Here is a 288358-nt window from a genome sequence, read left to right as displayed (position 1 = left end):
GAATGATGTTAGTGATCAGTGAACAGGCGTGTGGAACAATGGTGCAACACATGAAACGTAACCCAGCACATGTACTGTATACAGGTATATGTCAGATATTTTAGGAGCGGCAGAGAGGAGAGGTCGTATTTGTGTTAAATTACAGAGCAATTTGAATAGAAAATAGATATATCTATTCATCAGCATCATGGGAAATATGGTATTCATAGGTTATAGTGACCTATGAATCTCATATTGAGTATCTGTGTGTTATTGGAAAACAATCACAAAAATACAGTGAACAATGAGGAGACCTATGAAGAAAGATGTGAGTCCTGATGTTTAATTTTTTTTTTTTTTTTAACAATCGGTTTATTGAATTTTTCAATGTAAATAAACATACAATATTATACAAGATCAGTTGAACACAGGACAAAGCCGGAACCAGCCCCTTCGCCCCTCCCTCTGGCACCGAGAAATAGCAATGTTAATAGAAAACATACATATGAAGAGCTACTAGTACACAAGAATAAGTAACTAACCAAATGAGTAGGTGAAAAAGTGTTATGAAGACAACAACAAAAACAAAACAACACAAAACAAGAAACAACAAAAAATACAAAAAATAAATAAAAGGGCTTAACTACACAGATGTAAATATAAGTCTGCAGAACTCAGACCACAGTGATCTGGCACCTTGAACTACTGATATAAGACAGAAATGGATTCCAAGTTTTTTGAAACAGGGCCACCTTACCCGAAAGAGTGAGTCTAATTTTTTCCAATTTGAGAAAATAAAGCACATTTCTAACCCAACCTGTACTTAAGGAGTATTATAGTCTCCTTGCCAGCAGGGTTTGAGAAAGCTATTAGGTCATTTTTAGCTGGAGAAAGGGTTAGTGGAGAGGACCAAACCCCAAACAGGGCAGTTAAAGCATCGGGAATCACGTCTACTCCAACAACCTTAGACAGAGTGCAAAGAATTTCAGACTAAAATTTAGTCAGGGAAGAACAGCTCCAAAACATGTGCGAGTAGTTTGCTGTGGCCTGATGACATCGTTCACATAGGGGAGACACTGTGTCAAAACTTTTTGCAAGCCGAGCATTAGTATAACGAGCTCGACGGAGGATTCGGCGTCGCATAAAGTTATGTCCCGCACAAATTGAAGATTTATGTACTCTCTCACACCTCATCCCGAATCCCCTCTCCAAGATCTGTTTCCCAGACTGCTTTAAGTGCAGTGGTAGAGCCCTGATGTTTCAGGTTTAGGTAGACACCACAATAAGATACCTATATTATTATTATTTATTATTATTATTATTATTGTTGTTGTTGTTATATGGAGCACGGTCTCCACCCCCCAGGCCTCAGGCTATTAAGATTCATAGGCACTGTAAAATATTTGCCTTGTCAATGGTAAGCTAATCTGATACATCTTGCTGACAATCTCCACAGTGTTCCCATCCAGCTGAATGAGGAAACACAGAATGTAAAGTATTATAAAGAGATGGAGAGGTCCTGTGTGACGCCTCTGCCGCAGCCTGGCTTATTAGTTGGTCGTTCTGCTGAATCATTCATGAAAATAAAGAAAAAGCCACAGCGACTTATTTGTCATCTATTCGAGGCAAGTGAAAAATAAATGCTGCCCTTTTCCACTATTCCACACACATACACAAACACACTCGCGCACAGAGTGGCCATTGCGAAACAGACAAGATGTCCCGGAAGATTAAAGAGGGAGATACAACTGTTGTGCTGCTCTGCTTTGGTTTAAAAATAATGATAATAATAATAATAATAATAATGATAAAAAATATGAATTTAAAAACATGTCATTGATCGTGACCAACAACCACAATAAGCCCCCAGTGCAGGGAAACACACACTAATAGGAAATCTGTCCCCATAAGCGGGACTTTCAGTGACAATGATGGTAAATAGTCACTGGAAAACACTCTCGGAAAATGAAAAATAAACCACTTGATCTTTCATACACCTCTCCTCTTAGAAACAGGCCCCTCTGACGTGCACCTTCTCCTTGAAACCAAGAAAGGTATTTGCAAAAAAACAACAACATGAAACACGCAACCTGGCCTCACCGACAAATTGCACACACTCAAAAACCAATACGGCAAAAGGTGGCTGTTGATGCAAATCTTCCAAGGAGATAAATCATCGGCGCCGTTAAGCCCGGGATGAGAAGCTGATTGCCAAGCAGCCCCCAAATAAATTAAAGCATTAAGGCATCAGGTTCATTTCGGTATTAATGCGGCCATGATGAGTTTCCACGTTCAGGGAAGATGGATGACGATCCACTTCAGGGTTTCGGATAAATTCTGCCGCAGCTGAGTAGAATGCAGACTTTGAGAAAATGTAAGATGAGGAGAAAAAACTTTTTCAGAAGGACTGGCGTGGTGGATGTTGCACACAAGAATCATTTGAAACGCTGTTCTGTTGGCTGGCTGCAGTAATGTGGATTCAGCAGGAGATGAAGAGCCGTGCAGACAGTCGCCCTCGGGCGGGGTACAAGCCAGTGGGAGGTTGCAAACTTAAAACCATGCGGCAGTGAACGAGAGACGTCTTTTAAATAACTCTGAGCAATGTCGCATCGCACGCGACAAAATGTTCAAGATGGCCTCCTCCTCCTTTAACTGCCGATTTCGCTGTTGCGTTGGTGTTCATCACGAAGCCGCTCCAGCAGTTTAGCGATTTTGTGCGAATGCAGCAATTATGCGAGAACTAGTTGAAATGTATTACAGTGACAAAGTTAACTGGAGAGTATATTGGGCCATCAACTAATGAATACTTTGCCTGACAGTGGTGACTGGTAATTGGCGGCTCACAATTTATTCCAACAGCTAGCAAATAAGTTACAAAATCAGGCCAATATCACCGACACCAACTGTATCACATATTCCAAAATGATTTCATCTGGGACCTTAAATTTACCAAAACTAAAGAAAACTGAATATTTTCTTTGAATGACCTTCTGTTCTTCGAAATGACTTCTCTTATATTGATGCAGACTGGAGTTCCCGGGGAGCTTTCGAAACAGTTCAAGTTGTGTGTTTATACTTAGAGGACAGAGAATTTGACTCATAGAGACAGGCCAGATCAATAAGGCCACATACCAATCAATTTGATCATTTTGATCCATTTGGCCACATGCCAACAAGATATGCGGCTAAATTGCAGCTCTTTACCATTGCACTGAGCTGCAGGAATAACCTTATACCCTGCCACTCCCTATCCACCCACCCACCCACACGCACACAATTATATGTCACCCGATGTAAATTAAGAATCTTTCCTTAAGACCTAAGGAAAGAGATACCTCCATCTTCTCCGTATTAGATACAAAGGAGTAACAGAGAAGCCGTTTAAATACCTCTGACTCTTGTTCCTGTGCTGCTGCCCAATTACCGAAAGTGAGTTTTGTGCTTTTCATTGCTAAACTAGAATTACAGCTTCATTATTTGATTGCCTCTGGGTGCGAGCTGCAGGTGTTCCTGCAGAGGCGCCACAATGTTTCAATACATTACCGGATATTGATGAACTCCAGCCCAGTCTCGGGCAAGATTAATGCCACGGTGAGAGACAGTGGCGGACTGTGAATGAATGCAAATGAAACACCGCAGGGAGGTGTGATGGACTCCAAATTAACATAACGTTACGAAACAAATTGCGTGGTGATGAGTTGTTTGCTCCACAATCAATGGATGACTGTTGAGTCGCGGCACAACACGAGACCTTTAAAAGAAAGACTAAGTTTAAAATGACTGGAGAAAATGCATTTTTGCTCACAGTGCCACACGTGAGGCTGATGGTCCTTGGAAGCTGTCACCAGCATGGAGTTAAATATGTCAGCATGGTTACACTGTGCATTAGTGCACTGTGTGATATATAGTGGCATATGATTCACATTACCATATGGTAATGCCATAAACTGAGTATCTGCAAAATTAAAATGAAAAAAAAAAAAAAAATACAATGAAAAGCGTGTCGTGTTTCCATTAATCTAGTGTGGCAAATCTCTCACGCAAACTACTATGGTAGTTTGTTTTGCAAGCCATACCAAATTAGCTCCGTTTTGAAAAAAAAAAGATAAAAAAAAAACGCCTTAGGCAACTACCCAGAGGCAAGTCCAGCTACGTATCATTAATTTATCTAAGACTTCATTGTGTGTGAGAGGAAAAAAATAACGTTGAGTTTCCACGGAACAATCCGTTTCGCATACATATAAAATCGAGCCAAACGGTAGAAGTTAACATATTCTCAGTGAAATAATGGAAGAATCACATTTGCTGATAAAGAAAATGTGAAGAGCTTTTTTTCACACTTGGATTCAAGAGGGTGACTGGGAAATGGAGACAAGAGAGGACAAAAAGAGATTTGGTGAAACGCTAACAATAAACAGGTCAATGGGCGGCTAATGCTGAGGGTGGGGTTTGAAAGTATAAGTATGAGAAAAGTGAGCGTGACACAGGGAAGAAAAGAGAAGGAACAAAGCACAATTAAGACAGTCTGCATTTAAAAAGCCCTGTGTTTAAACAGTCAATTTCTTCTTAAGAATTAATGATACAGATTAAGTAGGAGATTATTATTAGAAAATTAACACTTCTGGGACTTCTGTGGAAATACCTTTCTTGAAATTTCCTTAGAAATGTATTTATTTATTTAAAAAAAAAAAAATCTGCTTGTGTCTCCTAATCATTTGATGGGCAGGAAGGACTATTTCCTGTGCAGCTTCACTGTCAACTAGCCTGTTGGTCTACAAGGCAACAGAAACCATCCAGATGGATGATAACGAATCATCACATCGTATCTTTCCTTCACATCAAAAAAACCAAACCAGAACACCATGTTTAGTCATTTTCATACTCATTCTCACCAGCTCATTGAACGCCATAGCATTAAATTGCCTGTCACTGCCGTGGCCTGATAAACGTTATCAGCCTCACTTGGTTGTCCTTCATGCTCAAGTGCACCACTAGATTTTCTTCTCACCCACTGTCTTTGATTAGCTACTATATATCAATTCTGATTTTCAAAGAGATTTCAGAGCGCCTGCTCTTGTGACAGCTATCCATTAACAACGCAGGGGGTTTGGGTGGGTTCCACTTGCAATGACTAAGCCTTGAAAATACATATTTAAAGTAGGGCTGTCAGTTGATAATTATTTTGTTTTTAACTCAGGATTAATCACAATTTAAATACTTTTTTTTTTTATTTTTTAATCCTGCTCTATATGTAACTAAACAAGATATTTATTGTCTTTCTTATACTATGGAAAAATTGGAGAGGACAATAATAATTCCTTTGTGGAAATATTCAATTTTTATTTTCATTGGAACATTCCAAAACGATTAATACTTGTACTGCTCAGACAGTATACGACCGCATTCGTCAAACACGGTATTTTATTTTAAAAATTAACCGGATTCTCTCGTGTTTCTTTGAGTGACTTCATGTACAGCTTGACGCGACTCGCTCGCGTCTCGCGCACAAAATAGATCAGACGCCGAACAATGGCAGCACAGCGCGAGCCAGCCGCGGAAGTGCGCGCCGCTTGGAGTTTGGCGAGTTCGCCATAAGGAAGTGGGCGCATCTTCCCATCTTCGCGCCGCTTCCGCCTTCGGTATGAACCGGCCGTTCAATTTTTTTTTTTTCCCGTTAAAAGGAGTTTGAGTTTACGCGTTATTAACGCGTTATTAACGCGTTATTAACGCGTAAACTTCAACAGCCCTAATTTAAAGTTTTTTTTAACAAAAGATGAAAGTTTAATTAATATCTTTGACCCACCACTTTTGGAACAGTGTGGTCTAGCGTGAGGTGGTGAACCTGCGACTATCAATTATCAAAAACACAATTTTGTCTCCCTGCTGCAAAATAATGATCAGCCTTCATGTTAATTCTTGAATGGGTTAAATGTGTTAGCCATTTGTTTTTGTTTTTAAACTGTCAGTCTACACAGAGCCGAACCGCTGCAGCTGCCGTGAATGTGATCGAGGCAATTGTTCTTTTTGCTCCGAGTTCACGTATTTACTTGCAGACTGTGCGCTCATCTTTCCCCTATTGTATCTGAGTAATAATATTCAGTGTGTTCCTATTATACTGGTGTTGTCTGCTTCTTTCCCCCCCCTGCTAGACCATATTTATTCATGCCTTTCCTGTATCTGCTAACGGCACAAATGCATGAGTATGTGCAGGCGAGAGAAAAGCGAATTGTGTGTTTACATACCGAGTTGTTATTTAAATGAGATGACTTCACATTTCCGTCGCTGTCCGTCTTCTCCTTCGGTTCCCCCCGATTTTCATTCAAAACATTCCACACCCACCAATTATTTACCTTTGGAAAGAATTTAGCATCTCCCTGCTGTCATCGATCCAGCGTCCAGTTAACCAGACAAGAATGGAAGAGAGAAGAGCCAGAGGTGTAATTATCTTTAAAAAAGAAACACTAAAATGTTATAAAGTGTATTCTTCTGCACTCATTAGCAGTGTGGACTGACACTGAACCTGACAGTATTTCATTGTAGAGACTCTCATTTGTGAGTGTAGATTTTTAAGGTGAAACACGTAAATAAGTCTCACACCTATTCGGGGCAAAACTATTGGTAAAAACTAAGTACAACTCTCTATTTTGCAATATGAATTATATTATGATTTTGTTTTCTGGGATCAACAGTTAAAGCATGGGCTTGTTTGCCAATTTAAAATGTGAGAGTAATAGTACTAAAGTCATACAGACGCGTTGTTATTTTGTATCACACTTTCTGTGCTCGATACCAACAAATTCAGCCAACGTCAACGACGGTGTTGCGTAACACCGCACAATTCTTAGCTGTTTTGAAAAAGAAACATGGATTTATCTCATTTACACTGTGTGTGTGTGTCTGGGCTCAAGTTGAGCCACATTTTAAGAACAGAACCCGAATCAAAGTTTCTTGAGAGCTTGCAAAACATAGAAAAAAATGAAATATGCCGTGCAGTCGCTTGCCACTCGCTAAATATTTTGTTCGACTGGCAGTGACGCTCAGCGGTGTGGTCATATTTTTTTCAGGAAGCTGCCTCTAAAATCACCCCCCCACACACGCTTGTCTGCAGGCGGCATGACAACAGGTTTGGGCCTCAACAGGAGCCACTGAGAAGCTCCGACTGAAGCTCTGGCGGACCGCGGTCGGCGGGAGGCACTCGTTATTTCAGCCACGAACACTGAGCGGCAGTAACATTTGACGTGACGACGCAGGTTTCCTCAAAGGTGCAGCTTCCCGCCGTGGGATCGCCTCCTACTGGCATGCAGGGGGGGTGGAGGAAATGAACCTGGAACTACAGAAGCTCTAGCCCAGTGTTTCCTCAGCTGGTTGGGCTGCGACCCAAAAGTGGGTGGCCAAATTCTTTTGATTGGATGGCGGCTTTGTTGTTTCCTTTACGTGCATATCCAGTTGAGAAGCACCGCTCTAGCCCACACGGAGCAGAGCTTGAGCCTAATGTGGAAGGAGAGGGTGGAGAGGATCCTTGCTATGTGGAATTAGAAGAGGCTGCGGTACAGAATGGGATACAGCGACGGCAGGCCCCCCCCTGCCAGAGCTGCGTTACGCAGGAGCTCAGACTTATTCGAGTGAGGCGCAGCACTTATCAGGTCAGATGAAATGATTCCACAGTTAGTACCTTAAAAATAACCACCAATCCCGGAAACACCCCGGGGAAAGCCACCGTGCCTTAAAATAAACCGGTGGATGCATTTTTCAATAATGCAAGAGAGACGCCACATTCCTGGCAACCCTCGCAGCTTGTTCCGCACACGTCTGTTGACAAGTCTTTTCACACCGGGGGGGTTGTTTGTAGTTTTCCCTCTTTCTGCGAGCAGAGGAAGACAGGAGCTCTTGAATTATTTTTCCCCCGAGTGCTGAAATCTGTCCGAAACGTCTCAATCAGGCGGCCGGCTCTCGTGCTGCTGACAATGTACAGGCCATAGAGCTGTCAACTCACTAATATTTATAAACACACATTTCAAAAACTGTAATATAATATAATCCAGAAATCTGGAAACTAGTCAGTTAGGAGACTTTTCTCCAGTATTGACGATAATATTATTGTAATTGGATTTCGCATAAGAAACAAATGTATTTTCTATGTCTAGGTCAGAAATGATCGTCTATTCTACCTAGTAAATACATTTTTCTGAGTATTGTCAGACTAACTGCTCGCTGAGGAATTGACTTGTTGACCTTGCATTTCTTCTCTCTTCCATTGTTCGGTGCTTGAACCCTTTCTTGTTTCTTGTCCTCTGATGGAGATTCATCAGCCTGATGAATTGGCGGGTGACGGAAGGTGTGTCTTATCTGAGTCATCTTTCCACTTTGCAGATGGTTGGCCTTGCAGGTGGCATCGGAATTGCTTTGTTGGCCCTTCTTTTTGTGAGCGCATGAGCTGTTCAACAGAAACTACAGTCATCACTTTATACTAAAACACAGCCTGCGTGGAAACTTGAGAGCTTGTAACCTCTTTACAACATCTGGAACCCTCCCTGGGGAAATCTTGCCCCTCAGTAAGCACTTCAACACATTCTTTTAAGGTTGTATATATATATTTTTTTTTTAGGGCTGTCGAAGTTAAAGCATTAACAACGCGTTAATAACAAGTTACACTAATGCGATTAATCGACTCGACTGACAGTCCTAACATTTGTATCTTTTTGGTACCCTTCTGTGTAACCCCAAACTGTGGCTGTGTGTGAAAATCCTAATACATCAGCATATTGTGAAACATTCACACCATCCACGACGTGTTGCATTCAAAGTCGCAGATAGCGCCTTTCGTTCCCACTCTAATGCTTGCTTTGAACTTCAACACGTCTTCTTCACCACTTTTACTTCTCTATCTATATTGTGAATTGCACATGTTATTGCTTCTTTTCTTTTTTAATCTTTCCTCAATGTTTTATTTTAAATGAGCTTTTTTCATGCCACTGCTTGTCAGAACATGCTTTTGACACTTACATTCTCACTGTAAACACATCATCCAACTCTGCTCCTTGGAGCAGCAAGCAGAGGCTGAAAAGTGGGGTGAATTTTTTTTCCCAGTGCTCTTCGATCACCTTATTGCCTTCTTCTCCGTTGTTGGCAACAATCATTCAATAAAAAAGAAAAAAAAAAAAACTCCTTTTGATTTCACCGTTAAATCAATCAAAAACAATGCAATGCATCATCACAAATAGAGCTCGTTAGACAGATTCCTCACTTGAAAATCGCTTCCTTGCCTCCATTTGAATTTCACATATCAGCATCAGGGGGGGAAGTGGAGTGAAAACAAAAGCAATAGAGGCGCCAGGAGAGCGTGCAAATAGCAGAGAGGAGGGCACCGAGTGGTGAAACTTTCCCTGGGTCGTTCTTTTAGTAAGATTTCAGCCAGAGGGCAACAGTGCTGGCCACTGCACCTCTATACTGCTGAGCACATTCACTGCAACGAACGACAATCGAGCCACACAAATGACCTACGCACTTCATATTTCAAGATGCAAACAAGATTTAGCATTAAAACTCAATATCATTAATGTTTCATCACTAATTAAACTGCTGGGCAAATCCATTTCCCAGCCCGCGGGCTAACAGGCTAGCATGTTAAACAGACTTGGGTTAATAAAGTTCGCCCCTTTCAAGTCTCCCGACTTCGCGCAAACAAATCCTCATCACATTTGCACATACGCACACTGGGGACTAATAATAATCGCGCCACCTGCTCATTAGGACTGGAAACCATTAAACTGTACGTTCACGCTCAAGGTGGTTGCGCCCGGGGGGTCAATTTCCAGCGATTTTAAAAATCGCTGTCCTGCTCAAGGAAGGATGTTTTGGCATGCAAACAGCAGGGTTCAGGGGGAAGCCACACATTATCGTATACATAAAGCTCTCCTCTCCGCGCATTAATTGCCATTACAACGAGGAGATGACAGGAGAAGCAAGCAGCTAGGAACAATCTCAGCTAAATAACACAAAACATATTCTGTGGACCCTCTAGAAGTGCTTTTGTTAAACGACGGCTTTAAGATTTCATTCTCGTCTGCATCCATCAGCTGCGGCTGTCAAATATCGCCGTGCTCGACTGGGCGTGCACGTACATGCGACTTGCGTCCACCACATAATGCTGGCAGTCAAATTGCGTCTGCGTATATGTTAAGCAAAGTTTAAGCAACATGGAAGAGAGAAAAAAAAACAAACATAATAATGCCTGAAGTCTTTTACTTTTGAATCACCTCAAGTGTCTCATATAAGTATGAATATAATTTTCTTTCATATCAACACAAACTAAAGGAGCAATTTTCACATTTATGTAAACGCTCCACTTTATTTGTGCATATCCCACACATTTCTTTTTTCCAACTCTGGTTGAATTTTAATCAGTTCCAATGCAGAAAACCCCTCATTTTGTACTTCAAGATATGGACACAACCAGTAATTTGGTCACATTAATTAGCTGATGAGAGGGAAGACGCTTGTTTCAGGGAAGACTGAAAAGAAGGGAGCGCAGAGCAGCTGCTGAGGTTGGAGCGTGAGTCACGGATTAGTCTGACTTTAATTAATGATCGGGGCCTGGAGCCGTCAAATCCAGACGCCGCACAGCCAAATAAGAAGTGCAAGACCCTGAAAGTGAGCCGAGAGAGACAAACAGAATCAATGACCCTTTAGCTTTTATTTTGTACGATTTTTCGTCTTTTACATTAAATTAAATAATGTTAAAATAATTAGCATTGCGACAGCTGGAATAATTAGTTGTATTAAACTATGAACTCTGTGAAAAACACGACAAGTGCTCCGAAGGCATCTCTCATCTTGTCAAACAGCGAGAGGCGTTGCATCCAAACGCGCTCCCCCGTCCCCCTCCCCCTCTCTCTTTTCATCCTTCCCACCCTTCCCAGTTTATTTCAGGTCAAGCCTTTTGAGTCTCTGTCTCCACCCACATTCTCCATAAACTGCGGCACATTTTGCCCCAGCTTCTTAGGATGAGGACAGATTGCAAAATGAAATCACTTGGCCTGCACTGAACTGCACACGCAAATGCATACTGCCTCGTTTTATTTATTCATTTATTTACTTTCTGGCACGCATCGCAATGTCGCTAATTACTGCTGCTGCAGACTGGAAATGTGTGGAGGGTTCAAGGCAGCCATGCTTCTCGATCCAGGCATCAGCAGCGGAAACAAGTGCAGTGACAGAAGTCGCAGTGTAAATACATGAAGATTCTTCATAACTTCTTCTTGACCTTTTCCAAATTAAAATGTATATTGTCAAGTTTTCTGATCTGCAATGTTGATCCTTAATTGTTGTGTGTGTGTATATATATATGTATATATATATATATATATATGTATGTATGTATATATACATACATACATGTCTGCCTTATGTCATTAAGTTCATATTTGCAGCATAATTTCTGTGTGAAACGCAAAAGGGTTCCGCATTAGACTCATAGGCTGCGTTCAGACTGCCGGCGAATCTGATTCAAATCAAATTTCCTTTCAAATCTGATTTTTAGGGCTGACTGTCCACACTGTTTTTAGCAAGTGTCCAAATGGGATCTGGCTCTGTTCAGACTGGCCCACATTACTGACCCATCTGAGAGGTTGCTTTAGCAACGACGTCGGAAACGTCGTCCAGCGTAGCGTGTAGTGTGTGACGTCGTACAATCGCGACGTGCCTTAGAGTTTGGCTTGAATGGAGCTCTCTCCCCACAGACTGATGAGCCAATGAATTTCCTCCTCTGCCCAGGGACTGCTGTTTTCTACTTCTTCTGTCTGCTCCATTACGTTCCAGCTCCACACCTGGAATGGCGCTCTCTGGTGTGGCGCATTGGCTCTTGTGTTGCATAGAGCGACGTCACGGACAGTCAAAACCCATCGGTTTGTTCGGAGCTGTTCACACTGAGACCCATCTGTCCAAAATGCGATTTGAAACGACCTCTCGAAAGTGGTTTCAATCCATCTTGCAAAAATCGGATTCATGTGGTTTGTGACTGTTCAGATTACGGAAGCGCCATGTGGTTTCAATCTAGATGGGCTAAAAATCAGATTTTGGCTGGCAGTCTGAACGCGGCCATATTTCCTGGGTGAAGAGTTACTCGGACAACACTTGGGAAAGAGTTATTTTTAACTTTCTTCGGTAGGATGATGTTGGATGTTGGCCTGTGTGACACTCAGAAGTGTGGCTGTGTCTTAATGGTATTAAAATGGCATTAAAATTAGACTATTATCTTTTTTATTGAAGCTGCTATTAAGGGTCATTAAGTTCCCGGTTGTTGGGTTTTACACTTTGGGTGTCTCCGGTCCCTGTGTTTCTCTCCGTTTTTCCCCTTTCCTTTTTGTTCGTGGTTTGTCTGTCAGCTGCCCGTGGTTGGATCATCAGTGTAATCTTCCACACCTTCCACTGATTTGCCTGATTGCCACCACCCAGCTTTGCCAACCCGGTCTGATCACCAAGTTGTCGTGACTGCGCCAGTTCCTCTGAGCGATACATTTTGAACAATCCCATTTCTTGCCTGTAGTTCTACATTTATGGATACATCTTTTGTTGTTGTGAGCCATAGCACTGGTGGATCGATAAATACTTGTCCCCTCTGTACCAGGGGCCAATGCACCTTTACAATTGGGTACCCAACACAAATTAGATTAGTTTGTTTTGAAAAAAACAAAACAATAAAAATCTTTGAGCAGGATTTTCTCACTCTTGGTGAGATGCCCTTGAACTTAGGGCGTTTACCCACTAGCCCTGTGTGGCTGGTGCCAGCCCTTCACGGTACTTCACTGTCCTGATGTCATACAGATCACTTAGCAAAAGTTGTAAGAGTATATCCCCGTCCATTTCTGTTGATAAGTGATTAAACATTTGAAAGTCACGATTTGAGGTCTTATCTAATGTTTGCTTTACACGCTGACAAACACTCACTTACCCTTGGCTGTCACAGTGTTGATTCACGGCCTCAACATTTTCAGGAAATGAGAGTAGTAGATTTCCACATAATGTTTGGACAACTCTAAATGTGTGGGTTTAAGGAGAAGTCAACCGCAGAGTGTGGAAATTATATTTTACAAAGTTTACAGTTCGCAATAGTTTGTTGTAGTCCTTGTGCTTTTCTTTTTCTTTTTTTTAAACACATGGCCTGTTTTAAAAGTTACACAGCAGAAGGTTTAAAACACTGTTGGAGCTTGTATTAAAACAGGATCATGTCATGAAAGATGTTTTAGGCTTTACAAATGACAATAAAAGACCAGAAAGAAGTAAGATGACTTTAAATCATTGCCGTTGCTTTATTCTGAAGAGACACACGTTCCCCAAACTGCTCTGATAGTGCTGCAAGAGGCTTCCACTTGAAAGCTGGGAAAATCTCATGCACATCATATTCACTTTATTTCCATACTGTGACAGAAAGAATTCCCTCAGAATCATTCCCCCCAAAATATTCCTTCGGTCTTTGAATATTTTTATTTCACGTGTTACATTCGAATTGTGTTCTCTTATGAAAACCAGGATAAGGTGATAAGCTCCATCAGTCGTGCGAAAAACTCAACTCTACAACATACAGTGCAACATTCTGGCGAGATCACATAACATAATATAATACTTTCATTAATGTCTTCAGAAAAAAAAAATTCAAAACTTTCAAGATGTACATAAAACTTTGATTGTTAAACTTATACAGTATAGCAGTGCCTGCCTGTTTCATGAAAAAATTCCCTTCAATATTCCATGCAAAAACTTTGTTGAAGGTAACCAGCAGATGTTGCCATATTTAACTGCATATTTAACTAAAAAAAAATAAAAGAACACTAAACCATTCACCAGATTCACTTGTGCATCTTCAGTTTTCCCCATCGCTAAGTGACGGTGGTTTTATTAATTGTACTCTTAACCTTGTATGCCGCTGTCGTGCAGTGCGGCGTGCTCCTCCTCAGGGTCACAAACAGCGGTGATTGAAGGCTCCCTTTAAATAAGTCAAGAAACTAGTCGGCTGTGAGAGAGGCTGAATGTTTTGCGCATTCATTTGGCAAAAACTCAGAGCTTCATGAGGCATTGCACCACTTTTGAGACAATTGGCCTGAAAACAACAACAACAGCCACTGCATTTCAGTGGACATCCTGCCTCGTTGTTTCACATTCCCTCTGTCTCTTGGTCTTTGATGAATGTTGCTTTGTCATTGTCTTGGTATGTGGATGATATAAAAAGTGAAGGAGTTTGTATTTGCTGCCTTGATGATGCAAATGTGTTCAATAGTTAATGTCTTTATTGTAGGTGAAATGTTTTTGTATTACATCTCACCGTGGCTTCCCATCACACCTGTGATGTCATTGTACCTGCCACCCAGTAGAGATTGGGTGGCTGGGCTGGGGAGGGGGCATTGTTTTCATCTAGTTCCTGGACAAACTGAATGCACTGGCCATTAGTGGACCTGCTCACATGCTCCTGGCAGGGTTATTCAATATATCACCTGTTAAAGACTATATCTATAGTCGAGAGGGATCCATCCTCTGTGCTCCTCTGAGGTTTTTGTCTTTTTTTTTTAAGTTTTAAGTTTTATCTCACCTTGTTTGAGGGTCTAAGTGTAGAGGTTGTCACATCTTTCGCATCTACGCAGACTCTAAAGCAGATTTTAAAGAGTCAAAAATATATGTTTTTTTTTGTTTACTACTGCTCCCGCTTTGGAGAAGACCAAGTTCTCGTGGGACTGATGCTACTGGTCTTTGAAGTCCACTTGTTACCCTAAAAGAAGATATAGCTTTACTCTGCAGCCCAGCAACGGACCGGGTCTTCTACTTTGGGGGAGGATCTGCTCTGAAAGGCATTGCTGCATTGCCACTGTTGTATCTGCTGCTGCGCTATGTAATCTTTGAGTTGGACATTCTGACATAATATGATGACACTGGCGTTCATGATAAAAAACCAAACCAACTCTGCTGTCCAGAAGATATGATGGTTTTCCTTAACCCTGCACTCACAACCGGTATTTTCCACTGATTACACTGGGATATTTGATCAAGACAATGATAGTACAGTACATTTTTATAATTAAAACGCTACTTGGAATGCAGATTGAATTCCCCCCTTGGTTGTTCAAGCGGCCACAGATTCCCGAGCATGGCTTTGATTCCAAATGAGGTTCTCGTGGCGAGGAACTCTTGCAGGTGCCGACTCCGAAGACTTGCTGGCGCATGTTTCAGCCCTGCAGCCCTCATTACTAGGTTTTGCCAGATTATTCTAATTATGAGTATTACTTCAGACAGGGTCACTTTGTCAAAAATAACAATTTATTACACATCAACACGTCAGGTTATTCAACCCGTAGATTTGCCGGTATGGTTCTGCTTGGGGTCCCCCTGCCCTTCCGCGCAATAATGCGAGGAAGCCCGAGGCGGGAAGCCCTTCCCGCCCTTCACGAGCCATCGTGAAAGGCATGAGGCAGGGAGGGCAGCTCAGGTTCGGTTTGGGGACTCCCTCTCCCACGCGCTTGCGTGAGAGGCCTGGGCAGGAAGCTCTTCCTGCCCTTCACGAGCCATCGTGAAAGGCGATGCAGGGAGCCCAGCGGCAGCAACTACGAACCAACCCTGCAGAACCAGAGCTACAGAGAGAAATGTTAGTTTCAATCGTGATGGAGGAGCAGGGGAGGAGGTGGGTTGTTCGATCGCCGGTGAAGAAGCAGAGGAAGATGATCAGTTGGGGTGGCTTTAAAAAGGGCGCTTCTAAAGAGGCTGACCAATAGGAGCTGAGGGAAGTGATGTAAGCCTACAGCTAATTAGGGTCACGCAGCTGGAATACTAATAAGGCGACATCATGCCCTGTCAGAAGTAACGCTTCGCTCGATTTTTGTTGTCATATTTTTTATTCTGGCTGACAACTCAGTAGTGCAGTACCATGCCTCTGTGACAGTTGAGATAGGCTTCCAAAAAACCCTTTTTCTCGTTAGCAAATGAAATATACAAAGTTCCAGTTTCTAAACTAACACTTTTTCCTCCTCTCCAATAAACGCTCGGTTTGAGCAGTAATTTAGATCTTGTAAATCCTTGACACATAGAAACGCCCAGACCCTGGGCCTGGTGATATATGTTGACGGGACCAGGTCTCACTCATAGTGGTCACATGATTTGGAGCAAATCAAAACACTGCTGAGTGACACTGCTGCTTCCAAAGGTCAATGCTATGTCAAGTAGAAGGCCACAAGGGTGACATCACTAACGCATGGCCAAGGTAATAAAACACCAAACTCTTCTTTGCACCCTGGACACCGTGTTTGCAACCTTACCTTGTCAGTCAATCACAGGAATTTGATGGTCAGCAAACCAGTTATCAGTTCTGGCACCACGGGCAGATGCAAGTCTGACTGGAACAACCTGTATCTCCCGGTGGAGCCCTCCTGTGTTGAGCTTGGACATGATAAAATACAAGAGTGGCAATACCACGTGTTGACCACAAGATAAGGCACTGGGGTGCATGATGAGGAAAGCTGTAGGCATACATCTCTCTCTCTCTCTCTCTCTCTCTATACATGTATGTATATATATGTATATATATATATATATATATATATATATATATATATATATATATATATATATACATATATATATATATATATACATACATATATATATATATATATATATATACATATATAAAAAAAAATCTGTTTAAAAAATGTTTATCACAGTGCTGATTAGATATCCTCCATGTGGATATTTTATTAAGAGAACATCAGTTTCAAGAGTTTCAGGAAGAGGCTGTGATTTGACCAAAGAAAAGGACCTTTAGTTGGTCCATATTTTTCTGTCAAAGCTTCAAGAAAGCAGATTATGATCCCATTTTAGCAATCTGTCAACACTGGAAAGCACAAAACCTTTCTTGATTAAAAAACTTATGTTGGCTCGGATTCTTCTCAAAGGCTTTTGAGAGGATTTACCCAGAAATTTCTACGGAACACATCAAAACATTTAAGTTGTTTCATGGAGCCTTTTGTGGGTGGAATCCTCCGAAACCGGGAGGTTTCATCATCATAAACAGGAATGTCTGTTTAATCCTTAATTCTTATTCAGTATTTTGTTGATTGCTTACTTGTTATGTATTGTGTTATTTTCCCTTGTGCCAATGAACTAAACTAATGCCAACAAGTGAAAACAGAGAAGGAAACCAGCCCATGGCTACATTCTGGCACATTCACATGTTAATGTTAACTAATGTGTGTTGACTCTATTTAAAATAAATAAATAATAATAATTAAAAAAAAAAATTGAATTATCGAAATATATGGAGACAAACTTTGACAACAGTTGAGCTAATTTCCCGTTTTTAGAGAGTGTAGAACAAAATTCGAGGACAATCTTAATAATGTCCCTTCACTCAGTCATACAGGGCACAGCAAGCAGCATGTTAAATGGAATGAGCTAATAAGAGTATTGATTTAGGTCCCTAAAGGTAATAAATAATGCATTTCTGGCAGTTTTCAGCAGCAATCACTATAATATCATCAACGCAGACTTTCAATAAACATTTTAGGACAAAATATATTTACTGCGAACTTTGTTAGAATCAAAACAAAATGCATCAATAATTGCTTACATGTTTTAACGCCATCCACCTCGTGGCGGGAAAAAAAGTCTGTCGTTTAGGGGATTTTCTTTTCTTTTCAGAGTGCTTCAGTCTATTGAGTCAGTTTCCCTCCGAGCCGTTCGCCTAGCCGCAGGCGACAGGAGGAGGATGGAGCTTGAAAACATCAAATAGTAACCCTGTGAAATTGATGAAAAGGAGAAGGCGGGCGAGAAGGAAGGCGGGCGAGAAGAAAGACGGCGATGCAAGAGATCAGAAGGCAGAGTCCAAGTGGACGTGAGAGCGAGACTACGGTTGTCTGACACTGTCACAGATGGTCTACATTTCAGTATGCCTATACATGGCCTAGTCACTGTGGTCCATCACTACCATTGCGGTATTAGTCATTTAAAACATATCATGGTTGATCAACAGGCTCAGCAGCTCAACTCAATTGATGTGTTACTCACAATTGAGTAGTGATGGGCAAGCTACTTGGAAAATGTAGTAAGTTAAGCTACTCTTGATTAAATATTAGCTTAGCTACAGCAGAAGCTATCCTCAGAGAATTGTAGCAAGCTACACTACAAGCCACATGGCAATAGTAGCTAGCTACATCAACACTGCTTTAACCCAATCATGAGTCAGCATATCTAAATCAACCGATCATCATAAATTATTCCCGGCACCCAACCCTCTCCCCCACATATCTTTATTCAGCAGACAGTTTTCTCTCATCAGCAAGGGCTAGCTCAATTTGTGGTAGCGACACTCGTGCCGCGACTGCTAGCGACACGACTGGCTGACTTCCGGCAGTCGCAGGACTAGCGGCACCTAGCTGCGGCATCTGGGAGTGCCACCAGGGATGCCACAGTTCAGCGCCACTGCCACAAATTGAGCTAGCTGTCTCTCTTTCTCATGGACAGTAACGTGTAGCATCTGAGCGACGCAACGTCACTACTGGAGTCTAAAATTAGTTGCGCTGCAGAAAAACCTATTTGGTTCAAAGGAAGCGGCGCTACCGTGACGCTACTGAAATATGTAGTTAACTCTAACAGCGCCGCTACTTGTAGTGCGCTACTGCCCATCACTGGAAAAGACATATGAATGGGACAGCACACTCCGCGTTTGTAATAAGTTACAGAGGCACAGACATTATGACCAATCTAACACATTCCATTGGCATTCAGCACACAAAAAAGGTAAAATATTATTTTCATCTTGTCAAATTTGCCAATGAGCCTTCGGCAACAGGACCTCGTCATTTGCTCTCTTGTAATTTGAGCACAGCTATCCCAATGAACTACCGCTTACAATAAAATGAAATACGGACCCCGACCTCCCCTCTTCCTTCAGAGAGATAACGATACGGCCCCCCATTTTGATTTTGTGTGATTTTCAAGATTGCAAACATCCACCACCGCGTCGGAGCCTAAATCCAATCTGTCCGATTGTTCCACACGGATGCCAAAGTGTATGTACTTTATAGAAAATGTTTCATACAAACACGCTGTTCGTGTTCAGTTTATTGGGTATCGGGATGTTTTATTTTGGGTTTTTTTTTTTGGTCTAAAGAGCAAGAAAAACTATGCAATTTCTATTCAAGTCTCCTACAAATGTTGGATGAAACAAGTGTGTACTCAAAAGATGAGGTGAGGCAGGAGAGCCGCCCGGCCTGGGAACGACACACAGGGGGGGATGACTGTGGGGGTGTGCAGGAACTTAATGGCACATGAAGGCTGCAGGGACTGTTGATTTAGATTGCGGTGCACTTTAGATGATAGATGAAAATGCGCCCGGAAACAAACTCGCCATTGTACCAGGCTTGGAAAGCAACACGCGCGCAGTCCCTCCGCCAGCACTTACAGCCCCTTGGCTCCACATGTACGTACCGACAATGGACGACGGTGAAAGGCAAGACTCATAGAAATGATTATCGACCGTTGAGTTCCCACCATGTGAAAAACCAAAGCAGAGAGCAGATTTTTTTTTTTTTTTTCTCAATTCACACTCATTTTTACTTCCTGTTGGGATTGGATCTCCCAGGAAGAAGGGCCATGTGAAAATAAGATATAGTGCTATCGCCCTCTGTGTGTGTGCCAGACTGTTATGATGTGATATTTCACTTCATAGACATCCAAGGGTGCCTTTACTGTCACGGTGGTTATTGTCCCTGCTTTTCACACAACAATAAAACACCCTGTTTATTGGTGCCGCGATTACATAAACAAACATATCCTCAATGGAGATGCAAGAAAGAAGACATAAACTTTCAAGGGAGTGCTCTCTGTTCTAATCTAGTGTGTGAGCTATATGGGAGGGTGTGGTTTTGGACATGCATTTTTACATGTGTTTTTGCTAGCCCAGACTGCTAACTTATGCTATGTAAGGCAAATATGATTAGTTGGTGGCTCACAACAGACAAGCGATTGTTTTTATCTCTAATGTGGACACGCAGAGACTCAACTCGATACGTCTCAGGTAGCTTAACTAAGCGAACAACCTGGCTAGCTGAAGATATGTTATATTTGGATTTAAACTGGACATACATTTTGTCGTGGTGTATTGTGTTACCGTGTAGATTCAACTGTACTTGGATTATAAACTTGTGTCTTTGTCTGCACTTGGAGTCTGATGAGATTGACAACTGCGAGAAACAAACTCTTTTCTAGTCTGCTCTAGTTAGCTGAAAGCTGGACCTACTCTAAGCAACACTGACCAAAGCTGCACTTGTTGATCTGGTCCCAACGTTATTCTTTCACTTCTTGCTTTCATTTGTTTTATATGTAATAATCTACTTGCTCCTTAAACCTCTATATTCAGTCAGCTTGTTTTGCTCCTGGGCAATTTCACCTCTTTCACCTCTTCCTTAGCCTGTTTTGCTCTGACTTCAAAACAGGTTTTTGTGGGTTTTTTTCACCACTAGAGGGTGCAGGTGAGCACTGAGTATTATCTAACCATTGAGGCTGCAGAACCACACCTCCTTGTACACCTCTTACCTTTATCACTCCGTCCCCTCCTTAGTCTCGCATGCAAGGCAACAAACACCATGTGACAATGTCACAATCGTGTGAATATTGAGTCGATGAGCTGGATATGGCCATGTTAGCTAAAAATATACTGGACAATTCCATTAGGTTGTTTTCCAGCTTGTACGTGGTTGTGACCTTTTTTTTTTTTTTTTTACATAACAGTGGCCAAAAGGGTAAAGGTAGAAGGTATTGCCACATTGCAATGTGTTAATTCCATCTAAAAGGAACATTAACTTATCACTGTGTATAAGGGTGGTGGGGAACCTGTCTACCTGACGACCTTTCAGTTGCTGAAGAATTTCAGGAACAAAAAAAAAAATGAGGAAAAGCCTTCTCAAGAGGTCCTTTCTACGATTAAAGGTATAAAACATGGTATTAAAATATATATAATAGATGTCGCTATAAACTACCACAGCTTTGCTGCTTTGGAAAAAACAATCCTGATTGGGACTGAAGCATGCTTTTCTAATACATTATACATGTCCTGGAAACTAACACTCTTCCAGTTAATTAGACCCTCAACCAATCCATTTGAGCAGCTTTCCAGCTTTGAAAGGCACGTTTGTTTCATTCATCATTGTTTTGCTTCTTCATGGCAACCATAAAGGAGAAGAAAGACACAGGAGAGCGTGTGGATCGGTGTCCCTGAGCTAAGCTTCAGGCTCATGGGGACAACAAAGAACGTCTCTGTTTCCTCACCGTATCGTGATTCAATCCCCCAGATCGCGCCATCTGAAGTGTAAAGCAATTAGCCGATTGGCAGTCACCAATTTGGGAGGTGCAAAGTAGAGGGAGGAGCCCGACTGCGTATCTGCGAGTGAGTACGCATCACCATCCATCAACCGTGCAATTCCCCACTCGGTGTACACTCCCACTCAGGCGCGCGCACACACGCAGTGAGAGCAATGGGACCCCCGGTGTGTGTCAGTGTGAGGTTCCCTTGGTAGAAAATAACTCACAGCGCAGACACACAAATCCGCGTGGTACGTGGAGGATTACCACCACTCGATTCTCAGCAGCCCCATAGAGAGAGGAGCAGCGAGACTGTCAGTCAGCCCGCTGAGCTCAGATCCACCTGATTTCAAAACACTTTCTGCCTTCGCAGTTAAAACACACACACACACAGACACACAGGCACGCGTGCACACACACCCAAACACACACACGCGCGCACATTACGGCACCCACTTGTGAATAGCGTGAAGAAACAGAAATTGCTGAGAGCATAATAAAAATCCAATCAAACGTGGAATGGAAAGAAAGCTAAGCAGGGACTGGCGTGGAGAAGCCAATTATCACAGCAACATTATAAATCTCCTGCATTCTGAATTTCATTACATGTTGGCTTGGAGACGCCGGCCAAGCTCACAGGCTCATTCTAGTGACACTTATGTCGATGGAATACTGTTTTGGAGGGCATCTGTTGTTCAATTTTGGGCCGAATAGCACTTGCTAAGACAAAGCACAGCCTCATGTCCCAACCCAAACTAAAAATAAAATGGGACAACCTTTCAGTTTTGCTCGTTGGTACCTCCTAAACTAGGGATACCATGAATGTTTGATGGTGCGATATTTCTCTGGCTTAGGTTCAACTGGTTTAATGAATATAAATAGCTTGACAGCTAGCTAGATGGATAGCTAGCTAGCTATATAGCTAGATAGATAGTGCTTACTCCAGACATGCTCATTAAATTCACTTGTCACTGTTGTTTGAAAGTTTTGACAAAGAATATTATCCTGCTTGAATAAAGTGCATGGATGAATGGCTGAGTCCTCGCGCTCCGAGCTTGAAGCCTCTAATGAAATCTCCTGGGTAGAGATCCCTGCCATGTCTGCGCTGGCTGCATTTCTGTGACTTACCACACATAAAAGTGGCATTGATAAGAAGCCAGTCACCTACTGCGAAAGAGCATATATCCCCCGTGCGTGACGGAAGAATCTATAGGGTTGCAGAATCACATCAGTCAAACAATACGCAACACATGTTCCCCCCGTAAATGTCATGTAATTATGGATCTATGGCAAGGTTGAAGCACATCCGCCATTTTGATTTCAGTCAGGGACTTCAGGCTGAGGGCAGGAATCATTAGGAGCTCTTGCTCATGTTGGTAATACTCATTATTTTCGCTTCTCAGGGAGAAAATGAGCGAGGCTAAGACGGCAAAAAGTTGAAAGCCAACGAGCGGCGACAGCGAGCGACTGATGGATGGATGGTTGGACAGATGGGTGCGCAACAGTGGAAGTAAAGTGCAAAGTTGGAGGCAAAGCACGGGAGAAACTTTAATATAGCCCTGCACCGCCAAGTGCTGGGCGGTCGTCCTCGTTCAATTTGGGTCAAGCTCCTTAATGATAGTGTGACAAGCCTTTGCGTCAAGATCCCACGCTTGCCTTGCTGCAAAATGGGCCGGAAAAAAAAGGCGGCGCACGAGCGCAATTGTGCGACTGCTGAAGTGTCTTCATACATGAGTTGTCTGAGTAACTGTGTGTGAGTTCATTTACCATCGGGGCCGCTTAAGATAGAGAGGAGAGCGATTGACTCATCAGCGTTGCTTTACGGGCTTTCCTGTTTTGATCCCATTTTATTTACTTTACTCTTCCATGTAGAATCTTTTATAGGAGACATTGGTTCTACAATTTCTCAAGAACACGTGATTTTGTCGTTTTGGGCGCCCTTTTGCTCTCGATGTTTACAGCACATTTTTCACCCCTCTGAGGGCAATAAAATATGTGCTATTCTGAAACGGCACTGACCTGCAATGACTGGTTTGTTTACTGCCACTACACGCACCATCCCTGGCGGTTCACAGACTCTGACATCCCATTGCTCCCGTGAGGTGCCAGTTCCCAGATAGGACTGAAATATGTGACATCGACGCTTGAAAAATAACAAGGCAATCTAAGGTCTCGGCTACCCGGCGCGGCGTCTACTGGGTTTCTGCCCGGCTTTCAGCTGCTGGCAGCTACTGGGGAAGTTGACACTTCAGGGCTGTGACACTCAGCTGTAGTTCAGTACTCTGCTTAGGTAAAAGTGCGGTTAATTCTGTAAGAAAGTACAGGTTCTGAAATGTACTTAAGTAAAAAACAGTTTTTTGTTTGTTTGTCAGCCGTTATTGTTATTATTGTAATTATGGTTTACACTTACAATTTAACCAATGTTTTTTTTCCTGCATTTTTATTTCTCTCTGTACTGAAAACATCCGACTCCCAAGCCAAGGTTCTCTAAAAAAATAATCTCCCTCCAAAATATGATCCGGTTTTATATTTAATTATAGTTGAGTTACTCTGACCAGAATTTGTATCTTTTAAACGCAAAAGTAACAAGCCCTTTTTTCCAGCACTTCTTCCAAAGTAAAAAGAAGAAAGTAGAGGTATATGCGTACAAATGTCAGGAGTAAAAGCAAAAAGTCGTCAGAAAAAGACACTCAAGTAAAGTACCCAAGATATTGAAGTGTATGATAATATGGAGCACAGAGATCACGTTGGAGAGATTAATTTGAGGGGGAAAGAAAACTATTTGGAGTTTTCATACTAGATAATGTCAGAAAAGCAATTTCACACGGGTAATGCAACGGTGGTTCCCATTGTGCTGGAAAGTCTCTGCTCTCAAGTAGAAGGTAAAAATGATTCCATGAAGTGAATGGTCGGAATTGAATGGTTGCAGTGGGGAAATGCTTATACTGTGCATGCTAAGGAGGAACAGCTTTCTACCGGATCAATCTGCCTAATCCGCTGGTGATTAATGGCAGAGGTAATTTTATCGGTCGTCAAGGAAAAAGCCAGACTTCCTTCATTTGCACACACCTTTACCTAAAGTCTTTAGATTGTATTTCTATTAGCCAGCAGCTAATTCTCAGTCGGATCCCCATGACTGGGCCAATTATTGATAGTGGAGGAGCGGCAGCAACTTTGAAGACAGATAAACAATATCAATATTCTTGCTTACTTTCATTTACTTGTTTATCTCTCTCTCCAGACCTGGCTGAAAACTCCAGGCGGGGCCACTTTATTAGCCTCACAGCAGTTGATAGTTCTGCTGCCAACTCGTGTGTTGGAGAATCCTGTTTTATTTTATTAAGAACTTTTTCTTTTTGTTAAATATTCCAGAAGAGTGTAAAAGTTCAATCTTCCGCAAATGCGATTCACCTTTTAAGCTCCAACCAATAAATCTTAAGATGTTGAATGTTACAAACTATTGCTCGGTTGGCAGTATTAGATTTCACTTTTATATTTATACATTTTAAATTGATTTATTAAAGAGTTTACTGTTTTGTTTCGATTGACTGAATGTTTTGATGATTTTTTTGGGAGGCTTTATTTTCCACATTTCCATGATGCGTTAACTTTCGGCGTTAATAACGCGTTAACTCAAACCCCTTTTAACTGCGAAGAGCGTGCGCGAGCCGGAGCCCTCCTGTTCAGGCCAGATTCACACCGCCGCAAAGCACTGCGAATAGCACGGAACGGAGCCCTCTTCCTTTCGGCGCCCTTGCTAACCAATGGCTCGCGCCGTGCTGCGATCGTTTCGGTGTCTGGTTGGGGCGGCCATTTCCACAACATCCAAAAAGGAGGACGCTTTTGCAGCGTTGCGTTTAATTGCAATACAAAAAGTGAGACAAATGAGTATTTAGCGCATTTTGTGTCTATTCGGGTACAATTCAATAAGTAGGACAAACAAGCGTCCGGCTTGGGACTGCGCCCGATGACGGACACGGCGCTCAAAAAACCGGACTGTCTGCCCTAAAGCCGGACGGATGGCCACCCTAGCGTCTGGTCTAGTTTGTGCGCGAGCCGCGAGCGAGCCGCGTCAAGCTAGATAGGAAGTCACTGAAAGAAACACGAGAGAATCCGGTTAATTTCCAAAATAAGATACCGCCATTGACAAATGCAATCACGGCTTAAGAATACCTCGAGGTTTGAGGGTTGTTGTCTTTTTTTTTTTTTTTTTGAGAGTATCTGGACAGCATAAAAATGTAATTGTTTTAGAATGTTCCAATTAAAATAAAAATAGAGTATTTCCACAAAGGAATTATTATTGCCCTCTCCAATTTTTCCTAGAGTGTAAGAAACACAATAAATATCTTGTAAAAGTTACCTATATAGCAGGGTAAACTCAAGTCTCAAAGTACAGTTTATTTTAGTGCAGTCACTGACATTTACCCACATGCTGCACGTACACTGTTCCGTCCAGCTCAGAACTGGATGTTTTGACAAGATGGCATCGCTTGCAGCACATCCAGAGAGCACAACAAGAAGTACAAGAATTCAGTTTTCTTATTTTGTCCTATTAACAAAAAGCAACACATTTTTTGTTGTCTGCAAAGTTGTTTTTCTCCCCCCCCCCCCCCGCCCCCCCCAAGTACTGTCCTAAAACGTTGCTTTGACAAAAATAACAACCTTGTTGTTTTAGAGCATCATTGGCATCAGCTTTCGCCTCTGTTTTTCTCTCTCTTATAGATCTGTACCTTGAATCCAAAGCCAGAGACGACACACCCGCGTCACGCTCGTCAGCGCAGGCGGAGTTGTTTTGTGTTCGTGGCAGAACGTGTTCGGCGGAGGCACAGATGAATGTGACTTCTTTCTCAGTTCCTCTCCTTCCTCCTTGCCCCCTTCGCTCTGCCACAACTTGTCTCCCTCAGCTCACTGATGAGTCTAAGCAGCGGTGCTCGGAGCAACAAAATAATTGTCACCCCTCTGTTGAAAACCACATCTGGCGTTTGTGTTTGTGTGTTTGTGTGTGCGGGTGCGCACGCACGCAATGGGAATTAATACACCTTATGGCAGTCTTTTTCTTAGCGGGCCTGTGTACGTCCACGGACACACACACACACACCATAGTGAAATCATGACAACATACCTAATTTTTTCCTTTTGTTTTGAATCTCAGTGTGATGCCCCCTACTGTGTGGTCACAAGTGTTTGTTTTTAATGTTATCATTAGTTTAATTTTTTATCCTTATTGTCATCATTGCTATCATCAGTTATTTGTCTGTCAGCCATCGTGCACGTGGCTATAGACTAGTTGATAGATTTAGCGATGCAACAGACTTTTGTCTCTTGACATGGCTGAGAAGAAGACAAAAAAAAAGGTCACCATATCTGCCGACAAGGATTGATCAGTTTCCTTTCAATGGCTGGCTTACAGTCTGCCTCTTAATGAAACCATTAATGATATAGGAATTAATACCATGGAAGGTATGATAATTGACACTGACCCACTGAGCAGCAGCCATTTTCCACAAGTGAGCCATTAGTCCTTTGATCGTTTTCGTATCGGCCCCTTCGGCCAACCTGTTGTAATATTCTGTTAGTCATTAAGCAGTGTGTAGGTGTGCGTGTGAGTTCTGGTCCGTATCAAGCATTTGCATCCCTTCCTCTTATTACCATCCATATTGCCAAGAGCGTTCAAGTCCTACGATTAATATGCATCTTAATATGAATGTACTGGTGTACGTGTGAGATAAAAATATCGGTGCATTTTTACTGATGCTTAATTTTATTATTCTAAAATGGTAAATGAAAATGTATACGTTTTATCTTGCTTACACAGGACTAATGACTAACAACTTTTAGGCACTCAAGAGTCTAAATGCTCAAAATGCTCAAATGCTTAATTCATAAATGTAATAATTTGTACCTCTTGGTTCCACAAAGTCATCTTCCATGGCCATTTACATAATTGTAAATGCTAAATTAATTTCAGCCTGAAACAATGAATGAATACATTTTATTTCTGCATCATATCCAAAGAGCCATCCCCTTTCAGGATTATAGGACAATGGAAACATCAGTGTATAATATCACATACAGTTAATTTGTTTGGAAGACATATTTTACACTAGAAATCAAAAGCAATATAATAAGAAATGTTCTTTTTGTTTATTTATCCAAAGCTTTCTGATAAAATTAAATCCTAAGATTGTTATCAAACAATACATAAAAATTATGTAAAAAAAAAAAAAAAAATTAAACATGTATAAACACGATTAAGCACTGGGGGAGCTGAATGGAAAACTCAACATGAACCAAATCAAATCAGCAGTTTGAAATTCTTTAGAACTTGTGCATGATGCAATTTGTGTTGCCAGTGTCCCTGTGGCAATGTGTCTATTTGTTTATTTCATTTTCTTAAACGCTGCTTACACAGTTGCAAAACCAAAAGAATAACAATTAGCATTGGAGTGAGTCTGGTAGCGAAATGTTAAAAAGTATTGCCGACAGTTTGTGAAAACTCAGCAAGCACTTTTTTTGTTGTTAGGTCATCCCCTTTAGCAACATGAGGATACAAATAAATTCATTTTTTAAGACATTAATAAAAAAAATAAAAAATAGAACACAGTTTAGAACAAAGTACTTATGTTGCTTAGAAGAATTTGAAAAACAGTTCCATCTTAAATTATTTGTGGCACTAAGTCTTCTAAGTTCTGATGTCTGGCTACAAGCAAAGCCAACTTTGACAGTACAGACAAGCTTTAACATTTGGCTGTGAACTCCACCAGGCCAACACAACTGCATAAACTCCAAACTAAAAGTGAAAATTTGCATTAATTTAAGTCCTTTCCATTTATATATTCAAATATATAAATATGTTATATATTTAAAAGATCATAAATCAAATGACATGACAATCTAATATGACAACTGAAGATGCCATTTATGGATTGTGAGTTGAGGGTCTTGCTTAGGTGCCGCCATATTTCTAAGGAAGCCGATGTGGACAATACAACCTGCCTGACATTCAAACCAACAAAGAAGAAGGTGGACGAGGTATCCAGGTTTGTGTGCGCAAGCTATCATAGTTCACTGGCAAGCTCAGGAGAGGGAAGGTGCTGCAATCTAAAATCTCACCACTTGATGTCGCTGCTTTTTTTTTTTTTGTCAATATCTCCAAATATTACACACTTAATATTTAAGATAATTAATTGTTACTATTTATCGTATCTTATCAGTGGGATGATCCTGTAACAGTTGAAATACCTTACAAGTGCAGTCTTCGTAGGTTCTCACTCCAACTGTTTGTCGCGATGCAGTGAGAGTAAGAGAAGTTAGAGATTTATTACCAGTGATACGTGGCAGCTACAAATCTCTATTGCTTTCCGGGATTAGGATGATTAATCCCCCCCCCCATAGGGACAGGACACTGACACTGCTGAGGACAACAGGCGGGTCAAAAGATAACGCTTTACATTTATCAAGATGGGCAGGGTGACATACAGCGAGATTACTGGTCCAGAATTATAGAATGGATGAATATATGAAATGAAAAATATTTTCGATACACTTTGACCATCTCAACGTCCAGGTTTTTCTGACTATGGCACTGTCCTACTTTTAATTAATTGGTGTCCTCTTTTGGCCTCCACTTCTCTCCAACCTCGTTCGAGTGAAGTGAAGTGAAGCAGAAGGACCGATAATCATACATGCATGCTTTTCGCAGTGTTGCAATTTGGATTTACATATCATGGAAACCCTTATGTCGAGTGTCGGCTGCGTTGGTGGTGGCTGTGGAAGGGTTCAGGAAATAGCTCAGGAATAGGATTCCATTGCTCAGGGGTGTTGATTGCTTGCTAATCACTCCTGTATATTAGTGATATATCTCTGGGGACGTACTTTAGAAAGCATGTTCACAGACTGCTGACAAACACTGACTTGAAGATAGTGTTAATTATCAGAGGCCGCCTGCAAAAACATGCCATTTTTTGAGTTGGTCTCGCGCACATCAATTTTGTTAAAGTTTCTTAGTTTAGTTCAGCATATGGTTACATATGACATATTTGGCCATACACTGTTATTTTTTTTCACAACTGTCATAATTTTAAATTTTGAAACTGTTACAATGGAAAATAATGACAAGAATAATTAAAAAGAGGAAGTAAATTCTGGCTTCTTTTCACAAGAGAAAGAAAAAGAAAGGCAAGAAGAAAGAAGAGAAGCTGTACGGCTGGTTAAAGGATGAGTCAAAGGAGAAGAAAGCAAGATTCATAGTACAAAAATGCAAGTCAGAGAGAAAACTTAGTATTTCTTTCCCGGACGGACTACTGAGAGGGATACGGGAGCAGCCTGGACATCTCAGCGGAGGATTATTTGGACAACATTTTCTGGGCTCTTTTTCATCGACGAACTCTCCTTAAAAAAAGAATTTACTATTTTCCACTAAACCGTGGAGTACAATTTGTATATCTGAATTTTCCACCTGAATTTCTCCTTTGCCCCCACCCCTGTCTTTGGAGATAGGGGAACTCGCTCTGACTGATACATCTCTGTGCAAGCGGTGGACGTTATCGGGCAAAGGGAGTCGTGTGGGGACTCGCCATACTTAACATCCGTCTCTCCGAACATCCCAGCACATGCCAGGTGAAAGACAAAACACCCGGGCGGTTCCATCTCCTGGGAGGCAGCGGAGAATCACAGTCGGTTTCATCCTTTCTCTCACCCTCAAAATAATAAGTGTATTTTTTTTTTTTTTACCATTCCCTATTACATTCTATTTCATGTATTATTTTCTTTTATTATTATCTTTTTGAAATCGTGTAGAACTGTGTGGGTCCTCTCCGGGTCCTCCAGCTTCCTCGCACAGTCCAAAAACATGCATGTGAGGCAAACTGGGAATTCTGTCCGTAGCTGTTTGTGTGAGTGTCAATTGGTGTATGATTATTTGTCTTTCTATGTGGACCTTATTGAAATCATCGAATTGACCTGTCTGTGATGAACTGCCGACTAGTCCAGGATGTCACCCTGCCTTCACCCCATGGCATCATATAGGCTCCAACAAACCCTCGCAACCCTGAGTGCAGGTAGGTTTCAACTTGCTTTTATTGCTTTCATACAATTCAAAGACAAAACATTTTGTGCACGTCGGCGTGTTCAACAACTATAGGCACTTTGAGGTCGCCCTCGGCCCTGCAAATTAACAGATCCTTGGGGTTTACACCCTAGCCACCAAATTGTCTATAAAATACCAAGAGTGAGGATCTATAAGAGCAGAGCTGCTGTAAATGTGAGCACAACGCTGATTCATGGGGTATTTAACCAGCTGCGCTATTGAAGCAAGCAGAATCGGCACCTGGAGGAAGACAGTCAACAGCTAGGCGAATCTCCTCCTCACCACTAGCTTAAAGTGTTAAGGTAAGGTACTCAAGGTAAGTATTAGGGAGACGGGACCCTTAAAAGGATCCAGATGGATCCTATGTATATTCTTATACAGTATACATGAGAACCTTAAAAGACAGTCTGGTAGTAGTGGTGGGTTTCTCTGTTCGTATACAATATGGAGTCCTCTTACTTGGGCAAGCATCTCATACAGCTGCACTCGAAAAAACAAAAATATACTTATATTAACAGTGTAGTCGGACCTCTTTTGTCTTGTGGGACTTAAATCTTAAATCTGAATTAGAAAATATCGAGAGAAAAAATATGGAAACCTCTGTGGTTGTCTTACCGTTTTTGTTGTTTGTTTGTTTCAGATGTTGTTAGTAGTTACCTTGGAGGAAGAAGCCAAAACTCTGGATGCGTGGGCGTGGCTTTCTGCCTTGGGGCATGTGGGCAGACGTCACATCTTTTCGCGATCAATTTCTCAGGCTTGTGAGGGCAGGTTTTGAAAAATAATCTTCTGTTTTCACCCCCCCAATATTATTTAAAATCAATGGGCAAAAAAAAAAGAAAGGTGGCTAAAACGGCTGCGAGGCCGGCAATGTTCTGTGGTTTAGAGACAGTGGTACTGAGGAACAGACAGGAGGAACAGCTTGTGGTCGCTAATCAAACCAGAGAGAGTAGAAGGGTTTTGAACATTAATACCAAAAAAAAAAAATCCTTTGAAAATCTTTAACACCCTGATCATAACTTAACTACACAGGAAGTCGGTTTAACAAATACAAAAATATATACGTATATATATTTTTTCAACATCAACATTAACACAGAATACAGTGAAACGCTTCAAACAGCCCTGTGATTCAGCTTTGCTCAACAAACGTCTTCCCCTCTGCAAAATGAAATTTTTGGCCACCAGCCGGGAGGGCAGCCAAACAGTGACTCAGCAGAAGAGCTCGCGCATGTTTCATATAGGAACATGCGCCATGCACGGCTTGATACACACACGCAAGGTAAAGAAAACCGCATTTCCCCCGGCGGAAAAAGGAGGAAATTGTGTTTCTGCCGTTTTCCACCCTAGTCATTAAAAGAAAGAAGAAGATGATGATGAAGAAGAAGACAGGGTGCTTTAAATGGTTGGTTGACTCTCAATACTCGCAATACTTCTCCCATTTGTGTGTGTGTGTGTGTGTGTGTCTAGGTTATTTTTTCCCTTCTGTGTTGCTCCCCCCTCCCCTCCCTGTGTCTTGCTATATCCAGACTCTCCATGCTGTGGGCGGTGGGGGCTGCAGGCGTCGCTCTGGACAGGATATCAGTGTCTGGAGTCAATGATTGATCTGACATTTGGTTGCCTGGCGGGAGCCTTTGTGACAGAGGGAAAAGAAACGTTGGCTTCCTGCAAAACTCCGGGGACCCAAAGCCGCTCCGAGGATTAAAGTGACACTAACCAAGATTTTTTACGAGCAAATGAAAGTGCACTACAAGTCGGAATCAAAGCGGAGCGATCGCAGTCCCCCCCCCCCACCCGACTCCCGCCCTGAAATACCCCTTGATCTAATTTGCCCCAAATCAGATTCTGGCGATGTGCGGGGTCACTTCCCTGCCTACAGGACGCAATGAACAACAATTTAAGGCTGAAATCATAAATCAACTGGCAAAAAAAAAAATTATGTTTCTCTGCCCTTTTTCCCGTAAAGTAAACTCAAATCGGGTTCCTTTTCTTTTAAAGTTTGCTGCGAGCCTGCAAAGCTCCCTGGCAGCTTATGTGCCATAAGTCTCGCGTTCTTTATGAAAGCAGCCGAGGACTGCCCCTGTTAGAACCTACCTTTTGTTCAGCCTCCGAGAAATTCCGTCTTTTTTTCCCCGAAGTCTTTGTTTCTCCACCGCGCCTTCTTCCGTACGTGGTGACGACACAAAAGAAGGCGTTTTGGTAATTAGGAGAGATAAGATGCAGGCCTCGGTAAGCTGGGGATGAGAGTCTCAGACAAAAGCTTTTGCAGTGGTCAGCGGAAAGAAAAAAAAAAAAAAACAGGACTAGAGAAAAGCCCGTTGGATCAGGGAGCGCTCGGATGAAAGTTGAAATTAGAATGTAAGCAGCTAGGGGGATAGAAAGTCACACATGACGGAAAATGTCTCCGCTTCTAAAGAGGGTTGAGCGATGAGCAATGGAGGCGCGGGCACATTAAACGACAGGAATTTAAGGGGAAAAGGGGAAATGATGCAAGAAAAAATGTCAAAGATTCTGGTAATGACAATTTCCGTGAAAGAAATGGGAGACATTAACATTTACTGTGGATGCATATTGACCTCGGTGACGGATCGGTGAGAGCGCACTTTCATTTTTAAGCTCCACCGGCTTTGCTTGAAATGATGGTGTGATCTGTTCGTCCGTGTGGGACCCTTGAGGGCTTTTCCTGCAGCCATTCCCGGCTGTTTCTCCCCCGCTGCTCTTGCCTTTGCAACCTTCCCCGCGACTCCGCACCTGCGCCAGGCTCAGGCAGCTCCAGAGACGGAACGTACCGGCTGCTATCTAAGATTCCACGCAGCGGCAATCAGAGCAAGCTCAAGGGACCCCGACGGCTGCTATTCATCCTCAAAAATATAAAGTTAACCCTGCGGATGGAAGGAACGGGTGGATCGTAAAGGTAAGGAGCTTCCCAAGACTGTGCAGTTAATTTAGACTTTTGGTGAAAAGTCAAGTGTGTAATATTTAGAATTTTCGAAAGAAACAGCGGCGCCAAGTATATATATATATACATATATATATATATATGTATATATATATATATATATATATATATATATATATATATATATATATACATATATATATATATATATACATATATATATATATATGTATATATATATATATATATATATATATATATATATATATATATGTATATATATACACACACACACACATATACAAATAACCGTTATATTTACTGTATTGTACTGTGATTATAAACGTTTATTAATGTATTTATTGGCAATACATTAAGCTTTTAACAACATAAAAATTAGAAATAAAGCCAAATTTTACACAGTGCACATTTAATGAGCTGCAAAAAAAATCCCGACTGAGAAAACACTATCAGGCAATGGCTGAAGCAGGGATGTTTATGATGATCCATTTGAAGACATTAGACAACCCAGTTTGAGGTGATTTAAGATTTTGCCCTGCTGAGATTGTCCTGCTGGAGGCAGTCATTAGGAGACTCAAATAATGGTCAAACTGTGTTAATGGAACCAAGGTGTGCAGAGAAAAAAACATACGCCACAACATTTCACAACCACCACCTGTCTGAGCCCGTTCCTGTTTCCTCTAACCAGTCTGACCATTCTTCTCTGATATTTGTCTCAGAGGGAGAATAATTCATCAGCGTTTAAAATAGACAAATTCACACAGGTGAAATGGTGATACCCCGAACCCTCACTTTTTCACAATTCACCATGTAATGCCAGATCCACGTGGTGTATGTGCACTCATGAGAGTCCAGTTGTAGCATGGGTGGAAATTAGCTTCCAATGAGATGTAATGGCGAAACTGACCGTTGAAAGATGATAGAAGGTGGTGTTTCATTCTGCACACAAGTCATCCTCTTCTGCCACGATTGAAACCCCCCCCCCCACAAAAAAACATGTAATCTTCTGTACAGCTCTGATTCACCAGCCCTCAGACATATCTTCACAACGCATCATCACTATGATGGACCAAAAAGGGTCTTGAAAAGCAGTGTTCTGGGTGGTTGGATAATCTGAATCGCTGTGGAGTCCCTCAGAACTTCGGCGTTAACCCAGACTGAAGAGAGTTCCCAGGGACGAGGCTTGTTAGCAGTTGAAAGGTTTGCTAGCAAAATTCAGTTGCAGGCAGGCAAGGCAGATGCTCACTGCATCTTCACGAAGCGTATCGCGGCCTCAGTGAGCTCTTTCATTAACATTAGCATAAATTTCGAGCATTCCTAAATCTGAGCAGACGCAAGCACGAGGAATAATGGAAAGAAAACAAGTTGTTTAATTTTCAAAGACAACCAAGGTTTACAAGCACAACCAAAGCATATTTGATGAAAAATGTGTGAAGAACGCTGTCATATTTCCAGTGAACAAGAATAAAACATCAAACCGTTTCCAAACCTGCTGCTAGCTAGATCTGATTTAATGGATGTACTTCTACATTTAGCTCTTCGCAACATTGCATAGCTAGAGGTTGACTATTGCAGCAGTGTAGGACACACAAACACACACACTCACGCACATCCTCATCAGCACATCATATATAATACCTTGCCTTTCGACAGAGTGGGTCCATGTCAGATAAGTTAACTCCCCAAAATCACCCTGCACTGGGGTTGAACTACAATTGCAATTGTCCTGTCCCAGTAGTACACCCCAGTACACACACACACACACACACACACACATACACAAAACGCAAGCGCTGTTGACGTTATGTGCCTCAGTATATTTCCCCGTGCTCTCTGGCTCTGGTAATTTGTGCAGAGACAGTCCGGCGTCCTCGGCTTTTATTGCTTTAACCGGATCAGAGTGGACTTCCCACTTAGTCTGCAGTGGCTCCTGCACTTTTATTTCTCCATGGGACGAAAAGGGCAAAAGTATAGGCGGAGCCCACCATACAGTCCTTGTCAAGGTTCTCCTGTCACAGTCAATACCGTGTGAATAAAACAAGAAATATATATGCAAAGAATCCGGGGGATGTTTGAAATATTAACAGTACAGAGTGATTTGGCCTTATCCTTTACATAGATCTTTTTTGATTTTATATTAAAATGCCTGATCTGACTTACTGCTCATTCTCCAATACATAGGAGGCACATATTTAATTTCAGGAACGTACAGTCTTTGTTGTATGCAAATCATGTAAATGTTATTTCGTTAAAGACGTCAGCCCCTCGGTTAAACCATAACACACTAATCCAATATCAAAGAAAAAAAAATGTTTGGTAATGTTTGTTTATTACACATGAAAATATGTCCTAAACCAGATGCCAGGGGGAGAGGAGAGGCTAAAAACATCTTGAAGGTAAGCTTTGATACATGCTGCATTTTTCTTTTTGTGCTGCCTTTGTGCTACATTTTGTAAACATTTCAAAAATAAGATTAGCACTTATCGGTTGTTATTTTTCTTGCGAGGCCTCTAATAGGTTTCCTCTGTTTATTGTGGAATGCATTTTAATTTCTTTCCTAAGAAAGATTTAGTAAGTCAGTCATATTTTAGCCGACCTGAAACTGAAAATGACCCTGGCAGGTGTACATTTCTTAAAGTTATGGTGTTTAAAATTTGTCAAGATTTATTGGAAAAAGCATCCATCCATCCATCCATTCATTTTCAATACCAGCTTCTTCCTGAACATAGGACGAACGCAGGGTTACACCCTGGACAAGTCACCTGTTTGGCAAAAGCAACAACCCTGAAATGCAGTGGAATCCTTTTGGGCATATTGGGCACAAATGCCGTACTGATTGAAATTACATAACCTACATTTACAATTCACCTAGTACCGTCCACCATGGTGAGTGTTGCTATGCCCGGCGAGCTTTCACTTTCGCTTCATTCACACCATAATGTCAGCCTGGATTTGTTAGCGGTTTTGGTGAAAGATATTCCAAAGGAAATCATGTCCAATTTCTGGAGTAATGTCAGTGAGATCAGATAGAAAGGGCTGCAACATGCAGTAGCATCATCCAAATGCTACAAGTCTTGGGGGGGAGAAGAAGAAGAAATTGCAACACTGACTTGGTGTTCCATGACAATGTCTTAACGTTTTGCAGGACAGGCATAGAAATAGTTAATGTCAAAAGTTAAATAGGAAAACTCAAAGTCAGATGGAGAACTAGGCACGCTTGTTGTGGACAACACTTTTGACATGCAAAGATGTAGTTCGTTGGCAATCTCGGAAGGGGGGGCTGAGCAAATGAGCGCTGCAGTTGAAAATCAGACTACTAGATGACACAATTTTACACACAATCTGTCGACGAGGTAGAGCGCACACAGAAGATGCTCATAGAAGGACGCTAGAGAGGCTCACTGAAGCCTTTATCCATTCAAGGCATTCAAGTGCCATCACCGCTATAATAAGTTTTGCTTGCCTCCTTTGCTCCGCATTTCAAAAATATTAATGTTGCACTAAGCCTCCTTTCAAAGCTCCATCGCCATATTTTGTTAAGTCTAAAACCTGCTGGCAGTCATTGTCAACCCTGTACCACAGCCACATTTCATCAGAGAGCAAACCTTCCAGACAGCTTTCAACGCAGATGGCTCGCCAAACATCACATCGGTTCTCTCATCCTCCGCCCCAAAATGGGATGCACTTGCACAGCGCAAATTGCTCACGCCCGCGATGCGGCAGCCCGAGACGTCCCGTCGCACAACAAACCTGAGCGGCGGTGCAGAGGGCCCCAAATAATACATAATGCAAGTCCCGTCGGTGTAGCGTCTGCGTCAGGCAGCCCATTACTGTAATGTTAAGGATCTGAGGTGTGCCTCGCAGAACCTCGCCACTCGCTTGCGCCCCCTGCAACCACCCCCTTTTAAAGTCATGGTCTAATGGGAAAAGGTTTTGCCTCCGTGTCAAGCGCAATTTCCGAGCTTGTGCCTTTGCATTTGGCCCTGTCATCTCTAAAATGGGGAGAGCCAAAGATTGGAGTGCAGTTAGCGGGGCGAAATTGTGGCAGCCTTGGATGCATGGCATTACGAGCAAACGTTCAAAATGTGCGGATATGAGGAACAGCATAATAGCGACAATAAAGAAATCAAGTTCACAGAAAATACACAACATGGGAAAGGACTTTTGCATGATACACAATAACTTGCTACTCACATGGAGGCCCCTTCTCCTCTTCATGTCTATCGAGGAGGAAGGCAACATATCAAAAGTTCATCCTCACCTCAATAAAATCCATGTCAGTATATACATTTTATATAGTACAAAGAATTAAATCGGAGTAGAAATATCTTTTTAGATGTTCTTCATTCAAGTAACCCAAAAACTATTTTGCCATGCAACTACAGTTTATTATAAGTATGTCAGCTATAGTTATGCTGACATCCAACCCAAAGCGAAAAAGCACTATGTTGAGAATTCCTTGTCAAATTGCATCACAACAATCACAGACTTGCTGCATATTGCATTATTTACTTGTTTATTTCGATGTTTTAGATGAATTTAGATGTGTCATGCAATATTCACATTTGGGGGGGTAGATTCCAAAACATTAATACATATGTATTTCAAATGCAATGCTAATAATTACCTGCAGCAATGTCACAGATGGCTAACTAAAATCACGCATAAGTTATACTTTACATTTTATTGGATGTCTCATCCTCCCATTGTCCAGAGGCTGTCTGTGGGTCAAGCCTAAGAGGTCATTAATGAAGAAACTAATGAATTCTATTAGGATTTAGCAAATGGCCTCTGTGAGGGAACGAGGAATCTGCCCAAGTGTGCGTTCCCATGTGAAAGTGCACGTGTGCCGGCATTTAATCACTCACTTAATTAAAAGCTGAAAGATTACATTCAGGAAACAGAAGGAAAAACCAAGAACACTTTAGACGTTATTTGGACTCTGGCTCTGCTGGGCGGCTCCTGTGGTGCTGTGCACAAGAAAACATAATGAATTACCCCGCTGCTGTTCACAAGCCGCTGTAAATCCAGTCACAGTCCACTGACAGAGGGAGCAACCGGAGAATCACTTATTTCAATTCAAGACACTTCGGCCAGTTCAGTGTGCAGACTAATTACCCCCTTTCTCAACGATTCCAACCTTGTAGCATTGCAAGGGTTGAGTTTGTAATATAACAACAAAAAGGTTTTATGATATATTTAGAACCTGTTTGAAGTCTATATTGTGATGGAACCCCTGTGGAATAGCATCACACACACACACACACACGTACATATAATATGTATTAATAAATGAATATATTCATATAATTAATAATACAATATATGTGTACATTTATATGCATGCCAGTACATGTATAAAGACACACATACATGCAGTATTACAGTGCATTATGTGCGTAATGTTGATAGCGTTCTAATAACTGTTAGCTAACCTTACTTTACTACCAATTAACCAAATGACTGACTTATGACATGACAGAGGGTGGCTGCAATATATTTCGCTCACCTATATATTCTATAAAAAATACATTAGATGAATAACTAAGGATAAAATCATTTTGATCAATCTTGCTAAAATCTCTGTTATTGGGGGTGCGGTGAGAACAAGTTAATTGCCCAACAGACACTGATCTGGTCTGCAAGACGGTTAAAAGGAGATGAGAATAATTAGTTCCATTCCCTCATGCTGGTGTCTCTATTTCCCCCCCATAATCTGCTCGCTTCAGGATTGTTCTGCTATGCCTCAATTTATCAGCGTTCTCCAGGGGATCCAACCTTCAGGGTTTGCATTGGGTCTGTTCCTCGTGAGATTGGAACCAGGCTCAATTAAATGAGTTGGTCGAGCATGTGGGAGATTTCTGTGACAACTGAGACACAAGGCAACGGACTGAAATGCACAACTCGAGGTTCCCTGACAAAATTTTTAATGAATAAGCTCAAACTAAAGCAATCTCAAGGGGGGATACAAAATAAAAAACAAAAATAGATGCAAACTTATCGAGGTAAAAAAAAAAGAAAGGAACAAAAATCTGATCTGGTTGCTGGCACAACTCCTAAACATGAAGCGTGACAAGACAAACTGGTATGGTACAAAGGGAGACAAGGACTTTTCAGAAAAGAGGGCAGAGCTGGTGAGAACAATCGGGAGAAGGAAAGACAAGGAGATACGGGTGACACTGATAAGCTACCTGAGCAAAGACAAAACTAATGCCATTCAAACAATGTGTGTTACACAATGGCAGTGTCTGACCATGGTAAGGACTCGAGGGACAATGACCTCCTTCTCCTTGTCAGGGAACAAGGGGGGTCTGGTACCTATTTGCACAGTGAAAAGGTGAGAGGTCTGTGGCAGATGAAGGGAAAGTTCATTCCTCCCAAGTGAACATCTGGGTCGATTCCAGGTGGTCTGGTTTTGAGAGACAGGACACTGTTAGCCAGAGAGCAAACAGATTGTAGCGCCAAGGAGATGACAAAACTCCTTTCGGAACACGGAGGCAAACTGTGGATCGTCCGTCTATGTTGATGATGGTCTTGAGATCCTCTTAGGAAAAGCTCTAAGGTCTGACCCTTAATCTGCTCATTAAAACATCCATAGTGTGACAGTTGAGGGTCCTGTCATGCACCCTGGCTACTTGGCCAAGGGGATATCCCTTTGGCCGACTGGTTAGCAAGCATGACTATTACCCGGGAGTCTGGGGTTCGAAGTCCGCCCGGGCCCTTTGCGCCTTGACACAATAGGAACAGAGGTGTTCTTGAAACATAGTGAGTTATTGACAGGCACTGGAGTATCTGGACCGTTCGGCAGTGGCTCTGCCAGTTGAAGTGTGACACCATAAATGCCACCTTCGCTTGTCCTGACAGAGAGGCTCCAGGATTGAGTCGAAAGTGTCGATCGCATTGGACAAAGAATGCCCTGCAGTGTTCTCACAGGAGATGGAAAAGGAACTGCAATAGCTGTGATACTGATCTAGCCTAAAACGGAAACATTTTTAAAAGCCCCCATTGAAGGAGCCTTACAAAGGGTTAAACCTGTCATATTTTCTGTAGTTCCTTGAAATAGATATCCAACAACTACATCCATTTATACAGCGAGGGACATGTTCAAGAATAGTGAAAAAAGCATTTTATTTTATTTTTTTAAATTTTTTTTTTAAACGACCAGCTGAGGACATAACGGACATTGACAGACATGACAGCTGACACCCTGGATTGAGTTCCATGACATGAAGAAGCGACACTGAGCTCAGTTTTTTTGTGAACGGGCATTGTGAGGGGTACACGTTCCCTGAGCGACGGGATGGAGGGGGAATCACAAGTGTCTTTCAACCTGCTGTCTCCATTGAGTTGGATCATGCATCACCTCAAATGTTGGTACACTACATTTGGACTGTGAGATATATACACACATATATTATCATTCGTGAAAACAAGAATTAAGATTTGTGTGGCAGCAGGCTGTCTCCTCTCTTCCCTTCCATCTTTGCTGTGCATGCTGAAATTGGATGTCACTTTTTTAGGCAATAGGCCATATTCCGACAGCTTTGATTTACACTTCCACACAATGTATGCAGATGCAAAGCGCTATAAAAACATATAGGGTAAAAAAGACAACTGCTGAGCAAAACAGAAACAAGGACAAAAAAGCAATTGCAAACAAACAACAACAAAAAAAAAAGTTATTGCTTGCGTCGGGATAAACGTGGCCAAGAGCTTTGGCCCATCTGTTGTATTTGTATATATTAAATGTTTATATTCAACCACGAAAAAGACCTGACTCCTGGTTTATTTTTTTTATCTCACATTTCTCAGATTCTGTGGCTCCTGAGAGCACTTCAGTTAACTGCATCTTTTAACATTCATATATGCAGATTGTGACTTCACTCTTTTGTAGTTGGGAAATCACAGATCTGCCACAACCTAAGGAAGGGATGAATGACAATTTGTACATATTCAGTTTTGTGTTGCTTAAAATGATTCATGAAAGTCAACATTCATCACGAATGGTGTTTACGCAACACACGTGCAGCTTGTTCCTTTTCTTGGTTGTTCAAGCCATAAAACAACCACGGCCTTGCCAACAGAACCCAACCATTTTCCAAGCAAAAGCTGCCCCAGCCACATGCATTTTTATCTAATACGCACACACACACACCCGCGCGCACAGACGCACATAAATTTCTTATAGGAACTGCAGCATGTGGCAGGTGTGAAAGCCATCATGCGTTGAATTACAATGGGGTAATTGAGACATTGCACTGAAATGAAATTCAAAAAGAAATACCATGCGGCGCGGGAAAAGACACATCGAAAAACTGAAGCACGAATCCCATTTTCCTATTCTGTCAGTGCACAGGTCAGAATATTGCACTTGTTTTTGGTTTATTTTTAGACGTTATAACTAAGAACACTAGAGGGATGCTTGTTAAACACTATTTACAAGAATAAATGCTAGTGCTAGCTAAGTGTATTAGCTGCTTCCAAGTGCATATTTCAGTGGATCACCTTTGTCTGCATTCTGCACCTTAGGGAAAAAACAAAACAAAACACACACACACACACACACACACAAGACTAATAAGAATGCTGTCTAAATCAGCTCAACATGAAAAGTAGGGCACGACACAAGGTAAAGCTGAATTAAAATTGAATTGAAAATTGGTTGTCAAAAAAGCAAAAAAATAGATTTTCAACACTTACAGTCCAGGGAAGAGCTCTCATCAGACTGACAGTCTTATTATTATCTTCCGGATGACAAAACCGATTGGCACCTTCCACTAAGAGGCTAAGCCACAGGAGGTCGCTGAAAAGGCTGCCTTTTCACAAACGGCTCTGTCAAAACATATTGATGGCGAGCTGACTGGAGGGGAAAAGCACGGGAGGAAAAAGGTGCACAAGATGTCATGACCGCCTGAACTGCTGGCGTTGACCCAGCTGATTTTAGCGCACTTTGTGCTTATGACTGCTGCCAAGCTTTACTGGGGTTACTGATTTCCTCTCAGAAGGCTCTGCACCTGCCCACAGTGCCAATTATTTTGTCAATTATGCTTGTACCTATTTTCAGACCCCCGTTATTTCCGCTGGACCCATGAGGAAGAGCATGCTTGGTCATCCAAGAACAGTCCATTAGAACAATGCACGTAGCTCTCGTTCTGTTTGCAGCCCCCCCCCACCCCCCCCGCAAAGTTTGTTCAGTTTTATTCTGCTGCACCAGTACAAATACATGCCTACGCTTCGTTGTTACCACTTGTTCGAAATGTGAGAGCTTGGTGTTGTCACTAGGGCGTGGTCACTAACATGGGGGAGATATCAGCAAAGACTGAGCCCTTTGTGATGTCGCACAGGTTTTGCTCGGGTTGCCTGGTTTCCAAAAGTGCTTGTTTCAGTAGGCACATTCTGCAAAATATGTATATAAAAATGTGTTGGTAATATTATTTCTGTACAATTACCTTAATATAAAATTGGCCTATTTGAATACTTTTTTTCTCCTGGGGAATAAAACACACTTTCGAAAAAATGGCTCTATAAAAACCAAGTTAATGTTTGTTATATTATTTCTGTACAATTGCCTTGAAATAAAATTAACTTATTTAAATACATTTTCCACGGGGAATAATACATATCTTAATAAATGGCTTTATAGAAACCAAGTTAATGTGCTTGTTATAGAATTTCCGTACAATTGCCTTAAAAATAAAATTCACTTAATGAAATACTTTTTTTTTTTCTTTTTTTTTGCTGGGGAATAAAGTATACTGTCATGACTCTGGCTCCCAACTCGGCTCGGCTGTTAGAATGGTAATGTACCTGGGCCTTGCTATGTTAACTTATTATGGGGTACACATTCCTTCTCCAACCAGAGTAATTAATGTGACTGACAGCCAGGCAGAGCGGACGACAGGTCAAGCCCTGTTGGGATGATTATTGAATCGTGTTAAAAGCTTACTGTGCTATCTGTTCGGGGAGGTTATTAGGAATTCAACCACAGAGGTGTCAAGGGCTGTCATTAACTCTTTCATTCCAACACTGAACTCAGTCAAGACAAAAGGTGGACAATGCACTTAACACAAAAAAAAAATATTCTGTTCTGCTAAAATGTTTACTAACTCTGTGTTGTGACTCAATGTTCTCAATAGCAGAGGCCATAAATCAGTCGAAATGGATATAAGCTTGGAGATACAAGTTGGCATGTCTGAGTATTTTCATCAATGCTTAAATTTCTTGAGTTTATGTATTTACTTGTTGATTTTTATGTCACGTAAATGCTCTTATATCCTGCATTTGTTACCAAAATACACATCCTACACATCCAACTTGTCAATCTTCAAGACAAAGTATTGTTGATGGTCTTGGTGTTCCAGATCTAATTAAATAAAATGGCTGTAGGTTCCCTTGAAGAGTTTTTGTTTAATAGCTATTGTCTCACATGGTCTTTACAGCCTTTAGGCCCGACGACAAATCTCCACTTTGCTGGTTAAATACACGGGACTCTAACCATTTTTTTAGAACTGAAGAACCAGTCCAGGTGCCTCAACTGAACCCTTCTGCATTTTTTGAAAAAAGACTAACTGCAATTTTATTAAAACAAGCATAGTACATATTGTGGACTCTTCTGCAAATGTTCTCAGCTTCGATTTAAAAGTCCTCAAAGAAATGAACCCTGGTAGTTCCCAGTTATTTTGCAACATATTCCATGCTAGAGGTGCAGAAAAGACAAAAGCCTTTTTTACACAGTTCTGTAAAGTATGGGCATCCCAGTCTTACCTTGGCAGAAAAAAGTTGTTGATGATAAAATGTAACATCTGGTGTACATGACAACATCAGAATAGTACATATTTGAAATGAATAAATTAATAAATCACCGCAGTAGATAGTCCATTCTCGTAGTATTGTACCAAATAATCTCCAACGCTCAGCCAGTGTCACCATGGAGCACATTTGTCTTTCATGCCCATGCTAGATATGTATTGCGGCACTGTAGTGGAGATACAGGTAAACCTATACAGTACACACGAGCGCATCATCGGCGTACGGGCAGAGATGCGGCATGATGTGTTTGTTCCCCGGCATTAATGTCAGCACAGTTTTTCTTTGGTTGGCCCTAACAAGCAGTGTACTGCGATGGAAGATTCAGCCTCATAAATAGTACCATGTAAATTACCCTCGGGTGCTGATATTGACTTGCTAAAATGAGCTTGGGTACGCCATGTTGCAATAAACCAGACGTCTTTATCTCTTCTTTTTTTTCCACCCTCATACGCAAACACGCGCAGACACATACACACACACACACACACACACGGAAACACAGGCCTAACCAAATGTAATTTACCAGCTGCTTTCTAATGGGGCTTCATCTTTCAATATAAATGTTAATAATCTATGATTACTCTTCCGCTGCAACACAGCGGGCCACAGGTCTTTCATGTATTTATCAAAGTTTCTCCTACTCCCGCTCACTGAATCTTCTTCATCACAGCTTTCTTTTTGTGAAAAAGTGTTTTTGAATTCAGACATGAAGCAGGAGATTTCCATCCTTTTGTATTCGGCGGCATCGAGCGAGATGGCTGCGGAAGTGGCTCGGTGCATCTTTAACCCCATTTTTCTTTTGGTGTTAATCTGTTTAGTCTCGTTTTTGTGCGGTGCATGTGCTTTTGAGTCCTTGTAAACTGGGAGTGAACGCATGAATAATATTCCGAGTAAAGGGATGAAAAGTTTAGATCAGCAGAGCAGAGCTGTCAGAATTGGGGGGAGGGGACTCATTAAAAAATATTTAAGGAAAAAAAACTTTCTGGGTAGAAAAATATTTGTCACTGTTCATCAGTTTTACAATTCATATTTCAACTTTATATTCTGTTCCAACCAAAGAAAAGCCTGTTTCAGCAACATGTTGAAACAGCATGACTGTGTAGTTGTCTTTTTTGTTGAATTTGTCAGATTAAAACACAATGAATTATTATTAATAAAATATTCAATGATTAATAAAGGAATGTTCAGTTAAAATGATAGCAAACACTTTAAAACATTTCGAGACACTCAAAGTACAAAGTTGTAGCCGTATACAAATCACAAAACAAAAATTTGAGTGAGTGACTCATAAGACCATTTTTATATTTCCAGTCTTCCACTTGAGAGTTGAGCGGCCCTTATCACCGATAACTGAGCGGCTGGGCATTTGGATTGGTGGATCGTCAACGTTGGTTGTGTTTATGGACAAATGGTATGTGCAGTTTTGATCATTAAATATCACACGTCTCAGTCATTTGCCATAATTAGTCATAACTCATATTAGATTCGGCAAAGACGACCTTTTCATCCTACCCCTCCCAGATACCCAAGACGGCCATTACGTGAGGATGCAAGATTCCTTCATCCCATTTATTTCCCATTTGTCAGTGTCTGAGTGAGGTTATAAAAGCTCGGTTAAGAGCCACATTAGCAGGATGTAGCGCGACAAAGCTATGGATTAATACTCTCTGATCCCCCTCTGTCAGGCCCATTAAAATGTATGCAATTCGGCATTATCTCTGGTGCCATGCCCGCTTGTCTACTCCACACGGTGGGGCCTAAGTTAGAAATAATTCTCTCTGTATCACTGCCTCATTTGCTGTGCTTAATGACTCGCCGAGTCCTCTGTTTTGCTTTCTCTGCTTCCCCTTCACTCTTCCTTTAAAAAAAAAAGAGAAAAAAGATAATGCATGTCTATCTTTTTCCCCAAACCTGTCAATCATAATCCACTGCCGAAATTGCATTCCACCTCTTTCCGCTGGATTCATGAAGGCCAGAGCTGGGTACCTGTACATTTTCATCTCTGGGGAGTCTGGCCTTCCCTTGCATTTTTTCCTTTATCAAAACTATGTTAGAAACTCTGCCAAAATCAGATCACATTGATATCTGCAGCTGCTCCTATGTTAGAGATAGAATAGAATTTTTTTTCTTCGTCTTCCAGGTTCCAAGAACATCATATATTAGTTTGTACTCTTCAGACCAAAAAAATAAAATATATATCTTCAGCTCAATAGCAGCTTTGCTGTACATCTGTTGTGCAGTGATGAAGAGGAGGTGTAAGGGTCTCTGCGGTGTGAATGAGCGTTTCCTGTTTTATTTTGAAAACTGTTTTTTTTTCTCCTTGTTGTTAGTGTTTTTTTGTTTTGCTTCCTGTTCTTAATTCGTTTCACCTGTTGTTGATTACCTGATGTGTTCCACCTGTGTCTTGTTCCCATGATTATATAAGCCCTGCCCAAATGTGTCTGGTTTGACAAATTGTCTTTGCATCCTTCAACAAGTACTCCAGTGGTGAGTCCCAGTGTCGCAAGAGTTTGACCAGTTCCCCCCTGGTACCCAGTTTTTTCTGGACCTCGTGTGTTTTGACCTGTACCTGTTTTTGGATTAAAGGGACCGTCACCTGGATCGTAACCCTCTGCTTTGATCTTTTCCAATTTCCATGAGCCCTCCTTCTCAGCCCATTAGAGGAGGACCCATTCAAACCGATTGCATTATTTAGCAGAAGGAAGGTTATTGATAATGTATGGAGTTATTAGGCCAGCAAATCCTATTACAGATGTATAGTAATATTGTCATTTCTAAGATAAGGAAGAAATAAAATTGATGGTTTATTTGGTTTAAATTGATTATGCTTTATGGAATTACTGTGTGTGTCAATTAAATGACCAGAGTTGATTTTTATTGTAACTTCTAATAACAGGGAGATGATAAAAATGGTAGGGTTATTTTTTTAAACAAAGAATGTCAAATGGAACACAATTTTTTTTTTTTTTTTTTTTTATCACTTTTTGTTGTCGTTTTATGCTGCGTGTACTTGCAACAAACTGACTACCTGCACATTCGCAGCATACAAACAAATATAACAGACATACATTTGTCTAAAGGGTCAAGTGACGACACAAGTACTAAATACTACAAACGAGAGGCTGTCCCATCAGGTATTGACTGTTGCAAGTTATGTTGTCTGAACAAAGGGTGCCGAATTTGCTTCTATTCGTTGTTTATTGACACTGTGTGCGGAAGTGGAGGGTCCAAATTACACAATTCATTCTTCGAGTTAATTTCAGCATGGCGATGGCCTCCTCAGTTCATTGAAACTGCATCAAACCAACATTGTACATTTCCATTGGCATTACGCTCACAGTTTATGCGGTTCATTGCAAAGTCCAAAATAGCACATTTAAAGTCCAATAGCATTATTAAATTTGGTCGGTGAAGCGTCTAATCCTTATTCAGAGCTGTAAAAATAAAATCTGATCAATTTTTTGTCATAAATATGGAAGACTGGTAGAGTGAACAGCGTGAGAAAAAAAAAAAAAGAGATTAAGCACTGAATAAAGCTACATGCATTTACTCGAACAACTACAAATCCCACTCAGGTGGCGGTAACTGTAAAATATATAACGCAACAAAAACATTTAAATAAACCGACACACCTTGACTGCCTTCCGAACATGACCGCAGAGGCTCAGGTTCACACAATGGGTCCTGAGTTCATAAAGGTTTCCGCGAACCTCCGCCAACGAAAGACGAAGCTGATCGACGAGGATCGCGCCTGTTAAAACGGGCAAAACACCACTTCAGCACCGGCTTTCCTGACGGAACACACAAAATATTGGGTGTTGAAGATGCAAATGGATTATTTGGCGTGCAGTGTGATTCATCAGCAGGCTGAAAGTGATTGAAGGGCGAAATCGCCCCGTGCCATTGATGTCCATCCTCAGTCCAGACACGGCGCAGTGACCCGCTGGCGAAGACGGTCTGAGTGTCCTGATTGAACGCAGCGCGTCAGGGACGACAGAACCTCACCTGCTGTGAGACTGTACAGTCCTGGGTTACAGTTGGGTGGCAGCAATCAACTTTTTTTTTAGCTAGCAGTGTCTCTGCCATTGTACCTGGTAGAAATTGGTAGAAAAAAAAAAAGTCTATTTAAATAGGAAGGTCTCTATCCGGAATCCTATTTTGAATTACTGCCTTCCGACAACGAGTTTCCATCTCTCTTTTGAAGCTGCAGGTGACGGATCGCCACGCCAATTGTCTCAGAGTTGCGCTTGCGGCTCACCTCACCTAAAGTCCACCGGCAACACGTTGGGTGTGAGGTTCCCTCCGTGTGCTACGCGTGGTCTGTTTCTCCTTTAATTGGAAAAGACGACTTAACGTGACAGGGAGGGAAGAACGGCGCAGATTGATTTTTTTCTGGCGATCGGCTGCGCCAACGTGCTGGTGGCGGTGCTCAATCTTCTTCTTAGGTTTATTGGCGGGCGGCAAATTGCCAGCAAAGTTGCATTATCGCAAGAGAACGAGATTTTCCTCCACATTTCTTCCATTTTTTGTCCTAAAAAGTATTTTTCTTCTTTTATTTATGTACTTACGTATTTAGCGACTTATATTAACAGTTATCTGCTCCACGCTTTATAACTGTGTTCACCCACTGATTACCTCAGGAACAATGAGTGTATTGCTGCCGACATACAGGGATTTGATTTGATTTGAATTTATTTTGAAATGCAAATCGTTGTAATAATCAGAACGTCAGACGTCCATAACCTATTTGGAGATAATAAGCGGATGCAGCAGAGGATGCACGGCGTAATAGGCTTATCTCCAACTTTACGTCTTTGTCCTGGTAAACAGAACAGCAGGGCTCATTAGATGTAAGTAAATCCCCCCCTCATTATTCCTTCTGTAATGAAATAATTGCAATCAGCATGAGCAACAAAACAATTAGACAAGGCGACTAGCTGAACGGTTGTAGATGTTCTGCTAGCATGATGAAGGCGCTAACACAAACGGACCAGACTCCACGAGCATTTTCTGTAAGTTGAATTTCAAGACACAAAATCTTCCGACTCTGGACCAAAGAATGCACATCATGCACATCAGGCGAGGTGCACAGTTCAGTCGAAACTGAATTCAAAGTTTCACCCGTCCTCTTACTCCACCTGCTCTCGGTCGCAAGACAGGAAAATGGGGATCCGTGAAAAGGTAACCGTGTCACAGATTATCTGACTTCACAGACTTTTTCATTACGCGGCCTGTCAAGAGTTTCCTATCGAAGCCTTTAAACGCGCCGAAGGACTGACACAACTCGGGGTTGAAAAGTGTGGACGCTGTCCAGGGTGATCAAAGGGGGTTTGCCCGGTTTCTCATCTCAAACAGTGGACATCAAACGCCTGCTCGCTTGCCAACAGTTCAACCTGACTCACCTCGCCTTGATAATTAAGAACGGAGGCGCATTAAAGAAGAAAATTCTGGAAAGCATCGGAGCTGGGTTGCTGGACTCTCGCCCACTGAATCGCTTTCTCACCCGCCTGTCGGCGTGACCATTAAAATCCCATGTTAACAAACCCCGGATCCAGCGGAGAAAGTACAGCAGCGTCTCGCTGGTTATCACACAGATAAGCGAAACTGACGGGAATCGGCGAGGCCCCCCCGCCGAGCTGGAAAAGCTGATTACCCGCAGCCACTCGCTCGCTCGCCTGGGAAGAGTGACACAACTCGGCGCTCTGCGCCACTCGGAACAGCACTACTTAAGGCACAGCAGCTCACCCAGTCGCTCACTTCGTACTGCCTGGTCAAGTGATTGGAACAGTGAAGCATTTGTCCCTGAATGTGAAACTGGTCCAGTCTCGCAGACTAGAAGACATTGTCACAGTTAGTGCAAACTGAAAAAAGGAGATATTTCCCTTTTTGTTTTTTTTGTTTTTTTTTTTACTTTGCCAAGTTATTTATTTGCCTTGATTTGATTGATTTGCCTAAGATTGTGGATGCTGGTACAGTTTTTATTTTTAACACTCTATTCTTCCATGCAGAGGTGAACTTACATTTGCATTACAATTGAAAAAAAGGTTGATCAATTCCTCACCTTGCATGGCAATGTTTCATTGTATGACTGGTCGATGAACGAGGTCCGTGGAGTCTTAGTTGATGCAGGGCTTCAGTGAATAGTCAAACTGTTGCATTATAGGAAGGAGGAAGCATGAGTTTTTTTGCCGACACACAACTACACATAGGTAGACATGTAAACAACACAGAGGGCAACATTAACATTTGTAACAGCAGTCAACAACCCTTAAATTATGATGCAATACTTCTATAAAATACATCTATTTGTTTTGTTTTTTTTAGTTTATCGCAGGTTTAACTCCCTGGCTTAAAGGCTAAACCAGATATGATGTGTTGTCAGTTTTCTGCCAGGTTCTCCTCCCATTCAAACAGGCCAAGAATATATCCACAGAGAAATATCAGCGGGTTATCGTCTTTCCTCAGCTGTTCCATCAACCGCAGATTAAAGCTGTCCGTGATGGCAGAGCAAAAATACCATTTTAAGTATTGTTTTATATAAACAGCTATACTGTTTACCGTGGCCAGAATATCAATACAATATATTAAATGACATCAGTCCCTTAAGGTGGCGAACACCACCAAGTAGATGAAGGAAGAGCCAACGCATTTGTTCAGTGCTCACAAATCGGCCACCTTACACTAAAATGATTTTAATTATTGCCTTGTAAGCCCCCGGCAAGACGTTTTGATGAGTGTCTGAAGGTCCAGCCATACATGTCAGGTTGCATTGCTACTCTTCTTTTCGCCTCTTGACTGCTTTCTGAGGTGCTTGAAGGCAGGCGCGGTGGAAAGACCAGAACGTACATCTTCCTCAAAAAAAAAAAAAAAAACGAACAAGAGTGAAAAGGTGTAAGTGTAAGCAATCGGGAAGATATATTAAAAGTCTGTGTAATAATTCAACAGCAAAAAAAAATGACATGAGTGTTTCCATGTTCAGGGCAGAATCTTATAAAATGAGCCGACCCCCAGGAGCTAGTTCAGTCTGCCAACTCGAGCTGGGCTAATATACACGCGACATGCTCGACAACTAACAATTAAATGCACCCTCTTAGGCCTTGTTCAGACTGCCAGCCAAAATCTGATTTTTTTAGCCCATCCAGATTGACACCGGATGGCTCTTTCGTAGTCTGAACAGTCACAAAGCACATCAAATCCGATTTTTGCAAAACAGATTGAAACTACGTTCGGGAGGTAGTTTCAAATGACATTTTGACAGATGCGTCTCAGTCTGACGACCTCAGACGTCGTTGCTAAAGAAACCTGTCAGACGTGTCAATAATGTGGCCCAGTCTGAACAGAGTCGGATCCCATTTGGACACTCGCTAAAACCAGTGTAGACAGTCAGCCCTAAAAATTTGAGAAGGAATCTGATTGGAATCAGATTTGCCTGCAGTCTGAATGCATCCTTAATTTGCCGATATATTTAAATGGTTCAATCCCTCAACTCTCCCTGTGCCCGTCAATGCGTGCTGGCCTGCACCAGTCTTGCACCTGTTATTCCAACCCGAGCATCCTCCGGACCGAGCATGCCCTAGGGTTTGTGTGTGTTTTTCTCATCACTCCTCATAATCTCTGCCAACCTGCCAGAGTTTGTGATGTGTGTTTCCTCTGGGCCCTCCACAATGTCAACACTAACCTGCTGCGGGGAGCGATGAGGTCGGAGCCTGGACGCCAAACATGTAACATGCATTTGCTGTTGCAAGAAACATGTCAACCGTGAGTTGTCTGACTGAAATGCAGTGATGCACCTGCACACACGTTTTGTCCGAAATAGAACAAATTCTTCAGTGTCTGAGAGATGAACGTTGATCCAGAAATCACTATTTTACAGTCAAGGGCAACAGTTGGATGTTTGTTGTTTTTCCATTACTGCTCCTCTTCCTCTTAGGGTCATGAGCGGTGCTAAAGCCTATTCCGGCTGTCTTCAGGCGAAGGTGGGGTTACACTCTGGATAGATTACCAGTTTATCGCAGGGCCACATAGAAAGACAAACAGCCACATACACTCACAACATTCCTAATTCGTCTCCCATGCAGTCTTGGGACTGTGGGGGAACCTGGAGGGAACCTGCACAGACACAGCGTGAAGACGCAAACTCCACACAGAAAGGCCCCCAGGCCTTGGGATTGAACATTTAACATTGTTTTCTGTGAGGCAGCAGTGCTACCCACTATGTCGGATTTGAATTCTGACTCTCATGTAGTTCAACAGTTGGAAATCTTATGTGTGAATGGATAGTTTGACTGATCCTGAGCTTTGCTATCAACTGTGAAAACTCAGTAAGCATAATCAGTGAATTTGTGTCAATGCAATGCAGCAACCCATTGTACCCCGCCCCACCCCCACTAGCAAAGCTCAAATTTCCTCAGTCAATGTCAACTCAGGTTAATGTCCCAGAGTAATCCGAATTAGCTCTGTGGTCTAGTGGTGGCGTGGTGCTAGTAGGCTGTAGGTTCGATCCCCGGCTGGGTCATACCAAAGACTGTAAAAATAGTACCCATTGTCTTCCCGCTTGGCACTCGGTATTCGGGGTTGGACTTGTGGGGTTAGATCACCCAAAGTAATTTCTGTGCTCTTCTATGTGGATTTCACCAGTTCTCCCGGATTCTGCGTGAGTTCTCTCTGTGTGCCCAGGATTCCTCCACAGTCCAAAGACCTGTGCATTCAGGCCGACTGGTAAAACTGGTAAACTAGCCACAGGTGTGAGTGTGATTGGTGTTCTACGACAGTTGGAGAAGACTCCAGTACCACCCTGAGTGCAGGCTTCAGAAAACAAATAGATGGACAGATGTTGAGTTTCCTGTCTGGAAGTCCTTTTTGGCTCCAGCTTTCTATTTGTTGCACCTTTAAAGTCCCTCCACTTGATAGTGAACACACGTTTAGGTTTATTTTTGTTGAGTAAAGGCCAACTATTTAATGAGCTGACTCCAGGCTGTGCTGAGCTGTGCCAAAATATGTAAAGTCGTTTTGCGCCCACACTGAAGCTCATTTTGGAGATTCAGTGGAAAACCGTCCAAATGACTCCACTACCTCAGTGGAGAAAACAATAATGATGATGTGGTACATTTGGTACAGACAATCAACGACATCAATACTCATTTGCACGCAGAACTCGGTATAGTAATCAAAATGCTGGAGAGATTCCAGAGAAACGCCATCTCCTCTGTGAATTTCCTCCTAATTTTTCCCATTTTTCTATCTATTAAAACTTTGAGCTCCCAGTGCCATATAAGGACAAACGCCCGTCCTGCTCCCTCGGTTTTCATCCACAGCATTCAACATTTAGGCCCTCTATGGATGACTCCATCAATGTTTCATAACTTGCCGTCACTAATAGCCTGGCCCCCCGGTACCTTCTCTTCATATAAGATGAATCCTGATTCCTTTTGCCCCCTCTGTCGTCGAGATACCCTCGCTTTTACCTTTATTAACCTTGTCGCGCTGACTTGATTCCTATTGTACTCCTTTGTAATTCTCTTCAATCACTGAAACTGGCCTTGAGTCAGATTAGCTTCTTTGAAATCCGTATGCCTTAAAGAAATTAAACTGAAATGAAAATAAAAAAGGGTTGAGATGTTTTATATTGCATTTTTTCTTTTTTTTGTTCTGATTGAAACTGAACTGATTCCAAGTTCCTCACTTTCTCTTCGACTTTGTTTTTTGTTTTGGTGATTGTGGTCCAATAGCACAACGCTCTGACACTTGCAATATAAAAGTAATAACTCGGTTATTACTCTTTTTGTAACATTAATACATTCAATGTATACTAGCTGCATACATTTTCTCATGTATTGAGATATTTTTATGGAAATACCTTAATTAATACCGTCAACACATATTGCCCATCCAATTCTGGCTGAATAAATTGTAATTGGGACTTTGAAATGTTGGTAAAAAATGTTTTATTTTGTGTGTGATAGACTTCCCCCCCCCCCTCCCCCCTTTGTTTGCACGCCTGCTATTCCACTTTAAACTCAGCGGCTGTCAGTGTGTCATGACCGGTGAGGTAAAACCCCATCTCTCTTAGATGAGAAACAGGCACTCGCTTGCATGCCCGTCTCTTGTTCTCATTCTACCCCCCGCCTCAACTTTTCCTCCCCAGCAACAAATCTCTCTTTTTAAGAGCCGTCCCTGTGCGCCAAAACCTTGCAAGAACTTCAGAGGTGCAGCTGCAGAATTGTGCACAGAGCCCTGACAAGGAGGTCCGCACATCCTCTCATTTGTTGTCAAAGCTGACAGCTCGTCAGGAAGAAAGCTGCGAGGATTAGACAGAACAAGAAAGCACCGGGGCACACATACACACCACCACCACCACCACCACCACCATTAAAAGCATTTTCTGACGGCCCAGAAACTAATGGACCTTGTGCGCACCCGCACACGCGCCTGCACGCGCACACTCAAGCACACAGAAATTCACAAAGTGCAAGAAATGTTTTGCTGTTGGTAGGAGTGTAAAAACTCACATAACTCACACTCTCGTCTTACGCCACACTGGTAAGGAAACCCAGTTAAAGGTTTGACTGGCCGCTTTGTTAACCTCAGAGGTAGTTGTTAGCTTGCGTGCGCGTGTGTCTGTGTTTACTAGCTTAAAACTTGCTACCACTGTAGAAAAAGGGATAGTTTGCCGTTAGAGCCGTTAGAGCCCTTAGATGATAATATTTATTAGCAATGGCCCGGTTTAATGTGAGACAATATTTTCAAGGAGCAGCATGAAAACTGTGGCATTTTCTAAATACAACAATAAACATGAATCCACTGTGTACACAATTGGAACTTTTATGAGCAGCGTCCTCTGAACATGGTGACAACAACATAACATGATTATGTGCACCGTGAGATTGGCCCGGATGTTTGTTTTCGCTCATGTTGCTAGCTAGCTTGCTGGCTGTTGGGTTTAAGCTAGCGGTAACGTATCATGTGACCGAGACAAGCGCCGTGACACGCGTCAAAAGTTGAGTCGTAGATGGATGCAACGGAGAGAATCTGGTCATTTATCAAAATAAAATTGTTCAGACCAGACTCTGCACACAATACGTAAACCATAAAAAGAGAGGTAATACAAAGAACCATAAAAAGATGAAGTTTCGCATGCAATTGGGTAAAACCATTTATCTGAAGTTGGGGTGACACAATTGGTCCACGTGCACTTTAATTAGCTGTTAAGAAAAGAGCGTTTAAAATGATAATTAAAAAAAAAAATCTGCAAAACAAATGCAGAGCTAATTAACTGGACAATTTCCTGGATGATTGTGTCCATAAATTGCACAATTCCAAGTTTACTGTCTTCCATATTCACACTGTTTTTAAGAACATATTTGATACTAGAAGTCCAACAATGGAACACAAACCTAACCGTGGCTGTTTAGTAAAAGGGGAAAAGCAGGAAGAGGTGAAGCAAAACTTGTCGAAACGTGTCACCTCACTCTCTTGCTCTGCGCCTTCCTCACATGCTCGCGCACGTACGCTCACACGCGCCCTCTCTCCCATCCTTTTCGCAGCTTATCACTAAGTGCTCCAGGTGAGTTTGTGATTTAGACCAGTAATTTCCAAGCTCCTCTGTGCGCCTGTAATGACTCTTTCTGAGACCTGCTGGCAGGGAAAGATACTGCGAGCCGAAGAGAAGTGCTGAAAAGAGACTAGCGGGGCCTGCTGTATCGATTGACGACCATTTAGATCTGCGGCTGTCCCTCTTTTTTTCTTGCAAATGGCCTCCAAATAGATCACGGGCAAGATGTTGGATTGAAGACGTACAACTTTGAAAAAAAAAAAAAAAAAGTTCTCTAACTGCAATACTTTCGTAAAACATGAGGAAAAAAAACAAACTCAAAATAACACAAAAATTTGGCCTCTTTTAAATGTGCACAGAATTTTTCCTCCTGCTTTGCATGAACTTATTTGCAATCCAACTTGTTTGTTTCGTCCCCATTTAAATAGACTTCCGAAGCCAACGTGAACTTTCTCCGCCGAACACAGTGGTGCAGTAGCTGATTTTGTCACCTCGCGACAACAGCAATGTCGTGAGTCTCATTCCAACCGGGAGCTTTTTGTGCGGAGGCTCTTTATGTGCCCGCATGGGTTCTCTGCAGGCTCCCAGGCTTCCTCCCACGGTTCAAAACACAAGCGAGCTCAATTTGCGGGCCCTAAATTGTCTGCAGGTGCGAATGCAAGCATGCTTGCGTGTCGCTTCATGTCAGCCCCGTAATGAAATGACAAATTGTTTCGGATGCACTGTGGTTCCACCCCCCATAATAAAGACAGGCTGCAGACCTGTAATGCCACCTCGAGTGCCACACTGAGATGGAGTATCTCACAAACAATGTTGGCGAGTTATCTATTACTAAGTAATTGACTACTGTAATTAAACTATTTTTTGAGTCACGGAGTCACACAACGGGATTACTGTGGCAAAACTGGTTATTATATTATGATTACTTTATCAGGTAATGATTCTACTGCTTTTCCCAAGTATTTTGCAAGATAAAAATGTCTCATTTTTTTTTAGTTCATCTCGTCTAAATTAAAGAATATTTTTGGTTCGTTGTACGTTATGTGCAGGAAACAGGACGTTTTCAACTTTGAAAAAATCCACGTCGAACCTCGTAAATTTTTGAAGGAATGTTTACAAGTAAGGCAGCAGTACTCTGCACAGTAGAGATCTTTTAACTACTGTGCTTCTAAGTATTTTAACAATATGGGCTGTGCAAAGGGCACCGGTGCTGTCCACGAAAGGCAAAATTTGGAATTGCAAAATTTGCACTTTCATTAAGTTCATTCCAAAGCACTGAGCAACTGTTAATTTATCTTTTTCTTTAACTAAAGTAATTATTAATTGATTACTTATGAAACAAAGACGTTAAATAAGTAATTAGATTACCTTTTAAGGAGTAATCAGTCGTTGGACTACTTTTACGGAGTAATCCCAACAGCACTGCTCAGAAAGTGATGGTATTTTATTTAGTGCTGTCAAGCGATTAAAAAAATTGAGAGATTAATTAATTGTGATCTGTAATTAATTAATCTAATTAATCTCATTTTAAATCTCAACCTAAAATCGCTCCCCAACAGGCGCTGAGAAAAGCTCTCAACTTCAGGTATTTACATTTAAATTCATTCCATTATTGTGGGAGATCAAAAGACTGATATAACAAAAAAGTGGCTTCATAAAGTCATTTATTTTTGCATGGTTCCTTTGGCAATCTCAAAATAGAAAATAGAAAAGAAAAAGAAAACATCAGGTCAATATAAAGTGCTGTAAGTTAACAACAAAAAAACAGTAAAAACACTTTTCTGAGCAATACAAGTATCGAACACAAACACTTCTGCTTCCGATAATTGAAAAAAACAGACCCATCAATCACACTGCTGTAAGTTAGCACAACAAAAATAACATTAAAGTGCTAAAATAACATTAAGCAATCACTTTCAGTAGGCTACAGAGGACATAGCAGCTATGCTGGCCTCATGCTTCTTATTTCTCCTTCTTCAGCCAGTCGCTGAGACAGACAAGCTTGGTCACATTTTCTGGGAGCAAGGCTGCCCTTTTCTTTTGCACTATGTGGCCTGCAAGGCTAAACGGTCTCTCACAAGGTACGGATGTTGCCGGGGAGGCCAAGTACTTGCGTGCTGGGGCAGACAGCTTTTCATAGGTTCCTGAGTGATCATACCACCACTGCAGGGGACAGTCATCGATGCTAATGCTGGGTTCTGCTCTGTAGCGCTGCAGCTCGCCACACTCATTTCCATCTTCTTCTGAGTCAGAGTCAGACCCCAAAATGAGAGCGCTCCTCCTCTTCTTCTGAGCTGGTTCATCTTCCTCTGTGGAGAGCTGGAGAGTATCTGCTCTTCGAGGCTCTGCTGCTTGGAGCATGTTCTCCAGACTTGTCCAAACCTATTTGAATGAATGAATGAATGAATGAATGGATAGATGGACAGGTGCATGAATGACTGATTGTCATTAATGCTAAGTGCAGCAGGCCGTTATATTTTGTTTTGAGAAGCACTTAATGTTGCATTTATTATGTGTGAAACCTTATCTAAATAAAGTTTGAATGGATTTTATAAATTGAACTCATTAGTCCATCTTATCCTCCCAATCTTTACCTGTTCCCTCTTTTCTCTTGGAAGACATTTCAAATCCTTAAAACGTGGATCCAGCGCTGTGGCCAACAGGTCATCGCTATCCACTTGGCAAGAGCGTTCGTCAGCCTCTCGGTCGCACACGTGCTCATGCGCGGGGTGTTGTCCTCGAGTTTAGTTTGGCGAAGAGTGTCGCCGTGGCTCGCCAAATTTGGGAGCATCTTTGCCGCTAACGTTAGCGGCGGCTGCGCGAGCAACTGGGTGCTTTGCGTCGATGTGAGAGGCCAAACTTGAGCTGCTTCGGTGGTAAGCGAACTCCTTCTTGCAAAGAACACAGATGACTCTACCTTTGTCGATCGCTCCGTCAGGGCGTTTTTTAAACGGGAAATTCCCATTCACTGGACGAGCAACTTTCACGCGCTCCTCCATTTTAACTCCGCCTCTCCACTACTCACCGCTCCTCCCCTTGTCTGCCCAACTACAATGGGAGCCTATCATCGTATGCTAAATAAGCCCAAACACAATGACAGCCAATCAATGTCCACTTCAAGGTGTGACCCCTAACAACGCAGGCAAAGAAGCCCACCACACAAACACGGATTTTAGGATAAAAACAAAAACAAACTACCCCCAACAATAAAGTTAGAGATTAAAAAAATAGATTAAGCGATTAAAAAACATAACGCTCTAAATAGGCATGTAATTAATTAATCGCGATTAACGCGATAATTTGACACCCCTAATTTTATTTCTACATGTGCACTAGAGGGATTCTAGCGGGGCGGCGGGGGGGGGGGTTAGAAAACTTCAGTGGAGATTGGATTTGATTCATTGCCTTACATCGGTACAGCTGCAACCTGCAACCTTGAAGACAACTTCTGTGGCGTTGAACTTTTCAAAGCCAGTCAAGAAGACTTTTGTCTTCTCGACTTCGGCGTAATTCCTTTAATCATGAAGTGTTGTGATTTAAAAAGAAAACAAAATGCAGTCCACTCATCCACTCTGCAGCCACAGTTGCTCGCATGAGCAAAAGACAAAGACTGATTTGTGGCTTGTTGAGATGGTTGGGTGTGCAAGGTTACACGTGGCGTGTTTTCTGAGCAGTCTTCTCTATAGAAATTTTCCTCATGCCTGCCCAGTTTGATACGATCTGAGGTGACGCGGCAAGAAGGACGTGGGTTCGATTCCTGGCCCGGGGCCTTCTGTATGGAGTTTGCATGGAGTTTGAATGTTCTCCCTGTGTCTGCGTGGTTTCCTCCCACAGTCTAAAAACATGCATGACAGGTGAATTGTGAATTAAATCGTCCGTGTGTGTGTGTGTGTGTGTGTGTGTGTGTGTGTGTGTGTGTGTGTGTGTGTGTGTGTGTGTGTGTGAGTGCAAATGGTAGCTTGCCTCTTTGTGGCCCTGCGATGAACAGGCGCACTCTGTCTTTGTATTAAAAATGGATGGATGGTTTGGTACTGGATCACAGTGAAGGCAGGTGTGCTTTCCAAGCAGCATGATAAGCAATTGCTAGACGTGCCACATCCATACTGAAACCTCAAAAGCCTGCATGAATATAAGAACGCTGACGGTCCGTATTTATTGCTGCATTCCATAGGATGATAAGGGAAATCTTTTATTCCATTTTTTTATCCTTCACTTTTTTTTTTAAATTCTCTGTAATGTTTCATCATGTGGGAAACAAAGTGGAGCCGCTTGTGTTCATGCATAAACTATGCGAACTCTGAATCATATTTTGTTCTGCGGGAAATGTCTGCTGGGTGGCTGAAAAGTCAGTATTTTCATACATTAATGCATTGCGCCCATATTTTTTTTTTTTTTTTTTTATCATTTTTTCTTATTCCTGTCGAATGAAACGCCGCAAATTAAAGTGCCACGGGGGGGGGAAATGCGACGTTATCACAATAAAGTGTCCTTTCCGTTGACAGTTTCCGATGTTCCAAAACAATAAAGCTATCCAGGGAAAAAAAAAAAAGCACTTTGCAGACTCTTTTGTTTGAAGTGTCCCCGCCCTCTCTCGAACGTCCATCAACGCACGCATTGAGTGCTGTCTTTTGTACTGCTTTCGAAAACCTTCTTCGCCGCTTGGCAAATCAGGACTTTTTCCTCAATTGAAAATTCGGGAACTATAAAGGGGAGGTGTACATCAAGAGTCGTGGACGTGCGTGGGGCATTCCAAAAAACGAACGTGGATGGATTTAGTGGAAACTCTGACGGATGGAATACGCACTGCAGGGGAAGTGGCTTCACTGCCATGTTGCTTATTAAAGACATTTTTTAATTGACATGACTGCACCCCAAAAAAAAAGTTCCGTTTTATTATTTGACGCGTGAATGGACGATCCACTTTAGCTATCATCTAGACATAGCAGGGATGGGCAATGAAAGACGAGAACCCAGGCAGTTGGAGTTCTGTGTGTTTTAATCTGAGAGGCCTTTAGTTTGCCTGCCGCACTGTTGTTGTTTTTGTTTGCTTTAATTCAATGGAGCCGACCAGTGTATTCTCCCTTAGTTATGATGCATTAGTTTGCCGCACACTTAACTTACTAATTTGATGGGCCAATTTATTTTGTCTGCATTACTGCATTGCAGGCGGAACTCGGCCACAGGAGAGCATTTTCTGCGCTTAGCTCTTTTATTTTCGGTCCATTGTCTGTAAGTAGTAAAATATGTAGTTTGTCAACACAATTGTTTATTTGTTGTTGTTGTTTACTGCACGGCCCCACCTCAGGCTCCCTCGTGGAGTCTGTTTTCCTTTGTTTGCTTTATCGATCAGATTAATTAATCATATCATTACATTGTGCTCAATGTTGTTCATTTTGGATCGTTCCCTGCTGCCCCAAAATGGATACTCGGCATCAAAATATTTGCACTCCTTTGTGTGTGTGTGTGTGTGTGTGTGTGTGTGTGTGTGAGCGAGAGAAAGATATAGAGAGAGAGAGGCAGTTATTAACTTACAAAGCACTTTGTGCTGCATTTCATACGTCAAAAAATGCTTTACAAGAAAGGTTTTGATTTGATTTGATTTGGTGACTCGCTTGACTCAGCGCAAATTTCCTCTATTTATATTTTTAAAAGAGAAAAACAAATACGATTCTCTACTGAGACTATTATTATTTTATTGTATACTGAAAGGTGACATTTACAATAGTCTCACGCACACATTCATTCTACTGGAAGCCACACTCACCCAACTTACCACGCGTGGCAGTTGAAGGTCCTGTCACTAAGCCTCCAATTGATCATGCGACCTGGCTACTTGGCCAAGGGTGCAAGTACTTGGCCAAGGGGCAAAGTATCATTTTGGCTGATTGGTTAGCACGCTATCACCTGGGAGTCTGGAGTTCGAAGCCCGCTCGGGCCCTCTGCGCCTTGCCAAAGCACAATGTCAAAGCAGGATTACTGGTAAGAAGAAAGAGAGCAGGCCAAGCAAGGAATCTCGTTTATTATGGAAATAATGTGTTATTTCTGCATTGCTCATTTCTATGAAAAAAAATTAATAAAAAAAAATTTAATGTACGGCTACAAGTAATTTCCACTAATTCTGTGTATGTATTCTCAGCCATTTTCCCCATTGATTAGAGGCTACCTAGCTAACACCTGAGCTCCTGAGGCCAGTGCCAATTGGCATATTGGCACAGAGATCCTCATTTGTTTGTCAGCCAACTTGCCTCAGTGTAAATATTTAGACCGTTGCGGACGAAATGTTCATTTCTTTCCCCCCCGAAAAAAATAATTTGCAGTTTTGTTTGACAATTGTTTAAATTGTTTTCCTCGATGCTTACTTTGAAGTTTCACTTACCTCAGAGTTCCAAAGAAATCCCAGTCAACTCATAACTTTTTACGGGCACTCTGAATTTTAGACCAAGACCAAGTTTCTCTCTCTCTCTCTCAATGTTGTATGCCTTTGTGTGCATTGACTGCACTGTGTGCGTCCGCTATGCTTGCGTGGGTTCGGCGCGCGCACACAGTTTTTGTCTCAAATGTCAGTCTGTATCAGAAGAGTGTGATCTGCTATTTATACAAAACCCGCGGGCTACCTTTTCAAAGTACGCCACTTGTCTCGCCATCCGTCTCTTTGCTCTGCGAGGTGTCAAACTTCTCCATAACCTCCCCATCGCCTGTCTCTCGGCGCGGCAAGCGCAGCCTCTCACACAACTTTTGCTCCCCCTCCGGTTTTTCCCTCCTCTTTTGGGAGATTTCTTTTTTTCTTATTCCGAGATTCCCAGACGATCTCATTAGAGATATTCCGCCAGATAGCTGAGGAATATATAACTCCAAAGCCGGTTGCCAGAAGAGAACCGATAACAATGCTGCTAAAATCAGTAGCAAATATCACAACAGCGAGGCTCTCGTCACCTTCTGAAAATCCGTCAAGCCTCTTGTGATGGCGAACGCCAACACGGGCCTTTTCCGCGCGTCGCGTCGAGTCAAATGCGATCACGGCTAGCAAACTGTCGGCATTGGCGTAGCATACGGGCTACTTAGGGGACTTCTGAACACACAAAAGACCAAACTTAAGTTGTTGTTGGACGTGAGAGGGAATCAATCAAACGTGGCCTAGATAACAATGTGGATTGTTCACAGTGCTGTTTATTTTTATTTTGTTTGCTTGTTTGTTTTTGCCACAACATGGTGTGATGGCACTTTACATGGGTTGGGTGTAATTGTTAAATGATTGACTTCCATATGGAGTTGTGTACATCTCAGCCGTCCATTCGACGGTTCTTCAAAATTTCATTTATGTTTTTTACCAGTATGTCTTGTATGTAGAATTCATCAAGATTTTTGCTTGCCCAGATTTTTTTGTTGAGCATGTAAAGCAAGAATTAAGGTATTTACGACTGGAGACTCTGTTCATTTCACCGTGGGGAAATTCACACTACAGCAGCGTAGTGTTGTGCATCTATCTACACAATACAAGGAACAGCAGGGATTATTTTCCTAAGACTGGATAAACGAGACTCCATCTGAACCGTGAGCTCAAACATCTGATACACTTGTTTTTTTTCTGTCTTTTGTCTTTCTTTCTTTTTTTTTTTTTTTACTGTCAAGCCAACTTTTTTACCTTGTTCAGTGTCTTTAGCGGGCGGTTACCTCCTCCTAACCTCGTTTGAATTTGCATTAAATTCAATTGCGCCGGCTTAAATTCCTATAAATCATCTCCCCTCTGCCTTCTCTGTAACCATAATGAGCAGAAGCAGAGCGGACACTAAATCATCCTGGAGAACAAATTACTGTAATCTGACAGCAGCCAAGCACCTGCGCACCACCTTGATTATCACAGGGCTAAAACCCTGTGTGTGTGTGTGTGTGTGTGTGTGTGTGTGTGTGTGTGTGTGTGTGTGTGTGTGTGTGTGTGTGTTATTAAGCTTCACCTTTAGGCTCCAGTGAGAGGAGAGGCAGCCTCTTTGTGGTGGCTACTAAATGCCTTGCCAGCCCACTGAATGTTAGGAGTCAACCTTCTCCCCTGGACTCCCAGGAACACACACATGTGCCCCCCTCTCTCTGTCTCTCTCTCTTTCTCTCTCTCTCTCTCTCTCACACCCACACCCACACACTTGCCTAGTGCACCTTTCTCAGCTGCCTGTGCGGCAAAAGGGGCTTTGACCTTTATCAGATGAGAGGGCTGAGACGCTAATAGCCCTGTCCACACTCCAATTAGAGCGGGTAAGAGACAGCTGGAACAGACCATCGTCTGCCACGGAAGGTCTGACTGAGAGATGGTAAATGTACAGTCTGTCAGCTACAGAAAAGGGCGGGGGCGGGGGCGGGGGGGGGGGGGGGATGATCTGGGGCAAGAAAGAAAGGGCGACGCAGTCGTGGGTGTTTCTCTGTTTCTTCTGCGTGGTTCCTTTGGGTGCTATGGCGTCCTCTGAGGTGTATTCGCAACTTTAATTTGGCCGGTTGGTGTTTGGTTTTTCTTTCTATGTGGCCATGCGAAACTGGGGGGATTTCTCCGGGGTGTATCCCCGCCTTCGTCCAAAGCCAGTCGAGATAGGCCCCAGCGCCCCCAGCAGGAGAAGTCACTGTAGAAAACGAAATGAAAGAGAGACTCGAGGGAAATGTGGAAACTCATCACTTTGAATTGTGATCTGAGCTTCGTCACAAGTCAAACAAAAACAACCACAGCTTCTTTTTTCTTTTTTTTCGAGCTTTCTTGAGATCTACCTCGAAAAGCCTAAACGGCCAACAGTTGAATGGTGATGTGACTGCGCACAAACCAGGAAACTGCTTTCCAGTTGAGTTTATGTTCAGGTAAAATGGAGGCAATGTTACCAAGCGCTTCCAGTTCCTGACTCCTGCATATTGAAAACATACTCAGGGCTTCTTCACATGGATCAGTGTCTCTCCCTCAAAGGTACAGTATATGTACTGCAGCACTCTGCCTGTGTTTACGGCACGTACTGGAGGAGCAATTCCAACTCCCTGTCCGTCTATTGTTGTTGTTGGTTTTTGCCATGTTAATAACAATGAATTACAAGGGTCAACTTTTGGTACTGTCATGTGGTACCAGCAATTGCTGGTAAAAAAGAAATGTTCATCCGTGGAACACTGGGTGATGAGTCTTCTCCATTTGCTCCAGTCACTAGCGACCATTCTTACCCCATGCCAGCTGGCATCCATCTCATTCTATCTCATCAAACTCTCGCTTTTGATGATTACTCCTCAAAAAGAAATGTATTTACCTATTTAACTACGTTGTTTCATAAGTAATCAATTAATAATTACTTTAGTTGAAAAAGATAAAGTAACAGTTGCTCAGTGCTTTTGTCGTTTTTGTTTTGGTACAGTGTTACTCAAAGAATAGTTTCATTACAGTAGTGGATTACTTAGTAATAGATTACTCACCAACACTGGTAAGTAAAGGGGTTGGCTGGGAATCTGGACAGGTCATCCGCGTTACCGTGACTTTTTCCTGAACCTGAGGTCATGGTCAAAGGAAGCGATCTGTGTGACCGAGTGCAGTTCCACTCGCCCCAAGTCACTGTATTCCAGTGGTCAACAGGGTTGTTACCTGTAAACACAGTATAAATAATACACCTGTTATGTAATCTTTGGATCTACCTGCAACTGGCATCTTAACCTGCCAGTTGCCACTGGCCAGGTCGAGACGGTAAACTACTCTGACAGTTCGGGTTGGTCCCAGTATCTTTGATCCTGGACGAGGGGGAATTGCACCTTAGTGCATGAAGCAGTACAACTATTCTTTTTTCCTCACCAAGAATTGCCCATGGCAGTGAGAGGGGGCACAAGGTTCCCAGACAGGTGGGGCTTCGCCAGTGTGGATGCAGTGTCGTTTTGTCCAACATCACGTATTGCAAACATCCGCTGCCAATTCACCACCGGGGTGCATTGCTCCTCCTCCTGTCGCTTCGCCGAAAAAACTCGATGCATTGGCTCTGTTTGCCCCCTTCCTTGAGTCTCCCCTGATTCTCTTGGCCTGTCTGATCGACCAGTGTCACTTCAACGACATCACAGTCCCGAAGCGACAGGTGCAGGTAAAGCTACCCCAGTAGATTTTTATCTTCAATCGCTTTGTAATTTAGGAAATATAGGAATTCCGGTAGTAGTGCACAGTTAAAATAGTTAAAATACACAAAGAAAACAGTTTAAAAACAACTAAAATGATGCATATTAATTAAACAAACTAAAAATATGCATATTCACGTCGTACAGTAGATCTTTAATTACATTTCGCTATTAAACTGGACAGCAAGAACAGTTAGAACAACGATAGTCACTGCCTTGTGTCTTTAGAACGCGTCATTTAATACCAACAAACTTTTTACAAGGATTAGATTTATTTATTTTTCTTTTTTTGTTGATGTAGTTGATGTATGTAATGTAACAGTTATTCATTTTCAAAGTGAATTATTACTTTTGGCACTTTCCCTCCATTTTTCATCTTTTCCACGTTTTTATTATGAAGTCAAATCAGGACACAAGACAGCCTTCAGAGAAATATTCAGCTGAATATTCAAAATGTTCCATGAAATGTACGCAGGTATTTCATTTAATTTACAAATCATAACCTTTTAAAAAGGAGACAAATTCCTTTCAAATTACATCTTGAGCATTAATAAAGCATGAAACACAAAATCATGATTCAAAATCTGTCATCCTTTCACTTGGGATAGTCGCTTATATTGCTAGCTCCAGTCAGCAAACATGCGCTATAGTGAGCCTGTTATGGTGCTGGCACTGTATTGTGGTGTGTGTGTGTGTGTGTGTGGGAGAGCGCGCACGCCGAGCAGGAGGTTAAGCTTGTGCTCTCCCAGCAGATTGAACTGGGCATGGGTGTGATATGAAACATTACAAGTTATTGAACTCTGGCTGATTGGATGGTAACAGAGGATGATTGCTCGTTCCTCTGGTCGCCTTTCAAGCCACCTGTCTGCCTTTTTATTAGTTCTTCCAGCAGAGAGAATGAGGACATATTGATGAAAGTAAAATAAATCACGAATGTCATGTTAAAGGGCATAGAATGGGTCGGACATCTCTGTCCTCTGCGTGCCGAATAATAAGGGAACAACATTTTCAGAAAATAAAATATTCTCACGCTACATGAATGTATAATGGGGATTTCTAGGGTTGTTTTGGCTTTTGTACATTGAAATGTTGAAGCCACAGCTATCACATAGAGGACAGGACTCCCTCTAATGACCTGCTTCTGACGATATGAAGGATATATGGAGGGTAGCTCAGGTTTAACAGAGTGGGTTGTAAATAATGCACACGTGTGTGATGGACTATTCCTTTTCTTGTCAGGGAAGCAGAAAACTTGACGGCCTGACATATCAGTGTTTGTGCAGCCTGTGAAAATGCAGAAGCTCATGGAATCATATGGCGGTCGTTCCAGTTTGAATGTAAAATATCACTGCCACATGTTTCTGGCAAAGCTGTTCTTAATACAACATTCTATTTTATTACATCACAACATGGTGATTTAATTTTATCTTACCGCCAAAATGTATAATGTTATCATTTGAAACTGTTATGATTGAAAAGATACATATGCCTTTTTAGTCATTAAAAAAAAAACATCATGTTAAAATGTGGGCTAAAGTATTGGGATATATCCATAACACTGTAGATTGGGGAGTTAGAGGAAGTTGATATAAAGAATGTAGATGCTTTCAAGCACTTCGGGTCAACGGTCCAAAAAAAACCAAAAAAGGTTGGAACGAGTGTAGAAACGTGTCAGGTGTGACGAGCGATAGGAGGGTTTGAGAGCACCGATGGTTGGCTGGTTTAGAGACAGTGGCACTGAGGGAAAGAGGAGGCAGAGATGGAGGGCAACACGCATTCAAATGTTGAGCTTCTCTCGTGCAGCAATTGGGTTGTACAAGATCAGAAATGAGCAGTAATCATGATTTTGGCTTTATTGTCACTGTGCGGAGTACAAACATTAAAAAGAAATCACACACACACACAATATTGAATTTCCACATTCCACATTTCCACACAGAGTACGTTTTTTTTTTGTATGTCGGTCCCAACGCTAACGTGCAAATAAAAAGCTCCCTTTTGCCATGCACCACTGTGTGAAGAGGTTTCAGAGTGCATCGGAGAGAGAGAGAGAGAGACAGCTTAGGAGATAAAGGCAGAGGAGCCAGACTGAGATGGTACAGACATGTCGAGAGGTGGGGCCAGTGGATATATCAGTAGAAGGACACTGAGGTTGGCGCTGGCAGACAGCAGGTCTAGAGAAAGACCGGGAGGGGGAGGAGGCGGGGGGGGGGGGGGGGGGGATTTATGTGCGATATCTGTTGTTTTTCCCTTGTACATTATTTCCTCCCGCCGGTCGCTCGTCTCTGCAGGACGTGAGACAGGAGGAGTGGCCGGTCAACCTTTTCCCCCGGCTGCAGCTAAAGCACACCTGTCATCAATCCACACCAATCAAGTTCTCCATAAAACACTGGCTCAGACCTCGCGCTGCTGCCAGATTGCTTCAGCTTCTAATGCGCCGTCTGCCTTGCTGCCACTTTTGTGCTTTTTTTTTGTTTGTTTTGTTTTTCAGTTTGCCTGCCTGCTTCCTGCCTGCCTGCCCTCTTTTAGTTGTGACTTTGTTGTTTATTGGGATTTTTGGCCACCGTTTTTTGCTACTTTCTTTTTGTTTTGCACTTAAGCACTAAGCAAGTAATCAAGTCCGTAAGTAAGTCAGCAAGTAAGCCAGTAAGTCAGTCAGTAACACTTTGACAAACGAAACTGCACCTAGTTTTGGCTAGCTGTGGTAATCTGCTAATCAAGCACTAGGCTCTCAGGAAAAATACATTTTGTGTGTTTTCCTGCCCTCCATATTCTCGTCTCTTTTTCAGTGCCCAGCCATCCTCTCGCCAGGACACCCTGTCACGCTCCGCCATCTGCCCCGGTCCAAACTCACTGCATTCTACCACAGCTATTCAGACCAACACTGTAACATAAATTAAACTTCGGGCCAGACCCAAAGAGAATGGAGTGCAGCGGTAAATTGCCACCTTTGCGTCGTATCTACAATTTCTTTTTCGCTAATGATATGCAGGCGCAAAAACACCCAGAAATCCAGCACCTGAGGAGTCCTCATTCATTACATTTAATAAAAAAAACAAAAAAAAAAACAATTTAGCTTAAGTCTGTCACTTCCCACAATGTTCACAAAAGCCCTTTTTAGTGTTTTATTTAATTTGCTATCATTTTTTGTGCTGATGATTTTAAAATGAAAAGTCATTAACTTTCACATCTTGACCACATAATGGGAAATCCCATTTAATCCTCCCTTCTAATGCGTGCAACTCCCCCTCTGGCGTTGAGGCATTTGTCACTCCCTCTTACCATAACAACAAGACAATATTGTTCTTCTGAGGCCTTTTCAAGGCAATACTTCCATTACAATACTTGTAAGTGAACACATTACATCAAAGCAACACAGTTTTAACATGCCTCTGTGTGAGAATAAATGTCTTTAAAGGGACAAAAAATTATTTTGTCTGTCTGCCATGTAATATTAAACAAGTACCCCACATCCCACAACAGGGCTCCATACACAAATGCATCGCACCGCCCCGTTATGCTAAAGACGTGTGCAATCATGAGTGACAGGTTGAGTGAAAACACTTGAGCCATGAATGCCCTGAAGTGGAATCATTCCATCCCACCGGGATACCAACGCACCGCTCCCTTTTTCGCTCACTTCCATTTTTTTTTAGTGCTTTTGATGCAATCAGACTAATGTGGTGGACACCATTGATTAAGAGTTTGCAGGTGGGCCTGGGATAAGAAAGGGACGGAGACATGGAGGAGAAGGGTTAGTCAGGACAAAGTGATCCGAGTGTGCAAATTTTATTATTCTCCAGCAGCATGATATGGGTCGACCCTTGACACAAACCTAATTGTTGTAAGTGTCCCAAGCTATAAGAGTGATAAAAGGATGAAAGTGAAAGAATTAAAGGAAGGAAAAGTGCAGATGAGGGGGAGATAATAATAAGCCACAGGAGGGGGTTAAATCAAGTAGATGGGTTCGGCGGGGAGGGGGATCCTTAAAAGTGTATTAATTCAGCAAGGCATAAAGAGAGAGAGACACACACACACACACATGCACACTGCAGATTGCAGCATATAGGGAAGGTGTAGCTCTTCACATCAGACAAACGAGGCAAGGTTCCATCACTGTTCGTGCAGCAGCGGCAGCAGCTGAGTAATTCCTTCACATGCCTCCCACCGTCCTCCAGCCTCCAGGTGAGGAAATATCAAAGCGAGAAGTAGATGGATTTAATATCATGGGGAAATAGTCGGAAAGTGCAGTGTTAGAAGGAAATGAGAGGCCATGACGAGCAGCTTTGCACAGGAAAAAAAATAAATAAATACTCGCTGCAATGAATATATGCAGAATCGGTTGTGAACTGCGTGCAAAATCTTTTGACACATTTCATTTTCACACAATCCCTGGATGAATGAAACCAAATACAATGCAGTAAAGCCAAATACCACTATATGTAGTGTGCAATATTTGGTACAACAGATTAACTGCATTATGACACAAATATTTTATTATACAATCATGTCAGCATCTCATAGCATTGTGGCAAGACAACCTCCTGGAGTTTGAATTGTCCCTCGGGGAAAAGAGCATTACAATATTTCCGTAATTGTATATAATATAGTTTATATTGTATATGGTATTTTGGATACAACATCGGCGTCACAGCGGCTGAGCGTCACCTGACATATCCTCTCTGTCAATGTTGGACTCCAAATCAATGCCAACATTAGCTACAATTGTGCTGGATGTAACGCAAAATCCTAGGGAAGTTTTTGTCGTTTCAGTTTCGGAAAATGTGTTGCATGCTTGTGGTATTGGCTTCGGAATTCTCATTGCCCTTGAAAATTTCAGTAGTGAGTACAATAGGTCCTGACCCACCTTGAGCTCCACCACAGCCATTTGAAATAACATACTGACGGCTTTATTCTGTTAAAATAAAAAGGGCTCCAGCAATTCTATTTGTAATGATTTTTTCTTTGAAGATAGTGTTCGATCGTAAAAGCTTTGCTTTTTCCCAAGTCATCAAGGTAACCATCCCTTTTTTTTTTTTGTAAATATTGTATGGCATGAGCTACATAAACGGGTCCAACTTCTTGTATTCATTCTTGTGACATAACTGGGACGGGTATTGAGTTGCAGGAAAAAGTCCCTCAGAATTCATCACAGGTTGACCATTTATGTGCTTACTTTACTCTGAACAGATTTAGGCCAAATCAGAGAAAAAAGGGGTCACGAGCTACTCACTTGTATACTCGTATACCATATACTACAACTACAACCAGACTTGTGCCATTTGCTCATGTCGTGATACAGTCAAGACTGCATTTACTGAGACCAAGGCCGCCCCAATACGAAGGTTTATCAAAGTCTAGACATGCGTCCGTCGGTTCCAGTGGGCAAGGGAGTCCCTCTCAGTCAGATCGGGGCCGATCAGAGGACCTTCCAAAACTATCCCATCGGTAGTTGCGACGGGCGGTGTGTACAAAGGGCAGGGACTTAATGAGCGCTAAGCTTACGACTCACACTTATTCCTTGTCCATAGGAAAAAAATTGTAATTGCCAATTCCCATCCTGATGGATTTAGTGGGTTACTTCATCCATGTGTTAAAATAAAGTCTAAGTAGGTTGAGTATTGTATGAGTTACCATGCGGTTGATGTTTCAGTCCATTACAGAGTAAATAATGATTACTTGACCAAGACCAAGACCGTCCTAAAATGAAGGTCACCAAGGTCAAGGACATGCATCCGTGGGTTCCAGTGGGCAAAGGGAGTTGCAGTGGAGCAATTCCAGATTGATCAATTTGTCAGCTTTTGAAAAGAAAACCATAACAGTATAAACGTGGTTAGTTGGGGGATGAATTTAAAAAAGTGAAAATGGAAGGAGATCATTGGTGACAACAGATTGAATGATGGCCTGAAGGCTCCCGTCAGGCGAATTTCACTCTTCAGGGGAAAAAAAAAGAAAAAGTTTTCCAGGATGATTTAATTGAATAGATCAGTGCATTAATGAACCATCCCTCCATCTATCTATATCATAAACAAAGCACGCCTGACTACCCACTCTTTTATTAATAAGAGCCTCAATCCTCAGGTGTACAATTTATAAAGATCAGATCCACTAATGCAAGATATACGGTCACACACACACTGTGACCGTGCTCTGTGCGCTCCGTGTGTGTGTGTGTGTGTGTGTGTGTGTGTGTGTATGTGTGTACAAGTCCCCTGGGAGGACTAACACACTCCACTGGTTTTATCACGCCGCCTCTCCCGCGTTCGGCTGTCTGTCTTTGTTGCCACCTTCCTCGGTGCGACCGAAGTCCTCTCAGTAACTACGGTGATTGACATGCATCGATCCCCCGGGGGGGACCCTCCTCTTGATGATGTCATTGCGTGTTAATTGGATCATAATTAGTGCTTAATGGTCTGTGTGCTGATGCTGAATGAGTCCTGTCACCGCAGTCCTCAAACAGAGATGTGTGAAGGATCTCTGGATCTTGAATCCCACAAACTTCATTTATCGATTGATGATCCCACCCACTTGCAATGATTGCATCGATTCCCCCCCCCCACTTTCCCCAAGGTCTCTGGGGTCCCAATCTTTATTCAACGTCACATGACTTGATGATGCAGCCGCACGATAATTATGCCTCCAGGGCTCTTTGGCTCCGGCCAACTCAGCTCTTTTCAATCGAGTGTCTTGATTCTTATCTCAACATAACGTAGTTAACATTTATCAACTCCGTCTGACTCGTAATGCTGAGCTCTTACAACTTATTCCAGCTATGCTCTCGGAGCCAGTTGCGAGTTTCCCCTGCTCCCTCATACTGCCTCTCTGTTTGTAGGCCAGCACACACATGTGGTAGCTCCCCAAAGGTATTGAATCCATTAAGAATTCATCAGTGGCAAGATGGTGCTTTCTTAATCAATTCTGTGTGATCTTTTAGAGGCGTTCAGCCTTGTTGGGAAAAGAGCCACATGCAGAGAAAAGTATAAATTGAGTGAGTTTGGACGCATGTGTCAAACAGGTTTCAAAGGCTATTTCATATACAGTCTTTGTATTGAATTTTAATGTTTATGAACAAAAACATGTAGTTTTCCAAGTGTTTTTTGTTCCTGTACATAAAAACCACAGCCCGTAAAATTGCTCGGAGACATAAATAATATATTTTGTCCAGAGATTAAGGAAGGTTGGTGGGTCACTGATACCTCACGACAAGTGGGTTCCAGTTTTGACTGATAACCAGACCAGGGTCGTTTTTATAGCTGCCCATGAACAATAACTGTTAACTACTATCTTAACTATCTCAATATTCACTTTATTTTAATAAGACACACAAATGTGCCTGTTATGTAACAAAAGTGCAGTGCAAGATTTATTAGGCACAAAATTGTCCACAAATATTGGTCATATAATGTCACATTTTAATTCTGCATTTGACCTTGTCTGTTGGACCTGTTTGTTTATTTATTTATTTATTTATTTATTTTACGTTTTCCATCAACCTGCTAATTGACACCAGCATGGAGAGCACAGCCTAGCACTGCCTGTAAACCAAAAAGAGGATAAATAATAACATTTTAACTTTTCAACATTTAACTGTAATTTTGAAGAGTTGAATTGAACACTGGCGAGTCACGACCTGCCAGAAGTGGAGACATGCATTAGGTGACCTTGCTTTCGTTATTCTTTAATGTTTTCTTAATTTGGATTTCCCTCTTGACTCTTGTCCAACTTTAAGATGTGATTTATTCCTGCTCAAGGACATGCACACTCTTGAACCTCTTTTATAACACCATGCCAGTTCACCTGTAGTCTTTACAAATAAAGTAATGATCTTAAACCAAAATTAAGTAAATATTATTTCAACTAAATATTATTCTCGTATAGCACAAAAACCAAAGGCATTTGTGTTTGACAGATGAGTTCTTTGCTGTTACAATAACTTGTGGTAATACTTCTCATACTGTTGGAAAGTCTGTTTATTTACCTTTTAAATAGCTCCCCATTTGTCAGGAAAATGCATTTGTGGGATGGGCTCCAGAGCTGAGTATGTGGGTTGGGCCCATAACAATTTTGCCAAAGCTTCTCTGTCGCTGCCAACAAGCTTAGTGTTTTGCTGTTGCGATTGCCTCAAAATCCTCCAAGTTAGAAAACAACCATTTTTTTTTTTAAAAAAAAAGAGAAATTAATTAGGGTTCCCATTTTTTTGTTTTTGTAATCCAACAAAAATAACACTAGTGCAAGTATTTCATTAATGATATGTGACACTAGAGCCAATTGCACCTTTAAGTTTAAGTTTACACGCGGAAATCACTACGGCAACAAAAAGTCACCACAACAAGCAAAATCAGTTTTTCTGTTGAACTTCATACCTTTTCACCTCCTTACAGATTAAAGTTCACATTTTTGGGATGGTAGGCCTTTACCTCTAAATGAGGAGAAACGCAGCTGGGGGAGAGCGAAAAAAAAAAAAAAAATTCATCTTCAGTAACACAAACAACAAGCCCAGATGACACGAGCAAACCGTCGCTGGTGTTCATGCATAAAAGTGATGAGACAAAAGAAGACGCGGAGATGACACAGAGGTGTTTATTTTTGTAACAGGCTTTACGGTTTCTGCCTCCAGCTGGGTCTTTTTTGTACTCCTGGCTCCCATTCATGCACATATTGGATTTAGCTGCAAAGCTGTCTACCTTGTTTTGACTGGAGTTGTGAAGTACCTTCTTAAGCTGAGCTGTGTAAGCGCTTGCATGGCTGGGAGAAGAGAGCAAATTGATTACAGGAGCTGTGAACATCACATGTGAATCCTCACACTTCTGCTGTAAATGTTGTCTTTTAAAAGGCTTTCACTGAATCACATCGGTTAACAAAGAATTGCTGTTAAGCTTGTGTGCTGGTTTTCTGCACCGCATGAGGGTCAATTTCCCTGGCCTGCCACTAGGAGATAACTACTTTGGATTTGTCAAAATGCAAAAACGGTGCAGTTTTTTCCCCCCCCGAATCATAGTTATATATGTATGGTGGTGCCTACCAAGTCAGGCATGTTATACAAAGTCCACAGCAGTGTGTACCCTATCCTGGAAGTGTTTTAGCTTCGGCCATCAGAGTTGCTGTTGTGTGACTTACACAAAGGCAAGATCACTCACCTCTTTATTTTTTTTTTTTTTTTTTTTTTTATTGTTCTCGCAAAACATTGCGGGACACAGGATGGATGGGGTGGATGAAACCTCCACACAAGTAGACATTAATAACATTCGGGGGATCCTATTCATTTTCCAAATAAACAGCAAAAAAAGGTAGTCCAACCTTTACTGACTTCTGATAATGTGTCTTTTTATGTTGATGACTTCATACTTATTTTATGTTTTCCATGAGTCAAGTCTTAACAGACTTATGTTACTACAGTTTAATGTAAGGCCAAATGGCCAAGAGGTTAAAGACTTAAAGAACCTGAGAAGTTCATAAAAAGTATCCACCTTGCAGAGACCAGTGCTGCAAGAGTAAAAGTGGGGCAGCACTTGAAGGAGTTCATTTTGGGAACATGGGGCATTACAAGGTTTCGCAATATTGCGCGTCTCTTCTTTTACGTCAACTTCAGCGCAGTTTGCCAGCAGCTTGTCAGATTGTTTCATGTCGGTACCCCAACTCTCCTTTTGGACCAGAGAGAGTGAGCAAACCAAACAAGGGGGCACTGCTGCTGTACAACATTAAATAACCAGACCTCCGAGGCTTGTCAGCCCACAGACAATGACTGGTGGCAAAATTGTCATCTTAAGTTAAGGTCACCAGATGCTACGGTTTTGTCGGGGCAGTCCCAATTTTCAGTTGTACGCCCTGAGTCCCAACAAAAGCTTGTTGGAACTTTAAAATGTCCCAGTATCCACCAAACACTATCAACTGTCAGCTGTTTCCCACGGTTACATATTCAACATGTCTTATCGTTGGACGATCATTGACTAAAAAATGACACAGAAAGGCTGAACGTAGCGTAGGCTCGGCTTTTCAAAAAGTCCTCAAGGTTCATGTTTGGGGAAATGTGGTCACCTTACTTTCGGGCAGTGTGTTTGAATATTCCAGGTTTGTTATCGTCATTGTAATACATCACAATACATCATTTAAACAACTCAACGCAACTTTTTTTTTAAACTTGCTAATTGAAGCTAGAGCTCTGTCTCCAGTCGAGGTGTAGAATAGCAGTCAAATAGGTAACCTGGTAGGAAACATTATCGTTCAACAAGTGGTTTGCTTTTCAACTGTAAGCAAGTTCAAGTCGATCTTTGTGGCACTGCTTGTATCCCAGAGCCGTTCATCTTCATATGTGTCACACTTATGTGAAAGCAAAGGCAAACTTCTGCAAAGAAAATCTCAAATATTGTTATTACAATGCCAAGTTAACTTAATTTATCTTCTGCTTCTTCTTCTTCTTCTTCTTCTTCTTCTTCTTCTTCTTCTTCTTCTGCCGCAGTATCCAGAGTCAGGTCGCGGGGGCAGCAGTCCCAGCAGAGACACACAGACTTCCCTGGCCTGAGTCACCTCCTGCAGCTCATCCGGCAGGACCCCAAGGCGAACCCAGGCCAGCCGAGAGACACATGATATTACATTTCCAAAATAATCAAAATTTGTAAATTGTATACTTAAAATTGGAAGATACAATTTCAATTTTATTTATTTGGTTGTTTGTAGTCTGATAATTTATTCAATAAAATGTCATTGTTTGTTTGTTTTTGTTTTTTTAAAAGAATGTGATGATGTGCTGCAATAGTTCGCAGCGCAACAGTGAACCAGTTTGAACCCGAACCTCAAATTACACAGGTTTCTAAATTTAACATTTTTGGAAATATCTGCCTGTTCTTCTGTAAGGGAGATAAGATTTAGCAAAGGAGCAACGGCAGCTCGACGGAGAGGGAAGGGGGTTCTTCCGTCGCCTGCAAAGGTAGACAGACTGTGTCCCTCTGCGCTTGGAAAGTTAAACACAGGACATGAATGATTCAGCGTTGAGCTTCTGTACATCCTTCTGCATGTATCTGCCGTACCAAAGGGAACAGAACGGGCGAGTAAGAGCTCCTTTTCCCATCCCGTCCTCTTAGTTCCCGCTCGCAATCCGGGCTGTTCTGCATAACTTGTGCACATCGGAGGGCCCCTTACATGTGCGTTTTGAGGATTCAAAGTCAGAGGTGACATCCGTGAATGTGCGCCGCCGTGCTATATTTAGCAGCGTATAGCCATATTTAGCTCCTTCAAAAGAATTCTTGCCACTTTGTTGGGGCTCCACCACTGCAGGACTCTTACAGTCTGGAGGCAGCTGTCAGAAAGTGACATAGTTGTCTCAAACAGGACAAACACTTGGGCCCTTATTTTATTGGCAAATCATCAAATTACCTTTGCAAAGGTAAATGACGTCATTTTTTTCTTTAATAGAAATATGCAACAAATCAGTCTTATGCATTCCGTTTCAGATAATGATCTATTTTGGTATCATTAAGTCCACCAGCGCTTAGATTCTGAGATTCATGTCTCACTCAAAAGAGGCGAAGCAATAACGTGAAGACTTATCGACTCCGAAGAGAAGCTGTCAAAAGAAAACTAAGAGACCTTTGGAAAACCCAGGCGCTGCCATTGAAATGGTCGCACTCCCCTAGACCCTTCTCATTGTTCATGGAGTAGAATGACGAATCATGGCTATTAAACAATTTGCGCAAAGCGCCGCTCACAAGATTGTCGTTCCTCGTTGAATGTTTGACGCTGTTCATCCGAAATACTCAAAATGGCCTCCTCTAGGTAATCAGCACCTTGTTTAAGAGACATACAGATGACTGAGCAGTATGAAGATCACACAACAATCCTGAGAAACATCTGACAAATCTGACTTTCAATCATACCCCCCCCCAACCCGCACATTACTATGGAAAAGATTTCCACAGGTGTGAAGTAATGGTGCTTCCCAATTGGGAGAAGAATCTGGTTTGTTTTTGGACATGCAGGAGGAAGCCGGAGTGCCTCAGGGAGACAAGGGGAGAACAAGCAGCCGCCGCGCAGAGAGGGAATTGAATCTGCGACCTTCTAAACTCAGCAGTGCTTTTATGATTACGTTCTCGAAGGGCCTGATTTTACCACAAGGGAATACAAGCATTCACAGCAGGCTATAGCCGTTATTAGCGGCCCCACCTCTCCCCAAACACACCCATTCAACCGTGGCTGGGAAAAAATAGCAAAGAAATTAACTGGTTGCATTCCTTTCAGCCGCTCAACCCGAATGCTCACAACCACACTGTGGAGCGAAGTCAGAAGGTAAACGAGTCAGACAGCCGAGGTTGAAAGAACAGGTGGGAGGGAAAAACTCGCGGAAGTACGGCGCAAAAACACTTAGCAGGTGAAGAAAATTGAAAGCAACCGTTAAGGCCACCGCGAATGGGAACGTAAAATGTTCCCCTCTCGTGTCTTAACATCTCCAGATGTGGAGGCGGCTGGAGGAGGAGTGCGGGAGGCGAGCGGCGGCGCCAGCCGCGATAAAGATGAGTGATGTATGTAGCAGATGGAGTGTTTTACGACCTGCGCCGGCACTCCATTTAAGTGTGTGTAAAATTGATGGCCAGCAATAATTGACCTCTGTAGCCACGGCGGTGCTGAAAGCTGTCCCCCCCCCCCCCCCCCACGAGAAAAAAAAGGTGACGCGGGGATGGAGGGGTGTGTCTGATTTATGTAACTCGGCAGTAGGATACACAGCTCCGGCGTCACCGGCTTCCGGAGGATCTTTTTTTTTTATTTTTTATTTTTAAGATTTTTCTCCCTTTCAAAAGGAGAAGTGGAGTGAAGAAAGGCGAGAGGAGGATGAAGGACAAGTGGGGGATGAGAGAAGGAACAGGGTGCGGAGACGCATTGCCGAGGAGCAGCGAGCAGCAGGATGAGAGATGACAGAGGAAAGAGGGGGAATGAAGATGAATTGAGATGTGAGGAATGGGTAAATAAATCAAAAAACGAGAAGAGAAAAAGAGGTGAAACTGTTGTACTGGGGATGAAGTTAATAACATTTCTGGCAGTGCGACGTTATTTATCACGACGCCTCCCTCCATGGTTTTATTTTCTTTTTTTTTTGGAAATAAACTTTCAATCTTTTCTCACTTCGGAACGAACAAATACCCACAAGTCTCACAACAATCTCTCCTGGGTCCTTTACTCCATAGCATGACTTGAAACTACTACGGCTTAACTGTAGATTTTCTGGAAGATTGGACCTATGCAAAACTCTTCCTTTTTTCATATTTACATTTTTTTTTTTTTTTTGAAAGATTTTATCACTTAAAAAAAAAAGGAACAACAACAACCAAACAAAATAGAGAACAACGACAGAGCAAAACAAAGTAATCAGACACAGAAAACTAAATAAAGTGTCACCAATATCTTTGGTTTCAGTCAGAGGATACATATTCAACCATATACTAATACATACACTGGGTACCTTTACAACAAAACACATGCAGACTTATGGGTCACATTTTTTTCCATTCCATGTACTGTAACTCGTTTCCACTTGGGATTACTTAAATTATTATCTTTCAACCCATTTCTTGTCATTTGTTTGATTCATGCTACTCTTCATATTAAAAACAAATGAAAAATTTTCTTCCTGATCTTTTCTGAAAGTTTTCAAAATATATGCCAAAAATATTCTCCAATTCGCGAACAGAATTTTCCCAGACACCACTTATAACCTTCCATGACTGCGGCGTGCAGCTATTCACTCCCGGCATTTAAAAGGTTGTGAATTCGATCCTGGCTGTGCTAAATGGTGGCAATGCAATAGTAATGCAGTAGCTAACAGCCATATATCTACATAAAGAGCGGTGGAGATACAAAGCCCCGTCCCCCTAACCCTGCTGAACCTAATGGGATTCTTCTTTTACACCTCAGACACCACATCCAGGTTACACAGGTGGGTGCTAATACAAAATCAAAGTGCTTTTCCAGACATTTCTTTTTTTTTCCCCTTCCAGTTTCAGCTCAGTCGGTGTCTTTCTCCCTCCCCGATACGGCGCCGCGCAACCTCACATCTGAAGCCACCGATGTTATTTCATGTTTCCAGCAGCGTGAGCTCAGGTGTAAGATTGTCCCCACCGCTAAGAACACTCTGACAATGAGACGCGATTCTCTTTATCTCCACCCGCAGCCGTTTGTTTCCCACTGACTCTCCACGCTGCCGCTTCTGCTGCATTCACGCCGTTCATTTTAGCTGCCTGAGTGCTCAGGTTTTTGTCGGATGTCTTTATTTTCTTTACGCCCCTCAAGGCTTTTATATGCATTATGTACGACATTTGTGAGAGGCATTTATATGTATATGGAGGCAAAGAGGAGCAGAAAATGAGACAGATTCATGACAGGTAACAGTTCATAAACAGGCCGTATGGGCAGCAGAGCTCAGAGAATAGAATATGATTTGTATTTTAAGGTAGATAAGAAAGAAGTCCATTAGTCCAAGTCCATTAGGTCATTCACGCGACGGATGAGTTATTTTGCCGTCATTATTAATTATGTTATTAAAACCATCTTTGCATTTTTCAGTGCAGGCGAGCTAATGTGCTTCATTTCAGAAGCATTCATTCATTCATTCATTCATCTTCTATACCCGCTTATTCCTATTCAGGGTCACGGGGGTCTGCTGGAGCCTATCCCAAGCTGTCTTAGGGCGAAGGCAGGGTGACACCCTGGACAAGTCGCCAGTTCATCGCAGGGCCTCATTTCAGAAGCATAAGTGGCAAATGTGTTGCTCACATGTCTACTTATAAATGTCATCACATCCTTTCTGTGCGCTGGCAGAGCAAGACACAGTTGCGCGTTGCTAACTGAGAGCTTGTATAGCTTTCAGCTGTACAGCAGTCTCGTTCCTATTAGCTAAACAACGTGTTAGCTTGTTGCTCGAATTGTTGGGTTTAATTGTCGACTTTTCACTCTGTCTGTTTTTGTCTCTCGCAAGCAAGTCGCAGTTAAGGGGGAACACAACAGTGACAAGCATATTGCTTACTCCAGGCTATTTTATAATGAGGACAAACCGTGGCAACTCAGTTTCAAACTCAATTATTTTGTCAATAAAGGGGGAAATTAGATTTGCCTTTAAGTCTTAGAAAAAAGGCAAACAGCCAAGATATAGAATTTCAAACCTATACAAACGCACGTTGGACCGACTCCTTCGGCAAAAGAAAAAAAAAAAAAAAAAGAAGAAGCTATCTAGCTAAGCTAACTCCAGGAAAGTCGTGTTTCTCGTTAAGGTGCTCAGAGTTTGAACAAAGCTGGCAGCGTGGAAGGAGCGCGTTCACACCTTTGTAGTTTCCCTCTAGCCGCACGAACAGATGGCAGGAGGGGTCCTTCCCTAATAAACTTGGACACCGTGCGACACTCGTCTCCTGAGCGGTCGTCTTGCTGGGCCACTCTGCAAACGAGGACGGGCGAACGCACATCAAAGGAAGTGTGTCAGGACTCCGTGGCTTTAGATACTCCCACACACACACACACATGCTAGCACGCACGCAAGCGCCACCCCCCACCCCCGCTGAGAAATGTCTTGTTTCAGATGTGACTCCATAATTAGGTGATCTTTATGATAAAAGAGGCATTTTGCACACACTTGACCAGACAAGAGCTTGCTTGGGTCGTTTCGTCTCCATAAAGGAACATCTTATAGAAAAGGGGCTAACGGAGGCTCCGATTGACTCGTCAAGATAAATTGATGTAAATCGTCTTTTTGGGGCAGATCCCATATGGTGAATGGGAATAGGAAGGGGACCACATCAGATTCATTTGAGCATAAACTACACTTCAAACAAAATTCCAAACTTTTAAGTCCTCAGTCTGACTACCCTGAGCTTCTTGAACGCCCCCTGCTACTTGTCCTGTTTCTTTGCTTACAAACTGCAAATCCCAGAGAGTGGGCTCAGTGCTTTCTGGCATATTTATCTGTCTTATAACCTGCAGCTGTGCCTCTTTAATTTGCAAATGAACTTAGCAGGAGTGGAACTGCAACTCCTAGTTTGCTTTACACAAGCAACGAGCACGGTGGCAAGATGGAAAAGAGTGTGATTGAAAAATATAGAATGAACACAAAAATGAAGTATAGCCCACGTGGTATAAACATACACAACACAATCCAGTTTGTCATTATTAAACTGATAAAAAAAAAAGAAAATATTGACTCCCTGACTGTTAGCAACCAGCTGGAGGATTGAAGCAGCACCCTGGGTAAGTCAGCTGTCAGCTGTCAGTATTGCCAAGGCCCTGCCTTGCCAATGGCATGAATACTGGTGGCTAAATGAGTCGAGGCCTGCTGGAGTACTATTTCGCTTCATTTATTTTTCTTTATTTTTAAGTATGTTCACTTGGGTTTTGTTGTATTTGTTTAACGTTGTATGAATGTATCTACGTGGGTGTGCATGTTATGTTGTATATTTTATTTTAATTCACGCTTTGATTTTTCTTTTTTTTTTTTTTAAATGCTCTTATTCTTGAAATCGCCTTCTTGGGTGAAATGCCTGAGGGGAATCTTATGATTGGACAGAGGAACAACTAAAAGGAGGCAGGTGCTGCCATTCGAAGCCACTCACATGGCTTTCCAGCTGGAAATAAGAAGGGGAGTTCCAATGAAAAAGTCTGCACATTAGAACACACACACACACACACACACACACACACACACACACAAATTCACATTTTCTGAACAAATGTTGAAAGTGTTGAATTTAGAGCCAGCGTGGTGATCCATTCCAAAGCGAGAAGATGCCACATCTGTCATGATGCACAAAGCTCACTGTCCATAAGACACCGTGCCCCATTGTAGAGTCGCCACCGACAAAACGAGAGGCCATCTTGTATTGAATGTGTCAAAATAAACTGGCCCTCTGGAAAGGTATTGTACACTTTAAGTAATATTTCTATACTGATGCAGGCACCACAGAGAACTACTATCCTCCTCCGTCTTAAAGCACTTTCACATTGTTTAATATTCATATCACTAATTGACACCCAATTCTATCCTCCTCTCCATCCCCATCCACCGCTGTGTTTTAATGAATCCAGCTGCATGTCACTGCGATGACAACAGCTCTGGGCCTTGTTAAGACTCGGAGACAAACTTTAAGACGATCCGTGTAAAATGAAAACTCATAACCAGGGGAAGGATATCAAAACAAGAGAGAGGACGGCAGAAGCGTCAGAGATTTACTGTTGGGAGACAAAACCCAGATAATAGAATAAAGAGGCATGAAGGACGCGTAAAGGGGGAAAAAGGCAGCAAGCCAGAGGAGACAGAGCGAGGCGTGTGAGCATTCATCCCTTGGAAAAGTTGCTGCGCCCGCGGTGGTTGTGCTGAGGGCCAAGCCAACATGCCCAGCAGTGATGAATTGGTCCTGTCAGACAAAGCCAAACAAACAGAGATCTGTACAGTGTATGACAACCCCAGCTCGGGGGCGTCGCACTGAACAATGACATTTCCCTACTTGCTGAGTAACAGCGCCTTCGGAGATCTGGCGGGATACATATGCTGGAGGTGCACAACGTTTTTTTTGTTGTACGAATGTGCATTAAGTAGGCATATCTCATTGATTTAGGAGAGGCTTGGGGGGGGTAAATGCCACACAGCACATTTGCATTTACTCGGCGCGCGCGAGACGCAGGCAGCTGCTAGAGTCCAACACATACAAGCAAAGAAACAAGCAACAAACAAGCAGTTCTTCATTATACAATTAATTGATTTTAAAGTCTTGTGTTTAACCTGTCAACAGTACTAACTGTAAATCCAATCCTCTCTCTCTGCTAAATAAAATATGAGAATTGTCTTCAAATATTGGCGCAAGGGAGACAATAAAGATTATTAATCTGGGTATGTGAACCCTATAAACTCTCTTTCAGATGTGTCTTTGTGGCTTTTTATCTATTCCTTGCATATTCCCACTGGATGCTATTAGTTTTTTTCTATTATGTTATAAGAGCAATTCATAAGTTAAACATAGAAAGCCATATTCCCATTTTGATTTAGCTATATTCCCCTTTCTCATTTTGCCTTTTATCCTCCGAAGCAAAGTAGGATCACCGTGCATTGCTATTTGCTAAACATTTCTCATATATGTGAAATTGTATTTCCATCGGATGCGCCACAAAATAAAGAAAACATTTTGGGAAAAAATGTATCGCACAGGTGAAGAGAGGCCTTGTTATCAATCCATAAAATCAGATAATGGTCTGAGAAATGGTGTAGCTCCAGTTTTAATTGCGAGGAGTGATGGCCCTTCCATAAAACTCATCTTCCATGAAGGAGCTTGGTTTAAGAGTTTCAAAATTAGAAGAGCCTGCCTCAAGCACCGGAGAGTTTAGTTTCATTAATTCACATAAATTGGGCTTGCTTTACGACTGACCTGTTTTCAGTTGCCACGAGCACAAACAGCTAATCAAGTTGCCAGTTGCACTGCTTCGCCAAGACTCCTGGTACAGTATGATGAGCCTCTCTTTCATTACAGGCTAATGCACTGTGTGTTTGAAATGTTGTACAGAATTTGCATGCGATTCCTTACTTCCGACAATGGCCCTCTGCTCACTGGAACATGTGCACAGACTGATATTCTTCTTCAGTCTGTCTGCAAACGTGACTCTGTCTACCGTTGACATCGCCATAAAATGCAAAGAATTTGATAAATCAGTGTAATAGCCTGTAACAGAAGAAGACTCTCTCCAAATGCTTTTGACAAGGTGGAGAAAAACAGGAGGACACAGACATTCCTGCTCAAGGCTTCAGTCAGCGAGTTATCATCTTGTCTTCTGGCTTGACTGTTACAAGTCAGCAGGATGTAACTGAGGCAATTAGTGCACCAGGTGCTTGTGGCGGCAGACTGCTGGATGCTGACTGGCACACGAGGGAATGGGCACACAAAGCAACAAAACTTATTTACAGTAAATAAATATATGTGGACTTTGAGATTTGACTCGCTGCAGTGCCATTTCTTTTCCAGCTATGCTATGACTTGCAGAATTGCATCATCCAGCCATTGCCTGGACACTCTATGGGCCATTATTTGAATGGATATCTTTAATCTTACCTGAACCGGGGGAATTTCTACATTACAGAGGAGACTGTTGACCTTTCCACATCAGGTACACAAAGCAAATTCTGTCAACATAATGTCAATTAGAAACGTGGAGACGAGCCAAGATTGTTTGCCATCTAAAGGCCTTGTGGCAAACAACATGAAGACTGTAAGATATACAAATTAAAGTTCAAATAAATTAAAATGTCATTTGGGAAAGAAAACAAATGCAATGAGAAAAGGAATGCAATGGATCTCATAGGGACATAGTTTAGCACCAAACTTAAGTGGAAAACATGTTTAAATTAGCTTTTATTTGACTTTTACCATGACACACCATGGTCCCAGGTGTTACACTTCTAACTGTATTAATAATCAACCAAATGTTTCCTCAGTCCAATGAAAAACAGTAAGTGGTTGTAACGAAATCCTTGCAGACTTTGAATCCTGAGTTTATAGAGTGATTTTTGAAATCCCCCTACCTGAGGGTAGCAGTCAAGGGTAGTCTAGGGTAGAGATCTCCAGATCTCCCTCTTCCCTTTCTTCAGCTCTAACAAAGGTAGGAGGTGGGTTGGTTGGGGGTAGTTCCCAGGCCAGGCAAGAGAGAGTCCCCCCAGCAGGTCTTAAGTCTTCCTCCTCGCCTCCTCCCAGTTGGACATACTCTAAACTCCCCGAGGACGTGACCAGGTGGCGTACAGGCCTACAGGTGGCGTCAAACCAGATGCCCCTGGGCACCTCACGGGCTCCTCTCGATGTGGGGGAGCAGTGGCTCTACTCTGAGCTCCTCCCAGGTGACAGAGCTCTTCACCCTACCTCGCAGGTAACGATTTGCCATCCTGCAGAGGAAACTCATTTCAACCGCTTATTTCCGCTCATTTCTTCTGGTCATGACCCAAAGCTCATAGGTCCCAGTAGCCAGCCAGGCTCGAGAGGACTCCCTCCTCTCGTGCTTGACCACACCATTTACCCCTGCTGCCTACCAGCTAGTGCCGGGATTGCTGTTACCACAGGCACCGGAAACCTTGAGACCACAGCTCCAAATGGCTGCAGAGTGTCAGGCAAATGCACTACCAGTCAAAAGTTTGGACACACCTTCTCATGCTTTTTGTTATCTTTATCTTTCCAACTTTCTACACTGCAGATAGATACTGAAGATACAATACAATGTTTGAGTTATTTTACACTTTCATTGTGTCCTGCATAATTCCATGTGTGTTCATTCATAGTCTTGGTGCCTTCAGTGACAAACTGCAATGTCAATAGTCATGAGAATGAAGCAAAAGACATTAAAGTCATAGTGTGTGTCCAAACCTTTGACTGGTCGTGTATCAGCTATGAACATGTAGTGCAGATTCCCTTCTTTGTCGCAAACAAACAACACTGTTATTTGTTTGTTCCAAATTATCCGTTGTGTTGCTGTGCATCTCCCACCTGGCACAAAGGTCTACTCTGCACATCTCAATGGGACCCAAGGGGGCCATGACAAAACGACTGTGTGACACTTGATGATGGGCTACATTCAAATAATTGTTTCATTTGAAAGCTTTATTGCTTTCCATCCGTCGCAGAGGCCCTCGCTCCGTCCCAAAAGCTGATGTTTCACTTAAGCCCACGGCGAACGATGGGAAATATTGGAGCCTCCTATTCATCCACGCGAGGATCCACAGTCCAATTTTCGACGTCTGAATCTGAAAAGCCGTTTGCATCCATCTCGGCTCCATATCTGGCTGTCACGCTGTCTCCAGGATGGATTGCTTTATTGCTTGAACAGCTGCGTAGCCAGTAATGCAGCAAACCTTTGTCACCACGCTGATTTGTTATTGAGTGTGCATGCCACTGCCTGTGAGTATCCCTCTGAGATGAATGCTGGAGCAATTTTTTTTTTTTTTGTGCTCTCCTCAATTAAGCGAAAACCTTTGCCGTTCAGTAGACACCGATTGGGATGAAAGCAGCCTCCTGTTTTCAGCTTCTTTGAAAGTAAAAGCTATTGAGTCTTCCAAAACTTGGACTAAGACTTATTTTCACTAAAATTGCCGCCTCAAAAAAACACTGACATAATTTCATATGGTCTCCAAACCGGCAAATTTCCTGGACTGTAGTGTTTTCACTTCCAGCGTATTTTTTTTTTAAGGTGCAGTACTTGCAACTGCCAAGAGAAGCGACGGTAACTTCACCAGGCTCGACAAAACAAGAGAAGGTGCAAATGTAGGAGCCAAGGCAGTGAACTCGTTGTTTAGCTCATTGAGCGCCATGGATGGATGAACGTCCGTCTTCTGTTAATGATGCAGAGTATGTACACATTTCACGTTCAATTTCTACAAATGTATGCCTTTGTTTATCAACGCAAGTCATAATACAAAATGTACTCAATCTAGAACTTGGAGAATCGCTGCCTACTACTGCTACATATCGTGTGAAATGCACAGCGCATACTGCAATTCACACGTTTCCCACGTTGGACGAGTGAATGACGCTATCCACATCTTAAATGTCACTTCCTGTAAGATGGGCATAGATTGACTGTCAGTGTCTCTCTTGTCCATCACGGGGGGCTTCAGAAAGTTTTTGAAGGTGGTCCACCATTGCCTTGAAAATTTTGCTGATTTGTTTTTCTACATTTTTGAACATGGGGATCCCCAAAAATCTGTGCCATCAATCAATGAGGCACAGCAGGTTCTCAACTCATTTCAACAGGTACCCAGTGGGCCATCTTGGCCTGTAAAAGAGACGGACGTTACAAGGCACGTGGTGCGTTTGATGACCTGCAAATCCGTACAGGGCCAGAGGCTGATGGATGGGAGCAGAGTCCAGACAGCGCACACATCGGCAGACAGACACAAACACGTGGAAACAAACAATGCCACACCCCAGGGTCCAGGAGGCCGGTGGGGAGACGCTGGTGCGCCGGCTCAGGGATTGAGGGGAAATGTCAAGCTAAGCATACATCAATGGAGGCGAGGCGGCGCTGTCAGGGAGTGTTAATGCAACCCGCTTGATGTTTTAGTAATGAGGACATGCTGTACACAGCGGAAAAGACACGAGGGACACAAACAAGCGGCGGCGAGGCTCAGACAATCACCCAGAGAATTAGACCAACAGAGGGAATCAAACACACACAAAAAAAAAGGCAGAGCCAAACACAGAGGATGACTCAAGACAAAAGGAGTCGCAGACAGTCTGCTGAGGCCGGAAAAGACTCTGGAGAAAATGCAATATTTATAAGATCATTTTTTAACCTTTGTGTCTCCACTGTTTGTTTGTTTTTCTCCTGTAAGTGGTAATATTCCAACTTCTAACTTTCCAACTGTCCAACCTGATCAGTGGGGTGGGGTGGGGGGGGGGGGGGTTGAAGTGAGATGCACTGCATCCTCACCGCATGTGAACTTGACGCTGCTTTTTAAAAAGCTACAACCAAAATAAACCTCATAATGTTTGTGCTCCCCCACCCCACCCATCCCCAAATGTTGCTTCCTGCAGGTTTCTCTCCACTCGTCAGTTTATATCCTCCTGCCTAAAAATATAGCTGTGCTTCCCTGCTCCAGCTTTTCTTCTGAGTTGCTGATTTTATATTGATTGTTGTGATACAGGCATCATGTATAAAGAGGGTATGAGCGAACCACTTTGCCATGGTCCTCGAAATAATTGAATTCAATTATTTAAACAGTTTGAAAAAATGTCCAACTAATGACTTTTCTGTATTTCCTTTTACTTTTCAGTGGATCCACAGCGACTTGGCATTGAAATTAGATTTTGCGATAAGTTGGTCAACGCAGTTTTCATTCCCATCAAGTTGCAGTTCAGGATGCTAAGTGGTTTGTAGGTGTTATTTTGAGCAACTAAACAGAGTAAAAGCCAAATGACTAATGACTAAATCAACACGTGGCCCTGCATCTCTGTACGGCTAAACGGGTAGAGATGCCCCAATCCTCATAGAGACAGAGGGGTGAAATATGAGGGCTAACTAGCCTTTCAAACTGACGTTGTTCAGGAACATACCTAAAAAGTAAGATCAATAAAGAACATTTTCATAATGTAAGTTGATTCTGCGGTACAGTAGAATGGGCTCAACTGTCAAGAGAAACTGACAAATGTATCAAAAGTTACGAAATAGAATTGTGTTTTAGTTTCTTCATATGATGACGATTTTTTTTTTTTTTTAAATAAAAGAAAAACACTTGTCAATGATGTCAAGAGGAAACAAAACTATCAATAAAAAAACAAAACAACAGGAAGTGACAAAACGACAGACCATGTCAAGCTCAGATTGCTTCGCATATATTCGCGGTTGGAATGGATATGTTGTTCAGAAGAAGGATTAAGCACAGAACGGCAGCCAGGGAATCACTAAACAGCCGAGGAATATCAGAGCAAGCTGTCATTTGTCTGTTGGTTTAGTGCTTCCTGTTTTATGCTCTGTGCTTCACTTCCTGATCTTGTTTTTTCGCCTTTTTTTTTTCTCTTTTTTTTTTGGTGCCTCCTGATTTTCACCTATGTCTCCTTTTCAGTCCTACCCTTGATTGTTTCCCTGCCCTCTTGTATAAATAGTCCTTGTCTGCCTTTTGTCTGTGTTCGGTCGTTGTCTCTGCTCGGCTGTCTTATGTCTCGTCAGGGTTGTTTCCCCTTGGTTGTCATGTCTGTTTTGTCTTGCTTGTCCGTATCGCTGTCAAATAAGCGTCTGGCTTCTGTTTCCCTTTTCTATGCTGAGTCTCCCATTTTGTTTTTGTTTTTAAATTTACCCCTTAAGGAAAACCTTTGTTATGTTTTGTTTTTTATTATTTGGAAATAAAGAGTTTTCTCTTCTCCACAAACTTAGTCGTCTGTGTTTGAGGCCTGCTCACACCGCCCCTTGACACAATGAGCATTCAAAGCAGAATCTGGAAAGACAGGATATGTAGAAGAACATGAAACCACTGGGGGAAGCTAATAAAATGAAATGAAATAAAAAAAAAAAAAAGGGACGAACTGCCTGGGCAGAACAAAATAAAGGATTCCATAACTCATTGCACATTGAATTTGTTACAAAACATCACTGTCACTCACAATAGCATGGTTTCCAAGATAGCTCTGAACCCCAACGTGCATGACTGAAGGTACACAAAAACAAGTGAAACGAAACAAAGCGTAGCGGTGGAAAAACTTTCCTGGTCCCCTGTTCATTAATCTTGTTCACTCTCCCAGTCAGCTGAAGCGAGAGCCGCGATGTCAAGTCATCCTGTTATCTCCACATCAAATCCACTATTGTTCACTCCAGCCCCAGCCAACTCGTCCCGGCTCTGTTCGCACCAACTCGCGGCGGTTGCTGGGCTTCACTCTCCCTGACTTTTGCTTCGGCTAATGTGATGTGCGCGAGATCAAACGGAAAAACAACATGTGCAAATTTAATCAGTGTCCTGGGGGGGCGAGAGATTCAAGAAGATGAAACAAGCAGAAAAGGCCTGCTGCTGACCAAAACATTAATTTTGGAGAAAAGTTAACTTTTTGTTTTTTTAAAGAATTTATGATGCAATTTTAAGTAAATTATATTAAAAGAATTACAAACAATATGTACATCGTTAGCCAAATAGCATAATTGCCCAAGTCATTTTTTGGCCAAATTATGATTTCTGCCTTAACGTTACCAATGTGCTTCCTAAAAAAAATGTGTTTTATGACTTAGGCAACTATGCTATTAGGCTGACGGTATACAGGTTTTTAATAAGAAATGCTTTGTAGGATTTGTTAGTGGAGATGCTTCATATCGGTTCATCCCTATAAAAGTAAAATATGAAAAAAAAAAAAAAAAAAGGTATCTTCGTTAATGTAGATTTACTTATTTTTTGTTAAGTTAAAGATCCAATACAACTTTTGTTAGTTGTCTATCCAGACTTGGTCACTTGCTATCGCATCGGTTATTTATTTATTTATGGTTATATTTGTCTGAATCTGCCCTTCATGGTTGTGGTGGAACCAGGTACTTCTTGCACGGGGATTGAATTTTAAGAAATCTTTTTAAGAAGTCGTTTTACGTTGAGGGTCTTACCTTGAAGACAAGCCAGTTGAATCGTTTGTTTTTGGCTCGGTGTGATAAGACATAGTCATATGAAGAAACACTGCTGCTTAGCCGTTTATGCTAAAGAAACACTGAAGACCGTAACGTGTCTGGTAAGGATCCGAGAGCGAAAAAGGAGGTTAGGGAAAGAGAGTTTATTTTTCAGAGGTTAGCAACTGCAGGCTAACAGCGGTTGTTCCGGAAGAAGACCACGGACGGCAAAGGCAGGCCGCCGGGTGGCGACCTGGATGTGGAACTGGTGTCGGGTCTGTCGGAACCTCGCGGCGTGGAACAGACCTGGACAGACAAACAATCAGAGTCGCGCTGGCGGCTGGAGCCGGAGGGCGGCAGCCAAGCAGCCTGGTAGCTCGCTGCTAGACCTCTGCGCCTGTAGGCTCAGGAGGCGTTGGCAAAAAGTCGTGGTCAGGGACGGAAGGCAGAGCAGGCTGGTCGGGGACGAAAGGCGGGTCGGGTGTCCGGGGCTGAGATCGAGGGTTCGTGTCCAGGTCGGCAGTAACAGGGCAGGAGACGCAGGCTGGTGGTCGGACACAGAAGCGAGGTCGGGTTACCAGGACAGGAACGCAGGGGCATAAAACAGGTCGCGCTCGGGCGGGCAGGCAGGCAGGCAGACCAGGAACCGCTGGAAGGTCATAACAAAGTTAGCGAACAATCTGGCAACGAGCGAGTGTGAGACCAGGCCTTACGTGCCGCAGTAATGACAGAGAGAATGCAGGTGTGTCTAATTAGGTGGAGACGCGCCTCAGCTGCGTGCCAGCAGAGGGCACACTGAAACCAGCAGGCATGACTGACAGGCATGTGTGACAGAAGACGATGCAAATAATAACCTCGTGTGTGTGTGTGTGTGTGTGTCTGCAGTCTGCGAGTTTTCCAGGCAGACTGTAAACCTTTTGACATCACAAAAACACTTGTTGTCGATCCACCACGTGGGAAAAGCAGAGACAGCATGAGCTTCTTTTTTTGTCCACTGCCATTTTAATTTGGCAGGAACGACAGCCGGTTTCTCCAGTCGATCCTGTCCAATCAAGGTTTTATTTTTTATTTTATTTTTTACACAGAGCCGATGCACTTAACCGTCTAGTCACTCCAAATGCTCGGCCTCGACATAAAAACAGAGGACGAAGTTTGTAGCCTCCTTCCTCCAGTTCCATTAGATAAACACGGATTGTGACGGCAGCCGCAGCGAGCGGAGGGCGAAGCTAGGTCACATTCAAAGGGTGCAGGAACTTTCAAACTGCGGCTGTTTACTTTCTTGCACGAAAATGACAAGACGGGAGCTGACATAGCACTTTTCCTCCTTTAAGGCTGTGGCATTCAGTTTGAAAAGAAATATCTAAAAATAAAAAAAAATTCATACTTGCATCCCACAGAGGTGAAGTGAGCGTTGTGTTTGTGTCTGTCCAGGACTGTCAGGTAGCAGCGTCTCCTCTGGAAAAACCTCCATGATGTTATTGTTGTTTGTCTGTACATTTAGACAGCTTAATATTGTGGCTTTGTAAAAAAAAAACAAAAAAAAACAAATGGATGGCAGATGACAGCAGACGCTTCTGGGAGGAAAGGAAAATTTAATTTGAAATGAGGTACTGCATTTGGTCAACGCTAACTTAATTTGGAAGCTAGCACAGTCCAAATCCTGATCAGGCTTCAGTACTTTGCTTATTTGAATCTTGTTTTTGGCAACCTGTGGGTCTGCTCTATGTATATATATGTATACATATATATGTATACATATATATATATGTATATATATATATATATATATATATATATATATATATATATATATATATATATATATATATATATATATATATAATATAACTCTGTCTGTCTGTGTGTGTTTGTACATATGTAAATATACATATATAGATAGATAGATGCATATACATATATATGTATATATATATATATATATATATATATATATATATATATATATATATATATATATATACACTGTATGCTTCATTGTCTGTCCCAAATGATGACAGAGGTTCTTCTTTGACAGGGCTCACAAATACATTTGTACAATTGTAATATATATTGGAATTGTACAATATACAAGTCCAATACATAGGAATGAAAGACTATGTGATTACCAGCGCATGTACAAATGGCAGCAGCATTTACACTGCGTACTGGGCTCCTTTAAAGAAACAACAGCATTAAAAAGTAAAGAAGTAAGTGGGAAAAATAAACACATTATTGATCTTCATACCTTTTATTGTTGCCACTAATGCAATCCTGGCCTCCCCGTGGGGAATAATCCTGGTATGCCGCTGGGCTGCGCCGTAAATGGGAAACGAGGGATGGATTTGCTGTGATGAATCTTTAACGGCGCGTCACTCGCGTGGACGCGTGGGAGAATCCGAGCGGGGCGGAACGAGAATGAAACGCAGCAGATGTTTTTCTCTTTTTGTTCTTCACCGCTTCCTCGTTAGATTTGGATCGTCAGCGTACATAGTTTTGCATCCGCCCCATAACAAAAAAAAAATCCATTTCCAAATTTTTCCATTTCAAACATGAATAGAAATTGATACAATTCCCCAAGCAGTGACTGAGCAGGGTCCATATATGGGGATAACTTCTTCTATGAGTAGTGTTTTCCCTGCTGTTTCAGCTTCCGCAGCTGAGCAGGGTGTTAAAAAAAAAAAAACAAAGGCAAATGTTGCCTCTGAAATTAGACGTTTGTCTTCGTCCATTACGGATGTGCAGGCACGTGTGTGAAACGTGAGAGGCTTTTTTTCTTCCTCTCATTTTTTTTTTTTTTTTTTATTTTTGTTGAGAAAGTGCCTCCATTTATTACAGCACTCAGTCGTGCTTTGAAACCAGAAAATGTTCCCCGAGCTCACTGATGAGATTTAAATGTCAGTGCTGTGCCACCAACATGATGATACAACAAACTAGATGGGGGATGCAGGCAAAACACTTCAGTGCTTCCTGATGTTCAGTTTTCGAGGGGTCATTGCAACCCGGTGCGTCTCAAGCTGTGTTGCAATGCTGGAAACGGAAAACAATATATATAAAAATCGGCACTGTGTATGTGTCTTTTTTTACAAAAATATTCATTGTAGTATAATAGTTTTCACTTCAACACAATTGGAAGTTCTGATTTAAGTACGAGGAGCATGGATTTAGTTTGTGGGAGGTGGATGTGGGAAGTAATGAAGTACAAAATACTTTCTTACTGTACTTAAGTGGATTTTTCAGGTATCTTCACTTTATTTGAGTACCGGTATTTCTTTTTCTGATAAAAAAAAAAAATTACCACATTTGTACACAAATATCTGCACTTTCTACTACTCGCATTGGAGAAACATGCTCATTACTTTTGTGTTTAAAATATACAAATTTGGTTTAAGATATCCACTTTTTATTTTTTTTACAGTCATATCTTAATGTGGGCATAAGTGAACTCTGCTGTTGTGTAGGTAAATATAAAAGTGGAAGATATTTTTAAGGAAGATTACTTTCGAGTACCTCGGCTTTGGGACCACTCTCCAGTTCGTGTCAGTGGAAAATAAACATGTAGAAAATAACATTGGTTGTTGTTATGAAAAGTGTAAACGTCCAATAGTGGCTCACTGGTAAAAATCTGTTATTACTGATTGCAATATGGTTGTGCTACAGTTGAAAAGGATAAAGCAAAAACATTATTGTGAGTATCAGACTATTTTGTCAAAATGTTTTCAGTTTTGTAAAATTATCAACAAGTGTACTGTTTCATCTATGGCAAAAAACAAAACATTTTACTTTTTTAAGTATAATTTAGAACCTGAACTTTATTACTTTTACTTGAGTGAAGGAGTTGAACCAGCACTTACTACTTCCAGTACTTTTACTGTACTCTGTACTTTCACTTTGGCGCAGAACACACAGAATACTTTTGCTGCCTCTGAGCGCAGGTGAAAGGCTCCAACCAGTTAACATACTGGCAAAAAAAAAGGAACTTTTATGAAGGACAATACACTGAAAAAAAAAAGGTGGAAGAGCAAAACAGAATGAGGCGATAAAGTAGAAAGAGAGCACAGGTGCCTCCACCAAGGCGGGCGTGGAGGTAATGAGACTGAGATGAATCTCATCGGGGCAAAGAGAGGTCATTCCAAGAGAGGAAACATGCCAGGAAATGAAGAGCAGAGATGAGACAAGATACAGCAGGAAGCGGCAACAAAATTGAAAAAGGAAAACACAGATGACAACCGCCACAGTGATATGTCACTGATAAGCAGCCGGCCGTGATTCATGGCAAAATCTATCGTATAAAAGAACTTTTTATCCCTCTTTTTCCCAGCCTTGTCTGCAGTTGAAAAATAGTCCAGACTCTTGCAATTCTGTATGTAAGATTTAATTTTTTCTTTTAATTTGGTCTACCCAAGTATATTTCAGATGTGGTTTTGACTTTTACTTGAGTAAAGGAGTTGAATGAGTACTTTTACTTTTACCAGAGTATTTTTTTTAGACAAGCATCTGCACTTTTACTTAATAATGTGTACAATTTGTCCACCTCTGCTATTAACTGTCCGAAGGTGCGAATGTGCTTGTGGACGTGGCTGTTTGTCTGTCCACGTTGCCACTGTGATGAACTAGACTGGTACATCCCACCTTCACCCTGAGGTAGTTCGAAGAAACACCGGCTACCCCCGCCCAGATAAGCACTCACACAAAATAAACAGATCGATACGACAGTGTGTGAAACCTTTTCTCATCAGTCGCTAAGCAGAGAGGTTTAGCTAAAGTGCAGGTGCAGCAACCTGCTATCATTACCCAATGCATGTAACATCACATTAATTTAAACTTCTTTTTGACAGAGAGGTTTTATTTTTTGGCAAATTGTATTTATTTTTCAAATTAAAGCTTTCCAATCTTGCTAGCTTGTTTGCTACTTCTTTTTTAATTACTCAATAAGCAACCAAATGAATAATGATGGCTTGGTTCTGTCAATTTGACCAGACTCTGCCCACCTTCTGTTCACTTCTGTGTGTGCGTGTGTGTGTGTGTGTTTGCTGAAATTGATAAAAGCCGAATTAGGAGCAATTAGCCATAAAATTATATGAAGTTGCAGCGCAGCCACTGAAGAGAATAGCTGTGCTGTGCTGAATCGTGACGCAGCGGTTTCCCTTTGTTTGCCAGCAGAGTTTTTAAGAAGTGACTGGGAAGATGTACGGCCTGCAGTGATCAGGTGGGTTCGTTTAAAGTTCAGGTTCATTAAAACAGAATCTGTTTGTTGTCTGAACAAAAAAATGATCCCGAAGCTGTTTTTGAAAAATGCAGCATATTCACTGGCAACATTCACCATGAGTGTGCACTCGCGCGCGCGCACACACACACACACACACACACACCTCCATTTTCCTAAATTCAGGTTAATTGCAGTTGGTCTATTGATCTTTCCTTTGGCACGAAAGGCAGTTCAGTCTCGCAAAGCACAAATTGTCCTCTGGAAATTTGGAGGGTTAATTTAGTGGCATCACAATCTGCTAAAAAACCAGGTCCCCTTGAAACAAAGGGCTGTTTTTCTTTTCCTGACTTCTAGAACACACATTAAAAAAGAAAAAAAAGGCTGTTGAAATTGTGCCACAGATCACAATGAAAAGCTACTTACAAGCTAAAGGGTAAGAAGGATTTTTCTTTTTCGACATTTTAAGCAACCTTTTTGTGTGTGCTGGTAAATATTTAATCTTTGAATCTTGCAAAGTGATGAAATTAATGAAATACTGTCTAGATCTGAGTTTAGTTAGGTCCAAAAAAGTAAAAAAAAAAAAAGAAATATTGCAGGCCTGTTAAAAATTGATGAATGTATCAGGAAGCATTCAGTGACAGCAGTTTAATCAGACTGGGCAACATTTTCGCCATTTAAAGAAGAGCAAAGAAGCCTATTGGCCCTGAAGATTCCTCTGTGTTACTGGATCACTGTCATGGCTAAAGTCGTGAGGGACAATCTTAAAATGAAAAAAAAAAAAAAACCCACAGAAACTCAAATCGAATGTGGCTACAAACCTGTTCAAGAATTTATGAACCAATTACAATCCATTTGGTTGTGCCAAAGACAGGAAGCCAATGCCGCATCCTGTACATTAAAACTAAACAAGGGCACTGTGGGAAAAAGTGGACGTGAGAATGCGCCAAGCAGCAGTTTACAAAGAACTGTATTTTGTCATTCAAAGTAGAACTTGTGATAGAGGTTTTGGTAGGTTTAGCAACACAATACAGATGGAAGACTCACTCGCACCAATACACTAGTAAGTGTTTCAGAAGTCTCACTTGCTCAACAAGAAGTGATGAGAATTTTTGATTTGTCTAAAGTTTCACCATAACGTAAAATAGCAAGCACCACATACACTGTCAAACACAGCATTATCATTTACAAAAGACAAGCCCATAGTATACAAAAATGACAAAGAAATATTAGACAATAATATATAAAAAAAATACAAAACAAATAAATAAATAAATAAAAGTGCCAGAGTTCCTGTGCTGTTTCATGTTTCAATGTTTTGGAGACAAGTGACTTTAAAAAAAAAAAAAAAAAAGTCCCTGTAAGCACTTAGAGAGCATCCTAGAGATATAAATAATGTAGTTGTAATGTAGTAATGCAGTAATACTGATCTCATGACAAACTCCCTCAGGCTGAAAAACTTCTGTTAACACGAGCATGAATCACAACATTTCACTGCTCCTCAAAAAGAAGCTGTGAGAAGCAGATCAGACCTTTTGTTTTTATATTTTAGAGTCAATATTATGACAAATATGCAGGATTTGGGACATGATGTTCATTGAATTTATGATGCAGTTGGCATTACACATCCCGCCCGTTTATAGCCGCTGTTCGCAAATTGGTCGCGTACAAACATTATCTCAAGCAGGCTCTTTCAGATCGGCCTTCCTATCGGAAGCACTCAGCCCATTAGATCCTAATGAACACGTAAATCTTGGTCTGTCTCTCTCTCTCCCCCCCCCCCCCCCCTAAAACACTGGAGCGCTGTCATTAGCGAATCATTTTGGCATTTCTTTATTCTATCTGTTTAGAAAATATACGTTTATTGCATTAGAGGGTATGACTGAAAATTGGCTCCACTGTCACAGCAGCGAAATAAAGTATCAGAGAGTACAGCAATCAGCCTGTTCCAGTGTGCACAGGCAACTTCATATTTGCTCCTCTTCTGGTGATTTCGCGACAAAACCTTCTTTAACTGAACTCACAGTTTGTTTGCTCGGAATGTCCAGTTCAGTTGGGGACGGCTGAATGTGCAATCAAACACTGATATAGATCAAGGAAGCAAAGTCTGGCCAGCCTAAAAAAAAAACTAGGTCTCGGTCTGGCCCAAGTTAACCAAATGCAGGGCGTAATTTACAATGCTGGCACTTGTGGCTAAACACAACTTAAACAAAGTGAAACTTTTTCAGGTCAATGCTCCATTCAAAGTGATCTGTGCGCTCGTTTTTCTGAGAGACCTCCGGTGGAGCCGAGTCTCCGATCGCACCGAGGTTTATGGGGCTATTACGTGTGAAAACAATTTGACTGTATTACAGCGGTTCACTCCGGGATAGTTTTGACTAAACCCGCTGGAGAGGCCTGCCACGGCCCTTTTTGGCTCCCAATAGTGAGGTGTTCATGACGTCCTTGCAGTTCTACATCCAACTTTTTTCAGCGGATTAGTCCTTTAGACCCGGAAGGTGGAATGCAACTGCAGTGACGGTGAGGAATGCCAGTAGAATGCCAGCGGTATCATATTTCAGGAAAGACTGTCTTGCCCAAGACAGGTAGTGGAAAATGACCCGATGATACCAGGCGCTGCCTTGATGTGTGTTTAGACCATTCAAGGGACTTTTTGGGTGAGATTTTATCTTTAACTTTTATATCTGCGCAGCCAAGCCCAGCAATGCTTAAATCACAGTAATGGCGTCTGACACATGAGACTGTAAAAAGCTCCACGGGTGCTTGCGTGACATTAGACTTGACCATTCACGTTTTTTATCGATAGTTCAGGTCGATGTCATGATGTGAATATGGCTCGTGTGACATTAGTTTTCCATATAAAAAAAACGCTATGCCAATAAAACTCCCCTGATTTATTCATCAATTCAACGGAGTGAAATCCCTGGAAGGAAGAGAAGCGCCAGGTCAACCGTTAATCTATATTGTGAAGAAAATTTAATGAGTAGGTCATTTGAGCTGCTGATAAATTGAACCGTAATGGCACCACAGATACGCAGCGTAAAAGTCTTGGCGATGTGAACAAACTCTCGACTTTTCGGTTCACAGACGCTCTTCTTCTGGAAGAAAAAAAGAAGAAGAACAGAATGTATGGTGTGTGTATTTTGGTATGGCGGAATGGGGGTATTGGTGCAAATATTGTTATGATTGTTCACCGTTTTACAGTGTTTCTTTTGAGTTCATGTGAAATACTAAGCAGGGTATGCTGCTTTTTTATAATGTCTATGCATTCAGAGAAAGTACACCTTTTGTTGTACTGTACTACTTATAATTTGGATACAGTTGAAATAAAATAAGTGTTTTTTTTGTTGAGTTTATCCTGGTAATGCATCTGCAAGAACGTGCACGCTAGACTGTAGCGTAGCAAAGTAATAATAACAGTTACAGTTAAATTACAACAGCATACTATTACCATAATAAGAATATATTAAAACAATGTCAGTATATTTGTAAGACACTATATATAAATATAGTTGTACATATATTAGAACCGTTTAATTGCCCTGCAAATATATACTTTTTTGTGTGTATTTACGGGCTGTATGTTAAGCTTTTACCAATACAAAGTTCATAACTTTAGTCAAATTTTACTCACTGGATCTATAAGTATGCAAGTCTAAGAAAGAATGAGAAAGGGAAAAACCACAAGTGGTCTAAACACTATTTCAGAATCAGAATGCTTTATTAATCCCCAGGGGAAATTGCTTATTTGGTTCACTTGGCAAATCTCTCTGGATATTTACCACCACAGTCGTCAAAGTCACTTCAGCTTTGTGTTTGTTTGCCGCAGACAGTCTACGTTTTAGCGTGATTGGGTCGTACTCCGCTGTCCCTGTTTGACTGATGTCGGTTCCCCTGATGTTGATCTGTGTGTCATCCAATTCTGCTTTTTATTATAAGAACAATTTTCCCATCTCTCGTTGCCAGATGGTGTCACGGCGAGTTAAAAGTCGTCAGCATACCGCAGAATGTCTCTCCAATGTTGCTTTTCACAAACTGTGTTTGCACAAAACATTCTGGGCCTGATATACTAAGACCCTGTTTGCACTTCGTCATTTCAAGCGTTTTTTCGTATTCCGATCGGCAAAAATCACACAAAGTAACCAAACAAGTCAAACAGTCCAAATCCGTATCGTCATCCGATTACTCAAACCACCTCGGGGAGGCGGTTTCGACGCATAGCATAGCATAGCATAGCATAGCATAGCATAGCATAGCATTCCTCACGGACGTGTGAACAGAATGCGATCTGTGTACGTACTTGGTCGGCGCCCCACCTCCCGGCGTCGTCATTATAAAGTTACAAACAAGAAGCGAAAACAAATCATTTTTGTTAGACTCTTTTATTAGGGTGCTAATAAATTCCATTCCGCATTATCCACTTTCAGCCCCCAAAAGAATATGGGGCAGGAGAGTGACTGCAAGAGACAGGACTGCAGCCACGCAGCTGTAAGTAACCAAGACTGTAAAGTGTGACAGAAGGTTAGAAGTGTTGCCTATGATGCCTGCGTTCTAGCTGGACACTCAATAGTCTGGACTGACAGTAGACATCACTCAAATGAGGGAAATCCAACAAAAAAATGTTTAGTTGTGCGAAATATACAGTATTTACATAAAAACTCAAACTGGCCGGTGCAAAGACTTTGACAAGGTGTTTTGATTTTTTTTTTTTTTTTTTTTTTTTTGAGTGATCTATAACAAAAACTTATTTTAAATAATTCCACTATCTAATGATTAATAAAGGCTTCTGACAAGTGGCTTTAAATCAGATCGCTCATATTTGCAACCCAGTCAGCATCAGTTGCGGCGCGTGCTGTGCTACGTTAACGCCTGCCTTTCAAACGTTCAGTTTCAGTGTTGGTAAATTCATCTATTTGCGTCCTCTCCATCCACTATTTTGCACGTTCTGTTAGAACCAAATCGACCGTATCTACACGATCATTCAGCTAAAAGCACTAAAGGTACTCTGTGCGCAATTTAGCCCGAGTGAAGGTCGCAACCTGCATTGCGCCTCTTTAGTTGGTCAGCTACGCCATTAGCTAGCGTGTCCAATGAGGTTTTTGGCCGTTTTTTCCCTGCGCAAACCTTTCAGGTCCTCTATGTATATCTTAACTGCCTCTTTTTTGGTCTTTGATGAAGTATTTGTTCAGCTGCCTTCTTTTACTCATTAGGCAGGCCATGCATTCTTGTATTCTTGTATTTTGATTAGACATGTACCTCCCTCGCTAATGCTATCTAACTTAACCAAGCAAAACATTCAACCGCATAATTAGTTTTTTCTGTTCAGGAATGGAAGCAAATTTGACAGATTTATCAAGAAATAATGACATTCACTGATTCACTGTTGTTTTCCTGTTTTGGCAAAACCAACATGAAATTCGCACAGGTAAATAGATGTTCAGTGGATTGTTTGTGGATTTTCCAACTAAATGTAACTTCGCATGTCATGTCACGTTACATCAAAATTCATCATCATCATTATCATCATTCGTCTTAGCATTCATATTTGTCATTCATTGAAGTACTTATACCATCTATGTAAAAGTGCGAGTAACAATGGGAGTGGATGTATTGGTGTATTATGGGCTGCAAATAACAGTCAAGTAGTGGAGAAGTTCCTGGAATTAAATTGATTCTTTCAATTAACCTTTAACCTTTTAGTGTTTTATATGCTGCTGCTGTTCTTTTTGCTTGAACACCTTGGATGTGTTTATGGCTTTTATTTTATACTGATTCATTCATTCATTCATTAGTTCTAATTTGGCTAACTGGATTTTACAGTCACGTTTCCTCTCCTCACCTCTCACATCCATCGCTCATCCATCAGTCCTTCCCACTCTTTTACACATCGTCATCAATTTTCTTGTTTTCTTCAGCCGACGCAGCAGGTCAGACTGACAAGGACATGCAAGACGTGGATTCTCCAGCGGCCGCTGTGCGCGTCTCTGTGTGTGATTGGGTATATGTGTGTGTGTGTGTGTGAGTCCGTCCGTACCTCATTCATTTTGTCTTTCCGTCTTTCTTGATGTGAACCATGAAGGTTATGTATCACAGTTTATTCTGTTTTGGCAGGAACGGTGATAGATGGTTTCATTATGAAGACCCAGTGAATCATCTCTTGCCTTGATGCCGGACGGAGATGTTTACAGCGTGTCCGCAAATGCAACGCTAAAAAAATTCCCCGATCACCATTTGGACCGGGCGGAACGTGTGACAATGTCAGCCGCAAAGCCGAGACAGAAAAGGTCAAAGTCAGGGCTAATTTAGACATTGATTGTCAGGCACAACAGGCACCCAGGAGACCAGTGGGTGACGAGGTAGAGTGATGAAAAGGGAAGGAAAGGAGGAGAAAACCATCACAAAACAAGCTTGGCGTCAACATCGCTGCCAACATATTCACAGCTGCCCGGTTCTTTAGATTACTTTGGCTGCGCTGGGACCTATTGGTGGCATGCACGCCTTTAAAAATGTATTTGTCACTGACTAGCAAGGCTTACTGGGTGAGAAATAAAAACTCTTAGGAATGCTGCATTTAAAGAGTTTTGGACAAACAGGAGGACCAAATGGAGCAATTGATTGATTGGAGTTTACATCTTTATTAGAACACCGTTCAAAATTGAGCGCTCTTTCACAGGAGTCCTTTAGCTCTTATATTTTTTTTCTCCTTTTTCTTCTTCGGTTTTTCACGAAAGGAAAGAATTCCACCCGGTGCTAACAAAATGATGGGACGAATTAGCCACAATGGCGTTACAAAAGATGTGACTGGGCTATCCGTCCGATCCGCATCCAAATTCATTTTGCAGTGGCCTCCCCCATCTGTCGTTTTTTTTCACTGTCGGACTCGTGAAATACCAGCTCTGACGAGTCAGGTTCAGAACCACGGCAACGATGGAGCTCCAACCCTTTGAAAAGTGTCAAGTTTGCAGAGGCGGAGACTCTGCAAAAGTGCTTTAACCAAGAAGCTGCTTGGCAGGATTGTGGAATCCGGCTGGACAGGTGCAGATGTGAACGGTCTCGGCCGCCAGACTGAACTGTACGTGGCACGGGCGTCGGCCTGCTTGGGCAGCGATCCGAACAGGCGGGCTGGGCGGACGACAATCTGGCAGGCGGGTTGAGCGGGAGAAGGTCTGGACAGACAAGATTGGAGTTGTGTTATGTAATAGCAGCAGTGTTGTAGCAGGTACTGATGATTCTGCAAGCCACTTAATTTTTTATATATATTTTTTTTCTAATTTGGGGTTTTATGTGGATTTTTAAAATTTTTTATTTGTTTTCATCTCTAACTCGTTTGTAAACTGTTTGTTTTATGTAAAATGTCTTTGTCTGGCAGCTGTTTTGCTATCTGGTGGGTAGCACCTGGCTCCACCAGCTACCTACCTGCTCACATGACCGGTGTTCTGGTTCTGTAATTAGACACAAGAAAGGGAATGGAGCAACTAGGTGGTGGGACGATCCACAGACCTGACACGAAAACATGTTTTTATAATGTTCAGTTTTGTTTTTATTGGAGAAACTTTTTGCAGTTTAGATTGTCAACGTGAAAGAGGCCCTGGCTGGAGACGCGATCTCACTGTCTGAAAGCCTCAAATTACTGATCTGTTCATCAAAACATCTCAAAATAACATCTGTAAATGTCATAAAAGTTGACTTATTCATTGCACCAAGATACTTGCAGCCAGAGGACTGGCATCAGTAGTGAATACTTCCTGTTTTGCAAGATTCACTTTTTTTTTTTCAACCCCTCTGGAAAGTATACATCAAAAAGCATCAATATTGTGACAGTAAAGCCGAGTGCTATCCACAGATCTCGACATTTTTAAAGTTTACTCATTCAACGCCAGGGTCAGACATGAATCAGTTCTGTCCTTATAAAGCTGGCAGCAGTGTAAAGTTCATCAGTGTGCAAAATCAAAAGCACCAAACTTAAAGCGTCATGACGCATAATGACATCAGAGGAATTATCCAGAACATTTCTCTCTATTGATTTGTGGCCACCGCAGCCGTAGACTGTCAATCGTGGTGTGCTTTCACCAAAAGCTCCGTCCGAAAGAAACTTACTGCCAAGAGTTCAATTCAAAAAATGTACACGAAAATTTAACATCCTGACCAGACTGGCTCCGTATACTTGTTTTCCGCAGAAGATTACACGGAATTTTGTCTTCAGTCAAGTTTCTGGGCTTCCTGGAAGTTTCCCTATGAGACACACAGAGTCAAGCCAGTTGCTGTAAGTGGCATCTCCCTTTTTCTAGTCAATATTTTCTGTCTGCGCTCAAAAAGGCAACGCACAATATCAATCATGCTAAAGCCCCGTGACACTCCATTCCTGTTATAGACTCGTCTGTCTGTCTGATGGGGAGTTCAGAAGTTAAGTGGACACAAGATGGAAGTGACAGCTTACTAAAGGCATCAATCAATTCAGTAGTTGTGGTGTCACCTTTGCCAGAAATCTGAAACACAAACCGCGCTTGCGGTCAGTTCAGTTGAAGAAGGAGGAGTGGCGGAGGGAAGAGGATCCACAAATGCTTCATGTTGGGTTTATCGAGATCATTCAGGGGGGAACCAAAAGACATTGTACAATTTAAGATGCTCCAATCGCACATATTAAAAATGCATCTGGGATCTCCAAAAACAAAACAGGCATCTTGCTGCGCTAGGAAAAAAAGAAAGTCCCCTGAGACTCAGATATGGAAATCTATGAGGAGGTTCGTTCGGCTTGACAGAGTGGAAATTATGAAGTGACGCGAGAGGATGATGAATGGGGTGGGGGGGTGGGGGGGGCACTCGAATAGGTCCCAGGTGCGCAGCTGTGTCGCAGGTAAGGACAAAGGCAGACGAGATGACGAGCGATGACAGGAGACAGGTGATAACGCAATGAAGTCGGGGCGGGGGGGGGGGGGGGGGGGCGGCACGCGGGGAGTAGACGAGGCAGTGAAACGCGGCTCGGGTTCCTACCCCTGGGGATGTTGGGATGTAAAAAGCGCGGTGTTATCAGCAAAATGTTACGTCTGTATGAACCGAGACGCGACAGAAAGCTAATTTCTTAAGGGGATAAATCAACATTTTGGCGACTTCACGACATTATCCCTACAATCATATCAGTAGGTACGTTTGCTTTAATTAGCAATGCCGGATTAGCACAGCTCAGAGCAAGATGGAGGGGAATGGCACAGGTCTCACTTCCACAAAACTCCTCATATATACAATGCAAGAACTCCAAAATGCTCTTGTGGACCAGTTGTGACCTTTACATGGTACATGATACAACCCAATCAAATAATAATAATAATGTATAATTATGTAACATTTTGACACATGAAGCCAATCAAAACTCTGTTTTTAAGTTCTTGTACCACTCAGCAGATTGACACAGTGTATACTGTATACTTAGCTTTATAGTGACTTGGTTTATGGTCTATCCACCACCATTGTCTCTATTATAGAGTCCAAACACTAAAATGATCGCTGGGCTGAAAAAGCCTTGAGCATTTTTTGAAAATGTGGAACATTTTGTTTGCAAAAGCAAAAAAAAATTGATGATCAAACAAACAAATCAGAATTGTCATCACTGTATACCACTAGCTGTATATCACTTGTACTCGTAAAATACCTGCCAATACCATGACACCAATACCAATTGCATATGTATGTATATGACAATATTGTTAAATTTGTGTTTGTACTGCAGTGAAACCTTGAACAACATTGAAGTAAGTCTATAATGTGTAATGCCGTTATTAAGTGCTCGGTATCGGTGAGTACTGAAATGCAAGTACTCGTACTCTGTTCCCAAAGTGGTATGGGTGCATCCCTCCTAACAACTGTGGTCAAGCTGGGTTGCGGAACTGTATATGGAGATGTGAAAATCATCTGTTTTTGGATATTTAATTATTTGCCTCATGATTCTGGGGAACGCAACACAGTCCATCGTCTCAAAAAAAACCCATGTCGGTATAACGGTATAAATTTGCAACTATATGCAGTTTCATCCCGCTGCCGGCTGAGGAAGTTGCACGTCCCCGCGCTGACGTACGTGATGCCTGGCCGTGCGACCGTCTGCCTGCGCAGGCACGTGCTGTAACCTTTTCTGACATATAGAGGGCGGCTGATTTCATGAGTCCCTCTCACACGAGTTCATCGTCGCCGTCTCTGACCTTTGCCACTTATTTGGATGCAAACGATAACGTGTCTAAACATTTACCTCTGCGCATCTGCATCCAAATCAGTATCCGTTGACCCAAGCACTGATTTGCAGCGGAGCCGCGCGCTTCCCGAGGCGAGGGGGGGGGGCGCAGAATGACGTGTGAAGGTCTGCAAATTTGACGGCGACACTGTAAACACGGGTTTGAATGTTGACTGAAACTAAATGTCACCTGTCACTTCCTCTGGGTTTTTTCTTTTTTTTCTTTTTTTTTTTTTCTTTTTGCCCAAACTAATAAAGACCTTTTGCGTCAGGATGAGAAGTAAGCCTTGTCGTGATAGTTGGGAAGTCACAGGAAGACATAATATGTCAACCAATGCTAGAGGGCTGTATGTGTGACAAAAAGTCAGAGCAAAATATGGAATTATTTGCATGCATTTTTTTTTTCCCTGTAGTGGCGTTCAGATAGAGTACAAGTAGATAAATAAACTTACACGGCGCCATGTAAATGGAAATTCTATTGAGGCTATTGACAGTCGTAGTGTACATCAGAAAATATGCCAATAATTGTTTTTTTACATATGTTGATTTTAAGGTCTGTGTATTTTTGATACAGTCAGGCCAAAGTATAAAACCAGCAGCGTGTTAAACAAAAGCATAATGAGTTAGCGGTAAATTGCTCAATTAATACAAAGTCTTAAAAAAAAAATGACCCAAAAAAAGCCCCCAGATATTTCATTAAAAGAATGAAAGAACAAGTACTGCATTTGGTCCACATCAAACTTCAATAGCACATTCATACTTTTCCAAACTAATCAAACCTTTGAATGAACCCCAATTCCGTCCGCTTCAGCTGAGCAGGTTTTGATGTCACTGTGCCCTAAAATGAAAGAGAGCTCTGCCTTCTCCCTGCCACTCGTCCCATGCGCAGGGACAGTAAGCCACTTGAAAAAAAAATAAAATAAAAAATAACTCAACAACAAACGTGTTGTTGTTGTTACGCCCATATTTGAGCCTTTCATAATAAGAATGGTTAGTGTCAATACCATTTTTATGCAAAAGGAATTTCAAACCGAATAACTGTAATTTATTTGGAGTGTTTACAACACCTGAATCAGATGAAGCCCTTGTCATTTTCCGAAAAGGCAGGCAATACAATTCCAAAACAAATTTGATATACTAAAATACTAAATGCATCAATAATTTTAGTTCTGTCTGAGCTGACAAACAAATGTAACAATGTACCTTTATTTCTCCTAATTGGTCTAATTGGTGTTGATGGACTCCCAGGTCTCATTCTACTCAAGCAACACTTCACTCCAGGTCTAGTTGGAACAAGCACACAGTGAGAGCACGGTGTCCAGGAGACGTCCTGACAAGAGGCCCAAACTGACCCAGTGGGTTCCTTTTGACACCCAAGGAGTGTCGAGCTTGCCAGAAAGCCCCCCTGAAAGTCCCTCACTCTACCTGCGAAGCTAAATCTCTCGAGGGAACCTCGTTTCAGCCGTTGGTATCCTCAGCCTGGTCCCTTTGAGTCACTTCCGCCAGAGCACGTGATCGCCGATAAAGGTCACGGTGTAAATCAAGAGCTGCGCCTTCCGGCTCGACCCTTTGCCACCGTAGCCGTGGTGAAGCGTTTGCATTGCCACGGCTACGGTTCCCTCAATACCCTGTCCATCTTCTATTCTATCTTGGCATCTCTCAAAAGTCAACAAGGCCCTCACGCACTTGAGCTCCTTGCCCGCTGTCACCACCTACCACTGCCACTAAAAGGCTGAGCAGCTTTCAAACCATTGGGATTGTTCCTTCCGGATGCTGGTCGTTGGCCTTTCTGCCTCTCTAGTAGTGCATTATAAGACTAGACCTGTGTGAATGGACTTACAGTATGTGCTCAGATATTTCTATTTTTGTTTTGGTATTATCAGCCTTGGTGCGCTATTTTTTTGTATTACAACATTTTTTTTTTATCAGCAAGTCTTCCTGGTTTTTGTTCCTTTATTTTTTTTACACATTACCATAGGACGTGGACTATTGTTGCTAACCCCTGACCGTCAATACTGATTGCAATGACACACTATGCTTTTATTTGGTGTGTGGGTTACGCATGTGAGTTGAGCTAATCGGCTAATAAGGTGCCCTTGTTGTTATCCAAGTATATATTTTTGCTTTTTTTTTTTTTTTAGCATCAGCCAAGATTCATCCATATTAGAAAAACTCATTTTGTTGTCTAAATGAATAAATGAAAAATGAAAAAAAAAAAAACATTCCTCGCAGTAATACTGCAGGAAATATCCTACTGTTTGTTTTGTTTTTTTTTTGCAAAAACATGCAATCTACAGTTTAGGAAGAAGTTTTTTAAAAAAAAACAAAACAAAAAAAACAGAGATCTCTCAAATACCCATGTGTATTTCTTTTCAGCTGGGATGCCAGGCCACAGACTCATGCAGAGCGTGAAATTGCATTATCAGAATGGAGTGGAAAGATTTTCATCCACTTTTATTCTCATTACTTCCTGTTTTTATTTTGATAGTCTGTCTTCCCTTGTCTCAAGTTTTTCTTCCTCCCTTGGGGTTTTTCTGACTTTGGTGATTATTCACCTGTGACTCGATGTCTTGCCTTGCCCCCCGCTTGTTCTCACCTGTCTTCCCCTGCCCTCTTGTATAAATAGTCCTCGTCTCCCTTCATCTGTCATCCTTTAAACGCCCTCGCAGCATTTATGTCAGGCACGTTAACGAATTTGGCTTCTTGAGGTTTTGTGTTTTGAAACACTTTTTGCGACGTTCCCTTCCAGATTTTTTTTTTTTTTTTTTTTTATGCGAATAATGAACAGCTTTAACCTGCGATCCTAACTTTTTCTGCATTGACACAAAACAACGACGCTGTTGAAAATTTAATAAGATGCGCGCTTATGTGCTCAAACATAAAAGCCGATTTCAGCACGGCGGATAAAACGCTGAGGCAGGAGACGCGTGCAACGCATCTATTGAGCTACAGCCATCCACGTCAGTGCGCATGCATTAAAAACAGCAGCGCGCCTTCGCACACGCCACATGCATTTGCTATAACACACGGGAGCGACAGCGGTAAAAGCGATGGGGGCGCAGTGAGAGCAAGAGGTGGGACACGCGGCTAGCGAGACGTGCTTATCCCGTAAGATGAAACGGTGCAGGTTTGGTCGTCCAGAAAATAGAATGTGAAGGGTGTTTTAGAGGCAGACAGTAAATAAAATAAAAAAAAAAAAAAAAAAAGGTGTGTGTCACGATCCCCCTGTGGACACCTACACCAACACAAAAGCAGTCTGAGAGCTGAGACAGGGGCCGCTGGTACATAATGAAAAAGGGCGGGGGGGGGGGGGGGGGGGATTTGGAAGAAGCGCATTTATTTGGTGACATCCAGAAGGGTGCACAAAGAGGCCGACATGTTCGTCAGATGTCGGATGACAGCTACAACTGGCTCACGTGTCATCGAGTTTTTTTTGTTTTTTTTTTGTATACCAACGAAGATTGGCAATACAATGGATGACAGAAATGAGTTGGAAATTGTACAAAATTGACGTACAGCACAAAGAAACACATTAAAAAAAAATTAATAAAGGAAAAATATTTTCTGCACCAGAAATCTCTCCATGTCCTCCTCTGTTCTCTTGTGTCTCTACGTCTGAGTTATTGCGTAGAGATATAGATATGCTGTACATAAACACTAATATACACATACACTTTGCTTGCTAACTTTACTGCAAAAATATCAGTTTGAATGGTACACAATGTTGGCTTCAGAGAACATACAGAAATTCTTTATTCATCAAATCCCAATTAACAAGGTTAACCTCATCTTATACATTTTCAGACAGCTAAAATGATGTGCAACGCAAAAACAATAACTCGAAAGGGTCTTGCCCAAGGACACAACAACAGACTGGGATGGAACGGGATTTGAACCACCAACCTTTCAGTCATCGGACAACCCGCTCTACCTCCTGAGCAGCAGCAGCAGCAACAACAACAACTCCTACAACTACTACTACTACTACTAAAGGATTACGGAACATGTACGACATATTTGTCTGTTTGTTGAGCATTACTACATATTATGTTGTTATGCATGTTATGTAGTAAGTATAGTGCTTCTATTATTTATCTTTTTATAATTGTTAAATGGTTTATATAAACTTGGGCAAAGGCCTTAAACACTGAACTGTTAACTCCATTATTGCATATTCTAGTGTCTTATGTCAACGATTGGTCAACAGTACAAGAGAAATACAGAAAGTGAAAAAAAAAAATGAATGAGTAACTGCTGTGAAAAGGAGGAGGGGTCGAATGGAATAAGCTCTGCTTTTTGAACATGTGGTTTGTGAAATTGTAAAGATATGATGTGCTAATATGTAACCTGCATGTTCAAAATAAAATGAACCACAGCCGTTCTTCATTCTGCCTCTGTCTGTGACTGCGGCAAGTGGCTGCAACGCCGGGAGGCGGCTCTCCTTTGCACGCTCTGCACTGATTTCCACAGAGGCGGCGGCGTTGAGGCCAAAACCAGCCCACCAACCAGATGTTTTTCTTTCAGGTCAATCATCCGTGCCTAACAAACGACACATGGCGCCTAATGGATAATCGAAACACTTTCTGTTCTGATTTCTAGCCAACAATCACCATTTCTGCTCATGGAAGCAGAAGCCATCCGAGGTGGTGAAAACCAACCAAAACAACAGGCAGGCAGACAAATGAGGATTAAAATTCAAATATTAGCACTCATCATGACATTGGCTGGCGTTTGTTGCTGGAAGCGGATCTTAAACGTCTTGTGTGTAATATTCAGCTTGATGTATGATTTTCTATTGGTAAAAGCTTGATATTTTTGGTCTCAAACGAACCAACGAAGAAGAAGGTATCCAGGTTTGTGCGCGCAGGCCATTGTAGTTCACGGGCAAGCTCAGGAGGGGGATAGTGACAGACGTTGCAGTCTGAAATGTAACCCCTTGATATCACTGTTTCTTCTTCAAAACCTCAAAATATTCCAAACTTAACCTTTAACTGAGAAACTGAGACTGGTCGATTCTTTTTACTTCCCGTGTAGAACATCTTTAACCCATCCTGCCGAGTTCCTCACTGTGGCTGCTTCAAAACAAACCAGTGAAGCGAATTGACTTTCCAAAAACCCAGACACTGCCAGTCGGGGATTGTGCAGGAATTCGTTTTTTTATTTTTTTTGTTTAAGTGGTTTTGCCGTGAAGGAATCATGAGTCATCGCTCATTAAGACAGATGGAGCTGGTTGTTTGCCGGCGTGACACGTTGTCATGTCGGGCAAAGGAAAGAGCGGCGGTTGCGTTGTTCTACATGTAAATACTGGCACATTGCACGAGTGGTGGGGATGTTTCTTCAAAGCACAGCAGCCGTGCCTACACCCGATGAATTATTTACCGGGATGAGGCAAACATGACGCTTTTTCAGAGGGTTGGGGGGGGGGGGCGGCTACGTCGAAGGTGCACCGCACGAGAGCGCATGCACGCAACGCAGGCTAAGTCGTAAGAACATCTGGGCAAGTTAGCGTTAGCGAAATAAGGAGATGCATTATACATGTATGTAAATCTCGTTTTCGCAGCAGAGGAGACATGTGACCCATCTCCCATACGTGCTCAAGAGGTGAGAAGCAATTCCAAACGTAAAGTGAATTGTTCCGGCTTTTGTTGTCACTTAATTGTGGTGTGCTCGTCCTCTATAATGGTTGGACTTGAATTAAAGATTTTTAGAATAGGAAAGGTCACGCTGTCCTATCCTCAATGCTCCTGGCGCTGCACCTGTCTCATCCATATTTATGTCGCTAAATCCATATGATGTAGCGAGGAGAATAGTTTCCGGGAGGACCGCACGACTCGAGCTCTCTGGTATTTTGTTGTTACTTCTGTCTGCGCCAATGCAAATATGCACTTAAGTAGATTTTTCATGTTTCTTTTACTTGAAAGTGTTTCTTTTTCTGATTTTTCACTTTTACTCCCTACATTTGTACACACATATCTGTACTTTCTAATTCTTACATTGGAAAGACATCAAGTGAAGCTATTTGAACAATGATGTTGCGCAATTACATATAAAAGTGGATCATATTTTAGAAGGAGACCACTATAGGCTAACTCGGCTTTGCGGTCACTGTTCGGTGCATTTTCAGGACATACAGAAAAAACAAAATAAACATTTGTTATTGTTATTAAAAGTGTAAAAATCCAATAATGCCTCACATGTCATGACTATTACTGATTACTGTTTTGTTGAGCTACAGTTGAAAAATAAATAAAGAAACTATAGTACTGAGAGTAGCAAACATTTGCAGCTGTTTATCAAGACCTCTGTTCACTTCAGTCCAGATTATTTTATGTGAACTTCTTACTTTTTGCAAAATTATAAACCAATTCTTTGTTTTATTAATGACAGTTTTTTTTGTTACTTTTTATTAAAGCACATTTCAGAACCTTTACTTTATTACTATTACTTGAGTATTTTAAGTATCCGTGCTTCTACTTGTATACAGAATGTGAGGACTTTTGACACATCTGTGAATAGGAATATAAGGGTCGCCCATTCCGTTGATTCTCACCCGGAAAATGAAAACAATAAAATACCCCTTTGATGAGAAAACACGAGGATGTTGTGTTTTGTCCCTCTGCAACGGTTGTGTTCTTGAAGCTATCATCAAGTGCACCAATACCAGCATGAAAATAGGGGAGGGAATAATATCCTGTCCCTGTCACTTACCTCAATCCCATAGTTTGACTGATGTTGCCTGAGGTTCAGGTGTCAAACTGACAACATCTGAAATATATAGAGAATGGCTGCAGAATTTTGGTGTGTTCAAAGATTTGGAGGATAAAAGCCTGTGGGGACGTTCAATGTCAATGGATGTTCATTCATAAAACTGCAATGCCCTAAACGAAATTACAGACCATCGTGTAGTTGGTATATTCACATCGAGGCAGCCTTGTCTCTTAGAAATAAGGTTAATGATGCCCTCAGTGAAATCTGGTGACATCATGCTAAGCTCCACATTTCCGTAAAACGAAGCAACTGCTGCTACAGACGTCACAAGTCATCATGATACAGAATCACTGATGCCGACGTAGAGATGCCTCCTTTCAAATGAGCCGCCTACGGTTGAATTTTTATGTCACTTATTTGAAAAAGAATAGCCAGTAAACTGTTGCATCACATCATTATAAATGAAATATCCATATGAATTGAATGCTGATTTTACACTTTTGTAAACAAATGTCATTCTGTACGCTAGCATCGAATTAAAGATGAGCCCCTTTTATGTGGAAAACTTGACTAGATTCACACGATTCCGGGCATGAAATTCCAGCAGTAATAGGGACAATAGGGGTAGCAATATGGAGCACAACCGCAAGTCAAGCAATACTTGTTATCAGCGCAAAAACCCTGACAAGCAGTTTGTCACATTGCATTGACCGTTGTTGATTCGCGAAGGACACGCAACAATTGCGTCATATTCATCGTCCTCGACTGAACCGGGATTAGATATGAATTCCGATCCACGGCCGATATTGATCGCGAGTATTGATGACTTTCAATTCTCCCAACACAAGCGGTCTCAGGCCAGGTGACGGGTCTGTTCTCTCCAATCTTTGTCCGACGTTCTTCTCCCTCGTAATGCCTCTAAAGACTCCCACGACACATCATCTGCATAACACACACGCACACACACACACACACACACACACACACACACACACACACACACACACACACACACGCACGCCCAAGTGCCCTTTAAGGCAGCTCTTTATGCATTACCATAATCTCCTGTTTGTATATCCTGAGTGCACTGCCATTTAAAACCAAACACAAACTGATTAGGTATGATGAGCCATAACCTAAAACAAAAGCTTGACAGAAGATGAAGCATATGGCCCTAAAGTTTTATGTTCCTTTTTTTTTTGTTTTTTTGTTTTTTTGTTTTTTAAATATAATGGACAGTTATTGACTTTCTGGAATGGAATCCTTGTTTAAATGAGCGCTGAAGGCAATGAGCAATTTCAGGACGAAAGATTTAACACAGTGAAAATAGGAGCTGTTACTATGATGTTAGTAAGATGATGATATTACCATACTACTATGTGTTAAAGTTATACCTTTATATCTTTAATGGCACATGTAACCTAGATGAGAAAGAAGAGACTGCACTGTGTATGCCTGTCTCGACAGCATGTGCGTGCATGTGGGTGTGTGTTTTCATGTATGGAGCTATATGTAACCTCACGCCATTGAGTATTGATCCATATGCTCAATATTGCTTTCCTTCCTTCTCATGTTAGACACGAAGTGAAAAGACTCGAGCCTTATCTTGGTTGGGACTGATGTTAAACAATGCTCTCAAGAGAAAGCCGGTTGCATGCAGCTTTGTCCTCATTAGTCACTGTCTGTTTTGCGTTCGTAAAAGGAGGACATCTGGCCTCGGTGAACTGCAACTCACAGTCCTGCATCAGTTTCCCTCAAAGTTGTTGGCACTCTGCTTCTTCGCTGCGTTTGTTTTGTGGTCGGGTTATATAACTGTGGGCTAAACCGCTTAGTTCCTGACAATCTTTTTTCTTGGATGCATGCAGATGAATTCAGGTACCAAAGAATCCACGTACAAAAGCTTGGCTCGCTCTTAATAGTTTATTACGTTATTTTGTTCGGACATACACACCACCATTCAAGGGTTTGGGGACACTGACTCGTTTTAGCATTGAAGTCCATTTTAACCATCTTCATGAAATAATTAACTTCATTTCAACATTTCAAATACCATAAAAGGGCATAAAAAGCATCACGGTTTATGTTCTAGGCTCTTTTAAACAACCTACTGTTGGTGTCTTCACACAGAGTTTTGCACACTTGGACTTCTCCTAATCACTTTAATTAGACATTTTAAATGGTTTTCATTAACACTGAAGTGTTGCCTTACTTGCCAAGCACATCTTGAATGGTTTTTGTGCGCTCATAATGATCGCAGAGCATTCAAGATCATTATCTCATCGAACTGGTTACGATGGAGTTTAATGCAGAAGTGTGTCAGTGACCCCAAACTTTTGAACGTGTGTGAGATGGAATTCAAGCCTTGACATGTTTCGTTGGCACTGCCGCCTTCATTAGAAGAGTCGCTGGTGTTTCCCATGACGTGTCCTTATCAGCTGTTGGTCGATATGGCCCGGCTGTCAAATCTGCCAAGTAGGCCACACCACTGAGCTGTCGGACGGTGTCAGGAGATTCCTTGTGGAGGTGCCGCTGACCCTGCCTGATTTGACAGCCTCAAATCAGCCATCATGCCAAATCACATCACGCACGGGACAAAGGAATGGTGACCGGAGCAGAAGAACGTTGACACAAATGTTGAAATAAGGAAATAAAGAATGTCATGCCATCAGTATGAAGGAGAAGTGGGCTCTTGTGTTTCCCCACACCCTGGCTCCTGCATTGGACAGCAACCAACACATGCGACAGCGTGAAGGTGCGGCTGACCTGGAAGGATTGACAGCTCCGGCAATAATGCCTTAATGTCACAAGAGGCACACACACAAGTGACTTTTCTGATGAAGGCGCCAAGGTAAAAAAATTTCTTCTCTTATGTTTGAACCGAAGAACCTAAAAAAAATAATAAAAAAAACGCTAATGGGCGGGAATGCAATGAATCTTATTGGAGTAAAAGCTCAGTCCATATCTGTGCACATCTACATGGGCATGGGGGGGTGGCGAAAGCTGCGCTTCTCCACCCAAGTGACGGCAGGTGCGCAGGAGCGCGTTTCTTTGCGCATGCGTTACCGTCGCCCCAAGGTGCGCCTGACCAGGTGGTCGCAATCAAACCGATTGGAAACACGCACGCCAAAAAGAGGCAAAAACCTCGCCAGTCTTTTGAGAGCGAGGCAAAGCCGGAGACAGAGGAGCAGGCACACTGGACTCAAATGAGAAAGGCTACCGGTAAGATCCAGCTGGAAAATTGTGCTCGGTCTGCTGATCTAATCCATGTGTGAATTGTGATCGTCTTGGTCTTGTTTGGTTTTAAAAAAACAAAAAGATTTGTTTAATTTGATAAAAAAAAAAAAAAAACGAAAATTAAGTTGATTTGTATAGAATGTTGCCAAAATAATTTAAATTGAACATTTTGCTTTGTTAAAATTATAAAGTAAAAGAAATGAGGATTTTATTTTTCTCTAAAAGTTGTGTTGAACGTGTTTTGAGTGCAACACTTGATTTTCGTTAAGTCAAAGTAAAAATGAATTTTATTTCCATTGGTTGATTTTGTTGTGTGTTTAAAGGTTTTTCCCCAGCACCATCCTTATTGACCATTGAGTAAAAAAGGATTGAGTGAATCCCTGTGCTTTTGTGGAGTCCTTTCCCTTTGAAGTGTGGGAAAACCATGCAACTTTAGAAGACACTTGACGCTATTTAAAAACTGGCATTGGAAGGTGTTGAGAAATGATTTGTGATTCATGTTTATAATAAAGATGATTTAAACTGAATTTGTTTTCCATATGCAGATATACCGTTGTACCTTTTTTATATGTTTTTATGTTCTGCCATCTACTGTTTTCGCAGTTTTGTGCTACACAAACAGCTACAACACAGGTTGTAGCTCGCCTTGACCCTCTATCGGGCAAACAATGGCTGCTACGGAGCCATCGTGGATGCTGTCAGCTGGCGAAGCAAGTCACGCAGACAAGAGGAGGAGGAGGAGGAGGAGGAGGAGTGTGGTTGCAAAATGTGTTTCACCGGAGTTCTAACAAAGAAAATTTAGCTTGTAGCTACAGTTAAGCAGCACAATGTCAGCCAACATTCGAAACCTCGGTAGGAAAAATGCGGGCATTGAAAAGATATATTGGATGGTTCCTGCAAGCACGGCTGTCAGCCGGCGAATGGGAACTTATTTACCCGCCGACGACCATGCGGATGAATTTAAAAGTACAGCAAATCTTTCACTGGCCAAGCGAAACTTGGCCTCGCTTATCACACTGTGTTGGCAAACTCGCGTGCGTGTCATTGGCTTTTCAAGAGGGTGTAACTTTTTGACCTCCCATGCTACAATGTCCAGTGTGGGACAATGTATCATACTTTTGAACACCTTAAATGGCCATAAGGGTAAAGTAATGACCCGAGGCAGTTTAACCTGCTTCAAATCGCCCATGAATTCCAAGCAGGGCTACAAGGGCGTTTGCTGCATTTCAGGCCGGAGAAAGGACCCACAGCCTTGGGTACGTCATCTCTGTGGGCCTCTACTATCAAACAATTATGTCCAGTAAGAGCGTAACATCATATTTCATTAAAAGGTATTTACGCTTGGAATTGCATATTGTTTTGTGACTGCCTTTCAACTTCTTTGTATGTGACCAAAACAAAGACTTGAAAGGTGAGAAAGGACAGGGATGGGGAAATGGCCCCCCGAGACTGTGCCTCTCCTTCTTGCCCTGCATAGAACAATTACACGTGCTGCTCGGCTCACTGGTTTATTCACAGTGACGGTAACTGAAGACTCTCTGAACAACACGCGGCGTCGACAACGACAAGACGGATGCGTATTACCGTTGGACCCGAGGACGTGTTGAAAATCGTATTAGCATAACCCATTTATCATTGAGCCTTTCCGTGGTCACATGTTGCGCATGCCGGGATCCACGGCACACATTATTTATTTTTTATCTTTATTTTTTTTGCAATTCTTTTAAATGCCCTAGTTAAACATTTCTTATGATCCGTTGCTTCCGGAAAGCACCACCCCAACTGGCCCAACTACCACAGACCCCTTCCTTAGCGGGCTTAACCTAACCCTGCTCATGAAGTTGACCAGAAGTGGTAAATCCTAGACTTAATAATAGCTCACCCATCAATCATAATATATCCTTGTTAAAGGAGAAGGGGGGGGAGTATATTAAACACCAAATTGGTGGAGTGAAGTTTAGCTGCTGCCAGACAACATTTTTTTTGTTGTACTATTGGATTATATTCAAAGATGAAACGTTTCCTCAATTTGGATATTTTTTTTATGTATCCATCTGAGAGAGAGCCCATACTTTCCAAAGGTATGTATTTTTAGATAAATAGATAGCTAGCTTTATTTGTCATTGTAGCAAGGAGTGGTGTTACCATAATAAAATGAATGATTTTGCTTTTCTTAATTGTCTTCTTCTACTTAATGAGGTTGATGCACGTGGTTATATAAGCGCCACTGCGTTATGTTCTCATCAGTACAAATTACTCAGACTGCTCTTGTCTGCTGCTGCCATTTCAGCCATTATCGTAGGTAGCGAAGGCTGCCAAGGTCCTATTTAATTAGCTAAGAATAAAAAAAATGTCAACTTAATAGGTAGTACTGATTTTGTGCAGTAACTAAGGGAGACACTGGATTCCATGAATAAAGAAGTGCTTTCTACAAGAGACCTTCTCTAAGGAGACTCATTTTACAAACAGCCAATCACTGTGGTTGTTTTAGCTAAGCCAGAAAAACTATCAGCCAATCGTGTTGTTTAAACAGTGGCACGCACACAGTAGTTTCACCTGCGCAGTTATGCATTAGCTAGCCAAAGCATTAGCTTACGTATTAGTTTAATTTAATAGATCAAACACCCCTGATTAGGCTGTCACAATGGCCCGCACAGATTCAGTCGTAAGCGAAGGTGGTGTTAAAGGCCAGGTGTGTAATATTCGCGGGGGTTTCGAAGAAGAAACAGCTACATCAAGTGGCTACATTTAAGATTGCAGTGCTCTTTCACTTATGTCCCCGTAGGGACTCTGTATCCTCCCTCTCCTGACCTTGCCAGTGAACTACGGTGGCCTGTGCACCAAAGCCGAGCCAAAGCCTACCTCGTCCATCTTCTTCTTTAATTGACGCAAGCAATCACCCTGAATACAATTTAAGATGGCAGCTAACTAGGAGCAAGACCGTTGCACTGTTTCAAGGGTAGGAAAACCAAATTACTTTTATTGTACTGTATTGCGTACTTTTATTAACGGATGCAAGGGCAGTATATTAAGCTTTAACCAATATAAAAATTATAAATTTAGCCATATATTACACACTGTACTAATCTGTGTGCATGCACAGTGGAGTACTCCCTGTGGAGACGCGTTTAAAGCATGATTGATTTTGATTTTTGTCCGTGTGCTTTCATTTATTTCTGTTTCATCTCTATTATTGTTTTAACGGTGCCTATATTGTTTGGTCTCCTATTTCTGTTTGTTGTCATGTGAAGCGCTTAATGATTGATGCTGATAAATCAAATAAAGCAAATGTTGCTCCACAAAATAAATAAATAAATATAAAAATCCAACCCTTCATGGTGTCTTTGGTTTTCTGTTCCTGAGATACAGTCAAACTGAAGCTCCGAGACAATTGATCTTGGAGCACGTTCACTGACCCAAACCTGCGCAGCGGCAGGGTTTTCCGATAGCAAATACTTATGTTGTTGCTCCACTCCCACTGAGTCTGAAGCAGCTGTATGACTGTCAAGATTAAATTGCACGTTAGAAAATATTGATTTGTGGAATTGTGGGTATTGAAAAATATTGAAGTCCTTGTTAAAGCTCTATTCCCCACTTTTACGGTCGGCCTGGCAGAAATACCAGTGAAGAGATGGTAATCAGTGGATGTCATGGAGTTTTGGGTTGTAATAAAACCTATAATTCACATGTCGGACAATGGCTGTAGCATTGCAGAAAAATAGATTATCACCCACAAAATAAATATGATACTTAGTCCACCGAATTTTTTATTTTCATTTTACCCAAATTTGGGTCAGGTTACTGGGCTTCTCAGTGAGAAATGATTAAAGTTTAACCACTAAAACTCATATTTCTGTTAAGAAATGCAAGGCGAAAACATATAATTTGACATCTTAAAACATTTGCTAAATCATTTGTCAAACGGAAAAATATGAAAATGAAAAAATATGACTTTTGTCAAGAACAATGCTACTAATTTAGGCCTTTTAGATGTTTAAGCCTTACGTTAAGTGGCTCTCTAATACATTTTTGAAGCACCGCATGTGACGGAGGTGAACTCCAGCCCTGTGAGACGAGCACTCAAACTATTCAAAACACTTCAATTAAAACACAATAGATTCCCTGCTGCTTTGTGTCACTGCATCATAAATGCATCAACATAGAGGGTACTTTACTGGCACGCAGCTGGCTGTAAACACTGGACACGGCAGCATAATCCATTATGGGAAGCAGCTCATGAGGGAGACGGACCACGGGCTGGATTCCCCCATTCCCCACGATTCCATCATTCTACAATGTATATTTGGTATGTTGTTGTCATTCAACCTCGAAAAAGCTGTTTTACTTCTGCGGGATCGTTTTCCTCCGAGTTCTTCATTTGTCAAAATATGTGTTATTTACATGTCATCTCCATACAGTGTGTTCTCTCTCTTTTTTTTTTTTTTTTTTTTCCGTCCTGGCCATTTCCGCGTGCTATTTCCTTGCATGCCTTTAATTTATATGCGTTCAAGTGGATTTATCTGGGTGAAGGTGAATCAGCTGCTTGTTGTTGGGTTGAGGAAAAGCTGCAAGTTTCCTCCGCGCTAGAGAAAGGGAAAAAAGGAAAAGCCGTTGACAGCTTGCAATTTACCACGGTGGACAAGAAAATACACACACACACACACACACACACACACACACACACACACACGGACGGACATGTCAAACTGCACTTTAAATGCTGGCCGTGTTCGCACAAATCTGGGGGACTTGGCCGGCCTCCGAAAAGCAATTCTAACAACCCTGCGCGCGTGTGCGTGCTCGCAGAGGTTAAAATACTCAAGGGGGGGGAAGAAGAAGAAGAAGAAGGAGAGGAAGCCGTCCACAGCACACGAGCCCACCCCTCTTACAAGGCTGCTCTGCTGCCATCGCATTTCACTTTGTGTATGGCGTAATCTGTTTAATATCCCGGTCAGTCCTCTCAACCCCAGGAATGCTTAGACGGACGATTTTTTTTTTTTTTTTCCTGACCATAATTGCTTCATAGATCAGGTCGGCTGCAGCGGGTGCCGTACATCAGCTGATCACGGCTTCAGATAAGCGCTCACCCGCCACGGCCCTCAAGGTGAGCGCACGTATCTGTGCGCTCTGTCCATAGGGCTGTGTGTGTGTGTGTGTGTGTGTAGTCTTATCCATATGAAACACCAGCTTTCGCTGCGGCTGCTGCTGCTGCTGCTGAGTGTCAGGGTCCTTACAGCCTGGTTTGACAAAATTCCAGACTTGTGTTTCCTCATCCTGGACGACATTTCTATCGACTTTCTAATACGTCTCGGGGGCTAATGAGGTCAGGACCCAGAAGTCGGCACAAAAAGATACCTGTGGCCATCGTTAATAGTTTTCCACTGCAACTCTGCTGGCTGCAGTTTTCTGGAGTCATTTCGTTTTGTGTTGCATTGAATTGGTAATAATTATTTTTCATAGAGGACTTAAATGCATAAATGTGTCATTTGATGTATCAGTAATTAATGAAGATATCAATTAAGGTAAAAAATAAAAATAAAAAAATGCATAATTTCGTCACTATTCAATATACCAGAGAATCAAAGGTGGCACTTTCTCATCAGTTGATTGTTCATCACTTTCACTGTCACAGTTCAGTTCCTGGATTTTTGGAGGCATCCGTCATCCATTGTAGAGGCCAGGGAGGCTACATTGACCAGCGGGAACATCATTAGCGCGGAGGAAATCTATTCCTTTTTGGCTTGGCTTTCTCTTCCTCTGCCCACTTGGATAGACGAGGACTAAATGTCTCCTACATCCAGAATGGTCGATTGAGAATGAGAAACATGAGAAGTGTGTGATGTCACCTTCGTCAGATCAATGGAGGCGGATCTGCACAGCCGCCATCTGCGTCATCTGGGCGCGGAGATCAACTTTATTTGCCGCGTTTCATTTGGAGGGCTGGTGACCCCTCGCTGGGAGGACCGACAAGGCTCTCAATTCTGCAAAAAAATTTAGCAGCTGCGCGTGTTCACTGATTGAGCACCAGCTCTGGGCTTCAATCTCACATTAACATCTGGGCCACTGTGCAAGACTTTATTTCACCACCAGGATTTTTTATTTTTTATTATTATTTTTTTTTTGCTTTCCGCACTAAATGCCAACTTTGACCATGTTGAAAGGCTCTTGATGTTGAGTTCTAATAGGTGTTTCTCTAAACTTTTAAATCTGTGATTAAAAAGTGACACACGCACACACACACACACACACACACACACACACACACACAAACGCATAAATCTCACGAGGTCAAACATGACCTTTGAGCACTTTCACTTCCGCATTTCAACAACACAGCATTGAATCCATTTGACTGTTACTACTTCAAATGTTGTTGGACAAAGAAATTTTTTTTTTTAAAGTAGATTCTAGATCATAGGTGTCAAACTCTGGTGCAATTATATTTGGCCTGCAACCCTGCAAACTTTAGAGAAGTTTATACAGCAAATGATTATTACTTAGTTGGATTATTGTTGTTACTTTATTTTTTTATCATTAGCATTTTTAAATTTATTGGAAAAAGGTTATTGTTGAAATTTAAATTAGAAGGCTGCAAATGAAAAAAATAGGCATATAATTATCATTTATGTTTGATTTATTTTGATGGGTTTTATCAATTCAAAAATGTAATTTTGTTTGAGTGCAATATTAAGTTATTTGTTGTATACTATTTATCTTTGCTTGGTCCATATTCAGGTTGAAGCCAAACCTGTTTGGGCCCATGTAAAAAAAAGTTCACAGTTATATCTCAAATAAGATTTATTTTTATTTTCAACAAATATCAACGTTGGCCCGTTACAATGTCCAAGTTTTAAATTTTTAAAGCTTTGACTGGCCTTGCAACTCCCTGGATCCTTCTACTCAACTTTTTTTTTTTTAAGTTTGTCATAAGTTAGATCTTAGAAACTTTAAGTAAGGCCTTGCTAGGCTACCACTGCCGAGAGTTTTGGGAATTCGCTGGTTTGAATCCCAGGACGATTGGGAGATTTGGGTGAGGAAAGTGGCCACTGCATGCCTCCACCCTTATCACCACCACTGGGGGCCCTTGAGCAAGGTCTCTAAAGTGTAGCAGCCTACTGCTCTTATTTTTTATTTTTTTTTAGTTAAGGTTAGCTACAAATAAGATGGGTCTAATGCAGGGAAGCAATTTCCTTCAGGAGAGCAATAAAGTTACTTGTTTTTCCCTCCTGCTGTTTCTTTTATCAAATTATTTTTCATTTAATTGTATTCAACTTTCTTCTCTGTCTTGCGTCCTAATTATCATGGTGGTATTTCCATTTGAAACATATTCACAGCAGTGCCACCCCAGGGCCTCAGCCTTTTTATCTGTTCAATCAAAGGTTGCAGTGTGAACCTTTCACAGCTCTTTGTAGTGTTTTGACATTACAAATCCGACATATCGTTTATCAATCAGAAGACGCGTGCAGCACTGTGACTACTTTTCTTTTTATGGATTTTGTTTTAATTAGTTCTCTCCGGGGACTCTCATTGGCTTTTTCATTGCGGAACAGTTGACTTAACATATACTCCGGTAACACTGGCCTTGAGTACTGTAAATCATGACGATACCCTGCATGAAACGTGTTATTCCCTGTGGTTGTCAACGACGCTCAGGGAGTTTGGTTGGAGGGTAAAGTGAGACAGCGAGGAGCCGAGGTCTTAATGAAGATATCATTTTTAGGCAACATTTCTTTTCCTTGAAGCACATTGCCGTGACACACCAAACCCACACACTTTAGGATTATAAAGGGCTATTCCATTCTGCTGAATGGTACCCTTCTAGAAAAGAAGAAATTATTCAGGTCCAGTGAGACATGACCCTTATGGAACAGCGTTAGCTAAGGATTTCACAGGTTAGCAAAGTGCCCACACCTGTGCTTACGCGGCTCACTGTCAGCTTTTGTAGACAACCTTGGGCTCGCTTGAGCACCGCCGACCGCCTATGCCTTGTTCCCAACCCCGAAAATAGATAAAGAAAAAAGAATTCAACGCAGCTTCAGCAACGGCTGCAATACTAAGAGGCAGGGTGCAAAAAAAAAAAATAAGATAATTAAAACAGATGAGTATAAATATGAAGACGACTGCGGCCTCTGCGGTGGTCTGTTTGAGATTGCGCTGCACAAGGGAGTTCCAACAGTGTAGGAAATGAATTAGGAAGGGAGGCCGCAAAGAAGAGCTTGTAATGTGGGAATCCAGGGGTGGTAAAGCCTTTGCAAAGAAGAACTGGACGAGGGAGGACTAATGAAAGGAAAAAAGAGGAGCTGAACATCTGTGAGAGGAACAGGGTAGGCAAATAATACCTGATTAATTATCCACTGATGCCAAAGCAAAGCACTGACCAACTGCTGAACTCCTGCAGGGGAGAAACAGAAATGCAAACATCCCCCTTTTTCTATTGGTTTGTGCCTTTGATTTCCTCTGTTCATGTCCCTTTATTCTCTTGTTATATGCTCAATATCTCAATGTCCTTCAACTCCATTCTCACTTTCCTGCCTTTCCTTTATACAGATGTGCACCGTCCTTTTTTTCCCCCCTCTCCTCTCATTGTCCTGGCTTTCTCGCTCTCTTTCATGTTCTTCTTTCGCTCTCCTCTTCCCCCCTATGCACCGTTGATAAGGTTAATCTGAAGCATTCAGCACACCCTATGCCGCAATCTCCCGTACACACTGATATTCACGAGTGCCATAATGCACCAGCAAGTACTAATTCCTTCAAGCCCGCTGAGATTCCCCTTAAAAGGCTTCATCTACAAAGGCTCTTACTGGGTCTGGTTCTCCATGGTAAACACGGCCCGGCTGTATCACAGTCACATCAACCTTGAGCAAGCCAGTTGTTGAAAGATCAAGGTGAAAAGGAAGCAGCAGCTGCATCCTCAATGAGTCCAAGTCCCTGGACACATGAGTTGATCTGAGAGGCTTCGGGTGGATATCAGGAAGATGGAGGGGAACAAGACCCCAAAGCCCAATAGGTCAATCAAAGGATGATGTGGAGTTAAGGATCGGAATTGTCAAGGACTTCCAGCTGCCAAGTGGAATCAATTTTTGTGGGTTCAAGCTTGTCAGGACGTAGTCTGCTCAAATCGACGTCTCCACTGTTTCACAAATCAGTGAAAGGGCACCGGTTTCTGAGGCTTTCCCAGGATGTATGTTGAGACTTGGCGCTACAGATGTACTACCGATGAACAGCTCAGACTATTATCCAGAAATTTGTGGTCTGGGTCGGATCTTCATGGATGACGCAGCCACCCGGACGGAAAGGTAATTCTGGACTTAAAGATCTGCAAATAAAATTGGGATCAAGGTGCACCTACTGGAGTACGAGCCTTAAATACAAACTGGCATTCAGACCCCTGGGTTTCCCATGGACTGTCCAAGCACTGCCTGGAAGAAATAGAATGGGCAGACAAAAGGAGGACTAAAGACATGCCGAGCGGATTGAAGGGGAAATGAAATTAAAACAAAAGAAGGATGATAGTAGGATTCTAAAATCCCCCAAAGGTGACTGAGAAAAAAAGGCTTCCAAGACCACATTTTTGACACATTGGTCACATTTACCTTTGTATCGATTCGTCTGTTGCTCACTCTCTCCTGTCTCTGGTAGTCGTGTACATCACTTGTCCTGCTCACACGGCCAGCAGCGAGACAACGCCTACCACTTGTCAGACAAATCTTGCAGCCTGTTGAGCTGCACAAAGCCAATTCTTTACACCTTGCACCTTTCCCAAACTGTCACAAATACCTCTCCTCGGACGCATTTTTGCACACCCATTGCTACGAATGGACAAATGCAGTGGAATATACGACACATTTTTTCTTCCTCATATAACTTACCCCTTTACTCCACCTTCTTGTTGACATGTGTACCATGTGTCTGTGTTTCGGTCGTTTTTTTAACCACTTTTCCTGCAACAATTTTTAAAAGAAACCTACAGTGTGCTGAATTAAAGGTTAAATTACATCCCTTTGTATTTTTAAAGTGGGAATTATAAAAATGTGAAATCAAGGACATGGTAGTCATTGGTGCAGTCTTGAATATTTATATTTGTTTAACCCAGTGAGAGATCTGCATGAGGTTCTTTACTCCTCCCATCTGGCTAATAAGGCTGCGTTCAAACTGCAGGCGAATCTGATTCCAATCAGATTCCTTCTCAAATCTCACATTTTTAGGGCTGACTGTCCACACTGTTTTTTTAGCAAGTGTCCAAATGGGATCTGGCTGTGTTCAGACTGAGACACATTATTGACCCATCTGACAGGTTGCCGTTGCAACCCCAAATGTGGTTTCAATCCGTCTTGCAAAAACAAAATCGGATTTCATGGGATTTGTGACTGTTCAGACTACAAAAGAGTTTCAATCTGGATGGGCTAAAAATTGGATTTTGGCTGGCAGTCTTTGGCAAGGTGGTTTGGCAGGCCAAAGAAACAGCAACAGTGTATCACCCAGGGCGTTGAATTCACAACCTTGTGGCCTCCTGGCTGTCCTTTCGCTTCCCCAGCATGTGGACAAGATCTTTTTTTGAAGACATTCAACACCTGATCACACGCTTCAGGCTTTCACCAACACAGCTCTGACAGTCCAGTGCTCAGTAAGTAAATAGATTTGCTCCTGAATTAATACAGCCACTGAATAATCTAATTAGAATGCCGTTACTAAAACTGTCAGATGGTGTTAGGTTTCCCCTCCCGCTTTTCACGGGACAACAGGCTGCGAGCTGCCATGGCACAGCGGGGCAGAGACAGGAGTATTAATGAAAGGCATTTCAGTGAAAAACATTTCATCGGCTCATTGCTCATTCTTTGAAGCGCTCTGAAATCGAACTATTATACCTTTTTACCCAGGTTGCAGTGAGTAAAAACATCAAGTTTGTATCGACACCAAGAATTTCCGAATGCTTAAAACTAAAACCGTGAATAATGACTGATTCTCAGCTCGTCTGCACTTTGCCTCGGTGCTTGTTTTGTCAATCACACAGACTTTGTTGTCTGCTCAATTGCATGCTTGTTTGTGTTTAATTTCCATTTTTATTCTGCTTGCACAGTCAGAAACATTAGTCAGGGTACATCATGAGCACAAAGACGTCAACAAATAAAAATGACTTTTCCCGCAGTACATACAAATAAAATCGACCTTATTGGTAAACATAAAAAGGATAAAAGCAGAATTCCATTGCACCAAAGAAACAGCAAGCTTTACGGTTTCACTCATAGATTCAGTCCTTATCCCAGAAAACATAATAGCCGCAGAACAACTACCTGCTTTGATCTGAATACATTTTAACATAATAATCCAACATATTACAATAGACAATAGTCATTATTACTTAAAACCGGTCATAGGACCGTGGAATTGACTCGTTACTATTTTACACCTACAGAGTTCTTAGTATTTAATTTCCCCCCCATTTAAGTTGACCTTCTTAATAAACCGTCTCGTAATGACTCTCCTAATAAAGTGCGACTTCGGTCAGGCCGGAAGACAGTTTTTATAGCTCTTTATCCATCAAGATGTCACCCGTCTGTAAATTGAGGGGCCATCACATCCAACACCAATTATACTGTGTTGTCATGGCCTGTTGTTTTAGTGTTTCCTCTTTCATTTTGATAGTCTTTTCTCCCCTTGTGCTGTCTGTATTTTACTTCCTGTTCCTGTTTTCCTGCCTTTTTTTTTGGTTGACCTGTGTCTCATTGTCAGTCCTGTGTTCCCCTGCCCTCTTGTATAAATAGTCCATGTCTCCATTTGTCTGTTCAGTCTCATCTTGGTTGCCTTATCTGGCCCATGTATGTTGTAGCTTCGTCCAGATCGGGTTCAGGTCTGTAAGTCAGTTTCAGTTTTGATTCCTTTTTCAGTATGACTCTCCCATTTTGGTTTTGGTTCCTGGTTACCCATGTGGACCCATTTTTTGAGGTTTGTCAAAAATAACTAAAGTAGAAGGGTTGAGTTAGAGCAACTGGACTTGTTCTTGAGATCTTGAAGATCGAATTGAAGTTCTAAAATGGGGGTTAAAGTTCTAAAACAAGGTTGGAGAGTCCCAGTTTCTTTAACCACCAGGAGTTGTTGGTGGAGCTAACAGCCTTAGCCCACAACTCCTGGTGGTTAAATACCTGGGACTCTGTACACATTTCAATTTCCAACACCTGGAGGTTGTTTGCACTTCCTGTCTGGCCAACATACCCTCCTGTGACACCGGTTCCCTCAGAATGTCTCAGGCAAATGTTTTTCCTGATCTTATTTTATTTTTATTTTACAGAGAAGCACAAAATATATTTGTGAATTAACTGTGGACCGTGCATAGCACAGTTGGGATGTAGTCAGATAGATAGATAGGTAGATGGCACCTTGAGATTTATGGCTTTCAAAGGTTATAGTCCCATGACTCATGGAGCTCTTGGGTGCTGTCACCCCTCCGCTCTTAAAAGGTTTGTGGCGCCGCAAAGGTGAGGAGGATTTTGTATTCACCATTCCATCAACTCCAAACCCCTTCCAGCCAATTGAAAAAAAAAGAGCAAACAAACAAACAAACAAACAAAGGGATTATTCCCTGCCAGACAGAAATGAACCTTTGCCTCTGTTTAACACGTGCAAGGAGCCGTCTCAAGGTGACATCCTGCCTGCATTGAGTAAATTTATTATGCCATAACAACGGCCGCTATCAAAGTGTCAGAAGCATTATGTTTTCACCCCTGCGACTGAGGTCAGCAATCAACATAATGCCCCCGTTCATTAGCGTCCATCAGGCGACGGCCCGTTGCAGGGAAACTCCACGGAGGAAGAATGAGTTGTTGATTTAATGTGTGAGCGCCTGTGTCGAAAGTAGATCATAGCTGTTGAGCTCACTCGCATTTACTCAGTGTGTCAAGGCGGCTCCCATGCATATTTAAAAAGCCTCTGCAGTGGGAAAGACACACTTATTCATTTTAATGATGATTCATTTAATGAGTCTGTTTTCTGTCATGTAACAGAATGAGATTTGCCAACGAGAAGCCTAGCGCAGGCAGGTTCTGGGAAAGAAAGTAAAAAAAAATATATATACATTTCATATTACCAATATAATAGTACATAGTGTATTTAGTTTTTTCAGTGTATTTCCTAACAATGAGTCTTTTAATGGAACTTAGAAATGAAGCCTGTAGTAAAACAAAAATATGTAAAATCCACTTATTACTTTTTTGCATTTGTTGCATACGCAAGTCTGGTTGATGAGTGTTTTGTGTCACAAACAGCTCAGTGATTCCCCTCCAAGGTTAGCGACAACACCCCCCCCACCCCCAGCCTGTTCACTGAGAGCAGCTCGTCATCACCTAATTTTTGTGTCTTTAAACATGCACAAGTTCCAGCAAAGCGATGGTTTTAGCCGCGAGCCCCAAACATTTCTGTGCAAAAGCCTGTGAAGCAGCAAGCAACATGTTATTTTGTTTTTTTGATCTGTTGAGTTTTCGGGTACTAAATTATGCAAAGCTTCTGCACTGACAGAAAATAAAGATCCGAATGAGGATGTCACACAAGACCCTTAAAATGTTAATTGGCTGAAAACACACACACACACACACACACACACACACACACACGCACCAACATTTGTGCATGGTTCTTGAACTGGGTGTTTGACACCAGTTAGTAAAGTTTTAGAATGGCTGAGCGATTTATTCAGTTATTGATTACTTCTGCCTTCACACTTCAAGGCGGTGGACCATGAAACCGCCTTCACTCAGATCCACTGAGATCACCGTCAGATCCAGAAGGTGTGCAAAGTGGTCATGTTCAATCATTAGAATACATGGAATGTCTGTGTGTGTGTGTGTGTACATATACATATATATACATACACATATATACATACATATATATATATATACATACATATATATATATATATATATATATATATATATGTACACACATGCCTTAGATCATGAGTTAGATCATTTTGTTATAAACTATACATTTGTAAACTATACAAATTGGTAATTGTATCACTGATGCTACACTACTTGCTGCAGTGGATACATAACGTGACTCCTTAACACATTTAAACCCAGTGAAGTAAGCCGCTAAACAGAAGAGTTATTTTTCTGCGGGACAAGTTCTATACCTTACCATGCCACTCTGCAAACACTCTGTTTGCCGTCGCAATCTTCTCCCGTGCTTGTCTGACATTTCAGGTGACCTTCTGGTGGCGGTCCGACTCGCTCAAGGTCAACGTTACTCCAAAACATGATCATTTGTGACAGTTTCAATGGAGAGAGGTGGTGGCCTGTGTGCCCCGCTGAAAATACCAGCGAGGTGCCCGCGAGGCTGAACTTTGTGCTCGAGGAGAACACAAAGAGCTCAAACATCACCTACGCCTTTATTTTTTGACGGAAGGGCATGTGAGAAAAGCTGCCGGCTCTGCCCAGGTAAATTTAGCCCCAGTTGTTGGGGGAAGTTAAAAAAAAACAAAAAAAAAGGGAACTCAACGCACCGGAGGCGAGAGAAAGCTGCCGCTTTAGCGACGTGAGTAACTATGCGGGGATATCACACTCGACAAGGATACTCCACCCGCTCTTTGCACTTTGAATCTCAGGAGCGCATTCAAGACAGTCAGGAGCCCTTTTTTTTTTTTTTACAATCCTGTGCCAATTGTAGGAGTTATTATCTAACTGCGACCTGAATAAAATCTGATCTCACCCGCTTTAAGATGTTTAAGGTTGGTCAGTTAATGCCGGATTGCAGAACCCCATAAATCTGAACGACAGTCTGAACAAAAAGGTTTAGACTGTTGGCTGTAAACGCGGTTCTTCGTTAGAAGCAAGAAATGTGGACAGCACTTGATGTCCAAGACAAATACTCCTTTGAGGACGACAAAAGTGGATCATGTCTTATCATATGGATAATGTGAGCATCATGTGATTATTCCTTTACCATCGAAAGACTTGCATTTGTCACAAGCTACACAAACACTCAAAGTAATGAAGGTTTTTCTCCAGAAAAACCATCATGTAAAGTTCTTTACAGCTCATTACTGTCAGGCTGGGACTCAAGGCAGGACTCAGAGGGTAGTGCGAAGCAAAGATTTTTATTGTACCCAACACGCGATGCACCTCTAGACCAAGTGATCAAAACAACCAGGCTGTGAAACTCCTAGGGTACCTAATCTATGAAACAAAAAAAAAAAGGGCAAGATATAAGTTGCTCAAGGGATAAAGGGTCGAGGATGGGGAAAAAACAAGGGATAAACTAAAAATCACTCCAAAAGGAGGAAAATGGGGCAAGCTACATATAACTAAAAGGATAAACCTAGACTAAAACAGATCGAAACCAAAAGCGCTCACTGGGAGGAATGCAAAAAGGGCCAATAAAGTAGCAACGAAAAATCACTCTCTGAGGGGCTAAATAACAGAATCGCAGAAACAATTAACTAAACTTTGACTAAGAACAAAAAAATCACTGGTCTTCGAGGATGACCCTGCTTACTGTGAGTTTTTCTTGGGCTGTGGCAGGGCACTAGACGTGACGACACTCTGGCACAAGACAAGGGAGACACAGACAATTTAAACACATGAGGTAATGAGGCACAGGTGGAGACAATGGGTAATTGGGTCAGAGGCACAAGTGGCACATGAGGAGGGGGAAGTGATCTGAAACGAGAGGAAGGTTAGTAAAGATGTCAAAATAAAACAGGAAATGACAAGACACCACCAAGACAAGACGCAACCTCACCGCAGTGTGACAATTACAGTGAAACATGCAATGGGCAAAGCTTTCACCTGTCAGATTTGCTTTGGATTTTTATCCTGTCCTGCAGCTATTTTCAGAAATCCATCTCTGTAAACTCTTCCCAATTCTAAGGGGATCGTTCCTCTTGTAAAGTTCTCCCACTCCGCGAGCCCGTTCATCTCCACTTTGATCCATAACTTACACCGAGCCCCCAGTGTCTCTTCAAGTCTTTGTAGCCTCCAAACAACACATCTCCCTCACATGTACGAAGAGCACGAACGCAAAGGAAAATGAATGCACGTGGAATACAGAAACCTTGGTAAAAAAGAGAGAGAAAAAAAAAAGACTGTGCATTTGGATGTGTTCACTCTTAACTCGCCCCCCTTTCAGACGGAATACGTTGTGAAGCATCTTAAAATAGAATCACAAAGAGGGAGGCACGTGATGCTTTTAGGCTGCGAGTACTGCTTGCAGGTTACATTTTGGATTGAACGCCGAGTGCGACATCAGGGTTTTAACCTTTGTCGAGGAGAAACTGTAGAAATTTCGATGATAAAAGGCCTTCGCTAAATAGCTACTTTATCTTCGTTGCTTAATGGCAAATGTAAAGAGTTTGCAGATGGAAAACATGCAAACATGGCGGTTGAGTGCATACATCTCTGAATGGTAATGATATTGTTATGATTTAGGTTGAATACGGACAGTCAGTAATTTCGAGTCTTTTTACAACCACTTTTGTCACTTTGGCACAAAACCGAATGGCCCAGATCTTTCCACGTAGCTAGTGGTGTGAACGCAAACTGGAATTAAAAGGATTTTTTTTTACATCTGGTGAGCAGCAATGAGGTGCGGCAACGTGTAAATTACAAAAAGGCAATCGTGATTGTTGATGGGGAGAACATAAGCAGCATCGCTCCGCCCACCGCGAACTCCTCTGCCATTGGGGACTATTAGTTCAGAACTAATTGATTCCATCATTCCTTTGGTCCTGTGCTTACTTGGCTTTCTGTGGCCTTCTTCCCGAGGATCGTCTCGTCACAGCCAGTCTAGCCTGAGGCATTTCTTTTCTCCAGCCAAGTGTACTTGAGACCAAGCTAGCGTTTTATGCGCTGAAATCCGAGCCAGGAGACGGCCTGTTTTTTTTTTTTTTTTTTTCTTTCCTTTGGCACTCTAAAGAAAAAAAAGAGCTGAATCTATCTTTCATCAGTACCTAACACTTCCACCTACCTAATGCCTTCTGACTTCAATGCCTCAATGCCACTCATCGCTTTTTTGTTCCCTTTTTTGGAAAGCTGCAAACTAATCTTGAATAACTTGTGATATTTATAAGGCGTACCGCTTGTCACTCAGATAATGTGGAGAGGGGGTGGGGGGGGGGGGGGGGGGGTCACACTCACTGCCAATGGAGAGGATGGGGGCTTGCATGTCCTCTGCCAGTGGCAAAATAATCACATTAGACTCTTTTCAGCTCTCCTCCCACCACCTCCTTCTCTGTCTCCCTAACTGCAATAATTATGTCTCAATGATCCTTCCACAGTCCAATTCCGCATCTCTCTCGCCCTCTCCGCCAAAGTGCCGCTCTCAGCCATGGTAATTCTCATTAATTATCGCTGCAGGCATGTTCCAGTGCCAGCCAGCCTCAGGTGGCAACCTTGGTCAAACCCCTCCTCCAGATCCTCTGTAAGTGTTGAGGGCTTGAGCAAACAGGAATCAGGTCAGAGATCTCGGCTCACAATGCAATGCAGCGCAGTTTAACTTCAACTCGGAGAAGGAGGTATGGATTAGCGGTTTGCTCCAACTGATTGCTGATTGTGCGGAGAAATTGTGATCTTCGAGGCCAAAGACAGCGACTAATTACAATTATGGAGGCATTGAGTGGTTTTCCTTTTTTTCAATATCTCTGAAGGTTAAAAGGTCCAGTGTGTAATACTTGGCTTGATTTATGACTTTTATATTGGTAAAAGCCCATAAATACATTAATAAAAGTGTATAATCGCAATACAATAAAAGTCATTTGGTTTTCCTACCCTTAGAATGGTTCTATATATATTTCTAAGGAAGCGTGGTGTAGACCAGGGGTGTCAGACTCAATTGTCGAGGGGGCCAAAATTCAAAACACACTCTAGGTCGTGGGCCGAACAAGATAAACATTTATTTAACACACTAAAACTAAATGTTTTTTGAACATAAATATGGATAAAAACAGACATGGATATTATTCCAGAACAACTAATTTTAACTTTAAATAACTTAAAATACTTTGCTCTCCATAAAAATATCTCCAGTCAAAATTTCAAGTTAGAAATAGGAACATGCTGCAAAAAAAAACTGAAAAAATTTATAAAAAATTGTGACGGTGCTTGTGTTTTTAAATAAACTTTAAAACAACAAGAAATCAAAACATTCTTTGCTCTTATGTCATTTTATTGAAAAATGAACTTCAACTTAAAATATCTCAAAAGATTTTGCTCTCCATAAAAATATCTCCTGTCAAAATTATGCAAATTGAAAATATGAACAAAAACTGGAAATATAAATAGAATGTGTGCCGATGCAGCAACTTTATTTCTACTCTGGCTTACATTTTCCAGCATCTGCTTTTTGCCTGGACATAAGACGTCGCACACCTTGATCATGCAGCTCTTCAGAAATTCTCCCTCGGTAAATGGCCGGGCTGATTTGGCGATCTCCTCTGCCACGATAAAACGTGCTTTCACAGCAGCTTCACTTTGTGATTTTGCTCTGGTGAAAAACGTCTGCCGAAATGTCAGATTCTTCTTTAACTCTTCGACTTTCTGTATCTTCTGCTCTGCATTCAAGCCTTTCGGGTTATCCTGGTGTTTTGTCTCATAGTGCCGTCTTAGATGAAATTCTTTCATTGCAGCCACATTAGCTCCACAAATGAGACGCTCGGGTTTAGCGGCAATTTCAGTAAACATGTACTCAGTCCTCCCATCGGTTTTGAAAGGCTCTGTTTTCAGAATGAACTTTTCTCTTCGGCATTGTGAGGGGCTAGCTTCGCAGTAACTTTACAATCGGGTTGAGCAACAGAAGCTTGACTCGATTCAGCGGGAAGCGCTCAGCAAGGCTGCTGAAGCGCTGCATTATGGGATCTGTAGTTTATTGTTTTCGCAATAACGCAATAAACGCCGGGCCATTAATAACAATAATATAAAATGATCTCGCGGGCCGGATATAATTGCATGCCGGGCCGGAAGTGGCCCGCGGGCCTTGAGTTTGACACATATGGTGTAGACAGTCCAGCCCACCTGACAGTGCGTTCCGTCATTAGGGTGAAGGCCTGTGTCTTTAAAGAACCAATCAAAGAAGAAGGTGGACGAGGTAACCAGGTTTGGGTGCGCAGGCCACTGTAGCTCACTGGAAAGCTGAGGAGGGGAGGCGAGAATATTACACACTTAACCTTTAAAGCATATTTTAGTGCTCGCCAAACGAAGAGATAGCTTTAAATAAGTCAATCCTGGCATCTATTTTACACAAAAAAACCTGTACACTGCTCCATAAGTAACAACCGCTTTTTATGATGTGTTTATATATAATGCGTAATTCTTCAAAGATAGAAATTCGAAACCCATTTTTCTTACAAAGCAGCGCTTTGAAATATTCTTTCGTTTGGAATAGTTTGTTTGTCCTCCAAAAGTGACCCATCTGTTAAAAGTATGGAATCTCTCCACAGGCAAAAACCAAGAGCGAAATAAAATGCCTTATGGCCAAAAGTAGCAGATAGTGCCAAGGAAGGGAAAACAGCTTTGGCGGATCAGGAGAGTAAGCCCTCCTGGGAATATGACACCTGTCCAGATAACAGAGAATCCAATCTGCATCAGCACAACAACATAATCATAATCCTTCACCTTTCTAACCCCCTTTTGGTACACAAGGCAACGTTTCCATTGTCCTCTTATAAAGCAACATCTCCCAAATATAAGACAAGCCCGTAAGGCCATACTGTCCTTTAAGAGCATGATGGGTTATCCAGGAGGGTGGGGCCGTTTATCAGTATGTTTATATTATTTGCAGAAAATGTTGACTTTTTTTGTTTTTTCCAATACATATACCTGACTTACAGTGCTTGCCCAAACCTCCCTGCAGACACCAGGAGTGAACTGATAAAAGTTGTAATATCTATCATCAAGACTTTCCAGTTGGGCCATTGCCCATAAACCAGCTGCGGTGAATGAACTGTCAAGTCAGAGGAGATGTACAAATGTAAAACAGAGTGTTTGGTCTTATACACTGCTGCAGATTTCTGCTATTATGCATATTAAAAAAAAAAAACGCAATGTATGGCTTGGAGCGGACAATTTCTTTTGGTACATTGCTGTGTGAGTCTGAGAAGAAGCAACAACTGTTGTGAGCTGAAGGCAATAATAAGCAGAGTGAAAAACAGAATAAATGCAATTCAGCCGTTTGGATTCAATAATAATATAGAATTGTGCAAGATGCCTCATAATCACATTTCTTCACGCAAAATGTTTTTTTTTTTTTTGTTTTTTTTTGTAAGATTGTATGTGGTGGTGCGTGGGAGGAGTCAATATTGTGTCCTAGGCTTATAATGTAATTTAGAATACAATATGGAAAAAAAGAAAATGTTTTAATGGGTGGACAGTGTGAAAGGGAGATTAGAAAACTTTTATTTGGGGGGGGGGTCCAGGGGGGTCCTCTAACATGTATTTTCTAATAAACATTTTAGCACTGAACACTGGGTCCTCTAAACCTGCAAATAGAAAAGGGGAAAAAAATAAATCATTATCAACACCACCACCAGTGCATGATTGACAGCAGGATCATTAAGGAAATCATCAGGCGGCGGACGACAAGTGATAAACATCGATCAGAACAAAATGACAGCAAGCCCTGTTGGCCAGCACAGAACTGCAAGGCAGTTCCAAAACACCCGGCCGTGTGTGGCTGTAACACTCCCTCCTGGTGCAGCATGAAGAATCAATAACACCACAGCAGATTAAGGTTTTACATGGGACACATCAGTGGGTGATGGCAGCTGTTCATGAAGGGTTTTTTTTTTTGTTGTTCCTTTTTTGCTGTTCTTTAGAAAGTTGCCAGTGGTTGTTTCGCTCAAATTTAAAATCTGCAACATTCCCCATCAAACCTCCGTGATAAAGCCGCCTTTTACGTCACCCAAGTCATCTTTGCCATTTTTCGGTCTTGGTCTTGACTTGGTCTGACATGGTCTTGTCTTGTTCTTGATACCCCCCCCAGTCTTGGGAGTAACTTGATCTCGCTTAAGGCGGTCATGGCTACGCCAATATTTGAAACTTTAGCCAACAGACAGCAGCCATGTAAACCGCAGACGGTTGTGGTGTTTTCTGACAGACCTTTTGCTACCAACTACACGACGCCAATCAGGCAGCATGGATAGTGTTGTGTTTTATGTTGTGTTGTCACCATGTTTACTTTAGCTTGTTCTTGTTTCCTCTCCTTTCAACAGGTAACACCCCCCCCCCCCCCCTTTTTCGACGGTGCTCCTTTATGCTGGAAGCTAACATACCTGTGCATGCATTCTCTGGGAACACAGTTGCTGAAAGGACACAAACAACATTGCAGCAGGAACATCGACGTAAGCAGGGGGGCCAAGACATTAAAGCTAAATCAGGGAACAACTCACAATCACCCATTCAACCTGCAGAAATGTGTGACCCGCGACGCCGGATCTCAGAAAATTTGATCTTAAATTATGCAAAGTGGCCCTTCGCTGTGCTCAAGGGACCTTTTCCAGGGGGCTAAAAGCTGAGCATTACCGGTACAATATGTTTGAGAAAGTACCGCGTTCGGTAGCATTCCAGCGGCCTCTCTTTATTCACCAAGCCCAGAATCACATATCACAATGTCACAGTCTGTAAAAAAAAAAAAAAAAATCAGGCGGGGTCACCGCGGGGGAGCAGCTCGATATCTCACCATCCACCATTCCCTATGTGCAAACTGAAAGAGGGCATACAATGCAGAGATAAGCAAGCGGCACGAATGGATGCGAATTTGCATAAAACTCTCTTTAAGAGATGTAATCAATCAGAAGTGAATGCGTCGGCAGGAAAAGCAAAAAAAAAAAAAAAACATGCGAATGAGCAAACACGACGGGGCCGAGGAGGAGTAAATTATCCGTTTAGGTTTTTGGACAGCGGCGATAATCACCTCTTGTTCTCAGACAAAAGAAGGGGCGACGTCAATGCCGTAAACCCCCCATTATGAGCAGCCGCATGAATCTGGCTGCTTTGTTGTGACTACCTGTAGTGCTGGCAGCTGTTGATTAATATCGGCCCGCCAGCGGGGACAAGATGCACTTATACCAGCTCCCTGCAGAAAAGAGCCTGACCTTAAACAAATGAACGTACACGCAGATATAATCTGCCTGTATACCTGGGGGATGGAGGACCACACATGCTCATGAAAATATTCCGTAGCTATTTGTTTTCTATCTTTTACCCTTTGAAATCACGTTTTGTTTGTTTGTTTTTGTGTTAGATAGAGAAATATTTCAATTTTGAAGGGCAAAATATTTAGGGATTTCAATTAAAGACGATCCGGGGCCCGGGCCTGCGACCTTTCTGTGTGGAGTTTGCATGTTCTCCCTGTGTCTGCGTGGGTTCTCGTCGGGTTCTCCGGCTTCTTCCCACACTCCAAAAACGTGCATGTGAGGTGAATTGAACACTCTAAATTGTCCGTAGGTGTGCATGTGAGTGTGAATGGTTGTCTGTTTCTATGTGGCCCTGCGATGAACTGGCGACTTGTCCAGGGTGTCGCCCTGCCTTCGCCCTAAGACAGCTGGGAGAGGCTCCAGCGGACCCCCGTGACCCTGAATAGGAATAAGCGGCTGTAGAAGATGAATGAATGAATGGATTAAAGATGATTGAAATGTGATATCGCCAGTGTTGGCGAGTAATCTATTACTAAGTAATCAACTACTGTAATTAAACTACTTTTTTTAGTAACGGAGTAACGTGACAGGATTACTGTAGCAAATACATATCATAATTACTTTATCAAGTAACGATTCCATTACTTTTCTCAAATATTTTGCAAGCTAAAAATATCTTATTATCCGCGAAATGTCTGAAATTCAGGAAAACAAACGAAAACTGTGATGTCGCCGATTGACGATGCAGCCGTGCATGCGACGTCGTTGATATGCGACGACGCACCAAAACAAGCATGGCGGCGGCAAAAGAAAAAAACAGCGTTCGCGTTTGATAGCTGGAAACACAGACATTGCTTTGAGCTCATCTCGTCGAAATCGAAGAATATTGCGCTTCGTTGTACGTAATTGTGCAGGAAACGAGACGTTCTCAACTGTTAACTCTTGTCTTTTTTTTAACTAAAGTAATTAGTAATTGATTACTTATGAAACAAAGTAGTTAAAAAAGTAATTTGATTACTTTTTTAAAGGCGTAATCGGTAGTTGAACTACTTTTATGGAGTAATCCCAACAACACTGGATATAATTTAGAAGAATAATCAAAGCTTCTTTGTTCTTTGTATTACTAATGTTCTGGATTGTACAGGTAAGGCAAAAATAAGTGTCAGCTTCAGGCCACTTCTTTTTGTGAGATAATATCTTGCAAGCTTTTTTGTCAGTTGATTGCACACAAGTTTGATATTGTACATTGCAACCGAAAATAAACTACTCATTCATTCATTCATTCATTCATTCACTCATTCATTCATATAAACATCTTAGATCTTCCCCTGCTTCTCCTCCCCCCCGACAAACAGTGTTTGCTTTCTCTTAAATTCTGGCATTTATTTCGCCGTCTGTTTACACCCGATCCAGAAGCGGAACCTTAAGGATACACAGTAAGCGTTCTCAAGGGTGATTTCACCGTCTCAAGCATGCGCACCAAAGTGGTTCCCCGTCAACAGAGACGCTAAGCTGCCGTTTCCGCCGTCTGAAATGAGAACACTGGAGATTTAATTTTCCTTTGTGGCCCAATCTCGGAGCCGCAACTGGCTTGATCAAGTTGACATTCAAGCTTCTGCACAGGGGTCAATAGTCTTGCTTTGTGAATTGTAATGAGGATCGTTTTGAGCTGGCGTCTAGATGGAATCTGGCGGCTTTGCAAATACGGTGCGCGTACAGCGTGCTTCTCTGGCCGAAAAAGAGACTCAATAAAACAAACAGATGTGAAAACAAAAAGCAATATTCTTTACCCAGAGATTTGTTCGACAGTGCTGATGTTACCAGCCAGTGGCGCTCGAATCTCTTGTCACATCCTCATTACAGCGGCGGGCAGACAGCTCTTGCTTTCTCAGGAAGTTTTATCCTTCAAACATCCAATTATTTATGGCAAACTGAAAACACTGTGAAAGGTTTGTTTTTTTCCAAACCTTACAACTTGACCGAACGTTTCAGAGCTTCCACGGTGCAACATCATTGGCCAGCTCAATTCTGGCTGTGTGAGGGCTGTATTCCTGAGATTCGGATTCTCAGATCTTTCTCTGACGCATTTTTGACGACTAAAACCGCTAAAGCAGTTAGCGTGGATGCTGAAGTGGTTTTGTTGGTTTTGTTGGTCTTGTTGTTCGTTATTCACATTAAACAAGAAACAAAGGACGTAACGGAAGGCCACGGCATCACAATTCCACAACCTTAATGTTTTAACATGCGTTTTCTGGAAATTGGAGCAAGCAATGTGAAGGGTATGCTACGGTATGCTAATTCGGAGACGCTAATTCCGCTTCGAAATGAAAACCGTAGCCTGAATTGCGAGTTTCAGGAAGGACAAATTCCAAAAGAATACACCAGGATCATCATCATCATCATCTCGTTGCTTGCTTTGATTTTCAGCGCTGGCTCCACTGGGGAGAGTCAGTGAGCGCAAGTTGAAAGTCTGCTGCGGCGTTTCGTTCTGGTCTGCAGGCAGTACACGAGTATAACGAGTAGTTATGTCGTTGCATCATTAACGCCAGGGTGCTTTAAATCTGATTTACCCGAAAAGCAAACACAATGTCACAACACTTTACGCAAATTCATTTTGCGCAGCCAAAAATTAAAGTTGAATGACTGATTGAAGTATTGTACCGTACAATATCGAATCTTACAGAACTAGGAACTCAAGATGGCGCTGACCACGAAACCAATAGTTCTCCCCTTCAAAACAGGTACTCGCAAAGTCCTGAGAGACGTCACGATGGCTGCATCTGTCTTTATATACCAGTCAAGTGGCTTTAACCCACCAGTGCAGTGAAACAGTGACAGATTAAACCTCTCACGCGTGAGATCGTCAAGCTTGAGATTCTCGCCGTAGGACAGATGGTCACTGGTTGCAATGCAGCGCAATGAACGTATCACCCGACGCTGCCAACGCTGCCATGGGTCTGTGCATTAAACACGCTGGAGTTGCAGCGCATGCACACTTTCTTTGCATTTATTCATGAAGCTTCTTTCCCTGTACAGTCTGTCAGGAAATAACTATGTCGTATAAGATGACAGGTGTGAGTGGTTTCCACAACCAAAAAGACTTGTTTATGGGTTTTCTCTTCCTTTTCTGTTCTTTTATGTACTTTTTTTCATGATAATATTTCATTATTTTATTTTTTTTTATGTTGTTGCTGTTGGAATAAGTTCTCCAACCTCAGCTCTGATGTCAGAAAAAAAAAGCCATGTAGTATTTTCACTGTGCGCAAAACAAAAGGTACGTAGAGTTCAACGCAGTGTCAAACACTTTGCATCCGTGTCAGAAACTAAAAAAAAAAAAATCTTTTATATATATCTTTAATTTACATTTTGAACCATTTTAAACCAACTGGTTGAATTAAATCCATACTAACACACAAAATATATCACTTCTAATTAATTATCAAGAAAAAAAAAATAGATGCCAATAAAAATAACATGCTTAGCTTTGCTTACAACCTTAAGCAAGGAATTGGGTTTCCTGCAGCAGACCTTTCAAACATTTCTTGCATAGCACTTTTCTATTATATTCCACCACTGAAAGAGCTATACATAACTTCCCATTCCCATTCAAACAGCGATGGCCGCAGTCATGACGAGTACATGGTGTCATGTATTCATCGCGAGTCCAGTCATCGGGTCCAGTGTTCTTGCTCAAGGACACCTTGACATGTGGATCCAGGGATCCGTCCAGCGACCCTCTGCCAACTGAATGCCCCACTCTACCAGCTGCCCACACATTAGGAAGGTGGCCAGTCTCGGAGGACATAACACACACTTGGCTCGGGACGTTCTCACCAATCTGGGAGAGATGATCAGGGTGATTCCGATGCCTCTGTGGTAACACAAAGGGCTGAATAAATGCAGAAATCACATTTTCACCCACTCTTTTCTGGCAAGCAGAGCAAGCTATGCTAGCTGAGCAGAACAAGATTTCTTGGCGTGCACAAGATTTATTGATCGCTATATACACTGCAAATTTCTCCATTGTGGGACAGTAAAGGGACAAATTTTTATCTCATCTTAATCAAGCAGGCTACCTCTTTGGTTAGTTCACTGAAAGGCTCTGATATTTACTGTTGTCTGGAAACATTAAGAAGGGGAATTTTGCTTAATATGCTGACTGACAACTAGACTGTTGATCAACAGCCAAATGTACATTCTTTTTTTGGTATTTAATAGTGCATTGTGTGTGTGTGTGTGTGTGTGTGTGTGTGTGTGTGTGTGTGAGTGTCAATTGTAGATATAGCGTTCAAAAAAGTTTAGTATTGCTACATTACAGAAGAGAAGAAACAACCTAACTATTTGTAATTGATTTGAAATTTATTTTCAAAATAACAATAGTAATGATGCAAATAATAATAATAATAACAATAATCACGTTAATAACATTCCGGCCAGCCCTACACTCTGTTCCATTGTAACACTCATTCAAACCCTGCGGCCTTTGATTCAATTTAAGTTCACTTGACACCCTCTTCTCACCACCCTCAGGTTGCCCATGTCACGGCGACGTCAATCTCCGTGTCGGCTACGTGCTTCTCAAACATGTCAAGCAGCTGCAGCAGCCATTGCAAAGACAACAACAACAACAACAACAAGAACGACAACCCTCTGCGTTGACGTTGCGATCGCTGGCAGTATTATCGCAGCGTGCCTTGTCACTCCAGCTTAGGCGCCTCGCAGGGAGCCCAGGTCGCCTCATCCCTGACTCATTTCGCCGCTGAGTGCACAGCAAGGTTATGCCGTTCCAGCAGGCAAACCGCGGCGAGGGGGTGGCTTTTGCCAGGCTGCGTCACAGTGCCGCTGCGGCTGGTCGGATGGAGACGGGCCACGCGCTCTCCGCGCTCACTGTGAGTCTCGCGACGGAATTGTTTTGACGTGGCGGTGAGGCTGTGAGCAAGTCGCCCCACTCCAAACTAACAGCGCTGGTACATATAGGACCACTCCTCATTAATTACATGATGTGTGACAGGTAGATACGTGGAAAGGTGCAATAGCAGATCGGGAGAAAGTTTAGAATACACATAAGATATATGATATATTCAAAGGATCTGTATGTACTTTAATTGCATTATGAGGACCAAAGAGACTGAACCACGCTGTCACGCTGATATCACACCAACATCATTCTCGAGATTACAGTATATATATACGAGATAAAGATAAGAATAACAAATTTACAATATTACCGCTTCGTATTTAGGGTGACTGCTTGTGTCTTCACATCAACGATCAAAGAAGACGGTGGACAAGGTATCCAGGTTTTGGTGTGCATGTCATCGTAGTTCACTGGCAAGCTCGGGGAGGGAGGTTGAGAGTAAAAGTGCAATCTACTGCACTGCAATCTGAAATGTAACCATGTGATGTCGCCGCCGGTTCTTCTGCAAATATCTCCAAATATGACACACTTAATCTTTAAAACTGAAACTTGACGCTGGTTACTCTCCATTGTTTTTCATGTTGAGGCGCGTCGCATTCAAAATTTGAAAGGCACCTAGAGCGTGAAGACGAATGATGACAGGCCTGCAAACCACATCCTCAGTATCAGAACCTGAAAGGTACGTGGAGTCCCAGCAGCTGTGCTTCACTCCGCCAGCTTCACGAAAACAGTGTCACACTTGACTGCCAATCTACCGCACTTGGGAAGCGGCGTAGATTTTGAATGAGCTTGATATCCAGCGAATGAGGAATAAATGCCTCTCCTAAGTACCTGTCAGCAGTGTGAGCCGAGCAGCTGCTGCGTTGTGCTCCTCTCAAAGCCTTTCAGAGTGTCTTTGGTTCAATTTCAAAGGGTGAGCTTTGTAAGCACAAACACTCACTTAAAACAAATCTTGATTTGACATTTAGCTGACACTCCAACGTTAAGAAATTATGGTGGAACTCACTTTCAATCTCAACTTCAGCGGTGAAAAAAAGTTGGAATGTAATCAGGATTCATTGCTGATACAGACAAGACGCAGCTTGCATCTATTTAAAATGTAAGCCATGATACCTTCTTGAAAAAGAAAGAAATAAACATTGTAACAAAGAAAACATGGAAGACTTGAATCAAATTATTTTTTTTCATAATGTCAGCTTAGCTAACAGAAGCTAGGGTCATGCTATGATGGAACAACCTCGTTGCTGAATCAGGTATTCACGAAACGTGCTCAGTGTACTGAGGGCATCGTGCTGATCCTCTTGGCTTTCATTTAAAGAGCTACTTGACAATGTGCATTTGAAGCTAGATGAATTGTAGCTCACTGGACTGTTTAGACATAAAGCATTTGAAAGGTCTTTCAGTAGGATACGCAATCAGTATAAGCAGTAAACACAACAGACACAATACATAGAAACATTAATGAACAGTGTCCTCAGCTGGACAACTTCAAACGTCATGTCTTTTCATTAACATTGATAGGCGTGAAGCTCACTAACAGACACAGAAAAAAGGGAACATGCTGCTTTTTAACAAACACACAACTTCATGTTTGTTTGTTTTTCTTTCTTTTGCCTGCTCCAAATGACTTCAACAACGAAACATCCGCCACAGGCAAAACATGCAGGCATTTATGGACTCAATGGACCACAGTTTGGATGGACGCAGGAGATGCTCTGTTTTGATACCTTCTCCCTTTTATGATCCGTTTTTTTGGTAAGTGTACGTAGCTCATTGTCAGACGCAGGAGTGCCCTCAAACGTACAATAGATCGCCCGTACCAGCGTGCTGACACAGGAACCTGAGGAATACAGTGTAATTTGTGCTTGTCAGACGTCGCCTTTGTGCCAAGTTCCTGTTCCTCCGCCCATTACAGGCCTTCGAGTTCCACCGAAACTGTCCTCTCTGCCTCCCGTCTCAGCTGCCTTACAGTAATCCTCTTTTCACCGCAGCCTCATTCTCTCCTCCCTCCATCCCTCCTTCTCCCCGTGTTTTGCAGACAACTGCTGACCTGCCTTTCCTCCACCCAGCCTCCCTGATTAGTATTCATGACAACGGGGGCCTATCTTTCCCAATGAAATGCAGTTGCATTCTGAGATGTTGCAGCCGTTCCCAGGTAATTCTGGGTCATTACAATAAAAATAAAAAAAAATTACCAAGGTTTCCCAACAGCCTCTGATTCCAAAGAGTGCTGTGAATGCGTGCATGTGAATGAGTCAGAGAGAGGTGCAGAAGTTTTGCCTAAATTCAGCTGCAACTTCACTTTGCAGTGGATTTAGTGTTTGTCCACAGATACTTTGTCTAACAGCTTTTTTGAAAATGAATATTTTCATTTCACGGATGACTTTATTTTCCTGTATATATAACATTGAAAGACACTCTAATCTGAAAGAGGTGTTAAAGATTTTTGGTAACAGAAACATGAAGGAGCCACTCGTGTTGCTTATTGTAACACCAGTTCTCTCTTCTTTTCACCACTTTTAACATCTGTGCCTTTTAATCTCGGAGAAATACTGAACTATGCACATGACTAAAAATGGCACTCAGTCACTTGAACGGAATTGCTCACTGACTGCGTACACCAAAAAGGGTTTTGTGCTTCAGGGTTTTGCTTTCTTCACTGCGCGGCCCGTTGCACATGTGCATTGCTGATTTGGCCTCCATAGACTTTGATACGTGCAAGCATTGAGACCACCGCACACTTGACGTTGAAAATAATGCCATTCGTAATTACACGTCTTTGGGGATCAGGGATTTCAAAGGTAAAACAACAACAGAAACAAGTAGCCATTTTAATATTCTATTAGTATTAGTATCATGCTGACAGCTGATGCTAGTGTCTCATCCGAGCATCCAAAGAACCTGCTATAACAGAAACAGGATTGAGGAGCTAAAGAACGCCAGGATCATAGGATGACGCCGTGAAAACAGAAGAAAGACAAGTTTCGCTTTTCCACTTTTTATGTAATATCTAGAGCACATGGCTTCTCCTGACTTGCATTGTATTGGCATTGGATGGAGATGCAAATACTATTATAATGCATATTCAAATGCACTTTAAATACAGTCTTCATAACAATGGTTTAACTACAAAAACAATTCTGGTCACCATAATACACTGTTGAAAGTTTTACCCCCAAAAAAACATGCTCACTGAATAAAATACTTTAGACTGCTATTGATAATGCACAGAAGAACATATTCAAAATTTCAGGAGCAAATGGGGTAGAGTCAGTGGTGAGAGGCCGGTGGCCTCGGGCCGGATGGGAAGGAACAGGACAGAGACACAGCCAGGGGGCAGGACAGACCAAGGACCCTTAAGTCACTGGTGTGGGAACAGTGTAGATTAAAAAAAGTGAGGTTTCGGTCCCGGTGGACAACCGACAGGCAGAACGGAACGAGGATTGAGACTGCACTGGTCCGGGCTCCAGTGATATCAGGAAAGTTTTGATGATGTGATCTTCTAGGATTGGACGGGCAGTTGAGCCCTCGGCAAAGGTAGAAGCCCTTCAACAGCAGCACAAATAGCAAGTGCAATATTTTGTTAGACCCCCCCAAAAAAATATCTTGCTCTTATTTCCAGCTGGCAAGCTGCATACGCGTCCACCCTGATGATCAGATTGGAGAGAAAGCGACAGTAAACAATGAAGAGCATGGAAGCAAATGAGGCGGTGGCCAACGTTTATCCCCACTTTCACTTTTGTCTCCGTTCAAAATGAGCGAAAGGCAGCACAGCCTGAACAATTTTGGGATGCAAACCAACAGGGTTGGTGAACAGCCAGAGGGGACCAGTCCATGCAGCACGTACATTTATGGGTCGACCAGATCTTGTGTTCGTAACAACTCGCGCCAATTACAAATCACAATAATGTCCCTTTCCAAGAAAACCAGATTCTTAGCGGGTTTGTACTTTCTTTTTTTGTGTGTGCCAGTGGGAAAGGAATAAAATAGACACACAACCACTCACACTCACACCTGCAGCCAATTTCGCTGTCAGTTAGCCTGTTGTGCATGTCTCGAATGCACATCAGCGGTAGAGTGGGAGGAAGCAGGGCCAGACAAAGAGAACCCACGCAGACACAGGGAGAACCTTAAAACTCCACAGGCAGGCTATCAGCCTGGGAATGACAGTGCTTACACTGCACCATGGAGTCGCAGCTTAGTCACACTTATGCAACTGATATTTCACTTAACTCTTTTGTTCTGAATCAATAAACATTCTTGATTCACCCTGGAATTTAGTTTTACCATCAAAAAAGTGTGTATACGACATAGCGATTGCCTATAAAAGTAAATCACCCCATGCACTATTCTTTGCCGGGATCCACGTTGCCGCCCTTGTCAATCCAGAAAAGAGCACGTTCTTAAGAATGGAGCACATCAATTACAGTCAGCACTTTGATTCCTACATGAGTGTCATCATGCACAAGCGCGGCTGAAAACGGCTGCACGACCAGTCAAGTGTGGACAGGCTCGGCTCGCATTAGTGTAGCTGCTGCCATTGAATGATGGATCATCTGTATCCTCGGAAGCCGGGTTGATGGAATTCTCTCTATTGCTTCATGTTCAAGAGTCTGGAAAACACCAGGGGCACCCGAGGCTGCACCGCCGAGGATGCTCGAGTTGTGTTAACAAGGTTTTAGGGCAAGTAAACAACTGTACCTCGGAAGTGATAGGTCAGGAAGCTCGAGTTAAGTTTGAGACATTGTGTTTTCTCTGGTAAGAAAGAAAATAGCTCTTTGTGTATATAGACAGAAAAAACAAAAAAGGGAGTTGTCCAAACAAATAACGTTATAATGCAATAAAGACGTTAATTAGTTGGTGCTTTTTAAACATTATACACCTGCAAAAAGTGCAATACAAACGCTACCGAAGTACAATATTCATTCCTATAAGGTGTCGTCAACACTGATGTTAAATCAGTGAGGAGGGACGAGGACCTTTGGTCTTAAACCATGTGTCCGTGCAAGCCTGCAGGGGGAAAAAAAAGTAATTTGAATGGTTGAGCAAATCACGGGACAGCAACATGAACATCGTTGGCTGATGCAGCAGTAGTCCTCGAGGATAAAGCTGGCGATGAGTGTGCTCGGGGCTGGGAACATGGTGGTCTTTTGCAGCTCGTTAAATAAGGGTTGGACTGCTGGAGCAATGTAGGAGAAAGCAAAGATAGACAGGGAAATAAAAAGTTGCTCTAGTTTATGATTTGTCTCCTTTGCCTGCTACGATGGAATTAGTGACAACAATTGGATTGAAATAGACACTAAAATAATTAATTCACTTGAAGTGATTTAAGTCTAGACACAAAACATTATGGAGTTCACTGTTTCCTTCAGGCACAACATAGAAATGATATAGTTCTTTAAAGGCAACGCTAAAGGTTAAGCGTGTAATATTTGGATATTTTGAAGAAGGAACACTGACATCAAGTGGTTACATTTTAGATTGCAGCATATTTCTGTCTCCCTCCCCCTCCTAAGCTTGCCAGTGAGCTACAGTGGTCTGCGCACCCAAACTTGGATACCTCCACTTCTCTCTTCTTCATTGGTTCATTTGAAGACGCCAACAGTCAGTATAATTACTGAACGCGCTGTCAGGCGGGCTAGGAAAGAAATTACCTTTATTATACTGCAATTATACACTTTTAATTAATGTATTTATGGGTAGTATATGAAGTTTTTACCAGTATAAAAATCATAAATTAAGCCAAACATCACACACTGGCCCTTTAAGTGAATAAAAACAAACAAACCAATCAAACCGTCTGTCTTGTAGCCATGTTTGTTACAAATTGTGAAGTGGGCAGAGCACAAAGCCCTGCTATTCTCCCTCGCTGAAACGCTGCAGTGAAACAAGCCTGACTGCCAAGACTGGTTATCAAGCACGTATGTAAGCAATGGATAGTTCAAAAGCCGAAATGCACAAACCTCAGTCTGAAGTCAGTATGGCTACTTCAAAGTTGGCACAAAAACTGCAGACCCTTTAACTCGAAAAAGAAAAAACTTTCAAGGCAAGCCACTGATGTCGCCTCCAAGGCGCTGAAGAGTGTTGTTTGCATTTAACCTTCCTTTGGTATACGCTCTTCTTCATTTCATAGCGTTAACAAGCTCTTAAAACTTGAAAAAAAAAAAAAAAAAAAACTTTTTAGTTCGCGAGAGTTGGAGAGTTCTTCAGCAAAGTAAAGCATTGGGGAATGGGGGGCCCCATTTGAACACATTTACCTCTAAAAGTGTCTCTCTTCCTCCCTGCCACCATGCGTGGGACAGTAATGGCAAGTGCCGGGGCATTGTTTGCTGTGAATGTGTGTGCCTGTTAATCACCTAATAATTGGACGTGATGGCAGGAACGACGGCGGCGGTGATGGATTATCGGCAGACGAGCAGTTCGGGCGCTGTCGAAGAGCCGCAGGTGCTGCCTGAGTGCGATACACGCACACACACACGCTCAGGCGTGCACTCACACATTAATACACACACGGCAAAGGCACCGAATTGTACATTTCAAATGTGTGCTGCCACGTATAGAATTCAAACGTAATTGGTGAATGATGGAGAGGGGATGGCTGAAGCCTTGGCGGACGCACAGAATCACATAGGAATCCCACTGGAAAAAAACATATATAAAGTCCAACACATGTGTGCACTCTGCTGTAAGACATGCTGGTCATCTTGTCTTTGTGTGAATGTTTTTGTCAGTGTTTTAATAGATTGAAGGAGAAAACCTTTTTTTAGGTTGTTTGAAATTTTTCGCTTGCCTCATTTCAAGAAAAGTGCAAAAATGACAATGACTGGTGACTATTTCTTGTTGATGTGTATTATTTGATATAAGATCTTTCGATAACACAAGTGAAGTGCCATCATGGGCCCAATTGAACTGTGGTTGGCAACAAAATACATTTGCATGTACTGCGATTTTAGCTTAATATTAAGCAAACTTTGCCTTTTTTTAAAAAAAAAATGAAACATGGCTGTCGTGTTTCCATTAAGGGATTTGATTTAAATGAATGAGGCTATGTAAAAGAACCCTGCAAAAGAATGGAAACAGGACTTCAGCATTAGCTATGAGGAGTGCTACTCTTCGAAACAGAAAAAGAAGTGTGCACGGTAAACATGGAAATGCTAATACAATCATGAATGCCCCTCACATGGGAGGAGAAGCACATATGAGTCATGTGAGCTTTGTCAGAGCCGACGTTACGCTTCCATAAAACATTTTGTGCATTGACCAAAAGGTTTAAACCATCTCAAGCATACAAAGTTGAGTGCAAATTACAGGAAGCTGTTTTGCATTCCATTGTTTTCATTTTCTAATGCAATGTCCTTCTTAATGTACATTGAAAAGGCTTTACATAAACACACTAAAAGGTTACAATATGATTTGCCGTGGCCAACCCAAAAAAGAAAGCAAAATGAAGAAAAAGAACAATAAGCATGTAACTGAATTCGAAAAAAAAATTATCAGTATGAAGAGAAATTTAGTTAAGAATAACCTTATTAACATATAATTACAGTTATTAAAATGATTGTTTTGAAATGTTGTCATGCGCAGCCAGGTTGACACAATTGGCTTTAATTATCATATTGGTGTTCAATTGTAGAAAAATAATTGCCTTTTCTTATCGTGCTTCAAACTAAACTGGACTGCCTCTAAGGTAGGAGCATTAAAAAGGTGCAAAGACAATGCCTGGTTCACAACAATCGACAGGCTTTTCACATAACCCACAGGTTATTTCTTCACAAAATCAGACGGGGGGGAAAAACATGCTGCGGATGACACGCAGACAGTGGTGGTGAGTCACGACTGGATGTTTTCCTTTTCCAGGGTCGCTCCACCGATCCGACTGACTCAAGCGCTTCATCAACAGCATTCGTACCGAGCTCTCTCTAAAAACACACTCGGGCCAACAGGCAACATTTCAAAACAATGCACCAATGGTGATTACCAAATTACCAAATGAAAATGTCAGCCTTTAGCATAATATTTGAAACGGCACTGATCAACATGGGCCGAGGGCATCTGAATGCTTGCAGGAAATCAAGCAAATAAGTCATAAGAAAGTTTGTCATGCATACTAATAAAACTGCATTAAGGAAGAGCTAATTCATTTCTGCCCACCAATTAAAATCCATTGGGTTTCCTGGTAATTTGACTTGATCAATTGATTTAAAATGTATCGCCTGCATTTGCTTCACTGACTTGTTGCCTCGATCGGCCATCGAATGTAAATAATTCAGAACAAGCCCCAGGACAAGTTCTGGGTTTGAGCTGGGTTTTTTTTTTAACCAATGACTCGAATTTCGAAGGCACAGAATCCCAAAGGAACCCAGTTGTTATGAACACCCCAGTTGAGTTGTCAAGAGCCTCCCCACATCGTGTTGACATTCAACAGATTTTCACACCTCCTCCCCCGAGAACCACCAGTTCACCATATTGTAACATCCCGGCTATTGTTTTGGCCTGCAGGGTCATCCGTACTTGTCAAATTCACAAAACCATCATTATTCATTTATGCAATAAAAATACATTTGTTTGGATTCTTATCGAGTATAAAAGTATAGAACACGCACATAGTCTGGCTACAGCTTGCCACTTGCATTGTCCACCAAAAAGATTTTTTTTTATAGGTAAAACCGAATTCCCCACACAATTGTTTTTTTTTTTCTTCTTCTTCTTCCAAGTTTTGAACTAAAGTTAAGATCATAAGATCACATCCTGGTAACAGGAGCATAATGTCAGCTCTGTCAGAAAATGTCGATCAGATACAAATCTGTAGCATTCAGGCATTTCAAGAGCTAAGAGGTATATGCCATCATTTCACCGTCTCCTTTAAAGGCTTATATATGTGTCCATGACACATGTCAGGTTGAGACTGAGAGGGTCAATGTGGATAGATTTTTGTGCGGAGGTGATATCGATACTCACAGATTAGCACGAGATCAAAAAAGGCTGTACGCTATGAGGAAGACTAGACTGCAATGCCATGTCGATGTTGTGTTTTTGTTTATATCGCGGACTACAAATCGATGCTGTGCTGATGCTGTTAACCACTGAAACGTCTGGATAAACTCACCATAGGTGAAAAACAGGGCCCAAAATAAGAGCATTTGCATATTTTTCCTTAACCTTGTAGTGTTGTTCATTGCAGTTTTATTCAGTGTGCCATGGTACACTAGTGTACAGTGAGATCATGTCAGGTGTTCTGTGAAAAATTATCCAATTTCACTTTAGTTGTCTAAAAAAATAAGAACATGCTATTGTGGAGTGCTGTGTTTAATGTGAATGTGGGCCTATTTTACTCAGGTTTAAAAAATAAATTAAGAGACTATATTATTAGTCATTATTAGGCTAAAAGGTGTCATGTGTCATTTTATTATATTTTTAGTTGGTGGTAGACCATTGGTGGTAAAACCATGACGCAGTTATTTCGGAACTTTGTCTGAAATAGCAGTCAGCACAGCGTTTGGCAGCCTCCCTCAAATGCCTACATCTAAGTAGCATTCAGAATTAGCAGTTTCAGAATATCAGAATAAGCAGGTGTACAGTATTACAAGTCCCTCCCTCCATCCATTTCCACGACCACTTCTCCTGCACTCAGGGTTGCTCCGGCTTCATCCCACAGTCCAGAAACATGCGTGTGAGGACAAAGTGGGAACTCTGAATGGTCCGTAAGTACGCGAGCCCGAGTGTGAGTGGCTGTTTATCTTCCTAGGTGGCCCTGCGATGAACTGGCAACTTGTCCAGGGTGGCGGCGCTATGACAGCTGGGATAGGCTCCAGCAAACCATTGCGACCCTGAGTGCAGGAGAAAGCGGGCATGAAAGATGAATGAATGAATGAATGAATATGACCCACAATATGGCACATGGACTCTTTCCTGAATCTGTATGGATTTCTTTCATATTTAAATATGGTTAAAAAAAATTTTTTTACAAATAAAAAAAAAAACTATGAAGATTTTTAGTTGGGCTTGCCTTACCTTGAATTTTGAAATGTAATTTTTGACTGCCAAACAAACCAGGTTTCTGCAAGCTCAAGGATGTGTTGTGGTGCTTTTTGCACCCAATCAAGCCCACCTGGGTGTACAGTGGCAACTTGTTTAAAAGCCCTGCAGTGCAATTCTTTGTTCTTCTAACGTCAAAAGCCATTCCATGTATATGTACATTCCACTTCTTGTGTTTCTTTTTTTGCTTTCCATCCAGTTTTTAAGGGCAGCGCAGAGCCATCAATTTCTCAGCGCTAAAGAGATAGATTTCTTTTATTTTTAATACCCAGACCAACTGAAACTGCTTTGATTAGAGCCCGTCAAGTGCTCTTAAAATCTCAGCAATTCATCACCTTTCAAGGTTGAGCCGAAGCATGATTGAGGCATGAGCTGGAAAAGTTAAGTAAAGACTATGAATGTCACAGGATCTGTGCGTAGGTAAATTCAAGGACCCAAAATTAAGAGTTCACATGGTATTGCAGAGATGAAATGTTTATTTCAAAACTCATTTCAAAAGACAAGAACCAGCCAAATTTAGAATTTAGCTTACATGGAAAAACCACGAGAGACTTACAGAAACCATTTAGGTGGACGACCCAACAGCAGATAAAGGGAGACAGGAATAGGTAAGGGGAGGGGAACACAGGTGAAACCGATCAAGGCCAGGGTAGAAAATAAGGTGCAAATGAAAATCACGAGCTAATACTGTTTATTATGAGACCATGAATTAGGAAAAAAAAAAAAAAACATTCGATCACAACAATATACAATAATTGGACATAAAAATGTCTTTATCGAGACCTAAAATTTTGGAAACTGTCCTTTACACACACAACATATTATTTTCCATTATAGTCTTTGTAGTGTAGTGTAGTGTGGTATCATCTTGGCAGTGCAAAGCGCACACTCCTCATGAAGCAGTAATGTAAAACCAGGCTACAGACAGAGAACTTGTGACATTTACCTTTTTTTGGTGCCTCGACTTTATTCAGCACGAGGGGGATGTATCACACAGGGGGGAGAAAAGAGTCACCGGATCATAGGGAATGCATTATGCCAGGGAGAAGTGTGAATAAATATCATAGTAGTGGCCACTTGTTATTTTGTTCCAGTAATGGTTTACCCCCTCTCCTCGGCCTCTTTGCAATCAAGAATCTGCTTGAAATTAACATATTTTTCTTGCCTTTATAAGAATTTCAACACGATTTGATTTCTTGTCTGGCGTGAGTGGGGAAGGGATTGGGGCTACAAGTCTCAACCCAATTAGTGACCTCGTTCACCAAGCACAATTTTGTCTTTTTCCTCACCCCCCCAACCCTGCCTCCACTCATCACGCTTCCTATTCAGTGCCCCCACCCCCCTCCCCCATCATACCCCTCCACTGGCTAAACCACTTCTTCTTCTTCTTCTTCTTTTTTTCCGCCGGACTCTCCATCCTCCCTCTTCTCTCCCTTCCCGTTTCTTTTCTTTTCCTCTCACCGCACAAATGAGTCCATTTTGCCCTGGGGATGAGACCACGGTGGTTAAATCAGATTGGGGCGAGGTTATATTTGGACTGTGGCAAGAGAGAGAGAGAGAGAGAGAGAGAGAGAGAGAGAGAGAGTGTGAGTGAGAGAATGAGAGAGAGAGAGAAACAGAGAGAGAGAGGCATCAAACAGCTGGGTGACGACTACATGGCCTATTTTACATCAGCAAATTGCCCGACCGTGGATTCCCAGGGCGCTTTGAGCTGACAATATTAGTGATATTAGCTAATAAAAATCTCAAACTCATTTGGAGCACTTGCCTCTCTAATTACCATGAACATGCATGGATAGTGATGCTGAACGACGGAAATAATATCGGGAAACTGAAGATGAAAGTGAGACTTTTGCCGCATACGTTATGTGACGGGATGTCAAGAAAAGAAAAAAGCAGAAAGGAAAAAAAAACGTAACTCATAAGTAACTGCTTCTAATAACTGCATTCATGGATATTTTTTAAAGTGTTTACTGTCATTTAAAAACGTTTTCAGACTTCTCTCTCTCTCTCTCTCTCTCTCTCTCTCTCTCTCTCTCTCTCTCTCTCTCTATGTAAATGTATATCTGTGTGTGTATATGGAAGCAAAATAAAAATATGAACATTTTGTCATCTTCGCAGGTGCATTTCATAAAGGAGTAAAGGGAAAAATTAAGATTCACACATTTTGCACAGCTTCTTTCAGAAAGCAGACTAACTGCAACTGCTGCAGCAGCCCTCCGACTGATTCATGTTGTTATTCATGTATATGTGCTTGACATTGTGTGAAGAAAATGCCTTCATTCTACGTGGCACAAATCCGGCCAGGTGCTGGAAACATTCCTTGGGAGGCTTTGGTCCATATTGACATTAAGATGCCTCGGCTTTGCCATATTTGTCAGCTGCAGACCTCCCGTTCTGTCAGATCCCAATGGGGTTCTTTAAGATTAAGACCTGGTGACCGCGGAGGCAGTTCGAGTACGGTGAAATTGGTCTCATCTACAAGAAACCTGTTTGAGGCTATCAAAGCCTTGTGACGTACGTCCACTAATCTGGTTGAAGTATAGCCTTTGGGCGATTTGGTCTTAAAGGGAGGGAAATGGTCCATCGCAATACTCAGAGAAGCTGTGGTGGTGTTCAAATAATGTTTAATTGGTAGACAAGAAAATCACCACACATCCTCCACACCATCAGACCAACAGCAGTCGGAGCCGTTGATGCAAGGCAGGATAGACGGATGCTTTGATTGACACCAAATTCTGACCGTTTTTCCAACCAACGGTTGAGAGATCACAGGAGTGGCACATGATTTTGTCCCCCAGTGCCGTGGCCCATCTTCTTCAAACTGTATCGTGCTGTGTGCTCAGAGATGGTCTTCTGCCTGCCTGGACTATAACAAACAGTTATTTGAGTGACCATTGCCTTTCTGTAATCTCCAGTCCAGCTTGCCTATTCTCCTCCAACCTCGAGCATCAACAAAGCATTTTTCAGCCCAGAGAACTGCTGCTCACTGGATTCTTAATCTTTTTTAGGACCCTCCTCTGTGAAAGCCCAGAGACGGTTGTGCCGCGACCCAGGCGATCAATAGTTTGTGAAATGCTCAAGTAGTTTGTGAAATACACTGGCCCATCTGGCACCAACAACCATTCCACATTCACAGTCAAAAGCCATCCCCTGCTTTACCCGTTCTGACGCCGGCTTTGAACCTCGGCCGGCCGTCATTGTCGCAGCCACATCTCTAAATGCGCTGGGTTGTTGCTGTGAGACTGGCTGATTAAATATGTGTGCAGGAATGTAGTTAAAAAGTGTCCATGTGTAATGGGACACTGTTTAGCCTTGGCAAACATGAGACCCACTCTCTGGAAAGTCAGACCAAATTCAGTAGCAGATTTTACCCTCCAGCATGTTTTACCACTATTGGAAAAATTCCAATGAGTCTAATACAACTATTAAAAAGCAATCTTTTTTTACTGGCATTCAGCCAAGGCAAGGAGAAAATTAAGAGATATAAGAGAAGTGCAGCGTGGCGTGCGTACATTCGGACTGTTAAGTTTTGTATCCCTTAATTTTGAGTCACCCCGTAAAACCCATGAGAATTCGAAATGTTTATCTCAAGAGCTGATGTCAAATATAGTACAAATGAATGACGTTAACTTATTTTTAAACTGTAAGAGACTTTAGAGTGGCTAAATATAGCACAGAACTGGGATGGGATCGACTCATCTACAGCATGGATACCCTTGTTTATTTGGCTGCACACAAGGAGACTAAAGGCTCATTCATACTTTCCTCATCAGCATCTTTGCTAGGTCTGCGCTCCAACTGACATTATATCGTCATCCACTATCGGGCGCAAGGATTAATGTCGACCACGTGCAGCCAAAAATCTGGGACTAAATAATGCAGTGAGGCATTGGGATGACTTTTTTTTTTCAGTGCATAATGCATCTGTAGTCCGCAGTCCATTGCATTTACGCGGAAGAACAAAGACACATCATCACGGACATCAGCCTGCACTCGACTGATCAGCTGTTCCTGGATTTCATCACATTATTATAGGTTTGCAAATGGATGTGGTCAAGTACATCAATGGCTTGAGTATGTAGTATTGATTCCCTAGATAAATCCTCTCACTGACACACACTTCTTCAACGTCGAATCCCTGTTTGAGTGCGATGGGCTCGCCAACCCAACACTTCACTTTACTTTTGATACAATGCACTTGTAAGCAAAGGAAGCTAAAGTTCAACTCATTCGGATTCACTGTAACTTGTAAGTTAAAATGAATGTCTGGTGGACACAGATGAGGTGTATTATAGTCATTCAGTCTTCAGTCTGGATTCAGTTCTGTCATCATGTATACATTTGATGACTGATGAGTGAATGCTAATGTTCGTTGTTCATCCACTGCCTGAATGAGAAGCTCAACATTTCTTTGCCAGCAGCTGAGTTTTGAGTTCTTCCATTTCCTCTAGTGGTTGAAAAGTACTCACCGTCTTGTTAAAATAATTGAAGTATTCTCGATGCATGTAATGTGTAACCCCTAAAGGTTTCAAAAAGTGTTGACTATTATTTTAATGGCTAGATTCTAGACATCTGATCACATCTGTGTTTACATTTTATTATGTCACACTTCTTCTGTGTTGTTTTCTCCACAGTTCTTTATGATGACAGAATGAAGTCTTCCCGAGGACAGACTGACTTTTCCATGAGCAGATGCTTCAGCAGACCAGATTTAACTGCAACAGTGAGAACTTTTGTTGATAAAATTTATCACACACACACACACACACACACACACACACACACACACAGGCACGCACACACGCACACACACACACACACACACGCATGCACGCACACACGCACACACGCACACACACACACTCTAAATAAGTCTGACAAAAATTTGACACTTTCTCGAAGTAAGGTCGCGATGACTTCAAACTAGAATAACTTTGTGGAATTATTACGTTCAATAGCCATTCACAAATATATTTTTTTCTAGCAGCAAACTAAACTTCTACCAAACAAAGTCTGCTTTGCAAAAAACATATGATTTCTCCTGGCAGCTTAAAGGATGTGCAATTTCTAATAAGGATAATGACACTTTATTCCATTTCTTTTTTCTGAATTCAAAGCATCTTGAAAATTTTGGATCGCTGAGCTTCCAATTTCCTTGAAGTTATACGAGTCTTTCCAAAGCACTTTGTTTCCACTCTACAAGAAAACCCCCGCAACTGTTGGAAAAACATGGTTTGGATTCATAGCTTACCAGCTGCTACTCGATTTTAACACAAAACCCTGATGAAGAAGCCACCTTTGTTGAAATAACGCAGGAAATAAAGTTGATTGTCAACACCGTTGCCACAAGAGAACATTAGGATTCCATGCAACTTATCCGAGATTCAATTTTCTGCTTGAACCACAGAGGGACAAAGCAATCACGTGCACGTGTCTCATCATTTAGACAAGTTGTCAACCCAGAATTAGAATTTCAATATGGCAACACACATCTGTCACCACTAGATTAGACTTTCTATCTCTGCCTGTATTCATCCTGCAGGTGAAGTATGGCTGAAATGCATTATGCAACTGACAAAAGCTTTCAATCACGGCTCCCTCTGTCTCTTCCATGATTTATCCAACTTATTGTTGGAGACTATCTGGTCAATCAACGACCGTGTGGGAACGAGGAGGCTTGGCAAAAGTGTTAAGCACTCAAAAAATAAAACAGGTTTACAAATTCAAATCACACAGAGTAGATAAATAATTCATTTCGAAAACAGACACACACGCTCATCAGTATCCGTAATAGCAGGGAGCAAGTCCAAGACAGATTATTTTCCTCCTTTCCCTCCGATAAAACTCCACATAAGATGCATATTTCCGAAGTCTATTAAAGAGTAAATTGCATGTTGGCGGGTATCACTGATTTCTCCAAACCACTGTTAGTCACCAACAGACAGTTGAAGTGATTGCCACTTGTCACCTCACTATACGTATGTAGGCTTTTGCATGGCTATGAATAATAATAAGCACCCTTTAACAACATTACAGATGAGGTGTTGAATGCTTGTCAACTGTGAAATGCGAGGTGGATTGCTAGCGAATGCAATGCATGAGAATGTTTATTTGTTCTCCCTTGCGCCCGCAATTGCACTAAGTACTGGGCTACGGCTACAGATTGAGAGTTTCACTTATTAGCTTCTTGGATGTTGGTCGTTGAGCTAAGGCCACCCACTCATTCATTTACATGTGACCAGCGTACACAACAAGAAGGGTCAGGCACTGTGGCACATGACACGGGTCAAAAGTAAGCTGATGAGGAATGTCACGGCCGGAGGGAAAACGTAAAGAGCCAAAGGCAAATGAACAGAATGACAAATTACCTGCAAAGCAAACAGATCAAAGCTCTAAAATTGTTTTAATTTCGAAGCAGAAAAACATAGATGGAAAAAAATGTGTTTGAAATAAATGTAGAAATGTGCAGAAATATCGAGAAAACTAAAAATATTATTTTAGAATATGGTTCATCAGAAGACCTGTTGACAGGTCTTGCAGTCTTTGATTCATGTATATCAAAAGCAAATACTGACATTGATGTTTGAAGATGTTGCTTAAATTCTATTTGATATTTCCCTCAAGTTTTTAATCAGTGTATAACCGTACTGCAGGCAAGGTGTGTGTGTTTGTGCGCATGCGCACGTGTTGGTGTTTTTGTGTGATGTTTCATGTGTGTAAATTTACTTTGAAGTAAGTTATCGTATATGTCACTTTATACACACTAAATGCCATTGCAGTAGAAAAACTTCCTTGTCAAGAGTAACACAAAAGATAAATACATATGTATGTTAAGAGTTTTGTTTATGAAATGAGTAGAATGTTTAGAAAGCTATGATTGAAAACAACTTCATATGAAGAAATTTTAATATCTGGGTCCATGTTGGTGCTTTAGCCTGAATTGAGGTTGATAATAGCTCGGCGAAGATTTTGGCTTGATATGAGTCTAAATATCATATGTTATAGGCTCGGCTTTTATATAATTATCCATGATACATTATATATCCTGTATAGTCTATGCTGTATAAATTAAATATTCAAATCATCATTCAAAAGTGGTTTATGTAGACTTGTCAAATAAAAAAAAAATATATATATATATGACATTACTTGTGAGCGAACATGAGCTTGGACAATCACTTTTGGGATTCAACATAAAACAAAAAAATGTATCTCGAGATACCTGACGACTGAGAATGTAGCCTTTGAAAAAGTGAGAAATGCTGCGTCACTTGCAGTGCGTGCACCTCTGACGTGAGAGCAGAAACGATAGTGGAGCCACAACAGAGAGGATGGAGAGATGCAGAGAAATAGTCTAAGTGATGAATGACAGTGACCCTGGTGACCGAAGGGCTTATATGGGGGATAAATATCTGTCCTCACTACTCCATCAAAAGACACTACGTATTTCGGCCACTCTTTTGTATACATTGCATGGTTCGATGTATTTTAAAAATATTTTTACGAACTACATACTGCAGCAAACCCTGCGTAGCCACCAGGCTTGGTGTTTGATTTGTCTTTGCGAGTGCAAATACATTTATCTATCACCAGTGAGTGCAAAAGCACAGTTATTATAATCAAGAGCTGCGAGCAGAGCCTCTGTCTTAAATACCTGTTGATTGCGGGCTAAACACTTAGATACTTCAATATGCATCAGGACATCGCTCTGCCGATATGTGCCAAGTCTGAAGTTGTCCTGGTAGGGAAAACAGTAATATTATATGCAAAGGTGCTATATATTTGGTGTTGCTTGATTTGCTTGCGTTGTTAGTGTAATCATATTTGACCAGTGTCTAAAAATGCCACCTGATCTTACACAACAGCATGGTCCATCTAATGAAGACTGGATTGTACTTCAAGCGTATACTGCTGGTAGAACCCCTACATCAATGTGACATAAAGGAGTTCTTCAGATACCCCACCTGAGCAGAGAACTTCAGCATTGTCAGGGATCCTCACCACTGTTTGCGGCACGTGTCTGTGAATACTTTTTCGCCTGGCAGTCCTCTGTTTTCCTTTTTACTGCAGTTCAAACAGTGTGCGTAACGGCACCCATCATTCATTTGACTAGAGGATTGTTTGTATAGTGCCGTACTGTAACAATTATTTGCAACCCCAGCCAGGGCACTTTACCAGCTGACCATGTTTTAAGAAGTCAACAGTTCCTACTGAGAACAAGCAACGCCACAACACTAAATTAAGCGTCAAATGCTTAACCTGTGTTGTTACCATACGCCAGCGGTTGTCAGACCTTCTCTGTCATGCCCCCCTTTGGAGTAAGAACATTTTTCGTGGCCCCACCCCCGCCCACCCGACCTGTCAAAATGGCGACAAAATAGGCGGTTTTCAACCTTATTTAAACAACATTCAAAAAATTAACATTCACCTCACCTGTTTTAGTCATTTCTGTTGTGCAATAGGCTCTATGCATGAGAGACGATGACGTAGTTCCGGCAAAATCTCAGGATGGTTTGTAGTTTCCGGTCAGCGCTGGTTGTAATGTAATGCTAGCAACAAAGCCACCAAAGCTGCATGCGGAGTTACTTTTGGATTTGATTAGCAAGTGAGTTCAACTCGTTTCATACCCACTGAATGTCAGGATGACGTGTAAACGTACAAAAGTGTGTTTTCAAAAACGGGGGGGGATAGCACTGCCAGCCACCACTGCTGTGTGCCCCAATGTACAGCATCGGCTACCTGTAATTCTGTCCTGAGTTTCCATACGTTTCCTCATAACACTGAATTATTACAGAAATGGTGGGTCACCAATATTAGAAGAGCAAATGTTATTGTTAAAAGTAACTCACGCCAATTCCCACTCAGCTTTCCTGTAACTGCCCTTTATCAACTCGTAGATCTATGTCATTGCAAATGTAACATCTTTGCCAATAGTCATCAAAGCTTACTTATGGTAACATCAAGGGCAGAACTCTTGCTGAACAGAACTTTGAACATGTTCTGTGACAGAACGTGTGTTCAGAACACGTGACAGAACGTGTCACTTAATCTTGTCCTACTGTCAGCTTGTGTGGCGTTTCAGTTTTCTTCATAGAGCGGTAGCAGAGGGCTCTCACATTAGTGGCTTTGTCTTTTCCAGATACTTAACCAAACAAAATACGGCACATGAGAGTCATTTCTTGTTATCTGATTTGCCTGAAGCTTACTAGATCATTATTATAAGACAGCGAGGTCGTGATAGCCAGCCGCACTGCTCGCTTAGATACGACGAGACGTAAAACTTGAAACCTTTTTCAAGTTTCCTCTGAGGTGTAGCGCTGGACGCTCGGACAATTCTCCGGACATCATTCACTGTGATCTTTGGCAACTCCAGTAAACAGCGTGTGTATGTAGGCTAAGCCATGACGTTACTCCGCGCTTGGTTCATAGTGCTCGAACGTGGAAGTGATTCGTGCTTAGAGCCCATTAACTTTTAAACATTCATTTCACTTTTATCTGAGTCAAACCTGCCGCCCCGCCCAAAGTCCACTTTGACAAACACTGCTGTAAGCTAAAACACTCAAAATGACTTTGGAAATGCTAGCTAATATGCACCTTCACGATGCTGCTTAGTGACAGAGCAAACAAGCATGACAGTAACCATCCTTCCACTTCACCTGTTTACATTGCTCATACTGCACTACTGTTTAGCTGTTAACGTTGGTGTTTACATTACATTACATTACCCGTATCGTACATTTCCACTCGACTTTTCTTTTTAATCCATGTCCCGGACACCGCTGCGCGGACATGGATAAAAAGAAACTTTTTTAATTTATATATTTAGATTTAGGTATTTTTTTAGGCATATGTGCACATTTAACGAATACTTGCATATCTATCTATGTATATATAAATATTATTTTATTTATTTATATATACTATGTAGACTTGTATATAGATCCTCATTTTACTCCACCGAGTTGCACACTGTTTATAGCTCATTTCTACTTACGGTTGCACATTGTTTACTTGTTTACCCTTACTTTTGACTTATTCTGCAGTTGTTGTTTTTTTTTTTAACCTAAGTAGTAGAAAAGAGAAAAAACGGAGACAAATTCCTTGTTTGGCATGTACAAACCTGGCCAATAAAGCTGATTCTGATTCTGACATCTTTAGTTATAATACAAATAAGGGTAGACTTGTTTCGACACAATGAAACATTGAGACAACTAGTCAGGAAAATGTCTTATCTTTAACTGCGTCATTTCAACATTTCATATTTTTCTTCGAACGTATACTGTCTGCCCACAAACGGTCCGTACTCAAAACTTTCAGTGGCGTTTCTGTCGTTCGCGCCGCCCTTATATCCGCAGCTGTTGAAGGACACGCCCCCCGGGTTCTTACCACGCACAGGGCAGAAAGCGATTAGCTCACCACGGCTGTCAGTCACGCCTATCTGCCTTTGGCTTCCTGTGTGAACTGCAGACCGTAGAGGTCCGCAGAAAGTCTCCGGAATGGGCAGGCGCAATCTGCTACTCAACTTTTTACCGGAAAATCCACGGCTGGGGTTTCGCGTTTGATACGGACACCGCCGCGCGGACATGGATCTCTAAAGCAAGATAGGACAAAAGTGAGCCCGACGACAGCTACACCGACCGCTGAGATATACATTTCGTGTTCCTCCGAGTTGTTACAGGAAGAGAGAAAAAATGCCAGTTGCAACTCTTCTGCCTTTCACCGCGACCGCGAGTAGGAAGTCTGTCAGCCCGACGTCTTTCAGGTTGACGGAGAAATTTATTTTGCTGCTCATGTTCAGCGCTTTTATAACTCTGTGTTTCGGGGCCATTTTCTTCCTGCCGGACTCGTCTAAGCTGCTTAGCGGAGTTTTCTTCCATTCATCCGCGGTGGAGACCAACACCCACACCGGTCCGGACAGCAGCGACCTGGGCTCGACCGGCAACGACGAGCGGGTCCTGGCGAAAATCAAGAAAGACCACGAAAAAGTGCTGATCGAAGCCAAGGATACTCTACAGAAGCGTCCCGAGGAGATAAAGCAGGACATCATCAACGACAAGAAGAAAGTTGCGAAGGATAGCGCGGCGCAAGGCGGCGAGGATGCCAACAACTTACCTTTGGTTGAGTATCACCGGCCGCCCGGAGCGACCGGGCACGAACCTCGGGACGCCGAGTCCAGGACGAGGCGGGCTAAAGTCAAAGAGGTGAGGATCTGTTGAGCGCGCGCTCGGCCGGCGTACGGGGGTGGGGGGACCGTCACGCCGGACTCGGCGATAAATGTGACATTTCTTTTCATTTTTATCCAGCGTCCTGTTTATAATTCATTTTCAACACACACACACTTCACACACATGCCATTTCATGTGGGTCCCGTGTTCGGTATACGCACGAGACGGGGGACGTTGGCGTGTTCATTTTCGTCGTTACCTTCCCAGCCAAACTACACCCGCATTTTCAAATTAAAAGACATACTTAATTGCTGGCTTGAAAGGCTTCGAGTCGAAATGCTTTGGGCACGCATGATATATAGACATACACATTTTATTTTCGAAATAAACGTAAGCCATGTTTACGATACAAAGTGCCGCCGAATGTGACACGTCGATTAAAACAGCGTTTTAAACGCGAGTTAAGCGTGACGTTTTGTTCACGCCAAGTCAGTTCCTGTTAAACAAGTAATGCGTACGGGGGACCCCCACACCAGCCCCGTATACCTGCCTCTCCATTCACCCAGTGATGGATCGATACGGGCTGGACTGGCTTTAGTCCGCAAACCCCGAGAGTTCATGTAATAGGGCTAAAACACAAACCGGTCCCTTTTATAATGTCTAAACATGTGACCTCGATTGACAGTGATACAGTTGACAACCAAATTGGCAAATGTGATATTTCAGATTTTTTTTTCCTTTGCTTCAGCCGGATAATTTTTATTTTTTTAGAACCTTGGACATCACTGTGGTTTTGCACCACTGGGTAAAAATCACCAACAGGTAGCATCGCCAGGTATCACTGGTCACTGCTGTGTGTGTGTGTGTGTGTGTGTGTGTGTGTGTGTGTGTGTGTGTGTGTGTGTGTGTGTGTGTGCGCGCGTGCGTGCGTGCGTGCGTGCGTGCGTGCGTGCGTGTGTGTGTGCGTGCGTGCGTGTGTGTGTGTGTGTGTGTGTGCGCTTCTCAATTCACAATTGAGAAGCCCAAGGGGTGAATTTCCGGAACAGCCAGTGGCACGAATTTGTGCCTGCTGCCCCATCTTTGTTATCTCCCCCTTTGATGTAAAACACCAATCCACCGCTGTCTTGTGTTTTGTTTTTTTCTTCTTCTCTCTTTTGGAAAAGAGAACCGTTGTTGTTGTCACTCAACGAGGTCTCTGGCTGTGGGGATTTAGCAGAGGGACCCTCAAGTGAGACCGCTCGGCTCTGCAGTCCTGATTGTCCTCACGTCGATGACGACGATGATGCGCAGGCAGCGAGACTGATAGGCTGTCTTTTCAGCGACAACACGCTGGAAATAAGATGTTGCACCCGCAGGTCATTGAGGCATTGAGCTGTATTGAATAAGTCATAATACATCACACCCCTCTCCCTCCCCCTCTCCCTCACCACCACCCAAGCAAGAAGCCTCTGGCTTTCTGAGGTAGGACCACAGTCAAATGATCGATACTCGCAAAGTGAATTTCTGCAGTAGCATATGTGGCACTCCAGTTGTGTATATAAAATGTGTTACTGTTCTCCTGTGCGAAGTACGTAGTAAGGTACAGTCCTTTTAAAGGTGGCAATGTGTCCTTTCTTAACTCTAACAAACAGAAAAGCAGCAAGAAAGACACTTGTTGAATTGACAAAAAAAAACACCCGCATTGCTTATTTGTACAGCGTGCTGTTTTGATGAACATGTATCTGAAGTAACCACTAGTTAAAGCTTGTAAAAGGTCGATTTGCTGAATTGCTGCAACGTGGAAGATGACTCTGGAAGCACATTCCGTTTCCATGAGTAGTTTGCAGGTTTCTGCTGGTATTTTAGTATCAAGGAAAACCAAAAGCAAATTTGTTGTCGGCTCTCACAAAATTCCCCTCCTATTAAAATTAACAACCAACCAAAATAGGCCGCAACACTGTGATATCAAGCAATATATTAGTTCTATTCTAAGTTAAAAAAATACATTTTTTGTCCATTGTTGCGGGCCCTGCAGTACCAAAAATGTTTTAATGCATTACGGACAAAAAAATAATCAATTCTTGTCTATTCAATCTAAAATGGTTGTCATTGATAGGAGTGATACTGCCAAACACACAGTTTTAGTCTGAGCACCGTGCTTGTTTTTTTTTTTTTTTTAAATAAACATTTGTCAACCGTGAAATCAACAGTTAGTGGAGACAAAGCCAACGTCATCGACCCCACCGGGGGGAAAGCTGTTGTCGCCGTTAAAAAAAAAAAGCAGACTTGAGGCAGCGTTTTGAAATGGATAAAGTTGTTTGTCCGTTTAGAGGGAAGAAAAATTGCCGCAGCATTGTTGGAAAGAGCGGCGACAATGATGGGTGAACTTTTTAAGTAGCGTGTTGAGTAACTGCACTCACAGCTGCTCCAACGTTGCCTGATGTATTTTTGTCGCTTGCTTTTAGATTTAGAAACCACCACGCAGGGCCTTTTTTTCCCCCGAGACGTGTGTGTGTGTGTGTGTGTGTGTGTGTGTGTGTGTGTGTGTGTGTGTGTGTGTGTGTGTGTGTGTGTGTGTGTGTGTGTGTGTGTGTGTGTGAGAACTAAGTGCAGCATTCACTCGAAGAAAAAGGGGGTAGTGGCTTGAATCGATCTTGGCCCAGCTGCTGTCCCATGCAAGATTGAATCACACTACATAACTGTTTGGTCAGCTGAGTTTCTGATAAGATATCAGTGAGTTCCTGTATAAACATTGCGCAATAATCTCGACGCCACCCACTGCTGGACGTAGCTGCACACTTCATATATGCTTCAAAAAGCTTAATATTGCACAGCCAGAAGTGCATCATAGACAAGAGACAAATCTTTTTTTTTTTTTTTTTTCAAACCATAATTCTTCAACTCTGGAGCCGTTGTGTTGGCTAAACGCTGGTGTTGCCGGGAGAACGAGGCTCTTCGCACGCCCCTCGTTGTGTCTCCTGGCCGAAAACCAGCCGCTTCGGATCTGGGACGCCGACCCGCTTGTCCCAGATCTCGCCTCGACGGTAACTTTGAGAAACGTTTGACTGTTTTTCAGCAGCGGCAGCGAGGCTGCTAGGACCAGGCCAGCACTGCGTACGTTTATTGTGTCACAGGGAGCCGACGAAAAAGAAGATGTTAAATGTGGAGGAAACCATGACCTGGCTTTGTTGCTGTTGCGCTTAACATATTTTTTGCAAGAATTTGTCCGCATTCCATGTATTTTCTGTGTATCTTTGCGCACTCTTTATTTTTTTTTTTTGTGGAGGGGGAGGCGTTCTATCAGCATCAGTGATACGCACCGCAAAACTCTAGGGGGAGCTCTCTGGACGAAAACGGCGACCGAAGCAGCGCCGAAGCCACCGACTTTGCCTAGTTCCACTTTAAGAGTGCGGAATTTTGAAAAGCATATTGTTGGTATTAAGTCGAGGATCTCCGTTGACACTGCTGCTCTGGCCTTTCTTGAATAAAGTATCTTTTTTAAGTTCTCTATTATATCTAACAGACAGAGAATGTCTCAGAATTTACAGTCATATTTAATCTGCTGAGCAAATTTATTCACTTTAGTCTCTCCCTGAAATGTTGATCCGTTCAAAGACAGACCAATCGAGCTCTTGACTTCCTTCCTCTCTCCTCCCATCCTTTTTATTGAAGTCTTTTGTATCTTCTTTTTTTTTTCCAGCAAAGCCTCATCCAAATCTTGCGTGGTAAAAGCTCCCAAAAAATTTGAGGATATTGTTTCGTCTTAGGCGACGTCCCTCCCGTCTGATTGTTTTATCTCAGGATTCGTCCTCTGGTGTTGTGGTCTCAGCGGGTGAGCGAATGTTGTGTTTTGCAACTGGCAGAGGGCGGGCTCGCGCAGACCTCCCCGTTAAGGATAAATAGCTTGTTTGCTGCGACTGACACAAACCTACAATCAGCAGAATTTGTTTGTCTGGTAAAAAAAAAAAGAAAAAAAGGGAAAATCAAAGGCTCCCTGGAGAAGCACGTTGTTTGTCTGCGGTGCGCAGGCTGAGCTTTCGCTCGCCGGCTCTTATTTATCAAACGAGGGTAGAAAAGCATGCGGATTCTTGTGTAGCAAATCGTGCCACGCCAGAGCCCCGCGTGTGATTTATGGAACGTGCTTATCAGGCTTGTTCCGCCACATGAAAGACCGGATGTTGATAAATGTGGTGGCTAAAAAGAAGGTCTTCATTTAAATAGACAGCACACCTGTATTTGTTCACGGTTCTACCCCGCTTTCCCCATGGACTGTGCGACATGCCGTATGTCATACAGCAAATGGAAAACTTATCTTTCCCTGTGCTGCAATTGAACTTTAAGGGTTAGGCGTGTAATATTTGGAGATTTTGGGAAGAAACAGCGTACATTTTAGATTGCAGCACTCACCCTGTCGTCCTCCCTCTCCCGAGCTTGCCAGTGAACGACGGTGGCCTGTGCACACAAACCTGGATACCTCAAACACGTTCTTCCACGTTGGTATTTGAGTACACGAGCGTTCATCCTAATTATGGCAGCTAACTGGGAGCAAGAGCCTCGCTCCATGTATATTCTTATATACATCTTATATGTTCTTGTATACATTTGAAAACCAGTCTACCATTCTGAGACCTCAGTCTGAAATCTCTCTCATTCTCCTCAGACTAAATAGCAGGAATCTGTGCCTATTAATCTGTTGTGAATGATGTTGAATCAATTTCAAGGCATCCTGAAATCCTGACAGTGTAAATAACAGGACTTACCGTAGCAGTCGTCCTCGCTAAAATTAGCCCACGTTTTACGACAACTAGGCAACAGATTAACGCGTGACATTGTACCAATTGCTCTGGCAACCACGTTAACCTTTGTGTCAAAAAAGAGATATCGCCATGCGCTCATTCTGTCTGCGCTACGTGGCGAAACCAGCAAAAACCAGCCACATCTTGGCTACATGCGCCAAGTGCATGTATAATGATATGCTGTAGATGTGGGAGAGTTGCTGTATGGCTGAAACACATTCATTTTCTGAATGTTCTTAACAGCTACGTCTTGGATCGCCGAACAGATTTCAATATTCATCACCAATTCATTATTAGCTTTCATGATTAGCTATTGTGTTTTGGCATGACGTGCATTTTTACCAACGCCTCCAGATTGATCAAATTTGTCCATATTATTATACCGACATACGTTTAATAGCACGAATGCTAATCCACCTTGTGCGAGGTTGTGTTTTTAACAAAATGACAAGGATTAAATGCACATTTTTCATGTCAATCTGTGACAGTTTTCCCTTCATTCAGCCACAGTTGCAAGTCTTGTTCCATATGTTCGGGACAACATGGAAGCTTCATTTTAAAGCGTGATAATCCCTAATTCGTCCCATAGCGGGCGGAATTTGCGATATTTAGCGTCAGCGTTTTGGACATTAATGACAGACTCGTCCGACTTTGCTTCTTGCTGCAATCGCTGCTTTCCAGTCTGACTCATCATTCGCCGCCGTGTGTGTGTGTGTGTGTGTGTGTGTGTGTGTGTGTGTGTGTGTGTGTGTGTGTGTGTGTGTGTGTGTGTGTGTGTGTGTGTGTGTGTGTGTGTGTGTGTGTGTGTGTGTGTGTGTGTGTGTGTGTGTGTGTGTACTAGCACTGACTTGTTATTTAAGTATGCAGATGAGCGTTTCTCTCGCCATAAGGACAGTCTCCACTGCATTCGCTCCCCTCAACTGACTGTCTTGAAGGACAGTCCCCTCCGCATTCTGTGTCTGCTCTTCCCTCCTCTGTCACGCAGAGGAAATGGAAGCTTCAGTTCTTTCGTATCCCTCCATTTCTCCACATGCCTGTTATTTATGCGCACTACGGATGCCGTTTTTTCCCTCTCTCACAAACCCCCCCGACACGCACACTTTCTCTCCCTCTGTTTCCTCTACACCGTCCTTTTACAAGACACAGTCCACTTGTTTTTGCCCACTGTCAGCACTTTTTAGCGCGCTGGCGTGTTTCCTCTGTGTGGCAATACGAGAGCGCGTCTTTCCAGTCCCGAGTCGCAAAAAAGGCCTCGCCGCTTCACCAACTCGCCATCGGAAATTTACGACGTATTCCGAAAAGCCACCAGGCCAAGAGCGCCTGAAAATTGCCCTCCGCCAGCGCGACTCTGCGTGAGCTTTGTCGTAAATTCATATTTTCCAGCGTAGAGCTCATCCAAACTTAGGGCGCAGCTTCGTCTTGTATCGTGTTTATGCTCCCATGACGGGCACTGCATTATCATTGCGGTTGTACGCCCACCGGAATGTATGATTACTGTGGGCGCTGCATCAGTCGTTACAAGTTTTCAGGCTGTCTGAACTACAGCACTGCTGTATCGGCAGTATAAGTGTCTGAGCGTGTGTGTGTTTTATCTTCAGTGGACTCCCAAACTGAAAAGTGTGCATGCTCATGCAGATATTGAGGCCTCCCTCAGCACACAACGTCCCGTCTCTTAACTCAGGGAATTAATTGGAAGCCCTTCTTAAAAAGTCACAAGGCAAACATTTGCCGTTACACTGGCGTAGCCAAATTTGACCTTTAAGTGAAACCCCTCATGTTTTTTTTTTTTTTTTTGGAAAATAATTAGGCAACTGAAAATTGATTAAACTGGCATTAGGTTCGAACTTTAACTTTCACGTTTATACTTTGATAGTTTGTACAAATCATTTTTTTCAAGTTAAAGTTTGAATGAACGAAGCTTGATTTAAGCTGTAAATGTCAACGTTTTGAAAAGTAGGTTACTGCAATTTATCATGGCATCCACCATCTTTACTTGAACTACAAATCATCCCGTGCCCTTTGGCCAAGTCCAGGATGTTGACTATAGGCTGTTTATCATCTCTCACACAGCTGATGCATATGCGCGAGTATGATAAACTCCATGAATATACAGCACTAGTGCATATAGGCTGCCTGCATATGTCTTTGTTATCCATTCATAAATGTGTATTTAGCGGTTCCCAGAAAGTCAAGGTCGGTCCGTCGGTGGAGTGTTTTGGGTTCCGGGGGTTGACAGTCGGCTATGCAGAAGAGAATAAGGACAAATGTGCTCATTCCGGCTCTTGGGCGCTTGCCCTCTGGCTCTCTCGAGATGGCAATATAGGGTCCAGAGTGACGGATGGGGTCATTGCACATACATTCTGTGACTGCGTCCTGCTAGGTCTTGTTGCCTTTGTGACGTGCGAGCCATCGTCGGGCGCGAGCCCCAGCATCCCACGCACTGCAGGCACCGCAGGCACCGCAGGCACGGGCCGGGAGAGGACGACACATTAAGCATCATTTCCTTGAATCCATATCAGTCTCAGAGTCCAGCGCTTTGCTGCTGTTGCCGTCTCCGCTCTGCATTCCCGCTCATCCTTAAACATGGAGCGCTTGTTTGGAAACGTTTTCTGCGAAACGTGTGAAATGAAACGCAAACACCAGCAAGTAGGATTTTTTTACTGTTCAAACGTGCAGCATCTTAAGCGAAGGGTTGTGAAATAGCTTTGTCAGTCGTTTTCCCTTTGTTGTCTTAAAGATTTGAATATTAAATTACTTTGAAGGAAACATTCAGAAAGCATCTATATTGAATATTACATAGCACTCACTGGAATTCTTTCAAATGTAAGACCGGCCTGTTTAAAGGTCACATGAGAATATGATTTTTCTGAAGTGACTTTGATTCTTCTTTATTACTTTTATTATTGAATCATTCAGTTTTATTGTTAATGGGAGTCAGAGGAGTCACCATATGCATTCTTCACCCAATCCCCCCCCCCCCCAAATGTATATTCAAAGAATGATGACGGTAATCATAAAATTCCAACAACATTTATTTCTGTTTTTACATTGAGTCATGAGGAACTTAACTTACCATAATACAACGATGCAGCTTCACCTTAATCATCGCTTGGAAACCAAGAAAGAGTGACTCGAAGCTCCTCATGTGACCAGCAGCCAGAAGACAGTCCATGTTGTTGATGTTTGTTCTAATAATATTATGGGTAATAATACACCTATAGAAATAACCATATATGATCCTTTGACCCGTGAAGGGTTAAGACCACCGCTGTCACATGATGGAATACAGCCGCTCCGCTGCCCTAGAAAGTGGGTCTGGAGGTTGACATTCCTGTCAGAGCCAGAGAGTCAGATACCGTCAGCAAGCAGTGTGCAATTTTTCCTGGAGTTTAATTTGTGTTTTTTTGTTATGTCGTCAAGCGCGAAGGCTCCAAATGAATACTGAGACAATAAATGAAAAAATAAAAAATCAGGGGCAGCTGGCTTTTGTCTCTGCAGCCAATCACTGAAACCATAGCGGTCTGATGATTTGAAATCTTAACATGGAGTCAATGAAGTGAAGCTGCTTGACCCCAAAAGGCCGCAGATGAAACTTTTGGAGCTGCAAGTCCCCAATAACCATTCAGGCTCCACCAAACGCACCATTTTGGACTCCCTCCAGCTGAACCTCAGGCCACTCAGCCTGCTTTCTCCTCTACTTGCTGCTCGTTTGCAAGCTTTCAAGGAGGACATCGCGCAACCCTCCAAACACACTGACGCGCACTTAAATCGTCAAGTCAGTGTAAACAGCGACAAAACGCACTACAAGCCGTCCATTCGTTCCGCCGCCTGACTCTTCTAGGAAAGAGACCAGGGTTTGTTTGTTTTTTTCCTGGTCTGAGTGCTTCCCTTTTCTGCATTTCACGGCTGTCTTCTGCCAGACTTCAGTGGGTTTACAAGTCGCGCCATTTTCAGTTCTGAGCTTCTTGCTAGCGTCTCAGATTCCGTTCCTCAGCTTGTTGTTTATTCTCCAATACAACACACGTTCGGAAAATGGTCTGTTTTCAGCAAAATGTACAAGTCTTCATTGCACCCATTGTGAGAGTCATCCATTTATTGACGTTCCCACAGTCACTGTGGAATTTTGCTGGTGCTACACTTTGCTGTTAATGAATGTCCGCTCCATCTGTTGCTTGTAAAACAGCAGCGGTTCAGAGAACTTAATCCCTTCCTCTATTACATCTGGACGGCGCGGTTCATAAACTGCAAGCCACCTGCAAGTCACGGTAATAATAAGGAATGGACAACTAAAGTTGGACCGTTGCTTGTGAGTGCTTTGATTTTCGAGATCAATGTGTTATTTCCCCTCCGTGTGTTGAACGCGTGAGTAAATAAACGTCGCTCAACACTGTTTGGCAGATCAAAACGCGCATTTCCACATCTCTTCTCTCCTACTCTGCGCCCCCCCCCCCCACCACCACCACCACCCCCCTCCAGGCTTTCAAGTGTGTTTTTCTAATCAGGTTGGAAGCAGGTAGCGCTTCAAACATTGAGTGGGATGCATATCTGCTTATCGCGCTTCCTTATTTCAACCTAATCTAATTGCACCATTTGGAAGCAGAGTCAGAATTGGTGTATTGTCGAGTTTGCCCTGGACGTTTTAATCCAACCAGAAAAACTGCAAACATTCTTTCTTTGTTTGAGGTTCATTCTCTTCTGTTCTCCCTGCTTTCTTCATCTTTTCTTTAATAGAGGTTGCTTCCGGCTGAAAAATGCAGACTACCATTCTCTGTTCCTCCAACTTCCATCTCTACCTGCCTAATCTGGGTTTTCGCAGATACAGAATGCGTTGGCAGTTACTCTCGTGCGCCAACGTTGCCACTCTTTGATCGCTTTTGGAAGCGCCTTCAAATATCGGACCACAAAGCAAGTTGTAAAGGTGGACCTGAAGCTTTTAGCCTGAGGCTGCACTCAAAGCTAATCCGGGGAATCTGGGGCAGCACTGCCGGATTGTGGAGGATTGCAAGTTATGGCTCATTAGCATGACACAATCCCGTATGTGATGTAAGTCAAGTGTTACAGTTCACGGAGTTTCACGGCGGACTGATGCCCCTGTTCGCCATCGGCTGGCCAATGTTGAGAAGTTGAGAAGGTTTTGAACTCTGTAGTCAGCGGCATTTTTCGTACACTCGGTTCAGCGCAGAAGGACCGCTAGATAAAGAATTAAGAATGCAAAAGACATGCAAAGGATCTTTGGCTGAATGCAGTTACACGATTACATTATGATGAATACGTTAAATGAATAGCATTAAGGAAATGTATATGGCAAAACATGTAGAGGCGATGCATTTGAAAACGTAATGGCAATTTAAATGGTAATTACCGCAGTTTACTAAGCAGGTTGGGCTCACAACTTTAGACCAGTGCGTCGCTGTGTGGATCATTAGCAGTCTACAGTCAGACTGCAGTATTATTAGCATTCCCTTTGCTATGGACAGTGATGTATGCGGGGCAAAGCAACCTCCAGACCCCATGGGACTTTGGGGGGGAACACACGCATGTTAAATCTATGAGCCAGCATTGCCATTAATGACCATGCCTTGTGTGTTTGTCGCCGTGGTTGGATTAGTGAGGCCAAGAGGGGCAATTTGTCTTGTCTCGCTCAGATGTAACAGACTGTTAACTCATTTGCATTCAGAGGTTATTGATTGCGTTTGCAATTGCTGTAAAGATTTTTTTTTTTAGGTTTAGTAAAGGGCAAAGGTGCAGAGCAGGAACACACTATTTTCCCGCCAAGGTTTTTAATATTATATCTTTTTTTTTTTTTTTTTTTAAGGTAAATCTATTCACCATTCTGCTTTTAATTTAGTCTTCAGTAATATGACCTTTTTGCTTCATAATTCTGCCTCAGCAGTGTGATTGAACCTCATTGATTGAATGCCAATGTAAGACTAATGGAGAACTAAGTTTTTCTTTTTAGAATTTCCCAGTTCGCACGTTATTGTTTGTAACACTTGTTCAATCAGGTGACGGGCCCATAAAAATTTGCCTTTGACACAATTTTCAGCATCTGATTTTAGCTCCGCGCGCCGCCGCAATTGACTGCATGTGGCGAGTCAAGCTGTGCTTTAAGTGCACAATTGATTTGAGGGCATTCACATCCAAATCAGGTGTGCAGTGCGGGAAACATAACATATTTCACAATATATGTACCCTGAACCTTTTTGAAGGTTACGTGTGTAATATTTGGGTTACATTTTAATTTGCAGCGCTCCTTCGCTCAGCATCCCTCTCCCGAGCATGCCAGGGAACTACGGTGACATGCGGACAAAATAATCTTCTTCTTCTTCTTCTTCTTCTTCTTCTTCTTCTTCTTCTTCTTCTTCTGCTTCTTCTTCTTCTTCTTCTTTATTGTACTGTGAGTATGCACTTTTATTAATGCATTTATGGGCAGTATATTAAGCTTTTCATATTATGAAAATAATTAATCGGGCCAAATTCTACCCACTGGACCTTTAAGAGACCAAACTTTCTGTTGGAGCTTTTATTTTAAGACATTGTCATTAATAAAGTAACAATGTTAGTAAAAGGCACATTGTAACTTTTGAACATGTGGAGGAGCACAAAAATGTACACGTAAAACACGTTCCTTCCTTGCCAGCAAACGCAAGTTGCAACACAACCACTTTTCCATTTTTAAAACAATGCTCCGCCCACGCCGTCGGTGTTTGTGGATGAAGTGGTGCTCGCAGATGGAGACATTAGTGTCGATTAGAGGAGTGCACTCGTGTTGAGTGCTCACAAACTTGAATAGCGCCACATGAAAAATTCAACAACATATTGTGTTTCTTGCGAGAGCGAAGCGTACAGTTGACTCCCCCTTTACGCCAAACTGATATCCTTTATTATTTCTGTTGGGAAAAAAAAATTAATAATAATCAAGTACTGACAACGGTGCTCTTCTAACTGCATTTACATTAAGAATTCTCAATAGAATGCTGAAAGAAGGAAGCGGACAAACGCGAGTCAAAGCATTGTCCTGCTTTTGCGAAGAGTTTCCTGGGAAATGAACCACAGTCCCGACGACTATGGATTTCGTCCGTTAATGGGCGAGAATGAAGAGAGGGTCGTGTTTGCACACGCTCCCCTTCTCGCTCTTCTTTCTCTTCTCTTCCTTGGTGAGGTCTGCGATGTCTGCAGTCCAGTATAAAGGCCGGACTCGGGACAGATTTTTTTTCCCGCCATTTCCAACAGGGTGCAAAAATGCACGCTCTCAGGTATCAGCTTGGTGCCTGTGGCTGATTTCAAATGCTGGAGCCCGGTTACTGGTCTTGAAACCCCTCCAGGCCGTGTGACTTGAGGATAGAGTGTTTTGTGAGCAACTGGCTCATAGAAAGTGACTGAGATGGAGGGTAAAGCCTTTGGATATCTATTAATATATACCAATGAATCTGGGCGTTATGGGCAGACGATTCTCGCCCCCCCCCAATCCAATTCTCTCCTGATACCCTGAATTATAAGCTGTCAATCACTTACCCCATTTATTTTTCAATCTTCCTTTCCTTCCCCCACCCCCTGTTTTTCATCCTGCGTGTGGGGGTTCTGGCATTTCTCACGTGGCAGACTTCCACAATATTGTGTGGGCAATGTGCTGGATGGTGCACGTCGCTCGTACGAGACTGCATAATCTTTTAGGTTCGATGTATGAGTCATAAGAACTTTATTGCGGGATCATTGCCGTAATCACTTTGAGTCAAACGAGAAAAGTCAGCATATTCTTCTTGTTTTGCAGACAGCATACAAATTACTTTCTGGATAGAATTTGCGTGGGATCTTTTCAATTTGAATCGTTCACGGTCTCTTCTTCTCAATATACTGACTAACTCGCAATTAAAGGCACAATTGTCTTTGACTGCAAAGTTGAGCAAAAGGCCTGTGTACTAATTCTTTGATTTCTAACACTGCATACGTTTTGCGGAGGGGGAATTTTTGAGATTGGCAAATTCAAAACTGGAATTAAAATGCGCAGAAGCTGAAATCCATCCACCCACACGTCCATTTTCAATACCCGCTTCTTCCTTAACTCAGTGTTGCGGGGGTCTGTTGGGTGCCTATCCCAGCTGTCATAGGGCGAAGGCTGCTGAAATAGTAATAGTGATGGGACTATACCCCCGAAAGCAAGACTAAGTGGGAGAGTCGTAGAGGTGGTCTGCCTATCCCAAGCCCCAGTTGTTTTATCCTTGGAAAAATGACTCTTCGGTGGTGGTTGGAGGGGCCGTCTGCCACAGTCTGATCCAGGGCAACTGCAAGTAGTTTTCTTTTTCCACCAGTGTGCATGAAAGTTAGCTTCAGTGTGAGCATACCTAGTAGAAAAGTGCAATATAAATCCAAACTATAAATATTATTACATTGAAAAAATATATTTTTTCTTCTTTCTGATGAATATTTTGCTCTGTTCTCTACTGCTTTTAAGGATATTTCTGCTCATCTACCCACCGCCATTTCTTTGAAAATCCTTCACCACTTAAGACCATTTTCTTCTCCATTCAACTTCAGATAACGCCTCACACTCCCTTATCATTTCTGTAATGTCACCCCATTCAACGTTTCTACACTGCACATGAAACTTTTATCGTCATTGCCACCAAAGCAGAGGATTTGCATTTATGTTTTTTTTCCCCCATATGTTCCAGAAATGTTTCACCCAGATAGGCGTTATAATTTTACTTTACTTATTTTATTTTAACAGTTTAATTCAGCCAAAGTAAGTCTTGTATATGAGTAGGCGTCATATAAAACCAGAGACTTTGTGATTGATTCTCGCATTTAATTCAGTTACATTCAGTCCACCCATCTGCCAAGTAGTGACAAGCAACCACAGCATCATTCCACCATTTTTCCTAAACGGCTGTCAAATTCTGCCACAAGCCTGTGATGCTTTTAAAGACGAGCCACCATCGTATTTTTCTCATAAAAACACAATAAACAACTTGGCTTGTTGAGCCCATTTTAGTAAATCTGTGAACGTGAAAGCTTCTCAAACATCTTCATGACTTCAAGCACCTTCACGTCCTACAGTTGCTTTAAAGCCTGCAGTCTGCAATGATGCAGTAATTGAATTGGCACTGTAAGACAATTACATCCTGTGATTGGCTTCAGCTACATGCATGACCAAGAGAAGGTATATTGCATTAGTCGTGGATTACTTACAGCATAATTAGCTGTGAGGATTGTTCTGCAACAGTCGTTCCAGTTTTACCTGATTCTTTGGAGTGTCTGATACGTTTACTTTCTCTTCACCGCTGTGCCCTTTGCATCAGAGGTCTAAATTCAAGTTGTCCTTTGTGATGCATGTTGGCTGTTGCTCTCGTGCACCGAGTTTCTTTAGTTAGTTCCCGAGGAAGTCAGGGCCAAACGTCGAAGCTAAATAATTCAGCCTTCACCCAGCAGCCACTTCAACTCGTGGCTGGACAAAGATTGAGTGTGCGCTTTGTAATTACATTATAATGTATTATAATAACGCTACGATGTATACAGTTCCATGTAGCGTACTTAATTATTCATTTAACTTGTCTTGGTAATGCTCGGTTACATAGAGCAGTTGTTCAAGCGTGCCTTACGTTTACCTAAATGGAGAACATTGAAAGTTGGAACTGAAAGCAACAAAAACAACGGTCAATTGAAATAAATGAATGTTTTTCTCTCTTCCTTACCATCGGTCTTAGGGTTGTTTTATGAGGTATTTCTAATCCACATACAGACTTTTTCTATTGAACCACTCAATGGGTCCTTGTCTTCACTGGCACTGTAGACAGTTAGATGTAGGGGTGGCCCCTTCCACCGCATGCATTCTGCACAAACCATCTAAAACATACAGTGTTTTAGAATTCATATTATATAGTGTTTTTGGGGTTAATTAGTTTACAGTAGATTTTCTTAGATTCATTTCATTCCTGTTAATTGACCAAAATCTTGCCAAAATCCAGCCCACAGTTGATCTTCCTCATTTTATTTACCATGGGCCTCATTGTTTCTTCTTCTCCCCCGGCAGTCTTTCTTCTTTTTTCTCAGCTGGCATCGCATGCCAACCCGTTAAGCAAATTGAGTGATGGGAAAGCTCTGGTGCCGGAGTCCTCCATGTCTAAGCAAGGGGGATGCAAGTAATAGAGAGGGTATATAGAGGGTGAGAAAAATCAATCTGCCTTTCACAAAGTCGTCATTAGTTTGCCTTTTGTCAAGTGGCTGGGTCAAACCCAACTGGGCGGCTTCCTAATCTCAGAGAAAGGTCAGATCAATAAATATGTGAATGGTCTGCGCGAGCCTGTAAGGCAGCGCTGTGTAACTCTCCTTATAGCGGTGAAATGCGTTTAAACGTACCTCAGTTCCTAGCATCATTATCCTGTTTTGACCCCGACGGTCCTGCAAGCCATTTAGTCGTCATTGCATATTCAAATCTGATCAGAAACCTACAGTCGGCCGATCAACCACTGCAGCTATAGCGATGAAAACAATTGAGATCTTATCTGCAGGGCGGGCAGAAGTTGTTTTTTTTTATATATTTTTTCTATTCCGATCCCGCAATTCCGCCGCACTCGGATCGGCAGCGCAACGGCCGCGAAGCGCACCGGAGCAAAGATAATCCATTCTAGTCAATCTGCCAGATTCCACCGCACGCGGAGCGGCGGCGTCTCTGAAGCGCCCCCAGAGCTGGCTCGCGCACTCCAGATAGGCGCCAGGTTGGACTTTTTTTTTTTTTCCACGCTCGGCCCACGGCAGCCGCAGATCAGAAATGGGATGAAGTCGCTTTAAACGGGGAACTAGCGCGGAAAAACAGTCAAAATGCAGCGGAGTGGACAAACCAATCAATCATTAATTAAAAATTTGGACAGGACTTTAAATGTTGATTAACTGTTAATGTTAAAATACAGGCATGATTACAAAAACAAAAAAACCATTGGCTCTGTTTCCGGTTTTAAGGCCAAATTGACACACCTGGCTGGGAGGGTTGTCACTAACCAGAGAGAAGAATCAGTGCCCTTTGTGACATCAGAGAAAATAAAGGTTTTTCACAAACTCACCCAAAAATGGAGTAAGCAAACAAAATAACTATACAGGTGAGTGTTTCTTTTTTTGACTGGCTATGTAATATTGTACACAACATTGCTTTGCAAGTTGGCTACTATCGCTTGTTGGTTAGGTGACTATATTCCAACCAGGCTATTGGTTATTTCATATGTTTCACCCCCCCCCCCCCCCACACACACACACACACACACACACACACACACACACGCGCGCGCACACACACACAACTCAGCCTGCCGTAACCCCCATGTTGTTTGCAACGTTAAAAATCTATGCGAAAAAGATCAGGTCGGCTGGGAAATGTCTTGTTCGTCGAGCACACAGTATTGATTACGATCCCACTGAGCAAATAGTCGTCAGTCTTGTCAGCTGTGGGCATTGTGCAAAATACTATTGTGATATAAGAGAATAGGAAGAACATGTGCACATTAATATATTAATATCTTTCATAGGTGTGTTGAGTTATCTGGACCATGAGAGTCAGAATTAGTCAGAATTATTGCTTTGTTTTTTATCACAATGTGATTTAGAAAATACTTAAATTGGAAAGTATTCCATTGAATTGAATTGAATTGAAATTGAAATTGAATTGAAAAGTATTCCAGTCAAATCTTTGACCAAAATGATATTAACATCTAGATTGTCTTTGTCTTCTTTTATATCAGCTTGCTATGTTAATTTGCAGCCTTCGGTGTAGTTGTTGGTGTTGGAATTTGGAAGTGATAACATGGCGGCTCTCTTCTGTTCAGACAAATAGGTCATTTGTCCAATTAATACATATTTGTGTGAATTTATGAGGCTGTAGAATGCCTAGTAACATCATAGGACAGTGCCATTTGGCTACCAGAAGTGACTTGTCGTGGTCGTGTGTGTGCTAAATGAGCTGCATCAGTGTTCATTTTGCGAACCGTTGCCTTCCAACACATTGTGCATTAGCTCTAATTCGAAAAAGACCAAAATTGTCGCAGGCGAGCTTACAAACTTCATTACAAAAAATTAGAGGAAGTTGTTTTGAAACCAGCAATTTGTCAGGACCCCTGCTGGAGCACATATATTTTCAAATCTGATATTCTTTTTAATGCGCATTAACAGCCAAAATGGAAAAACACTAAATATTAGATACGTTCCCCTCGATGCAACTTGTCTGTTTGTATTCAATAAAAAAATAAATGTTGACTTTATTGTCATTTCATTCAGTCTGTACAAAGGCCTTGGAATAAAAACCAATGCGATTCGAAACCTACTTACAGCAAACTGAGCAGTTGTCGCAGCGGCGCCTTCGTGGTTAGTTTTGAACATTGCGCAAAGCCTTTGCTGGTCATTTGGACTTTTGCAGTCGTGGCAGGCCCTCACAATAGCCAAGTGTATTAACTGCACCTCTCCGTCAGCCTCAGACTATTGGAGGCGGCATCCTCTTTGCAGCAGGACAATACTGACCCATTTATGGGACCCGAAATACTAAACTGCTTAGGAAATCCCTCTCTGATCCGCGAAGAACTGGTCCGCAGGCCCGGGGAGGGATATTGTCCCCTGCCTCCGAGGTGTGACAACATGCGAGACGATGTGAAAAATAGTTTGGAGGCAAAGTTTCCCTCAGAAAAACAAACACGGGCCAGGAAGCAGGCCTTGTAAAACAAAATACTTCAGTTGGCTGTGTCACTTAAAGAAGGGCTTGGATTAACAAAGACAATATGACGCTTCAATAATTGAAGAAAGCCTTCTCTGTAGTTCCAGTGTAATTTCATTTCGTACAAATAAATGACTTCAGCTGGGAGCATATGGAGTATTTGTTTTGAGTTTTAGATTCAAAGAACATGAATATCCTCATCTGATAATTGGATCAGATCTAAAATTCTGGTCAAGAATAGATAAATGATCATGGGTTCGCGATCCTCTTTGAGACTGGGGGAGTAATTCTTCATGTTTACTGGTTGACTCTATTTTTGGGTTTTGTATTGCTTTACAAGTTGAGAGTTGAACATGAGATACAACCTCTGAATTTTGAGGACTGCATCCGAATTTGGTTTTTATGGTAACATTTGGGATTCATCTATCAATGTGCTTTGAATTTTGTTTTGTTTTCTGAATTCTGAGAAGGAAGAAGCGCTTACAGAAATAAGTGTAAAGAGGCCGAGTGTTTGAGTGTCCGCCGCCCCGAAATTGGAAGGTTGTCGGTTCGAACCCCAGCCGTGTCAGACTAGAGACTATGAAAATGGTTCTGTCTGTCACTCTGCTTGGCATCCAGCATCAAGAGTTGGATTTTGGGGTGTTAAATCATGCCAATAAATAAATAAATAAATGAATAAATAAATAAATAAATAAAGACACCCAAAAATAAGTTGGAATTTTTGTGAAAGAAATGTGGAGGGTAAAAAAAAATAAAAAATCCTGATTCCAATCAAATTCAGAGTGGATACTTTTGCTATTGATGCTCTTAAGACATGCTATTTAAAAGACTAAGTAAACTCAATTTTTAAAACTCAACCACATCATAGTGATTTTCAAACCTGACACTTGACAACAATCCCGAATAATGAATGACTATCATTTCCTGTTTTCTGTAAGCGATTCGTCTTCCCCCCTCAGGAACAACTGCCAGCTTTTTCATGGGCCCCCTCTTTTTCTTTTGTTACTCCATCACTTACAAATACACCTGTTCGAGCTTTCTCCCAATCCTAATTACGTGACAAGCTGTGTTTTGCCTGCCTCCTTATGTCAGACAATCGCTTTTGCAGAGTTTCAGGTGCTGTCCTGCACTAGAGAGAAGTGTCTGCTTTTATATCCCCGTCGTTAAATGGCTTCCCGCGAAGGAGGCTGCTGCTCCTGGATTACCGGCTATGACGCTTGCACATTTGCTATTCTAATTATTTGGGTCCGGCCTCATTTCCGCGCCATATTTTCTCACACAGTTAGAAGAATATACACACGGCAGCACCTGCTGTTGTGCAGTGCCAGGAAAGACGGCGCTGTCATAGGCGCCAGGGTGATTCCTCTGAGGCACGTGCGTAGCATCGATAAGGGCTGCAGTCCACTTGAGTTCTTTGTCTTAGTTCTGGCGGCATTTCATCACAGTATTCGCCGTCCTTATCAGCGGCACCTCGGCTTCACGGGGCTTCGATGAAAGGTCCGTCTGACGGCACCTGTGGAGGAATGTTTGCTCTTGAGGCAATCAAAACAATCACTTGGCCCTCAACCTTTGGTATTACATTGCCGTATGTCCTAAACAAAAATAGTGGGACCTGCTATGACTCAGTCAGGTGTGAATGGTTGTGCGAAGATATTTATATGTTTTCTTTTTTCTTTTTTTGTTTACCAGATTTTAAAGTTACAAGATGTTCACACTGAATTTATTTTTACCATTTCGACAATGTGTAAAATTTGGCTTGATTTATGTTTTTTATATTGGTATAACCAACACATAATGCCGATGAATACATGAATAAAAGTGTATAATTGCAGTATGATAAAAGTAATTTGGTTTTCCTACCCTTAGAACATTTCTCATATATATAAAACGAGAATATACATTTAGCAAGCTTCTAGTTAGCTGCCATCTTGGGCCGCCATTTTATAAGGAAGCCCGCTGTTTAAAAGTTAAGTTCGTACTATTTGGAGATATTGAAGAAGAAACAGTGACATCGAGTGGTTACATTTTAGATTGCAGCGCTCTTTCACTTATGTCCCCTCAGGGACTTTGTACCCTGCCTCTCCTGAGCTTGCCAGTGAACTACATTGACCTGCGCACCAAAACCTGGATGGATCATCCACCTTGTTCTTCTTTGGTTTATGTGAAGACGCTAGCGTTCACCCTAAATGCGAAACGCGTTGTCAGGCGGGCTGGATTGTCCACACCAGGCTTCCTTAAAAATATGGCAGCGCAAGAGCTACCAGCTGTTTTTATAGCTTTATTGTACTGTGATTATACACTTTTATGAATGTATTTATAGACAGTGTATTAAGCTTTTACCAATACAAAAATCATAAATCCGGCCAAATATTACACACAGGACCTTTAAGGAAGCCTGCCTTTCTAAAGTGTTATCTGACCTGTTGGGTTGAGGGGTCTTTCAAGGCAGACCAGTTTAGGAGCCCTGCCAAACTGTGGGCTCCTGCTTGTAAACCGACCATAGCCCTGGAGTTCACAGTGGAAACGGTCTGCACTAAAGGAACATAAGATATATAAACATCTGCCTCTAACATCCCAGTCTGAAAATAAGAAAATGCTAAACATAACTTCACAGAAGACGCCGTCATTCTAGTCAATCTATAAAGGAGCAGAAACACTTGACTCCTCCCTCCTGGAAGAAAGTGGAGCATTCCCAGGCCAGATGACGTGTTTAATCTCCTTGACTGGATGACCTGGAACCCCTTTAAAGAGAGGTGTCCCGGGCTAGCGTATCTGGCTCCATTGTTGGACGGCGCAAAGAGCCGTATGGCTGCTGCTCCCTTCAGGGATTGCCACAGCGAATTGATTCTCATGTTTGCTTTTTTTTTTCTTTCTTTTTATTACATTGAATGCCCTTCCTGACAAGGCACCTGTATCTCGCGGGGCTTTGCGACTGGCACTAGGAGGACACTCGAGGTGTGCTTCCTTGAGGCTCCGTGACCCGACTGGGGATCAAACTCAGGACTGGAGTCTGACGGTCACAGTGCCATGTCACCAGATCAACAATCTCAAACAATAATAATAATAATAATAATAATCATAAAAAAAAAGATCTCCTGCCTTACTCTGTGATATCAAGGCAGTACGATTTACATGATGCAAGAGCTTAGTTTTATTTTTTATTTTTTTGCACTTGTTTTCGCTGCATTCATCAGAGTGAATGTTTAATGCACTGTTATTTACTCCCTTGAAAGGCCTGTGTGCTTATCTTCGACTATGCAATGGCTTAAATCAACGAGCAGCGGGGGATGTCTGGGGTTTGCGATAGGGTCGGGGAGACACTGTTCTATCTATATTTTACAGAGGTGCGCCGTGTTTACAGCCACACATAGAGCGCGGGGGCGGCTGTGGAGGGCGGGATTAAATTCAGGGCAGCATAAACACAGAATTTTTCTGGTAAACAAGCCCAGAGCATGGAATCAACAGCCATGTGAAAAGAAAACTCGGAAGTTGTCCTCAGCTCATGTGCAGTTATGAGTCAGTCTTATGAAACTTTGGGACAAATTAAAAATGCATTGTCCCTCCTCCATTTTTTAGTGGGAATAAAAACGCAATATTGCGAACAATAGTGCTTTTAATGTGATTTTCTTCTCAATTTCCTTTGGGCTGTTTTTTTCAGGGTCACCACAGCCAATCATCTGCCTCCATCTAAACCTATTGTCTGCATGTTCATGTTCCCCTCCACGTCCTCTTACTCTACCTCCATAAATTCCGCCTTTAGTTTTCATCTTGGCCTCCTGCCTGCCACTTCCAAGCAAATGATCAGATTATGAAGATTGTGTAATTTTGTGATTTGTTTTTTATTTTTTTTACAGGCTTCATGTTCTCACTAACACTTAAAATGGTAAATTCCAACCAACATTTTTCCATGTTTAAACATTTTAATCTGACATTGCAGATGTAATTACAATGTCAGTGGTTATTAAACCATAGACAACACTTGTACATTCCTGAATACTTTGTCTGACGATTCATACTAAATTTGAAATTTTAATGTCTGCATCCGTCAAACTAAGTTGAAACAACTTGTGGCGTAAAGCTCAGCTGAACCTAGTTGCTATAAGAGAAAGCAGCAGCTTCAACTATATAAAAGTTCTGAAACGATTAACAATGTCACTTTAACTTCTCATCCGTTATCATTTTTGCAAACAGACGACCTGCAAGTATTTGCAGAAGGGTTTAAGTCCAGCTTTTCCAAACACCTGCGTCATGGTTACCTAACTTTTGATAAATGGAAAAAGACATGATCAGCTTAAGTAGGGGGCTGTTTTTGGAATGGCTGGATTAAATGTACAGTTCTCAAAAAAATGGTTTATTATAGAATTATTAGTGTTTCTTTGAGATTCATTATCCTTTCATTTAGATGGTGTAGATCAATGTGTTTGAAAATCTGCACTTGACCACAAATATTTTGATAAGCAGATAAAACTTGTTTCTTGCATTCAGCCTACAAATGACCGTACAAGCGCAACCCACACTACACCTATACAAGCTGAGACACCGGTGCGTCCCCTGTGACGAACTCTCTTCCAGTCTCGCAGATCTCCAGTTTTCCAGTTTCCTCACTTACAGATTGCTTATTACACCTCAGAGCAAACAGGCCCATTAACCCCTAGATCTTTGCACGCCAGTTAATGATCTACCATCTCAACCCTCTGTGCACAAATGTGTTTGTGGAAACGGCTGTGTAAAGTACTTCCACACACTAAATCATTGTATTTTTTCCCCTCTTAAACAAGGCACAGTAGACTTGGCTACATCACTGCTCATCTTCTCTCTCCATGAGACACATAGTACACACATAGTACACACACAGTCTATAAATATGGCAGTGGGGAGAGTTTTTCCTTCCAATGTTTTTATTCAAATCATGGAAATTTTCTTTACTGTTTCCATAACATATTTGCACATGTATTCAAAGCCACAATATTTCACAAAAACAGAAAAATCCCCCAGAATTCCTTCCAAATTATTATTTTTTTTTTTTTGCTAAATCTCATCATCTCATTTGATTGACGATGGCCAATGGACTTCTGGAAATCCTTGTGTTCTCTTCCAGCACTTTATTGTATTGCTATCCATATTTTCCATCTTGACTTTTACACTGCTCTATGTACATACAAGAATGGAACTTTAAATTTCCCCCTTCTTGGTGCATCGCAGACCCCAGCAGCACCAGTCCTGCTCCATTAGCAGTCCCGGTAACGGCAAACTGTCGTGGACAAGCCTCTGACTGTGGATACGATTGTGCATTTCAGTACGTATTTGCACATCTCCAGTGTTGGTAAACTGCCCGAGGCGGATCGATCGGCTGAGAGGAGAGGTAGGGACCACGGACCTGCAGAAAAGCACAGTCATTATAGGGGGATGAGACGGTAGAGTTGAGAACAGATGTACAGGTGTCAAGTACCGCTGAGAAAACCACAATACCTTTCACGGAGCATTTAGCTATACTGTGAGGTTTAACAGTGGCATTGTGGTAGAGTGTCAGTCCATACACGAGGAGTTTGAGTTCAGTCCCAAAACGTGGATAGATACCAGGATTATGTCAGGAAGCACACTTGACGTAAAAATTCACGCCAAGCAGCACATGCAAAATCCCTGCGGCGACCCCTGTAGGCAGCAGCCAAAAGGATTTGTTGTTGAGCTGTAATGTGCCTGAAATAGCTTGCGCTAACAGATCTTAGCAGTGGTCAGCCTTCTAAGCCTAGTAGCCTGAGCAGTTAATCCAGTTAGAGTCAACACATAAGGATCCAGAGGAGCAATCCAATAAGTTACTGCATCGTTTGTTAGCGGTTTAACCTAAATTTTCCACTTTGATTGGATAATCAACAGCCCACACATAAGAAAGTTCTTTTTGTTTTTTTTTTGTTTTTTTTTACCCGTTATGAGTTTGAAAGTTTGCTTATTGTGGAGTAGAAGTTAGCTGCACATGCAGAAATCAGAGTTCAACAGTAACTACAGCATGGTTAACGGTTCGGCGTAAATGAACATACAATGTTAATAATGTCTTTCAAAAAGATTGAAAAAAACTATCCCCAAAAGTTCTCATAACTCATTAAAAGTTCTGGTCACATTGTGTTGCGGTCAACCATAACGTTACGTGACCCAAGAAGAGTTGAAAATTGACCTTTGCCAATGTCCCAGTTTCAGTGGGTTAATACGTAACGGGGTGAAGCAAAGGAACGGAAGGCCACAAACTCTGCACCTAGATTTGTGATGGTTTGCTACTCTGACACTTGTATATCTTCCAGAGCAGATTGTACGTACTACAGATATAACAGCCCCAACCGGCGCTGGAATATCGCTCTAGCCTGAAACATGGCCAGACTTGTGAGGATCACAGCCGCATAAATCTTTTGTTGGGGACATTGCCGGTTTATCGGGACCCAGCCGAACCCCGTTGCCACGTTTGCAGGATTAAAAAAAAAGAAAAGAAGAAGCCATTTGATCTCCCTAGTCAGCCCTCACTTGGTTCCGGAGGGAGTTTATGTTGATTAAAAGAATGTTCCACTTTTTGGTGACTTCATTTGTAGCTATGGAACCAATTGGATTGTTTAATTGAAAATTGTCAAAAATGAACATTTCCAAGTTTTCTTTACAAGCGTCCACACTTTTCTCATCTTTTTCTCAGAACTTCGTATTGAACTTGGCAACCTCAAACAGGCTCTGCCGCCCCCACGCCCTCAAATTGCTGCAGAGAGCATGGCGGAATCTGTTAATGTGACATGCATACAGCAACAGTAATTAGCAGGCTCACTAGCTTTAATTAGTGGGCTTAAATGGAGAAAAGCTCTTGCTAGCTGTCCTTTTGATGTGTGGGGGAGATTTTATGCAAACGAGATTCCTTTTGTTCCCCATTTCATTGTGACTGTGTGAAAACAATAAGGGCATGGTGGGGGGAGGGAGGGGGGGAGGGGCATGGCAGCATTTTTAATGACATGACTTCTTGTTTGTGGGCAACCCAGTGCTCAAACGTGAAGAAGCTTAAATTGGAATGCACAATGCATGTGCGAGTGTATGTAAGTTTGGATATTTATGGTTTTGTACTGTGGTTAAAGATGCAAATGGAGCACTACTGCTCATTATACTTCTGTTTTCCCCACTTTTCTGCCCTTGTGTAGTGTATTCCCTCAGGTACGGCAATCTTATAACCAGTTCTAAGAAAAGCTTGAAGTGCGGGCCTATTCACACATGCGGTACCCTTGAGGTTGCGTGATGTAACTCGCTGAAGAACATCTTGGATGCAAAAGTGTGGATGGAAGTGTCGTCAACAGGGCTCACGTTGTAAATTCAGAGGCCAAGGTTTTGCCAAGTTTAGCGTCGCATCCAAGTGGATGTTTGTTTTCGACTGTTAAGATGTGTTATTGGAGTCTTGAACAGCATTTGTGTTTCAGTAAATGCCAATTTGAAGCCAATCTGCATTGGCATTTGCTACTTCCGCAAACACATTTTGAATGTTTTGCTGCAAACGCTGGAACTCTTGGAGTTATTGTTGGTTTTCTGTGCGCCTGGATTAGAAAAAAAAAAAAAAGAAGAAGCATTTTTCAAATTTTACACATTTTTCATGCACTTGACAAAAAAGTTCTGAATATAGAATTTGCAAGTGTTTGTTTGCCAACCCCAGTTTGGTATAGGCAATGCAAAATCACATATATGGTGCAAACATTTAGCTCCTATTCTGTGTTGGGTCTGTTTTCATATATTTTTTTTATATTCTTGATTTTCTCATAAGATTTAAAATACTAACATTACTATACATGCTCAATACATTTCAATGCGTAATTTGAGTAAAGCCGTTTTTCTTCTTAATTTATTTTTCATCTGGGATGTTTTGTGACCAATCGGCATTTCGGTTGTGCGTTGAATAATTTTGTTCATGTTTTTTTAATGGCATTTTTTTTTTAGCAGTTCATACGGCGATGGTCAATAAACTAACCCCATTGACAACAGAACAGATTTGAGTAATAATAGAATAATGTTGCATAATGTCGTTAATTAATTCACTTATTTTTTGGAGCAGTGTGTCAAACCTGTGGTCAGAGTGTGTATTCAGAGTGCAAGGCTGTCACTGGATCCTGCGGTGCAGCTGGCAAACATGCGGCTGTTAGAAACTTCATCTTTTATTTAAACGCGCTTCAGCCTGTCTTGCGCTTACATAATTCATGGCTGCAAAATGAGTGGCTGGTGCGGAAGAAGGCTAAAATCATAACCGCAGTAGTTTGCCTTCTATTAGCGTACACATTTGTTGAACCATTAAAATACATTGTTGCTCAACTTAAAATATAATTGAATGAAGAAACCATTTCTGGATAAATTCTTAAGTGATCATTTAATATTTTGATAATATTTTAGGGATGAATTCTTTTGAATAGAGTATGCCAATTAAATTCTGGTGGAAGACACTGAAATATGATCCAAAGTTCCTGATTTACTAAAGGTTTGCATGAGCTAATTAATGTTGAACCTGATCCGCTAAGTTGGCGACCGTCACACTGGCCAAATACACAATTATCGCATTTGGCTTAAAGGTTAAGTGTGTAATATAAATTGGAGATTTTGAATTAGAAACGGCAACATCAAGTCGTTATATTTTAGATTGCAGCGTCTTTCGCTCTCTCTCCCCCTCCTGAGCTTGCCTGTGAGCTACGTAACCTGGATATCACCTTTTTTCTTCGTTAATTTATTTGACGGTGCGAGAAGTCACCCAAATTATGAAACACGCTGTCAGGTGGGCTGGTATGTCCACAACAGACTTCCTTAGAAATATGGCAGTGGAAGATGGCAGCGAACAAGAAGTAAGACCTTTCTTATATATAAATTAGAACTGTTCTAAGGGTAGTAAAACCAAATTTCCTTTATTTTACTGCAATTATAAACTTTGATTAATGTATTAATTAATGTAAAAAAATAAAAATAAAAATCATAAATCAAGCCAAGTATTACACACTGGACCTTTAATGAATATGTGGGAGCGGCAGCAAAGTCCTCATCTGAATCGGGCGACCTTGACCACTTTTGCGTATGTTGGCAATTACACGTGAAATCTTAGTAGGTCACCCGCTACACACAAGCCAGTAACACAGGGAATTTAGAACTATGCGCATGAAGTTTAACGCCCCTCATTTCAGATCTTAGTAAATCAGTCTCAAAGTGCTTTCATCTTGAAATGCAATCAGATGCTTTCCTTTTTTTTCCTTCTCTCCCTCTTGTTCAACACTTTCTGCTCGCTCGCTGAGTGCTGTGACTTGACATGCGACAAAAATAGAAACCGTCTGGAGATGCTGAAAGGCTTCTGGACAGCCAGCTGCAGCCAGCGGAAGCCAGCGGAAGCAACACACGTCAACTAGCGTGGAAACTTGGAAATTAATTTCTGTTTATCGCGTTTCTATCACGTTTCTATGTCGCCCACCCCAAGTGTAGGAGTAGTGACGACCAGATTCCTTGCTTGACTGTCTGGATCTGGACACATTGACTTTAGGTTCTCAGGTGACTTGCGTCACTTTGGTGACTTTTCAGACTTGAATCGAACGATCAGCTTTTATTAATAAAGTGCTAAATTTCAGCCAAGGGTGTCTCGAATCGCCTAGCGCTGTCAAAAAAGGGGAAAGCTAGCATGAAGCAACAGTAGCCGGAAAAAAGAAAAATCCCCAGTGGGAGGAAAAAAAACTCGAGCGCACCCAGACGGACGGTGGCTGTCTGCTTTGACAGGCTGGGGTTGAAAAACAAATGCAAAAAACATGAGAAGAGATAGATATACTGTATGCAACTCAGCTCAAAAAATGTTTTTCCGAGTAAAGAGTCTCTGCTGGTGTTTAACAATCTAACGCAACAGCGGCGCTGATGCTTGAAGTTGAACATAGACACATGCAAACTCTGGCGCTCGCTCACATTTGCCTGTAACAGGATATGAGTAGTGACGGGGTGCATTGTGTTGTAATGCGATCCCTCGGGAGAGATGCGAGCTCAACCGGTGGTTTACTACAACGTTGCTCAGTGCGTCTAAATGTGTTTCACTGTCGCTACATGTAAAAATCTGGTCTTGTGACCTGGCGCTAATGCTAATATGTTCAAATTCAGTGCCAGAATGTGTTATATGACAAGAACTGGAAGCTTATAAGTGCATATGTATATGTGTGTGCATGTTTGTGCACATACTGCTTCTGCACCTGATGATGGGTGGAGGGGCGGGGATAAAGGAATTAACCGTGAATAATCCAGAGGCACATCTTTATGAAAAATTTTTAAAAAAGTCTTAGACAAACCTGGATTAGCGGCAGCAGACAGACCCTGAGCCGGAGGAGGCGGATCCACATCGGAAAGTGTGAAATGACAGCCGGGGCGTAAGATTGGAAAGGAGTGTCTCGCGCCGTCATAAAAACCTCCCGGCAGCAGCAAATTAAAAAAAGTGAGATGAAGCCACAAATGACTCCTGCTTTTGTATCGCCTGGTTTCAACAGCTGATAATGGGGGCGGTGGAATTTTTCCTTTTCATTTTTCATGGGGTCGGAAGGGATCGAATAAATCATCCACCCCCGGGCGCGCAGTATAACGGCATTAAATAAACATTTCTGTAAACTATTATTGTGGAGACTAATACAAAACTCTGTCACTCAGATTTGTGTAAATTTTTTGGGCCGACTTCGTACCGACATGGAGTATGCTTGACAAAGTTTCACAGTATTTTAGTGTGGGGGAAAGAAGGAAGAAATACATTTTTTTTTTTAATCTGAATGTATGTGTAAAGATATTTTGTGTGTATACACCATTAAACGTCTGCGTAAAATTTCGCCTGATTTAGGATTTATTTTTGTATTGTTTAAAAGCTTATTATATTTCCCGTAAATATATTAATAGAAGTGTATACTCACAGTACAATAAAATAATTTTGGTTTTCCTACTTATAGAATGGTTAGCTTCCATCTAATAAAAAAAACGAAGAAGAAGGTGGATGAGGTATCCAGGTTTTTGTGTGCAGGCCGCCGTAGTTCACTGGCAAGCTCGGGAGAGGGAGGGTGAGCGAATGAGCGTTGCGATCTAATATTTGACAACTAGATGGCGGAATTTCACACACTGTACTTTTAATGCACCACAGAATACACTGTAAAATATATACTTTTTAGTGCTCCATTAAGATTGTTTTACATATACATAGACTAACTCCATCCACAATTTGCTTCACAAAGTTTGAAAGAAACGGTGGTCAAAAACTTTCAATGCCCTGAACTTGAGCCTAGTTTAAGATCGCGTTCACACCTGCACGCATCCACCTTACCAGTTTTGAACTTGGTCCCGCAACGCATCATGCCGTTATGTGCAATTACGGGCTGTCAGCCCCCCTAATTCATACAGTCCCGAAATGCAGATTAGCATTTTTTTTTCCCCGCGTGACATTTTGTAATTATGCTGTTTCCCCGAAAAGCTCCAAACTCGGTGCTCATTGGAAACGTCAATTTTTAACGCTCTTCATTTGTCATCTTCTCCTCTCCCCCCTCATCCCCCCTCCTCTTCCTCCTCCTCTTTTGCCTCCTTCCTGTCAGATGATGAAACATGCCTGGGACAGCTACAGGCGGTATGCCTGGGGTTCCAATGAGCTCAGGCCCGTCTCCAAGCAGGGCCACTCCAGCAATCTGTTTGGTGAGTGAGAAACACACACACACACACACACGATTGATCTTTGGTGCCTGCCACCAACAGCCTTGACCTTTAGATTAGCAGCCAAATTGGCCATCAGTTAAAGTCATCTCTCTATGCACGCTTCCAAATGTCAACTTTATCATGTATTGTCAACTCTATCATACATTCTGTCTATGTTACCTGCTACCTGTGTCCATGCGTTGAACGATTGCATTGACACGTTTTGTCCAGAGCAGCTCTTCTTCTTCTTCTTCTTCTTCTTCTTCTTCTTCTTCTTCTTCTTCTTCTTCTTCTTCTTCTTCTTCTTCTTCTTCTTCTTCTTCTTTAAGTTTGCTCACGTCAAGCAAGTTTCTCCTCCAAATCTTAATTTGGTGTCTGCCATTGGGCTTGTGAAGTAACACACACACACACAGACACACACACACACACACAGCATGTTGCCCGATGATCACAGGCCGCCTCTGATGTATATTATTCACTCCGGCCCAATTATTCATCAGACGGCTCCCTCTGTCTCGACTCGATTCGGTTGCGGTCAAACTCATGTGTAGCAGTCGCGCTCATGCAAATCCAAATTTAAAACGAGTCCTCTGCACTGTTGTCCCAGTCCCGTCTCCACCGCAACGACGAGCACACCAGTGTTCTGCCGATGCGATAAGGTGGCGTGGCAAGCTCGTCTCTAAAAATGGAAAACCGCCTTCCGAGTTACCGTAAAGATAAAAGATTATGACCACTCGTGTGCAGAACAGAAGCCCGCAAAATATAAGAGCGTGTTAACGAACCGGTGTTTTAATAGATTCCTTACAAGTCACAAAATGGTTTTGTGTGTTGGAGTTTTAAGTTTTGGAAAGAGACGATTTTGGGGTGACAATGGATTTTTTTTTAGTCAGATTATCTGTTAAAGTCACATGTTTGAACACACGTTTGGAAATTAATACACTGTGTGGAAGTTTTATGTGTGAAATTTGTGATGTGGAAAAATCTTTGAGGGGCGTAGCAGGCACTCAGCGTAGTGCGGAACTTTAGAATTATTGTGAAATAATTGCATCAGCAGAGTGGGAGCAAGTGGGGAACCAGAAATGTTTGAAGATGGATTATTTGGTAGCAGGCGAGACAAAAAAAACCCCAAAAAAACCCTGCATCATTCCACTGTTAATGTCAGAGACCCGAGAATCGACCAGCTCGCAGAGTGCAACATTTAAAGAACAAGTGTAAACTTGCACCGTTTTTCACCCCCCCCATGTCTAACTGTCTGGATACAGCGTGGCCTCACTGATAAGAGCGGGTGCGCAGGTTCATCCCCCACATTTTTGTACTTTAGGTCGCTTGTAAATATGTAACCTATTAAAGCAACTGACTTTTGCAGCGTTGACCCCATGTATGACTGGTAATGTATGTTGCGACAATGTTAATTTATTCTGAGTCAATCGGGACGTTTGCCTGATCACATTTGAGTTGAACTGTGGTTTCATTGTTTTTTTTTACTTCCATTTCTTGCAAATCTTCAAAGAAAAAGTGACAACCTTTTGAAAGTCAACTGTTTGAGAATTAAATGAAGCATAGTCACTGAAATACATTTGCAACTCTACATTTCTACAGTCTAATTTAGCAGACAGTTTTATCCAAAGTGACGTACTCCACAATGAAACACCTAAACACACGCAATTACAGAGTGCCCAGATTGAAATGCAAAAGTCAGTCAAACATAACTGCACTTGCTTTAAGGTACGAGCCGAAAAAAAACCCTTCCGAGTCTATTCAGTTTTACAGTGCGTGAGATTTATCAGCTCATTTTTAATGATCGCCTTCTTATGTTTAATGAGCGAGTTTCATCAGCTTTGTGTCAATTCCATTCACTGTTTTATTACTGGAATGTATCACACATAAAAATAGGGAGGGAGCCGGGAAGCCAGTGCGTTGAATACTAATTGTTAGATTAGCCTCCTTGGCTCTCTATGTTTGCATTTCTCTCGGATTCGTCCTCTCTCCCCTGCCCTCGTGTCCAGGCAATAAGAAAACTAAATAGGTTTTAGTTGGCTGCTTCGCCAGAGCTACTTAAATAAGCAAATAAGGCAGCTTCACTCCAGGGCCTTGTCACGACCATATTCAAATCCTATATAACATGATGTACGCTGATAACATCAGCCTGACCTATAATATTGTGCGGTGAATCGGCTTCCAGACCTGAAGCTATTCCCTTGGCGCACAGTGACCTCGGGATTGCCGGTTCAGGCTAGCTCCGAGACATGCAAGTGTTGCGATACATGGAGACTTGTTGAATTGACAATTAGCAAAGGTGACAATATGGCACTCTACTCTCGCAACAGTCGATTGCAGTTTACGCTCAGCTTGGGTCGCCCATTTACGAGAGGAAATGGCCAAACAAAAAATCTTACGCCACGTATTTAGATTGTTGAAGTGACTGCAGACTCATCTTCTGTTGAGTTAAAATGCAATGCATTAAAAAAAAAAAAAAAAAGAAGCTTGCTCAGAAATCTAGCTTCAAGCGCCATGCAAAGCTCCAACCTAGTGGAGTGGTCATCATTTTTTATTTTTTTTTCATTTTGAGGAAGGAGCTGTTGGCTGTCCCCCCTCTCTCGAGTGTTTATCCTGGAGGAGGAGAGCTGCTCGGTCCCAAACTCCAGCAGCGCTGCCAGCTGTTTGCCTCGGCAGCGCGTTCGGCATTCGTGTCTGCTTCAGCGTCCTCGAAGCTCTTATTTCTGTTTATTTGAGATGCCACTGATAATGGAGACGCATCTTTTCACTTTTTCAATGACATACAAACACCAATGGCCTGCCGTGATTTGTCGTCTCCCGTACAGTGACACATATTTTAAGTTTTGAATGTCATACACCTTCTGACAAGACAAAACAAGACACAATGTTGTCAAAATTTCTTAGATTTTTTTGCTCTTATTTTGTCAGTCCAGATGCAATAGATGGATTCATTAACTAATCAGAAAACAAGCAAAAATTGTATTATTATTTTTTTTAGATATTCAGTTTTCAGTTGTATTTCAACAACTGCTTTTATTTGAAAACATTCGCACATCGCAATAGGCACACATTGCTAATTTCCCGTTGCGGGACAATAATTACTCATCTTATCTATAATTAAGATGTAACACTCATTGAAACAATGAGTGGTTTTCAAGCAGCAGTCCCAGCAACAATGCTTGATTTTCAGAGTGTTTAAAATGTGTCCTTCTGTGTGATTCATGTAGTGATACAGAGGTTGTCTTTCAATGGCATTGTTTGTCAAGACTCATTGATTTCAAGGTGACTGAGTAATTCAATCATCACGTGTAATGTTAACACAATTGGCAACAGCGATCGTAGGGGGTCATGGCTAGATGGTATCAAAGATTCGTAAGGAAGTGACGTAGGTTCTAAGAAAGTCTTGTAAAATCCCGTTCGCTAACGTTGAAGAGGGTGACATTGAGAGAGATAGGCAATGATTTAACCCTATGTAACATCCTTAGCCTCCAAAACTATATGCTTGACTGGTACCGTTACTTGAATTCTGATCCCAACTGTGACTCGGACCCCAATCCTAAATCTAACCGTCACCCGAGTCCTGATCCTAAACCTAACCGTTGACTCGGACCCCAATCCTAAACCTAACCGTCACCCGAGTCCTGATCCTAAACCTAACCGTTGATAGATTGATTTTATTTAATTCATGCTTGCAGTGGAGCCAGGGCTACTCAAGACCCTCCATCTCTTCTGACGAGAGTTGGAAGAAATCTACAAGACTTCGTTAGAATCTACATCACTTTCTTACGAATCTTTGATACCATCTAGCCATTACCATCATAGGTTGTGTCTTCAAAGAGAGCAGAAAACAAATAAAATTGAAAACATTATTGAAAACACACACATTGTCCTAGTGATCCCTCCAATTTCTATTCTCACATTTGCAGGCTTCGCTTGATTAAATAAACCAATGTTCAGTTTTTCTCTCTGTTTGATGGGAATTGAGTAGTCTGTGAATTGCAATCTGTTGACTGGACAAAAATTCGACCTGATGTTTCATAAACTCATCCATTAGTCACTAAGTAGCCGGAAACTATAACCAATCATGGACGTAATAGTAGATGATAGTCCGAGATGGAACGCATGGATTACGTCTGAACTCATTATCCATGTCCCATTCAGTTTTCTCTTCCCGCTCCTAATTATGGGCGGTATGAGAACACGGTTTCATCTCGCGGAGGGCCCATTCTGAGCATTGAGAGAGAAGCTTTCCTGTCCCTGCAGAGTGTGTAGGATCTCTCCTTTATGCTAAAATTGAATGCACCTGGGGGCGGCGCTGCCCCCCATCTCTACTCCTGTCACACCTAATCAGGCTCTCCATGTGTCAGTGCTCATCTCCACTGTCTCTCACCGGTATGCTGATATTAGGACCCCCAAGAAATGGTACGTCTGTGAATTCAGCCTCAGATTTATTTCTGACCTGGTAGTTTGACACATAACCTCAGAATACAGAGATTTCTAAGAAACCCGATGACTACGCGAGTCACATTATACAGTAGATTGACCATTTTCTTGTCTTTTCGATTTTCATTCTATCATGAGAGGTCATCTTGGCCTACGATTTGACTGCAAAAAAATCTAATTTTTTTTCTTTGGCCCGTCTGTCAACCAATATCCAATCGTGAAAGAGCGCTGCAATCTAAAATGTAACCCCTTGATGTCGCTGTTTCTTCCTCAAAATCTCCAAATATTACACACTTAACCTTTAAAGACCGTTCGAACAGCACAGTTCAGATCGTTTTTAAAATGCAACCCACACCGCTTTCATATATGGTCCTGATAAATGGAGTCGCTAACATCACTATCCCACCACAGTTGACTCCGACTTCGCAATCAAACACTCCATTATACAGACGGAGCAGCCTTTGCATCGTGAAAGGCCATCGCAAAAACCCGATTCACTTCTTGTTTGAATATTTTCTCGAACTGATTTGTCTGTAATGGTTCTCCTGATTTTAGTTGTTGAGACACTTTGTGTCACATACACGTCATTGAAGGAACTCTTTTTTTGCATATTGGTCACTTCAGGGTCGCATTCAAAACTGATAGAAGTCACATTTAACCTGCAGTAACAGGCCCTCAAAAACACTGATTCCTCCCCCAGAAATCTGAATAGTGCAACAAGACCTGCTGCCTGAACGTCGTCTTTACTGTCCATTGATAGTTTAAGTTCTTCTTTTGAATTCCATTTTGACCCACAGCAGACCTTTCTCTGCTTTTCCGTCCAGACCATAATAAGTTAATTATCCCCTGGAAGATGAGTCATTACCTTGTTAAGTTTCTCCAGATCTTTCAGAGCCCATTTGGAGCTCGCCGCCAGCCAACCGCCCGCATGGCCTTAAGCTGTAGCCTCTCTCTTGTTAGACATTAAGGAAATTTAATTTAATTTCGCGCCCATTATATGACAATAAGCCAGATGTGGAGTTTGCACCATGGCTTTATTACTGGGTTTGGTTATTACACGGCGCCACAGGCACTGAGCGGGGAGACTCTGACAGCGTGGCAGAGGACTGTTGTCCTGTCCTTGTGAGTGGACGTCAGTTACTGCGGTGTGGATTCAGTACTTTGACTCCTCTCAGCTTCATTAGAGCTGAATCAACAGCCGTAATAAGGAATCCGTTCCTGCACGTTACAGTCTCCCCAATCAAAGTTGAGGCTTCCTTTTTAACACCATCGACAGAAGTGGCGCGCAACTCCGCAAGCTTTCCGCCGCATAATTATTCGAGTGGATACTTCCAAATCTTTACTCAGACGGTCGCAGGCTGAACTGGCTGCTCCGGGCCTGCGCATAACTTAGCATTGATGTGACATTTCCCGTCAAACTTAATGTCATGCACACATGATCCAATGACTCATGCATTCTAACAAGTTCCTCCATAAATTATTTGATAATTTATGTTTCGTGACCCACAATCTCTCCCGCTTCAAGAGCACCCTTGGTTTTTCAATGTTGCGAATCAGCCGTATCAATTGGAATCTGGCAGACTTTTTTTTTTATTTTTATTTTTTTTTTGAAAATAAGAATGAGAAGAATGTGAATTCTTGCCTTCAGCTCAGTGTCAAGGAGGTAAGGTAGTTGTGTCGTATGATCTCGTGAAAGGCTCTTATTTACAGTTCACAGACATATTTATGTTTGGTGTCAAAGTCAGTCGTGATCTCAAAGTTCCCCCTAAGTTACGCTGAGTCGTCCCCGGTGACTTCCATCTGAGTTTCTGTAGTGAGTCATGCATATTCCCATGATAATTATTCAATGATGTGAAATGTCAAATACCTCCCTGCATTGTAACTTCAACTCAGTCCATCTCTTATATTCCCAGTCAACAACATGCTGCCTTCTATTAAAAAAGCTGCATTCAAAATGTGTGTACGGTATATATATACACACATCAATATATATATATGTGTGTGTGTGTGTGTGTGTGTGTATATATATAATTGCAGCTGTGGCAATAATATGTATAATGAAGAGTTTTTATTTATTTATTTTTAATTGCAAAAGTAAGTTTACCAAATCCTTGATTTTAATTTCAAATAAGCAGAAATACAAGAAATGCATTGTCTGATTAGAGAATCGTCACTAATTAAGTCTAATCTCTTCAAGCGTCACTTCAAACACTTTCCGGTGGAGAATTCCCTGTCAAGAAAAGGTTAAAATAATGGCTCTTTCAGTCCTAATTCTGTCCTGGAACCAGCTTACCAAGATGGTGAATTCTTACATAATTTTAAAGGGATCTTGTTCCCAGCTCTCCTCAGATGTTTGCAGGTTCAAAGAGAAAAGTAAGTGTACATTTTCAGAGGCTCCTGTGGCCTGGAGCGCTCGACCTTGAGGACGTTTTGTGTTTGCCATTTGAAAGTAATGCTGCTTATCCTCGTGGCCCCGAAGGCTGTTTCGCGAGAAACATTTGAGTGGGCCTGTAAATTTGATTGTGCTTTATAAATAAAGCACATTCCTATTAAAATAGCACAGCCTTTGGCGAGTTGTTTTAGCTCCACGTTTGTTTTTGTTTTCGTTTTACCTCTCTGCTGCGATGATGTGAAATTATTATAAGGCATCAAGGTCATCAACTAAAGTCTTGCTTCTTAAATTTCAGTCTCAATCGAGAGCTGAACATGTGTTTAGATTACTGATACGATTTGACTTATACTGGTGGGAAAATCCACACTTTCAAAATCGCTTCAGCCCCTCTCGTCTTGGTGATTTGCTGTCAAGAAATCAGATCCGGGGGGTGGGGTCGGTGGGGTTGAGGCGGACAGCTCGTGTCTTTTGAGAGGCTTCTAAAGGCCACTCGGTGAATTAATGTCAGGCTTTTGTGATTTCCCTCTCTTCATTTTGTTACCCCGTCTTCGCCCCCTTTTCTCCGGTAACCTTTTTCCGTCTCTGTGGGCTCTCTCAAGGGCTCTCCATCGCCGTCCCCCGAGTTGTTACAAGGCTCATGTCGAAACGCTGGAGCGCTAATGTAGAGATTCTTGGATTTGCAGGTCGGAGCAAAGCCTACCGTTTTACTTGCACTTGACCTTTAAATGTGAGGTCGCTGCATTGAAACGGACAGTAGGCTGTTCGTATTGCAAAGTGATTATTTATTTTTTTCCCTTATTTAACGTGCCATGTTGTTGTGTGCCGTTTTCACACGTTTCAATGTCCCATCTGGGAATCAACCAATGTGACGTGACAAGGAGGATCCAGTTGGCAGGGCGGTACTTCCTATTGGTGCTCTGGTTGTGTCTGTCTCGCCTCTCCAGATCTTGTACTTGAGAACGCACAGTTTTTTGATCTTCCTCCAAGTCACTTTGAAAACCACTGTGTGCTTCAGTCTGGTTTTACCCCATTGTGCTTCTGCAAATGAAAAGAAATCTAAGTGAAAATAACTTAATCTCCTCATTGTTAATTCTCAATCCTGCTTTTCGCAGTGTTTATTTTACTCCCTAAATGACTTGTTCTGTTTCCGGAGGCTGTATTACAAACAACCATCTGCTTCTTTCTGCAGCAGCACAGAGCTTTCTTCCAGAAATTGGTAAAGGGTGTTAAATCCAATACAAATATCAATGAAATTATTGTGCATGCAATATTGTCCCAATATTACTCTTTTAAATTACCAGCGCTTTGTCTGTGTGCAAGTAAATCCTGTATTTAACTTCCTGAATTTCCACTAAAGATGAGTGCACAGACAAAATGAGATTATTATTTATTGGATAACTCCAAATCTGTTGAAAACCCATTCTATTATGATTACATTTTTTTTTAAACCATGGTGAAAAAGGGCCGCTCAGATATGGCAGGAAGAGGGAAGGGAAACAATAGTGGCTGGTTAACTTTGAAAGTTGGTGAACGTGAAGTGCTTTACTGCCCCCCCCCCCCGAAATAAATTGAAAGCAGGAACATTGCAACCCTTCCTTGCTTCGAACAGCACATCACAAGAGCGGTGCTTTTTTTTAATGGCATTCCGTCCCCTGACCCAGTGGACAAGGTAAAATGGTGGAAAAAAAAATACAAAAGAAATAAAAAAGATATGGAATGCTGCTCCATTTCAAAAATGTCCCATATTGTTAAGACTTGTGCCTTGAAATCTAACAGCCCATAACTCTGGAGGGGAAGTCAAGAATGGCTTCAAAATTATTTCACAGCAGGCAGCAAAATAGAAATATAACCAAGTCAGTTTTTTTGAAATATTTATAAATTGTTCTGTTATTGGTTTTTTAACATACTGCCTTTATAGTTATTATAGTTTGAATGTATGATCGACTCATAACCCACCATTTTTCATTTGGCCTCTCTCGAAAAAGGGAATCAATTTAGCTGAAGGAGTCGGACACCACTGTCCTGCATTATAACAAGAAATAAACAGTAATAAGGTTTTCAAAAATGCTCCCTATCTGATATCGCAGGGATCACATATAAATACGATCTTCTCTCTTTGTCACAACCCAGCGATAATGTCAAATAAAATTGAGCACTGTTTATCCTTTCTCCACTGTCGTTGGATCACACTTAGAAACCGCCGTCACCACCCAGCAGTTGGGAGTGGCCACCGTGTTTGGGAATCTCTCTGCATTTCCAGACGACTCATTTGCTTGTTTATGTCGTTTGGCGTCGGGCTCTCGGGTTCTGCAGCCGCGGCGTCCGTCGCAGCCGCGGCGGCGTGCGTCTAAATCGGATGTTCAATCTCTGTAATTGAAATGGATGGTGTAATTCTGCTCCCGCTTTCGCCACGACTTCTGTGTGTGTGTGTGTGTGTGTGTGTGTGTGTGTGTGTGTGTGTGTGTGTGTGTGTGTGTGTGTGTGTGTGTGTGTGTGTGTGTGTGTGTGTGTGTGCGCAACGACCCCTGCGCTCGGTCTGCGGCGATTTTAAATCTGCGTCCGGCCTTTCTCTGCTGTCTCGCAAAATCTTGACGACGCATTTCCGTCAGTTAGTTAATTAATTAATCACGCACCGTCTCGCTGAGGACGGGGGGGAAGCCCGCGCGCCCGGGCTTTGGAGCCTCCCTGAGGGCACGGACAACAGACTGCGGCATCCCCTCATGATGAACACATGCTCTCATCAGCAAAACACATTTGCTTGCCCCCCCCCTCCAAGTCTACATTTTCCCCCGGAAGTTCAGGCACCCAAAGTAAACAAGCCCAACAAATGAACGTTTGCGCTCGACCGAAATGTAGTCGCGCCAGCAGTTGGCTCCTCTCTATCGCGCTCTTGTGTTGTCGCAGCCTCACTTTGAAATCCTTCTTTTCTGCAACGGTGACAAAATTTCAACACACACACACACACACACACACACACACACACACACCACACACGGGAAGCAGAGAAATGTCTTTACTGTAACCTTGATAAAAGTGTTGATGCTTGAGTATCTGGCAGCAAAGGTCCGAAAGGTTAATACACTTTAGGGATGTGTACGTGTGGGGGTTCCTGCGTCCGTCTTGCGATAACATGATTAGCTAAAGGCTTAGCCATCACTTTTCTTCACCTCCCCTTCCGTGAACCCTCCGCTGGAAGCATGGCGCGGGATCAACGTGGAGGAAGCAGCCAAGGGCTAAACGGGATCACCACCGGGGCCGGGAGTGTTGCGATCAGGTTCAAATGGCAGGATTAAAACCTGGGAATTTGCATTAGGCTTGCGTCGGGATACGGGATCCACTGAAAGTCATCGCTGTCCCGAAACCACGTTGGTGCAGAGAAGACGCTTCATGCAGTTCTGATTAAGACCGAAACAAAAAACAAAATGTTAACCTTTACACAAGACTGCCAAGACTTTGAAGGTAGCTGACTTCACTCCCACACGTATAAACGATGGTTAACACCATGTAATTAAAAATAGAATCGAGTCTTCAGTTAACTCGATTATTGAAGACCAAAACGTAACACAGCCCATTTCAATAAAGCATCTGATGTCGTGAAATAAATGGCTTCCTTTACTACAGACTTTTGTTTTTACCTGGAGGAAAAAAATACAATCACAAAAGTTAAACACAGATTTAGACCCACCGCCTAGGCCCACGGGTCTTGGTCTAGGCTCGAAGAACCCAAACTTGGCCTAGAACACAGGGCTATTACAACTGTCAGGTCCAGACCCTGACCAAACTTTTCTTTTTCAAACCATTTTAGAGGGTTCAGCATGTTATTCATGTTATTTGGCAACTGATAGGTTAGATTAGTTTTGCAACGCAGTGAAAGCTGCTGTTAATTCAGTCTTAGATCCACATTTTTAATTCCATAATCGGCTCCATTTTCTTTCATTTCCATATAAATGTCACTCAGTTCTAATTTTGGACGCGGCTGATGACGCCGGTGGCAGTTTTGAGTCTTGAGTTCTCTGTTGGCAGTTCATTTCCTCCAACCTGAAAACGCACTGCTCGTGGAGCGGTGCAGGCGTGACGGCAAATTCACACTGGGCGTGTTTCAGAAGCGTCGCAGGCTCGCTAGCAGCTGGAGACGTGAGACCCAGCGTGATCTCGCGCTCACAGACTGGTGGGAAAACAGCTGAAGTTGAGGCTGCTTGGCCATTCGCTTCAATATTAATCCACATTTATTTTTCATCCCCAACAATGTGTAAGGTCTTTCCTGTTTAATCCTGTTCTCTTATATTTCAAGCAGCTGAGTAAATAGTGACCTAAGTAGTGATGCATACATCCCATTGTGAACCATGCTAACCTTTATTTCCGATGGGATGTCCGAGCATTGTGTTATATTTTGAGAATATTTGCTTGTGTCTGTTTGTTTTCTTAATACGCAGCGCCCTTACTTACGCGCTGCTCTACATTTTGCACGGGCGCGGCGAGGTGGATCCGGTACGCTTAAAAAGAAGCTGTTCCGTGTGCATAAGGATCTTGACAGCTTGATTGGAATGAATTGTGTTTGCTCCCGAGTGCGCGACGCCGCCGCGCCGTGTTCCGCCAGAATTAGGCTTTGTATTGTCCACGGTAAATGGAAAGTAAACCTCGGCTGTCTGTGCATGTGAACCAAACCTTTTGCGCTGACGTGGTGGGCCGACGGTGTCAAGTGCTGCGCTGCTGTTGTCGGCCGTGTGCCAGGAGGAGAGAAAAGCCGGGGCAGATGATGCTACGTACGTCATGTTGATTTAAAAATAAAGCAACAACAACAACAAAAAAAACTCAGTTCAGCCTGTGTTTTGCCATCAGCAACTCCACATAGTTCATTTAATTTATGGCAGAAACATAAACAGGCTGAGACAGACTGCGGGAGTGTGTTGGTATCAAATATTTATTTTGAAAATTTAACATGCCAACCATGTAGACCATGTAGGCAAGTGTGGTTCCTCTTCTTCAGGTGATTGTGAATGTTCTGACTATAGTGCAGGACAATGTGGTTAAACACGACCTCAACAAATGGGAGTGTCGCAAGTTGCCCCACATTCCCCAATAGCTCATTGACGATCCTTGCTCATCCCCTCCATGGTTATTGATATGCGGTATCACGGGCAGGGAGGGGAACGGGAATGTGTTATTCAGAATGTTTGGTTTGTTCAACGGAGTGCACTGCGAAAGCAAACTCGGACCAGCTGAATGTTGCAACCCCAATCGAACAGAGTCAACTCAATTAGGCGCACTTGATGAATGCTTGTATTTGGCCAAGCTCTTAATGTATGCAGGAGTGGTATCCGTCCGCGATTAATCAGGGATTACCGAGGAATACTCATCCGTCTCTGAGAGCGAAGACAGACGTGAATGTTCCGGCATGAGTACCACAATTCTTCAAGGCCCAGTGTGTAAATTTTGGCTTAATTTATGATTTTTATACTGGTAAAAGCTTAATATACACAGCCAATAAATACATACATAAAAGTGTACACTCACAGTACAATAAAATGGTTCTTATATGTATGTAAGAATATACATAGAGCAAGGATCTTGCTCCCAGTTAGCTGCCATCTTGCGCCGTCATTTTTCTAAGGAAGCCTGGCGTGGACAATCCAGCCCACCTGATGGCGTGTTTCGTATGTAGGGTGAACACTCGGGTCCTCAAATAAACCAATGAAGAAGAAGGTGGTTTAGGTATCCTGATTTGTGCTCGGATGCCTTCGTAGTTCCCTGGCAAGCTCGGGAGAGGGAGTTCCAGAGTCGCTAAGGGGACTTTTGGTGAAAGAGCAAAATTTAACAAGTTTTCCAACAATGACCTCACATGCAAATTTGAGATTTCGAGTACATTTAGGCGATTTTATGAAGTGTACAATAAATAGATGAATAAATAATAAAGTGCCCACGCTTTCCCTCCCGCGAAGAGTGCAATGATCTGTTTTCACCCAAGCTTTTGCTGCTATCTAATCAGAGATCCAGCATCAGGGCTGAAACCAAATCTGTTCAATGAGCTGCCTCTGCTTTTGCTTTTAGCTCACGCGCACAGTTGTTGCGCCAACCCCATTCGACCTTTTATTACCAGTTATGAATGTAGAAAGTTGGGGGAGCCATTCAGACCCTTTCCACGCCTTACATGCCCGACATTCAGAACAGCGAGGTGGAATAACAGCACAGTGTTGCTGCCTCTAAGCTTCTGAAAATATCTCTAATAAGGTGTGGACCAAGGATAGTCCTCCCAGTCATTCTGATTTGCACTGCGTGGGAGGCACTTGAAAGGCCTCACATTAATGATTGCGCTGCACCATATTGACTTTCAAACAAAACATTTTTTTCAGTTTATCCGTAGGGTAATCCTCAGGGGGTCCAACAAGTCCTTGTAAAAATGCACTGTACAGGGGTGATGTCCACTTCTGCAAAGTGCGAGAGATCAAGCGGCATCAAAGGCCCTGCTGGTCCTGCCGTACATTTGAGAGATGCGACTTTCCAAACAAGTCCTGTAATAAAAGCTCATATTGTCTTTCCGACAGGCTTTATGTTAAATGGATTATGCAAAGCGTCGGAGCCCGTCCCAAGAGAACCCTTCTCATAGTCTTTAAGCCTTTTCTTCTGCATGCCTGACCAAAGCCGGCGTGTAGTCCAAGTTATTTTTGAGAGCAGCCTCCCCAGTCAGAACTCCGCAAATGTCTGCCTACCTTCTGAGCACGACAGCTTTTAGACACAATGGAGGGTGTGTCTGTTGATGTGCGTGCGTGTGCATCGTGCCAAGCCCAACGATTCCACACGTTTGGCATTCTATTTCAATTTCATAGGAAGGAATGCTTGTTGTTGTTTTGCCTTGCTCCCCTCCTCTCACGTCACGCGTTGGCTGCAAATTGCAGAAGTCGTTCAATGACTTCTGCAATGTGCTGCGCAATAACCACCTATTTGACTCTACAGTGTTGGATTTAATGAGAAAAGGATTCCAGTGCATTAAAAACGGAGGGATTGTGTGTGCTCACAAAACGATGATAGGTACACATACAAGATGAAACTGGGGCTCTTAATCCAACAATTTGCCTGCAAAGAGAATACTTTCTATACTACATTATATTGTGCACATTAATATTTATAAATCTTGGTATTCAACTGATTTGGAATGAGATCCCAAGTATCAGAAGAGGACAGGAGAGCGACGCTCGCTTCTAGTCTCTCAAGGTAGCAAATCTTTCCGAAAATTTTCAAAACTAAGCGGTAGAAAAATGACTCAACCGGATTATTTCGCAGTCACAATGGCGGCGCTGCGTTCTCAGATGCTGACAGGAGGAAAAAGTGGGAATGCTCTGGGCTAAAGGGCGCCTCAGATTTGAGTCGCAGCTCCCGTGACCTGTAGTTGCGGGGCTGACTTTCTTGCGGTGCCGCGGAGCTGCTCCCCGCTCCGCCGCTGTGACATAATCCACGGCTCCGCTCTCGTTTCGAATTGTGTTCACCCGGGAGACGCGTAGCCCTCGCTAAGGAGCTCAATGCGGCCCAGAGCTGCAGGGTAGCAGCGGCCGACTGCTCAGGCCACGCTTTGTGGGTTACGTTGCTCTGCGTTATGCAACGTTTACTGCCTGCTTCCTTTTCTTGTCAAAACATTCAAATAGGTCGTATCCGATTGGATGTTGTGGTTATTATGTAATAGGCTATTTGCAACGCTTATCATGTTAATATCTCTTATGATGCAAAATTCAATGTTGGTGAGTAGTCTAATACTAAGTAATCCACTATTCTAATTAAACTGCTTTTTGAGTAAGAAAGTAATGTAATGGGATTACTGTGGCAAAACGGGCAATTACATCATCATTACTTTATCGAGTCGATTACGTTACTTTTCTGAAATATTTTGGGCTGTGCAAAAGGCACCAGTGCTGTCCACGAGTTTGTTCTGTGAAATGTGGAGTTTGTCTTCTGAGAGCAAACATTCATTGATGTTAAGAGGACAGAGGCAATATTTGGAATTGCAAAATTTGCGCTTTAATAAAGTCCATCCCAAAGCACTGAGCAACTGTTACTATATCTTTTTTAATTAAAGTAATTAGTAATTGATTGCTTATGAAACAAAGCAGTTGAAGAAGTTATTTTTAAGGAGTAATCCCAACAACACTGACACAGCAACTACCATGCTGTGTTCTCCATACACTTGAAATCAGAGCAGATGCTCTCATGACAATGTTGTCCCCTTCCCTAAATATGCTGCCTTCTACAAATCTTTCGTGGTATTGGATGAAATGGAATGAAGAAAAAAAACACAGAAGGTTTCAGTTCGTTTATTTATTGTAATATTGTGATGATACTGTACTCTACTCTGTTGTAGCTTCTACATACAAGGTATCAAACTCATGCAACATAAACAGAAGCTTCATATGGTATCATGTTCAAATGGAAATTACATTATTCTTTATATGACAAGCACACGCACGTACACAATCATGTGTTAATCTATGTACTCAGACACATCTTGTTTGACCAGGATCAACACAATCAACGCCGGTCTCGCGTGCATGTGTGCGCATATAACGCACAGACAGTGTGCATACATAACCCAGACCGAAAGTGGGAGAGAGAGAGAGAGACAGAGAGAAGGCAACGTCGCATTTGTCAATCACGCCGAGACACTCATGCACACTCCCACATCACAGCATCGCCGATTACAGCTCTGCCTGCGCCGGCTGATTGAAGTGAAGTGAAGGTTATTTTGTTCCGAACCGCCAAACAATGCGTCACTCTCCAGCATGACTCTCTCTCTCTGGGGGAAGGATGGATTAGCAGTGTTATTTCACTGCTCCAATACCACACTTCTTCCGCTGCTAATTCTCAGACTCGCTGGAATTTATATGTGTTTGTGTGTAATGTGATTTCTTATTTCTGTTTCTCAACACACCGTCCAGTCTGTTTTGATCAATGAGACGGTATTTCAGATGAACTGTGGAAAGACTTCTGCGCTAGCTTTACCTTCATTCTGTTCTTGCCGCCAAAAATGGATTTCTTCAATCTTAACAAAGTGTTTTCTGCACCTCTTCTGCAATTTTTCTGGTGCCACTGGCAGCCTTTGGTGGGGAACAGCTAAACTCACGCACGGACAGGGTCTCGAATCTCACGTCAAGAAAAGTACATGTTTCCGTGCGTGTTGGAAGCAGCACCGGTGGTCTTTCGCATTGGAGGAACCGCAATAAAATATGCCTGTACGCGGACAGCGGCGCTCTCGACGCAAAGCTATTGAGGCATTCTGGAAGCCGAGCAGCTCTGCTACTGGCTTGGCTAGATTTACAGTAAATTTTGACTTCTTAAAAATAGAAGAGGTGCTTCAGGGAGTTTCTCAAACTTGTATTTCAGGTAGAGATCCACTAATGGGACGGAAGGAAACAGTTGTGCGGTCCAAAAGGGAACGAAAATGCACGTGATTAAAGGTCCGTTTGGGGAGGAACAAAACTGTTGCGAAATGTGCGTCTCCGTATCGGCGGTCTTCTCGCTAGAATAATCATAAGGTACGCTATTGGGGTACGGTGGTGAAAAAAAACAGTAGCCCTGTGTGTTGCATTAAAAACGTGATCTTGCAGCTGCAGTAGCTGTATTTATGTCGATACCCTCGTGAGCCCCCTGCTCATTTATTTAAAGGAATCGTCTCGAACTTCTCCCCGCCTGCCACCAGTCTTGTTCTACACGAGTGTCACAGATGCCGCCCTCTGCTGAGCCATCTGCTGTCTCACCATGTTCGCATTCACGGGCGGCAGCCTGAAAAAAACCCACCGCTGAGATCTTAGGACTTTGTTCTCGCAACCTCAAAGACCTCCAATTGTTTTTGTCACAGTTTAGTGGCTTCCTATCTGGGCGCTGAAACAAATCCAGGATTGAAGAAGAAGAGGAAGAAGGAGAGGAGACTCCCTGGTGCCTTCCACTATCTTAGCCATGGAGAAGCTGTCTTAAGACTATTCTGATTGGTATTCTCTGTGGTGTGGTTGAAGGGTTAAGTTAGGACAACTGGACTTGTGATCTTGAAGACGTTCCGCCTCTCTGTTCTAACTGAAAAAGCCCTTCGGATGAAAGGCGAAACGTCTTCAAGGTCACAAGAACAAGTCCAGTTGCCCTAACTTAACCCTTCGACCTGAAGATGACCTGGATAACTGAGAATCTTCACAGTCATATTCTCTGCGGTATTCACAAGAAAGACGTGCATTTTTGGGAATAATATATTGGCAATAGGTCGAGGACTCTGCCGGGTTAAAATATAAATTAGATTTGAATCAAAGGGCTTTGAAGCTGAGCACTTTTCTCACCTTGGATACCAGACACTACTATCGGATGAATGAGACGTGTGATGAAATCACTTTACGAGATAGATTGAAGGAAAGTGTGTGATTGATCTTTATTATGGGGATGTGAGTTATGATGAAGACAAAAACACTGTGATGATTCCCTTTCGCTTTTCTCGTGCTGCTAAAGCCGACCCCAGGGAACGAGTTGCCTGTGCTGGCATTGAAAATTAAAGGAATTGTTGGTTCCATATGGAGAAGGAGACCTGCTGTGTCAATAAAGATCCAACTTACCTGCATTTAACAAGCATGAACCAATAATATGCGGAGGCCATGTCAGGTTGACAGTTTCCAATTCATTTGCAGAATACAGTCAAGCAAATCAACGATAGCTGAGAAAGTGGAAGAAATCATTTTAAAAGAAACATTTAAGCAGTTTGCTGCAACAGATTTATCCATGTCCACATTTCAATTCAGCGTATCCAAGCTATTCTGATCACATAGTCGCTCCATAGACAAACCACTATCCACGCTCGCGTTGGCACCGACGGACAGTTTAGCATTCCAAATTAGCCTAATCCGTGTGACTTTGGACCGGGAACAGACGCGCTGGAGTGTCTGACGAAACCCACGCAGATGCAGTGAGAACGTGCCAGTCACACACATGGCGTGAACCTCTACACGATCTGTCCGCACGCGCTACTGTTGCAAAAGTGGCCCCAACTGAGTTGGTAGGACTTGTGTTGTGATCCGATCAGAGTCCATGTAAGCGGCACAAGGGAGGGCTTCCCTTTGCCATAGAGAGTTAAGTTGCGGTTTAGCAACTTAACTTAACAGTCATGGGATAATGGCTCCATGCTTTTCTCTTCCTGCTCATGTTTTAAACACGGAGAGTGTTTCTTTGGTGTTGCAGTTTCATAAGACACGCCATAAAGAAGAACAGGAGGCTTGGTTAGTTTGTTGTTCTGGGACTTCTGAGTTCAGAGTTCCGATCATCATCATGCAAATCAATCTGATCTCTTTAACCAGCGTTTTTGTGTAACCAGGACTGATACGGTTTCTCAATTTGAAACAATTTTAATCAGATTGTAGAAAAAAAGCAAAAAAACAGACCACGTAGACGCACCTCTTAGTGTAAAGCAATAACGCTGAGGTGTCTCTGAACCTGCAAGGAATGCGCTGATGGGCATCACTGGCCCTGCACTTCCAGCTGATGACTCGGCATCGTCTCCACTCTCTTATGAAAGTCTTTCAGCTTCCTTTGCATCTTTTCACCACTTAAAGGTCCAGCGTGTAAAATATGGCTTGATTGATGATTTTATACATTGGTAAAAGCTGAACATACTGCCCATAAATACATTAATAAAAGCTAATATTCGATTAAAAAAAAATTTAGCTTTTCTTAACCACAGAACGGTTCTCATATGTATCAGAATATACATATAGCAAAGGTCTTGCTTTCAGTTAGCTGCCATCTTCCGCCGCCAATTTTTAAGGAAGCCCAAAATATGAAACACGCTATCAGGTGGGCTTCCTTAAATATTGTGCTTCCTTAAAGGTTCTACTCACTGGACCAACAGGTTTTTCTGTCAGCTGCTTGTCGTAAAATTTTACTCCCTGCCTTCCTCCCGCTGCGCCGTTAACGTTTCGCTGCTTTGTTTCTTTTTCTTTTTCTTTTTTTTTTTTAATCAAATCTCATTTTGTCTTTCACTTGTTTATTTGTGATGTTTTTGCTTTCTCTCCGCCTACTTCGCCTCTGAGGATTCTGCTCGCGCTGCCAAAGTTTCTCGTTTTGTTTTTTTTTAACGAGCGCGCCCGGACAGGAGCCGCTCACTGGGGGCCGCGCCGCCTAATGATTTATCGACGCGCAAGACTGAGGTGTTTTCGGCGGATGCCGCGCTCGTCGACGGGCTCCGAGTAATGAACGCGTTGCGACGGCGGCCTACGTGTCTTCCCTCCTGCCGCGAGGCTAATCACCGGGGAGGAGCAACACTCCCCTGATGTTTCATCAGTGTTCATAATCCTTTACCTCTCGCCAGCTGCCTCCGACGCCTCTCGCCGAGTCGCACAGCCAAACTGTACCGCGCCCACTAACGAGCTGCGCGGCGCTCGAGTGAACTTCACTCGGGTTCAAATTACACCTTCCCTCCCTTATGTTTGAGTATTCCTCAGCTGACGGGACGAGCTGTAGAGGCCTCGCTGGAAACGTATTAAGGAGCGGCTGAGTCCCGCCGATCTAATCTTTCAATTTCTGTCTCGTGCAGGGAGCATAAAGGGAGCCACGATAGTGGACGCCCTGGACACCCTCTACATCATGGAAATGACTGAAGAGTTTGAGGACGCCGCCGACTGGGTGGAGAAGAATCTCGACTTTAATGTGGTAAGGAAGCGCGCACCCGAACGAGTGCCCTTGCGCTGATGGAAAGTACAGAAAGGCCCTGGCCCGCCGTCACAAGCCACAATTCAGTCGATGGCCACTTGAATTATTGACCACAATGGAGGAGAGGAGCCCTGAAAGACGGGGGCCTTTTGCGGTTCTTTATATGCATGTGTCGGGGTAATAGGATTTTGATGTGAATCACCTCTCTTGTTGAGTCTCATGGTGAACTTCAAGAAATAATATCTGCCACCCAAACGCACAGAGGTGTGATGCATTTCGCAGTCGGAGTAGCGCTTGGAAAACTCTGACTTGTCTCATTAAATAGAATGTGGAACGTGTGCAAGTCGATGGGTTTTTTTTTTTCACACCAGCTCTTAAAAACAAAAATTCATAGCAGAAATATGCGAGTACGTTTCACCGCCACATCAACGCTTACCAGACATCGAGCCAAAAACCCAAAATGCCTCACCACGTTGTCGAACAGATAGAAACATGAGTGAAATACTTGACCGGTTTGAAAAGGAAAAAAAACAACAACATTACTTGTCTTTTAGATCGCAGCGAAGCAGGACAAGTTGTTTGCAGTCAATATCACATGACGCAAGTGTTGCGAGAGGAGATGATAGTCGCTGGAGTCAGCCTGGGTAAAAGAATGACAAAGCTAGAGCCGTCCTCGAGTCTTCGTGTTCGGCTGTCAGCTCGGTGGCAGCGCGCCACCAAGCTGTGTCACAGTCTCTTGTCATCATTCAGGACGACTGAGGCACAGCTTTCCTCTCATTAAAACGCCAACAACTCTCACACTTTTTGAAAGCTTCATACCGAGGACAAGTGTTTGTTCCTCCCGAATCCAACTCGTGATGCCGAGTGCCATGAAGAAAGGCAATGGGAGCATTTCTATAGTGTTTGGTGTGACCCGGCCAGGGAATCGAACCCACAACCTCCCAGTATCAGGCTGTATGTTTACTCAGCTAAAACGTTTCATTAACGGCATTAAACAAAATGCACTGTCATCCTTGGAAGAATTTGCTGCATCACGGTCATATAGGCTTTCTTGTGGGCTGTGAATATGTTGAATTGTGAATTGGAAGTTCCTAATATATTATTGTATTGTCCATTTCTGGCATGTACGTCAGTTTTGTGTACTAGTTTCAATAACGGTCCCTCTCCTCATGGATGATGATCAGTGATGCCACCGCCAACATGCTGCTCGACTCTCTGCATTGGAGTGTCAGACCGTAGTCGTCGCAAAATCATCGTCCATTACGTCTTGCGTTTTATTGCATTACGTACGTTCAATTATTTATGAGGTGCACAGCCGCTTCCGTGCTCCCTCGCTGAAAGCTCACTCAAGTCACAATTTGTTGGTGGGGTGTGTGAAGATATCATTAAATACACATATGTAGCACGATTTAATCTGAAAAAAAATATCAGTTATATATGTGGAGCTCTCACTTGAGGAGTGATAATAGAATAAATAGATACACAAATGAATAGAATCGGTGGAATTGCCTTGCGCCTTGATATTACTGCTACATACAGCTGGATGATATTGTCCCTGCTAGAGACAACAAAAGATATACGTAACTAACACTCAAGTGTGTGGCATAGACGTGAGAGCTTGTATGTACAAAGCAAACAGCTTAAACTGTATGGCAGAGAGAGGGATCGTTAACGCAAACACAGGGAGATGACACAACCGCTCAATGCAGAGTTAATTGAAAATCACAAATGAGCAAACACGGTCTTGATGAACAATTGCTGGTTCATGGGGTCTGACTGTAGCTCATAGATACTTTTGAGGACTTCTGGAATGTATTAGATTAAAGATAAAAACACGAGGCCGTTACCCACTGTCTGTTGGAGGAGGAGGAGGTGGAGGTGGCTTTATTCTGTCCATCAATCCATCCATTTTCAATAAACGCTTATTCCCGAGCTCAGGGTCACGGGGGTCTGCTGGAGTCAATCCCAGCTGTCACAGGTCTGTCCAACGAAGGTCTGCGCCCTCCATGTGTAGGGCGCCGACCTGGCACGGAGGGTCCGTGCCAATGTTCCTCATTGGAGATAATAGCTCAATTCCAATTCTCATTTTTAACTCTCCGCCCCCCGCCCTCACAACAATGACTTTGTTGGAAGAAGTTCAGAATTATGTTTGGGCCAAAGACAGAATGGGGTCACAGCGCCACCTACAGCCGCCGAGGATTTGAATCGGTGAGCGAGATGTTGCGATTAAACCACGTCAACAGGCCCCAGGCGACTCCTGTAAAGACAGAAATGACGGCAAACTGGGGGAGTCGGCAAAGTCGAAGGTTTTCTCCTTCGAGCTGGCAGACGAAATGAACTTTAGTGCTTTGCAGGAACGGTAAACTCTGCTGGAAAAATATTGATGCCGTTGTCATCAGGCACCTCAAAATCTGAATCTGGAATGCCAGCTCACTGCTGTACGCCGCCTCCGCTTGTTAAGTGCGTGAAGTGTTTAGGTTATTTAGCACAAACATACGGTGACATTCAAGAAACAAAACAAACCAGATCAGAATTATCAAAGATATCTTTTTAACATTTCAAGTACATAATTCAAATAAAGATTTCCATGTTCAAAAAGGAGCAGGGAGAAGTTAAAAAAAAAAAAAAAAAAAGGTAAAGGATACATATTTCTATAGCATAAATCTTAATGTATAAATGTGTACAGGCAGGTATAAGAGTACAGACATAAACACATACATATAGTACATGTACAATCACATAGACCTAAACAATCCATCTCCTTCCCGTGTTGATGTTTTGCATGTCAATATAATCACACCGCACAATAATCAACATTTATAAACCTCGCAGTGGTGGCTTTTTTAGGGGGTGACGACCTTTGTCGTCACAGTTTATGCGGGGGTTGTTTGTGGGAGCAGCTATAATAAAACACTCTATGTCATAAAAACACGTTTGGATTGTTCCGTTCCGAACGGGCCGCTGTGCTGTTTCCGATGAGCGTTAAGTGCAACTGGAGCCCGGCTGCCCGCTCGAGTGTGGAGCACACATTTCAGTTGGATGTATGCATTGCAAAGCGGCCCTCATTATGTTGTGACGTCCCTGCTGAGCTCCCATCCCCCCCTTACTTGTAAAATCAGGCAGGGGAATTCAGTTGAGGTCCACGCATGTTGAAGTCTGGACACATTTAGTTCCATTTCTGTACTCTCTGCAACCATTATGTAAAACACGCAATGAAAGAAAACTAATGTGCAACTGCTTAAGAAATAAATACTGTCAATTGCTAACTCTTTACACATCGTACTGCTAAAGCAGAAATGGGACATACAAGTCGTCAAGGTTTGTTTTCCCACAAGCGTGTCATGCTTTTTTAGACTCTCATATAATTAGAGGGAAAATACTTCCACATTGCTGTCAGCTTCAAGAGTGCAATAAACACTGTTTTGCCTGCAGCGCTGCACTGCTCCCGAAGGGCGGGGAGGGGGGGGGGGGGGAGGACCTTTGCTCAAGTGCTTCCCTCAGATTCCCTCAGCAGAGGCCACACAGGTCACTGCTATTTGTTTTTCAACAAACACTGAGCTCGGGGTTTTGAATCTGTTGAAAGGGGACGGGAAAGTAAGTGGAGCCGTGGGACGGACTTCTCCCAGGACTTGGGGAGACTTTCTATCAAATCTCAACTTGTAATTTGCTCTTGAGAGTCTTCTTTTTCTTTGGGCTGTCCCCTTCAGGGGTGGCCGCAGCCGCTTTACCTGCCTCCGTCTCACTCCATCCTCTGCGTCCTTTTCTCTCTCACACCAACTAACTTCATGTTTTCTTTCATGACGTCCATAAATCTTCTCCCAGCTCCTCCTCCAGGCTTCCCGCCTGCCATATTCTCCATCCTTCCTCTGTCCACGTCCAAACCATCTCAGACTGGCTTTATTTCCTAAACATTTAACATGCTCTCTCTCTCTGAAGTACTCACCACTTCTGATCCTATCCATTCTGGTCACTCCCAAAAACGCCCTTTGGCATTTTAATACTATTTATAATCCGGTATATGGTGGAGAAAAGTGAAAACGCTGAAAGTTTTTAAATGCATAAAAGCTATCAATGAATTTGACTTCCATCTTGGCCTTCCTTTTGCTAGAAGTAGTTCCCTTTGAACGCTGTCATCACTTAAGCCCGGGAGAACGAACTACACTCCTGCCAACTTTGTCACGCTCAGTATAGTGTTACACAACTGCTGACTCAGAGGGTCATTGCCATCCTGTTGAAAGTACACGAAGAAAGCAAGTCCACAAATATTGTACCTTGACCAGGACAGGCTCATCTCTGTCGTCACTTTAGTTGGTTTGAAAAAACTATTCATCATGAATAATGGAAAATGAGTTTAGGCAACATACAAGCTATGGCTTCTGCCTGCACCTTTTCGGTTCCTTTCAGTTGTTTTCTTGTATTAATATTTATGTTTATATGCTAATGGATGATGAACTCAAAAAATTAAATTAAATAATAAAAAAAAATATATCGAGACTTAGTAAATATTTTATGCTACAGACTTGCACACTGAATGTGGTCCCCTGAAAACAAAATGTTGCTCTTTTTAATTTTCAGATGCCCCCGTGGAACACATGATTGAGTTCTAATTAGTACAATTTAGCTCTGCAATGAAACCGCTCAGTCATTCAGACTTGGGTAGAAGTGACAGCACACATTTTGTCTGGCAGATAATTCAGGCTTTCCGCAAGACGGAGTCCATTGTCCTATCTCTGGTTGACAGCAGTGACTTATGAATGCTGTCAGTCAAGCAAAAAAAAAAAAAAAAAAACTTCATCAGGCCCAGGAATCTGTTCATAAAGACGTGAAAGGAGTAGGACAGGTCTATTGTCAAGCAGGAAGACAAATCATTCCATGAACTGGAAACTTTACTTGTTTTGTTCCATTTTCGCTGCCAAAAAATTGTCTAAGTATCAAGACACTGAAAATTGATACTTTGAATATCTTTCTTTCTTTTTTTGCCCTGGTGTGGCTGTAGTTTGAGAACATGAAGCATAAAGGTCCAGTGTAATGTTTGGCTTGATTTATGATTTTTATATTGGTAAAACCTTGATATATTACCCATAAATACATTAATAAAAGCATATCATCGCTGTACAATAAAAGTAATTTTCCTACTCTTAGAACAGTTCTCATATATATGTATGTATATGAATACACATATAGCAAGGGTCTTGCTCCCAGTTAGGAAGTTGGGTGTGGACAATCCAGCCCGCCTGATTCCGCGTTTCGGAATTAGGGTGACTACTCACATCCTGAAATAAACCAACGAAGAAAAAGGTGGACAAGGTACCCGGTTTTTGGTACCAGACCACTGTGGTTCACTGGCAAGCTCGGGACGGGGAGGAAGAGTGAAAGTCTAAAATTTGAAATGTAACCATTTGATGTCACTGTTTCTTCTTCAAAATTGCTTCTTCTCTGAATATTACACAATAAAACTTGAAAGCCATGTCTATAGACGCTCCAATGATACTACTTGTGACCATGAACAGTCTCAGCCCACTCTCAGAAAATCCATCTCCACACAATGCTTGTACTCTTAAACAGTCTTTCTATTCAAGCCATTTATTTACCATTTGCATTTGTCTTCTTTGTCCCTGATGCAGAATGCTGAGGTTTCTGTTTTTGAAGTGAACATCCGGTTCGTCGGAGGTCTGCTCTCTGCTTACTACCTGTCCGGAAAAGAGGTATGGGAATCTTACTGTAATGTTTCCTCATTTCACTTCTGCTGAGTGTGTGCCCCTCTTGTTTGAATGATGACGAACACGGTACACAGAGTAAATAAATGACAAAGTGATTGAGTGGAAAAATTCTATAATGCTGCATACTCAGACAGGTCATTGTTGAAAAAGAGATTTTGATCTAAATGAGTTAGGGTTGCCAGGTTTAATAAAAAAAATAAAAAAATAAAACTTGATAAAAATGACATGTCACCAGTGTATTGGCAGAAACAAAGGTAAGTGTCAAAGTATGGGTACTGTCAGCCTCCCTTGAATAAACACTTTGATTTTACCGGCTCAAACTTTTTTTCAAACCTCTCAGACTATTTAATTTGATTCCGGAAGATTTTTTTTTCCCCCCTTTAGCTGACTGCCTTTAGTGGCCGAGATTTGTGAGACCACATATTCTTTGTGAGCAAATAAAGCACAGTCATAAGTCATGCAATAAGTTTAGAAGCAACAAAAGTCATTTTTTTAAATTAAGAGCATCTCTGCCCTTAAACCCATGGGACATTATGACTCATTTGTGAGCATACAACTTTGGAGTAAGCCATTTGGATTAGAAAAACAACAACAAATAATTGGTATTGCTGTTTATTTGTTTGCCAAGTCATTGTTCAGTACGTAATAATTACATCGTTTTTTTTCTTTGCCTTATTTATTCTAATCTTTCCATCTCAGTTAATACAGTAAATGGATATTCCATCAGGGAGTTGTTTTAGTTTTGCATAATTTTCATTTTCATGTATTAACTCTTGGTTATTCAAAACTTATTCAAGGGTATAGCTACACAGGCAACAGCATTGCCATTTAAACAATCAAAATTTAACACTACATTTGAGCTAAAAGAAAATTAACGCATGCATTGACTCAGATATGTGAAAGTACAAGAAACCACTCTGACCTGCTGTAGAATCTTGTTGATGGTCTGAATTACTCTCACAAGAAGTGCAAAATAGTGTCATAGAGACAAACTGTCGCCCTCTTCACACAGGTTAGTGGTGATCGGCTCAGGGTTTTTGACGACCCGCGGGTCCCGCTTGTTATCAATAATTTCATTCATCCCAGCCCACCCCACACAACCGCATCAATTATTACAACCTGCCTCCGTCGGCAACCCGCTGTCATTAAAAAGACATATATGTGTGTCTTTGACTACGGCTTTTATAATTCCATCAAAAGGTCATGATGTAGCCAAGACCACTTGAAACTGAGACCAAGAAACCATCATGACCACCAGAATTATACCAATGCCAATACTGACCATGTAGAGACCAAAACCAAGTCAAGCCCCATACGGAAAAACATATCGAAGTTGAGACGCGACTGCAAAAGTGGTCTCGAGACCGATCTCAAGACCAAGACCGGAGCGCTACACTAGTGTGAAGCTTTGATGGCTGGCAGTGTAAGTGACTTGCCACCTCGAGAGGATTCAACCCTAACAATGTACCGACCAGCAGAAATACGGAAACCGCTGCAAACTGAGGAGACTTATCAGGTCCAGGAGCCGTGTGGAAACTATTTTTTTTCCTGAACTTTATTTAAACAGACATAGGCTGTCGACATGTTTCTTGTAAGTCAGGAAGGGCACCGATGCTGACGTGGTCACGAATTGCACACCTCTGTGCGAGAGGGGATCGTCCTCCTTTTCCAGCAGTCAGTCTCACTTCCATTTCGTTTTTATGGCAGTGATGATCAGTTCAAGACTGCTGTATTTCATTTGAGCCCTGAGGCATCCATGTCCTTCAGCTGCAGGTCAGGGTCCCCCGAAGGATAGATAAATGGCTTGGAGGGAGGCAGTTATGGAAGAGGCTGACTGGATGGTGATAGAGGTGCCTAGGCAAAAGGCCATTAGTCAAGTACCATGGCTTGGATAGTGATGGCTTTGAATGGATGAAAGAGTAAGGGTGACTCAACGGCATCACTAGAGGGGAAAGTGTCATGGAAATGAGCTGCTCGCACTTCCAAGAAACTTTCAAAGAAACATTTTTTTCTCCTTTTTATTAATAAGAGAGATTGAAGTCATTCAGTCTGGAAAAAAAATCCGATGTATTTGTGACCCATCAAATGAAACCGCTGAAGAGCCATGCTGTCAGTGGAAGCAACCGGAGTAGCTTAGTAGCACACTAAGAATGATTACAAGTGGCTGGAACTGGTAAACATTAATGATGAAACAACTATCAAGCACATTACATACCTTACATTATATATGATTGTTTTCCCAAATGACAACCTATGGAAGCTAAAGCTGATATTTACACATTGCAGGCAGATATTTCTTTCCTAAGAATTTACTGGCTGAGCACTCGTCAGGCACGGCAATCCCTTTGAAGTTGCCGTGCCTGATATAAGAAAGAAGTGTCTGAATTGTCAATTGGAGCTCAAATAATAGCTCAAGCGGTTCAAAGGCTGCACTCTACCTTGAAGACACGAATCTTAAACGCCATTTTAATATTTTAAAGAGTTTGTTTGATTTGCAATTTTCTTTTTCTGAGAGCGAATGGTTGATATCTGTCCCCGGCCATTCTCGGGATCACCTGAATCCTTGCCAGACAACATTGTGTGCTCTTATGAAAGAAGCATTACAATTTAACAAGTGAGGTGATTAGGGGCTTGAAAAGACTTGAACCCTTTGATGAAAATTTCATCACTAAAGTTACAGCTGGTCCCGACTCTTTGTGCCTTGTTGGCAAGACTCTTCCATTCCTTACCCGCATGTGGAACACGGCATGTAATCTGGACCATTGAAGACTGAAAGGTAGCAAAAGGCCATAGGAAGGAAGTAGACAATGTATATTGAGGTGAACAAAAGGGGGGAAAAAAGGCTTTGAATGCCGTCTACTAATCAAAGGTAAGTGCTTCAAGGACGGAGGGACAGAGAAAGGACAGACACTAGTGAGGGATGAAAGCAAAAAAATAACCGCAGAAAACTAAGGGAAAGAAGTAGTGCATGAAGAGTGATGTGGGAGACCGGAGGTGGGGAGGTGGGATGACTGAACATGGGTGTCGGATGGAATATAACTCAGAGCTGTGGAGGCACAAATGCTTCTCCACACCGCTTTGATTGTAAGGGTGCACAATACATCTGCAATCACGTCGGCATTGGCCCGATGTTACCAACTTCCTCGACGTGGCCAGCCAGAGATTTATTCGTACCGTCTTGCTGCTGCTGCTGCAGCAGGATCATGAGCTAGTGTTGGTGTGAGTGTCGTGGGAGGGGCACAAGACCAAACTTGTCAAGCAGCATGAGATTCGTACGCAACAACGCGTTGAATAAAGATGCTAGAATAGAGACAGCGTGTCGGCCGCCGGGGCATATTTTACGGCTAAGAAAAAAAAACTTTATTATGCGAGAAAAAAGACGAGATAAATCATTCAACACTACATGTCAAATCACTCATTTGAAGTACCACCACAGGATATTCACTAAGACGGCAAGCCAGCAGCAAACCACTAGAAACCTTTTGCCACCGAATACAGCCCACTGCATCAAGCACTCGACAAAGGTCCAGTGTGTAATATTTGGTTTGATTTATGATTTTTATATTGGTAGAACCTTAATGTACTGCCCATAAATACAATAGAAGTGTGTAATCGTAGTACAATTAAAGTAATTAGGGTTTCCTACCTTTAGAACAGTTCATATGTGTACATAAGAATGTACATAAATCAACGGTCTTGTTCCTAGTTGGCTGTCATCTTGTGCCGCCATTTTTTTTTAAGGAAGTCTGGCGTGAACAATCCAGCCCACCTGACAGCACATTTCGTAATTAGGATGACTGCTTGCATCTTCAAATAAACAAAGAAAGAAAGGTATCCAGGTTTGGGTGTGCAGTCCACTGTAGTTCACCGGCAAGCTCGGGAGAGGGAGGGTGAGTGGGTGAGCGCTACAATCTAAAATGCCACCACTTGATGTTGCGGTTTCTTCTTCAGAATCTCCAAAATATTACACACTTAACCTTTAAGGCAGCAAGTCCGTCACAAATAATAAGAATGGAGATGGTCACTCTTGACGACCAGCCCTTTTCTAACGGGATCAAATGATTAAATCTTTCTTCAAAGGCACAGCATTCCTGAAATTTGCACGTTGGACTTGGGGTCATCAGTGGCTTTGTTCGTCTTTGGCAGGGCTGTGACTGAAGCACCGCCAGATCTTAGGGAGCCTGGAGAAGAACTTAGTCATAGTGTTGCTATAAATGTATTCATAAGCACCCAATTATGTGTTAATTCATTTTGCATTTAAACTTTATAAATGATGGATCGGGTTTAGAATCTCATAATTTATGAAGTATGAAGGCAATATTAGAATAGCTTCAGCAACTTTCAGTCCTTATCCTGGCAAAAATATCATCATCACGCTTGATGATTTATAATATGACTTAAATGAACAAATAAACAAATAAAGATTAACCCAATATCCTTTAGTTTTGTCTGATAGACTAAGATGTTGATGTCAGGAATTTGTGTCCCAGTTGCCTCCCTCGTTCCGTTGAGCGACTATGATTAAAATTAATATTCTGTCACTGGAAAACCAAAGACTTGATCCTCAGATGTCTTCAATACCTCCTGTCAACACTAAAACACAGTAACAAATAAAAGAAAAATGAGATGTTTTGGAAACAAAATAGATTAGAAGAAGTAGAACTGAAGACACAATAAAACGGCAGTAAAGGGAACTGTCAACCTTAAGTTTATTTATAGACAACAGTATTATATGAGAAAACAACATGGCTTCAAAATTTCAGATCTTAAGTTTTTTTGAATGACTAGTTGTTTATGACGCCGAAATGATGTATTCTAGTTTTTGACCTCTGGTGTTTGAAATTAGTTTTTTTGCTTTTCTGAACTAACATGTTTGTTTATGTGTACATATTTGGATTAAAAGTTAGATTTGACAACATTGGGTACAATCCTGCATTTAGAAATTGGGGGGGAGGGGAGATGCACACGCAAGTTAGCGCAGGTCTCTTGTAGCAATGGGACTGCTCATTAAAAAAAACAAACAAAAAAAACAGTTAATATGCTAATAAATCACAACCTTGCATGCAGCGTACAGGAAACAGATAAGTCATTAGTTATATTGTTTTTGCTGTGTTTCTCTTACGTATACATTTTTATTATTTTAACAGTGGCGTCAATGTTAGAAAAAAAAGCTGTTTTTGCTGATCCACTGATTTTTTTTTTTTTTCTTGGCACGCTTTATTTATTTATTTTTTTATTATCCGTTTAGCTGACTTTATAGTTCCTCTTCCCAGACATTGATAGATTGCCCCTCCTATGTCAGTGATTGATTCAATTGCACTAGTCAAGCAAGCAGTGAGGCCTCTTGTTCAAACACAGGCTCTTTAAAAGTCCAATCAGATAACCTCATTTTAGATTTGTTCAAGATACCGGTGAGACTGCCGCGTATTGTTATGGTCAGACTCTGCCTATTCTTTTTAATTTTTTTTTTTTTTTTTTTACACTTTTTGATGATTTTAAACAAATCAAATGCATAGTTATTGTGGTACTTGTGCGTGTGCGTTTTACTTGGATTCACAGTGAGCTTTGTTTGGAAGCTTGATCAATAAAATGAATCGGTTGTTGATATGGCCTTCAATTAGCATTTCATATGGAACTTTGTTAGGCAGTTTAATTTGAAGTTTGTCAAACGTGCACAGGTAAATTAGACATACAATACAGTTGTATTCATGACATTCTAATACATTTGTTTAATTGATATTTTCTAGTTAATGGATGTATGTTTTTAGGCTGGCTCTAAGCAGCATTAATCACTGGTCAGATGATGTCTCAAATGTTTTAGTATACACTGTATACAGTTAGCTCTTTATATAATCACATCTGTTGTGAACAAATGCAACATCCTTTTCAACTCACAGTTCCCAGTAAAAAGAGGTTAGTTACCCTCCTAAACCACCTTGTTCCAAACAAAATTTTGGTATGGGTCACAGTCAGATCGTGACCCAAGAGATCTGTAAACAGAGAAAAAGGTAGATTGCTCATGTGCCATAGTTTGGTGAAAGAAACGACCGTACGAATGCCCAAAACCTTCTGTTCTGCTGTTGTAAAAACCATAAACTTAAAGAAAAGAAAGACCTATCCAGGACTTATGGGCTCAGAGGTTTTCATTTTTACCACATAATCTTTGGGGTTTCAAATTTTGTCACATTATCTAACAATAAATAGATAAATCCACACACTCCCTGCTAATACGTCTGGCGCCGGCCTACGGATAGTCATTCTAGCATTAGGACACCATGAACACACACTCACAATTCACTCAAGGCAAAGTGAGTAAAGTGTCTCGGAAAGGGCAAGGAAAAAACGACAGCGGCGGGGATAGAGCCGGGTTCCAACCGCAGACCCTACGGTCATTGGACGACCCGCTCTACCCCCCCGAGCTACTGTTTCCTGAGTCCCTGTCACTGGCCCCAGTGCGCCATGTCAATTTATTTATTTTTTTTATCTCACGCTTACATCAATGCCTGGCTTTGGTACACACGCTTGCTTGCAGAGCCAAGCTCATTGACATAAAGTTGCCCCACAGTGTGATCCTTTCTCTGACCTCTCACTGTGCAGGTCAGTACAACAATCTGCACCAATGACCACTGACAGCTGGGCCTTAAGTACACACACACACACACACACACGCACACACACACACACACACGCACACGCACACGCACACACTCACACACGCACACACACAGACAGGGCACAACAGACAGTTCTATCTTTTATCCCCAGGAAATCCTCACCCCCTCACTGGGAAAATTGGCTTTGGGTTTGAAAGGAAAGGAAACAAGCAGACGTCCTTTCCCCCTTGGCCAACGCTGCTGTGCTTCTGAGCTATGCATCCCCGAGTTAAGCGTCTTATTCATTTACACACACATACATGGACAAGCAAAGGTTATTTACCAACTGTAGAGAATGAATTTTCCGGATATCTATCTTAATCTCTCTTTTAGACTGCTCTAATCTGGTCTAAGGACGGGGGGGAAGCAGTGCCACAGATGGAAGGAGGGGGATTGAGGCCAGTAGTTTTACCAATATGATACACACTGTGGCTCTGTTACACCTCAAGACGCACACACCCAACTTCAATTTTATGTTTTTTGCCCGGCCAAAAGATAAGATGAAGATAGTTGTATCTTTTTGCCCAACCAATAAATGCAAATGGAGAAAAACAAAACTCTCTCATATGCAAAATCACAGAAACTGAAACCTCAATGTCAACCCTTTGAAAGATTGTGGTTTATGGAAGGAAAAGAAGACACACACACACACACACACACACACACACACACACACACACACACATGCAACAAAGCCTAAAAAAAATACTTGAGGCAACAAATCGCTTTTATGATTTATTCTTTGTCAATATTGTTAAAATATTAATAAAGTTAAACAAATAATAAAGTTAAATGCCCAAACAAACAGATTAGGATAAAAATAGACATGGAGAGTAGAACCACATGTATATTAGCGATCCAAATTGCAGTCTGCACAAATTAATTGTGCCATTTAATTTTTTCACACTAAACCACAAAAGGTGCTGAACTTCAAACCGTTACATCCTCATAGACGTACCTTCAGGTCCAATTATTTGCGGGGGTTTCATGGTTGAGCAACTGTAACACCACCGCTTCGCCACAAGGCTGTATTCTCTGCTAAGGTTGACTGGCCAAAACCACTTTAGATAAGACTCTCAGTTCAGTGAATCAGCAGATGGGAAGGCGCACACGCACAGGTGCACAAATACACACTTATACCCACTTGATACTGTAAAGGTCACAAAGAGATCAGATAACTGGTCATCGATTTTACACCGGACTGTTGTCAGTTTCAGTTTTCTTCACCTTTTTTTTTTTTTTTCTTTTCAAACACGACCGAATGAGGGACAGTGTTTATCATATTGGATGTTTTCTATTCAGTTATAATGCTTTTCATTCTCAATCACTGCAGTCTGTTTCCATGAAACAGCTTTTATGTAATGTCAGTTATTTTTGGTGCAGCTATAGAACTTGTAGCAATACATTAGCAATTTGATGAATCAGTCGATACAGAAATATGTATATATTTGTTGTCCATGCGCTATATTCTTTAATGATTCATCACATATAGTGGTATTTCTGTTTTTTTTTCTTGCAGTCCTGCCATGTCAGGGAACAGTTAGGTTTTGGAGTTTTTGGGGGATATTTGGTGAACTTTTTCTTTCCATTGATTTGATGAAAGCCCAGTTTGGATAGCCTTGTGTTTTTAGTGACTTCTTGAGGTGTGTATGTTCCTTCTCTCTTCCTTATGTTTTGTATTCTGAAGGAGGTCAGAGCCTTGTTTTCTCCCTCCTCCATGTAGAGGCTGGAGAGACACTGTAGGGCCCTCGGCAGGTTCATGCCTTTGCCTGTAAAAACCCTCTTGATTTAAAGTAAGTGGTGCTGAGGCAGAGGTCTAATGGCGTGCAAATCCGACCTGGCGTAAAAGTGGTTCTGACTGGCGGGAAGACGTCTTGTTATAGTCCACCGCTTCGGAGGTCGGTATGCGCGTGAAGAACGAGGTGGAACCTAAAGGTGGGGGGGCAAGACGTTGGGCAATATTGCAGGGCGTGGAGTTCACGCTGCTGACGTGAATTCGAGTCGGTCGCGGAGACCCACTGAGATCCACTGTTGTTCGATAAGCAGCGTGTAGTCCCGCCCTGGATAAAGTGGATGGCACGTTGGCCTGTCCCCGAGTGCACTTTTTAGCCCATGCTCGGTAGTCCATCTTCTCTCAGAGAGATGCGGAAGCCTGCACACACGGACGCGTACACACAGTGCTAGAAACCAGCAGCTCCTCACAGCATTAGCCCGCCTGACAAGGAGAAAATTGGTTTGGTCAACAAGGTCACACATGGGATGAGTCTTCCTCCTTCTCTGTGCCTTCCGAAAGCCTTTATCAGCGTTTTGTGTGCATGTGCGTGTGTGCGTGTGCGTGTGCGTGCGTGCACGCTCAAACATGTGTAATTCAACGAGATTTCAAGACGGGTTTTGAAGCCTTCCAAGTACTATGCACGTCCCTGGTGAGGGGATAGACCGACTCATAGATAGGGATAGACTGACAGGCAGAGCTGTTGCCACAGTTAAACGGTATTTTATTTTATTCCACACATTATTACTATTAGATTTTTTTCCGACGCTTCACTGGCATCCAGTGCACACACGCGCGCAGCGGAGCGGGCCGCGTCGGCATTTGTGAGCCTTTCATTTCCCGTAATATTTGGATCCTTACCAAATTAGCCAAGAGAATCGAACAATGAACAAGATGAGAGGATTCGCACAAAGCCACTCTACGAGTATCTTGTTCCACGCTGGCCCGAGGAACAAAAAGACAGGTTGTACTGACATCTGTTCTTATGATAGCATCTGTCTCTTAACAAGCAAGCGATGGGTAAAACAACTTTTAATACGAAACGGCCAACCAAACTTCCTACTGCGCTGGAAAGAGTTTGGACTCAGAAAAGTAGTTGTGCAGGGATTAGATATTAGTCAGGATGAGTTTATTTAAAGGGGCAATAACCAGTTTTCAGCCTCCTGAGATTTAAGGTAGTAATAAATTGGTACTTGAGGCTCAAGTGATGTCATTTAACCTGGGGTGGAACGTCATCACACAACCTCTCTGTCTGTTCATGTCGGGCCCTTTCTGTCCTGATTACAAAGCCAAACAGGCTGCGCATGCACGCAAGTCATTGTAAATCTCTGCCCTCTCCCCGCCAACGGAACAGCTGTCTCGCCACCCATATAAATAGAGAGGAGCAAGCGCCCATACAGCAGGCAAATGTGCCAGCACTTAAGGAGTGCCAGGGTTAGCCAAAATTATGCATCCATCTATTTTCTATACTCGTCTCCTCCTGCGCAGAGGATCGCAGGGGGTTTGCTCGAGACTGTCCCGCCTGTCAAAGGGCGAAGGCAGGGGTACAACCCCAGACGAGTTCGCCAGTTCATGGCAAGGCCACGTTGAAAGACAAAGACAAACAACTGTTCACACTGTTCAACTGTTCACACACCCAATTTGCCTCACATGCATGTTTTAGACTGGCACAGACCACAGGGACGACTTTCAGTGGTCTGACATGGAGCTCTGCTGCGATACATGAGTGGCTTTGTTTTATTTGAACTGACTTTGCATGAATAGAGAAAGAAAAAGTCTTGTGTGTGGTCGCAGAATTCTGTGTCGGAAGCATGTCCGTCACTGACCCCCGTGGTCCCGGTCGTCCCCATGGAAACATGACATGGTAACAGAATTCTGGTCACAGAAGACGTCCTTTGACATTTCCTCTTCGTTAACTCAACATTCACACAAGTTTTATATATTTTTTCGTTGTTTCACATACCGATGGGGACAGGGAGGGCAATGGAATACATAGGAGAGCGAGCATGATGTCTCAATTTTTCATCTCCCAGTGAAAGATCGCCTTTCGCCCCTGTAAAATAATAGAAGTACACAATCCTTAGTTCTGAGAGTACGATCTGGGGAAGGTGGTTGCGTTGTGCAGTGGAGCGTAAATGAATAAGTGAGGAGCCCTTTCGGGAGCATATCGATGTTTTCCTTGGTTTGAATGGTCCAGATCAATTGCATCTAATTTTGATAGAATTGGTCATCCAAAAAAAAGTATATTACAAGTGTGTGTGTGTGTGTGTGTGTGTGTGTGTGATTTTGTTTGTTTTTTGCTCGTTTTTGAATAAATGTGCACTGCATTGTTAAGGACAGTAAAGCTCCTACAGAGGAGCAGAGCAAGAAATGGGAAAGGATGAAAGCTTTAAACGATTAATAATTGAGGTGTCATCAAAAAAAACTGCAGTGCTCCTAAGAGAGCCGCGATTGAGTTTTCTTTTTCTAACAACAAAATAAAAATACATTTAATGATAAACAAGGGACTGGACCAAGAAAAGAAAAAAAAAACAAGCAAATGTAGGAAAGTATACGCAAACAATCATTAAAGTTAAATAAAGTTTACTTTTTAACTCGTTTACCCAAACTTTTTCATTTTTATTTTACTTTAATATATCCTTGTTAGTGCTGTTGTCAAATCTCACAGCATGAACACATGGTATCATAGGACAAATGTTGACACATCCCTTGATTGTCTGACAGCCTGTTTCTAGCAATGACTCGCAGAGGATCTAACTTCCCGAGAGTTCGTGTCCTCTCTTCTGTGCCCTGAAAAGAGCCGGTATGCTTCTCAGACCCGCACTCGCTGGACCTTATCTCTATTTCTGTAAGAAAGTTTATCGCTATTTCTGTAAGAAAGTTAAGGTCAAAAAAAAAAAAAGAAGAAAAAAAGCAATTTGCCTTGTTAATAAAACGCCTCTTAACCTCTCGCGCACACACCGACTTACACACACACACACACATCCCCACAGAGACAGGAAGCAGGACAAGAGGCTCCCATTTGTACTCCCATAGTGCGATCTAGCCGCAGATTAGCTGCCGAGTCTGGCGTGCCTATTGTTGAACTTTCCCTTTCCTCATATCTCTGACTTGTCTGATGGTCATTCATTGTGTTTTTCTGCACTGTGATCTCTTATTTTCTCTCTACGTTTTTTTTTTTTTTTTTTTTATCCGAAGGAACGCTGACTCCCGAAGCTCATCATTACCAATGCTATGACGTTTACCGTCATATACTGCAATACCTAAGTGAGGATTGGATATGTACAGCATGACCTTTCTATTGTTGCAGTTAAAATAGAATTAAAACGCCGAGCTTGTTGGGGAGTCGTAGCTTGACGCTCCCCTCCAGTGATGCATTGGACTTGCTCAGTGGCTCACAGTTGTGATGAAGAAAATGAAAAAAAATGATTTCAATAGCACAGTTTTAGGTTCGCCTCAGGGCCCATGGTACTCATTTTTTTGAAACCGTTCCAGCAAAGTGCTCTGATTAAAAACCTATTGACCCAAAGAGTTTCACTTCACTCGGGTACATGCCGTGAAATGCCAGACATCTCGCCGTGGTGTACTCTTTTGTTTTTAATTACACCTCCAGCCACACACCAGAATGGCCGTGGCAACGTGGAAACACAAAGAGTTTCCGCAAGTTGCTTGTGAATGTACGGAAACTACGCTGCAGATCCAGCAGCACTTGGATTGCAGAAATGTATTTTATTTACTGTAACAAAAACACATAATTTCATTGTTTTGACTGTTCCAAAGTAAACAATCCAGACCAGCACTTGTTTATGTAGCTGCAGAATCCCTTTAACAATATCTCATTTTGTAGCTTTTTTTTTTTTTTCTTTTTTGGACCAGTTTGTATTTTATTGTAAAAACCTATGTGTCCCATTATATATTACCCTCTGTTTACCTTCAAAAGCAACTCTTTTGGCTTTGGCTGTTTTTGTCCATATGGCCCCACAATGCCTGAGGAACTGAAAACGCAAATGTGCTCGTGGCTAAGTTTGATTACCAATGTCTGACGTCGTACTTACCGGCTCCTTGCACGGCGGTGCGCCCCTAAATGAGATTTACGCTCCAATTACGGGAGCTTCCTCACAGGCTTTGTAACTGGCCTGTTGTGTGCGCGCATGTATCTGTGCATCGCACTCATCTGGTATCTTTTTGATGCTGGGAGTAAAAAAAAAACAAAAAACCCAATGTGCTCATTAACTGTTTTCAAACAGGGAATACATTGTTAAAATTGAAATTTTTGCACACTGTCACCTATCCTTAAAATTAGAAGATCAGATGCAATATGCTCATTTTTTGTCACTGTTTACTTCAAAAGTACTTCAACCTAGTTGCCCCTTTCATGCAAAGTCCTGAACTTGGAAAAAATATTTTCCTTCTTCATGGCGTTCCCTTGCCAAAAGGGCACAGGAAGAATTTGCAAAATTAGATGCACATTTTCTTTTCTGTTAAATTAGCTTCCCTGCGGCTGCAATACTTGCCTTCCTATAATTCCCACAGTGGGGAGGAACACGCTTGTAGGCAATTATCAGCACAGTTCAACCGGCATCTAGCTTCTCTGTGCATTATGTACATTGAACAATCTCAATTTATTTGATTTCATTACCAATACTAGGGGCAATCTATTAAATCAGATTATTCATTCAAGTATGCCATTGAGCTGCTTTCCCCTGCATGCACCAATTAAGACAATAGAGTGATAGTGTAAACATACTGTAACATGCACATGTACACACAACCTTGCCTCTTTCAATCAGTTCACATAGCGAAGGGGTCATTATTGTTTTCATTTTTGTGATTAAGGTAATTGAACTAGAAAACGAATCTACACAAAATAGCCAATTCATGTCCAGTGGTGCGTTAGTGCAGAGCAGCCCGGTCATTTGTTTGAGCCTCCTTCTTTCTTTTCTTTTTTTTTTTTTTTAAACAATATTTCTTTCTTCAGTTTCCCCAGACTCCTCCAAAAATGGTGGAGAAATGTCTTCTCAGTTGCAAAGTATGGGGGAATGACAGCCCAGTAAGGAGGTGCCACCAGTAGACAATGAACAAGACACATATATGATGTTAAATGAAAATTAGATGATCTGGGTTTAATTCTCTTCATGATTTCCGGAATTTATATGTAAAAGTTGCTTGTCCCTTCCGATTTTTGAACATTTAGCTCTAGTTTTAAAATACGGGTGCGGGACAGTGTAGATGCTGGACTCCAGCTGATTTAGCCGTGATACCAGTCAGATTAGTGTTGGCTTTGAGGGCAACTGGTTTGTCCAATGGCCGAAAGGTTGGCGGTTCAAATCCCGCTCAGTCCCAGTCTCTGTCGTTGTGTCCAAGACACTTCACCCACATTGCCTTGTGGTTGGAGGGGCTCTTCGCCGCGGATTTTTCCGCCATGCTTATACGCGTTATAAATCCAATCCATTATTATTATTACTATAGCTTTGCCAACAAGACGCAGGCATTTTAACTGCCTCGGACCCCGTTGAAGTGTTTTTAAGGAATGGTTGATGTTTTTTCTCTCTGACGAAAGCCTTCCAGTGCTCTGCCTCAGAGTCCTTTCCCTGACAACCCTGAATTTCCACTGGGACACTCCGCCGTACACTGACTCACTCTGCTTGTGTTTCTCGTTTCATTGCTACTTTTAGTTTGTTATTTCCGGATGATTTTTAAATATTTAAGACTGTTGTTTCAATCCTTTCATCTCAGGCTATATTTATCCTGCTACACCACACAATAAATCCCTGTGTCTGCTCTTGGCGGGGTGGACTTTATTAGAAAATGTACCTGTTACCTACACAACAAATAGTCATGTCACAAGTTGTTGTTTTTTTTTTTTTTGCTTTTAATTTACAATATAGGATAAGTATGATGTGACATTTGTCTCTTTTATATATCGCAAACTAATTTCTGTGTTAATAAATGCATCCAAATGATCATGCACTATACTATGCAAGATTTTTTTTTTTCTCACTGCAGTCCTCAAGCTGGCACGTGGAAGCATCCGCATAGTTTTCTGTCTGTCAGCAGGTCACAGCAGTTATTTTCCTCTGGTGATAAAATCAAACAGGGAAGAAAATATCTAATCCAGTCAAATTGGCCACTCGAGATGCATGTTATTGCTGTAAACTGCAAGCTGTCTCATCAGGATCAAGACACAACAAGGAGATAAGATATTGAGCTGGCAAAGATTCCCACCAGATTTTGGGCTTAATTGAACCAAAGCTCTAATAATGTGTTGGGTGTTAAGAGTTATGCGCGGCCATGTGGCTTTGACTCCAATTCTAAAATGCAGAGAATATAATTAAGCGCCATGTTTCCAAATGTTCCGACTGCTGTCGATTCCTTTTTCAATTAGCCTTTTGCAACACACACAAAAACAAAACATAATTTGGTGTCTTGAAGCCCACCCTTGGCTCGTCTAAACGTTCACCCCTCCTACCCCCCCCCTTACTTCACCACTGAGATGCTAATTTCCCCTGGAAATGATTCTTCCCTGGTCGTCTTCATTTCCATAGCAGCCCTTTTCAAAAGAGCTGACTGTCAAAATTATGCAATGTCAGCACCAACTGTGCCACAAGAGAAGAGGGGAAAACATCATCACAAGTAAAAATTTACTGCTTGTGAGGGGCGGGGGGTGTATCTGTTTATTTGCAAACACAACATAAAGGCAACTCAAGGATCGCTAATGCAGCACAAAAAAAAGATCAAGCCACAGTTAGAAAGATCTTTTTCGTGTTTTTTATTGTATCTGCTTTTTAGAAATGCTCACTACTCAGATCAGTGAAGACCAGAAGGTCTTGACATCATCATTACAACCTGCTCTGAGAATAAAATTGCTATTTATTATTCAAGTGTTTGTCCCAGCCTGTCGTTTAGCTACAACAAACAAGATATTAAGGATTTTGATGATCATTAATGAACCGAAAACAAATCAATGGCCACCGCATTAACCAGGGATGGGGTGGTCACATCAGGGCTGACACTTGCTCAAAGTCAGATTTATAAACGGACAATACGGATGTTTAAAGTTGTGTATATGTAACCAATGTCATTTAACCCAACCTTCATTTGTCATGAGTAGTTATGTCTTTTGTTAACTTAAAGTTAACTTAAAGAACAGGGAGCAGAATTATGCATCTGTCCTGTAAGACAGACGGTAAACTTTGACAACCATGATTTATTATTGATGACTTTCAAAAAGGAATTTAAAATTTTAGTATGATCGTAATTAGCAAATAAAAGCATGCAGTCGATTTTTTTTTTTCATCTGTGTACATCTGCCCAGAAGGGGCAACCAATTCCTGTTCGGCAGTTCTCATCATCTATATGGGCATATACTGGTTTTAATTCATGAGACTTATATATGTAGGCACAAAGTTTATGTCATAAATACATATGTCTCAATAACATGCTTTTGTCCTATTTGGTGGTGCATTTTCTGTGTCTCTGTATTGTTATTCAATGCTGACTAGTGTCCTCTGCTGAACCACCAACTGTACTTTATTTATATATAAATTATTCACACTCTATTATTCTACATCCACCCTTCCAACAGACAGTTTTTCCTGTACCAGTTCTTTGTAGTTGAGTTTGAATCTAATTATTTGCGACATAAATATTGGAAAGAGGTTGGGGTGGTATAAAAAAAAAAATATAGTGTATCTTCTAATCCATATCAAGATGAATTGTTTTCTTCTCTCACGCAGCCACCGAGCCAAATGTGCTGTTTAAAGCAGTTTTGATGTGTCTCCATATTGTGCCTTTATGTTTAACTTTGATGAAACTATCATCTTCACATAGCTTTAACTCTATTTAAAACCTGTACATATTATTTTATTCTCTCAAAGACATAACATTTTTGCATCAAAGTGAATCATAACTCTTGCCTGCAAAAGTCAACAGCCCATCAGTTATTACACACAACATTTAACCCCTTCTTATCTTTAGCTATTCATCTATTATGTTACTTATGCCTTTGTCTCCCGTTTTTCTCACCTTAGATCAGGTCTTATCTTCTTTCCACCTCCTATCTTCCTTTCCAATGCCCTTCATGTCCTTTGTCCTCACCTTTGTTTCTTTCTGTCCTCTTCCTCACCTCACTTACCCTCACCCCAGTGGTCTCCGCGCACCCATGCCACGTGCTCCGCTTTAATTGTGACTATATTCTGTGTCCTTGGGCCAGCGTTTATTTATATGCCTCCCTCCTTTTATTTCACCTCCCCTAAGAAAGTGTTTGAACCCAAGGAGAGTGGAAGACAGAGAGGAAAGAAGGACAAGAGCAGCAATTCACACACCGGGCAGGCCTTCAACCGCTGAAAGCTGCCACCGCCTCCTCCTCAGAGTGTTCCGTGTGTGTGTGTGTGTGTGTGTGTGTGTGTGTGTGTGTGTGTGTGTGTGTGTGTGTGTGTGTGTGTGTGTGTGTGTGTGTGTGTGTGTGTGTGTGTGTGTGTGTGTGTGTCACTCAGCCTGTCCAGTACAGCTGTTGTTAAGCGCAGCAGCCTGCGCAGACCCCGTTCTTTTGACAGTGATGTACACACACTGGCTCACCCAGTTACCGTACACTCACTGCTTCGCTCAACGTCACGCCTTTGGACGTGCCGATACGCCGATGACACAAACGTGTTTTCTCATTACCCGAAATAGCCTTCACGGGACGCATTATGGGATGCAAAATAACCACCTAGGTGTTCGACCGCACGAACGAGGTAGATGCAAACGTGTGAGTGGTAGTTATTCAGAAACCATCTGTGGTTGATGGTGACAAATAGAAAAGCTTTCACCAAGGCCTGTATTTTGGAAGATATGACTAAATGAAGAATAAAAATGGAAGTCTGAAAAGAACAACTTGGATTCAAATGAATGCAACTTCACTTTGAACATGAAAAAGACTAGTTACTCTTTTTTTATGGCCTCTCATGCGTAATTGAAGCTCTCCTGCTATATTTTTGCAGTTATAAACCGAATTTGAATCAAATTTTGTTTATTATGGTCTTGTCTTTTTGTTCAACAATTACAGCGGGCTTACATACAAAAACAAAAACGGACTATTTAATTGGAATATTTTTAAAGGAAGTCAGAGCAAAAATGGGTGATGGAATGAACTGGCTTGACAGGAGGGGGGAAAAAGACAGACAAGTCTCAGTAGGGCTCCTTAGACCCAGTGGTGAAATGGAGAATGAAGAGGAAGGAGCTGATGAAGGCTGCAGGGGTGAGGAGGGCAGTGTGTTAGGTCCGGGGGGGGGGGGGGAGGCAGGCGGAAAATTTTGGCATGCAGACTCACTCTTCCCCCTCAGACAAGGCTGCAATCTGGGCCACGTGTCCCACAAGGCATTCTGGGCGATTCATCTTAGTTAGGGGAGCTGTCCAGACGACTCTCCGTGGGCCGAAGCACATAATCACACACAGATACAAGCAATTCTAAAACATCTGCAAAAACCGGGTTGAAAAAAAGGGTTGACTGGGATTAGCGCTCATGGCATGAGCACAAAAGTTTAAAAAAAATAAAAAAAAACCTGTGGGGGACAACTGCTACCTCCCTCAGTCAAATAGTCAAATTGTAACCGCGTTCGTGATGCATGTTGACCACCATTTTGAGCAATGTGTGCTTGTGTCGTCTAAGCTTAACATAGTGCCCACAAATACATGAATATATGTGTATACTCGCAGTACAACAAAAGTAATTTGGTTTTACTATCCTTTGAATGGTTCTCAGATAAATAAGAATATACATAGAACAAGGGTCTTGCTCCCAGTTCGCTGCCATATTGCCATATTTTAAGGAAGCCCAGTATTTAAGAAAGCCCGTCTGACAGTGCCCTAAATACAACACGCACGGTCAGGCAGGCTACCTCAAATACCGGGCTTCCTTGACATTCTTACCCACTGGACCTTCAAACCCCTAAACATGTGATGTGTAGAATGTGCATCGGGGGGAAAAAAGCAAAGTCCCAAACTAAAAATTGATTGAATTCTTAAGCCATGTTTTTACCGCAATGCCTGTGAATTTCCACTGAAAAAAATGCTGGAATTTTCAGGGGGGCAACTTTTAATGTGCTCTCCTAACCGGCAGATTTCCTAGAATGCAGTGTTTACACTCGGGCAGCAATTAAATCTTGCACGAGAAGCGCCCATAACCATGCGAGACTTGGCAAAACAGGAAATTACGCTGATGTACGAACAAAGGAGGCAGGCAGAGTATTGTTTTTCATTCACATTGTTTAGCTCATTCAGCACCATGGACCATGCCAGCACTGGAAATAACTTAACCCAACCCCAACCACAATATAGAAGTCACCAAATGGTATTAGAAGGTTTTCAGAACTAATTGCTTGCACAGTAAAACCAGGTTCCACGCGGCAGAGCCGCCATGTACACATTGCAGTCGTGTAACCTCAACTGAGATGGATTTTTTTTTTTCCAAGTGTCACTCCCTATCTGCCTAACGCAGACTTCAATTCTCAGTCAGAGGATTAAAATACTTTGTGGAGGTCAAACATAATGGCAAACACTTAGAGAAAAAGGGAGGTCGGGGAAAATTATCTTCGTCTGTTACATCCCTTTTTTCTTTTTATCTCTCGCCTCGGGAGCTTCAATTGGTACTTTTTCTTTTTTTTCTCCCCCCCCCCCGTTTGACTTGTTTTTTATTTTGACAGTCATGAATCACCTGGCTCTTTTGAAGCCAAGCTGCCCGCTGCAACAAACTTTAAGAAATATGTATTTGGAGAATTTATGCAGTACTTCCTTTATAAACAGTTATTTTTGTAATATTCTAGGCACACTAGATGGAGGTTATATTTTGTATTATGCCATGACTAATACGGGAGAACAGATAATCCATAGCAATGAATCAGAATTTGGATTAAGGAGTAAGGCATGAGGTATTTTGTGAAAATAATTCTCATAAATAATTGCGTCCTCTACTTTTGCTTTTAAACAGTACTGATAATACTTCCAGTATAACTCCACTACTATTGTTCCTAAAATGATCACAGTTTCCTTAAAGTATCTGAATTGGGCCAACCAGACATACAATGCATTAAGATGTAGGCCTTCCAAGTGATGTTCTGCCGTGTCTTCTTATTTCACATGAGCACCACCTTTCCCTTGTTGTTCTTTTTCTCTCTCTATTCTTGGCAACCTTTTCCCACCTCTGGCTTTTGATGGAAAGGCAGGCTTGTCGGCCTGCTGTATTGTTTTGACAAGTGGCCTCTTGAGTTCTGCTTCTTTACCCTGTTTCTTCTCAACCCTGCCTGCATCTCTCACACCCTGTTGATCGGTGGACCCTGTGGGAGCAGAGCTGGCAGGCTGCTGACATGGTGTTTGCCTTTGTACTACCTTTTCGGTTTACAATAGGAGTATATGGAAGATGTGTCTTGACTCCAGTTTTTAAACGTTTGATGACCAATGGAGAAATAAATGCATCCGAGGTTGACTTAGGTTAGCTTTAGAAGTCATTCCTATGAAAATAAATGAATAGTGGGGAAATAGATTACTTTTTCAACATTTCTCTGACTCTACATTTTACAAAAACTTGACTTAACTGAACTTGTTAAATTACATGCTTGAGTCTATAATGTAAAGTACTTTTATTTACAGGCACCTCAGTCAGATTGTGGTCAGAACTGAAGCAAATGCAATAAGTCAAGAAGTTTTGCAAAAAGTCCATGTCGGTGGCTTCTTCCCATTTAAGAGTTAACTTGAAGTAGAGTAGAAAACAAAGTAAGGCCTCACTATAATCAATGCTATTATTGGTGGTGATGGCCTGGGTGGGGTTCCTGTGTCCCTGGCAATGCACACTGGACTCTTACTCCAAATCCCCTTCAGCGAATTTGTTTACCAGACCACAAGCCTCTGTCCAAAACATGTGTTTTCTCTTTTAAAAGCCACAAACTCAGAAAGCTGAGAGACATTAATGACCCCTTGGCTAAAAAGGTTCTGCTGAGGTCTACCCAAAATTGTTGACCTCAATGTCTACTAGTGAATCAAGAAGAAAAGTCACGGTGTCATGCTGACATCATGAGAACTTGTGAAGATTAAAAAACAAAAAAAAGACACAAGTTTAAGACTAAACTTGTTCCAAAACCTTTTTCGCCAGCAGAAATATTGGCTTTTTTGAAGTTGGGAGTGAGAAGTTATTTAAAAACAAAAGCACAAAAAAACACCTTGAAATTGATGGAAGTACTCTGAAGTAAACAACACAGCTTTGCCCGTGTTATTGGAAAACAGAGAGAGAGAGAGAGTAGAGAAAAAGTAAGACATCAAACATTAGTGAGGGGCTGACTCACCACTGTCCGCTGTGAAGATAAGGCCACAGCACTTCTGAGTTGGCGCTTCAGCTTCAGCTGTTACCTTAAGCAAGCAGGCAATCATAAAAGTGGCCGAGCATAGTCGGTCCACTGTCTGGATTTTGTTTTCTTTTACCAGCAAACGGTAAACTTTGAAAAATGTTTTATTTATTCATGAGTGACACTCATCCTGTTTGGTGAGATTACTGGAGTGTTTGACAGAATAAAAGTGAAGTTTAATGCAGAGTGTTTTGTCCTAATGCTTATCTTCTCTGTATTTTTCTCCCTGTATTTGCTCATATTCCAACCTTTTCGCTGATTATCACCGTTAAATTAGTTAATGACAATATAGTGAATTCAGTCCCTAATTCAATACCCAACACGTCCTAATTTCCAAAAAGCATAAATTAGCAAAAGTGAAAAAATGGCAGACAAACAGAGACCGAAGATTTGTTTAAAGGTAAATCCTAAAACAGAGGCTCTTTCACGGACACATCATTTCAAATTTACTCCAATCCACTTTCTCTTCACTGACGTTCTTTGTGTTTTATTTAATTGCGTCCTTTTACCAACCACACCCTTACTTGATTCTGAATGTTATTTTAGATCTGTCATCGGGTTAAGGGCACCTGTTTTGCTTGCGAAATGTCCCCTAATGAGGTTGTGTCTGTCTTTCTCAGGTATTCCGCAGGAAGGCTGTGGAGTTGGGCGAAAAGCTGCTGCCTGCCTTCAAAACACCCACTGGCGTCCCCTGGGCTCTACTTAACCTCAAGAGGTAAAGCACACCCACGCCCTCTCTCGCAGCGGTCCGCGTTGGCAGCGTTTGAGGGAGCGCGGCAGTTATGGCGGTTTGATACTTTGAAGAAGTCTTTGCTTGCGCGGCTTCATGCGATGCCGGTGAACTGCCGAGCTCCCGTACGTTTCACTCTGGCGCGGCGAGAAAGAGGCGCTTTAGTCTAACATGAGCGAACAGGCCTGTCAGACCAAAGCAAGTCGGTCTTTTAATCCAGGCCTCAGCTTGCCGGCAGCCGCCTCCAAAATTAAATAAGCACTCAAAAGGCGAGGCTAGGCTTTCACAGTGCTTTGACAGGGTTGCGGACCCACAGTCGTCCTGTGGTAATAGTCTATGGCAGGCGGTCGGGGGAGGGGAAGCCTCAGTACTTTGATTACTTCACATGCACACCTGACATTTCTTTCCACTTTTCGCATCTCATATAATTAATGGCAATGAGTTTAATGTATGTAGTTGTCAAATTTAGGGTTGTACCGATACCAGTGTCGGGTATCGGTACCGATACTGGGGTTGAGTACTCTGTTTGTGAAATATGTGCCGATACCACAACACAGATACCCGTTGTTTATGTATGTGTTTGATGGTTTTGTTCATTACTTTTGTAATTTGTACTGCAGTGAAACTTGTGACAGACAAGGATGTTGTTCAAGTAACATATGAGGATTTTTTTTTTTGAAAAATCAAAGTGATTCTACAATGTTTAATGGCCTTGTTAAGTACGCGGTATCTGTGAGTACTGGAAAGCAAGTACTCGTACTCTACTCGTTCTGTTTTTTTTTTTTTTCACTTAACCACTTTTTTAAAGGTTAAACGTGTAATATTTTGAAAATTTTAAGAAGAAACAGCAACATCAAGTAATTACATTTTAGATTGCAGAGTCTTTGACTTAAGTTCCCTTAGGGACTTCGTACCTTCCCGCTCTCTAAGGCCCTGTTTGCACTTGGTCGTTTCATGCGTTTTTCGTATTCCGATCGGCAGAAAACACACAAAGTAGCCAAGTGCAAACTGTCCAAATCCGTTTTGTCATCCGAATACCAAAACCACCTCCCCGAGGTGGTTTTGGTATTCGCGTCGCATAAAAACGCATTCGTCACGGACGTGCAAACAGGATGCGAGCTCAGTCCACATTAACGACCGCCTACTCCACTCACCTCTCCCGTGTACGTACTTGGTCGGCGCCCCACCTCCGTGCGTCGTCATTATAAAGTTACAAACAAGAAGCGAAAACAAATCATTTTTGTTAGACTCGTTTATTAGCATGCTAATAAATTTCACTCCGGATTAGCGTATTTTGTCAGCGGAGCAGCGGTCGCAGTTTCCCACATATGAGATTAAATGTGCGACGTTGCATCCGAAAATTTGCCAGCCGCTGTTGATCCGAAAATAAAGTCATCACCACTCTGTCCCACCAGTCGTTACTCCTCGTTTGGATCCATACGAGCTGCAGTAGAGTTAAAACGACTGATAGTGACTTGATATAGTCCGCAAACAGGAAGTTGATTGTTATTCGCTGTCATGTAAAACCCGCTGTGGTTTTGCGCTTTACTGCCCCCAGACGTTGAAAACGGAAATGACGCATGTTGCATTTGCATAGGTTCGGCGGGGGAGGGTGTAATGCGATCACAAATGGCACGCTCGAGACACATGTTAATGCTACGTGCGAATAGATGCTGCGAGATCCGTTCTCGTGATCCAATCCCCCAATACAGTTACAAGTGACCAAGTGCAAACAGAGAGCCTAAGTTGCCAGCGAACTACAGTGGCCGGCGAGCATAAACTGGGATACCTCGTACACCTTCTTCTTCGTTGGTTTATTTGAAGATCCACACGTTCCCCCTAAATATGAAACGCGCTGTCTGGCGGGCTGGATTGTCCACACCAGGCTTCCTTAGAAATATGGCGGTGCAAGATGGCAGCTAACTCGGAGCAACACTCTTGCTCTATGTATATTCCTATAAATATATAAGTATATATAAATATGAATGTTTATATATACTTCTTATATATAAATATATATAAGAACTGTTCTAAGTGTAGGAAAACCAAATTACTTTTATTGTACTGCGAGCATACACTTTTATTAATGTATTTACGGGCTGACTGACAATAGAAAAATCATAAATAAAGACAAGTTTTACTCACTGGACCTTTAAATAATTTTGTCCACGATCAACCTCGCATGCAGGCCATCAGGTGATGTGCGACACTCGACTTTTTACTTTTCATTCCACAATGGCCGATCGGAAGGAGTGGAAAAAGCAGAAAAGGCTCAGCGGTAAAGAAGAATCAGCTGTGCAGGGCGAGGGGGAGTGATACGCGTGGACACAGCTTCAGTTTTATCATCTCCCACTGAAGCTTTTATATAATTGTCAAGCTTGAGTCCCATTACGCTCTGAAGAGGTGATTTGAAGGCAATTAAAGGCTGGAAAATGTATTAACCCCGGCTGCATGCTGACCGTTGAAAAATATCACGATTAATTCTCGCACAGGTCCTTAATTAACCTGATTTATTTTCTATGTTGTGCTGCACGTAATCGGCAACAGATTTGTTAAACCAAAAAAAAAAAAGTGAAATTCAGTCCAGAACTTTTCGAAAACCCCAGCAGGGTCTTGCGCAGGCTAATGATTCCGTTAATTTGAACGTACGTATGCTATATTGCTAACCCGCTAAGGCTATAAATAGGCACGAATAATTGAAACGTCCGCATTACATCACAATTATTTATCCTCAGTGTAGATGGCGCACTCCAGTGCCTCAAGTCAATCACACGTGAAGGAGGGAGCCCCAAACCCCCCCGCCGCTTTTTTTTTCCTTCCGCTTTTCAATTCTATCTGTCTCTCCCCAGAGAGGCTCGACTCTCCTCTGTTTTTCAGACGTTAATTAAAAGGCTGCGTCGTCCTGACGATAAACGTGCTGTGACAAATTAATTTTCTCTCTCTGTGTATGAATGGACTTTGCCCCCCCCCCCCGACACTCCCACCCTGCTTCTTCTTCTACTCTCTGGAGTGAGAAACACCCCAAGGAGAGGCTGTTTGCCTCCGTCTATGCGTGCGTGCGACTGCCTGATCCCCGGAGCAGATTGCCGGCGATGATGGCTTTACCTGCATGAGTGAACTATGATAGCTTGCAACCACGCTCGCACGTGACCGACCCCCACCCCCACCACCACCACCACCACCCAACGCCTCCCCGCTGACACACAAACACATGAATATGTAGGAATTACCCAGCAGTGCCCTGCAAACCGCGGTTGGCCAAATCACAAAAAGAGCAGAGGAAGTGAAGTCATCGGCAAAGAACGGGTTAGCGCAAACCGACTCTTGATGGATCCTGAAGTGGAATTGTAAGAAAACGCCCATTTGCAACAAGTGTTCTTAGCCTCTGGGTCGTAACGTAAGGTTTCCGTTATTCCACCTTCCAAACGTGCGTCTAGTCTCAGTCAGCGTCTTGCGGAATGTCCGACTTCCGTCTTCGCCCCCACGCATCACAAGCGCGTCAACACAAGAAACGACACGGGCCAAACACTCCGAAGATGGCGTTAGACTGCAGGGTAAACCGAGTGTTCAGTTTGGTCCAACAACAGGTGGGTGAGAATATGTTTTATCTGCGCATTTGTTGCTCAAGCGCTGTTTTCGTGTATCTCGTCAAGGGGAAACACGAATGCGCTACTTTTGAAGAAGTGCATTTAGGAAGCGCCTCGATAACCTTGACCCAGATGGAGTGAGGGCTCTTCCGTTACCCATATATATATATATATACACACACAGATGCAGTTGCAAATGAGGCCCAATTATTATCCCTTCGCTCGTGTTTCTGCTGTTTCATTCTCTCTTTTCGTCTGCCCTACATTCTTCCTGCCCTTCCCTCCTTTGAAAAAGAAGTTTGTTGCCGTCCTACCGCAAGAACTCTGTTCTGACTAAAAGTGCGTTCAAAGCCAGGACAAAAAGACTTGAAACGGTTTCTTTCCCAAAGGCATTTTTCCCATTCTGGACTCACACATGCACAGATTGAGGCACACTCTTTTTCAGTGCATTATTTTTTTTATATATTATTTTATTCATGATTTACTTTGGCAAAAGTGTCTGTTGTCTGCCTGTGGTCTTTTTTTAGATCGATTTGTTCTATGTGGTTATAGCACCTGGAAGACGTCGCTGCAAATCTCACACATTGAACAATGACGATGAAGTGATTCTATTCCGTATATTATTCTGTCTTTCCAGTCTTTCGCTGGATTTCATTTGATTTGACACCATTCATTTGACCAGTTGTTAGAAATTGTTGGATCGGTCTTAAGTTCAATGAATACATTAATAAACCGCAAACTGCAAGAAATGGTCCAAAGTCTTGGGAACAGATTTTGAAATTCTCGTCCATAACTCTAGTTTGTCAGATGGACTATTCCATTCTGAGTGGAGTTTAATGGCGAAAGACCTTTCGCAATTTTTTTTTTTCTTTTTACCAGCCTAGACCTCCTGCTCACATTTTTTATTGAAAGTGTCAAATGGCTCTCTCACTTTTCTTAGTTTTACATTTATCAAAACTGAATCGTAAAAAAGAAAAAGTTCTGCATTTCCCTCTCTTTCCCTCTTTCACTTGGGCACACAGAATCCCACCCACACTGGTTTCGCAGCCGTTATCTGCTTCGACCAGCCTGTCCAAGAGCGCATCTATTAACATTTAGACTAATTCATTCCCGCTGCACGGCTGCCGTTGTAGTGCGTCCGTGCGTGTACATGTAATGACGTTACTCAACCAATCAAACGACCTCTATCCTTACATCTAAGTTGCAATATTTTGTTGGGACACATTTTGTGTTAACATACAGTCACTGTAATTGGTTTAGCGATGATTTTTTTTTTTTTTTTTTAGCAAAAGTCAGGCTAGCACAGATGTTTTGCTTACATTTTCAATCACCTGTTATCGGAATACTCGCTTCTGTTACCTTACCTTTGAAGAGGAGCCTGCAGCTCCATGCAACCAGATTAAAAAATAACCTCCTTTTAGTGTTTTTTTTACGTTTTGTAAAAATTTTTTAATGAGTCTATAAACTTGCGTTACATGAATCCATACACACTTTTGTGGTATTAGTCATGACCATGCTTCACACTCTTGTGACGGTTTCTCACAATAGACTCGTGCATTCAGGGGTTTTCAGAGATTAAAGACAATTTCACACGCTCTCCACCACCGTAACCCATGGCAGCGGAAGGCAGCCGTGATCTAAAGTTTCTAATTAAGTTGCTAACAGTGGACCTATCGCAGTTCACATTCTCCCAGTGCCCGCAGGGGGTCCAAGCGCAGAATAAAAAAGAGATATTAAGGGAAGAAAAGGAGGGGGAAAGCCGAGGTCATAGACGGAGGCGGCGGGAAGGCGGCGGATGCGTGATTAGCGCAACCTGGCCAATATATAGTCTCCATCCAGCCGCACAAGACAAATGAAAAGTCAAAGCTCTCTCTGACATAATACCAGGGAAGGTTGATGGGGCACTTCCTGGTGAACCGCGGTAATTTATGGAGATGGAAAACCTTTTCAGTGTCCCCAGGTTTATGCTTGGCACCGCTGAATTAAAATCACTGTTGCTGGCACTGCACACCAAACTGGAGGCTACGAAGCTAGCTGCCTGCAATTTGTCATTTCACAGCTGGCCAGGAAATAACCAGGGGTGTTAGACTGAAAAGAAGTTTGGGCGTCCGGGAGAAACCCAAACTGGATTAGCCGCGGACGGAGAAGGGAAATGGCCCAAACCCCCCACCCCCCACCCCGGTGCAAAGCGGCATAGTTCACAGTGACGTCAGCCCTTTAGCAGGCTTGTTTTGTGCTCAAGTTGAATGGCTCTCTGCCACCATGAGGTGGTAGTAGTAGTAGTAGTTTTTGTTTTTATTATTTGGTTGCCTATGATCTTACATGTAAAGTACCGACACACAATGACTCTGGTTTTCTTTCTTTTTGTTGTTTTTGTTTTTGTTTTGGAAGATCGACCAGGATGAAGAACTGGACTAGCATCACGCTTCAAAACACCTTTGGATGTGATTTAGCACTTTATAAGTAAAGATTGATTGATTGATTGATTGACTACACAGGACATATTTTGCTCTTATGCAAATGTACAAAAATCCAATGCAGAGTTTACGAGAACCTTTATTTCCAGCAGTTTGGCATCGATCCCTCTTTGCAACTACTAAAAGAACTTTTTTTTTTTTTTATGGCTAGAATTGACCAGAAGCCCAACGTTTCTATTGGCTGAAGCAACATATTTCATGGCTCGCCATTCACCTTAAGTTGCTCTTACATTGTTAAAGTGAAGTACTGGATTGACTAATTTAGTCTGTGTGGCCGTCCCTTTGTTCACTTTCATGTCCTCCAGGCATTAGGACATTAGTTGTGATTTCCAGGCTCACAGGTCCGATACAGCATTCACATATCGTCTTGTGTGTATTCTTTCATAATAATAGTTTAAATCAAAATCAATTAATAAGGGATCAAAAACATTCAAATAAGACTTTCTCAAGGCTCTTTGTTAGTTGGGGTTTGTTGTGGATGATTCATGTGGCATTCTTGGATTGGTAATCAAACATGGCTGCAAACCTGTGACATTTTTGAGAACCAAAACGTATTTTACAAGTGTCTGTCTCGAGTTGATTTCCCTCTATACCCAAGTGATATGTTTATTCTCCTAAAATCAATCCAAAGTAAGTCGTCTTTGTTTGTAATTAAGAAATGACTGTTTTCAATACAAGTGAAATTGGTTTAGATGATTGAGGTTCAGTTTAAATGCTTTGTAAAAACGATTGTGCATAGATTTTTAGTCCCTGACTTATAGTTGTATTTGTTTATTTTAATTTGCCAAAGTCTCATCTTTATTAAAACTTTCTACCCATGTAGTTTGTAAGTTTTTTGATATACAATATCATCATATTTAATCCGGAGGGAAGTCACTCCGATAAGAACATCTTCCTTTTACCTTTATAATCCCTCGAATTAACTTCCCACTTGCAGTTTTAGGCCTCGTGCAGTTTTCGCGCTCTCTTCCTCAAACTTCCCGTCATACAGGTTTGGATTTAAAACATCGCAACGTTTAGTGTTAGCAGTGCTTTGCCCTGATTCTTGATTGTTCGTGTCCATGGATTTTACTTTATCTTCCCTCTACAGTCTCTTATGTGATTTTCCCGACCAAGGGCTTAAGGTTTCGCGCCGCCTGTCTTTGGGAGGGATTGAGGTGGATGCGTTGAGAGTTGGGAAGGCGTATTTGCCGACTTGCCCACCAACGACAAGGGGATTGAATGTCCATCGCAAGAGGCGAAAGGAAAGGTGTACAAATGACCGGGAGGAATTTAGTCTGGCACGAAGAGCATTAGGGAGATTAAGACATGATATTCTTCTGACACACTGCTGAATATTTTCTTTGTATTAACACCATGGAGACAGCCATGTGACAGAGAATACCTTACCATTGTCGGTTTTTAATATCCCGTTTTAATGTGTCCATCAGTTTTAATCGTTAAAGGTGCAGCATGTCAAATTTAGCCTGAGGGCTCTTGGCTCTCAGTTAGCTGCCATCTTGCGCCGCCACATTCCTAAGGTAGCCAGTGTGGACAATCCAGCCCGCCTGACAGCGCGGTTCTTAATTCGGGTGGCTGCTCGCGCCCTCAAATAAACCAACAATAAAGAAGGACGACAAGTATACAGGTTTCTGTGCGAAGGCCACTGTAGTCAGTGGCAAGCCCGGTAGAGGGAAGGTACGGAGTCTAAGGGTACTTTATATTTAGGTTGAACACTCATCACTTGTCGTCAAATAAACCAACAAAGAAGAAAGTGGATGAGGTATTGCGCCGCAATCTAAAATCTGACCACTAGATGGCAGAATTTTACACACTGTACCTTCAAGTGAGTAATATTGGGAGATTTTTGAAAAGAAACTGTGACATCAAGTGATTGCATTTTAGATTGCAGCAGTCTTTATCTCACTCTCCCTATCCCGAGCATGCCAGTGAACTACAGTGGCCTGCGCACACAAACCCGGACAGCTCGTCTTTGAGCTAATGAACGTCCCGACGTGATGAGAGTCCTGTGCGATGAGGTTTTCCCCTCACCGGTCGTGTTCTTTGTCCCGCTCGTGCGCTGGTCCCTTTCTGTCGATTAAATCAGCGGCGTAATTGGAAACAAATTATGGCTGGCGCAGCACGATGAGCTGAGGGGCGGGGTAATGAGGGTGTTCATCCACCTCTCTGAAGAGACGCGTGTACGACATCCCCCCCCCCCACCACCACCTCCCCGCACCCCTGAGTGTCATCACCTGCGCCCGTATTACGCGTGGCACTCGCCCGTGAGGGTCCCTAATAGTTTGCCGTGCATTTACGCTCGTGCTTGTGTAAATTGTTAATACTCATCGGCCTCTTGCCAGTAAATGATCTGGCAGTTACTGAACCGACCCGGTTGCGGACGCACACTCGGGAATACGTGCCTTTTCGCCGGCCGACGCGTCCTTGTCAGGCACGCCACGGTTAGTAAGGCTCACATTGGGCCGGACAGCCGTCGGCAGCCCCGTCAATATGCAGTCAGTGTTCACCAGCTCACCGGTTGACGGACAGATGGACACCAAGGACGAGATGTTCTTCCAAAGGAAAAAAAATATAACAAAAAAACAAACGTGACAGATGGAGCGTGACGTTTTTTCGAGTTGTTATTGTCACTCGGTCAGTGTCCTTTTTTTTTTTTTTTTTTTTTGGAGGAATCATTTGTAAATGCCAACGCAAGAGTCAAAAAGTAGTCGCTTTTTTTGTTGTTGTTGTTGTCTAAAAAATATCATTTTAAGGGACCTTGTCGGCGTCAAGGTAACTGGAATAAAGTTTGTTTGTTTCTCCCAGCTGTTTCTTGCAACAACAGCAGTATAGAGTAAAAATCATAAAAACCAGTGGAGCTTGGAAGCATATGGAGCAAATGTTATATTTTGTGCCTGACTCCCTGTCTCTGCTTCCATTGATCTTCTCCCCTCAAACATCCGTCTTCCTGTCGTTTTTTGCAGTGGCATAGGCAGAAACTGGCCGTGGGCATCGGGCGGCAGCAGCATCCTGGCCGAGTACGGCACCCTGCATTTAGAGTTCATGCACCTCAGCAAGCTTTCAGGAAACCCCGAGTTTGCGCAGAAGGTAAATGGGCCCTGCGATCGACGCGAGGTACGTCTCTGATGTCCGCAGCCTCACAGTTTCTTCTCTCTCGTCTCGTCTAAATCAGGTGATGAACATCCGCAAAGTTTTAAACCGCTTGGACAAGCCGCAGGGGCTCTACCCAAACTACCTGAACCCCAACAGCGGCCAGTGGGGCCAACGTAAGTCCTTCCCGCCCGCTCAGACCCGTCCAATCAGAGCTGCTTTTGTCTGCTTTCTACATTTATTTTCAACACGAACACATGCTGTAGTTCCAACAGGTACCTGTAGGTTCTACTCATTCAAGGTATTTTGTTATAGAAAGTGATTAAAGAAATGTAAATTAAATTACTCGAGCATCATCAGTCAGCTCATTATTCATAGCGCACGTACGGCACCTGATTGGTGTCACTGCTGCTCAGGGCAGACTGAAATTGAACCATGTTCACTCAGACCGATTGCTCTGTTCTAATTGCTTGGCATGCCTGAAGCCCCCACAGCATCTTTTTTTTTATTCTATTTGTGGAATGTTTGTTTCAACTGGGATAATATATGTTGAAGTTTTTACAAACTCCAACTGTAAAGATCAGTCTGGCTAAATTCTTCATGCCTTCTTGCCGCTGCTGGTGATCCTCTGCAGGAAATCAAGATGTAAAGTATATAGAAAGACATGTTAAGGAGCAAAACATGTTTGTTTGTTTTGGGGTTTTTTTGTTTGTTTTTTTCACTGCAGTTGCACGGCATGCAAATCAAAACAAATAGCTTTCACGTTCGCCCGCCTACGGTCTTGCACACGAAGCACCAAACACCCACAGAGCTAGCAAGAACGAGCTGGACAGGCTAACATTTGCCTACCAAAAAAAAAAATATGAAATGGAAAAATGGAAAGCAAAAGCAAAAGACAATAACTATTGTATTATATCAAATTATACACTGAATTTGAAAACTGCCGCGTACAAAATGTTATTGCAGTAGGGCTATTTGATTTGAATACACCAGGACCGAACATTTCCAGACTTGAATAATTGCAACAAATCATATCACACAAATAGCAGCATACTTTAGTTGGGAACATTTGATGGTGATGTCAGGCTGAATAAAATGAGTTCCATTTTAAATACAAAGCTCCGCTACTTCGTATCTCATTTCACCTTTTGACGGTTGCAAGTGTGTGTGAGCCAATTACTGTTTTGTTCTCCTTTTGGCTTTTTTTCTCATGAAATTAAGGGAGATTTCTGATGATGGGTACCAAATCAGACACTTTTAAAATGGGCATATTTTGAACTTGTTTTTTATGATGTTGCATTTTGAACCGTTGATGTGTTTCAGAGCTCGTTAGTGTCTTGCCTGGTGCTGTTTTTTCATGTTAACCCAGGTTGTCTTTGGATGCCTCTTAATATCAGCGATGATTAAGTGGGGAGTTACGCCTCTCCTCTACTTACTTTCATCATCCGAATTACGGAGCCGTTGAAAGCATTTCCGGCATTATACTTCTCGACATTTAGCTGACAGCCTGAACTAAACACAGGATTTTTTTATTTTATTTTATGCAGATTGTGACAAATTTAATTAGAATATCTGACAAGAAACAGTAAACTGTAAAAGAAAGTACAGCCAAGTTTGTGTGTGTGTGTGTGTGTGTGTGTGTGTGTGTGTGTGTGTGTGTGTGTGTGTGTGTGTGTGTGTGTGTGTGTGTGTGTGTGTGTGTGTGTGTCTGTGAATTTATGCAATTGAGATGGGGTTTCTTGAATAAATAAGGCCCAGAGTTTGTATCCTCATTTTTGGCGGAAGAAAATGTATTTGCAGCAGAGACTTTTTTTCTGAAATGTTAAGTACTTCATACAATTATCATGTCCTCATGTATCATACAGTACTGTGAAATTAGAAGTCATGTGCAGGTAGAACTCTTGAAAACATCAACACGTCTCTACGGATTGCTTATGTCCTTGAATGAATAATTTGTCACTTGTGCTCACTTCCTGTACGTCCCCACCTCAATTCTGCTGAAATTTTGAAAAGGGCCAAAAGCGCTGTGATCCCCTTATCGGATTGAAACCCAACCGTTCTCCCCGCTAGCCTTGCTCTCATCTGAAGATGATCACAGCTGACATTTAATCTCTGCGCTCCGCAAACAGGGCCGGACACGTTAATGACACATGCATATGGATGAGCCTTCACTGACAATCAGCAGTGCAAATACAATGAGCGCTGCTCGGCTAGCTTCGGGCCCAGCCCAGCCCAACCGTCGCTCACTTTGTCTCACACGCGTACATTTTATGAACCTTCTCCTTCTCGAGATGTCACAAACTCCCATTTACTCTCTTCTCACCTAATGCACCCCAAACTTTTAAGAAGAAACAGCGATATCGAGTGGGCACGTTTTAAGATTGCAGCGTTCTTTCACTTAAGTCCGTAACTTGCCTCTCCCAGCTTGCCAGTGAACTACTGTGGCTCGCAAGCATAAACCTGGATACCTCGTCGACCTTCTTCTTCGTTGGTTTATTTGAAGACTCAAGCGTTCACCCTAAATATGAAACAGGCTGTCAGATAGCTGGATTGTTCACACCAGGCTTCCTTAGAAATATAGCAGTGCAAAATGGCAATTGGGAGCAAAACTCTTGCTCTATGTATATAGTTTTATTTAAATGCGTTTGTAGCTATCAAATATGCGTTGATAGCTGGAAGTACAAACATTATTTTGACTTCATCTCGTCGAAATGGAAGAATATTGTGTTTTGTTGTACATTATGTGCAGGACACAAGATGTCTCAACTGTTACTTTATCTTTTTTTAAATAAAGTAATTAAAGAAGTAATTAGATTACTTTTTTAAATGAGTAATCTGTTATCAGTAGTTTGATTACTTTTATGCAGTAATCCCAACAAGACTGTTGGAATATTGGAACTGTTCTCAGGGTAGGAAAACCATAATACTTTTATTGTGCTGTGATTATATACCAATGTTTTTATGGGCTGTATGATGAAGCGTTTATCAATATAGAAATCATAAACAAATTTCACACACTAGACCTTTAGGAAACTTTTACCAAACCTTTATTTATATGTTCATCTTATTTTATCGGGAGAAATATAATCACATAGATTGTAAAATGCCCTTGTTCTCTATGTGAGCCATTGGTCCCCACCAGTGTGATGTTGAAAAGAGCACAGGTCCCTGGTTAGCTCTTAAAAACATGAACACACACACACACACACACACACACACACACACACACACACACACACACACACACACACACACAAATGCTATTCGGCATCATTCAGACTGTGCAGCTATGTTCTTTGATATTATGCACATATATCTCGCACCCCACGTCCACCCCCACCTCGTCATGTGTGGATGATCTATGGATAGTCCAGCCATTGTAACCTTGTTGCTGCGTGTTCTAATCTTTGTTTACGTGTGCGCTGCAGATCACGTGTCAGTGGGTGGCCTTGGTGACAGCTTCTATGAGTACCTGCTCAAGGCCTGGCTGATGTCCGACAAGACGGACGAGGAAGCCAAGAAGATGTACTACGACGCCCTACAGGTAATGCTGGCGAGTACACATGTTTACAACGTGCACAGGTCTCTTTAGCGAGGGGCCGCCTGTAACCTTGGGTTGAATAATTCAACCAGTCACGAGAGACTCCGCGGAGGAGACCCTCTGAACGTGATGCGAATGCCTGTTGATCTTCGCGGATTCCTCCACAGGGTTTTGCCGTCCATATGCACTTTAGAAGTAAACGTGAATAACTGTTGTAACACAAATTTGCCTTCAAATTTCAAAAAGAGTTTTTGAATATTTTTACTAAGGTCGGGACATAACAACCTTTATTCGCTAATTAACGCTCAAAAAAGACGCCGTTTACAAAAAGGGGCGGAAAGATAGATTGCATTTTATTTTATGCTGTGGACAACACGGAACGTTTGCACGAGTTTCCGGCAATACGGATTATCGCGACGCACTGGGTGGCGTCAGACGAGCGGAAGTCGTCGTTGTAGTAGTTGGGACGAGTTACCTGCGGCAACAACAAACGTGATGGATGACAACGGTAGCGTCGTCTTGCTAAGCCCTGCGGATGTGAAATTTACAATTTAAAAATAACTGCGGCACAACGAGTTTGCGTTCCTCCGCAGTTATTCAAGCCTCCGGTACCACCTGAATGCTAAACACGTAGCGGCTAGTACGAGCACCGGAGCTAACAAGAACGTCAGAGCGCCAAATAAACCAAGCACAGTCGCCAACCAGATGTTGCAAAATAATTCACATTATCTACTCAAGTAAAAGTGCAGGTACTTGTTAAGAAAAAAAAAACACATCAAGTAAAAGTACTGATTCAACTCCCTTACTCATAGTACTGGAGTTCTGAAATGTTTGAATAAAACGTTTTTGGGCTATAAAAGAAACAATACATTTGAATAGAATTTGCTCATGCTACGTCGTATAGGGAGAAGTAGAACGTTAAGTTAAGTTTAAGATATGCCGTATAACTAACTGCTAATTAGCCAAGACTAGTTAGGGTTTATAACAATAAAGGTAAACCAGGTGATTTTGTAAAAGTGTTTTTTGGAATATTTTCTGTATTTCACCTCCAACGGCAAAATAACAGGGGGTTTCGCTGCTAATCCTTCGTGTTCAATTCAATCCTCGGCAAGCGTTTGAGCAGATGGGAAGGTGATGTCATAGACTTAAGGGACTTGTTTTTGTTTTTTTTTTGGAAGAAGAAGAAGAAGAAAGACATGGGTGAAATAAATCTTGGGTCAATCTACAACAAAATCCTGTCAATGTCATAAGGGACAAAATACATGCGCAAGGATTTTCTTTTTCAAAGTTGTGGTCTGACGCAGTAGTTTCAGCCGGTGAAAGTAGATTTTCTGAAGTTACAAACAGATAGAGGTGTGTGCGTGTGCGTGTACATATATATATATTTATGCATGGACCTTCCAGTTCTTGTACCACTTGTTCATCCTAATCTGGTTCTTCCTTTCCAGCAATAATGACATGGTTCCCACAGAGGGAAGGCATTACAATCTTGATCTTGCTACCTGATATTGTAATCTGACATTTAGTTTACATAGAGGATGAAAAATCCACTGGAAATTTGTATTAAAAACAAACAAACAAAAAAAAACTCTTTGACGCCCCTTAAAAATGGATTTACAGCTCATAGTGTCAGACACTTTTTCTTCCTCCAGTGTTCGCCTCGAGTGCAAGCGAAAAAAATAAATGAATAAATAACTTTCAAATGTTGTCCTGCTCTTTGTCCCTCAGGCAATTGAAACCAACCTGGTGAGGAAGTCAAGCAGCGGGCTAACCTATATAGCCGAGTGGAAAGGGGGTCTCCTGGAGCACAAGATGGGTCACCTGACCTGCTTCGCCGGCGGTATGATTGCGCTGGGTGCCGACGGGGCACCAAACGAGAAGACGGGCCACCAGATGGAGGAGGCAGCCGAGATCGCCCGCACCTGCCACGAATCTTACGCAAGGACTGGTAAATCTGCACCTACAGTTGTAAAGTTTAATCCGTAGAACCACAAAGTTCCCGCGTCAATGTGGATAAAAAAAACTTTTTTTTTTTTTTTTTTTTAAGTAACGGCTGTCAATTTTCATTTTCCTGCATCTTTTTTTTTTTCTTTGCACTCTGTGTCACTCCTAGCGTTGAAGCTGGGTCCCGAGGCATTCCGCTTCGACGGCGGGGTTGAGGCTATTGCCACTCGGCAGAATGAGAAGTACTTCATCCTTCGTCCTGAGGTCATCGAGACCTACATGTACATGTGGAGGTTGACCCACGACCCCAAGTACCAAGAGTGGGGCTGGGAAGCTGTGCAGGTAAAGCTCTGAAAATTGAAATTCTGACGGGGAAGAAAGAAATCCAACCCGTGCTTCCTTCTCGACATGAAATGTGATCAAAGTGAATATGGGCCTTTTTTTTCTTTCTTTCTTCCTTCCTTTCTTTTTTTTTTTTTTCAAATCTGCACCAAACAGCAGAAGGTTAATTTATTTAAATGAGGGTTTTTAACATTTCAGTGACATAAAGAGTGTGATTGATGTTGCAGGTCGACAAAAGTCTTTCACTCGCTCAGTTCCCCGCCTCTCCTTTTCCCTTTTTCGTCAAGGCTCTGGAGCAGCACTGCAAAGTAGAGGGAGGTTACAGCGGCATCAGAGACGTTTACGCCCAGAGTCCAGGCCACGATGACGTGCAGCAGAGCTTCTACCTGGCGGAGACGCTCAAGTAAGATGCGCTAAATGAAATGTCCTTGCCCTCACGAAACCCCCCCCCCCTTTTGTGCTTGCAGGCAGATCCATTTCTCCACGGTCATCGACAAACAATGAGACATTTTGAATAGTAAAAGATACAATGAAGAACAGAGATCATTTGGGAATATCTATATTCCCAAATGATCTGGAAATATATATATGTGTTTGCAAATCCTTTGCTAGAAACCAGGATCAGCTCCCTTGAGATCAATTAGCCTTTATTAATCGGCTCAAATATTTAAAAGAGATAAAAGAAATACTTCTCTGATATATTGCCATACACTGTGGTCAGGACAGTCACTGTGTTTACACAAAACGTAACTCAAACTCAAACGTAACAACTCATTCATTTATATGTACCAGAGTTCGGCGAGCCGGTCTGCGCATGCGTTGCACTTGCAACGAAAGAATTTGACCCGGAAATCATACAACTTAAATAGAATCAGAAGAGGGAGTTAATCACAGTTAATCGCGGTTAATCAGCAGGCAAAGGTTTAAATATTTAGGAATTCCTGGTTGAATCAATCCAAACAAATGAATAGATGGATTGTTGTTGGTCAGAAGTACTTGGACAGCGACGAGTGGTCCAAATGACCTTGTGGCCTTGCGACAACCTTAGAGTGACTCCCGCATGTGTATAAACTTACTGAGTGCTTGCGATAAAAATAAAGAAAAGCCTGTGCGTTTACGTAGACTGATTCACTGTAAAACATTCGATAATTAGAAATAAAAACCACGTAAGAAAGAGCAACTGTTCAGTTTCAGAACAGATGGCAAAGTTTTAATTGTTGTTTTTTTTCTCTTAAACTGGTTAAATGCCTCACAGAGAACTAAAAATAAATAAATAAATAAATAAATAAATAAAAATAAAGCACCGCAGGCAGCTGTTAGTCCACAGTTCCCCTGAATATTCCTCACTTAACTGTCCTCCTGTGCCCCCTCGGAGTGCGCACATGTTAATGTGTCAGAAGAGCCACAAATGGCCTTTTAAATGTGCCATCGGCCACACGGTGTGACGTCTGGTGGTTAATTGGGCCTTCGCTGTGAGGCGGCCCTCCAACTGTGTTCGGGAGGGACAGTCTGTTGCAAAGCATCGAAGGGAGACCTCCCCCCCCCCCCCCAACAACTACAGCTCAGCCGATGTGAAGCGCTGCGTCGCTGCGATTCGTTCCTTGTCCGACACTCGGGGAAAAGACACGCGTGTCATTTTGAAATAGAAAAAACGGGCAGCATTTGCACCAAGTTGTTATTGTCAATTTCACAGCGCAGTGGATCAAAAGGGAACAAAATAAAAGTTGCGGGGCTGAGGTTTGTTTTCCGTGAGCCCCGAAATCCCAGAGACAAGCACTCAAGCACTGGAACAAATGGAATAAGTGGGAGATTCAAACAGGCACAGAAATGAGAGAATTAGCTGGTGAAGGAAAGCAGGAAGGAACCACAGTCACTCAATGGAAGTCTATCTGTATGTGGCATCATCATACAACCTGGACGCAAATAAAAGCTGCTCACCAGTTAAAATAATTAATTATTGTATATTTTTACTGCAAATTCAAAGCGACGGCTCTGCTTTTTTTTTCTTCTTCTTCTTCCTTTGTCCTTGCTATCTGTTAGCCTCTAGCAATATTCAAAGCAAAAATTCAGGGTTTTCTTGTCAGTAAGTGCAAAGTGGTTTTTCGTCAAAATAAACTGGCCCAAAAGAAATTAAGAGAAAAATTACATGTTTTGTCGAGCTTGTCGCCAAAATAAACTCACCTTGTCGTCCTCTCAATTTCCTCGACTGTCCTTGTCATTTTTTTTTACTGCCTCACCTGCATCTGCCGTCCCTGCGCCTTTCATCGCGTCGTCTGCCTGCTGCCATTTTATTTTCGCCGCGCACCAGACTGCTGCCGACAGGAAGTCAAGGTTAGCCGAACAGCTGATGGAAACAGTGTGCAATCCTGTACAGTTCTTTTTTTTTTTTTTTTGTAATTAATTTATTTTATTTTATTTTATGGGCAGTAAATTTCAACAAGGACCAGCTCGGCATCTGATTACTCGTCACACTCGATGCAGGTGACCAAAAATGAATAGATATTAAAGTAAAAACTGTTAGCATCATGCTAACAGTTGAGGGGTGTCAGATCTGGTGAGTTCTTTTAAAGTGCTTATATTCTACCCATTTTAAAATGTGTTTTTCATTCTGCACTCTACCTGAGCAGCCTGATGTGATTGTTTAGTAGATGAGAATTTAGCCTTCTGTTTACAGCTTCCTTAAAAAAAAATTAAATAAAAAAGAGACAATTCTTAACAAGAAAGGAAAAGCAGCACGGAAGGATCTCGTAGTGGCCTCACACAGAATACAGGGGGGAAATATGTGAGTGCAGCGGAGCAGCAGCCTGGACAGGAACACAATGACGCCACATCGTATCTGCGATATCGGCGGCGGACCTCACGGAATCACCGAAAGTATCAATCCATTTAGCCGCACGCCCATCAGTCTAATCCTCCTAATGTTCCTCCGGGAACCTGGCACCCGAGCGCGGCCGCTTTCAGCATTCATCTCCTCGGCTGCGGCCAAGGACGTGGCTGCACTTCGCGCCGCCTTCAATCACTCACCGCTCTCTTGCCAAGGAGCACCGAGACGCGAGGCCGAGGCGGCGGCCGCCACTCCCGCTTAAATCAATCGTTCTGATCAGCGGACACCTCACCTAAGCACTGGTTCTCCCGTCGGGGCGAAATCTTAAGAAAGTCCCGACTGCCCTTGCCCGTCTTGCCGCGCCATTTTATTTAGAATACTGTCTGAAAACGAACAACAACAAAAAAAACAACCCACAGCCTTTAACCGCTTTGTTTCAGCCATTTTTGCAGCATCCGGCCACTTTATTCTGGGCAAACTGCTGAGAGATGTTTCATGTGTGTGCAGTAAAAACAGGAAAAAGGGGATGAATCTAGCAGACAAATAACAGTCACAGTCAAGTCAGTCTTTTCTTCATGTCTATTTCTCCTTTTGGATCTGTCACTGCTGTGTCGTCTGTATTTGTCTTTGCATCTGTAATTTAAGTCTGGACATGTAAACTTACCCACGTATTACTAGAGGACGCATTGTTGGACTAATACTGCACGTCTGGGTTGGGTTTTTGGGTTTTTTTGCTCTGTCCCTCCCCTGGCAGCTCAGCAGTTGGTTTCCTTCTGGTGGCAGTTCATGTTTCTCATGGGTGTGGCAGCATTGTGGTTAAACAGCTGCTGGGTTGGACAGAAAGTGCGTGTGTGTGTGTGTGTGTGTCTGATGGTGACAGTAAAACACACCAAAGCACTGAAAACTTCACACTTTTTATGTGGTGTCAAAGACAACAATAGCCAGCTCAATGTATCAATATTTAGATTTGTGTAAACGAAATAGAATGCTGTCTTGTAAACAATAGCTGTGAAATGGTTTCATGTTTTAATGCTCTACAAAACGTAAATACTAAAATAGCTTGTTTAAGCTCAAGCAAGTCACAATATTATTCTCAGTTAAGCTTCATATTATTGTTGTTGTTGCTGTCATCGTCATCATTGCGATTAATCAAAATAATCATTATCACAATTATAATAAATTAAGCTCAAAGTAAAATTCTGTGCTTGACATCTGCAGCTGCAGTTTGCCTGCTTGGGGCTAAATCAGCTACTAGATCTCACCAGTACAGAGCTACAGAGCCGTCACGACCTCCAACATGCTTTCAATGGGGGATCGGTGCGAAGGCCTCTCCAGTCACACAATAATTCCACACACTGAAGTTACTTCATTGCTCATACCCCATAAACCAACACATTTGTGTGGTTTTTGCCCGTAACTAATCACTGCCGATGTTTGAGGGCACGTTCACACCAGCCAAGCATCGTCCGGTCAAACCGAAACCCTGAAGCGGTTTACTCTCTGGGTGCCGTTGGTTCGGGTCTGTGTGAGCGCTTGCCGAAGTCTCTGATGTGGACTAATTAACAGCGCCACAGTGAGGTGAACTCTGGAGCAGTTTGTTTCTGATGCGAACCCCGTCTGCACCAATCACAGGAAGCCATTTACCTCGGCCAAAGAAAGCAAGCCACGGTATGCCCAATCCGCAGGCTTACCAGGCCTTTGTAAGGACTGCTTCACGATTGCAAGAGTATTTGTTGTCCATCTGTGACCAAATACCCGAACAACGAGGTTTCCGGTCACATGACCGTACAATTCGTGGACCGATGTGAGTTTAGCATACGTGAATCTTGGGTTGATTCGAACCAAGAAACCGGCCTTTAGCCGTGAACCCGACCAATAACGCCTCCGCTTGTGTTCCCCCTCCCCCTTCTCAGGTATCTCTACCTGCTCTTCTCCGACGACGACCACCTGCCATTCGAGCACTGGGTCTTCAACACCGAGGCTCACCCCCTGCCCGTCATCAGGAAAGACCTGACAGACCGACCCAACGAAGTGGAGTAGGAAACCACCCACCAGCTGTCCCGGAGCTGGAGCTAGTGCAACCACCTCTGAACCTGTGAACCTGAGCCTCCCGGTTTTGGTCCATTAACGAGGAAAGACAGCCTCCAGATTGTATTTTGATTTTTAGATGGGATCCAAAAGGGATTCTGACCCTAGTGGGGCTGAGTTTTTTTTCTTTTTGTTTTTGTTTTTTGCTATAGAATCCTTTTCAATTTTTCTTCCCCCCCCCACCCCCCCGCTTCATTTTTCAGTTCAGTTAAATCAACAGATCGGTTCCATATAACCCCAGAACTCAACGATATTGTCAGAGAGCTGTTGTAAATTCAAAGCGTTCTTTCTTCTCAGAGTGCTCTCCAATCATCATGTGTCAATCAGGACACGGACGCGGCAGTTCTCTTTAGCCACCTAGAGAGGGGACCTCCTGAGCAAGAGCGGTGGTGACCAAATCGCTGAGTTTTGTCGTCTGTAGCTGCTCGGCGTGACGGAGGACACGGGTGGACTCCTCGTCCCGCTCACCCTCCGTGCTGTGGACACCTTGGACCCGAGCTTCAGTCCTCCTGACTCCGGGACACACCTTCTCCCGTCCCCCTCCCAACAGCTTCTTCTGCGCTGCTTCAGTATCTGAACAGAACAACGGTCTGTCCCGTACCGACGACATCGACGGCAACTCTCACATCGTCGACAGAAATCGAACGTTTGCTTTGAGAAGAACTTGTTTGTCTTTGTAAGATTGGGGGGAAAAAAAAGAAAAAAAAAAAAAGATGCAGCACTTCTCTTTCCCCTCGACTGTCCCACGGTTATCGCTGAAGCTCTGCTGTGATCATCTCATCCATTCTGAACTCTTCTGAGTTTGGTGTTGTCGAGACAAGCAATCGCACCAGCTCGCTGCCTGCCACTGCTGTCGCTTCGTCACCTGTCACATGGACGCGGAGCCGAATCCCGGATTGTTTCACGAGGGGATCGTCGGCTCTTCTCGCATGTTGGATTTTCCGCCATCTGTCGGGGGTTTTGACCGATACGTTTTTGACCGGTGCGACACACGTGGACACCCCAGCTATTGACGACGCAGCCTGATTTTTCTGTGGGAAGCAGAAGGAGTTTTGGAATCATTAATGTTCGGACAAACGTATACTTACCTTAAACGCTGAGGACCAAACACGAGATTTACAATTTCATCCGGTCTTTCCAGTTTCTGAAGACGTTCACTATCGCTATATTTACGTCCATCCCGCACTTGGTCTGAGCGACGTCGGGTGGTGACCCCCACCCTGATCTGTAAACCGGCAAACCCCCCCCCCAACCCCAAACCCCCACCCTTTGTCCTCCTCCCACGGCTGTACCGCTTCCTCTCGTCTCACTCAGTCCTGCACTTCCTGTGAGAACGGCTGAGTCGTCTTTTCTCCTCTATGAGGGGTTGCAACTTCGCCGTCATCTTTCACCTTCTCACACACACACACACACACACACACACACACACACACACACACACACACACACACACACACACACACACACACACACACACACACACACGCGCGCGCGCCTGTGTATAAGAAGCCATACTGATTCTATACAGCTTTACCATCCCGTTGACGAGACTTACGTCAACACCCCCGCTCACCGGCGTGGGGGGGGGGGCCCGTCGCTTCGGTCGGAGCGAAACTCATTATTTAGTGGGATTTTTATGGTATTGGTTTCTCCTGACACCGCGCACGCACAACTGTAGCCAGGCGGGGATCCAGTTGTAGTCTTCAACCCAGTGCCTTTGCCGTAGAGGGAGGGAGGGAGGGAGGAGTGGAATCGAGCAGCTCACGCCAACACAACAGACGAGTAGCAGAGCTTCGAGAGAAGCTCTTAACCAAAAAAAAAAAAGAGACCAAAATTGGAGCCAGACTGATGATTCCGACTTGTTCCTCTCGATTTAACGTCAGATGCAGTTTGAAGTTTTCTCTCTATTTCAATGTGCGAATGCCCCAGAGCTGATATATTTTCTTCATCGGCGCCACCACAGAGCCCTCCGTCAGTCTGCGTCTGTTGGCGCGAATGCCAAAACCACCGGGTTTTTTTCTGAGATCAGAGTGCCATCTAGTGGTGAGATCTCGTTGTTGCGGCGCGATTTGGATTTGGCTCGTAGTGGCGTTTGGAGTAGAGAAATTCTTTTCTTTAAAAAAAATAATAAAATAAATAAATAAATAATATTATATTCCTGCAGGAAATCAGATCAAACATGGACCGAAGTCCCCAGATAATATCTTCAGAAGTGTCAGTGGCAGCAGCTGGTGACTGAGAGCCGCTGTCATCATCTGAAGCAGGTGTTGCTGAGTCTCATCTCATATTGTGACTCAAAGGTTTTGGGATAACAACTCTGCCCACACTCGGCTCTCGCAGCCACATTTGATGGCATCATCAGAAACTTCAGACACAATTGTAATCCTTTTGTTTAGTTCAGTTGGGTTTGTTTTTGTTTTGTTGGTTTTTTTTTTTTGTTTGTTTTAAATGTGCAATTAAAACATAAAGCAGCATCTTGTGCTTTGGATCTAAACCCTTCCAAAAAAAAATATCACATTCCTCCCAGCCCAGGTTTTGTAGGCTTGTCATACAATATTCTGTATAGGCGAACATCCCTTGTTTTGGAAACATTTCCCTGTGGCTATTTAAAAGCTCAAAATAATTCAAAAATAAGTAAATAAATGTAAAAAGTTTTTTTTTTTTTTTTTTTGTATCTTATCTTATCTTGTTTTTTTTTCCAAAAACTTTTCAAAAACAATATCCTTCCTCCTTTGAAGCATTTCAAGTAGGAAGCTTGAACAGGCTCATTATCAACCCTGTAAAACTTTAAAATCTTGATCAGTTCATCAGAGTTGTCTTGTTTCTGGCTTTGGACTCCAGCTTTTTGCCTGTCGGACGAATGCAATTACTTCTTGGGTATCTGGGGGGGGCGGTTAGTCGGCAGCGCGTTTGTGTAATTGTCGAGTTCTGGTATTCGTGGTGGGGGGGTTCTGCTTTTCGCATACCGACATTGGCAACGGAGCTTCTCATTTGTAACACGTGAAACGACCGCAGCCAAATCTTCTTACTTGTATGACCAACATATCAACTCCTGTTTGGGTCCCTATTGGCTGTTGACCTGCGAGACATTCCTCCGTGGCCCTCACGCCGCTGTGTCTATTCCATTTGCCGGCCCGGGTTGCGTTTGACTGTCACGTGAACGTGCGTTGGGTAATGGCTGATTTCATTTTTTTTTTTTTTTTTGTATTTCATGTTATTTCTGACTGTGTTAATTTATTCTGTAGTCGTGAACGTAGAATCCTGCGGGTGGGTGAGATGGTGGGGAGGGGTTATTAGTCTTGCGAGCGGGACTCCTTGCGGGGTTAACAGCTTTGTGACTTGAGCCGAGGGAATCTCTTCACCAAATTGAAAGACACCCTGAGCAATTGGAAGAATCTCAAGGGTGACCGACGGGACCGTTCAGCCCAAACAACCAAATGAATGTACCATCCAAATGTGAAGTGAAGAATGTTTTCGTTTCGGCGCGTTTGTTGCTATGCCAGCTTGTCTGTGATTTAGTTGTTGGTGTTTGTTTGTGTTTTGTTTTTTGTTTTTTTGTTTGCTTGTTTCTCTCACATCTTATAAGCACAAAGCTGGAAGCAACGTGCGCAAATGAAATCACGAGGCAACAGGAAAATGGCGGTCCGTTAGCGTTCCCGAAGCGTCGACGAGCGAAGTGATCCAAATTTGGTGTGTGCCAACGAGTTAGGTGGGCATTGTTTCGGGGATTTCTATTTAAATCATTATTATCTTTTTTTTTTTTTTTTTTTTAAAGAGTTTTTGTCAAGTGCGAACTTTTTTTGCAAAGTGTATAAACACTGAGTACAAAACTAAGAAAAACTAAGCCGATTATGATAGAGCTCAGTGTCTCCATGTTTGACACTAACTGCTGATCAGGGCTTCACACTATCACTTGAGTTCAGTTAATTTTCTGCTCAGCCATAATCAAAATATCACAGACTAAACGGCTGTGGTTACCTCTATTGCAGGGTTGAAGGATAGCGATTGGTAACCTGCTATTGGGGGGGGGGGGAATCCCAACTTTATGTAATTAGAAACGCTTTTTTTTCACTCTTGCAACCATATAAATATTGCCTATTTATGTGATTTATAATCATGCTCCTATCTGTTTGGATCGTATTACAATGACTTTAGTAATGGCAGGGGTTATATTAATTATTATTAATAATTATTTTCTGTATTTATGGTGGTGTGGGTTGAATTATTATTATTATTTTTTTTTTTTTTTGAAAGATGTTCTCATGGATGTTTGAAACACTTAACTTCCTTCATAACTTCCTTTATTTGTTTTTGTTTTTAGGAGGTCTGTATTGTAAAGTATGATTTCTATTGTATTTTGCCAGTTATAAAACTGTGTGTGTGCTTAATGTCATGCAATTTATAATTTAGACGTTGTAAGGGCCAAAAAAAAAAATTAAAAAATGGGGGGGTGGGATTTACATTTTCCGAAAAGAAGTATGAATATTTTGACAATTTGATCTCTCATCTATACCCCTAAAATTACCTTTTTTGTTGTTGTTGTTTTTTGTGTTTTTCCATGCTATTATAGCTTCACACAGTTGGTCAGAAAATTACCTAAGCTTTTTTTTTTTGTTAGTTTGCTTGTCTATTTCTGGGGGTCTTTTTTTTTTTCTTTCCAATTCTGTGACTGTCTTCGCCACTCTTGACTCGTCCCTGACTCAGATCATCTGTATTTTTAGAGTGGTTGCCACCATCCTTGAAAAGGTTTCTATGTGTGAGAGTATGTCTACAAATGTTGCTGATAATCATTCCACTGCACATTGTTTACTTTGAGATTGTACGGAATATTTTCATTTTTGTGGGGAAAATCTGTATTATGGTGTTAATATTATTGAAAAATGTATATATTCCGTCACGGGAGATGAGCCGGTCTACATTTATATAAGATTCTGCTGAGTTTATGGATCCAAATGTTATTAATAAGCAGCAGACTTTTTAATAAACTATATTTGTTACACTTCGATTGTGAATAAGAAAAATCTTTTAATAAATTGTGTTTTTGATCTAGTCTGACCTTTCTTTCAATTACGTGAGTCATGTGGTGAGTCAAAATTGGCAGAGTCTCAAAGGATAAGCACATAGAAAGTCATTTTATATCACAATTAATTGTCAATATCATTATTTTTTATTCATTTATTTTAAAGGTTCAAACGTTTTCATCTATTCTTTATGCACATAGTGGGGGGGGGGGGTTCTATACAATGCAGGAGTATATTCAGAAAGGTGTGCTATTAATTTCTGCACACTCAATACTTGGTCAAATCACAAGTCATTGCATCAGTGGAGGCAACCTCAATTCCATCTTCTGGCTCCACAAAGGATAGGGTGCAGTGAAGCCGGTGGCTTGGCAAAATCAACGCACAGTAATAACATTCTATGTATAATTAGTTATTAAATACTTTTGGCACTGTTATAAAGTGGAAGGAAAGAAAGTTTATTAACACCCAGTTGGAGGTCTGTTATTTCAGTTTCTTCTGTCCTAAGCTTAAGTGTGTAATATTTGGAGATGTTGACGAACAAACAGCGACATCATGTGGTTACATTTTAGACTTTCACTCTCCCTTTCCCTCCTGACCTTGCCAGTGATCTACAGTGGCCTGCGCAGTGCGCACCCAAAACTGCTACCTCGTCCACATTATTAGTTGATTTATTTATATAATTATGAAATGCCAGTGGCCATCAATGCCAAGCTAGGCCTTCTCTGCTGGCCTAGACATACTTAAAAAAGTATGTTTTATCGTAAATATAATAATAAAGTTGTTCTCCATTGTCTGTTCTTTTTACATTGTATAATATCCACTTGGTTGTCCTGTTTCCATTGTTAGTTAGTAGTAAATTATGTTTGTGCTTTTATTCAATCATATTTGAGCTAGCTTGTCTTGTCAGGTTGGATTTGACATTGCAGTCTTCTGTGTGCTAGAAGTGAATGTACTAAAGATGAATTTGCTGCAATTTTTCTGAAAAAAAATTAGTCATCGAACACATGATGAAAATAATTAAGCAAACTTTTAAAACACAAAACTCCACACTACTGTCACTTCTACGCATCATCAGGTTGATTTTAGGGCATTTGTTGTACAGCTCTGCAACCCAACAATGGCGTGGGAAAGTCAGACTCGATCTCAGGACAATAACAGGAAAATTCTCTTTTCTATAGAAATGGTGAATGGTGGAATCCTTTGAACATTTTCTTCACATGCAGGACTGGGACCAATAGCATTACGGGGTTTGGGAGACAGCAGGTCTCATTCTAAGAGGGTTCTCATCTGTGTTGCATACGGATGGATGTTGTAATCATTGAGCAAAGCTATGGCCCCTCATAGATTGATTATTTTCTTATTCATTGAAACAAACCAAACAAATGTGCCAATATTAGCTTGATAAGACGGATCTCTTTATTATTACATTTCAAGGGAACAATGCTTTGGTAGGACAGGAAAAGCATCAAACAACATGATCATTAGCTTTGAAATGTAAATATCAGCATCGTTGAAAACCATTGCTTTTAGCAGCCATACAGCCGATTGATTCTCTTGAGGTCCCATTTTGACATGCGCTGCCTCTGGCCAATCCGAACGTTGCGGTTGGGAGTGATGGTCTCTCGGCCATTAATAGAGAAAGCTGTTCTCCCGTAGTGCATGATGGAGGAGTAGTCGTACGGAGTGTTGAGGTTGTTGGTCCGTCCCTTTTTGAAGTTGAACTGCATCCCAGACTTGATGGTGCCCCAGTTGATCTTGACGTACTCATCGCGGTCGCTCCTGGTGTGCTCGTGGCGGAAGCCCAGAGCGTGAATGAACTCGTGCTGGATGATGCCGTGGTGCATGCAGCCCTGCTTCTTGAGAGAGAGGTCCTGTGCGCCTCCCTGTCTGCCCAGAGAGGAGTAACATCCCTCTTTGTTCACCACTCGGATGTAGTCACGCTGGCCGTTTTTTCGTTTCTTGAAGACGATACAGGTTTTTCTTTGAAAGCCCTTCATGGCTTTCCGAATCTTTTTCTTCTCCGATGAGGAAAACTGCCTGTCAATAGTGTAAGGGATGATCACTTTGCCATTGGAACGCTTCTTCCACAGGCACCGATCGTTCCAACACATGGCATTTCTGGTTTTGTCATGCATCATGTCTCCTTCTAACAGGCTCTCATTCATGTTCTCGTTAGTGGTGAGAATCCCGGTGGTGATGTCCACAGTGTCATCTTCTTCATCTTCAAAGTCCTCTTCATCTGCATCCTCAATGGTAGGATGTGCCTGGGAGAGGCCCAGTAGGAGCAACAGCAGCAAGCTGAAGGAGGATTTCATGGTTGTGCTGGTGGAGTGGCTTCAGTGGAACAGCGGCTGTGGAGAGACTCCTTTCAGCTGGATGTCTGACTCAGTTCATTCCAGGCTTTTTATACTGTCCCACACAGGTGTGTCTACAAAAGGATTATGGGTTGTGGTCCTCACAGCAAAGCCTAAAAAACCTCTGGAGGGAGGTCTTCTCAGACCAACCCACTACGTTAACATGGTTTGTGATCTCTGCTGATTTAAAGGATGAACATATAATAACCGACTGTGTTGGACATTCTAAGCATAAACACTAAACAGCCTTCAACCAGAAAGCTAGCAGTTCCTATCGGAAAAAAATACACACGAGACCCTACTATGAGGTGGATGGAAGTACAAAATATTTAGCGTTTTGGAGCAGCTATTTCAGTTGTCACGACTGCTGTTGCCGCTGTTATAATGAGGAGACAAGGCAGCGGATGACAGTTCAGAGGCAAAGTCCGTATGTATGGGAGAGGACACGAATAAGGGATTTCTGGGACAGAGAATCGTCAGAGGAATTCACAGACAACTAAATTGTGATGTGGGCATTTTGTTGCTGGACCGTTGAAAGTTTTTCCAATAGGAACTGCTAGCTTTCTGGTTGAAGGCTGTTTCGTGTTTATGCTTAGAATGTCCAACACAGTTGGTTATTATATGTTCATCCTTTAAATCAGCAGAGATCACAAACCATGTTAACGTAGTGGGTTGGTCTGAGAAGACCTCCCTCCAGAGGTTTTTTAGGCTTTGCTGTGAGGACCACAACCCATAATCCTTTTGTAGACACACCTGTGTGGGACAGTATAAAAAGCCTGGCATGAACTGAGTCAGACATCCAGCTGAAAGGAGTCTCTCCACAGCCGCTGTTCCACTGAAGCCACTCCACCAGCACAACCATGAAATCCTCCTTCAGCTTGCTACTGTTGCTCCTACTGGGCCTCTCCCAGGCACATCCTACCATTGAGGATGCAGATGAAGAGGACTTTGAAGATGAAGAAGATGACACTGTGGACATCACCACCGGGATTCTCACCACTAACGAGAACATGAATGAGAGCCTGTTAGAAGGAGACATGATGCATGACAAAACCAGAAATGCCATGTGTTGGAACGATCGGTGCCTGTGGAAGAAGCGTTCCAATGGCAAAGTGATCATCCCTTACACTATTGACAGGCAGTTTTCCTCATCGGAGAAGAAAAAGATTCGGAAAGCCATGAAGGGCTTTCAAAGAAAAACCTGTATCGTCTTCAAGAAACGAAAAAACGGCCAGCGTGACTACATCCGAGTGGTGAACAAAGAGGGATGTTACTCCTCTCTGGGCAGACAGGGGGGCGCACAGGACCTCTCTCTCAAGAAGCAGGGCTGCATGCACCACGGCATCATCCAGCACGAGTTCATTCACGCTCTGGGCTTCCGCCACGAGCACACCAGGAGCGACCGCGATGAGTACGTCAAGATCAACTGGGGCACCATCAAGTCTGGGATGCAGTTCAACTTCAAAAAGGGACGGACCAACAACCTCAACACTCCGTACGACTACTCCTCCATCATGCACTACGGGAGAACAGCTTTCTCTATTAATGGCCGAGAGACCATCACTCCCAACCGCAACGTTCGGATTGGCCAGAGGCAGCGCATGTCAAAATGGGACCTCAAGAGAATCAATCGGCTGTATGGCTGCTAAAAGCAATGGTTTTCAACGATGCTGATATTTACATTTCAAAGCTAATGATCATGTTGTTTGATGCTTTTCCTGTCCTACCAAAGCATTGTTCCCTTGAAATGTAATAATAAAGAGATCCGTCTTATCAAGCTAATGTTGGCACATCAAAAGTCATTGCATCAGTGGAGGCAACCCCAATTCCATCTTCTGGCTCCACAAAGGATAGGCTGCAGTGAAGCCGGTGGCTTGGCAAAATCAACGCACAGTAATAACACTGTATGTATAATTAGTTATTAAATACTTTTGACACTGTTATAAAGTGGAAAGAAATGACAGAAAATCAATATCTCCAACAACAAGTCTATCAGCAGCTGGAGAATGCGTTCAAAAACCTCGTGGGTTTCAAGTGTCGGTCTTGGATCCAAGTAAACACAGTGGGGCAACACTGGCAGATGAGGAGCGAAGAAAACAAAATCCTCACTGTGAAAATTTCACACCTGACCAAGCTTTGATTTTCTAATGAAATGTGGTTTTTAGGGAGATGTTTTGCTTTCACATCTGTTTAACTGAAGACTTTGATTAAAGTGCCATCTGCACATTTGAACGTTCTAAAAAAAATTTAAAAAAATCATCAGAAAAAGAAAATGTAACCTCTTGCACACGAAGTTAATTAATGCCAAATTAAAGTTCCAGAGTGAATAAGTTTGCCTGATAAATGATTTTTATATTGTAAAGGATTAATGTCTATAAATATGTTAATTAAAGTGGATACTCGCAATTCAATAAAAGTAATTTGGTTATTCTACCCATAGAACGGTTCTTATATGTGTATAAGAATCCAACTCTAGCAAGGGTCTTGCTCCCAGTTAGCTGCACTGCAATATTTCTCAGGAAGCCTGGAGTGGACAATCCAGGCAGCTTGACAGCGTTTCGTATTTAGAGTGAACGCTCGCAGACTCAAATAAACCGGCAAAGAAGGTGGACGAGGTATCCACATTTGTGCGCACAGGTTATCGCAGTTCACTGGCCAGCTCGGGAGTGGGAGGGTGAGCGAATGAGCGCTGCAATCTAAAATCTGACCACAAGATGGCAGACTTGTACACTGTACGTTTAATAAGAGCTTCAGGATCACGTGAATGTGACTTGACAGGAAGAAAAAGCACTCCTCGAATTGGAATCTGCTGATCCGGCCGACAAGAAACTTGGTTAACCGTGTCTGAGAGTTTCAGTCAGTTAAATAAACATCCAAATATTTAATCCTGTACGATCAATGACACTGCTGCAACAACACACGATGTTCATTCTGCACACACACACACACACACACACACACACACACACACACACACACACACACACACACACACACACACACACACACACACACACACACACACACACGGTCCGGTATCTACTATAGGTTCTCGGAGGTTATGGATCAAATAGCTCTTCAATAGGGTGGAGCTTGAGAATATTCAGGAGGATTTGAAATTCTACTCTAAGACTTTACGAGCAATCAATCTGAAGATGCTAGGACTGGTGAAATGTGCTATTGTCTCCTATTAGTTTGAGTTAGAGAGATGTGCAGCAGCGGTTTTAAATCAATACTGTCATTCTGAGATTGGGTAAAATATTTACAGGAGACTTTTTTCAAGGCTTTCTTGGGCGTTTCTGATTTGTGGGAAGAAGGGTGAACATAAAATCAAACATAAACGTGTATTCAAATCGTTATTGGGCTTCCCTGATTGTTCCCGGATCTTCAGCTTGTTAACGTTTCATTAAATGCCAGGGAGAGGCAACAGATGTGATTACTACAACCTCCACTAGAGGGAAGCAACAGCTCACTCGTAAAGGAATCAGCAGCAGCTGAGCGACATATTATTTCAAAGGAACCAGGACATCTCTTGACGTCCTCCTGCCATCCAGCTGGCAGCTGGACCTGTCCAGTAAACGGCCTGGCTGACGCCAGTGCTGATAACCACTCTGTCAGCGGTCCCACGGACTGCAACTCTGTCAGGTACCTGGCCGACTCCTGCTCCTCGTCCCGAGTCGGTGTCCCGGTGGACTGCAGCTTTTTCAGTGACCTGGTCGACTCGTACTCCTCATCTGGGTTCAGCAGATCAACTGATTTGCAGCTCCCTCAGTGTTCCACCCAGTTCCTGAGAGGAGAACCCCCCCCCCCGCCTTGTTTGCTGTCCCTTGATTGTTCCCACCTGTTGTCTGCCTGCCCTCTTGTATAAATAGTCCTCGTCTCCCTTTGTCTTTGTCGGTCTCCCGTTTGGTTTTTGTTATTTTTACCTTTAAAGGACACCCTTGGATAGTTTTGCTTTTTTTTTTTTAAATGAATGATTTTCTATTCGGCAACCTAGAGTTGTGTTTTTGGTCCTGCCTATAAATCGTCGTCTCCACCCTGCTGTGACAGCCACATTCAAGCACAGGATGATGTCATCATTTAGCCAAAGCATGATCTAATTCATGAATCAGTTGTCAAGGTTAAGGTTAAATGTTTGCTTATTTGTTTAATGTGAAAAGGCAACAAATGTACCAACAGCTGCTTTTGAAGATTGACCCCTTTATTATTACATTCTAATACAACAATACTTCCACTGTTTACTAAATGCTGCTTTAATAGGACAGGAAAAGGATGGAACAACATAATCTTTCGATTTGAGAGTGAATCTCCTTTACAAACAATGGTGACTACGATTAATTTTTCTTTCCCCTAGTGGCATTATGTAAATATCAGCATCGTTGAAAACCATTGCTTTTAGCAGCCATACAGCCGATTGATTCTCTTGAGGTCCCATTTTGACATGCGCTGCCTCTGGCCAATCCGAACGTTGCGGTTGGGAGTGATGGTCTCTCGGCCATTAATGGAGAAAGCTGTTCTCCCGTAGTGCATGATGGAGGAGTAGTCGTACGGAGTGTTGAGGTTGTTGGTCCGTCCCTTTTTGAAGTTGAACTGCATCCCAGACTTGATGGTGCCCCAGTTGATCTTGACGTACTCATCGCGGTCGCTCCTGGTGTGCTCGTGGCGGAAGCCCAGAGCGTGAATGAACTCGTGCTGGATGATGCCGTGGTGCATGCAGCCCTGCTTCTTGAGAGAGAGGTCCTGTGCGCCTCCCTGTCTGCCCAGAGAGGAGTAACATCCCTCTTTGTTCACCACTCGGATGTAGTCACGCTGGCCGTTTTTTCGTTTCTTGAAGACGATACAGGTTTTTCTTTGAAAGCCCTTCATGGCTTTCCGAATCTTTTTCTTCTCCGATGAGGAAAACTGCCTGTCAATAGTGTAAGGGATGATCACTTTGCCATTGGAACGCTTCTTCCACAGGCACCGATCGTTCCAACACATGGCATTTCTGGTTTTGTCATGCATCATGTCTCCTTCTAACAGGCTCTCATTCATGTTCTCGTTAGTGGTGAGAATCCCGGTGGTGATGTCCACAGTGTCATCTTCTTCATCTTCAAAGTCCTCTTCATCTGCATCCTCAATGGTAGGATGTGCCTGGGAGAGGCCCAGTAGGAGCAACAGCAGCAAGCTGAAGGAGGATTTCATGGTTGTGCTGGTGGAGTGGCTTCAGTGGAACAGCGGCTGTGGAGAGACTCCTTTCAGCTGGATGTCTGACTCAGTTCATTCCAGGCTTTTTATACTGTCCCACACAGGTGTGTCTACAAAAGGATTATGGGTTGTGGTCCTCACAGCAAAGCCTAAAAAACCTCTGGAGGGAGGTCTTCTCAGACCAACCCACTACGTTAACATGGTTTGTGATCTCTGCTGATTTAAAGGATGAACATATAATAACCGACTGTGTTGGACATTCTAAGCATAAACACTAAACAGCCTTCAACCAGAAAGCTAGCAGTTCCGATTGGAAAAACTTGCAACGGTCCAGCAACAAAATGCCCACATCACAATTTAGTTGTTGCCACAGCTCTTTCAAATAGCTCCAGAGACCAAATAAATAAATAATAAATGAATGAATGAATAGTGTGGCCCTGCGATGAACTGGCGACTTGTCCAGGGTGTCACCCTACCTTCGCCTTAAGACAGCTGGGATAGGCTCCAGCAGACCCCCGTGACCCTGAATAGGAATAAGCGGGTATGGAAGATGAATGAATGAATGATGAATGAATAGTTTGGTGCAATCAGAAGATGCGGTTACTCCGGGTTCAATTACTCACAGGACTGCCGTACAGGTTATTCTATCAGTCTGTCACTAGTTGCATTTCCATTACAGTTTTTCACAAAATGAAAGCAATATTTCTAAAATTTTGACAATCGACTTTGCAGGTGTTTCCACTGAATGGTGTGAAGTGAAATAAGCTGTAGTTCTCGTAAAATCTCCTCCCGCGAGACCCCACTATGAGGAGGATGGAGGTGCAAAACATTTTGCGTTTTGGAGCAGCTATTTCAGTTGGCACGCCCCCTGTTGCCGCTGTTACAACCAGGGGACAAAGGCAGCAATCCTCAGGACGCGGTCATGATGCTGCTGTGTTTCCCATATCACATCTGCTTTGGTAAAACTCTTTATCTTACCAAATATATTTGTTTAATTTTTATTTAAATATGTCATACTTGAGTCAAAAATATATATCTAACTTTTGATATTTCATTAAGTATTTATGTTAAAAAAGCCAAAATCACTTGTTCCAGATGCACTCTCTTAAACCGTGGGGCGCTTTTTGCATTTGGCAATATTAAAAATTATATTTGTTTAATTTTTATTTATATTTCAATTCAAATATATTGGGAAAGATTTTACCAAAACAGATGTGATACGGCAAACACAGCAGCATCATGAGCGCATCCAGGGGATCCCACACAGACGTCCTTAATCATTAATCTATCATCCAGCACAGACTGCAGGACAACTGATGTCCAACCCTTCCTGTTAACGTAGTTAGCCATGGCTTGGGGCACGAACAGCTATGTGAGACCCGTGGATTGTACCGTTAGCCTGCGGTATTTTGTGTGCGATCTTCAGGGCCTCATCCACATCTGGCAAACTTATTTTTTGCTACATCAGCTTGCTATACACATCGGTGCACACTGGTTTGCTGACACCAAAAGGTTTTCCTACTACCTTGTACTTGGAGCAAGTTGCTAGCTTGTAAAGGGCAATAGCCACTCGCTTCCAAGTAGGAACTGCCTCTCAAGGGGGGCAAGATGCGTGTTTCCACAAGAGGTTCAATGGCATCACACAGACACAAACGTATCCCGGGTCATTCTGAAATTCTGCATCCATAGTTTGTCTGTGAATTCCTCAGTGACGATTCTCTGTCCCAGAAATCCCTTATTCGTGTCCTCTCCCATACATACGGACTTTGCCTCTGAACTGTCATCCGCTGCCTTGTCTCCTCATTATAACAGCGGCAACAGCAGTCGTGACAACTGAAATAGCTGCTCCAAAACGCTAAACATTTTGTACTTCCATCCACCTCATAGTAGGGTCTCGCGTGTATTTTTTTCCAATAGGAACTGCTAGCTTTCTGGTTGAGGGCTGTTTAGTGTTTATGCTTAGAATGTCCAACACAGTTGGTTATTATATGTTCATCCTTTAAATCACTAGAGATCACAAACCATGTTAACGTAGTGGGTTGGTCTGAGAAGACCTCGCTCCAGAGGTTTTTTAGGCTTTGCTGTGAGGACCACAACCCATAATCCTTTTGTAGACACACCTGTGTGGGACAGTATAAAAAGCCTGTAATGAACTGAGTCAGACATCCAGCTGAAAGGAGTCTCTCCACAGCCGCTGTTCCACTGAAGCCACTCCACCAGCACAACCATGAAATCCTCCTTCAGCTTGCTGCTGTTGCTCCTACTGGGCCTCTCCCAGGCACATCCTACCATTGAGGATGCAGATGAAGAGGACTTTGAAGATGAAGAAGATGACACTGTGGACATCACCACCGGGATTCTCACCACTAACGAGAACATGAATGAGAGCCTGTTAGAAGGAGACATGATGCATGACAAAACCAGAAATGCCATGTGTTGGAACGATCGGTGCCTGTGGAAGAAGCGTTCCAATGGCAAAGTGATCATCCCTTACACTATTGACAGGCAGTTTTCCTCATCGGAGAAGAAAAAGATTCGGAAAGCCATGAAGGGCTTTCAAAGAAAAACCTGTATCGTCTTCAAGAAACGAAAAAACGGCCAGCGTGACTACATCCGAGTGGTGAACAAAGAGGGATGTTACTCCTCTCTGGGCAGACAGGGAGGCGCACAGGACCTCTCTCTCAAGAAGCAGGGCTGCATGCACCACGGCATCATCCAGCACGAGTTCATTCACGCTCTGGGCTTCCGCCACGAGCACACCAGGAGCGACCGCGATGAGTACGTCAAGATCAACTGGGGCACCATCAAGTCTGGGATGCAGTTCAACTTCAAAAAGGGACGGACCAACAACCTCAACACTCCGTACGACTACTCCTCCATCATGCACTACGGGAGAACAGCTTTCTCTATTAATGGCCGAGAGACCATCACTCCCAACCGCAACGTTCGGATTGGCCAGAGGCAGCGCATGTCAAAATGGGACCTCAAGAGAATCAATCGGCTGTATGGCTGCTAAAAGCAATGGTTTTCAACGATGCTGATAGTTACATAATGCCACTAGGGGAAAGAAAAATTAATCGTAGTCACCATTGTTTGTAAAGGAGATTCACTCTGAAATCCAAAGATTATGTTGTTCCATCCTTTTCCTGTCCTATTAAAGCAGCATTTAGTAAACAGTGGAAGTATTGTTGTATTAGAATGTAATAATAAAGGGGTCAATCTTCAAAAGCAGCTGTTGGTACATTTGTTGCCTTTTCACATTAAACAAATAAGCAAACATTTAACCTTAACCTTGACAACTGATTCATGAATTAGATCATGCTTTGGCTAAATGATGACATCATCCTGTGCTTGAATGTGGCTGTCACAGCAGGGTGGAGACGACAATTTATAGGCAGGACCCAAAACACAACTCTAGGTTGCCGAATAGAAAATCATTCATTTAAAAAAAATAATCAAAACTATCCAAGGGTGTCCTTTAAAGGTAAAAATAACAAAAACAAAACGGGAGACCGACAAAGACAAAGGGAGACGAGGACTATTTATACAAGAGGGCAGGCAGACAACAGGTGGGAACAATCAAGGGACAGCAAACAAGGTGGGGGGGGGGTTGTCCTCGCAGGAACTGGGTGGAACACTGAGGGAGCTGCAAATCAGTTGATCTGCTGAACCCAGATGAGGAGTATGAGTCGACCAGGTCGCTGACAAAGCTGCAGTCCACCGGGACACCGACTTGGGATGGTGAGCAGTTGTCAGCCAGATCCTAGAGTCCCGACGAAGCTGCAGTTTGCCAGACCACCGACTCGGGACGAGGAGCAGGAGTCGGCCAGGTACCTGACAGAGTTGCAGTCCGTGGGACCGCTGACGGAGTGGTTATCAGCACTGGCGTCAGCCAGGCCTTTTACTGGACAGGTCCAGCTGCCAGCTGGATGGCAGGAGGACGTCAAGAGATGTCCTGGTTCCTTTGAAATAATATGTCGCTCAGCTGCTGCTGATTCCTTTACTAGTGAGCAGTTGCTTCCCTCTAGTGGAGGTTGTAGTAATCACATCTGTTGCCGCTCCCTGGCATTTAATGAAACGTTAACAAGCTGAAGATCCGGGAACAATCAGGGAAGCCCAATAACGATTTGAATACACGTTTATGTTTGATTTTATGTTCACCCTTCTTCCCACAAATCAGAAACGCCCAAGAAAGCCTTGAAAAAAGTCTCCTGTAAATATTTTACCCAATCTCAGAATGACAGTATTGATTTAAAACCGCTGCTGCACATCTCTCTAACTCAAACTAATAGGAGACAATAGCACATTTCACCAGTCCTAGCATCTTCAGATTGATTGCTCGTAAAGTCTTAGAGTAGAATTTCAAATCCTCCTGAATATTCTCAAGCTCCACCCTATTGAAGAGCTATTTGATCTATAACCTCCGAGAGCCTATAGTGGATATCGGACCGTGTGTGTGTGTGTGTGTGTGTGTGTGGACAGAGCGAGAGATGCTTTGAGATGCCATTGGATGTGATTTAGCACTCGAAATAAAAGTTGATTTGATTGATAGATTGATTGAACATATGATGGCACAGTGCAGAATGAACATCGTGTGTTGTTGCAGCAGTGTCATTGATCGTACAGGATTAAATATTTGGATGTTTATTTAACTAACTGAAACTCTCAGACACGGTTAACCAAATTTCTTGTCGGCCGGATCAGCAGATTCCAATTCGAGGAGTGCTTTTTCTTCCTGTCAAGTCACATTCACGTGATCCTGAAGCTCTTATTAAACGTACAGTGTACAAGTCTGCCATCTTGTGGTCAGATTTTAGATTGCAGCGCTCATTCGCTCACCCTCCCACTCCCGAGCTGGCCAGTGAACTGCGATAACCTGTGCGCACAAATGTGGATACCTCGTCCACCTTCTTTGCCGGTTTATTTGAGTCTGCGAGCGTTCACTCTAAATACGAAACGCTGTCAAGCTGCCTGGATTGTCCACTCCAGGCTTCCTGAGAAATATTGCAGTGCAGCTAACTGGGAGCAAGACCCTTGCTAGAGTTGGATTCTTATACACATATAAGAACCGTTCTATGGGTAGAATAACCAAATTACTTTTATTGAATTGCGAGTATCCACTTTAATTAACATATTTATAGACATTAATCCTTTACAATATAAAAATCATTTATCAGGCGAACTTATTCACTCTGGAACTTTAATTTGGCATTAATAAACTTCATGTGCAAGAGGTTACATTTTCTTTTTCTGATGATTTTTTTTTTTTTTTTTTTTAGAATGTTCAAATGTGGAGATGGCACTTTAATCAAAGTCTTCAGTTAAACAGATGTGAAAGCAAAACATCTCCCTAAAAACCACATTTCATTAGAAAATCAAAGCTTGGTCAGGTGTGAAATTTTCAAAGTGAGGATTTTGTTTTCATCGCTCCTCATCTGCCAGTGTTGCCCCACTGTGTTTACTTGGATCCAAGACCGACACTTGAAACCCACGAGGTTTTTGAACGCATTCTCCAGCTGCTGATAGACTTGTTGTTGGAGATATTGATTTTCTGTCATTTCTTTCCACTTTATAACAGTGTCAAAAGTATTTAATAACTAATTATACATAGAGTGTTATTACTGTGCGTTGATTTTGCCAAGCCACTGGCTTCACTGCACCCTATCCTTTGTGGAGCCAGAAGATGGAATTGGGGTTGCCTCCACTGATGCAATGACTTGTGATGTGCCAATATTAGCTTGATAAGACGGATCTCTTTATTATTACATATCAAGGGAACAATGCTTTGGTAGGACAGGAAAAGCATCAAACAACATGATCATTAGCTTTGAAATGTAAATATCAGCATCGTTGAAAACCATTGCTTTTAGCAGCCATACAGCCGATTGATTCTCTTGAGGTCCCATTTTGACATGCGCTGCCTCTGGCCAATCCGAACGTTGCGGTTGGGAGTGATGGTCTCTCGGCCATTAATAGAGAAAGCTGTTCTCCCGTAGTGCATGATGGAGGAGTAGTCGTACGGAGTGTTGAGGTTGTTGGTCCGTCCCTTTTTGAAGTTGAACTGCATCCCAGACTTGATGGTGCCCCAGTTGATCTTGACGTACTCATCGCGGTCGCTCCTGGTGTGCTCGTGGCGGAAGCCCAGAGCGTGAATGAACTCGTGCTGGATGATGCCGTGGTGCATGCAGCCCTGCTTCTTGAGAGAGAGGTCCTGTGCGCCTCCCTGTCTGCCCAGAGAGGAGTAACATCCCTCTTTGTTCACCACTCGGATGTAGTCACGCTGGCCGTTTTTTCGTTTCTTGAAGACGATACAGGTTTTTCTTTGAAAGCCCTTCATGGCTTTCCGAATCTTTTTCTTCTCCGATGAGGAAAACTGCCTGTCAATAGTGTAAGGGATGATCACTTTGCCATTGGAACGCTTCTTCCACAGGCACCGATCGTTCCAACACATGGCATTTCTGGTTTTGTCATGCATCATGTCTCCTTCTAACAGGCTCTCATTCATGTTCTCGTTAGTGGTGAGAATCCCGGTGGTGATGTCCACAGTGTCATCTTCTTCATCTTCAAAGTCCTCTTCATCTGCATCCTCAATGGTAGGATGTGCCTGGGAGAGGCCCAGTAGGAGCAACAGCAGCAAGCTGAAGGAGGATTTCATGGTTGTGCTGGTGGAGTGGCTTCAGTGGAACAGCGGCTGTGGAGAGACTCCTTTCAGCTGGATGTCTGACTCAGTTCATTCCAGGCTTTTTATACTGTCCCACACAGGTGTGTCTACAAAAGGATTATGGGTTGTGGTCCTCACAGCAAAGCCTAAAAAACCTCTGGAGGGAGGTCTTCTCAGACCAACCCACTACGTTAACATGGTTTGTGATCTCTGCTGATTTAAAGGATGAACATATAATAACCGACTGTGTTGGACATTCTAAGCATAAACACTAAACAGCCTTCAACCAGAAAGCTAGCAGTTCCGATTGGAAAAACTTGCAACGGTCCAGCAACAAAATGCCCACATCACAATTTAGTTGTTGCCACAGCTCTTTCAAATAGCTCCAGAGACCAAATAAATAAATAATAAATGAATGAATGAATAGTGTGGCCCTGCGATGAACTGGCGACTTGTCCAGGGTGTCACCCTACCTTCGCCTTAAGACAGCTGGGATAGGCTCCAGCAGACCCCCGTGACCCTGAATAGGAATAAGCGGGTATGGAAGATGAATGAATGAATGATGAATGAATAGTTTGGTGCAATCAGAAGATGCGGTTACTCCGGGTTCAATTACTCACAGGACTGCCGTACAGGTTATTCTATCAGTCTGTCACTAGTTGCATTTCCATTACAGTTTTTCACAAAATGAAAGCAATATTTCTAAAATTTTGACAATCGACTTTGCAGGTGTTTCCACTGAATGGTGTGAAGTGAAATAAGCTGTAGTTCTCGTAAAATCTCCTCCCGCGAGACCCCACTATGAGGAGGATGGAGGTGCAAAACATTTTGCGTTTTGGAGCAGCTATTTCAGTTGGCACGCCCCCTGTTGCCGCTGTTACAACCAGGAGACAAAGGCAGCAATCCTCAGGACGCGGTCATGATGCTGCTGTGTTTCCCATATCACATCTGCTTTGGTAAAACTCTTTATCTTACCAAATATATTTGTTTAATTTTTATTTAAATATGTCATACTTGAGTCAAAAATATATATCTAACTTTTGATATTTCATTAAGTATTTATGTTAAAAAAGCCAAAATCACTTGTTCCAGATGCACTCTCTTAAACCGTGGGGCGCTTTTTGCATTTGGCAATATTAAAAATTATATTTGTTTAATTTTTATTTATATTTCAATTCAAATATATTGGGAAAGATTTTACCAAAACAGATGTGATACGGCAAACACAACAGCATCATGAGCGCATCCAGGGGATCCCACACAGACGTCCTTAATCATTAATCTATCATCCAGCACAGACTGCAGGACAACTGATGTCCAACCCTTCCCGTTAACGTAGTTAGCCATGGCTTGGGGCACGAACAGCTATGTGAGACCCGTGGATTGTACCGTTAGCCTGCGGTATTTTGTGTGCGATCTTCAGGGCCTCATCCACATCTGGCAAACTTATTTTTTGCTACATCAGCTTGCTATACACATCGGTGCACACTGGTTTGCTGACACCAAAAGGTTTTCCTACTACCTTGTACTTGGAGCAAGTTGCTAGCTTGTAAAGGGCAATAGCCACTCGCTTCCAAGTAGGAACTGCCTCCCAAGGGGGGCAAGACGCGTGTTTCCACAAGAGGTTCAATGGCATCACACAGACAAACGTATCCCGGGTCATTCTGAAATTCTGCATCCATAGTTTGTCTGTGAATTCCTCTGACGATTCTCTGTCCCAGAAATCCCTTATTCGTGTCCTCTCCCATACATACGGACTTTGCCTCTGAACTATCATCCGCTGCCTTGTCTCCTCATAACAGCGGCAACAGCAGTCGTGACAACTGAAATAGCTGCTCCAAAACGCTAAACATTTTGTACTTCCATCCACCTCATAGTAGGGTCTTGTGTGTATTTTTTTCCGATAGGAACTGCTAGCTTTCTGGTTGAAGGCTGTTTAGTGTTTATGCTTAGAATGTCCAACACAGTCGGTTATTATATGTTCATCCTTTAAATCAGCAGAGATCACAAACCATGTTAACGTAGTGGGTTGGTCTGAGAAGACCTCGCTCCAGAGGTTTTTTAGGCTTTGCTGTGAGGACCACAACCCATAATCCTTTTGTAGACACACCTGTGTGGGACAGTATAAAAAGCCTGGCATGAACTGAGTCAGACATCCAGCTGAAAGGAGTCTCTCCACAGCCGCTGTTCCACTGAAGCCACTCCACCAGCACAACCATGAAATCCTCCTTCAGCTTGCTGCTGTTGCTCCTACTGGGCCTCTCCCAGGCACATCCTACCATTGAGGATGCAGATGAAGAGGACTTTGAAGATGAAGAAGATGACACTGTGGACATCACCACCGGGATTCTCACCACTAACGAGAACATGAATGAGAGCCTGTTAGAAGGAGACATGATGCATGACAAAACCAGAAATGCCATGTGTTGGAACGATCGGTGCCTGTGGAAGAAGCGTTCCAATGGCAAAGTGATCATCCCTTACACTATTGACAGGCAGTTTTCCTCATCGGAGAAGAAAAAGATTCGGAAAGCCATGAAGGGCTTTCAAAGAAAAACCTGTATCGTCTTCAAGAAACGAAAAAACGGCCAGCGCGACTACATCCGAGTGGTGAACAAAGAGGGATGTTACTCCTCTCTGGGCAGACAGGGAGGCGCACAGGACCTCTCTCTCAAGAAGCAGGGCTGCATGCACCACGGCATCATCCAGCACGAGTTCATTCACGCTCTGGGCTTCCGCCACGAGCACACCAGGAGCGACCGCGATGAGTACGTCAAGATCAACTGGGGCACCATCAAGTCTGGGATGCAGTTCAACTTCAAAAAGGGACGGACCAACAACCTCAACACTCCGTACGACTACTCCTCCATCATGCACTACGGGAGAACAGCTTTCTCCATTAATGGCCGAGAGACCATCACTCCCAACCGCAACGTTCGGATTGGCCAGAGGCAGCGCATGTCAAAATGGGACCTCAAGAGAATCAATCGGCTGTATGGCTGCTAAAAGCAATGGTTTTCAACGATGCTGATAGTTACATTTCAAAGCTAATGATCATGTTGTTTGATGCTTTTCCTGTCCTACCAAAGCATTGTTCCCTTGATATGTAATAATAAAGAGATCTGTCTTATCAAGCTAATATTGGCACATTTGTTTGGTTTGTTTCAATGAATAAGAAAATAATCAATCTATGAGGGGCCATAGCTTTGCTCAATGATTACAACATCCATCCGTACGCAACACAGATGAGAACCCTCTTAGAATGAGACCTGCTGTCTCCCAAACCCCGTAATGCTATTGGTCCCAGTCCTGCATGTGAAGAAAATGTTCAAAGGATTCCACCATTCACCATTTCTATAGAAAAGAGAATTTTCCTGTTATTGTCCTGAGATCGAGTCTGACTTTCCCACGCCATTGTTGGGTTGCAGAGCTGTACAACAAATGCCCTAAAATCAACCTGATGATGCGTCGAAGTGACAGTAGTGTGGAGTTTTGCGTTTTAAAAGTTTGCTTCATTATTTTCACCACGTGTTCAATTACTACTAATTTTTTTCAGAAAAATTGCAGCAAATTCATCTTTAGTACATTCACTTCTAGCACACAGAAGACTGCAATGTCAAATCCAACCTGACAAGACAAGCTAGCTCAAATATGATTGAATAAAAGCACAAACATAATTTACTACTAACTAACAATGGAAACAGGACTACCAAGTGGATATTATACAATGTAAAAAGAACAGACAATGGAGAACAACTTTATTATTATATTTACGATAAAACATACTTTAAGTATGTCTAGGCCAGCAGAGAAGGCCTAGCTTGGCATTGATGGCCACTGGCATTTCATAATTATATAAATAAATCAACTAATAATGTGGACGAGGTAGCAGTTTTGGGTGCGCACTGCGCAGGCCACTGTAGATCACTGGCAAGGTCAGGAGGGAAAGGGAGAGTGAAAGTTTAAAATGTAACCACATGATGTCGCTGTTTGTTCGTCAACATCTCCAAATATTACACACTTAAGCTTAGGACAGAAGAAACGGAAATAACAGACCTCCAAACTGGGTGTTGTAAAAAAAAAAATCAGTTTCACCAGCTTCACTTTTAGAGGTGAAAGATGAGGTCTGATTCATTTTGGGTCACATGCAAAATCACCACAGGCAACAGGTTTTAAGCTGTGAATAATGGATGACTGGTAAAGCCTTCTGCACTTTACAAACAGTGGAGATGCAGGGGAGGAGAGAGGCGGCATGCTCCATAAGCTCGCAGGGACAGAAGAGGGAAAACGGCGGTGACAAAGTGCCTTTGAATACATTATCACGCGCAATCATCTGCTGAATCTCTAACAGGCCCCGCATGCATATGTATGCGTGCCTGGCATTCTGTCTCATGGAGGCCGCTGTCGGTGACATTCCTCCTGGAACGGAGAGCGGAGACAGAGCAAGCAGTGAAGAGTAACAAGCGCAGAGAGAAATTTTAATTCAGCAAGCTTTATTTGAAGGCCCCAATTCCACTGTTGCCTCAACCTTTTACATTTTCCATCAATTTCACCCAAAGGCAGAATAATGCTAACTTTTCGTGACTAATGTAAATTCTATTCTTTTGAGTGGACTAACTTTTCACAGTTCACAATTCCTCATTCAGGTTTGTGGACAGAATCACAGCGGCTTTTTCAACAGCTTGCTTCGTACAATTTGTGCCGTTTCTGCCACGTTTATCTTTCGCTCCCAGGTCTTTGTTTGTGTATGCATGAGGGACACTGATTTTTTTTTTTTTTTTTTTTTTGTCTTAAATCGGACAGAGAGCCCTTGTGTGCCGGCTGGAAATCTCATGCCTTTGTTTGAGTACCAATTATCATTGTACCTGATTGTGGGTATGCGATTTTATTAGATTTGTACGCACAATAATTTAATTTGTCAGTTATTGAGTTTCTACATGCGCATAGCTTCTCATAATAATAACGGCCTTGAAAAGTTTCAACCAGCTGCATTTTTTTTCTTTTTTGTTTGTTGTGTGCGTTGATATGATTTTAAAAAAAAAAATTGAAAATTGAATAAAGGATTGCATCAACTTATTGATTCATAAACTAATCCAACACGATTTTTTTTCAATGCTTTCAGACCATATATTTGTTTCATATTTACTTGTACGGTTTTAGTAGTATTAGTAGGTGAGCAAATATGTTTAATAATCTAATAATAATAATCTAATGTTATAGCAATAATAATGCACACAGACAAAAAATAATAATAATAATAATGTCAACGAGTGTGTTGGCACTGCATGAAATGTTTTAGTGCAACCTCGGTTATCATCGACCTGATTTAAATCGATCCGACACCGCCGCCTCACAAGACCTTCCTAACCTTACAACCTCCTGATGGGTTATACAATTACCTCCTAATTTGTTGTCTGCCTCCCAGTGCAGCAGCGCTGCAGGCTGTGTGCTCTGGTGTGCGGGGAGAGATTAGACTGTTGTGGTTATTATGCTGTCAGCTTTATTACTTTTTGGCTGAGCCGCTGCGCTTTCCTAATTGGATTGCTGTAATCTTTGTTCTCTTTGAAAGAGGAGACCGATTCGGAATATTCCAATTATCAAGTTTCGGAGCGAAGAAGCGCAGTGCCTTACCTCACTTTTATATCTTCTATATATAGAAGCACAGATGTGTTTGTAATTGTCTTATCTGTGTGTGTGTGTGTGTGTGTGCTTCTTTGTACTGTTGGAGAATTAGTCCCCAGCTCAGCATAGATGGCAACCATGTGAAGAAGAGAAGTTTCCATTCACTGCTGTCCCTCTTGATGAAGGCACACCTTGTGCTTGAAATAAAAACAGAACCAAGTACGTCAAAAACAAGCCGTTTGTAACCTCTTGTCAGTTTTACTTGACTTTCCACCTCAGCAAGAATTCGGAACAACTTCTCCATGACAGATAAATGAAGGAATACGCCACCATTCCTCCGAAAACCACACCTATGGTTTATTTGCATAAACAGCACTGGAAAAAAAAACATTTTTTTTTTTATTATTCTTTGTATTGCAATTCTTAGATTGCATTTTATTTGTTGCACACTGTGTGGAAAAGCTTCTCAGTCATCCGGGACACTTGCACCATGAGAGTTGCGGTTCTAATTCTGTTGCTCCCTGCGCCACAGTGACAAAGGATTTGATGGATTCCAACAACAAAACGAAAGTGACAGTCAGATGGGCCAAAAAATGATTTTCTCCACATAAAACCCTTCACCAGGAGAACAAGCCAAACTTTAAAATTTAGTGAGGCGTTTAAAACGAACCCCCGGAGGCCCGAAAGAAACAATAAAGCACAGCAACCTCCCACTTGTAAATGATGCAAGCGCAGCAGTCCACCTCAACACAACACCAACCACAAAGACATCCACCTGGAAAACCTCTGTGCGCCAAGCTTGATGAAAAATGAATCAATCATTGATATTTTTTTTTGTTTCCCAAGAGAACACTTCATACAAAACACGGACAAGCAAGTACATTTTCAACATGAAAGAAAAATGGGTTGAAGTATTTTCTGCATTTTGCAGCATTGAAGCGTAAACTCAGAAAAAAAAAAAAAAAAATCTTCAGCAGAGAAGTCCTTCTGGATTTCAAAGGGAAACGTGGCGTGGACGGTTTCCCCCCCACACGGCCCTCCGGTTGAAAGGCAAAGGGAAGAGCAGCTGATGCCCAAAGTGCTGACACATTACTTAAAAGCGGCCGGGGAACCAGTCTAGGGGGACTGATGGACCACTTCGACAAAATGCTCCACTGGCTGCGTCCTTCTGCACCCGTCTGCCGCTGCGAAAAAGCCCACGGGAGCTGAATAGGAGAACCCCGACGCATTGCTCACGGGAAGCGACAAAGCTGAGAATTGTCTCGGCAAACGCTTTCGAACGGTACAGACTTTCAAGAACTTGAATTTGGCTTAAACTGGGTGAGGGAGGTGGTACTGGGAAAAAGAATCGGGGAAAGGGAAACGGGCAGACAGTCTGTTTGGAAGCAGCAAAACCCATTGTAAACGACCACGTCATGTTTGAGGTTGTTTTTTTGGGGGGGGGGGGGCTCATGATGTTTGCTTAAAAAGCAACCTATGTTTGCAGAATTGTTTGTTCATATGGGTTTGTTGGAAATTTGACTGCTTATCCAAAAATTGAGTGTGTAATGAATCTCGGTTGGACTTTAATGAAAACCTTAATCTATGAACTAATTTTGTAGTTTCACTGTAGTGTTTATTCTGTAGGCAGACGATAGTCAGGTCTCTTTCTTCCCTCTGGAATTATCGGTAGAAATGTAAAACTTTAAAAATGATCTTTTTGACAGTGTGAATCCTGTCTGGTGGCCAACTTTCATTTTTGTGCTACGTTCAGAGAGGCATGCACGGCAACACACCGCAAGAGAGGTTGGCCCATAGCTCAAATGAGTTGAAGCTGAACAACAGTGAATATAAATGTCACAACATTAAACGTAGCTTTAAATCTTTTATATAACCATCAGTGTTGCAGCTGTGTCAGATAAGCGATGTATAACCTTCTAAAGTATAATGTAATTCGCCAAGCTGGTGTTGTCAATTTTGCGAGCGCCGCTTTAAATGAAACCCCAACCACCAACCCCCAACCTTAAAAATGTTGAATTGCCACAGAAACTCGACAGGGTCGCACTTTTCCGATGGGTGATAAATGTCAACAGAACACCGGCGCCGATACGTGGAAAAGCCGAACGGTTTGGATGTTTTGTTTTTCCATGAACCCTTTCCTCCCCTATAGCACACTGGTATCCTGGCGAGCTAACAGCCCTTTCCCTTTTTTACAAAACAAGCAATCATTTTGATCCCTCTCATTACCCCTGCCTATGAAACTGCCGCAGAGGTTCACTGCAAACCTGCCGTTTCCGTCCCATTTCCCTCCAACCAAACGCGGCAGCAGCTGTGTTAATCAGTGGCAACAGCTGCTGCCGCGTTTGGTTGACAAGCTCCTCTGAGACTGCAGAAGTGCGTGCGTCCCCCCCCAAAAAAAAAAGCATGGCCATGTTTGTTTGGGTTCAAGTTAATTCAGGTATAGAAGCAACCGAAAAAACAAATGGCTAAAAAAACAAAAAAAACATCTTCCCCAGTCGAATATGGCCCACAAATCAATTAAAAGAAACCCCTTAAAAAGTGATTGTTGTCATTAAAACAGACAACAGACAAATGTTTTGTCAGTAAAAACTTGTTTCTCTGCTTCTCTGAAAATGGCAGCGAGCGATTCTGGAAATGTCCCACTGCCACATTCAGCAACGAACAGAATTAGTTAATGGATTTTGATTTTGTTCCCAATAGGACATGAGCTCAAAAATAAAATTGCATAAGGCTGTTAACATCGCTTTCTTTCTTTTCTTTCTTTTCTTTTTTTATTATCATTGCTGCTGAAAGGTGGCATTTTGAAGGAAGCAGTGAAAGTGAACCAAGGATGCTGCTTCCCCCGGGACTATTTTAGATGTATTGATTTTGTTGCGGGGAAGTGAAGAATAACCGTCCCCTGGCAGTCGGCCTCAATGACACTCATGATGCTAAAAGAGTGGCGTCCTTTAGAGGGAGCCCGGGCTCACAAAACATTATTTTCTTTTTTTCCTCTCTCTCTCTCTCTCTTTCTCTCTCTCACTACTTTAACCTCAGTGAAATGAGAAATACTGGCAGCGCCGGCGTTCTGCAGTTTAAAGCTCAGTCTTCAAAACACATAGCGGTGAAGAGGGAATGGGGAAGCGTCCCCCTTCCATGATTTCTCCCCGACACAACTGGGCTAAATTAGATCTTTCATCATACCCCGACATTTTGTGCACAGCATACGCTCCTTTCCGGAACAAGCCGCAGCATGCGCAGGTAATTAAGTGTTGAATTAATGATGAAACTGA

At 42.4% G+C, this 288358-nt stretch overlaps 7 protein-coding genes and 3 long non-coding RNA genes across 10 annotated transcripts; 5 read left to right on the top strand and 5 right to left on the bottom strand.

Moving 5' to 3' along the window:
• Window positions 1-57327: 57327 nt before the first annotated feature.
• On the bottom strand, window positions 57328-58341 carry LOC142896124 (uncharacterized). Its single transcript, XR_012928302.1, has 2 exons — window positions 58275-58341; window positions 57328-58062 (listed from the first exon to the last, which is right to left on the bottom strand). It is a non-coding gene; the product is annotated as an uncharacterized LOC142896124 (long non-coding RNA).
• Window positions 58342-163733: 105392 nt separating this feature from the next.
• On the top strand, window positions 163734-260927 carry man1a1 (mannosidase, alpha, class 1A, member 1). The gene is made up of 12 exons (XM_076037738.1): window positions 163734-164499; window positions 193509-193605; window positions 212985-213100; window positions 218725-218805; window positions 240239-240333; window positions 249376-249499; window positions 249585-249678; window positions 252931-253046; window positions 254772-254991; window positions 255157-255329; window positions 255617-255732; window positions 260067-260927. Exons 1-12 carry the CDS (start codon window positions 163990-163992, stop codon window positions 260191-260193), a joined length of 1869 nt encoding a protein of 622 aa, XP_075893853.1. The 5' UTR covers window positions 163734-163989; the 3' UTR covers window positions 260194-260927.
• Window positions 260928-261222: 295 nt separating this feature from the next.
• LOC142896202 (uncharacterized) lies at window positions 261223-261824 on the bottom strand. Its single transcript, XR_012928307.1, has 2 exons — window positions 261697-261824; window positions 261223-261632 (listed from the first exon to the last, which is right to left on the bottom strand). It is a non-coding gene; the product is annotated as an uncharacterized LOC142896202 (long non-coding RNA).
• Window positions 261790-269834, top strand: LOC142896201 (uncharacterized). Its single transcript, XR_012928306.1, has 2 exons — window positions 261790-262505; window positions 269572-269834. It is a non-coding gene; the product is annotated as an uncharacterized LOC142896201 (long non-coding RNA).
• On the bottom strand, window positions 266656-267592 carry LOC142896192 (high choriolytic enzyme 1-like). Its single transcript, XM_076037727.1, has one exon. The coding sequence runs from the start codon at window positions 267575-267577 to the stop codon at window positions 266789-266791; it is 789 nt and encodes a 262-aa protein (XP_075893842.1). The 5' UTR covers window positions 267578-267592; the 3' UTR covers window positions 266656-266788.
• On the top strand, window positions 268429-269398 carry LOC142896199 (high choriolytic enzyme 1-like). The gene has a single exon (XM_076037739.1). The coding sequence runs from the start codon at window positions 268477-268479 to the stop codon at window positions 269263-269265; it is 789 nt and encodes a 262-aa protein (XP_075893854.1). The 5' UTR covers window positions 268429-268476; the 3' UTR covers window positions 269266-269398.
• A 1962-nt stretch (window positions 269835-271796) lies between the features above and the next one.
• LOC142896187 (high choriolytic enzyme 1-like) lies at window positions 271797-272815 on the bottom strand. The gene has a single exon (XM_076037721.1). It carries the CDS (start codon window positions 272798-272800, stop codon window positions 272012-272014), a length of 789 nt encoding a protein of 262 aa, XP_075893836.1. The 5' UTR covers window positions 272801-272815; the 3' UTR covers window positions 271797-272011.
• A 2152-nt stretch (window positions 272816-274967) lies between these two features.
• LOC142896193 (high choriolytic enzyme 1-like) lies at window positions 274968-276034 on the top strand. The gene has a single exon (XM_076037728.1). It carries the CDS (start codon window positions 275031-275033, stop codon window positions 275817-275819), a length of 789 nt encoding a protein of 262 aa, XP_075893843.1. The 5' UTR covers window positions 274968-275030; the 3' UTR covers window positions 275820-276034.
• Window positions 276035-278640: 2606 nt separating this feature from the next.
• LOC142896191 (high choriolytic enzyme 1-like) lies at window positions 278641-279473 on the bottom strand. Its single transcript, XM_076037726.1, has one exon. It carries the CDS (start codon window positions 279456-279458, stop codon window positions 278670-278672), a length of 789 nt encoding a protein of 262 aa, XP_075893841.1. The 5' UTR covers window positions 279459-279473; the 3' UTR covers window positions 278641-278669.
• A 2146-nt stretch (window positions 279474-281619) lies between these two features.
• On the top strand, window positions 281620-282506 carry LOC142896206 (high choriolytic enzyme 1-like). The gene has a single exon (XM_076037744.1). The coding sequence runs from the start codon at window positions 281682-281684 to the stop codon at window positions 282468-282470; it is 789 nt and encodes a 262-aa protein (XP_075893859.1). The 5' UTR covers window positions 281620-281681; the 3' UTR covers window positions 282471-282506.
• Window positions 282507-288358: the final 5852 nt, after the last annotated feature.

The sequence above is a fragment of the Nelusetta ayraudi genome, unplaced genomic scaffold (assembly GCF_046127955.1).
Source record: "Nelusetta ayraudi isolate G7.1 ecotype Tasmania unplaced genomic scaffold, CSIRO-AGI_Nayr_v1 ptg000052l, whole genome shotgun sequence".
Classification (NCBI taxonomy): domain Eukaryota; kingdom Metazoa; phylum Chordata; class Actinopteri; order Tetraodontiformes; family Monacanthidae; genus Nelusetta; species Nelusetta ayraudi.
The sequence above is the reverse complement of the archived record's forward strand: the minus strand, read 5'-3'. Positions and strand labels throughout refer to the sequence as shown.

Excerpts from the sequence above, each read along its gene's own strand:
- man1a1 (XM_076037738.1), top strand. The coding sequence starts at position 163,990 with ATGCCAGTTGCAACTCTTCTGCCTTTCACCGCGACCGCGAGTAGGAAG. Across the intron at positions 249,679-252,930 it reads CAGCGGCCAGTGGGGCCAAC|ATCACGTGTCAGTGGGTGGC; the intron begins GTAAGTCCTTCC and ends TGTGCGCTGCAG. Across the intron at positions 255,330-255,616 it reads GGGGCTGGGAAGCTGTGCAG|GCTCTGGAGCAGCACTGCAA; the intron begins GTAAAGCTCTGA and ends TTTTTCGTCAAG.
- LOC142896206 (XM_076037744.1), top strand. The coding sequence starts at position 281,682 with ATGAAATCCTCCTTCAGCTTGCTGCTGTTGCTCCTACTGGGCCTCTCC.
- LOC142896191 (XM_076037726.1), bottom strand. The coding sequence starts at position 279,458 with ATGAAATCCTCCTTCAGCTTGCTGCTGTTGCTCCTACTGGGCCTCTCC.
- LOC142896193 (XM_076037728.1), top strand. The coding sequence starts at position 275,031 with ATGAAATCCTCCTTCAGCTTGCTGCTGTTGCTCCTACTGGGCCTCTCC.
- LOC142896199 (XM_076037739.1), top strand. The coding sequence starts at position 268,477 with ATGAAATCCTCCTTCAGCTTGCTACTGTTGCTCCTACTGGGCCTCTCC.
- LOC142896187 (XM_076037721.1), bottom strand. The coding sequence starts at position 272,800 with ATGAAATCCTCCTTCAGCTTGCTGCTGTTGCTCCTACTGGGCCTCTCC.
- LOC142896192 (XM_076037727.1), bottom strand. The coding sequence starts at position 267,577 with ATGAAATCCTCCTTCAGCTTGCTGCTGTTGCTCCTACTGGGCCTCTCC.